We start from the raw sequence: 288358 nt of genomic DNA, 5'->3' as shown, positions 1-288358 counted from the left end.
AACGTACTCTTCGGTTCAATTTCCATGGCAGGTTATGATCAGTTTTCATCTTCTTTCGAAAACAGATATCTGTGAGCTGTCACTTTCAGAGTGCAAATAGGGAAATTTGCATTGATGGATCCCAAAAGTGACAACTCCAGATGTGAGGAAGATGCATTTGATCAGATCAAGCCATTATCAGACTATAATAAAAATGAATTAGTAAAGAAACCATGGAAGGCAGAACCCCTTTAGAACATGTTATGTTGTCTTTTATGGGATACATTTTTTGTCTACCTCAGTGTGGGAGTCTTTCCCCCGCTTTCTTTTTGGAATAACACATAGGCATAATTACAAGAGAGATGCTACATTTACTGCCTGAAGCAAGCAAACTCCACTGAATACCTGTCAGGCAAAAACATGAGTGATGGCAGGGTTTCTCAGAGCCAAACAAATTGAGAATAAAATATGGCAATGCTATTCTTGGTTTAATGAACTCCCAGATGTGTGGGGTCTCTCTCCACACGCACACTCACACTGCTGTATTATGGCTACGCTTTCCTCTATCACCTGATCTTTTGACAACACATCTCTCCATCTGAATTTACATGGAGTCAAGGAGACGGGATACTGTCATTCAGCTTGAGACTAAGCCAGGGCTGTGGGGTTTTTTTAACCTACACTAGCATATTTGCTTGTAATGTGAGTATAACATGTTTTGTGGGGATTGTACTGGTATAGCTTTGATATGCTCTACCTAAAGCTCTAAGAGCTTGTGCAGAAAACCAGATTGAAAATTAATTAAAAAGAATAAGAGGGGCACACCCGATCAACAAAGTATTGTATACCAACATGTGCAATTTCAAACTGTGACTTCCACCAGGAGAGAAATGATGTGAGGATTAGTGCACTAACAAGCAATCATAGTAATGTGTATCCAAATTTGGGTCTTGGGGGCTGAGACCTGGTTGCACATCCAAATACATTGCCTTACATCACACCTTGGTTGGCAATAGGTAGAACACAGACTGGAAACCAGAATCCTGTTCTGCCCATTTTCTATCTGTGAATTAGAATTTTTAATGAAAACCTTGAAAAAGAGGAGGTAAACGTCTAGTTGCTTTCTGATTACTTTGCCCATGTCCTGAAGGAAGGGCTGTGAAGGAGGCTAGGATTAATAATTAACTTTTGAGGGGCAGACTTAATAGTGGAATTTTCAGTATAATTAACAATTAACAATTAATGGACTTACATTGCTTTCTTAATTCATTGTATGGATTTTTTTTAAAAAAAATTGTTAAGTAGCTTGCCTATGGATTATCTGCTACAAATGAATAACTTCGCATGGATGGAAAAAATTTTAGTCCAAAAAAATAATGAGCTTCTATTAATAGATCGTATGCTTGTAGCCACATAATTGGTGCTGATCAGAAAACAATCAGTGTTCCCCTGAGCCAGCTAATAAAGTATAATAATGCAGAAGCAGAGAAAATGTCTGTTTCTTTTGTGATTTTAGTCCATTCCGCCATCCCCACTCTCTAGTCTTGCACTTTTCTACAATCAACAAAACAAGCTCTTCAGAAGATTGAAGAGAGAAGGCCTTGTTTGCCTTAAAAGCTTATTAGAGATGTCTCTGTCATTTCACTTCATTGCTCAAAATAACTGCTTTCATGTACCCTATAGCGGGGTGGACAGATTGCAGACTTTGGGAAGCTACTTTATTGTTGACTAGAACCCTAAGGTCTATCAACAACAGACTGGTGTAAAACTCCAGTTCAGTGGGACAAACCTACCTAGAACCAACTAAAGATATACAACTGGCCAAGATTTAACCAATGAAGCCTTCAAGACCAGGACCAAAATATATTAAAAATAAAAACTCTATATTTACAAAATATTTTTTCAGATAAAATACTTTATTTCAAAGAATGTGTCAAAACTTTCTCCTGGTCTTGGAGGTTTCACCAGTGGGGCAGACATACACTTAGAAATGGGGACCAGCATGCGCAGCCTAGGAATTTGTTTTCTGTATCAGAACCACCTTAAGTGGTGCAGCGGGGAAATGCTTGACTAACAAGCAGAAGCTTTCCAGTTCGAATCCCTGCTAGTATGTTTCCCAGATGATGGGAAACACTTATATTGGGCAGCAGCGATATAGGAAGATGCTAAAAGGCATCAGCTCATACTGCGCAGGAGATGGCAATGGTAAACTCTTCCTGTATTCTACCAAAGAAAACCACATGGCTCTGTGGTCACCAGTAGTCGACATCAACTCAATGGCACACTTTACCACTTTACTGAACTCACAGTTCTTTCACACATAAATCTGTTCCTGGTTCCCAGTCCCCACCAACAAGCCTTCTTTATAGAGGAGGAGGAAGAGAAACAACCTTCCTATTAAACCACTTGCCAATCCACTGCAGACTACCAAGACACTTATACTACCTGCAGAGGCGCCATTAGCCCTGGACTTCAGGGTTAAGTTGAAGTCCCTGGACTTCAAGTCCAAGGACTCCACACCCTTGGGGGCCCACAAATCCTCTTTAGTCTGTCCTGGGTGGTTGCTATGCTGTGCTGCCCACCCACGCTGCACTGGGTGGGCAAGTGTGATTGTGACCTGTGCCAGGTGCTTCAGAGGCAGAGGGGGGAGTGGGGAGAAAAATATGTGGGGTGGGAATTATTATTATTATTATTTATTATTATTTATTTATTACATTTATATCCCGCTCTTCCTCCAAGGAGCCCAGAGCGGTGTACTACATACTTGAGTTTCTCTTTCACAACAACCCTGTGAAGTAAGTTAGGCTGAGAGAGTGACTGGCCCAGAGTCACCCAGCTAGTTTCATGGCTGAATGGGGATTTGAACTCGGGTCGCCCCGGTCCTAGTCCAGCACTCTAGCCACTACCCCACGTTCAGTTGTGTGTTGAAATGTTTCTGCTCATGCATATTTGCATAAATATACCTTTTTTATATTCTCACATTCTTGTGACTTCAGTTACTGATGGTGCCCTCAAGAACTCACATGTTAAAATACTGTGAGGCAGTTCCCATGATCCGTGGGAGCCGCCTGGGGATGGTGAGCGGGGAGAGCGGGCTTAGCCGGCTCTCCCCGCACACGAGCAGTCTGCTCTGGGCGGCTGCCGTCATGGAGCCGGCGGGGCCTGAGGAGTTTGAGGGCTGAGCGGCCCCCCAGAAGCTCCAACATGCCCTGCACAAGCACGCAGGGCATGCTAGAGAGACTTTTTAGCCTCCTGGTTGGGGGTCTCCTCATGAGTAGCCGTGGCGCAGAGCTGCACCGAGGCAACTCACAAGCAGAAAAACTGGGTTTGCGGAGCGCTTGCTTCGCAAACCCGGTTTATCTGCTGGGCTATTTAAGCGGGTGACCCGCTTAAGAACCACTGGGCTCGCAGCCAAGCCCAGTGGTTCTCACGATGGCAGGAAATCGGGCTAGCCTCCGCTAGCCTGATTTCCTCCCGTCGTGTGAATAGCCTCAATGTGTCTCACGATGTGTGTGTGTGTGTGTGTGTGTGTTTAGGGGCATTATGCTTAACTTGCAGCGGCAGGGTAGGGAGGCCTCCAAAGGCCTCTAGGTCCATGCTCCAAAATTATCTAGGTGCACCTCTGCCTACCTGGCATGAGGTGGCACTGCCAGCGCTTCAGTTACTTTCTGACTGTGCAGAAAGCAACTATAGGGAAGGGATAACCTGTGAGGATGTCTTCTTCCCCCCCCCCTTACCTAGTTCTCCTATTCATACTGAGTAGTGCTCTTTTCAAGAAGTGGTGTGAGTGGGGGCAGTAACGTTCCCCAATCAGATTGTCACAATCACTGTGTCGTGTGTCTTGATGAAGAACACATTGCATTGCCAGAGCTTACCTGACAACTAAGAACAAATGCTTGAGCCTGTGAATGGAGAGTACTGCTGCTCCAGTCCACAACAAGGAAAAGGTTGGTTCTCACAATCATCAACATTGGGGTGGAAGCTGGACTACCCTGCTTAGTATGATCGTAAGGACTCATGCAAATCCAGGTTTTCCCAAGCAGGGTCCCAGCTTTTCTACCCTGCTCTTAATTGAGGGTGTAGGAGAGGAGAGCTTTCCTACCTTGCTACTGTGGTCATGAGAACTCACATGGCTATGGCTTCTGCCAAGCCATCACATGGAGTATGCCCTCCCGCACTATACAGTGAGGGAAATAAGTATTTGTTCCCCTGCTGATTTTGTCCATTTGCCCTCTGACACAGAAATGACCAGGCTATAATTGGAATGGTAGGTTTATTGTAGCTGTGAGAGACAGAATAACAACAAACAAACCCTCAAAAGCCCAGTGCCCAAAAGTCAGCGATGGATTTGCATTGTAGTGAGGGAAATAAGTATTTGATCCCTTCACAAAAGATGTCTTAGTACTTGGTGGCAAAACCCTTGTTGGCAATCACAGAGGTCAGACGTTTCTTGTAGTTGGCCACAAGGTTTGCACACAACCCAGGAGGGATGTTGTCCCACTCCTCTTTGCAGATCCTCTCCAAGTCAGAAAGGTTTCAAGGCTGACGTTTGGCAACCCGAACCTTCAGCTCCCTCCACAGATTTTCAATGGGATTAAGGTCTGGAGACTGGCTGGGCCACTCCAGGACCTTCATGTGCTTCTTCTTGAGCCACTCCTTTGTTGCCTTGGCTGTGTGTTTTGGGTCATTGTCATGCTGGAATACCCATCCACGACCCATTCTCAATGCCCTGGCTGAGGGAAGGAGGTGCTCACCCAAGGTCTGACGGTACATGGTCCCGTCCATCGTCCCTTCGATGTGGTGAAGGTGTCCTGTCCCCTTAGCAGAAAAACACCCCCAAAGCATAATGTGTCCACCTCCATGTTTGACAGTGAGGATGGTGTTCTTGGGCTCATAGGCAGCATTCCTCCTCCTCCACACACGGCGAGTTGAGTTGATGCCAAAGAGCTCGATTTTGGTCTCATCTGACCACAACACTTTCGCCCAGTTCTCCTCTGGATCATTCAGATGTGCATTGGCAAACTGCAGACGGGCCTGTACATGTGCTGCCTTGAGCAGGGGGACCTTGCGGGCACTGCAAGATTTCAGTCCTTCACGGCGTAGTGTGTTACCAATTGTTTTCTTGGTGACTATGGTTCCCGCTGCCCTGAGATCATTGACAAGTTCCCCCTGTGTAGTTCAGGGCTGCTTTGTCACCGTTCTCATGATCATTGCAACTCCACGAGGTGAGATCTTACATGGAGCCCCAGACCGAGGGAGATTGACAGTTGTTTTGTGTTTCTTCCATCTGCGAGTTATCGTGCCAACTGTAGTCACCTTCTCACCAAGCTGCTTGGCGATAGTCTTGTAGCCCAGTCCAGCCTTGTCATTTCTGTGCCAGAGGGCAAACGGACAAAATCAGCAGGGGATCAAATACTTCTTTCCCTCACTGTATGGGAACTATAGAGAACTATGACTACAGTGGCTGCCATCCATGGAAATGCCACTCTGCAAATCACATTCTATGATCCTGAAGCTGGAGCAGGTTCAGTAGGGCTACGCCTGCCTCCTGCTCTTCATGGCCAATCAGAGGGCAGCTGCTGTTGTCATGAGACTTTTCCATTCTGCTGGCAGTGGAAAGCATGCTGGGAAGGCAGAGCGGCTTTCAGAGGACTTTCCATGGAGGGGCATGGCTTGTAACTCCCAATTTTAACAATGGATGCCGTGCCTGGCTTGATTGTGTTTTGTGGATTTGTAGATTCAAATAGAGGTTTTGGTTGTGTGCTGCTGAAGGACAAGGAGTTCGCTTGTTCTCCACCTCACCCCTAAGTGGTTGTGTGAACAAGCCTAAAATGTCCTGTAATGTCTGTCCTGCCTCTGTCCCATTGTTGTGGGAATCATCATCACCCTGGGCATCCAATTTTGGCACTTGGTTGCACAACACCTCTCCAACCATCTCTGAAGAAATCACTCAAGCCCCCTAGAAATTGAGCCTTCTGCTTCATGAATAGGCCTGGACCTTTTTTCACTCATATGTATGGAAGCATCTTCTGTGCCCTGCTCTTTGACCTCCAGATCTTTGGCACCCAGATAAGTATATAAGCCCATCATTCTCAAAGCATGAGGCAACAACTATTTTTGTTTCCCTTGGGAAGTTTTAGAGTGGTACTTTGTCACCTGCTCTTCATTGTGTATGTCTGGAGAGAGCCAGGATACACTGCCCTCATCGCAAATACCTGTGCCAGGTATAAGTCAGTTGACTATATTTATTGTAGCTGTCTTGACTGTAAGTCTTTGTAGGATTGTTTTTCCTTGGCCTTTCATTTGAACCCAAATGCTTTCATGCAGACATATCTAGATCATAATCATAGCTGTTTAATTCCATCAGCAAGATTCTAACATGTAATTTCCCCTGATATGGAATATTTGTGCATTAGTCCTAAGTCCGTATTCTGTCATGAGGAGACAGTTTGACCCATGACAAAAGCTGATGTGATGCCAACTTTCAAAAGTAATTTTGCCTTTATAGGGGGAAGGTCTTCAATGCTTGAGTGTTGGTCAATTCCATGCTCATTGTCAGACTATGACAGTCTCTACCAGACTTGGCTTAGAACACATTTGCTTTTGCTTTTTAAGGGCTGTTTGCACATTATGAGTGCTCTGTGGAGATGACTAAACAGCCAGCAAGTGACGGCTGCTCCTTGTAATGGCCTGAGAGGTAGAGCAGCAAACCCTATCATGCCCATCTCATGTAGAATCTTCTGCAGCATCACCACACCATCACTCAATGTTGCTGGTGACAAGATACTCATGATGAGCTGTTCCACATCTTAGGGCTAAGATGGAATTGCTGATGGAAATAAACCCTGCATGGAGCAGCTGCCATGTTGTAGCCATAATTGTGCACTGGAACAGAGGGATGGTCTGGGCTAATATTTGTAATGTACCTAGCTATAATAATCTTTGTAATGTACCCTGCTATAATGTCACCCTAACCCAGAGTGTTTTGCATCTTTGTTAAGTGTGATTATTAGGTGGGGGGTTTCATTATTATGGTGTGATACACAAGATAACCTCACTGATGGAAATTATTCATTCATTCATTCATTCATCTTCGTCATCATCTCCCTGAGCCATTTTGGAAGGGCGGTATACAAATCCAATCCAATCTAATCAATCAATCAATAATCTCCTCTGGTGTTATTTTCTGGCCATTCCATACTTGGCATGACCAAAGCCCCACTATGGCTACATTGTATGCTTTAATATCTTGTTCAGGGATTTATATCCCACCTTATCACAAACGCCTCAAGGTGGTAAACCAAATCAAAGTTAAAACAATAAATAGTAAACAATAGAAATATTGTGAGGGCCATTGGTAAAAACGTGGGCCATTGGTAAAAATGAAGTTAGAAGTAAAAACTGTGAGCAAATAGGAAACTTTAAAACAATCTTCTAGTGTAAAGGGAGCAAAGAGCCTTGTGGCACCTTAAAGGATAACTCTTTGTTGTTTTCACTCCAACAAGCTAACAAGGAACAGGTAGGTGGCTGGAGCCAATTATTAATGGTAAGATTAATTACCATTAATAATTAATTAATTACCATTAATTAAGAGAGCCAGCGTGGTGTAGTGGTTAGAGTGCTGGACTAGGACTGGGGAGACCTGAGTTCAAATCCCCATTCAGCCATGATACTAGCTGGGTGACTCTGGGCCAGTCACTTCTCTCTCAGCCTAACCTACTTCACAGGGTTGTTGTGATGAGAAACTTAAGTATGTAGTACACCGCTCTGGGCCCCTTGGAGGAAGAGCGGGATATAAATTTAAAATAATAATAATAATAATAATTAATATGCCATCAAGCCTCAAGCAGGTAGTGGTAAGATCACTATTTAAAAAGCCCTTCTTTGATTCCATCAACTTTGATAACTATCAGCCTGTTTCTAATCCTCTCCTTTGTGTGATGTCTGTGCAGCTGCAAAGGGTTTTGGATTATATGGATTATTTAGACCCTTTTCAAACTGGCTTTTGCCCTGGATTTGGGACTGAAGCTGCCTTGGTTGCCCCGGTGGATGACCTATGCCGGGAACTAGACAGGGGAAGTGCATCTCTGTTGGTTCTTCTGGACCTCTCGGTGGCATTCGATACTATCAAACATGGTATCCTTCTGGACCACCTCTTAGGTATAGAGATCGGGGATGGTGCATTGGAGTGGTCCCTATCCTTTCTTTTGGGAACGTTCCAGAAGGTGGTGCTGGGGGACTTCTGCCCAACTCCTTGGCCTCCGGCCTATGGGGTCCTGCAAGCAGGGGCGCACCTCGGTAATTTTGGTGCCCAAAACACCCCACCGTCATACCCCCACCCATGAAAGGCCCCCCAAAACCTACTCTTGGGGGCCTCCTGCCATGCCAAACCTCGATTTTTTTTTTTTAACTTCAGCCGTCACATGGCCAAAGGGCAGCTGCCAGTGGCGGGGGGGGGGGGAGCTGAGCAGTCTTCCTCCTCCCCTTTTGGCAGTGGTGGTGGCAGCTGGTGTGATGCTGGGCCTGTCCGTTTGGCCCAGCGTCTCTTGCTAATCACAAGGCACGCCTGCGCAGTTGAGAGAGATCGGCACAAGTCATGACGTCAGTAACCCTTTGAGGTAGGTTAGGCTGAGAGATAAGTGACTAGCCCAGAGTCATACAATGGTTGAATGAGGAATTGAACTTGGATCTCCCCAGTCATAGTCCAACAATCTAACCACTACACCAGCCTACCCTCAGAAGGCAGGAACATCAAGGATGGACAAGTTCATGTGGGAGAAGGTGGTCCTACAGATACCCCAGTCACAGGCCACCTATGGCTGTAAAGACCAAAACCAATGTCTTAGATGGAGCCAACAAGTGAATTGTAATAAAAAATAAAAAATAATTAAATAAATTACTACTCAGTGAAGCTCTTCTAATGTTGGCATAATATGCTCACAGTGATGTATGGCCAATATATAGTGGAATATAGAGGCTAACTGCTTGACATGAGCTTGCCATTTTGTATGCTAACTGCTTGACATAAGCGTTGCCATTTTGTATTGAGAAATTACTTATGCTGAAATAATTTTCACCCCTGTTAGTTAGGTTTCCTACAGTTAGCAGAATCCATATATAGCATGAGAACCGCAAGCACTGCAGGGGCATGATAGAGACCAGACCGGCTTACTGCTTGCACAAGCTCATTTATGACCTACTGTAATGCCAGACCCCTTTCCAGACGAAAGGGGAACTTACTTGAGTTATGACCTATGACATATAACTGTTTCTCTTTTTTCTGTAACTTTCTGTAACAGTTTTCCTAAGGATGCTTTGGTGTATAAAATGTGCTGCTTCTGTATTAGTCTTTGTCCTGCTTTGAGCGCGAGCCAAGCAGCACCTTTGCTACTTAAGGGCAAATAAAACTTTGATCTTAAGTCCTCTCATCTGGGCTGATTATTGGGCTCCATCCGCCCAGGAACAAACCTCCCCTATTGGGGTCAAGGGTACCCCGTTACATCAACAGCATTCAGCCCCAGTTAGGAATCTGATCCACCACATTTTGAACCAACTGTAGTTTGGCTGATATAAGAGCATAGATTCCTGTGGTAAGGTAATCTCTTTCCAAGAAGGGACACAGTTGGCACACTGACTGAAGCCAGTAAAAGACACTGCAAGCTACTAATACCACTTGAACATCCAGCTGAGAAGTTGGTTCAAGCAACACCCTCTGCTAAAAACCTAGTCCTTAAAGGGGAGTGTGGTCCCATCCAGAACAGGCTGAGATCCACTTCCCTGTGTCACTCATGGTTGACCAACCATTCACTTCTGTTTTATCTGGATTGTGCCTTAGTTTATTCACTCTTATCTAGCCTGATACTGACCTGTTACTGACACTTGCCCTGGGAAATATACCATAGCTGAATTAGATGGTTACTAGAGCTAGGTAACACTGGCTATTTATGTATTATATTTATATCCCACTTTTCCTCTAAAAAGCTCAGGGCCAAATACAGTCTTCTTTCTATCAAAATTTTATCTTCACAATGACTCTTGTAGTGGCAAAATATGGCATCACAGACATAGAAACAAAAGCCAGTACCTAAAATTCAAGCTGGTTTGCAAAAATATGGGAACAGCTCAGCAGGGAAATGCTTGACGATCAAGCAAGAGGTTGCCGGTTCGAATCCACACTGGTACACCTATATTGGGCAGCAGTGATATAAGAAGATGCTGAAAGGCATCATCTCATACTGTGTGGGAGATAGGGACATAAGAAGCTGCCATATACTGAGTCAGACCATTGGTCCATCTTGCTCAGTATTGTCTTCACAGACTGGCAGTGGCTTCTCCAAGGTTGCAGGCAGGAATCTCTCTGAGCCCTCTCTTGGAGAAGCCAGGGAGGGAATTTGAAACCTTCTGCTCTTCCCAGAGCAGCTCTATCCCCTGAGGGGAATATCTTACAGTGCTCACACGTCTAGTCTCCCATTCATATGCAACCAGGCTGGACCCTGCTTAGCTAAAGGGACAAGTCATGCTTCCTACCACAAGACCAGCTCTCCCTGACAATGGTAAACCCCTCCTCTATACTACCAAAGACAACCATGGGGCTCTCTGGTCACCATGAGTTGACACCGACTCGATGGCACACTTTTCTTTACTTTATGAGTGAAGGACAAACTCTCTTTCCAATGTAAAGCTTCACCTCATCCCAACTACAATTGCTAAAAGTATTGGTTAGCAATCTTGAACTTTATCAGTAGGTCTCAGTCCTTACATAAGGTCAAAAAGGTTGTAAGTAGTTTTTAATTTTTTTAAAAAATAAATAAATGGTAGCTTACACAGTCTATGATGGTAGCTGCATGTCTATACTATAAAGCTTCTTGAGCCTCACTGGCTGACTGATATGAAACTCCCAGACCAAACCATAAAAGACAGAAACATGCTGTTTTTGCAGTTAGGTTCCACACCTTGCCCAGACTGCCAAACTAAATAAATAAAAATCCCAAACACCAGAAAAAAACTTCCCTAGAAAATCTGGAAAAACTCTCTCTTTGGAAAACATGGGTAATGAGACCTCATAGAGGTAGCAAAAGGCTAGAGCCACAGAGAACTAAGATGTTAATATGCTTGGAAACTGCAAGTCCTCACTGAGACACTCACTGACTGACATGAAGCTTTCAGACCAAACCATGAAAGAAACATGTCATTTTTCCAAGTGGGTTCCAGACCTTGCCCAGACTATTTAAAAAATCCTACCCCAGAAAAAAAATCACGAATGTCCTGGTAAAAAAGGGAAAAATCATTGGCAAACATGGGGAATGAGACCTCATAGAGCTAGAAAAAAACTAGAGTCACAGCAAGATAAAACGTTAATATGCTTGTAAACGACAAGCCATCACTGACTCACTGCCTGCCTGCTATGAAACTCCCAGACCAAACCACAAAAGACAGAAATGTGCCATTTTTTTCAGGTAGGTTCCAGACCTTGGCCACACTATGACAAAAATTCAAAACCCATGGGTAATTCATTACTCACCTAGAAAATGCAGAAAAGCTCTCCCATTGGAAAGCATGGGTAATGATAAATCATAGACAGAGATTTATCATAGACAGAGATCATATGCTTGCAAACTGCAAACACTTTATCAGTAACCTAATATAACAAGAAAGATATTTCAAAGAGGAATTACTGAACTGTTGCTTAATGCGTCATTATGGCTGGTGCTGAATCTTTTATTTGATCTTTTTTCTTCAATTTTTTAATTGATGTAAGAAAAGAATACAGAAATACAGGGGGGGAAAGAGTACACGAGTACAGTAGATACCATCTCATATATGTTTTGTACATCAAACCGGGAAACACTCTGTCATATCAACATTGCCTCCTAACCACATGTATTCTAATTAGAACTTTCAACCACCAATCTTAAATGTTCAAAACATCCAACTGAATAATTAAATATCAAAATTAAACAGTATCAAAATTAAAAGAAATATGCTCAAGGATTCATTAGCAGAGAAAATCCAAATCTGAGATGAGGTATCTGACCCTGTGACAGATTATAATGTATAAAAGGTTCCCAAGTAAAGCCAAATTTATCTTCTGAATCTCTCTCTCTCTCTCTCTCTCTCTCTCTCTCTCTCTCTGAAGTAATCCTAGCCATTGAAGTGTTTAAGATGCCACTGCTCTAACATCGGTAACAAATGAGTTTTCCAATAAGAAGCATAAAGAATTCTAGCCGCATTTATCATATTCATTTATTTATTTATTTATTTAATCAAATTTGTACACCGCCCTAAACTTTCATCTCTGGGCAGTTAATATATAAGGACAACTCTGTATGTTTGATCTTTTCATGTAACAAGCTGAACACAAAAATTAAAAGGTTTACAAAAAATAGCCACCCTTTGAAGTAGGTTGCTGAGAGAATGGCCGACATTGACCGGATCACTGCAGTGAGCTTCATAGGTGAAGAGGAATTTGAACCTGGGCCTCCCCAACCTTAAACTAGCATTCTAACCACTATACCCTACTGGATCTCTCCTCCACACTGTAGCTTCCATCCCCTTACACTGAACAGTTAGCCAGTGAACAGAAAGTCTGTTTTTATTTCTATACTGCAGCATCACCAGTACCTTCCAGGCATAAACAGACCCCTGCTCCCAAGGAGTTGGCAGTCTAAGACAGTGGAGAAATGATGGAGGGGAGGGCAGGGCATAGGGAGACACAAGCATACTCGGGCAAAACCTCTCTTCTCTGTAGGTGTGTGTCTGACATAATCAGATTTCTGTGAGGAAAGGAATAATCGGATTTTGGAGCTGGAAGGGACCAAACCCCTGCTCAGTACAAGTCCGGAATCTGCTACAGGACTGTCCAGTCTTCTCCCTTTAAAAACCTGCCTGGAAGGAGGGCCCACCACTGCAGCAAGGCAGAACAGAAACTGTGCTGGTGAATTCGGTTTCCCCAGGGAGAATACACATACAGGGCAGCTGTTTAGAGAAAGGCACAGGTAAAGTGCTCCCTCTCTTGGGGTTTGTTCCTTTCCCCCAGAGCCTAACAGGCGCCTTAATCAGCGGGTATTATACAGTGAAAGACTGGTTGGCTATATAGCACCTCCTGAGTTGTTGTTGTTACATTTATATCCCGCTCTTGCTGTGAGCATCTGTTGGCTCCTCAGATAAAACCAGCAGTGGGGTGAGGAAAGGTAACACAACTTGATGGCTCGAAATGGGACTCCTTTGACAGAAACGGCTCTGCAGAGAGGCAGCGAGCGTGTCTGTATGTCTGTGTGCGCGCGGGCGGGTGCGTGCCCGTGAGAGAAGCTGGAAGAGCGCGAATGCCATTATATGTACCCAGGAGACCTGGAGTTTCCTACGCATTCGAGCCCTCATCTGAGAATGGAGGCGGCTTTCCATGCCAGTCCCAAGCCGCGTTCCTCAGTATTTAGACGCCCACCGTTGCGGGCATAGAGGGCTGCTGCTCTTGTGAGGAGCGAGTGAGATGGGCTTCTGTGTGGCTCTGGAACTTGCATGGAACTGCTGCTGGCGGTGGCTGGGCATGGGGAGGGGAGGGAGCAGCCACACTGGGAGGCAGGGCGAGGCAAAGGGAAACCTCCGCTAGGGCATTCCAGGTGCTGGCAGGAAGGCGTGCGGGCTGGGGGGGGGGGCGGGGGGGGCACAGCGGTTCAGGGCCGGGAGATGGTGGACTTTGAAAGCTAATGGGGAGAAAGGCGAGAGAGCGGGGCTCTGGGCGCTGGCGGGGTGTGGGGAACGTGGTCTCTCCTCTCCGGCTGCTCCTGGAGGAGAGTCTCTCTGGCTGTCCCCGGGACTCTCCGCCCCGCTCTCTTGGGGTCCACCTCTGACGCAAGCTCCTGCCTCCCCCCCGCCCGGCTCTAGCGTCTCTCCCCCCGCCACCCCCTCTCCGCCGACATCTCCCTTAAATAGCGGGGAGCTGCGGCCAGGAGGGAGCTGGGAGCCAAGCAGCCGCTTCGTCCTGCCGGCCATGGTGCCTTCCGTGGCGCTGCTCTGCCTTCTCGGAGCCGCTGCTCTGGCAGGTGAGTGAGGGTTAGGGGCGGTTCAGCACTCTGGACAGCGGCGCGGGCGTGGGAGAGCGCCGCCGGCAATCGGGGAAGAGGATGCCCGGGTGGTGGTAGACTGCAGCTGTCGCCTGCCCAACAGGAGCAAGAGGTTCCAGCCCTCGTGTGTCTGGATATGCAGGCAGCATGCAGCCAATGCCAGGCACCTCGCCATGACAGCGAATAGCCCACATCAGTCGGTCTCTGGATCCCTCTCATGAGGAGACTGCTCCATCCATCCCATCCATCCATCCATCCATCCATCCATCCACATTCTCACACTGTTTACAGATATCCAGAGAAGTAGTGTGTCTGAATGCATATATGATAGACTGAATGCAGATATCCAGAGAAGTAGTGTGTCTGAATGCATATATGATATGATAAATAAAATATTGCCTATGGCTCCCGTCCAGAGTAGCCCAGTGCCTAGAGAAAGCTTCAGCATGGACCCGCTGTTTTCTCTTTAATGGGCAAAGGCAACAACTCAGAGGGTACTGGGGATCAGCCCAATCCGTACTCTCCTTGCACCTGTAAGAAGTGCACTGGATTTCCAAGCGTGCTGCTGTGTGCAGCTATCATATGCCAGGGTCTCTTTGTGGTAGTGAGGAGAGAGCACCTCATAAAAATGGGGAAAGGTATAATATATTCTCTCTCTCTCTCTCTCTGATAGTATATAACAAAATGATTTGTCTTGATACAATTCCATCAGCCTCCTATGCAATACTGGGGAGTGTACTATGTCTGTGGTCTTCTCAGGGGCTTCAAAAATATGCAATTCTTATTGTGTGGAAGGGCTGTCAGTTGTCATTATTTCTATAGAGAACACTCTTGTGGCTGAAAACCCATGAAAACATACCTCTGCTTTTCTGGGAGGAAGCAGCATGAACTGACACAGGGCTAAGAAAGATATTTAGCATTTATATGATGTTTCTGGATGTTCAAAGGGCTAAACATATATTATAATAATCCATAATGTAATCAGGTCTTGCCTATATTAATATCCAGATGTGAGGCTGAGTTAAGGGGAAGGACCACAATGCTGTTATTTCCAAGCGCCCTCACTCAGACTTTTGACAGTAACTGAGTGAGGGCACTTGGAAATAACAGCATTGTGGTCCTTCCCCTTAACTCAGCCTCACATCTGGATATTAATATAGGCAAGACCTGATTACATTATGGATTACTATAATGTATGTTTAGCCCTTTGAACATCCAGAAACATCATATAAATGCTAAGTATCCTTCTTTCTTGATATCTTCTCTATGCATAGTTGCTGCTGTTATTCCAGGGGCTTGTCAGGTTGATGAGTAGACTTGGAGGGTGGGTGCTGGTGGGAGCACTCCTTCCCCTCCCACCCATGTCCAACAGCTTGTCATCCCCAGCTCCTTTCTCCCCCTCTCCTGGGAACCATTTGCTGTGGCGATGAAAGAGGCATTGCCTAGAGCCTCCCTGTCACAGTGTGCCTGCCATCTGGGACCCTCTAACCCAGTGCCTTTTTGTATTGCCAGAGAAGTCCATGAACACAACTTCACTGCTAACATAAGTGAGGGATGCTGGAAGAGGCTTCCCACCCACTTAGTCAGTGGTAACAGCTGCAGTAGCAGCATTGCTTTTAGGGGCTCTGTAAGCAATGTAAGAGGCAGTGCCTTTCAGAAAGCCAGGTAAGGAGTGATGGGGAGATGTGGTGGCTCCGTGCATTCATCAAAGCAACATCATCTTTCAGAGTCACAGCCTGCCATAAGCCAATTATGCTAGGCTTGGCGCACAGGATAACTGATGGAGAATAGTGACAGTTCTCCACTTTTGTTTAAGTATGACATAATGAATGCTAGAGCTTGATGAAAGCTGTGAATGGGCTATTTGTCTGTCGATCACTCACATTTTCCCATGTATTTTATAGTTCTTATCCCATCTGTACACACAGTGAATTAGATTCGGCTTAACTTGGCCAATGCCACCCAGTGAAATTTATGAATGAAGACTGACACCTGCGTCTCCCATGTTCATGTTCACTGTGCACTTTTACATGAAGACAACCCACAACGTTAGACCATCTGAAGGAAGTTATGCATCTTTGTCCTGCTCTATTGCTTGCCAGTTGCATTCTAATAAGGACAGATTAGCAAAATGTATCCGGTCCATGGGCTTGCACACAATTAACAGACCCTGTGTTGGCTGGAGATCTGTTCCAGAGATCCACCAGATTTGAGATGTAGCAATTCATGGTTTTGTAATGAACTAAATTTGGAATGTAAAATATATATAGCAACTTTTGAAATACCACATGGAGCTCACCCGGTGTCTCTGGATGACAGAATCTTAATGCGAGAATTGTGTATGTTTTCATAACTTCAGCCAGTAAGTTTTTAAAGCTCTTTGTCTGAAGACAACCCTTTATAATCTACAAAGGTTACAGTAGGGTTATTCACATGACCCATGAGCTGGGCTTGAGGAGGAATGGGGGTGGGGGAGGCAGCTGCCTGCCTGCCTGCCTGCCTGCCTGCCTTCCCCCCACATGATTGAAGCCTTTCCCAGGCTCCGAAGTGCCATGCGCCCACACAACCAGCACACGAGCACTCCAGGAGCTGCAAAGATGTGGGAGGGGGGAAAGCAGGCCGGGTCCTTCTGCATTCTACAATGTACACACGAGGAGCGTAGTGCATTGGGGGATTTCCTTCTGCTCAGCTCTATGGAAGTTTGGGCAGCTGGCAGCCTGAGCTTCCAAATTCCTGGGTGGTAAAGGGGAGTGGTGAGGTTCTCTTCTAACACTTTTAGCCCAGGTTTAAAACCCGGGCTACCCAGCTGAGGACTGCCATGATCAGGGCTGATCCCGGCGCTTCTCAAGACTTGCTCTACCTGGGTAAGGTTGCGCTAGCTTGGTTAGAGCTGGTCATGAGAATGACCTCAGTGTCTTTACCAATATCACTGACAAATGTCTGCATCACTAGGAATTGTTTTGGCCAATAGGGATCTGCTGTATGCAACCACAAATTGTAACCTGTATTATAATGGGTAAGTACTGCCTTTGCATACCATGCCTATTATGTTGTATGCAATACTATAGCCCCCTTATTCCAAAGGATGCCCCTACATTTAAATGAAATATACCTTTAATATCATATGGTCACAGTGCCAAATATATTCAACATTGTTTATTTAATTGAATCAATGCATGTTCCCTTCATTCAAATGGCACTAAAAGATAGGAATGTGTCACCAGTGTTTTGAAATCATGGCTTTATTATCTCAAGAGTGCCATCTTCGCTATTATTGGTAGTTAGTTCAGAGCTTCTGAGAATAGCTGGAATGTGCATGACTAATCTTTGAAGGTAGAGCTAAGGTAGGGTTTTGTTTCCTGAAACACAGAAAGCTGCCTTATACTGGGTCAGACCACCATCTATCTAACCCAGTATTGTCTATTCTGTTATCTCTTTTGTTGTCTCCCATGCAGAGGTCTTTTCATAATCTTAGATCCCTTTTTACAGGATAGGCCACTGCCAATGATTGAACCTGGGACCTTCTGCATGACAGGGATGTGCTCTGATACTAAGCACAGGCCCCTCCCTCTGTTTTCTCTTCCTCCTCTTCCTCCTCCTCCTCCTGGCTCCTACTTGGGACCACAGTCCCAAACTGGGTCAGCCCAATGGCTCATCTTACCCTTGTATCTTTTCTTTAGCAATAGCTAAGTGCAGCTGTTGCAGAGGATAAGAACTGACACATGTATGGAGTTTATCCACTCACCTGGCTTCTAGCCATAGAGTAACAGCTGGAGAATGAGATTATATCCCCGGCATACAGGCCTAGGGCTCTTGGTGGGACTGTTTTTTCCTATGTTTGTCTAAACTTTGAACTAGCAGTAATATCATAGTGGACTCTAGATAAAATACCATCTGATAAGGTGACATAAATATGCAAAATTTTGACACTGAAATTGTGCTGCTTTATTATTTATTTATTTTACATATTGGTATACCACACAAAACCTATGTCTCTGGGTGGTTTACAACAAGATAAAAACAACATTAAAACATTAGTTAAAAACAAAAACAAGAAATTTAAAACACAACAATTTAAATATTTTAAAACAATATTCTAAAACAACATTAAAAACAATCAAAACAGTATCAGTTAAAAGCCTGGGTGAACAGATGCATCTTTAAAGACTTTTTAAAAATTGTCAGAGATGGGGAGGCTCTTATTTCACTAGGGAGCTCATTCCAAAGCCTCGGGGCAGCCGTGGAGAAGGCCTGTCCCTGAATAGCCACCAGACGAGCTGGTGGCAAATGCAGATGGACCTCTCCTGATGATCTCAATGGGCGGTGGGGTTCATAATGAAGAAGACGTTCTCTTAAATACCCAGGGCCCAAGGTGTTTAGGGTGTTATAGGTTATAACTAACACCTTGTATTTTGCCCGGAAACATATCGGCAGCCAGTGTAACTCCTTCAATACAGGAGTAATATGGTCTCTCCTAGATGACCCAGAGACCAGCTTGGCTGCTGCATTCTGAACCAACTGTAGTTTCCGGACTATATACAAGGGCAGCCCCACATAGAGCGCATTACAGTAATCCAGTCTGGAGGTTACCAGCAGATGTACCACTGTTTTGAGGTTCTCTATCTCAAGAAACGGACGCAGCTGGCGTATCAGCCGGAGTTGATAGAAGGCACTTCTGGCCACTGCCTCAACCTGGGACACCAGGGAGAGACTTGGATCCAGAAGCACCCCCAGACTGTGTACCTGTTCCTTCTGGGGAAGTGTGACCCCATCCAGAACAGGCAGATCAAAATCATCTCCCGAGTTTCGACCCTGCACAATGAGTACCTCCGTCTTATCTGGATTCAGTCTCAGTTTGTTATCCCTCATCCAGCCCATTACCAACTCCAGGCAGGCATTTAAGGAGGTTATGCCCTCTCCCGATGTTGCTGAAATTGAGAAATAGATTTGGGTGTCGTCAGCATACTGATAACACTCTGCACCAAATTTTTATTTATATATTTATTTTTGCATTTTTATACTGCCTTTCGTTAAAAGATAGCCCCAAGGCAGTTTACAAAAGTTAAAAACATACAATAAAAACACAATAAAAACATCATGCTAAAAGTATAAAAACATATAAAAACAGGCATAAAACAATACAACAGATAAAAACACCCAGAAGCAGCAAATCTCCTGACAATCCCTCCCAGCAGTTTCATGTAGATGTTAAACAACATCAGAGACAATACGGAGCCCTGAGGGACACCATACAAAAGTTCAGATTTTGAAGAACAACAGTCTCCAAGGGACACCATCTGGGACCTGCCTGAGAGGTAGGAGCAGAACCACTGCAGAGCAGTGCCTCTCCCAACCCCCTCAGATACTCCAGAAGGATACTATGGTCGATAGTATCGAAAGCCGCCAAGAGGTCCAAAAGGACCAACAGAGTCACACTTCCTCTGTCAATTCCCAGTTGGAGATCATCCATCAGGCCGACCAAGGCAGTCTCCACCCCATAGCCAGCCCGGAAGCCAGTTTGAAATCGGTCTAGATAATCAGTTTCCTCCAAGACTGTCTGGAGCTAGGAGGCCACCACCCTCTCAGTTACCTTGCCCAACCATGGAAGGTTGGAGACAGGCCTGTAGTTACTTAGCTCTGAGGGATCCAAGGTAGGCTTCTTCAGAAGTGGTCTAATAATTGCCTCCTTAAGACTAGGAGGCATCCTACCTTCCCTCAGAGATGCATTTATAATCTCCACCACGCCTTCTAAAACAATCGCCCTGTCACATAGTATAAGCCATGTTGGGCAAGGTTCAAGAGAACAGGTGGTAGCCACACCATTCCAATCAGCTGGTCCACATCTTCAGGAGTCACAAACTGGAACTGATCCAACCTAACCACACAAGAGGAGTCACTGGACACCTCCACATCAGACATTGAAGTAATTGTGGAGACGGAGTCTAAGTCAGCCCAAATACAATAGATTTCCCCCTCAAAGAATTCTTTAAACACATCACAGCGGGTAATCGATGGTTCCAGATTCTGATTCAAGGGAGGAGGGGCACATACTAGCCCTCTCACAACCCTGGACAACTCTGCTGGACGTGAACTTGCGGATGCAACATGGGCAGAAAAGAATCGCTTCTTTGCCGCACGTATCACCTGAGCATAGGTCTTCAAATGAGCTCTATGTCGCAATCTGTCGGATTCAAGCCGAGTCTTTCTCCACTTGTGCTCCAATCATCTACCTCGCTGCTTCAGCCCCCGTAGTTCTTCTGTATATCAAGGGGCCAGTTTTGAAGCAGGTCAGAGAGGACACTTAGGAGCAATCATGTGTACTGCCCCGGTGAGTTTGCTGTTCTAATTCTCCACCAGGGCATCAACAGGATCACCATCACAGCCAACACTAAATCCCTCCAAGGCTTCTTGAAATCCTATTGGATCCAATAAACTTCTCGGGCAGACCATCCTAATAGGTCCCTCGCCCCTGTGAAGGTGGGAAGTGATTGTGAGTCCAACCATAACCAGATGGTGGTCTGTCCATGACAATGGGAAATCACAGGATTCCCCACCCGCGGAACACCACCCTGATCAGAGTGAAAGACCGAATCAAGCGTGTGACCAGCAATGTGTCGTCGGCCCTGAGACCACTTGGGATAGGCCCATAGTCATCATGGTTGCTATGAACTCCTGAGCCGCCCCAGACAAATCGGTCCCACAGTGAACATTGAAGTCCCTCAGCACCACAAGCCTGGGGGACTCCAACACCAAGTCCGAGACCAAATCCGTCAGCTCAGTTAGGGACTCCATTGAGCAGCAGGGCGATCAGTACACCAACAAAAGTCCCAGTCTATCCCTGGTCCCCAGACTTAAGTACACACATTCGATATGGTCCGACACTCTAACAGGGATCCTGGTAAGGGAAAGGTTATTCTTATAGACCACAGCCACTCCACTTCCCCGCCCATGGTCCCTCACCTGCTCCTCAACAGAGTACCCTGGAGGGAGAAGCTGGGACCACACTGGGCCCCTAGCCTCCCCCAGCCAGGTTTCTGTAATACATACCAGGTTGGCACCTTCATCTAGAATCAAATCATGGATCGTTTCTGATTTGTTCTGGACCGACTTGGCATTACAGAGGAGCAAGGTGAGGTTCCAAGGATGGTTGGCACTGCTCCCCAAGGTCAAAGAGCTGGCAGGACAGCTGGAAGGGGAAACAGCTATTAGATTTCCAAGTCCCCTTCCCCTGTAATGGCCCGCTGACCTGCCAATGTTACTTCTTCTGTTCCCCACCACCACTGGAATGGCCGCCCAATAGTAAGTGGAGTCTCTTCATCGCCAGTCTCTTCATCTCCAGGTAAGCCCAGACACATCCTAGGACTATCTCACCCAGAACAAATTAAAAGCCCCACTATTAAATGGGTAATTCTCACTATTAAATGGGCTTTACTAGTTCTCTCCACCCAAGATAACAGTATTTTGACTTTTCTCATATTGTGTGCTTTCTTGTGCTGTTTAATTCAGGTGTTCAGCAATTCATCAGAAAGTCATTACCTATACACTAAACTGGTGGATGAGTATTCACAAACAAGTTGGTTAATAAAGGTAGTCTATGTTGTTTTATTTAAGCTTCTTATTTTTTTATATTTATATCTCACCTTTCCTCCTAGGAGTTCAAGGTAGTGTACATGGGTTCCCAAGCGGCTTCCTATACAGACACTGACCAGACACAGACCAGACACAGACCTGCTTAGCTACAGTAAAGTTCTTGTATCAGTCCTTCATAACAGAAGAACCAAAGTTCTAAGAATCCAGAATGTTGAGGTCACTGTAGGAGAGTTAGAACCCTGAAAAAGCAACCATTATTCTGGATTCTTTTATGGTGACTGACCTCTCCCTAAGCTAAACCAAGACTTACTCCTATTCTGCTGCACATAACCTAGATACTGTATCGATAATGAGAAAATTCAACATTTTGTTCTCCAAATATTTATGCAAAGCAATATAGAGTACAAACATAGGGTTGTTTTGCATTAACTCACTTGATTTGCTTATTTCCCCACCCAGTAATTTGTGTGGGTGGGTGGGTGGGAAGGTCTTTAGAAGTTTGGGTTTCAAGTCAAGAATTTATTTATTTATTTATTTATTCTGATTTTACATTTTCTATCCCACTCTTCCTCCAAGGAACCCAGAGCAGTGTACTACATACTTAAGTTTCTCCTCACAACAACCCTGTGAAGTAGGTTAGGATGAGAGAAAAGTGACTGGCCCAGAGTCACCCAGCAAGTATCATGGCTGAATGGGGATTTGAACTCAGGTCTCCCCTGTCCTAGTCCAACACTCTAACCACTACACCATGCTGGCTCATAATGGAGGAGGAGGAAGTGAATAAAGGGCAGAGAGTATATGGATTGTGGGAACATGACTGAAAGCTATATGGAATGGACAAGAAGCTACTGTAGAAGGTACAGAAGCTTGTTTCTTTCCTTTTGCCTCCAGAAGACATTTGCAAAATGTCATCTCAGTCCATATCTGTATATACATCCATGCAGGAAACCTCTGTATTCAACTTTCCAATGCAATAGATCTCTCCAAGTAATTTTGCATAGCTAAACAAAATAACTTATATTTAACGATCTGTTAATATCACTAATTATCTGTAAGTCAAAGTTCTCATGGTCTAAAATTGCAATCTGAATGCCATAACCTGGGGTACCTTGCAGGGGTGCAGCCCTCTTCACACACATGGGGTTGAGACAATATGTGATTCTCAGCAGCACCTCTTTCTATGGCTAGCTCCTTAGTTCTACACACTGAGCAATTTTTGTTAGAAACCATTAAATGGGTTATGCACCAAGTATGCATGTCAAGGGTACAAATCCCCCCCCCCTTTTAAAGTGCTTTTTTGCTGTGAGCATATAAAGCTGTCATTAGGCCTTTGGTCCATCTAGCCCAGCACTGTGTTATCTAGCTGGGAAGTGACTAGCCTAGGGAGCAAGAGGTTGCTGGTTTGAATCCCCACTGGTATGTTTCCCAGACGATGGGAAATCCAAATAAAACCACATGGCTAGTCAGTTTTGACTCCTGGTACCCACAGAGCCCTGTGGTTTTCTTTTGGTAGAATATAGGAGGGGATTACCATTGCCTCCTCCCACAGAGTATGAGATGATGCCTTTCAGCATTTTCCTATATCGCTGCTGCCCAATATAGTACCAGTGGGGATTTGAACCGACAGCCTTCTGCTTGTTAGTCAAGCATTTCCCCGCTGTGCTACGTAAGGTTAATATCTTAGGCAAGGGTATTTTCTAGCGCTACTGCCTGTCATCCTTTTCACTGAAGATGCCAGGGACTGAACTTCAGCCTGCAAAGCAGATTATCATTAAGGTCTAGGCATGCAAAGCACATATAAAATTCATAACCTCTCCTGTGTTGATAACCTTGCTGGTAGGACAAGCATTCTGTCCAGCTTCAGCACCTGTGTGTGCTCCTGATTTTTGATCATGTGTGAGTAAAACTTAGATAGGAGGAGGGGGTCACCTTAATTGGCGCAGTGGGGAAATGCTTGACTAACAAGCAGAAAGTTGCTGGTTTGAATCCCTGCTGGTACTATATCGGGCAGCAGCGATATAGGAAGATGCTGAAAGGCATCATCTCATGCTGCGTGGGAGGAGGCAATGGTAAACCCATCCTGTATTCTACCAAAGAAAACCACAGGGCTCTGTGGGCGCCAGGAGTCGAAATCGACTTGACGGCACACTTCACTTTATTTTAGGAGAAGGAGGAAGTGATCATGTGGGAGCCTGTAAGAAGATGTTCTCAAACAGAGGGCTTCAAAGGGCAGCTGATTGGTTGTCACAGAAACAATGTACGGAATGTTCGGAACCATCTTTTTAAAAAATGAATGACTGGTGGTGACAGTTGGGATGGGAAGAAGGGAATGTTGGCTAGAGAGGGATAGGCAGGGAAAGAAGGAGGAGCTCAATGTGAGAGCTCCTGTATGACACTGGGCAAGGGAGCAAGGGAGTTAGTTGTTCAGGGTTTTGTAGGAAATCTTGGCGATTTATTGATCAGACACTGTAGGAGACCAGTGGTGGACTGGGGCAGTACTCTGGGTTTGGAAAGTCTGGGTTTCAGCACCATGTTTCACAAATAATATTATATACAACTGTCCTAGACCATTTAGCAAACCTAAGGATTATATGTGACAAGAAGGTAAGCACGCTCAGCATTATGCTTCACAACCAAACAAAGCAGCAACATTGCAATGAAGTTTATATGCCCTGCTTAGCAGAGATCATTTTAAACCAATAATAAACTTGTTCTTAGGTGTTTTACAATTCATACTTGGTTTCTTCATATGTACTGGACATTTATCCCTATCCTGCACTCACAAGGCTACATCACTAAGAGGATATATTCACTAAGAAGGGTAACAAACCGTATCATATGGTGGCAGCATAAGATAAAGTCCCCCCCCCCAAAGGTGTGTGTGTGTGTGTGTGTGTGTGTGTGTGTGTGTGTGTGCGCGCGCACGTGCGTGCACCCTACTACCTACTGTGAACGTGGTGGAAAATAAAATAGAAACAAAACGCATCCTTGATTTTGGGCTGGACTTGGGAGGAGACCTGACAGAGCCTCACACTGGGTAGGATGGCTTTTCCTCCTACCTCATTAAGCAGTTGGGTACAGGTGCTGGGTAGGATGGCACTGTCCAATTGAACTTCCCGTTTCAGAGGCAATGTGCCTTCTAAATATAAGCTGCTAGTAGGGAAATGAAGGGGAAGGAGTCTTTCTTTCAGGGCATGTGGACTTCCTTGAAGGATTCAGTTGGCCAGTGCTGGGCATAGGATGCTGGACTAAGTGGATCTTTGCTTTAATCCTGCAGGACTCTTTACTATGTTTTTATACCTTATATTCCTTTTCATTTCATTTCAGTCTTATTGTTGGATTTGCCATGTTCTTTGCTCTGGCACAAATACTAACTGTAGCAGTATGCAGTGATTCCAAATCTGCAAACGCACAGTTAAAGAGTGGTATATGTAGACTGTCAGTGAGTGGGTGGAGGAACATTTTAAGTCATGGACACATTGGCCTGGTTCATTGAGAAATACCATAAGACTCTCAGCTAATTCATTTCCCCCCAGCAATTGAATCATCTGCTTTTTAACAGATTAATTCATTGCATTCAATCACATCTGCATATTGCATAACCCCGTTGTTGAGACACTGAAGGAAGAAACTGACATCTTAATAAAAGCTGCTATTCATTGCTGGAAGGAAAGGCCATCTTTAATATACTCTTTTCATTCCCTATGATTTCACAAACATAGCCTCACAATTGAATAGCCCTACTTAGAAAAAAACAAGTTGTATAGTAAGAATTTTTCTGCCCCTCACATTATTGCACAAATGTGATGGACAGGCTCCACCTAGCCTACAGTATGAATCTGTACCCTCGTTCTTACCTTCTGAGAAAGGAACTAACAGTTTCCCATGACTTTGCTCACAACTGTATATGTTTATGTTCATTAGAAACCCTACTCCTGGCGATCTCTTTTGACAGATGGGACCGGGCCAGTCTAAAAGCAATGGATACCCAAATTTATAAGCCCTGTATATACCTCTGAAGATCTGCTTGCTCCCTCCAACAACTGCCTTGAAGTGCCTTGTGCCTGGAGCTGCCTCCCAGAATGTCTCTATGATACCTCCTTTCTTCTCTTTTTCTTATCCCCCCCCCACTTTGTGAAGCATTTAGCACAACCGGGGAAGGAATCTGTCCTCTCATTGTCTGTAAGGTGCCAGGTATATAGATGATATATATAGTAAATAAAAACAACAACATCTCCCTTTGGCAATCTCGGGTCACCTGCTCAGTTTTGGGCTTTATAGGAAGGCTCCTTGTGACTTCAGGGTGCTAGAAGCCCAGCAGAGAGGGAAAGGGAGAGTCCATCTACTTCCCACCCAGTGCTGCCTGGAGTGAGAGACCAGGTGGGTGCTGGTGTTCCTTCTGCTGTTGCCTGCCTGCTTCTGCTTCCCCTGTAGGGCTGCAGTCTCAGGTTAACATCTGTGGGAAGTGTGGGTAGGATTGGGACCAGCCCCTGAGTGACTCAGCTGTTCCTTGGGTCACCTGCTCAGTTTTGGGCTTTATAGGAAGGCTCCTTGTGGTGGCGGGGTCACCACCGAAGGGGTGACACCAAAAGGGGTTGTCCCTTGGGGGAGCCGCTTTGGGGAAGAACGAGGGTGAGGGCTAGAGGGCTTCTGTTTAATCAGTTTTAAACTGTTTTGGACTTGGGTTGACGTTGTTGTAATGTGTTTGGGTTTGTCTGGAGATTAGGGGACAGTGGTCACCTTAGTTGATTATGGGGCAGCTATCCTGGTGGTGGTGGGGAATAGAAGAAGTAATGTTGGCAGGTCGGCAAGCCATTCCAGGGGGAGGGTAGTCAGAAATTTAATAGCTGTCTCCCCTTCTAGCTGTCCTGCCAGCCCTTTGACCTTGGGGAGCACTGCCAACAACCCACATAGCCTTACCCTGCTCCTCTGTAATGCCAGGTTGGTCCAAAATAAATCTGAACTTATCCATGATTTGATCATTGATGAAGGGGCTGACCTGGTATGTATTACTGAGACTTGGTTGGGAGAGGCTAGTGGTCCAGTTTGGTCCCAGCTTCTCCCTCCAGGATATTATGTAGAGGAGCAGGTGAGGGGATGTGGGTGGGGATGTGGAGTACCTATGATCTATAAGGATAACATCTCCCTTACCAGGGTCCCTGTTAGGGTATCAGACCATATTGAATGTGTGTACTTGAGTTTGGGGACCAGGGATCGATTGGGACTTCTGTTAATGTACTGATCGCCCCGCTTCCCAGCAGAATCCCTTACTGAGCTCACGGACTTGCTTGCGGAACTCACATTGGAGTCTCCCAGACTCTTGGTGCTGGGGGACTTCAATGTTCATTTTGGGACCAATCTGGCCAGGGTAGCTCAGGGGTTCATAGCAGCCATGACAACTATGAGCCTATCCCAAGGGGTCTCTGGACCAACACATATTGCAGGTCACATGCTTGATTTGGTCTTTAACTCTGATCAGGGTGGTGTTCTGTGGGTGGACACTCCTGTGATTTCCCCATTGTCATAGACGGACCACCATTTGGTTAAGGTTGGACTTACAACCACTTCCCACCTCTGCAGGGGTGAGGGGCCTATTAGAATGGTCTGCCCGAAGAGGTTATTGGATCTGGTAAGATTCCATGAAGCCTTGGAGGGATTTGATGCTGGCTTTGCCGGTGATCCTGTTGATGCCCTGGTTGAGAATTGGAACAACTTGCTCACCAGGGCAGTAGACACGATTGCTCCCAAGTGTCCCCTCCAACCCACTTCAAATTTGGCCCCTTGATATACAGAAGACCTACGGGGGCTGAAGCAGCAAGGTAGGCGACTGGAGCGCAAGTGGAGGAAGACCCAACTTGAATTTGACAGATTGCAACATAGAGCACATCTAAAGATCTATGCTCAGGCAATACATGTGGCAAAGAGGCAGTTCTTTTCTGTCAGTATTATCTCTGTGAGTTCACATCCAGCGGAGTTGTTCAGGGTTGTGGGGGGACTTGTATTTGCTCCCCCTCCCTTGAACCAGAATTTGGAGTCATAGGTACCCGCTGTGATGTGTTTAAAGAGTTTTTCACAAATAAAATATCTCCGATTCGGGCCGACCTAGATGGAGACTCCACAATTAATTTGATGTCTGAACTGGAGGTACCTAACAACTCCTCTTATGTGATTCAACTGGATCGGTTTCAGTTTGTGACTCCTGAGGATGTGAACAAGCTGCTTGGAGTGGTGAGACCTACCACTTGTTCTCTTGACCCTTGTCCAACATGGCTTGTTCTATCTAGCAGGGAGGCTGTTGTAGACAGCCTGGTGGAAATCATAAATGCTTCTCTGAGGGAGGGCAGGATGCCTCCTTGTCTTAAGGAGGCAATCACTAGACCTCTTCTAAAGACGCCTGCATTAGATTCCTCAGAGTTGAGCAATTATAGGCCTGTTTCCAACCTCCCATGGCTGGGCAAGGTAATTGAGAAGGTGGTGGCCTCAACTTCTTCAGGAGCTGGCATATCCTCCCTAAATGCCTGCCTGGAAGCAGTAATGGGCTGGATGAGGGAGAATAAACTGAAGCTGAATCCAGATAAGATGGAGGTACTTATTGTGCGGGGTCAGAACTCTAGAGACTATTTTGATCTACCTGTTCTAGATGTGATCACACTTACCCAAAAGGAACAGGTTTGCAGTCTGGGAGTACTTCTGGATTCACACCTCTCCCTGGTTTCTCAGGTTGAGGCGGTGGCCAGGGGTGCTTTCTATCAGCTCCGGCTGATATGCCAGCTGTGCCCGTTTCTCGAGATCAATGACCTCAAAACAGTGGTACATCTGTTGGTAACCTCCAGACTTGACTTCTGTAACATGCTCTACGTGGGGCTGCCTTTGAATGTAGTCCGGAAACTTCAGCTGGTTCAGAATGAGGCAGCCAGGTTGGTCTCTGGGTCATCTCGGAGAGACCACGTTACTCCTTTACTGATGGAGCTACACTGGCTGCCAATAGGTCACCGGACAAAATACAAAGTGCTAGTTATAGCCCTAAATGGCTTAGCCCTAAACGGCAAGTTATAGCCCTAGTTAAAGCCCTAAACGGCTTAGGCCCTGGGTATATAAGAGAGTGTCTTCTTCACTACGAGCCCCAATGCCAATTGAGGTAATCTGAGGAGGTCCGTCTCCAGTTACCGCCAACTCATTTGGTGGCTACACAGAGACGGCCCTTCTCGGTTGCTGCCCCGAGATTGTGGAATGTGCTCCCCGCTGAGATACGATCCTCCCCATCTCTGGCAATTTTAAAAAAACACCTGAAAACCCATCTTTTTGCCCAAGCTTTCTCAGGTTCCTAAATTTTTAGGTTTTAATTTTTGCTTTAAAAAAATTTTTTTAAATTGTTTTTAGTTTTTGTATATGTTTTTAACTTGTTTTTTGCTATTGTTAGCCGCCTAGAGCTGAAAGTGTAGGGCGGTGTACAAATTTGATACATAAATAAAAAAATAAAATCAATCAATCAATCTGCTTTCAAAGCTGAAGAAGCCTAACCATTTTTGCTGGTCGCTGGTCGCTAATTTTGATAATATTTTGTTATCCCTTAGATTCTTTATTCCTGCACAGCATTTTATACAATACTTTATACTGCAACCTACATGGGGAATATAACATAAGAATTGCCTTGCTCCATCAGAATGAGGGTCTGGCCTAGCATTCTCTTTTCAACAGTAGCCATCCAGATATCCAGGAAGTTCACATGTAGATGTGATAGTGATGACAGTCTTCCCTTGTTTGCCCCTCTGCTCTGAAAACTAGGCAAAGAGGCACCTTTTAAACATGGTGATTTTCTTCATTTTGCAGGGGGAGAGCAACTGGCCCTATCTATGCTCAGCACAGTACTCCTCCAGTGTCTGTTGCTGGTGTCTATCTTATGTTTCTTTATAGATTGTGAGCCCTTTGGGGACAGGGATTCATCTTATTTATTTATTATTTCTCTATGTAAAAGGCTTTGGGCACTTTTGTTAAAAAGTGGTATATAATTATTATTATTTGTTGTTTGCTGTAATAATCAGAGGTATACTGTCTCTGAACATTTCCTTCTAGTTAACATGGCTAGTAGTCTTTTACAGACAGAGCCTCCATGAATGTTTCTAATAGACTTGTAAAAGAATATTCTCCTGCATTATTCAGCATAGGAGAGAATATTTTGGAGAATTTTTCTACCCGCTCTATTAAATGAATCGGAGAGTATTCTTTGACAAGTCTAGTTTCTAATCCTTCTGTAAAGCCATTGAAGTTGATGTTTGTCACCACATTGTGTGGTCTGTCCTCAAGTAAATTAACTGGGTGTTGTGTGAAGAAATACTTGGTCTGTCCTGAACCTATTGCCAATCAAGTTCATTATGTGAGTATATAGAATACAAAGAGCAATGCAGTTGGATCAGGCCAAGGTCCATCTACTCCATCCTGTTTCCCACAACAGTGAAGCAGATGTCTGTGGGAAGCCCATAAGCAAGACATGAATGGGTATAAACCTCTGCCATGCCCTGCTTAGTCAACTTCCCCTCCCCCAAAGTCTCAACACTTTAGACGTTTCATGTAGGAAAGGGCTCCAAGTTGTTGATTATTTTGGTCCCCCTTTTCCCATCTCTATGATATCTGTACTGAGATGGGGTGCCCAGAACTGTGCACAGTGGCTGGCAATGCATGATGGGCAACTCTCCATCAAGGTTAGGGACCCCTGGGGAGCCCCTAACATTGATGGAGGGCTGCCTGTCATGCTGGCCAGTGTTCTTTTGAAGCATAGATTTAAACAATGGGATTATTATATCTGCAATAGATTTGATGCAGAACGAGATTCAGTGCTCTGCTCCAGTATCGCTTAAGTTCTCAAGAGATTCCAGGGGTGCAGGAGGTATCATCCAGGAAGGAAAATGGACCGACAGTGACTGTTATGCAACTATATACAGATTGTTATGCAACTACATACTACTTGGTGCAGAGTTCATGTGAGGGGAGAGGTGTGGCCAAGATGAGCGGCACTCCAGGAATACTGTGAAGGCAGATGGCCCTCTGTCATCCTTTGCCAGCTGGCTGATGGCAGCTTTGGTTGCTTAAATTGATGCTAGAGGAGCTAAGCAAAACTGACAGTGCTGCGATGGACATCCTGGTGTCCTTGTCTCTTTAGCTCCATTGCACAGTTCTTAATTACAGTCAATAGCAGATTGTACTTTCTTCAGTTTCCCTTCTGCTGCAGCTAGTAGTCACAGTGAGATAGTCAAGGCACAAGAACATAAGGGGAGCCCTGCCGGATCAGACCATTGAGTCCAGTTCCCCACAGAGGCTGGCCAGATGCTTCTGGGAAGACTACAAGCCCTGCAGTCAACAACTTCCTTGCACTTGCAGCTCCCTGGCTATTCAAAGGCACACTGCCTCTAAACTGGAAGGCTCCATCCATCTGTCATGGTTCATTGTTGTCAACAGACTTCTCCTCAAAACTCAAAACAACTCAAAACTCAAAAATGGGTTTTGTCTATGTGGCGTAGCATACTGGAAATGCTTGACTAACAAGCAGAAGGTTGCCGGTTCAAATCCCCGCTGCTGCTATATCAGGCAGCAGAGATATAGGAAGATGCTGAAAGGCATCATCTCATACTGTGTGGGAGGAGGCAATGGTAAACCCCTCCTGTATTCCACCAAAGAAAACCACAGGGCTCTGTGGGTGCCAGGAGTCGAAACTGACTTGATGGCACACTTTACCTTTACCTTTAATCCTGCTTTGAAGCCATGCTGCTACTCTGATCAAAATCTGCCTCTCCACGCAAATGCCTCAAATCTGCCTCAACCTGCTCTGGGTGGGGGACGTTTCTTACCCAGCAGCTCTCTTAACGGCTGCAGTGAGTGGATGGTTTCAGTTGGGGAAATAGTGTGGGATAAAAGGATTGTGATCCTTCCTCAAGAGCCATGGTCCCGGTCCAATCGGAAAAGGGGCTACTGTTTTAAATTCTGAAAAATCCATTGGGAGTTCCCAGCTGAATCAGCTGCATCACATCTAGTTGGCTCCTGCTAAACTAGTTACCATTAGTACATCTGGAACCATGTTCTACCTGCCTCATCCTTTTTTACATTCTCTTTAAGATAGATACACCCTTCTTCTGGCCCAGTCCTGTTGTTGAAGAAGCTGGGGGTTTCTAAGTAACATGTACAGATTAGACTGAAGAGGTTGCAAGGCATAGGCCAAAGATAGTGGTTGCTGGACCAACAATTCATTGCAGCTGGGGACGATGGAAGTTGTAGTCTAACAACAGCTGGAGAGTCTCAGGTGGGCTACCCTTGGCATACACAGTACCAAACAGGGCTGAGGGTTGGGTGCCCTCTAAACAAGTAGTGTGCCCTTCTTCTGCCCCTCATTGCTGGACCCTAGGGCAACATGAAGGCAAGGCATATTTTACATAGTCAGAGTGGTTTCTTTTAATATATTACATTAATGTATACAAAAAGTCAATATATATCAAGAACAGTTTCCCATGGTCTCAACACTTCATTTATGTTGAGGCTGGGAACTTAAAGTGAAATAGCCTGTTGTGCTTTTCTACAGAAACATAAAATTTGAACCAAAGATTGCCCCCAATATAAACTTTGCTTCTTAGGAGCATAGGAATCTGCCTTATACAGAGTCAGACCATTGGTCTATCTAGCTCAGTATTGTCTTCACAGACTGGCAGCAGCTTCTCCAAGGTTGCAGGCAGGAATCTCTCTCAGCCCTATCTTGGAGAAGCCAGGGAGGGAACTTGAAACCTTCTGCATGCAAGCACACAGGTGCTCTTCCCAGAGCAGCCCCATCCCCTAAGGGGAATATCTTACAGTGCTCACATGTATTCTCCCATTTAAATACAATCAGGGCAGACCCTGCTTGGCAAGGGGGACAATGCATGCTTGCTACCACAAGACCAGCTCTCCTCTTCTTGTTTGCTCCTCCAGAATTTTTTGCTGGTATGCCAACACTGGAAAGAAGTTATGTAGAGTATAAGTATCCTGCTAAATGAAAGGGTGCATGCTTTTGTGAACATGTGTGTGCTTGAGTGCAGACCATGTTTGTGGAGACCTCTGACACACATAGGGCAAAAACAGTCTCCACATCCCTGCTCCAAGGCACTGTTGTTAAATACAATCCTTTAAGCAGAGGTGCACCTAGGTAATTTTGGAGCCTGGACCTTAAGGCCTTTGGAGACCCCCACATGACATCATATTTTAACACATAGGTTCTTGAGGGTACAAACCACACCTCCCAGACTAAAGAGGATTTGGGGGCTCCCAGGGCTGTGGAGACCCTGGACTTTGGCCCCAAGGTCCAGGGGTAAGAGCGCCTCTGCCTTTAAGGGAAGCAAGAATCTATCAGATGGTGGCTGCCGCCTGCTGCTAGCATAATACGGTGATGCATGAGAAGAGATCTCAGGGTAAAATTAATTTACCCAGGGACACATGCTGCAAAAAAATGAATGTGTGCCCAAGCCTGAAGAGGGCTGTTCCAATGTTTTATTCAGTGCACTTCCACTCTGCACTGATATTGTTGTTACCTCCGTCATTAAGTATTGAATATCATACATCCTCATCATCACGCAAGCACAGTTTAATAACACGCTCAGCTGCCATTGTCTCATTTAGAGGCGAGAGCTTTGGAATTATGCAAGAAGGCACTCAATTAATCAGTCTTCATTTTGGGTCTGAAAACACATTTGAGCCCCAGTGGCATCAAACCTTGCTCTTGGAGGGACCGCTTGCAATTATGGCATAGAATAATCTGAGCCAAACCTGATGAGTTGTTCACGGCAAATTAGAAGGGTGTCAGAAGGACTGCTGTGTAGCGGAGCTATTTATTCATTCATTATTGAAAACTGCTTCAGCAAAACAGCTTGCTTGTAATGGTGCAGCAAACCACGTATGCTCTTAGGGCTTCTGACTGGCTGTGCTGCTGAATGAACATAGGAAGCTGCCTTGTACCGCGTCAGACCATTGGTCCATCTAGCTCAGTATTGTCTACACAGACTGGCAGGCAGGCGTTTCTGTCAGCCCTATCTGGAGATGCTGCCAGGGATGGAACTTGGAAGCTTCTGCAGGCAAGCATGAAGAGGCTCTTCCCCAAGTGGCCCTATCCCCTGAGGGAATATCTTACAGTGATCACGTTTAAGTGCTCCCATTCAGTCGCAAACCAGGGTAGACCTTGCTTAGCAAAGAGGACAATTCATGCTTGCTACCACCACAAGACCAGCTCTCCTCCTCAGCCACAGTCATGGAACTGAGGGGAAATAGGCAGTCAGGTGATTGCTGTGTTTACACAGAGGCAACTAGCCAGCTCTCCCTTGATGCAAGGAGGTGGGGGAGAGGGCCATTCCCACTGCCACCACATGACGCATTCCTGGATTTATTTATTTTTTATTACTGCTACCATTCATGCACAATGGGAGCATTAAAAACTTGAGATTGCTACTTGGTGATCATGCTTCCCCATCTTTTTATTATCATTTGAATCCAGGGAACCTTAAAAAGGGGGGCCAACAACTGAATCCAACAGCAGAACAAATACATTTTTGTCATCTATGATGGATGATCACGGTAATCAAGTCTATTTCATACTAAGCATCAATATGTCCAGGAGGAAAAAGGTTCAAATCTTTTTTTTTTTCCTTGTATGGGAATAGACATTTACAAGAAAAATCAGAATAACTAAAGGCACAACTAAAAAAAAAGTAAGAGTGTGTGTGTGTGTGTGTGTGTGTGTGTGTGTGTGTGTGTGTGAGAGAGAGAGAGAGAGAGAGAGAGAGAGAGAGAGAGAGAGAGATGGTATACTCCGTGGCTCCAAACAGAATGACTCACAAGTCCATTAAAGCAGTATGTGGGAGGATTTTGTTCATTAGAGCTTTGCCCACTTTTCATTTCCTGTGCCCCCTTCAAGAGTTCAGAAACAGCAGGCAAGGCAGAGGCTTGCTCCTTTAAGTCTGTGAGCTGCTAGCAAACTGTAAATATTATTATTCATTGTTACATTTTCTCTCTCTGCGCCTAACAAGTTCAGGCTGGAATACATGGTTCTCTGCTCCTGCCCCTTATTCCATCTTAACAAAAATCCTGTGAGGTAGGTTAGGCTGGAAGAGAGAGGAACTAGATGGGGGTTACCTGGTGAGCTTCACACCTGAGCAGGACTTTGAACATGGGTTCAAGTCCGACACTCCAGCCACTGCACTTCATTGGTCTGCTCGCTGTTGTTGAACTTCTGCCCCACCCTTCCTCCAAGGAACTCAGGGCAGCATGCATGGTCCCCCTGACCATGACCATTTTAACCTCACAAAAATCCTGTGAGATATGTTAGGCTAAGAGCGCGTGATCTCAGGGTTCATCCACTAAACTCTCAAGCTGAGTGGGGATTTGAATCTGTGTGTCCCTACCTCAGTCTGACATCTTAACCACTACATCAAAACAGTACTGCATGTAGCAATTTCCCAGCATACAATCGGCACATCACACATGTGAGGGAATGGAGTGTGGGGATGTTCCTACTTTGTATCCTTGAACCATCTTGATGCTCACATTATAGAGGGAAAGGACAGAGAACCCTTAATGAAATTCTTAAGTCCCTCTTATTCGTAAGCCACACATTTTAGTCAAGCCGTAGGTTCCCCATAGCCTCTTAAAAACAATAACTAAGAGGGCCATCACAAAAGGTGAGAGGTCTGCGATTCCTCTACCTCCCCTATAATTCAAGCACGACTGAACAGCTCTAGGATTAGTGTGGGAGTGAGATTTGCAGGATCTTCCGAGTGACACAAATGTGGGCTGAACAATCACTTCCGTGGCACTTTTGAACTACGGTTTGTCCTCACTCTTCATACTCTGTCATTGACTCACCTGTTCTCTTTCAAGGTGTTGGCTTGGCATCATCAGTGGGAGAAGATGTTCATGTCGAAGAAATGGTGAGTAGAATGTCTTACTACGTAGGAATTTGTATTGGGGCATTGAATTCATCCTTCACAGAATTTTATCCCATTCTAATGCTCCCCAGGGTGCACCAATGCACAGCACATATGGAGCTCCCCCATGCAAGCACCCCCATTTATTTCAATGGAGGACAACTGCTCGGACACAAAGGAATGAACCTGCCCCTCCCTCATTCTAGACAATGGGGAAGTTCTTGTGTGCAGGAAGGCTCTATGTATTTAGTGGAGCTCTGTGACCCCACAAAACATTTTGTGATTGAGCCCTCTTGCCTGTGGGCTCCCCAGCGGCACCTGGTAGGCCACTGTGTGAAACAGGATGCTAGACTAGATGGGCCTTCTTGGGCCTGATCCAGCAGGGCTGTTCCTATGTTCTTATATATGTATTTTGTGTTGGGTGTTTTCGTGAGTGATGCTGAAAGCTCTTCTTGAAATTTGGTTTCCTCTGCACTTTATTTTTTTTTTTGGCTGATGCAGTATTGCTGGTGTTTTATTTGTGTAATTTGTTTTATATTGTTTTACTGATAGATGTTCTTATTATGACTGTTAGTAGCCTTTAGGGTCCTATTTGGGCAGAAGAGGCAAGATCAATCAATTGCTGAAACCCTCTGATCTCCCCTTATTCCTGTTGCTCTAGGTAACACGATGCATTGTAGAAGCCCTTTTGAATGGTCTATCTAAACCCAATGCTCCACCTATTAATCCCATGTGCAAGGAGCTTCTGCAGAAAAGTAAGTGCAGCTTTTCAGAGAATCTGATATGCATCCATTTACTTTCACCTAGCAAAATAATTTGGTAGATGTGGCTGTTCCATAAGCAAAGTCACAACGGTTCACTTGTATTAGTGTACTCTGCAAAGCAAACAGAGAATCAAAAGCTTGCTCACACAATCCACCTTGACTGTCCCTGCCAAGGCAATGCATGGAGAATGCAACATGAGACTTAGGTCACCTGGGAATATGGATACAACTACCTGGAGGTTAACCCTGTGACAGTGACATCCAGAACATGTACAACCATGTGCAAAGGGATAAGGCTTTTTTGCTGCACCTATGGGGCAGACTGATGCAATGGCAGGTGGTTGGGGGTGAAGCTAAACTGCAACCCACAACTAAAGGTTTGCAGCTTTAATTTTGGGTTGTAGTCTTTATTGCCATTTGCCTTTTTATTATGTTTGTTGGGGTTTTTAAAAAACACTTCTTAATTATTATTATTTTTTAATTTTTTTGGTTGTGAGCTGACTTGGGTTGTCTTTGCAATAAATTTCTTTTAACAAATAACTAAAACTAGCTTAACCCATACAGAGCATCTGTGCGCTAGTACTTGATTGCTCCCCTCACCCTCTGCCACAGCCCCCTCTCACCTCAGAGATCTCTCCACCTTCACCTGAGCCACACTCCTGCTCCTCCTCTTCCATTCAGTTGCTTCCATCCCCCTCACCCCTCTTGGTCACTCCTCCATCCCTTTACTCCACCCCCCTCACCCCTCTTGGTCGCAGCTGCAGCATTGCTGGCACCAATTGGTCCAGCTGCAGCCCCCTATCCCCAGAGACCTCCCCACTCTCACCTGAGCCCCACTCCTGCTCCTCCCCACAGGAACAGCAGCAGCGGTTGAGCACCCTTCCTCGCTGCTCCCACCGCCATGGCCATTCATTCCCCTCAGGCCGCTGACAGGCCCGGGCCTGTCCTTTGCCTGCCTGCCTCCCTCTGCCAAACTGCAGCAGTGGTTGACTGGGCCTTTCCTTACTGCCAATAGGTGCCACCATGGCCCCTCATTCCCCTCAGGCCACTGACAGACTTGGGCCCGTCCCTCGCCCTTCCTTCTTTCTCTCTCCCCTTCCCTTCTTTTTCTCTCTTTCTCTCTCCTCCACTCACTCTTCCCCTTTGTCTTTCTTTCCCTCCCTTCTTTTCTCTCTCTCTCTCTCTCTCTCTTTCTCCCTTCCTGAGTTAACAGATCTTGTTCATCTTGTTTCCTCATCGAATTCTCACAGTGGCAGCCTCCTCCTGAAAGGGCCCTTTCCTCCCTCACAACCCCTCTCTTTGCAGATCCTTGCCCACTATCCTTTTATTTATATATAGATATAGATAGATACATCTCCTCTACAATCAAGAACATCTTCCGACCAGTACCAGTTGCATTCCAACTGACCTTAACCATCACAGGCTCCTCCTCCCTATCTGCATATGGAATCCCCACTGCCAAATCACCATGGTGCTTCTATTCTCACAGGCTCCTCCCCCCTATCTGCATATGGAATCTCCACTGCCCAATCACCATGGGGCTTCTGCTTGCGAACTCTCGCAAGAACTGCCACACATGGGATTAGCCACGAGTATGTCTTAGAGAATGATATAGATATAGATAGATAGCAAGTGAGGTGTCAGTCTTAAAAAATTTATTGAGATTTTACCACCTCTTTATATGGATTAGTGGTAATTCTTCATACAGAATTCTAATACAGAATTAAGATGGCATTCAAATATCAGTTAGGGTAAATGTCTTGTGATGATGAACAACGAAATCAAATATTCTTTGCTTAGTTCATACACTCACATGAATATCTCCATGTTATGACATGGAAATCTTTTGGGGAAAATAAGCAAACAAGGACTCTTGATTCCCTTTCTAATTTACATTTTTAAAAAGAACAAAACCAGAAGGGAATGATGCTAATAATGGGTGTGGTTTCCATATAATTGCCAGTGCACTGGAACTTGTCAAAAAGGTGATGAACCAGTACATCAAAAGCCGAATATTATTTTAGGAAAGGAATATATTTTTTAATTAGGAGAAAGGAAACCAAGCTCTGTACATTCTGCTTCAGAGACGTTTATTCTCCACTTTGCTGCCCACCACCTCCAGGCTAGCAAAGCCATACAATATAAAAGGTACACTCTTCTTAATTGCTACTGCTTCTCTATAGAGCACGGGAGCCCATTTGGGGAAAACCATATGGCCTTTAATTCCAGCTTTTGTGCTTGGTAACATACTTCCAGATAAAATGATAGTGCTTTTTTATCTGAAAGCTCCATTTTTTCCTTACACTGTAATTGTGGAACTTGCTGCAGGAAAGCTGAGCTTGTATCTATACAGGTAGATAGCCAGGATTACTTCTTAAATTCTTTGCATCACTGGATCTTTGGGGAACCCAAGGACCATTGCATTTTTGGACTCCTTAGTCAAGTGTGGACAAAGCAGAACTGTGAATGGCAAATTCAAGGAGCAATTTGGGAGACATATAGCTCAACCACACACAGTGGGAATAAGTTCAAAATCATTTTTTCTTCTTTTCTAAAGGAGCGTATTAAAGATTTTATAATGGGCAGCTCTGTAAGCTGTTAACATCTCGTATATATGCTGGGATTCAAGAGTGCACACTCTTGGTGGAAGTGATGTCTGAAACTGCCCAAGCTTGGTGACCAAGTTTCTCTGCCCCAACATTTTCTGAGATTCTCCACCCAGCTTCCAGATCTTGGGGATGGGAGTTGGTAAAATGTCGGATGGAGAACCTCTGTAGCCAGACTCAGTGTTAACCAGGTAAACTTACCGCTGATCCAGGATCACTCATCCAGCATGCTCCTGATTTTCGTACGTCTGCAAGTGGAAATCCCAGTTAAATCCCCTGAACCAGACTACAGGTGTCATGCCAGTGTGGTGTAGTGGTTAGAGTGCTGGACTAGGACCGGGGAGACCCAAGTTCAAATCCCCATTCAGCCATGATACTTGCTGGGTGACTCTGGGCCATCACTTCTCTCTCAGCCTAACCTAATTCACAGGGTTGTTGTGAGGAGAAACCTAAGTATGTAGTACACCGCTCTGGGCTCCTTGGAGGAAGAGCAGGATATAAAATGTAATGAAATAATAGTAACAATAATCAGGGATTCTCAACTATGGGTCCCCAGATGTTTTTGGACTTCAACTCCCATAATCCCCAACCAAAGGCCACTGGAGCTGGGAATTATGGGAGCTGAAGTCCAATAACATCTGGGGACCCAACGTTGAGAATCCCTGATAATAAATAAATGAATAAATAAATAAATAAATAATAATAATGCCCACCAAGAGTGTGCACTCTCACATCCTAACATATCCCTAAGATGTTACCAGTTTACATAGCTGCTAGCGGTTGTGTGAACCCATCCTATAGATCCCCCTCAATACCTCTTAATCATTCTATCACACTCATTGTGTTGAGGTGATAGTAAAGAAATTGGACCCCCCCCCTCTTTATGTATGCAACTGAAGAGAGGATTGTAAATCACAGTGGTGATGTGTCAAACACGCTTTTTCTGATGTGCCACGGTATCTACCGTAGCTGGGCTAAATGCTTGAATTAGTTCAGCAATTAATTGTTTGAAAGTGCTGTCATTATGAATTCCCTGTGCATGTGGAAAGTATACATGCCAAAGAGTAGCTTTGATATGGTCATGCTCTCAAACAAGCAATCTTTCACATATGAAGAATGTGAGAAGATGGCTATGTGCATTGAGTTAAATGTTTAAATTGGTTCATAGTTGTGAACACAGAATGGGGAATGATAGTTATTCTGGATTAATTAATTCAAAATACTGGAGTAATGCTGATGTATGCCAGATAGGTCCTGAAAAATTTCTTTTTTATCCACTAGGCTCTAAACACGTATATGGTGGAGAGGAGCAAAACTGATGAGGCTATTGTAATTGCCCAGTTCATTGTGTGCATCTAAGGTTAACTGGGTGAGGCCCAAAGCATACCAAAGGGGTCAGGACCAGCAAACTGGGAAGTGACAAACTAGAGTGGAACAGGACTCAGAAGTGCCTACTTTAGGGGCCTAATATTACAGCCTTTCCCCCATGCATTTATGGTCATAGTATTTCACTGATGGTTTTACATAGCTTTGTAGATGATGAATATGCTTTAAGGCAAGTTTACATAGTTAGTTTAAGTGTCAGCAATCAGATGACAGTCTCCCCTTCTCCCATTGTTAGGTAATAATTGACATCATAAGAGAAAATGGCCCATGATCACTGATCCTCTTTTTCTGTTCCTTATGCTTCCACATGAACAGCAGAGGAGGGAGGAATGAGGCAGAAGGTGGTAGTAGGCAGCCCAGAAAGAAGGTGTGAACAAAATCACATGTTTATCCTCATGAAGAATCCACAACTTGTTTTGTTTTAGGCGACCGACAAAAGCAAGAAGAGAAAAATGTAGGCAAGGACATCGAACTCAACACAAAGCACTTGTCAGAATCAGAGGAGAAACCACCAGTAAGGACTGTGGGAAAAGAACAATATCTGAATGAAGAAGAATTTAAAAGACAAGCAGAAGAAGGTGAGAAGCGGCATTCAGAGGAAGGAAAACATGGAGAAATTGGCAACCAGCAAGTCCTCTCCCAAGGAAATCCTTATTCTTATGATGAAGCCCATAAAGAGGAAAAAAAGAATGAGGAAGAGAAAAGAAATGAGCAGGATAATAACTATGAAAAAAATTATCACAATGAAGAAGGAAGCAAAGCAGAGAAACATGCTGAAGAGGCAGAGCATGAGCTTCTAGACAAAAAGTCCCCTTTTCCAACAGGAAGGGAAGATGAGGGTGACAGCAAACACTCTGGGGGTCAAAGACACTCTGAGGAAAGTGTACATAATGAAGAAAAGAGGAACCGAGAAAGCAAAGAGGAAGAAGGTGAGGAAGAGCAGGAAGAAGAGGAGAGCAGTGAAAAATATCACCATACTGTACTACAAGAATATGAAGACCCTTCTGGGAGGGGAAAAGCTGGTGCAGAAAAACGAGGGAGCAACCCAAAACATTACCACAGGAAACCCCAGCTGGCCAACTCCTTTGAATACAAGCAGCATTATAATGGTGAGAAGAGGGACTCACCTGAAGAGTCTAATGAGGAAGAAAGTGACTTCTGGGATAAAAGGAGCTACTATCCCAAACATCATTATGAGACGAGACATCATTATGAGGAGAAGAGAAACTCTGATGAGATGCACAGCTCTGAGGAAATGGAGGAAAAGAGCAATAGTAAAGAGTACAGATGGTATCACAGCAAAGAAGACGATGAAGAGGAAGATGTGAGGCTCCACAGCAAGGAAAATGAAGATAAACAGCACCGCTACGAGAGAAAAAGATTCCACAATGAGCCACACAAGGAAATGAGACACCATTATGAGGAGAGGAGGACTCATGGCAAGACAAGTGATGAAGAGATGGGAAAGCAACATGGCAGGAGGGATGAAAAAAGGAATTGGAATGACAAAGAACGACAACACTTACAGCTAGAGGGGGAGACCACAAAGCCACAGATCAGAGGGAGGGAGGAAGAGGAGGAGGAGGAGCAGAGACTCTACAGTGCAGAAGAGGGGCCCGGGGGAGAAAAAAGGCACTATCCTGGTGCCAGTGAGGAGGAGCTTGAAAAGAGATATCAAAGTGAGGGGGGGAAACATGGTGGCAGTAAAAGGACACTTCTGATAGAAGAGGGCTATCCAAGAAATCACTATCTTGTAGAAAATGTGAAAAGAGCTGCCACTTCATTCATCCCTTACTACCAACAGCTCAGGTGGAGGAACAGACACACTGAAAAGAAGGATGACATCACAGATCAGTTCTGGGGGAGTGAAGAAGAACCCAGGTCCCGCCTGAATGAGAGAGATTTATTTTCAGAGTATAACAACTATGACTCACGGGAGAAGAAGCCGTTTAGGGATGGCCTGAATCACAAGCATAAGAGGGACAATAATCTTGAAAGCACCTACAAATTTGACGTGAAAAGGCAGTATAACAGGATGGATGAACTTGCTCACCTTCTGAACTACCGGAAGAAATCTGCTGAATTTCCAGAATTATACACCCCCAAGGAAGATGTGAAAAGGGGGCACATCATAAGGAGCGGCGAGGGCAAACTGAGTCAGAGACCTCTGACACCAGAGGAGGTATTTCTTTATGATTTTGTATGAAAGGCTAATAGAAATAATTTTGACTTAAAATCAAACTTTAATTTTAACAATATGAATATTGTTATGCTCAGTGGCTCATGGCAAGGAAATTTATTAGCAACATTTCCAAAGCCCTGTTGATGACCAGGCAGAACTTGGTACATGTTGACTATACTATTACTACTACTGCAAATATTTATATACACTCTTATACTATCTGTTCATATCCAAATAGTATACAAGGCCATCAGTGTGTTGCAGATATTTTCTGGCTGCGCTGGCTTTCACTTTCTCCTTAACAACCCCAGATTCCATTATACTTGTGCCTAATGGAAAGGCATGATCTGCTGAAGATACTCTGTGTTTACCCAAAATTGGACTTTTGGAAACATGCTGGACACTGTAACTCAAAACCTGAAAGTTAAACACACTTAGCATGTTTCCATGCACAGTGCTTAAAACTGGCTGGTCATGCAAATGCAAAAATATATATTGGATGACATCCTGACTAAAGTTGTGCACATAGCCAATTGTGGTTGGCTTTAACTAAGGTTTATTTAAACCAGGCCTGCTCAACTTCCACCACCCCTCCAGCTATTTTTGGACTGCAATTCCCATAATACCCAGCCACAGTGGCTAATAGCCAGGGATTATGGGAACTGTAGTAAGCCAACATCTGCAGGAGGGCAGGCCTGGTTTAGACAAACCAAGATTGAACTTGGCTCTACAGGTGAAACTCAGAAAATTAGAATATCGTGCAAAAGTCCATTAATTTCAGTAATGCAAATTAAAAGGTGAAACTGATATATGAGACAGACGCATTACATGCAAAGCGAGATAAGTCAAGCCTTAATTTGTTATAATTGTGATGATCATGGCGTACAGCTCATGAAAACCCCAAATCCACAATCCCAGAAAATTAGAATATTACATGGAACCAAGAAGACAAGGATTGTAGAATAGAACAATATCGGACCTCCGAAAAGTATAAGTATATGTATTCAGTACTTGGTTTGGGCCCCTTTTGCAGCAATTACTGCCTCAATGCAGCGTGGCATGGATGCTATCAGCCTGTGGCACTGATGAGGTATTGTGGAAGACCAGGATGCTTCATTAGCGGCCTTCAGCAATTCTGCATTGTTTGGTCTCATGTCTCTCATCCTTCTCTTGGCAATGCCCCATAGATTCTCTATGGGGTCAGGTCAGGCGAGTTTGCTGGCCAATCAAGCACAGTACACTGAATACTTTTCAGAGGTCCGATATTGTTCTATTCTTCAATCCTTGTCTTCTTGGTTCCATGTAATATTCTAATTTTCTGAGATTGTGGATTTGGGGTTTTCTTGAGCTGTACGCCATGATCATCACAATTATAACAAATTAAGGCTTGACTTATCTCGCTTTGCATGTAATGCGTCTGTCTCATATATCAGTTTCACCTTTTAATTTGCATTACTGAAATTAATGGACTTTTGCACGATATTCTAATTTTCCGAGTTTCACCTGTAGATCCTGGGTTGTGAACAAACCATAATAGTAAGTTGCAACAACTTGCTATTCACCGAGTTCAGACAATACACAGATCTGTGGTCAGTTTAAAATCGAAAGCAAAAGCTTCTAATCTTAACCTTCAGTGCATGAAGGAGCAGGAGAGGGGAGGGTGCTACAGAAGCCCCAGGGATATTTAGGTTTTCTGTCACCATATATTTCTGTTATATCTGAGGTGGGTGACTTAGTCCTGCTGTGTTCTAATTGGGCTGTACTGTAATTTGGAGTAACTCCAATTTATTGGGGGTGTTTTGGATATGGAGTATATTGTGGACCACGGCCAATTATGTAATCCTAGGATGCACTCAGCAGTACTTTTCCTCATTAACCTCCTTTTAGTCCATGATACTTAATACTGCCTGCCTTTTGATGTTTACGGTTGCAGAACTGAAGAGACTCCTTATAAGACTGCATGCATTTCTCAGGAGTAATAGGTTTCTGCTATAATATCACATGATACAGCACAGTATCTCTCTCTCAAGTCACAGAACAAGTAACTGTCAGGTCAGTTACATAGCAGCCATACTGTACATTGCTATCCTGATAAAGCCCACCAGCTAAATAACTTGACCTGACAAAACAGTGCTAGGTAGCCTGAATGCTAAATATATGTTGATTCAGAGAAAAACCTGGAGAAGCAACTATGAACATTGAAGAAAGTGGCAAAAATTAATCAACACAGCAACTTAGTACTTAGGAGACAGATTTTTAGACTTGCTACAGCTGCACATAAGTCAGGGTGTGAGCTCTATTGAGAATTACATCAGAACACGCTCACAAAATATAACCTTAAGGAGACCCCATTATATCCCATGGTGTTGTGGAAAGACATTGATACCAGTGACTAACATACTGTACAGTGAGCTGCCAGACTAAACGACAAGCACACTCGCTGCTTCTGAGCCCTTTTAAACCTTGCCAGTACTGCTTCTGACACCTTGTAGGCTCCATGGTTACTAAGGAGTACGTCAGCGCACACTTCTGATGGCCATCCCATCATTTCTAAAGGGAGTACCATCAAAAGTGTGATGACTCGCTCCTTAGTAGCCCCAGAGCCTCCCCGCCTTTGGAAGCAGTGCCTGTGGAGTTTAAAGGGGCTTGGAAGCAGCGAGCACACCTGTTGCTTAGATTGGTGGCTCAGTGTACAGTTCATAAGCCAATATCCTGGAATAACCAGTGTGGATCAGTAGAGAGAAAGCCTGACTTAGTTTGTGGGTAAAAGGGAAATGCTCTCTGCAGGAGATGATCCCACAAAACACTTTTTGTCCATAGTACGGCACAGAGGCAGCACTTGGTGGTTCCTCCCCCGTTTTCTTGGACTGCAGTCTAGGACATAGTATCCACCAGTGTCTGGTGGATAGAAAGTTGGATTTAGGAATAGGGAGATGTGGTTTCCAAAGTCTTTTAGTGGAATGGACTCACCATATAGTCTTTGGCAAGTCTTAGCCTCGGTTCTCTACCCATAAAATGGGAATGATCCCCTACAATGGGAAAGATCACTTACAAGAGGTTGTTGTAAAGTCAAACATAATAAACACATTTTTAATTTCTTACGTAAATATTAACACAGTAAAGCATGTTGCAAACAAGTGCTATATAAATGATCATTAGTTTTACATATACGTGCCTGATAGTGTACTTGGACCAGTTCAAACGTTACTTATTTTTATACTTACATCCTGCAGATGGTATTTAGCTCTTACAGCAGACTGACATTAGAATATCACAAGACAATTTAAAACAATAACTAAAAGCATAAAATCAGCACCATGTGTATACCCTGTACAAGTTTTTCAATTTAGCAAAAGTTAAAATAGCAAAATAGTTAAACTGGTGAACTGTACACCCATGCAAAAAACCAAAGAAACAAAAAGGTTGAAAAGGTCTCAGTCTCTTGAAACTTTCAAGAGAATCAGCCAGGCATTCTCTGGCAAGGGAGTTCCAAAGAGAGAAGATTACGGAGGAAGCCCAACATCCAATTGCTGGTGGTTGCACCGCCACGGATGAGGGAATTCCAAGTAGGGTGTCTTTTGTTGACCTTAATGCACACAAGGGAACATAGTGGGAACATAGGCATCTCTCTTCATGTCTTCAGCTAACCCTGGCCTAGTAGTCCATGAAGGGCTTTAAAGGGCACTTCAGATTGGGCTCAGAAACAAACTGGTAACCAGTTGAGATCTTTTGAAAGGGAAATAATGTGATCCCTGCAGCTAGTGCCCATGAAGCGCTTAGCTATTGCATTTAGAATCCACTGTAGTTTCTAATAATGTTTTAAAGGCAACACTGTGTAGAGCTCATTATAACAATCCAACTGAGATTATGATGGCCTGTTTCACAGTAGCCAGATCTGTGCTTTCCAGGGGGAAATGGAACCTGCACTTTGGGCTTTACTAGGAAATGGGCACTCCTGACCTCAGCTGCCACAAAAGCAAAACTAGATCCAGGAGGGACCCCCCCCCCGCCATTGTAGACCTACACTTTTAGAGTGAGTGTAATGTTGTTCAGGACAAACACTTAGATCAACTGGACTGCCCACCATCATCTTCATCTTATCTGGATTGAGTTTCCATTTGTAAGTTCTCATCCAGCTCATTCCTGACTCAAGGCCCATTCTGCCTCACGTAGTAGTGGCCAAATCATTTTGGTGCCTGAAGTGAGCACCCAATGCTGCCACTGCCCTCAGCCCACCTATTCCTACCTCGCACATTTGCATACTCATCCCATGTCCCCATACCTGGCTGCTCAGCTGCGACTGGTAGGCATGAAGGGTGACAGTGACCTCTGCTCTTCCTTGTCAGGCCAGCAGGAAGCACAGGGGAGGCGGAGGCGGCTGCTGCTGCACCCAGCCATGGACAATGTGGACAGCTCTTCCAGCTGTCTGACACCCCCCAGTATTTTCAACACGTGGGTTCTTGAGGGCACATTCAGCAATTGAACTCACAAGAATGTAAGAATATAAAGCAGGTTTGTTTGTGCAAATATGCATTAGCAGAAACATTTCAACATGCAACAACATATCCCCATCCTACATCTTTCCTTCCCCACTCCCCACTCTGTCTCTAAAGCACCCAGCACAGGTCATAATCACACTTGGCCGCCGGGTACAGTGCAGGCCAGTGGCAACCACACCACCTGGGAGAGACTAAAGAGGATTTGGGGGGGGGGGGCTCAGGGGGTGTGGAGGCCCTGGACTTTGGCCCCAAGGTCCAGGGGTAAGAGGACCACTGGTTGCATGGTAGGGCTAGCCCTGGGCCGGGCCTGGCCTAGATCGGAAGGAGATTCACAGTTGGGTGTCATTGGTATGCTGATGGCAACCAATGCCAAACTGCACAATCCCTCCCAGCAAGCAGTTTCATGTAGTAGTTAAATACAGCACAAACAATAAGATGAATCCCTGTGGTATTTATCCAACTCTCCAGATAACTCTGATGAGGAGAGAATGGGTATCCACATGTACTAGGTTTTGCAACTACCTCCTGGACAGGTAGGAACTGAATCACTGCACTGTGGTGCTACCAACCCCCCAATCCTGTCAAATGGTGCAGGTTTCCATGATTGATGGTAGAGAAGCCTGCTGAGAAGTCTGAGAGAATTAATAGGTTCATACTGTGAGCAAATTAAGGTGTGTGATGAACTACAGCCAGATGTAATTTCCCCCTCACGTTGGGGGTTAGAGCAATATGCCTTTGATATAAGTAGAGTGCTCAATAAAATTGTTAAATTCACCCTTTTCATTTGTATTACAATGAAATGTTGATAACAATAATGTTCATAATCTCAGTTTGAGATTCTATAGTCTTCAAGGATCTGATTTTGCATACTTCACAGGAGAAAGAACTGGAAAATCTTGCTGCCATGGATTTGGAACTGCAGAAGATTGCTGAGAAATTCAACAATAACTGGAGGGGATGAATGTTGCCCGACATCATGGGGGTATGGTAAATGTAGCTTTATTTACAGTAATCTGTATTTATTGTTAACATCACTGACCACAAGTGTTGCTTTCCTTCCTTTCTTCATCAGAAATACAGTTTACTGTCCACTAAATATATGAGTTACACAGCTGCAAGCATCTTTCTGTTTCAAATATGCTAGGAAGATCAGATCAGCATGAATTCTAGCATATAAACATATGTGCAAGGCAGAGATTTTAGAGTACATGTGAAAATAATTGTGTTTGTGTTCTTCAGAAATATGTCTTAGTTTGGAATAATAAAACATGATTACATTATCCACCCAATGTTACATGCCTGCCTTCTCAGTTAGTTTTACAGTGATTTGCAGAGTGTTGTGCTGATGATGCAGAATGAGAGGTTAAAGTGATAGGCACACAGTCAAGTCTGGACTACATACACTAGTCACTCAAACACATTACAACAGCTGTGACTTGGTAGTGGTGATAGAGCCAGAGCATGTGGAGCATTTGTCCATCACCAGCCTGCAATGGGGCATGTCAACATACTCATGTCTTGGATATAACTCACAGTTAAACCAGTTTTTAAGTATTAAAGTATCTAAAAAAATTATTGTGTTGATTTATTAAATGGAACAAAGTTGTGTATCTATGAAATATACTCATAATATGATTTCATATCTATGAAAGTATTTCTGAAGGGAATCTTTTCAAGTCTAATGGTTTGATGATCTTATTAACTACATGCTTTCTGGTAATGAACACTGAGGATGCTATGCTCCTTCTATGGAGTAGCTCTGGCAGTGGTGAGAAGGTGCATTTCTTTTCTGTAAAGATTCTAGCAATACCTGGATGTTGTGATCTTTTCCATTATGAAGACTATTTGTGGTGCCTAAGGACTAAGGTTCTTAACCCAAAGGTTCCACTATTCTGCAATAAAGAATATTTCTCCAAAGGGTGGAAACATCTGGAACTAATATTTATTGCACTGAACAATTTCATGAAACAAAAGGAGACCTCCTCAGTGAAGATTATTTCATTTCTAGTACTGAAACCAGGGGAGACTCTAAAAACAAGGTCAATGTACTATTCAGTATAATAAGACCACATGACATAAACCAAAGCGAACAACCGGAATATTTAAATATAAAATGACTCAATCTCTATGCTGGGACAAATAAACTGCAGTGTAACATCTATGAAACAGAATCCTGTTACTTAAAAAACCCAACAATGACACAGGCACCAATCTGATAACTTGTCAAAATTGCTGAATTGTTTTTAAAAACAACCACCCTATCCTCTCATCTTATGTCATTTTGTAAACTGACACACAGCCATCCCTCACCAACTGCAAAGGTTCTGTTCCAGGAAACCCTCACAGTTGGGAAGCAATAGGGAAGTCTTTGAGAGCAGAGGTTTAGGGGAATTGGTCGCAAAATGACAAAGAATGTTTACAGTAAAAACACACCACCACATTAATTTCCTACACTACATCTCAAATGTTTTTCATGCAGTTAAGTAGCTGAACTGAAATATTTGATTGTAGGAATAAAGACATTTTATTTGCTTTTTATACCGAAACAATTCAAAGCTTTATGTGGAAATTTTTTTTAGTGGAATACTTAATAAATCAGTAATATATTTAGTACCCTCTCACATGCTTTCTAGGCATAATCACCTAAAAAACATTACAACTTTGAAACTGTAGAACTTACCAAATATGGTATTGGCATTCATTCATTGTTATTCATTTTATGAAGCAATGCTAGACATCCAGACTAGCATTGTGCATGTGCAGCAATGTGGGTCCCAATGTGAGTTACTATTATGCTGTCACTTGTGGGAGAAGACACGGTTTTTCATGTGACCTTCTGGGACATATTTTTGATGACTACTGTAGGCTTGAGAGAGAAGGGAAGATTGGCAAAAGTTGCCCCTTTCCCCACTTAAGTGACAGTGCAGCAGTAGTCTGGAATCCACATTGTACACACTAGTCCAGATGTCAACCAATGAAATCTTAGAAATGGAAAACTTTCCACCCCGCATCTCTGCTCAGTTCTTTTAAAGAACCAGAATGGTTTCCTGCAACATCTCAAAGTATCCTTTGGGCCAGGATGCAAAGGAAACTTATATAGCCCTATATGTTTGAATTTGACATTAACACACTATACATAACAGAAATGGGGAGGAGGGTACGGATTCAAAGAAGAAATGGGCAGGTAGTATCTGAAGATTTGTCCATAGTTTACGAGAGGCCCAGATGTTTTCATAAGGCTCTAATTTTTTTCAACCACTGCTAGTGTTCTCACCTCACGATCTCCACCTACTGGGCATTGGAAACACTGCTCCTCATGAGCCCACAGATGCTCAGTCTGCTATCTAGGGCTAAACAAAATCAGTGGAGTAATGGAAGAGAGCAAGTGCTTAACTCTCCTGCCTGGGCCATTTGTCTGTTAAACATTACATTATCTGTTGATGCACAGGTAATTTTGTTATAAATAAAATAAAATTGCTTCCCCTTCAAGTGGCTTTCCTTTTGGCAGGGGAAAGTGTGTGGCACAAGTATCTTGGCCCTTCCAAGGCACCTGAGTGGGTGAGAGTACTTTTCATCAGGAAAACCCATAGGAAAAAGATTAAGCACCTCTCCCGCAGCTGCTTTGATCAAATCCAGAGCCCTCTTCAACATCATCACAATAAGAAAACCCCTGGAAGACTCTCCATGTGTTGACGGTATCAGGAGACTTGCTCTAGACCTAGGAATCATTGCAAAAGTTCCTTCATCAGAATATGTATCCCACACTTGCTCACAGGGCTGAGTATTGCATACATAGAGCTCTGTCTCATTCAGTGCCACCCTGTGAGTTTCAGTACTGAGCAGGAAACAAACTATTCCCCTCCTCTAAATCCCACCGCTCTCAGACTCACTACATTGGCTCTTAAATTGCTCAGTGTTGCCTCATGCCCAGAGAACCCTTGCAATAAGCAATTGTTATCTTAGCTTACAGTTGACCCACAAGGGCTCCTAGTATGACAGAAACGCATTTCAGCAACCATGTAAGATTTATACAGAGATATTTGCACACATATTGAACAATGTGATGAAAGAAAACAGTCAAACACGATTTTATTGCAAGTGAGTAATATGAAACAGTTTTTCATGCTACATTTTTTGTGTGTGCATGCTTGTGTGCACAAAACAAGAACTGTCCACAATTAAAATAAATCTGGAAGCAATACATTTCCGTGGTATTGCTATCTTGCTGTGGAAAAGAATGACACGTTGGGCTAGACAAAGGAGTAACATAAAATACTAAATCACCATTGCTTTAAGGAAGCAGCCTCCAGATACCCAATATGGTTGGATTACTCTGAATATGCAGATGACCAGAACACTTATAAGGGTTTTCCCAGTATCCATGAAGTCAGGGTGTTCAATTCCCATAGTCAGTTTGATAGATTAAAAAGTTTGTTTTAAGGAACATGTACACTGTAATGCAAATAAACCTTTACCCAGCCAGAAATGTTGTTATTAAAAAAAGGTGGACTATACAGTTTGTTGAAAAAACATGTGCTTCATTCAAAAGCCCTAGTTTAAATTCAGCATTTTAAAAATATGCAAACATGCTTTTGACCTGTATTTTCCATCTATTGTTATCTACTGTCCTGACTCTTCATATGGATACCGTAAATACTGTTGACACGGTTTTGTATTTGGACCAAGCACAATATATTAGAGTTTCCCCTCTAACAACTCTTTTCATGCTTAGAAGAAAACTAATTTCATGTTAGAAAAAAAGAAGAATTTATTGAAATGCAGATTTACAGTTCATCATAAACTCTAATACAAAGTTGTCACATCTTTAAAAAATAAAGATGCAAACCAGCTTTCCTAAAATAAAAAAGCTACTAAGTGCAAATGAACTATTGGTATTTTAAAATATACGAACGTCCATCTAATGTTCCTTAATATTTGTATTCAGAAGCAAAGAGTAAAAGTTATATTTGACTGTCAACAGTCTTGTTTTCCACCAGTAATGAAACAGTATTATTTTGCAACATCCATTACATTTAGTAAAAATAAATCACTTGATTTCAGGAACATGGATCTGAAAAACAGAGGCAGATGACGAGTTTTTACCAAAAGAACCTGCCAGTGGGCTGTATCTAAAGACAGTTAGTCATGCTCAAGCATTGCTGAAATCAATGAGACAAGTTAGCCTTGGCATCATCAATTTCAATAGGACATTGTCATGACTAACTTCCTTTAATATCACTTGATGAGTAGCACCCAGAATTCAACTGGTGGAGTGGGGGGAGGGAGAGAGTGCATGTGTATGAGAGAGTGTTTGTGTGTATGTGTAACCATTTCCATATTTAGAACAAAACTGGAGTATGAGTCAACTTTTGCATGATCTCCGGGAAATTTCTCAGAGTTACATTCCAAAGTCTATTTTGCTACATGAACATTAGAATACACATTTGAAGCTATGGCACTACTGAAGTCTGGATGGGATACAACAGCAGAGGATATCAAGACTAGGCTGCTGCTTTTCAGTCACATTTAAACTGAATGCCTTCTCTCCCAACACACACACTTCTGTTCCTGGTGGCAACTGCTAGGGATGTGCATGAACCTGTTCGGAGGCCCTTTTAAGGGCCTCCGAACTGGTTCGAAGGCAAGGGTGGGTGGGTGAGTCTGACTTTAAGGGCGGGGAGGGTGCACTGACCCTCCGCTTTCCCCTGCCGGCACTCCATTAGCAAAGGCTCCATCAGGGTGACAGCATACCTCCCTGCTGCCCCATTTCCTCTTTGGCCAGAAGTATCCTGCACGTGTGAACATGCCAGGTGCGCTCGCTCACCTGGCGTGTGCATGCGCACCGGGTACTTCTGGCCAATGAGGAAATGGGGTGGCAGGGAGGTATGCTAACGGAGCCTTTGCTAATGGAGTGCCAGTGGGGGGAAAGTGGAGGGAGGAGTCAGTGCACCCTCCCTTGCCCTTCAAGTCAGCCCCCCACCTTCAAAATTCCCCTGCCCGATTCCATGCACATCCCTAGCAACTGCAAAACACAAGTTTTGCACCCTTTTGTGCTCTCAATACAGTTGGCAATAGAATGCAAGGTAACTTATGTCCTAAGAAAAGCACTTCTTCAAGTGTTAGTGGCGATCTTGAAATTTACGTTTCTTAGAAGTTGGCTCTTCAGCTTTCTGTTCCGAGTAGTCATCAGTTTTTAAATTTTCATTTACAACATTGATACCTGTCAACAGGTACCCACCACCACCACTCATCATCAATTTGGGATGACTTCGATCTGGCAAGACCTTTGCAGAGAACAAGAAAGGGCACATGTCATCATGACCATTTGAAACTGTTTAAAAAGCAAGAAATGCTGATGAACCCTAAAATAATTCAGAAGTGCATTTATACTATACGAAGATGAAACATGTGATTAAATAATCAGGCAGTGCTACAGAAACTGTAGACAGATTTGCCAGGCTGACATCACCACATTACACAAGGTCCATAAAATGGACAAAACCATTTTAGAAACTGGATGTCATTTCCACTCAGTAATTTCTCTTATCAGTATATGAAGTTACCTAATTATACTGGTCTGCATATTGGATCACTCAGTCCAGTACTATCTACCTTGAACAGCAACGGCTCTCAAGCAAGCAAGCAAGGCTTCCCCCCCCCCCCGTGCCCCAGCCTTCGCTCCCACGATCCTTTTTAACTGGAGATGCTGAGACTATCTGCTTGCAGAGCACCTGCTCCAATGCTGAGCCAAGGAACTTCCTAGTTCCTCTCTAGACCGTCTACAAAAACACCAGAAGTTGTTTTTGATCTTCACAAGGCCTACAATTACAATGAACATCGGCTTTAAAACCGTCCAACTTGGAAGCTCCGAGAGCTTTACCTAGAAAAACTACCAGTGTTCTCAGGAAGCACCAACTGGTCTGCAACACATTAGGAATGTGGACGGAACCAAGCAGCTGAGGCTCGAAGGTGGTGGTGGTGGGGAAACTGCTTTAAGGGCGCGGGAGGGTGCACTTACCCCTCCCTCCACTTTTTCCCTGCCGGCGCTGTGTTTTTCCAAAGTCCATCGGGGCAGCAGCGTACCTTCCTGCCACCGCCTTTACTGGAAGTAACCACATGTATCTGCTGCGCCAGCACACGCCACGAATGTCACATGCCTGGCGTGTGCAGGCATGTTGGATACTTTCGATAAAGGTGGCAGGGAGGTCCGCTGCCGCCCTGTTGGACTTTGGAAAAAACGGAGTGCTGGCTGGAGGAAAGCAGAGAAAGGGGTAAGTGAACCCCCTGCCCTTAAAGCAGTACCCCTCCCTCGAAACGGCAAAACCACCCACCATTTGAACTGGTTCTGTGCACATCCCTACCACACATTCTTCCCTTATGTGATTTTAGCACTAGCTATACAGCAAGACCCTTGCACCTCTATACCTGGCTGAAATGCTGTTTCTACTGTCTCAAGTTCGTCTACCAAATACAGTTGGTGCTGAAGCTTTTAAAAGTCTGTTTGGGAAAAGAACCTCATTGTCACCCTGCTATGATACTCCTGAACAGCTCCATGAAGCTCTGACTCCAAATACTGTTATCAGATCATGAGCTTTTCCCTACTCAGACTAAGTGCCAAACTACACTTTAGGTTTGTTCTCGCCATTGTTTGACTCTAGGTTTAATGTGGGCTACCCATGCGATTGTGGTTATTGTGAACATGTGAACCCATGCCAAGGTGGTTTATGGCTCAAGATTCCCACCTTGGCATGGTTTCACACAATCACATTAATGCTGGTAATCCACATTAAACCTAGATTCAAACAATGGTGTGAACAAGCCTATTACGTTAGATTCTTATATTTATTTAAAAAGATATATATCCCGTCTAAGCCCAGGAAACTTAGAGTGAGTTACACAATACAATAAAAGTAATGCAGCTAATGACAGGATCTCTTGACAGTTAAGAGAGGTCCTGTAATTAAAGCCACTGGTTGCTGTCCTTCTGGCAAGCCTGGGCAACAGGCCCTCTTCAGGCAGTACCAACTCTCATTCTGGGCTGTGGCTTCTCCACACACAGACCAAGATGAAATGTGGGTTCTGGCTTGCCATTAAATGTAGAACTTGGTCCTGTGTGTGCTTTCACATTAGCAGCCAAGCTGGGGGAGGGTATTATCAGGATTATAGATGCATGTTCCTATCATACCACAATCCCTTTAAAAAAAAAAGGGACTCCCAGAAAATATTAGACTTGAGAGGTAAAGCTTCTCTTGTGGAGAGAAGCTTTCATATACCCATTTTTACTGGAATCCTGGCATGAGGCAAAAGGGTTTTTTGATTCCTGTCCCAGCAGCTGCTATTCAAGTGAAATAAAAATAAAGAGAGACTACATGCAGTGCCAAACAACATGTATAAGGTTATTTGTAGCTTGAGCCTAAAAGTGGCACCCAGTTTCTGAGAGCGGTATAAGTTAACATATCAGAATGCCTGATTTTATTGTGTGTGAGAAAGCCAAGAGATGGCACAGTGGAAGGTAGCGGGTATTATACCTATCTTCTCATTCATACTTTACCAACTAGCTTGCATTTGGCAGGATACATATGCACTTGCAGCTCTTACCTGATAGTTTCTTAGCCATGTTTCGGAAAGCTTCAGATTAACGACACCACCTTTCTCTTTCAGTTTTGTGTAGCATTCTAATAAGGGCTTTTTTTAAAAAAAAAAGGAAATTTAGTTATATGACCTTACTAAAAAAACTTTTTAGAAGTTAATGAAAAGATGTATTGGATTCACCTCTTTATATTGGCAGTAGACAACAAAAGGCCTTGAGGGAGCAACGAATTCTAGTAACGAAAGTAATAAAGGCGTGGGATGGAATCGACTGGCTACAATTAAACTGCAGTGAAAAATGGTACATAAGTTAGCAGCAATTCTTAAAACCAAAGTTCTGTTAAGAGAATAAATGGCCTACATTATGGAGTGCTTCTGCACACACACACACACACACATGAAAGGGGAAATTTTCAACAGTCGCCACTTTCCTCTGCCATCTGAAAATATGTCCCTGAGGTTTGTGGGATCCCTACAGACATATTTTTGTAGGGCATATGGGGCTGTGGAGGAGAGTTTGCCAAAAGTCACTCTTTCCCTCCATGCATGCAAAGAAGTGTTATCTGTGTGCAACTCTTAGTTTGGATGTAGGCAAATTATGTGGCTGTGCAAACAAACTGTAACAAAGGTAGTTTCTGACAAAGCATATTTCCCCTTGATTAATGTTTTTACACACAGGTCAACTCATTGCAGATGACCACTCCTTTATACCAATATGAACATGGAGTAATGATGTTAGCACTGTTGGATAAGTCAAGCTATTCAATACTGTTTATATGCTGGTAACAACATACACTCACCCCAACCCCACCCGATAATGATAGCTTTGTCAGATACTGGCATGAATGTAAACCATTTTTAGTTTTGAGAATGATTTGTCTCTCCTGGCTAAATGTTTAATATTTTGTAATCAAACTTACCCATCAGCATTTTTGTCTTTCAACAAAGCAGCAGTTTCTATCAACTTTTTCCTCCTCTCCTCTTGCTTCTTTTGTTTGTCAAGCATCTAAGAAGATAACAACAATGACTTACTATAGGGAATTGCTTTACATGACTGTGGGCATGAATTCAGATACATCATCGGTAGGCTTCTTTGACTTTCAGTCCAGTTATATTTACAGAGCTTTATGTTAAGGGGTTAAATTAGACTGCTTCCCGAAGGCTTTGATAGCCATAAAGTACAATTGTTTAGTGGCATTAGAGACACTGTAGCAACTAGCAATCGTCCTTTGCACTCTGATCCTAGCGTTAGGTTGGCAGACAACTGGATGTGGGCAAAGAAGTTGAAACTTAATTGAGACAAGACGGGAGTACTGTTGATCGGAGTTCCACTGATGTGGATGTGTGTTTGGCCTGTTTTTACCTTTCAACCTTTATTTAGAAAAGTAACAGTATACAAAATATTTATAATCAATAAAAATAGAACACTTCCAGTAGAAAATTTAAATATGATTTAAATCTGGCAGTTCAATAATACTCAGTAATACTTGAGTACATTACTTCCTCAATCTAACCATATTTGACACTGCTCCTATATTTTACTCCAGTATTGAAAACAAATGAATTAAGCAGTACTGAATTCTTAACATCCCTTAGTCTGCTTTATGTTAACGTCAGAGAACTAGCCACATTTATTTTCCCACTAGTAGATGAGGCCCGTAGTTGACTGGGCTGGGTTTTTAAAAAAAGTTATTTATAGCTTCTTCCCAACCCTCCACCTTATTCCAGTGTTAAAAGTATTCCAGTGTTAAAATTCAGCTACTTAAGTAGCAGGACTGTTTATGCAAAGTTTGGTATCTGTAGGTAATTGGGAAGTATGACGTTATTTTGCACACACTCTTCAAAATCTGTAATAGATACAATTTTTATATATGCAAGACAATTTTTTACTAAAGTACTTGCAAAAGGGATGTAAAAGAACAGTTTGAAATTTGTAGGTCAACTTCAAGCATTATTTGTTTTATTGAATAATGACCATATATGGTAACTATGATTCATAGAACATTTGAATCTGAGAAAGATCTTCTGCTTCTCTTGTCATCTTAAAAATTATTGATCTGACTGAATGTTAAAAATCTGATTATATTCAGTATTTCTTCTAAATGGCAAAAGCGCTACATATGGGATGCAGGTCTTAACCTGCAAATCTGAGTCCAGGACATCCTCCTGTGTGAGCCTGGTTGGGATGCCCTGTGGACTGTCCCTCTACCATCGGAAATGCAGCACGCCAGGGGGGATCCAAGACACATTTTTAAAAAGAAAGAATTTGGCCTGTATTAATTGTATTTTCTGCTGCTATTAATTTTATTTTGGCTGTTTTAAATTTTTGGTGGTTGTTTATATTAACACCACCACCATCATCATCTTAAATGGAAGTACAAGCTACCTTAAGAGTCTGTGAAAGAAAGGCAGGGATTTGGGATACAAATGTCAAATAAATAAAACAAATGCTCTGTTTCATCAGCACATGAAGATTTAAGGTAAACCTTTATAGCAGGACTTGCCAAAAATATCACATTTCTCTAGTGCAAATGTTTGGATGAAAATGCCAGTGGGAACAAACCCTTGAACTCATTATTGAGAAAGTTCTAACAAAAGGTCCTAGCAATTACAATGTAACCATTCAACTAGTAAATGAAGCTTTAGAGATAGTTTTAACTAATAAGCACTTGGATTGATCCTTAAATGAAGACATGTCTTTGACTACAGCATCTAAACACTTAGTTGGTAGAATATTACCATTCCCTTGGCCTTGTCATCTTCAGGTGCTTCACTCTCCGCTGGAATGTCCACTTCTCTTTGATCTGCAGGCTGATTGCCCGCCAGAGGTCTCTCAGTACTGTACTCCATCTCTGCCTCTTGAACAGAAAGCTGCTTGTCATCCAGTGACCCATTGCTTTCTTCTGCCAGGAGCGTATTCTCTTCAGACTCTGGAGGCAATGTCTTTAAAGAAAACGTTCCAGCAAGAACATTTTTCACTTTGCTGAGAGGGAACCCATAAAGTGTATTGAAAAAGGATTCTGGAAATCCAAAACAGCTTGTGGCTGTTCTAACAGGGGCTTCTCCCGGATACATTTGAATAATGGAACCATAACCTGTGAACATGGGCCAAAGTCAACATCACAAGCATCTAAACTCATACATTATAGTGTACTGCAAAAGTCTAAATAAAGCCTCATTCATACATTCATGTTTGTAAATGATGACTGCAATATCATCATGTTGACTGGCATGAGTGAAAGAGTTAACACAGACGGAGCTGTTTAGACTGAGGTTTCATATTATCTCAAACAGCAACACTTCTCAACAGAGGCAGTTTACACATTCAGCTGCAATTCACCAAGTATTAACCATGTGACTGGAGATCAAGAGATATGGGGCCTGTTTGCACAAACAGGTATTGGTGGTTTCAGTTAAAGTGAAGATGGGCAATAGGAAAGTTATTGGAATTGAATATAAAATATTCACAATACCATGGTATGGATCCAACAGATGGTAATTTCTTGCTTTTAATTTTTTTTTAATTAATGTTTTACTTTTAATCTTGTTGTAAGCTGCCCAGAGACGTAAGTTTTGGGCAGTGTAAAATTATGATAAATAAATAAATAAATAAATCTAATTCTACACATTTGGATTTACACATTGCAAACTGTTGTTCTTCCATATCCTGAGCACCAGGGGAATTTCAAAAGCAATTTCAACATGGGATGTGGCCATTAAAGAAGTTTTTCACAGATAACTTTTGACTTTCCCTCACTAACATTTAATTTTCAATTTTTAAAACTTGTTTTTTTAATTGTGATTTTATCTATCTAAATTTTCTTATACACCACCTCCTCCAAAGACTCTAGGCAGTGAACAAGAACAATACCAATAACAATTAATAACAGTAATAATTAAAGGGCAAACACCTGGTGAAACAGGTCTTAAGAAGGGCCTTAAAAGCAGCCAGGGAGGGGGCTGAACAAATCTAGCGGCGGGGGAGGGGGGAGAAGAGGGGTGGCCACACAGAAGGCCCTCCTACGGACCCAGGCACCACACACTGCACCAGGGCCTGGGACACTAAGGAGAGCCAGCTGAGAAGACCTCACAGGTCGGGATACAATTGGCCAAGAGAGGCGATCCTGGAGATATACTGGTCTTGACTTTTTAACTCCCCTCACCCCAATATTGTATTTTATACTGTATGTATTTTATTAATGTTGTAAGCTGCCCTGAGCAGTAATGCACTTTTGGGGCAGGGTATAAATATTTTTTAATAATATCAAACAATCCACGGGGCATGCCCAAGTTCTTAGCCCTAACTAAGTAACTCTTAATTTAAGAACTGTGGCATTATATTGCTAAATAAATATTCTCTAGTGATCAGCTATTAGCAGTCACTGACTATACCAGTGGGTTTTTTTTTTTTTTTAATTAACAAACCCTGTTTCCTTCCAGCTGGTTAATCAAACCTAAGATACCTGAACATACATTAAAGTTACCAGACAGAGTAGAATTAGGGAGGAATCCGAGAGATAAAGTGAACCAAAAACTGGAAACTTTTTTATTTTCTTAACTAGAGCAGAAACTGAAGCATTATTTGAAAGTCTTTGTTCAATCTGAACTGGAACAGAACCTCAAACACAAAAACACATCAGGTTACTGGTTCAGAAAAAAGGTTCAACCAAACAAAACACCTCATGCGGTACACCCACTGGCTCCACTGAAATCAGAACACCAATATCTGGGAAGATTCATATATTTGGGGCTTGTACAGACTACTACACTATGCCCTCTTTAAGGGCTGGGCCTTGGAAGGATTAGATGGAAGGCCTGCTTGCTGCTTCCTCTCTGTGACAAGGGTTTGCTCAACATACCATTATAACATGGAAGGGATGAACATAATACAACACATGGGAGGTGATACAAAATACAAGGCAAGCAGCATAGGGCATATTTGGTGTCCATGGAATGGTATTTACATGGACAATACAATGAGAACGTATGTGAATGTAAAAATGAAGGAGGAATATGTTTGGAGACATGGGAATTAATCTGTGAACCCAAAATTGGGGCAGGAAACGGGGAGCAAAATTACAGAAAAGTAGGTAAGGATCAAAGCTGGGCCCATTCAAATGAACAAATCTTAATCGAGGAGACAAATCTAAGCGTTCGCAGCTTTTGGAAGAAGGGAGGGGAAAGAGTGCATCTGTGTTGTGCACAGCAAGATACCTTCCCCAGTGGCTAGACCTTCAGGACCCCAGGCAAAGCAGAGTGCACAGTGCAGCAGCCTAACAACCTCGTCCAAGTCTTGAGAATCGGAGAGGTGTGTGAGCAGGCTCTCCGAGGCCCAGGAAGCCTGCAGTCCATGCAGTGGGAAGCATGGTATGTCAGAGAAGGCTGACTGAAGGGAGTGTTCCACTTCAAGCTGGCTCTGGGAGGCTCCTGCTCCCCATTGTAAAGTTTAAAGTGCATATTAGTCCCCACAAGGGTCCAACATGAAGGTCACAATCCCTCAAACTGGAGGATGTTTTGTCTGTTACCGAAAGCTGCAATACTGACTGCAGAACAAAACAAGTCAAACAGATTGGAAATACGTTAAGATCCATCTGTTTAAGGCGAATGACTCTTTGTTTCTCTAGTTTTCTTAAATTGGTTGAAAAATATATAATCTTGAGAAGTTAACTAATCACAGTGACAGTCTTATTATTTACTAAGTCATTCCCTTCTCTCCTTCTTTAAAGTTGATTTAGTTGCTTTTTCACCTTTTACACAGGTTTCTGATTGTTCACTTAAACAGTACAAATAAAAGCAGCATTTATTTGATAAATACTTAAGAATTTTAATTTCATGCATGCTTCACAGTACTTATTGCCAACCGTTGCAGCAATTTTAGACCTATTAGCTTGCTCCACTCCACTGTGCAAATGAGCATTAAAAACAATGTGCCTTACTTCAATTTTCTTATGTGAATAAGCACTGAACTGGCTGGCTGGATGTATGTGCTGAATTGGTTACTGAACCTTTATTGGCTTGAACCAGATCCAACATCAGTTGCAGCTGAACTTGAACTCCAGCACTGAACCAAACAAAAACAAAACACTAATGGTTTGACTCCCTAAGGGGTAAGTGAGAACAAGGCTTCTGCAGCGGCTTCACATTTTATACCCCTTTGGGGGCTTTACACTGTGGTACTAGTGTCTTTGCTGAGAAAGTGCTTTCCAGCCAAAACTCTTTAAACGTAAGAAAATGAAAGATCATATTTTTAAAAGGTCAAATATATGTTCTGCCATAGAACTGCTAAACACTTACACTCTCATTTCAAAAGAAAACAAGTTCCATACATCGTGAGACTCCCATACCTCCCATTCGCTCCATGACAGCACCCAGCACCAATCCTGCACAGGTTTCCATTACGATCATCTTGTTGCCAGCACGGACATTTCCCCAAGTCAACATTTGGGCTAGAGTATCATATCGCAAGTGACTAGAAAAACAAAGATTTCATTCTGTGACGACAGAAGTAAGATATAGGGACTTGTTAAGTTACAGCTGGGCAATAAGTGGATCAAATGCTGTATGCATAAAAATTATATTCTTCATGGTGTCATATACAGATCTGCATTTAATATCAGCCTGTCAGTACTGTGTGGGAGCGTGGAATTCTCCTCCTCCTCCTCCTCCTACTACTACTACTACTAAGAATCTTAGTTTCTAGTACAAATTCTTGTAGGAGGAAGCAGGGCAACAGTATTTCCTACTAATAACTTCAGAAATTAGAAGGCAAAGAACAGAGTTCTGCAATGGTTGGCTGACCTTGGTTGTCAAACTGTATTAGTGGTTGCCTGGCTTGGCACCTCCACTGAATGCAGCCAAGAATTCCCCCCACCCCTCTCCAAGCAAGGGACAGGGCTTGTGTGCTTGGCTGCTGCTTGGTGGAAGTGCTTGGGGCACTGCAGCCAGGAAATCTCTTCCTTCCCTCCTCAAAAGAAGAAAAGGGGGGCACAGCCAGGATGCAAACAACTCCCAGCCCTCCCTGTAATCGCGGAGCTGATGAGGGGGCAGAAATGGCTGTGTAACTGCTAAGACAATCCAGGAATCCCAGGTTCTAAGGCTGGGAAGAAGACAGCAGCCCACCTGCCATGGTAAGAATGGTGACCGAGAAAATGGAAGGCCCCCCCTCCAATGAAATATTTAAAGCGAAGCTTTATGATTTTTAAGCCAAACACATGCATAAAAATTATATTCTTCATGGTGTCATATGCAGATCTGCATTTAATATCAGCCTGTCAATTTACAATATAAAGTTGGTTTGTTGCCGACATTTGACCTAACTTGTAGCTGACTTCAGGTCACGAAGATCTAGCTTGCTTTGATAAGAATTCTGGAACTTGGAGTCACTGGAATTTGAAGCTGGGCAGACTGTTGCAAGACTGCCTCCGATGGCGTTAGATATTTTACTACCTATGAAGCAAAAAGCTGTGCACTTCAAAAGTTGGCATGTGATTGTACGCTGTCATGGGATCTATGTTTGTAAGAAGTGGAAATATCTACATCATCTTTATTCTCAAAGATGAGGTCCTCAATAGTACTTATTGCTTTCTGCACAACATTTGAAGTCCCTGTGCACATCTTGCCAAAAGGAGGGAAACCTGTGGCTATATCAGCAGTTTGTAGGATCCTAGACTATAAGAACATGCCTTCCCTTCCAACTAAGTACATGCACATTTCTTTCTCTGCAGCATGTGGCTGAGGTATCCAAAGTGATGGAGTGATTTATCATGAGTTATTTGTTCTGCAAGCAACATTTTGAAGTACACCCTCATTTAACATTGTGTTATGAACTACAATTGTTGCTCTATTGTGGAGCAGTTAGAACTTGATTTTTAAAAAAATTTAAAGTTCTAGCTACAATCTCTTTTTATCAAGCCCACAAAAACGAGGTTTGAGCAGTGGCTGAAGATATGAGCTATATGCATAGTGCCAATAATTTGCAATATAAAATTCAACAGAAGAACTCCCATTCTCAAAATACTGTACATAGCACATAGCACAGGCTTTCCACAACTTCCAGCAGAAAGCAAAAAGTTTGTCTAGATCTAGGTAAAGAGAGTCCTGAAATTGATTTTAACATAACACACTGAATATATTCTTTCAAGGGTAGATTTTCACGTTTAGACGCCCAGGTTTCCTGAAGGACTAAATGATATGAAGCCTTACTTGATTTTTCCTGGTTCTCTTGCATAGTACATTGTTGACAGAATACGGGTAGACGGTTTTATTATTGTAATAATTGCCTCGTATCTATAAGCAAAGAACAGCATGTGTGTTTAAATGGCAGATGATTTGTGAACCACTGAATATTCCCTCTGCTCCCCAATACCAAACTTACTTTTTCTTCTTTTTCTTTATGTATTTATCTTGGGCAAATTCTGTCTTGTCTCTAAATGTTGTGCTGTTTTCTATTAGCTGTTGAACTATTTCCTTTAAAAGAGATATTTTAAATCATTTTTCATTGGTTATGAAAAACCTGATAATGTTTTACTTCAAAAGCATAACACCTGTGAGCAGTTTCTACTGAGAGAGGAGATTTTTGTTAAGTATCTGAAGCTCATTTTTGGTAGCATATATTCACAGGAAATACTTGGCAAAGAAAACAAAACAAAAAAAGGATCTAGGGACTTCCCTCTTTCTCAGGCCCCCAGCAGGAAGCCTACTTGTGCCCCAATTAAGAGCAGCCTGCGTGGAGCAGAGCGACTGCTTTTAAGGGAACCAGAAGGGCCTCATGTTCCAGGTTATGGTCATGCATGCTGCCCACACACCCCGGCCAAGAATCAGCAGGGGAAAGACTGCTTAATGGATTTGCAGTCCATTAGAACGATCCTGCTGATTTTTTTTCCATTAGCAAGGATTCCACATAAAGTTATAGTGTCCAGTACCAGGGTTTTCAAAGCATGAAGTGCATCTTAAATACCATATGCACACACAAGCATGCCCACACCCTGCTTACCTAGCATTTAAGCAGAGGTTATTTGAGAATTCAGCCTGCCTCCTATATGTTTCATGACACACGGCAACAGCCTGTCAGTAAATTCAGACTTGCAGCTCAGATTCCATCAAATACTGTAAACTGCCCTGTCTTGCAAAGGGCACTATTCCAACTAATACTTCTGTGAAGGGAAGAAGGTTTGTCTGTGCAAGGATGGAGGGGTGATTTTTGCCAATATCCCTCTGCACCTCCCAAAAATCTGCTCTGAGGGTCCACCAACTCTCAGGAGACATATTTCAAGGGGACAAAGGGGGCTGTGGGGGGTGGGTGAGTGAAAATCATACCTTTCTCCCTGTGCAAACGCAACTTCTTTTGTTTGCATAACTACCAGCTGGGATGTGACCCAATGAGAAAAATATGTTAGATAACCATACTAGTTACCTGTCCTTTAATGCCTTTATCCTTTAAAGCCTTTATATCATCATGAGTCAGTTTTTGAGACTTTCCATCATCAACTATATTACGATTATCAGTACCTGCTTCTTTTGTTTCTAAAAAAAAGCATATACAGATTTGTGAAACGTAACTGGGTAAGTGAGAATAAATTTCATAAAAACCATTCCTAGAAAGTTTAATACATTGAAAAATTACTCTGGTCTAAAGATCAAACATAGGAACATAGGAAACTGCCATATATTGAGTCAGACCATTGGTCCATCTAGCTCAGTATTGTCTTCACAGACTGGCAGCAGCTTCTCCAAGGTTGCAGGCAGGAATCTCTCTCAGCCCTATCTTGGAGAAGCCAGGGAGGGAACTTGGAACCTTCTGCTCTTCCCAGAGCGGCTTCATCCCCTGAGGGGAATATCTTGCAGTGCTGACACATCAAGTCTCCCATTCATATGCAACCAGGGCAGACCCTGCTTTGCTATGGGGACAAGTCATGCTTGCTACCACAAGACCAGCTCTCCTCTCCTCTTGCTATTTCTATTATTTCATTTTAAAATTTAACAAAACAGCTAAGCAACAAGCAGGGGTACATTGAGCACTCAGTAATAATATCACAGACTCAAAAAAAGAGGGAGGAAGGTAAATTCAAAGTTTTATATTGCAGTATTGCACTGGCCATGTGCCATCTGTGCATAGCAGTTTGGACACTGTGCAAAGCAGTGTCACCAGGAAAGATGGGGAGCCGATCTCACCTCCCCTTCTTTTGGCACCCCCAATCTCTGGGTCCTGAGATAAAGTAATACAATATTGTCTACAGCATTGATTTAGGGCCATTTGTAGCGTAGGAAGGTTAAAGATAATCTAATTAAATTCTCTGCCCTAAGGAAGGTCCACCCTTGCTCTCCCCTATCACACTATGCTACTCTGATTCCAGTGTGTCACAAGCAGAGAAAAAGTTGCATAACTTAATTCAACAGTTTAGTCATGAATGGCTCAATACCACTTAAAAGTAATTTTTTTATTAACTTCCCAGTTAAAGAGATACTATTTTACTGTTAAGAGGCAATATTATCCGTATAAAGCACTATTAGAGTGGCTGGAGCTTTAGCCAGCAAAAATATAGCTACTTCAATGTGATACATTTGGTTGTAATATAAGGAATATGGGAGCACTGTTTCCATATTCCTAAGGGACCCTGGCAAAAACCAGGAACTGCTGTACAGCCCCACTGGGAAAGTGGAATTGTGCAAGGATTTTGCAATGCCCAGTGGACCTCGGGGCTACTGTCAGACAAGAGAGTCTCACAAAGATTCACAAAACTCAAAGATGCACAAAACCAGCCTCTCTCACTCAGTTACATGTTGTCCGGTTAGATAATCTCAGATGGCCCTTTTGTCGGTCCCTGATTTCCGAAAGGTCCGGGGCTCTAGGACCCACAAAAGGGCCTCTTCAGTTGCTGCCCCACTTCTCTGGAACTCTCTTCCCCTTCAGATTCACCTAGCCTCTTCCTTACTTATCTTCAAATCTCCATTGAAGACTTTTCTTTTTCACCAGGCTTTTGCCCTGTAGTTTACTTCATTTGTTTTTGTTAGTTATTTTAGTTTTTAATTTAGAATGTAATTTTTAAAGTTGCCTTGTTTGCATGTTTTTGTGCACCACCTGGAGTCTTTGGAGTGGGCAGTATATTAAATGTTTCTAATGAATAAACAAACAAATAAAACTCAGTGCTGCTTATTATGGCCCAACATTTTGAGTCAAAGATGCTTGACTGGGGCAACTGAATAGGTTTCTTAAAAGGAGTTGCAGGGAAAAACCTACTCTGCATGCTAAAAAATGCCTCTCAAAACACAGAAGCTAATTCTTTTATAACTTATTTTAGTACATGGAATGTATGCCTGTTTAGTGTTCTTCTAAGGAATATATTCTTTTCTTATATATGCCCCTAAAGAGGAGTCTTTGACTCAATACATGTTGGGCCATAAGAAACAGCAATGCTGCTATGACATCCCCAGCAGACACTCTCTATTCTAAGTTTCAATCATCCCTTACTGGACAACTCATAACATTTTTCTGTTTGAAGTACAGTGGATTGGTATCCCCCTCCCTCACTTTTTGGGGGTCTGTGTGTATCTCAAACAAGCAGCACTGAACAGATTAAGACTGTAAGCAACACACAAATGAAAAAGAAAAGAAGAGTGGCTAGGCTGAAAGTTCCATCTTTGGTTCTAACAGGGCCAAGAACACAAGACAGGTTGCACTCTAGTCAAGAGAAATGTCCAGAATCAATATGCAGAACTGCACAGGATTATTTCTGCAACAAAACTATTTGCTGACTCCCTCCTACCTGCAGTTGTCTCTTCCACTTTCTTCTTTGGCTGAAGGCTCCCACTGCTAGTCACTTCAAACGTCGTTCCATAGATCTGCCCAATGGCATTATCCAGATAAAACCACTGTTTTTCAAAAATCATTTTTCTGAAAGAAAATTAGAAAGAAGCTAAGTACCATAAATTATATAGATTATATTATACTTTAAAAAGACAAAAAATATAAAATAAAACCAAAAACCAAACAAGCATAACATCCAATGCTTTCAAATCCAGATTAAAATGCCTAAACCACACTGTCCCGAGTCACAGTTTGTTTAGAAGTAAAGGAGAATCTACAGAGTAATTCTTTATTACTGTGGTGTGGGTTAAAACTGTCAGCACATTACTGCTAGGTATTAGCATCACAAAGTATTACCATACTTAGTCTTCTTAGTATTAATATACTTAATTACCCTACTGAGGAGTAGACTTGTAAGGAGGACAAAACATCAGTGGTCACACATGCACAATTTAGCACTGTCTAAGCAAGGCAAGTAACTGTGGGATAGCCTCAAGCTACTGAGCAGGAAGTTCAAGTGAGCTGGGCAAACACCACTTTTTTTTTTTTAAGACTACAAGAGTATTAGCATGCATCCACTATAAGGCATTGGGAAGAACTTTGTAACTCTATGATCCTCAGTTTTTGAACTTGAGCTTCTTTCTAATCTTATTTTACCTTTTTCGTTCTTCCCAACCCAGCACTACCCATCTGATCCACAGCAGAGAATGGAGAGATTTTTACATGCAGTTGTGCTCATGCAGCCTGCTGTTGTGTGTAAAGAGCTATGGATCAGGGCACTAATCCAATCCTGGCACTAGAAAGGGGAATACAACAAGATGACATTGCTGACTCTTTCCCGAAACACATACCAGGGGGAACATCATTCGCACAAAAACAGTAATTCTTCCCAAAGCAGGCTGGGATGCTGAAGCAAACGGAATACTTCTACAATCCAACATATAAGATCAGTAAAGACCCTCTGTTAAAAGAGGGCATTCAGCGCACCTATAGATCTGAACCTGCCCCAAGATCCTAGCCCTCCTTGGAATTGCACATGTATGAAATGCACTCCCACATTCAGGTATGTAGGGCTGGCTCCAGAGGGTGATGCAGAAGCTGAGCATTTGCGGGGGCTTCAAGACCAGCAAAAGGTCCGTTGCCTTAACAGTGCTGCAATTCTCACTGAATGCAGCATGAGAGGAGTCCAAGTTTGAACATACCACCTCTTCTAGGTTAAGCAACCCCACTGAAGGTGCCTTGCTGGAGATAAGAGATCCATAAAATTTTGAGGTCTGCACTAATGGTGTCCAACATACCCAAAGGGCCCACAATCCAACAATCAGAAAAACAGTGCAATAAACTGCAAGGAGGACACAGACATTTCTACTTTGTGAAAGCCATTCAGCAAACAGAAAAAACTGTGTTAGGTGGTTCTAACATCTCTTTCTAGGGAAAGTAATTTCTTTTTTAAACTAAGGAAAGCCTTGGCTTGGGATCTCTCCCTCATCCACCCATTTCAACCATCTAAAGCTCTCTGTTCTATATTGCTACTTACACCTGAAATATCACCCCCAAACATCTATCATCTTTCTCTTCCTACAGATTTCTATTTAAGATGGATCTCTTCCAAGAAAGTTTTGGTACAACCCTTTAGCATTCATTCCCCACAGAAACTAAACCCAAATCCACATAATTGAACACATTCTCCTCCCGTTTTTAGCCTTGCCTCCCTCTTTCTTTCCTCTATTTACTGCCTCCCCGTGTTGAATTGAATAAAGCATCACACACATCAATGGGTCTATACTATTAGTTATAGAGTAGTAGTGTGCAGCTTTTTAACTTTACTTAATGATCCCCTATGGCAGGGCTGCTCTACTTCAGCCCTCCTGCAGAGGTTGGCCTACAACTCCCATAATCCATTCCCTGGCTATTGGCCACTATGGTTTGGGATTATGGGAGTTGTAGTCCAAAAACAGCGGGAGGGCGGCGGCTAAATTGAGCAGGCCTGCCCTATGGAAACTGAGTCTAGGCACATATGGTTAAACTGCGCGCATCATCATCTGCTGTTTGGGCCTCATATCCATCTTCCTCTCACTCATATCGATTTTTAGACTGCAAGCGCCTCGGGGCAGAGGGGTGTCTTTGAGCCGCCACCCGCGTCGGAACACTGCGGAGGAACAAATACCCGCGTTAATTCCGAACAACAAAGGTTGCAGCGGGACATTCGGGGTGGGGGAGAGGACCCCCCACTGAGTGGGCTTGATCAGATGCGGGATGACGCAACAGTGAAGGGCTTAGGAGGCGCCCTGGTTGGCTCAAGGGAGGCTCCCTCGCAGGCGCAGCAAGCGACCCTCTTCCTCGGCCGGGGGAGATGAAGAGGGAAGCGGGGAGGGAGACGGGTGCGCAATGCACATGCCTGCCGCGGGACCCTCACCTTCGCTTGAGCACCACCACCGCCTTGAAGACCTCGTCCCGCTTGAGGACAGCGCAGTCCCCCTCGCGGATGACGTGGTGGGCAGAAGCCACCGGCGGCCTCGTGCTCTCCTCCATGGCGTGCGCGCAAAGCCTCCAGCCTCCGCCGCCTGTCCCCCCAAGAAACCGGCTCACGCGGTTCACCAGGCGGAACTCCTACTCCACCGCATGCACCAACCAGCCGGAACTCTCTTTTCCACTCCCCGGAACAGCAGCTGGCTTTTCTTTCCCCTCGAATGCATCGCTATGAGCGGGGAAATAGGACATTTCTACGTCGCGACTTAAAGTCTATAACAGAATCATAGACTCTGGCGCTAGTTTTCTATGGTTGCAGAGGCTGCCGCTCTGCCCCTTGATATCTCTATGGTGAAAACCCTTTGCACTTCGCATTGGACAATAGACTGGAAATGCCAATTCGGACTGTGCTGGCGGCGTATGGCTTAAGTTCCCCCCCTCGCCTTATCTATGCCACCTAAAGAGAATCATCATGACCTCATGGCGGTTTTCTGTTTTTATCGGTAGTTAGTTCAGTTTGTCACTCAGCAGACAGAGAAAAACACCTTTCTGTCCCTTTAAGTCCTCGCCTACTGCTATTCTCGCTGTTGCGGGGGGGGTACGAAACAAAGCTGCGCATGCTTCGTAAGCCTACTCTTCCTACCCCCGCCACGACCCGTTTGGCGAAGAGAGAGCTATTGCGCAGGCGCGCCGGATACTTCCCTCGCCTCCTTTTATACATTTCCGAAGGCCTCACAACAACACCATGGCAACAGGCCGGTGCGCGTTTCTTATTGGTTCTGGTGTATGACGCCGAGGAGGCCTGACAGGAGGGCGCCAAAATGCAGATGGCAGAGAATGAGCAGAACTGAGAGGCAGAAGCGGGCTGGGCTGCTATTGCGGAGAGGGGGGTCTCCAGAGCACCAGGTTCGTTCCTCTGCGCGCTTCGTCAGCTGTGCTGGCTCTCCTCTCAGCCTGTCTCTGGGCTTTCCCATCACAGATCCTCGTGGAAGAGGCGCGCATTCAGCCCGGAAGGCTTCTCCCCGACAGGCTAGTTCTTGTGGTTCAGGGAAGTACCGGGAGCCTAGATTCCCCCTTGATGGTTTTCTCCCTCCTTTTTTCTTTTAGTGTTGTTTTTGGTCAGGACTCGGGGGGAGCATTCAGTCTTGTGAACTGGGTGCACTTGCAGACTGGAATAGCACAGCCTGCAAACAGGCTGACCACCTCCTGTGAGAGAACTGGGCCAAAGTGCCTTTTTCTAACGAAATAGGGCTCCAGAGTGTACTTGTTAGAGCTTTAGGGGATGAGCAGCATCAACAAGTCTTCTGTTCATTGGTCTTATTTGCGTCCTCTCCCCTACTTTTCTTTTTACATAGCAAATAATGCCCTTAACCTATCCAGTCAGAAGAGCGAAGTCCTATGTGTGTCAACTGTGAAGTAAGTCTCCTCGGTATTTAGTGGGTTTCATTTCCAAATAATCATGTTTAGGGTCCTATGCATACAAGCCCCATTAACCATTGTAGGGTTTCTTCTAGGTAAATGCTTGTAGGATTGCACCATACATGACTTCTGGTTGGTCTTTATTGTGCTCTGTATGTATGTCTTGGATATCCACCTAATACGGCATTGCCGTAGTGGCTCACTCAGTTTCTGTAGATCAGTTTTTACAATTGGCTGTAAGGTGCTATATTGCTTGTAGAGATCTCACAGGTATGTGGATGGCACAGATGTTTTTGTCACAGTCTGTTAAAGATGTAAGAATGTCTTGAGTTTTTTTTCATCTTAAAGGTGGAGGTGCCATGGATTGAATGTTGGATCTTATACATGCAAAAACATGAATTGTGCTACTGAATGATGGCCTCCCCACCCCTTCTTGTGTTCCACAGATTTGAAATACTGTGTTCCACAGTGTTTCAAATCTGCTGCATATATATCTCTAGTTTAAATTACAGCAAAAGCATTTGAATAATTTTCTAGGGAAATGTACCTAAAAGAGTCCTCTCATCTTAAATTATCCCTGTTCTTCAACACTCATCTCACTCTGTGTGTGTGTGTGTGTGTGTGTGTGTGTTTTGGTATTCATTTATATCCTTTAATTTTTTTAAAGCTGTTTTTTTTTTTTACTTTTTTGCATGCAGCTTCTGAAAAGTAGTTTAGAAATCTTGTAAAGAAAATACAGTAAAGCATTATTGGATCCAGTCATATTTTACACATGCATTTTATAACTCATCAATCTTTTTTTCCATTTTAATAAATTATTTATAAAATGTATATGCTGCTTTTTGTCTGAAGCCCTCAAAGCAGTGTGGAATTTTCATTAAAACAAAATATTTTACACAATGATAAAAGCAGCAGATGAAAAATCTTATTGTAGCAGCAGCAAAAAAAGTTTTATTTATTTATTTATTTATTTAACTCATTTATATGCCACCACATTTTAAATCTCAGGATGGTTTACAATTTAAACAAACAGCAACTAAAACCTAAAAGTTATATAAAACAGATTAAAATTACCATAAATAAAACTTTAAAACATCATAAACTAAAAGCCAGATAAAACAGGTGTGTTTTCAAAAGTCATTTTAAAAACAACCGGAGATGGGGAGATTCTGATTTCATTTTGGAGTGTGTTCCAGAGCACTGGGGCAACTCTAGAGAAGGCCCAGATTTGGGTCACTACCAAGCGAGCCAGTGGCAACCGTAAGCTGACCTCCCCCATTGATAGGCGGCAAAGTTCATGAAGAAGAAGGCACTCTCTTAAATACCCTGGGCCCAAGTTATTCAAGGCTTTGTAGGTAATAACCAGCATTTTGTATTTTGCCCAGAAACTAATTGGCAGCCAGTGTAGTTCTCTTAAAGCAGGAGTAATGTGGTCTCTATAGGTGACCTCAGAGACCAACCTGGCTGCTGCATTCTGCACCAGTTGCAGTTTCTGAACTATGAACAAAGGCAACTTAATGTAGAGCACATTGCAGTAGAGAAGCCTGGATGTTACCAGCATATGCACCACTGTTTTAAGGCTGTTTGTCTCAAGAAATGGACGTAGCTGGCATATCAGCCAAATAAAAAGCACTCCTCCTGACCACTGCCTCAGTCTGAGATATCGGGGAGGTTTGGGTCCAGAAGTACTCACAAGTTGCAAGAGGTAAAATCATTTGCAGTACATACAAAATGATAGCATTGGCCTTTAGTTTAATTCCTAGTCTGTAGATCGACTAGAGCGCTGAGATGACCAGCAAGGAGTCCGGAGGAAAAGGTTATGGACGAGGAGGAAATGGCTTTCAGAAATGGAGAGGAAGAGGAGGATTGCGGGGAAGAGGAAGATATGGATCCAGAGGAGAAGGAAAAAGTACTGCTGGGAAGTCGGTGTCTGGTATGTTTATTTCACAGCATGGCTGGTTTTACTGTGCTTTACTCTTGGGACTTCTTTATTTTTAGGATTATGTTGGTTGTTGAAAGGATAGCAAGATGAAAATGTGACCTGTTTTAGCATTATGCAGTTGCTTGAGACTGCTGTTCTGTGGGTTAGCATAACCTAATCAGAGCCTTAGTGTGGACTGAAATCTTAAAATTGGAATTTATCAAATTTGCTTTTGGGGGTTGGAGCTGTTAGCTTTTCGATCACTGTGGGTCTATATTGTAACTTTTTATTTGTTTTATATTTCTAACCTGTTTTTCTTAAGTAAGAATGCTAAATCTGCTTTCATTAACTTTTACCTTTGAATATCTTTCAGCTCAGCCTCAGCTCATTCAAACAACACTGGACCCAGTTTCTCCTTACAGAGGCTGGAAACTTTATTTTTCTGAAGGTGAGCTTTTTTATGATTTACATAAATGTAACAATAAAGAACAGACTTCAGTGTTGAAGGATGAAGTTCTATTTTGGCTTGCTCTTAATTCTTCTGTTTACCTCAAGGCATGAGGAAGCCAGTCCTTGGATCTTGGTTGTGTAAAAAAGTATAATTCAAAGTAAATAGGCCTGCTTGTATGTGGTGTGCGTACACGCGCGCACACACACACCTGGCTAATATTTTAAGAGGAGGAAAAGCTTCTTCAGTTGAGGGTCTGTCTTCTTATTTGTAAAGTATTGTGCACATTTATGGTACTTTATACATGTATAATAATATACATTCTGTGCTCACTGGAGCAAGAATCATACATGCATGGCTGAAATGGAGGAAATAATATTGTCAGGGGGAGCACAAATTAGTCTCCTATCTAAGAGTCTAAAACAAGTTCTTCCTTTCAGATGGAAATATAGTTTAACATTTGTTTCACAGTATAACCAGATATTGCAGCATTTCTCAAAAGCACTGGTGGTTGTGTCACCTTCCTTGTCTCGCAGTAGTTGTCCCGCAACATGATCCTGTGCATGTGTGTTCTCTGAAGAAAGTCCAATAGAGCTCCATTGAACTTGCTTCCTAGTAACAGCTCCCTTCTTTGCCGTCAGTGGGGCTTAGGCACACCTAATTTTGCAAAAGACCAGGCTGTAAGCATGTTTAGGATTAAAACAGCAGTGCGGTTTAAAATTCTGTAGTAGCCAGTGATAATCATAGGCATTGGAATGAATGGCCTTTTTATATGTAAATATTTCTAGAATTGGATGTACTTCATGATTGGCCCAGTACTGATTTTATTAAAGGCAACTGCTAATAGAGAAAGTTCAAGAAGTGTCTTTAAGTCCAAAAACCTTTCAAAAGTTGAAGCGAAAATAGGAGGTGACATACACAGCTGTCTTTTCTCTGGAGCAATAACTCCTTATTCCATAACAAGATGTCTCATTCCAGAGTAAGGCTCCTTGTACCAGATTGAGGGAAACAATGTATGTAATTTTTTTAAAAATTCCTTAGACACTTCAACTGATAAGGGCTTCTAATCTAAACTATCTCTATCAATTCAGCATATATGCTTTTAGAATATAGAATGAGGACACTTAGAAACTGAGAGCCAGTATGGTATAGTGGCTGGACTGGGATCAGAGAAGTTACCATTCAGCCAGGAATCTCACTGGGCAGTCGTGGGCCAGTCACACTCTCTCTCAGCCTGACCCACCTTACAGGGTTGTTGTGAGACCAAAGTGGTGTATCCCATATACACCACCCTGGACTCCTTGGAGAAAAGGTGTATACGTGTAAATAATAAATAAAAACATTTCTGTTAAATAATTAATGGAAATTGTCCTATTCAGCATATGATGACGGCTCCCCTTTTGTTCAGAAGATTGAAGCATTTGAAAAGTTTTTTACATCTCGAATAGAACTTTATGATAAGGTAAGAATTTGATATGAATTATTTTCCTCACTCTTGCTCCCTAGCTTTGGATACCTTTGCCTTCTGCGGCTATGAACGCACCAGAAGTAGCAGGGGCTTTTTCCATGGTGGTGCTGTTCTGTGCAGTTCTCTTCCTAGATAGAGGCGCCTCTATAGAAGTTTATAAAATCTTGTTCTAGCCAGGTATTTGGGAAGGGGTATCTGATGTGGATTTATTTTGGATTTTTGTTGTTCTCTTGTTCTTGTTATTTTGGATTCTTATTTTTATTGTTCTCTGCTGATTGTGTTCCTATTAGGTTTTATCGAGTTCATATCTGGGATTTTTATGATATTGTATCTTGATTTAATACTGTCTGGTGGGCAACAAGCCAGGCTAGATAGGGACTAGAAGAGACCATGACACTTTCTGGTCTGTCCCTTGCTCTGACGAAACCTTCATTTTCTAAGCCACATCCACATTGTGTTAGCCTTCATACTTCATACAATTAACCACATCATCCCAAATGTAGTATGCTCCAAGTCAGGAGCATACGAAGCTCTCCAGCACCTTGGAGAAGCTGCTGCCAATCTGTGAAAACAATACTGAGCTAGATAGACCAATGGTCTGCCTCAGTATATGGCAACTTCTTATGTTCCTATGTCCCAACGGTGACCCTGACCCCATTGAAATGAGTGTGTGCTAGTGCGTGCAGACCCTAACCACACACCCCTGCATCAAAGTCAGATGCAGGAGGCATGTCCAACATTGGGAGAGGGTACACTTGGACCCTGTCCTGATCCTCCCCGCTTAGTACTTTATCAGGCACTTGCTGTGGGCTCATGAGGCTGGAGCGAGTCAGGGATAGACGGCCCCAGCCAACCAGTGCTTGAATGAAGCACCAGTTGCGTAGGAGAGGGGCATTCTTTGCACTCCCAGCTAGCAAATGGAGTGCTCGTTGGCTGGGTACGAGAGGAGGGGGGTGCTGTGGCGGCTTCCCTGGCCCCGGCGGCCCAGGGTCTGTCATCCCCCCTTGCCCAGTGGTGGTTGTACCCCTGCTTCAAGTGTAGAAAAGGTGTACATAAGCCACTGGGTCCTGCCTGCTGTGGAATGCACTTCCTATTGATATCCGAGGCTTAAGATCATTAACAGCCTTTAAAAACACATTTTCTTTAGCCTGTCCTTCCGTAATTTTTAAATGGTTTTAAATTGTGTTAATTATTTTAATGGGTCATTTGTTTTTTGTTGTGTTAATTCATGTGACCCACCTGCTCAAATACATGAACCAGTCTATGTAAAGTTTGGGGTGAAAAGATGGTTTAGTAAAGGATGGTATTCTATGAGTGTAGTGGCAGTAAAACACTTGAAATGTAGCCTCCTTAAGTGCTGTGACAAATTAACTTCCACGTACTTCCATGTATAGGATGAAATAGAAAGAAAAGGGAGTATTCTTGTGGATTATAAAGAGCTGGTGGATGATAAAGAGGTGGTGGAATCAATACCTGATATCGTCACTGAATTAAAGGATATGCCACAGAAAATACTGGATTGCATGGGACTGGCAATACATCAGGTAACTACTTCAAGCTGTTAAGCAATATCCTTTTGAGTGTAAAACATTCAGAGTACAGGAAAGATCTGGGTGTGGGGAACACAGTGTTATTTACAGTTGTTAAAAGAAGTGTAAGTGGGAGGCATAAATGAACTGTGCAATTGAGTGTCTTTACGAAGGAACATCCTTCCAGCAGGCCAAGAGGCCTCCCGGTTTCTAACATACATATTGGTTTTGGTGTTCTAGGCTTTAATGAAAATAAAGGAAAAGCTTCTCTTTGTTTTAGTGATTTGCAGTGTATTTTTGTGTTGTAATGTACATGCTAAATGAATGTTAACAAACGGATCTCTTTTGATGAACAAAACTCCTCTGAGAGCCGGTAAGTATTCATTTGGACACTATGCAAAACACAAGCATTTAAAAAATAACTTTTTTTAAAAGGATGTATGTTTGACTCCTGAAACCTGATTACAACTTCTATTCTACCTGAAAAATATTTATTAATAATAATAATAAAAATAATAATAATTCGATTTCTATACTGCCCTTCCAAAAATGGCTCAGGGCGGTCTACAAAGAGAAATAACAAATAAATAAGATGGCTCCCTTGAATAGCTATGTATATTCTAGAACTATGATTGCAACATTCTGATTGTTTTCCTTTGAATAGCCAAGCATGTTTAGATCCACAAGCATGAGGTATGATTACCCCCCACCCCTCCCGCACTTTGGAAACTGCAACATGTAAAAATTTGAATGCATATAAAGCAACAGTTGGACTTCAGATCTTGGGCTCCCAGTATTATGTGTTAGACTATGGCTTGGAATCTAAATATGATGAATGGAGTTTGGTTCGTGGAATGGGGAGTTCCTACCTCCTCCTTCCTGCTGCAGCACTCTGTGACCTCCAAAAAGCTGCTTCTGAGCTTTGAGGGCTTTCCGCAGTGTGCAAGATGTGGCATGTTTGCATAGAAATCTTCTATGCAAACATGCCACAAACTTCTGCTCACACTTGTACAGCAGCATCTTTGCATCTAAGCCTGATGTGTAAAGGTGGCAGTTAATCCTGTATATGTTATAAAGTACGAACAGTTTCATGGACATGTGTTTGCCTTCTTTTAATCCTATAGGTATTAAGCAAAGATCTTGAAAGACATGCAGCAGAACTGCAGGAGCAAGAAGGCCTGTCCATTGATGAAGAACCCATAATAGATGTACCATATATTCATGCAAGGTCACAACCATTTTTTAAAGAACGATTCATTTGAAGGCTCAGGATTTATATACATGCTTATTATTTCACATAAAACAAACTGCCCATGCACATATTAACAAATTTTGGGCATGGGGTTGGGGACCCTAGGAGACATACTTTTGGGAGGATAGAGGATTACTGAAAGTCTTCTGCCCTCCTTTTATGATGTGTGAACGAACTCTTTCCCCTCCTCCCACTGCCATTTCATTAGTCGGAATGTGGGTCACTGAGTTCAGATAAGTATGCTTATGTGGGTGTAAGCCACAGTGAATCCAGTGAGGCTGACTTTTGAGAATTAAAAATGCCTTAATTTGAACTTCATAGCATTCTTTTTGTGTATACCAAGTTCTGTGCTTTTATCACAAAATGCACATTTCTAACTCTTATTGTGCCTTGATTATGTGCTACAAAGGCATACTATTAATAATAGTTGTTTTGGTTTCCTATGCCACTGTGTTACCTGCAAGAAAGAAGGCAGGCTATCTTTCTAGACGGTATAATTCTGGCATTGTCAAAAATTTTCTTGAAAAATACTTTATTATAGTGTAGAAGAATAACTTTAAGAAAAAGGAAGATTTCTAGGATTCATGTTGGTTGAATATAGACATGTTTGTGTCTGTGGAGAATTGTTAAAATGTAATTGTTTGTGTTGGTTGCTTTGGCTAGAGGTTTGGGCTTAGCAACAGTTGCTAGGGGGTGTGGCTTCAGCTGGGCTGCTGAGGTTACTGTTGAGAGAGGTGGGAAATGACAGTTGGGAGTTTACAGTTGCCGGAGGATGAACATGGAGAGCTGCTGAAATGAAGGAAGGGAAATCTTAAAAGTAGAAATGAATTTATAGGATCATAGGAGGCTGCCATATACTGAGTCAGACCATTGGTCCATCTCGCTCAGTATTGTCTTCACAGACTGGCAGCAGCTTCTCCAAGGTTGCAGGCAGGAATCTCTCTCAGCCCTATCTTGGAGATGCTGCCAGGGAGGGAACTTGGAACCTAGATGCTCTTCCCAGAGTGGCTCCATCCCCTGAGGGGAAAATTTTACAGAGCTCACACTTCTAGTCTCCCATTCATGTGCAACCAGGGCAGACCCTGTTTAGCTAAGGGGACAAGTCATGCGTGTTACCACAAGACCAGCTCTCCTCACAAGAGAAATGCTGAAGGGGGAGTGATTATTTCCAAGGCAAAGTTGCTGAGGGGAGAACTTGGATGCCTACTAATTAATGGGTCAGTGTAGGAAGTTACAGCTTCCTGTTTTCAGGAAAATATATTGGCCTGATTCACACATAATGCAGAGTTTAATGTGGCAGAGGATGCAATTTGTGTACATCAAATGCGTGAAACTGTGGATTCGCAGCAAAAGCAACCTGCAGTTTCCTTCACCAAACTCCAGTTTGAACCTTCGGTTTGTAGTGAGTTTCATTGCTCCAACCTGGGGTTTGAAGCAGGGGTGTAGCAAGGTTGGAGTGGGCCCAGAGACATTTTTCAGCTCATGAAGTAAAGAAATCTTAAATGAGGCTGAATAGTGGTAACAAAAAGCATTGTGTGTGTGTACACACACACACACACACACACACACACACACACACACACACACACTGTGCCACAATAGAACATCATCCTAAATTATTTTTTAAAAGGTTTTGTAAATTGTGGACGATGCAAGTCATTTAATGGTACTAGAGAAAGACATGCTGTTCTGGTAGCTCCAGGTCTTAACACTCACATCAGTTTTGGAGGATGAATACAACTGAAGGAAGCCTGGGCGGGTGCGCGGCTGGGGGAGTCAGTCATGTGACCAAGGCAGTGGGCCCCCAGACAACTGTCTCTCCTTGCCCTATTTTAGTTACGCCCCTGGTTTGAAGGCAGCAGCGTTGCATCCAAACACAGATGTTGCCACGTGTTTTCATGTTGTTTCTGCAACTGAAATCCTGGACTAGACTGCCCTCTCTATGAACACACCCACTTCATGTCTTCTACGTTTCTTGCTGCCAACCTCTCTGAGCATTTGTGCCCCCATCCCGTCTCCATGATCCTCAAGCCATTGCCTGGCAACAGGTATGCAGCCTTGTCCCATCCCAAACCTATCAAAAAGAAAAGTCACATGGGGGGATGCCCGTTTTCTACTGTGTCTTTTGTCTCCCCCCACCCCCACCCCGGCAACCAGAACAGAAAGGGGATGGGATAGCCAGGTGGGCACCATGTGTTTTATTAAAAACAAATAAAAAAGTATTCCCTACCCAGGAATTCTTGAATAGCTCAGCTCTATTTTTTGTACGATGAAGTTGGGGAAGAGTGGTATGAGAAGAACCATCCAGCAGGAACAGTATTGCCTGCAGTTAATGAAGTGATTCTTCCTGTGTGATCATGACAGAGGCTGCTCTGGAGCAGACTGCTCTCTCATGATAGCCCACTGAGACATGCATGGAGGCCAGATAGCAGCTCCTGTCCAGTGTTCCCTCTAACACTGGGCTCCTTGGAGGAAGAGCGGGATATAAAATGTAAAAAATTAATAAATATAAATAACAGGGATTCCCAGATGTTGTTGACTACAACTCCCAGAATCCCCAAGCAAAAGCCATTTCAGCTAGGGATATGATGATGATGATGATGATTAATTTGATTTCTATACCGCCCTTCCAAAAATGGCTCAGGGCGGTTTACAAAGAGAGATAACAAACAAATAAGATGGCTCCCTGTCCCCAAAGGGCTCACATTCTAAAAAGAAACATAAGACACACACCAGCAACAGTCACTGGAAGTACTGTGCTGGGGGTGGATAGGGCCAGTTACTCTCCCCCTGCTAAATAAAGAGAATCACCATGGTAAAAGGTGCCTCTTTGCCCAGTTAGCAGAGGTTGAGAGTTGTAGTCAACAACGTCTGGGAATCCCTGTTAGAGGGAACACTGCTGCTGCCCTGCCTGGTTGCTCATCACAAGCAAGGCACAGGTACCCCAGAAACACCTTTCCTTGTCTTCATGACTGCTGCGAAAAAGCAGTCCCTCTGACAGTCTGGTTGTCCATTCGCACATATCCTTGTTTGTTTTTTACCCGGTTCGGTCACCCTACTTTCCTTGGATTGCTGATAATCAGGGCTTCCCTTTCCTGCAATTCCCTGCGGTGCCCAATCTGCATATGCTGCAACACCAGTCCAAACTTGGGAAATTTGAATGACAGTAAAGATCTATCCCCACTCCCGGTGTTTTCCTAGTCTGCCCGGCAGGTACTGCCCAGACACATGAAGCGGCCACTATCTCTCTCTCTCTCTCTCTCTCTCTCTATCTATCTATCTATCATATTTATACCCTTCTCCTCCAGTGAGCAAAACTGCTCAGGGAGGCTCACAACATTTATAAAGTAGTTACAATATAAAATCGAACTAACAAAATTAACCAATTTAAACAAGTTAAAAAATCCAAGCTAAAACCACAATCAGAATCAGCTTTTAAAATTCCAAATTAAATTATTAAAAAAACTAAGAACTAAGAATTATAAAAACTAAAGAACCTACCAGATATAAGCAACAGGTGAAACATTTAAAAGCCTCTTTTAAAAGATGTATTTTTCATTGTTAACAATGAGAGAGGGAGCATGGCGACGCTCATCAGGGAGGGCATTCCAAAGCTGAGGGGCCACAACTGAAAAGGCCCTGTCTCTAGTCTCTGCCAACCGGATCTCTTTTAGTGGCAGGGCCATGAGCATTGCGGAGGGCCCTTGCAGCTTCATATGGGTGAATGCGGTCCAACAGGTACCCCAGCCACAAGCCATGTAGAGCTTTAAAGGTCAAGACCAGCACCTTGAATCTAGCCCAGACATGGACTGGTAACCAATGAAGCTGCCGTATGATGGGTGTGATACTCGTGTAGCAACTTGCACCCACAAGCATCCTTGTGGCAGCATTCTGAACCAGCTGAAGCTTCCAAACTATCTTCAAGAGCAGCCCCACGTAGAGTGCATTGCAGCACTACTTCTTGGGAGTATGAAAGGGTTGCCTGGAGAGGAGGTGGTCATGATATACATAGTATTCTATTATTTACTAGAGAGAATGAGGCCCCCACAAAAGCAGGGCCCCCTTTATTTGGATGGCCTACCTCATGAGAGCTCAGTCCGACAGAGGACTGAAGCTTACTGAGCCTGAGGTCCTCCCCAGTGGACTGGCCCTCTCATGAGAGGCCTAATCCTCAGTCAGCAAACCAAAGCAGGGGCAGGAGTATGCCTTGTACTGTGTACTGGTTTGCTGGGGTCTCCCATTGCAAGAGCATCCTTGGTCACAGTGGACCAGACCCCAGGATCCTGTGCCCTCCCTCATATACACTTCCCTTCCTAGGCAGTCATCACACTCCCTTCCCAGGGTAACAGAAAAATAGTGCCCCCCTGCATCCCCCCATTGCCAGCAATTGTGCTTGTGTGAGACTGTTTTGGTGTAGGGCTCTTACGAGGACACCGGAGCAATAGCTGTCAGGAGAAGGACTTGAATGCCATTTAAAGGAATTTAAATGTCTTCAATTCCAAAAAGGCACAGTCGCGCTCATCACGCCCCCTTGAAGATCATGGCTAATGGCTGCCGTCCTGCAGATGTTACGATGCCTTGCCACAGTCTGGTGACGCAAGCACAACAGAGCTTGCTGGGATACAACCAGGAAGGAGTGGCTCTCTTACCCTGAAACCGGAGGTTGTCAGGCTACGGTTGGAACAGGTATGCAGTCTGGGGGTGCTGCTGGATTGGAGCTTCTCCCTTGTGTCCCAGGTTGAGGTGGTGGCCAGAGGTGCCTTCTATCAGCTTTGATGATACGCCAGCTGTGTCCATTTCTTGAGATAAATGACCTCAGGGCAGTGGTACTTATGCTGGTAACCTCTAGACTAGATTACTGCAATGCTCTCTTATGTGGGGCTGCCTTTGTATGTAGTCTGGAAACTGCAGCTGGTTCAGAATGCGGCAGCTAGGTTGGTCTCTGGGTCATCTCAGAGAGACCACGTTAATCCTGTATTGAAAGAGCTACACTGGCAGCTGATAAGTTTGTAGGCAAAATACAAGGTGCTGTTTATAACCTATAAAGCCAAAAATGGCTTGGGCCCTGGGTATTTAAGAGAATGTCTTCTTTGTCACAAATCCCACCGCCCATTGAGATAATCAGGAGAGATCCGTCTGCAGTTGCCAGTGGCTCATCTGGTGGTTACTCGGGGACAGGCCTTCTCTGCAGCTGCCCCGAAGCTTTGGAATGTGCTCCCTGCTGAAATAAGAGCCTCCTCATCTCTGACAATTTAAAAAAAATCTTTAAAGATGCACCTATTCACCCAGGCTTTTAATTAAATACTGTTTTAATAGTTTTAACATTGTTTTAAAATATTGTTTTAAGGTTTTAAATTGTTGTAATGTTTTAACTTTTTGCTGTCATTTATTTTAACCAATGTTTTAATTTCTGTTGTCATTATTTGTTTTAACTAACATTTTTACTTTTATGTTTTTGTTATAAACCACCCAGAGATGTTAAGTTTTGGACGTTATAAAAATATGTCAAATAAATAAATCGGTGTGCATAGGACTTATCCTTTTAGCATAATTGTTTATCTGAATTGAAGCCATTGCATTTAATATATGGTTGTCTAATTTTTGTTCTTTATTATTATTTAGAGTATACAACTATGATCCGCTTACTCAGCTTAAGTATATTCGTGCTAATTGCTATGGGAAATATGTTGCTTTGCGTGGGACTGTTGTGCGTGTCAGTAACATTAAGCCTTTCTGCACCAAGATGGCATTTATATGCAGTGCTTGTGGAAATGTTCAAAGTTTTCCTTTGCCTGATGGAAAATACACACTCCCTACAAAGGTAACAAACAACTTAAAAACTTATGTTGTAAGCCACTTTTTATCACCATGTAGATGCTAAAGTAATAAGATTTACAGAGAAAAGAGGATGACTTCAGTGAAATTAAGTCAAATTGCTGAAACAAACTTGCCATGCCTTCTAGTTTTACTTCAAGTTTGTTTGAACAAACATAGTTAAGGATAATGTATTACATCTTGATACATGCACAGCTGCAGCAGCTGTCACATGCGCCAGGCAGGGTGACTTTTGCCCGTCTCCCCTTCCCCGAGGGCAGCCCTCAAGGACATGTTTGCAGGTTGCACAGAGTGCTTCCGAGGGGAAGGGCAGCTCTGCAAAATTGCCCCATTAGGTGCATAAGCACCTGTACCGCTGCAGCTGGGGACGCGGCTGCTGTGGCTGTGCATGTTTTGGCTCCACATGTGCAGTGTTAATTAAGATGTCAACTAATAAATCTCTAGCTTTACTTATAGGAATGACAAATTCTCCCCCCCCCCCGCCCACCCGAATCAAATAAAACTTCATGTGTTTGCAATATAAACCTGCCTTGGCACTAAATTTGAACATTATATGTCTTTTAGTGTCCTCTGCCTGTTTGTCATGGGCGATCATTCACTGCAGATAGAAGTTCTCCATACACAGTTACAGTGGACTGGCAGTCTATTAAGTAAGCACATTTGTTGGCTGTTTGTTTTGAATGGGTTATGTTTTTGATATAAAAGGCTAATGGAAATATGTATCTTGACTGTAACACTTCTCTAAACTGTCACTTTGACTCTCCCCCCGCCCCTGAATTGAGTTGCAATGTAAGGAAAACTTCCATCTTCTGAAGCAATTAACACATTATTCAAATGTGCAATAAAGGATAACATATTGACTTCAATTCATAACGTAGCTATCTTTTAAAGTTGTGTTTGAATAGAAATAAATCCCTTTCATAGTTGAAATGTTACTTTCCTCATACTTTACTTAGGTTCTACACAACATGCTATTAGTTAACCTGATGAAAAGGATCACTGGCTAATAGGCTGATTAAATTACTAGTGAATAGTCCCATTAAAATTGGGGCAAATTAGTCATTACTACTTTGTCCCATTGATTTCAGTGGGACCACTCATGATGAGTAATTGTCTGGATGTCAGCCAGAGACATCCTTTTCATCCCTATGAATCACCCATTGCACCAGTTAACACACACACACACACACACCCCACACACAAAAGCAGATTTGGCATTGTAATAAATTTGGTTGAACTATGGCTTCCAGGTTATTTCTTCAATGCGGTACTGCTTTTGAGAAGGGAAATGTCATGGTCAGATACTTGGTTTGAAATTCATTTGAGTCAGCTTTCAGATATGGCTACAGCTTGTGTAGGATGTTATGAACAATCAGTGAAGAGAATCTATCTATCTTCTATCTATATATTTCTCTTAGGCGTGCCTGTCACTAATCCCATGTGTGGAAGCTCTCACGAGAGTTTGTGAGCAGCTGCCCAGATAGCGACAGGGACGTGGGAGAAAATGGTGGTGGTGGTGGCCAGCTGGCTGGCGGGCAAAAATAACAGTGGCGAATGGTGGCAGGTGGCCGGCCGAAGAAGAAGAAGAAGGCGGGTGGGAAAAAGGCGAGCTGGGGAAGATGGCGGGCGAGGAGCTGCGGAAGAAGACTGGCGGCGGGTGGGGGAAGGAGGTGTGGGCAGGCTGGCGGTGGGGGAGTGGGGGTGGGGGTGGGAGAAAGTGGCGATGGTGAACTAGAGGCGCAGATGCTCTGTGCCCGGCCCAGCTAGTTCATCTATATTTTGTGAGATGAAATGAGGATGGATTGCTAGGCGACACTGGATTCCTGTAGCTGGTTTTGGTGTACAAAACCCCAAACAGTTGGCCTAAACAGTTTTTAACATAGTAATGTATTTCCTATTATTAGGGCTCGGAATATAAAAATAGTCAGTTTATGTAGCATTTTCAATACAAAATCATTTGACTATATATTCTAGGATTCAAGAGCTCATGTTGGACGATCAGCGAGAAGCTGGTAGAATCCCTCGCACAATAGAATGTGAACTGGTTCAGGATCTTGTAGATAGCTGTGTTCCAGGAGATGTGATTACTATCACAGGAATCGTCAAAGTGTCAAACACTGAGGAAGGTATGTTATATATTTGGCCATCGTTTGTTGTTGATGCAGCATTCTTTCATTTTTTAGGAACCACCAAAGTAGTTATTTATTTATTTATTTTTAAATGGTGAACTGGTAAAGGTCACTTGTCTAAAAAGAGTCACTGCGATACCTCTCTGTGTGCATGACGGTATGTACATGAGTGAGTAAATGATCTGGGTGAGAGCTGGTGTCATATAGTGACTAGGAATCCCCAGTTCAAATTTTGCCATGAATTTATTAGATGAGGCAATTATAACAAAATAATATTTGCTAATTAAACCATCCATTGTTACATATCCACATAATTTTTGCTAATTACATATAAATGCCATATAAATATTATGAAAATACGTCACTTTTCAGCTACATGAAATACAGCTCTATGTGGCTTGGGGCTGGGGTACCTGTTGAAATTCATTCACCCATATGAACCTGCCAGGGCCCTCAGCTCAGCATCTCAGGCCCTGCTTATGGCCTTGCCACTAACGGGAGATCTGCTTGGCGGGGACTAGAGACAGGGCCTTTTTGGTTGTGGCCCCTCGGCTTTGGAACACTCTCCCCAAAGAACATCACCATACTCCCTCCCTCAGTTTAAAAAAAAAATTAAAACACATAGTTTTAAAGGGGAATTTAAGTGTTTTATCTGCTTATATCTGGTAGATTCTTTAGTTTTTATAGTTCTTGAATTTTAGCTTTTATTAATAACTTTTAAATTTGAATTTTTTTAAAAAATGTAATTTTAAATGTTTTAGCCTTGTCTTTTAACTTCAACTTTATTAATCTTTTATTTTACATTGTATCTATGTTTAATTTTATTTTATGTATTGGAGGGGTGGGGTATATTAAAGAAAGTAAATAAATAAATAAATAAATAAGCTATATTGACTGCAAGCACCCACTTTATGTTTGCCCTTGGACCTGAAAAACCTTTGATAAGGTTAATCATTCAAAAACTGTCATCTTCAGAAATATTTAAAATTAGAGTAAGTGTTACTGGGAGCCTGTGTAAAATGTCTACAGACAGACAGATACATAGATACATACTTTAAATGACCTCTGGTTTGACAATTTAACAGGGACATCTAGAAATAAAAATGATAAATGTGTCTTCCTGTTATACATCGAAGCGAACTCTGTTAGCAATACTAAAGGACAGAAAATCAAGAATTACGAACATGGAATAAACCACCAAGTGTGCATGGAATTTTCCCTTAAAGACCTTTATGCTGTTCAGGAGATCCAAGCTGAAGAGAACCTGCTCAAACTCATTGTCAAGTACGTAATGAGATCAATTTTATTGCATGTACATATATATGCTTTCCATTAGGGATGTGCATGAAGCTTTTCGGCGCCTCTAATTCGAGGTGCCAAAACAATTTGAGGTCTCCCACCCGAAAAATTTTGGCAGGGAGGGAGGCAGGTCTTACCTGCCTCTCCGTCACTCCTCTGCCGCCCCAGTGTGGCACTGTCCATAATAAACAGCCCTGCTGTCAGTTCTTACGATGCCGTGTGGGGGCTTCCTGTTTTGGGAACAGGAAGTTCCTGTTTTGGGAACAGGAGCACTCAAGATGGTATCCGTGTACAAGCAGATGCCATTTACAGGACAATGATGCCCGAGGGATGCTGGGAACAGGGAATTTCCTGTTCCCAAACAGGAAGCCCCCACACAGTGTTGCTGTTTGTTATGGACAGCGCCACACTGTCCATAACAGGTAACAGGGCAGGTAAGAGCTGCCTTCCTCTGTTTAAAGCGCCTGCTTGCCACCATCATACTATTAATTAAGTCTACATATATAAGCAGGGGTCACATTTTTTGTGGACATATGTTGCTTATTACTTAATTACAGAGCAGGAACAATTGTTTAAGTGCAAACTTGTAGTTAGTAATGAGCCCCTAATCACCTTCCCCAGTGCTACAAGGGTGGAAGAGGGGCAGCATGCTCCCAGATGTGCATTGAAGGATCTGGATAGTGGTCCTGGACATTCATCACTGTGGGTTCTGCGCCTGTGCAGACCAGCTTCGGCAAGAATTCTATAGCTCCTCGAGACGCCTGCAACCGTCTACTGCACGTGACTGCAGCACCATCTGGTGGCGGTTGGGCATCTTCATACTCAGTTTCTTGCTGACCGCCATTAGGATCAGTCTTTGGAAACAGTTGCTCCTCAGATCTTACTATTTTACCTTTTAATTGATACTAATATTTTGGCTGATGACTACGGAAAGGATTGACTACTCTTTTGGATTTCGTTTTGGACTTTTGAACTAAGAAAAGGAAAGAAAAAACGCAGACTGTTTGGACCATTCTACTTTCTTTTTCCCTCACGGCTTGTTTGATAATATCGGACCCCTCTCTCTGACTCCGGAATAGGGATGTGCACGGAACCGCGGAGCTGTGGTCTGGCACTGGGGTGGGGGGTTCCAAAAGAGTTCGGGGGGGGGGGCTTTACTTACCCCCTCAAGAATGCCGCCGTATTTCTTAGAGCAAGCGGGCGGCAGACCTCCCTGCCGCCCGCTTCATTCCCCCTCTCGGCGCGGCTCTCCTTTTGAATACTGAATCAGGCGGCAGGGTATCTCCCAGTCCCTGCCGCCCTCTTAAATGCCCCCGTTCGGCTGGCAGCCGCCCCCTTTAAGCCCCCAAGCCCCCTGCCGCCCCTTCCCTTCCCACCGCAACGAGGGGTCGGCAGGAGAACTCCCCTGCCGTCCCTGTCCGCTTCTCCTGCTTTTGCTTTTTGACCTCCGCGAAGCGGGTCAATGAGCTCCGAGCCCTTCGTATTGATGAGCCCTACACCACATTCTTTCCAGACCGTGTAGTTATGCATCTGGATCCGGAATTCAGGCCAAAGATTGTTACAAACTTTCACTTGAACACTAATATTGTGCTACCAACCTTCTTTAGGGAACCGTCCACACCTCTAGAACATTCGATGGATTTTCTGGATGTGCGCAGGACCCTTCTATACTATCTAAAGGCTACATGTCATGTGAGATGAACAACTCATTTATTCATTTGCGAGAAAGGAAAACATAGAGGCTTGTCACCAAATAGACAGAAGCTCTCTTTCTGGTTGGTGGAGATGATTAAGTTTGCATACGATGTTCAGGGTGTCACCCCGCCCGCCATGCTCCATGCACATTCAACCAGGGCCTATGCTTCTTCAGCTGCACACCTGGCTGGCATAAGTTTTGACGATATTTGCACTGCGGCTACCTGGGCTTCTCACCAGACCTTTATAAAACACTGTGCTGTGGACTTCCATAACGCAGCACAAGCAGAATTTGGACGGGCAGTCCTTAAGAGTGTTGCAGTAGCTTGTGGCACCTGCCTCCAACGAGGTTGCTTGTAATTCACCCACAGTTATGAATGTCCAGGACCACTATCCAGATAAACAGGTTGCTTACCTGTAACAGGCGATCTGGAAGTGGTCCTGGACAGTCATAAAACCTGCCCGTCCATCCCCGCTGTGGCACAAGCTGAAGTTGAAATGAAGCTTTAAGATACTTTAAGTCGGCCATCAAGAAACTGAGTATGAGGACGCCCAACCGCCACCAGATGGTGCTGCAGTCATGTGCAGTAGGCGGTTGCAGGCGTCTCAAGGAGCTATAGAATTCTTGCCGAAGCTCGTCTGCGCAGGCACAGAACCCACAGTTATGACTGTCCAGGACCACTTCCAGATCACCTGTTACAGGTAAGCAACCTGTTTTTTCTTCTGCAGCCCAGTGCAGGGACAGGTTGGGGGGGAGTGAGTTTTTGCTTCTCCCCCATCTCCCAAAGAAGCCCTTTTTGCTCCCAGGAATATGATGCTGAGGGTCGTGCAGCCTCTGTATCTCTGTATGTAAAGAGAGAGCTGAATAAAACAACAAAAACAAAAATATGAATGCTAAAATGTGGCAATGAGGAACTTGTCTACCCATTATAGTGATAGAAATAGAACAACAAGATGCTTTAAAACTTGTGAGTGCTCATTGGGGGAGACCCTCATTGTATTTCCTCCATGACTAGTGGTCTCTGAGGGAGGACAGTATGTCATCTATGCCATTTTACTTATTTTATTTATTGTTAAATTTGTATACAGCCTTTCATGAAAACAATCCCAAGGCGTTTCATAAAAATAAAAAAAACAAGACTATAAAAATGATAATTAAAATATTAAGCTAAAATATAAAACAAATCTCACTGAAAAGATTTGAATTACAAGCATAAGAACTGTACAAAATACAAAGAAGCAGCTGTAGAGACAATCTTATAAAAGTCTGGGTAAAAATCCAAGATTTAACACGCTTTCTAAAAACTGTGATGGAGACTGAGGAGCGGATAGTCACTGGGAGAGCATTCCAGAGTCTGGGGGCAGTGACAAAGAAGGCCCTGTCCTACATGCATGACAGCCGAGCCTCCCTCATATGACCTCGTCAAGCAGGCAGCCAGCCTTGGGAACAGGCCTCAGGTAACCCGGGCCCAAACCGTTAAGGGTTTTAAAGGTCAAAACCAGCACCTTGAATTGGACCCAGAAACAAACTGGTAGCCTGTGCAGCTCTTTCAAAATGGGTGTGATGTGATCCCAATGGGCAGCTCCAGATAAAATCCTAGCTGTTGCATTTTGCGCTAGCTGCAGTTTCCGGATATTCTTCAAGGGCAGCCCCATGTAGAGCATGTTGCAGTAATCCAGCCATTACTTGACTAAGGCATGAATAACTGTGGCCAGATCTGCCTTCACGAGAAAGTGACACAACTGGCGCACTAGTTGAAGCCGTTCAATGGCACCCCTGGCCACCACCTCCATCTGAGCTTCCAAAAGCAAATCCGGATCCAGTAATACCCTCAAGCTCCATACTTGCTCCTTCAAGGGGAGTGCAACCCCATCCAGAACCAATAAAATCTCCTCATCCCGATTGGCTCTCCTACTAACCAACATTACCTCTGTCTGGTCCAGATTCAGTCTCAGTTTATTAGCCCACATCCAACCCATCGGCCTCCAGCCCCCAATTCAGGACATTCACTGCCTCCCTAGCATCAGGTGACAAGGAGAGATAGAGCTGAGTGTCATTCGCATATTGCTGACAACTCAGTCCAAGACCCCAGATGACCTCTCCCAGCAGTTTCATGTAGCTGTTAAACAGCATAGGGGACAAAATCGATCCCTGCGGAACCCCACGGGCCAATGGCCATGGAGCCGAGCAACAGTCCTCTAGCAGAAGGATACCATGGTCGATGGTATCAAACGCCGCTGAGAGGTCCAGAAGAACCAACAGGGACGTACACCCCGTCTAGTTCCCAGTGTAGGCCATCCACTAAAGCAACCAAGGCAGTTTCAGTCCCATATCCAGGGAGGAAGCCAGATTGAAAAGGGTCCAGATAATCCATATCATCCAAGACCCTCTGCAGCTGGGACTCCACCACATGCTCTATCACCTTGCCCCAAAAGGGAAGATTAGAGACAGATCTATAGTTGTTCGAGTTGGAGGGATCAAGGGAGGGTTTTTTAAATAATGGTCTTACCATCGCCTCCTTGAGGCACGATGGGATCTTGCCCTTTCTTAATGAAGCATTAATAATCACCTCCAACCATCTGCCTGCACCCTCCCTGGCAGCTTTTATTAGCCATGAAGGGCAAGAGTCAAGAGCACACGATGTCGCCCACACGCTGCCCAGGATCTTGTCCACATCCTCAGGCTGCACCAATTGAAAAGAATCCAACACAATAGGACCAGATGGTATCAGAGGCACGTCTGCCAGAACTGCCAAAACTCTGGAGTCCAAATTAGCATGGATGTGAGCGACTTTATCTGCAAATTGACACACAAACTGATCACAACGGGCTGTAGATGATTCCTCCTCCACCTGGGGGGATGTGTGGAACAATGTCTTTGCCACACGAAATAGCTCTGCTGGTCTGCACTGAGCAGATGCAATGGAGACGGAGAAAAAGCATTTCTTCACTGCCCCCACCGCCACGGAGTAGTCCCTAAAATGGGCTCTGGCCCGTGTTTGGTTAGATGTGTCATGACTCTTCCTCCAGCATTGTTCCAGCTGTCACCCGAGTTGTTTCATCACCCTAAGCTCCGAGGAAAACCAAGGAGCAGATCGGGCTCCACCAAGTCGGAGAGGGCGTTTAGGAGCAACTGTGTCAACAGCCTGGACTGTCTCTCCATTCCAGAGATTCCCATTCTGAATCTCTCCATTCCAGAGATTGATTTGTGACCTCACAATCACTATGCCTACTGTAGCCACAGAATGACTCCTTTGTAAAGAACACACAGACCTGCTTTTCTACTGGAGAGTCATCTTACTGATTTCAGTAGGAGAGACATGATGTTTGCTTAAGTCTCCCATGAAAGTGCTTAACTTTGGCTGGATAGTCCCCATTGTCTTAAAGAACCTGGAATCAAGAACTTAAAATTCCGATGTTTGCATAAAGAATTTTAAGTTCTGAAGCTTGTAAGAAAACCCTAAGATTGATTTTGCTAATTCTATTACAGCTAGCAAGATATATTGGCAGGGCTGTGTGTATTCAATAATTCTCTCCAACAGAATATGATATTGGGCTTGGAGTTCAGTATCTAACAATCCCGACTTTCATTTTTTAAAATGTTTTGTACTACCTGTTATGGCAGCAAAGATGGGTTTGAAAGTGTGCAGCAATGCTTGATGAGATCTCTGAAGCCAAAACAGGGCATTCAGTAGGGAATACTTCAATGCTCTGTGCAGCACCTTGCCTTTGCTGCTCCTCATGAATGCATGTATGGAAAGTTTGTTTGCACAGAAAGTGCATGGAAGTTTGCTTATTGCCATAACTGATATAGGCTGAAAAATTCAGCTTTTTAATGGTGCAGAATTTGCAATGCCTTAGCAGAAAGTTTTCATGTGGATAGCACAGTTCATACATTGTCTTAGATATTCACATACTAGTTTTAAATAATCACACACATATGTTTTCCTTCTAGCTCTGTTTGTCCTGCTATCTATGGTCATGAGGTAAGTGGATTCCAGTTCAGAAAGTCTAAGTGCTTACCAGAAAATCCCCTAAAGTCTCAGCTTGTTTGTACTTAAAGGGCTTTTAAAAACAACAACCACCCCAGTTTTTGAATTGATTATATTTTTTCAATTTGCTGATTGGCAAACCAAACTGAGAAACTTGAGTAGCACTTTGTAAGGTTGAGGCTTCAATTGCCCTGTGTTCCCCTGCTCCTCACAGGATTCAATTAATAGATTAAAACAAAATGTCTTGATGTTTCATACTATCTGACCTAAGAGGTTCCGATAGCCACAGTGAAAATTGGGCTATCATTTTTTTGATGATAAAAAAACTTTTAAGTTTTTTATAATTTAGTTTTATAGGAATTTGTCTGAGATTTTATTTATAGATGAATTTATATACTATCTCTCATACCTTATCCCAAGGTGCTTTTTACAAGGTTAAAATATAGCAATAAAATCAAAATAATACCACCAACATTGCAAATTATAACATAGGATTGCTGTTCCTATTTCCTATTAATTGATTTAATGAGAGTTTAAAATACAAACATCATGGGTTTTTTTTTTAAATAATTGCTTTGTTATTGCTTCAGTAGTAGTTTGCATTTTCCTCTCTGCATTTTGAAGGGTAGGGTTCTCAAGTTCCTGTCAGACAGTGACAGGCCTCATGTGGATCATGCTGCCACCCTGAGCTAATCCTTCGTGTGCACGTGTCTCTCTCTTTCATTTCACAGATTGTGAAAGCCGGTTTAGTGCTGGCATTATTTGGAGGGTGTCAAAAATATGTGGATGACAAAAACAGGATTCCTATTCGAGGAGACCCACATATACTGGTAGTTGGAGATCCTGGATTGGGGAAGAGTCAGATGTTGCAAGTATGGATTCATTTACTAATACATATAGTTTATTTCACATTTTGATCTCTAACATGTTTTTACAAACTGGCTGACACGATGAGGACAATTACTTAAAGTCATCCCATTGAAATTAAAAAACTCACTTGTCCTTTTCATTTCAAGGGGACTACTTTCAGTAATTTTCCTCATTGTGTCAGCCGATATATTGTAACATTGGATGCCATTGTACTTTGAATATAGGAAAATGCCATCTATTTTTCTTCTGAGGCTGTCTTAATCTTTTCGTTTAGTTTTAACTCTGATTGTTTGATTCTTTTAGTTTAACTTCATATGAATCAAACATGGGTCTAAAATAATGCCTCACATACTGCACCAAGAATGCAATGGGTATGTGAGCATTTGAGTTAAACAGAGTTCTTCATTGGACTGGATTTTCTTTTCTCTTTTAAAAAGAAGTTGTTTCTGAGTGAGGGCAGGAAGCCAATCACTAAATCAGTGGCGTGCTTCAATTCTTTGGGGTTTATTTCTTTCCCACAGAGGAAAAATTCAGATTGAGAGCTGGAGACATTCAGTTGGCTGGGAATGGGGCCATAGCAGTAGAACATCTGCCTTGCATGCAGACGGTCCCAGGTCCAATCCCTGGCAGCATCTCCAGGTAGGGCTGGGAAAGACTCCTGCCTGAAACTTTGGAGAGCTGCTGCTAGTCAGAGTGGACATTACTGAGATAGATGGACCAATGGTCAGGCTCAGTATCAGGCAGCTTCTTATGTTCCTGTGTAACTATGGTCACCAAACTGTAGCATGCATAAGTAGCTTTTTCCATTTGTTTCCTTAGGCTGTATGCAATATTGCACCTCGTGGTGTATATGTTTGTGGCAATGCTACCACCACCTCTGGCCTGACTGTAACTCTCTCTAGAGACAGTGCCTCTGGAGACTTTGCTTTGGAAGCTGGTGCTCTTGTGCTTGGAGATCAAGGTACACAAAACTCTTCCTTTTTGTGGGTAGATTTTCTTAGCAATTTTTGATAAAATCAGTTTTAGCTGGTTTATTCCTGAACTCTTATCAAAGTGATGGCTGAGGGCTTCGAAGCACTTCACATGAATTTTGGTGTCGCAATATACAGTTAAAATTACCATGACATATTTCTAAATCAATTTTTGATATGTCTCCTCTGTGATGATTGACTTGTGGTAGCTTGTGTGAGGAGCAGGAGGAAGCTGGGTTTATTTTATTTATTTATCATTTTTCTATACTGCCCCATATACAATCTCTGGGCAGTTTACAATTAAAATGCAACAATTAAAACCTAAAATCATATAAAACAAATTAAAATAATAATCAGCAAAACTTTAAAACATTATTAACTAAAAGCCTCATAAAATAGTTGTTTTCAAAAGTTGCTTAAACCAGCCAGAGATGAAGAGGTTTTGATTTCATTTGGGGGGGTGTTTCAGGGCTGTGGGGTAACCCTAGACAAGACTCAGTTTTGGGTTGCCACCAAATGAGCTGGTGGTAACCACAACTGGACCTCTCCCGATCTTAATAGGTGGTGGGATTCGTGTCGAAGAAAGTGCTCTCTTAAATTCTAGGAGGTTTTGGTCTCTCCTCCCGCCCCCATCCCCACTTTCTAGTATGTTCTACTGGGAAATAATTCCATTTACAAGGCAGTTCATAACCCTATTGTATTGAATTTGCACAATTTATTGCAAATGAAGCCATGTCCTAGAGTTGAGCTTCCCTGCCTGGAATTACTTTTTCACACTCTTGCCTTTTGGTATTTGTGGGCTTGAAAGGAACTGAAGCTGGCAATGCTAATGTTCAAACCACCGTTGTAATAGCTTAATTTTCAGGCATGGTATAAGATCCATTGAGCACTCTTCACACTTCTGTGTTTACTATTATTTTTCAATGTACATCTTTGACTAGTCAAGTCCTGCCTTGAACTGCTCCTATTCATATTTTGAAAGCCAGTTTTGCAATATGTAGTTGTCTTGAATCGTCAGTGTGTTAAAGCAAGCTTCAACAGAATCAAGCCTTTCCAAAGTGCCTGCAAAAGGATGTTCTGCACTTTGTTCCTGGGCTGCGTGTGCAGCACTCTATTTCAGCTCAGGGCTGGGTATGCAGTTTTGGATACTACATTTAGAACCAGATAGGTAATTCCTGAACAGATTGTCAGCATTGTCATCTTTGGCTACATAAATTGCCTGTTGAAGGCACACAGGCCCCGTTTGGACATAATGCCAAACCAGAGAGAAACTTGCCAGAGGCTGGAGTTTGTGGTCGAATGTGTGAAGCCGCAGTTTTGTCACCCAACTGCGCAGGGGCGTAGGGACTATGGAGCAAGGGAGGACAATTGTTCCCCGGCTGCCAGGATCTGGGGGAGCTGCCAAGGCTCGCCCTTGGACAGTGTGCACCCTTGCCCCTGCCCACACCCAGCCAACGAACAAAGTGCTCACCAGCTGGGACATGACACACGCCCCTCTACTCTCCAGCCAGCGTTTCACTGAAACTCTGGCTGTGCTGTGGTGGGGAGGAATGGGAGAGGATCGGACCCTCTCCCAGGTATTGGCCCCACCCCTGCATCTGATGCCAGTTTGCAAGGGGATGGGGCCAATGCTGAGACTGGTACAAAGCAAGGTGAATGGCGGGGTGGGTGGGTGGAGAGCCATGGGTGGGATATTTGGTCGAAGATGGCATGGGGCTGGGGTGGGGCATGTCTTCCAACTAGCAGCAGCATGCCACCCGCTGCCCACTTCCTCGCCAAGCAAGGGGATTGCCTTTATCTCTGCCTTATGAGGTGGCAGCAACTACTACTGCTGCTGCTGCTGCTGCTGCTGCTGCTGCTGCCTCAGCTGCAGTTTCTGGTGCTTGTAGGGTTGCCTGGAAGGAGAGTGTTTGCCTTTTTGGTGCTGTTTGGCTAGGACTGTCGGACTCCTTTCCCCCGCAATTGCATCCATAGGGGCTGAGTGGACAAAAGAACTTGTGTGGAGGGTGAAAATGCTTCTTGGAGTGGGTGTGGGTATGTGTGAGAGGAGAAGGGTCTGACAGTCTCCCTCGTGCAGTGAGCTTTTTTAGTCTTGGCAGTGCCTGTTCTGTGTAGTGTGAAGCGCTGACAGGGGAAATGAAGCTCTGCTGCCTGGGGCTGAAGGCCCTGTTCAGATGCAGGGGGGCACACATGCAAAGTGCGTGTGATTAAGAACTCAGGGGTTCTGGGTTGGGCTTTGTCCTCCAGCCGTGGCCATGCTCCCTACACCCCTGCAATCACTTGCACTTCCCTTGGTTTGTAGTGAGTTTTGCTGTTGAAACCTGAGCTTCCAAGGCACCATTGTGTCGTCTGAATTTTGCTGCGACTATAACCTGGGTTTTGTGTGCAAGCTTCTCCCGCAACCAGAAAGAGGTTGGCTTAGAGCAGCCCAGAAATGCATCCATTCTAGGGTGGCCATGTTTCTTGCTGGCCACCTCTCAGTTGATGCTTTGCCCTCTGCTGTCTCCTTACTTCTCCTGCTGCTGGTTGGCAACAGGGATGTCACATCCTTAGAGTTCATGCTTTTAAAGGGGCAACCACATTGGAGCAAGCCCACTTTCCCCTGCGTGTTCTGGACCTTGCATGTTCCCGGTTTTTTTAAAAAAAAAAGGATGGGAGGACAAGACGGAGACAGCAGGAGAGGTCTCAAAAAATTCTTCACTCCAGTGCTTTGTGCACACACACACATAAGGCCCTAGTAACACAAATAAAATATCTTTGCCCTGACGATATGATTGTACCGACCACGCCCCATCCAACATAGCCAATAGTTGCCGCTTTACTGATGTGCTGATGCCTTGCCCCTAGTGTGGCAACATGAGTGGAACAGAGCTTGCTGAGATGCAACTTGGGCGTACTAGGAAGAGGCAGGGGTTCCTCTGCCCAAAAGCTGGAGGTTGCCAAACGCAGGTGATCAGTCATCTGTGACATGATTCTTGGGTTTACAGATTAATAACCACAGTTTCTTCTACCCGATGTTTGATGCTACATCCAAACAGGGCCATAGTCTAAGCCCTCCCCTCTTTTTTCAAGTAGGTGATAAGTGCTGTCTGAACGGATAGCACTAAATATCGGTTGAGCATGTAGGCCTGCATAGCCATACCTGGAAAGCCCACTCGTGCACACGTGGCTCACTTTGGTTGAGGCAAAGTAAGGGTTTCAATTTTCAAGCAGAGGCTAGATTGTATGGTTAAAATTGCAAGAGAGAAAAAAAATACTGGTTGAAAGAGCTGCTTCTGGCATATCACTTTTAATCCTTGAATAAGAATTCAGGAAAGATGTGTCTGCCAATTTCTCTTTTCCTCTCTGTAAATGGTTTTTAGGTATTTGTGGAATAGATGAGTTTGATAAGATGGGGAATCAGCACCAAGCTTTGCTGGAAGCTATGGAACAGCAAAGTATCAGTCTTGCTAAGGCCGGAATTGTTTGCAGCTTACCAGCGAGGACATCCATCATTGCTGCAGCAAATCCAGTTGGGGGACACTATAACAAGGCCAAAACGGTTTCTGAGAATCTAAAGTAAGTGTTTCTAAAATGTTTACAAGTGGGGGAATTTCAGTTCTGTATGAAAAATTCAAGTCTGTATCACAGGAATGGTCAGAAAATGAATTGCCTTATGCTGCTGCTGGCTTTCAGGGAGAAAACGTGCTTATTTTTTCTTCTCTTGAACATACAACATATTTATTATGTCTTGTGGGTTTTGTGTAATTTTTTTAAATAGAAGTTTGCAGAAGTGTTAAAATGGTTCTAAAAATATAATCCCTTCTTTTGAAGGAGAACTTTTCATTTGGAGTTTTCCCCACATTAACTAAGGTAGGAGTTGGCAACCTTTTGGAAGAGGTGTGCCAAGTCTTCGGGGCAGATTAAGGAGGGGTGCTGCTTGAGGTGAAGTTGGTATACCCACCTCACTAGCTTCAGCCAGGCTGTGATGCTGCCTCACGCCCATATCACTGGGCATGCCTCCAGCCACTGGACTTGCCACTGGGGTGGAAGCCTCGTGCTAACCTCCATTTCTTTTATTCCTGGTGGCATTCAGCACTGTTGTCCAGCTGGCATCGCCAATCTCTCTCTATCTTGCCTTTTGTCAGTGTGTGCACATTCAAGAGAAAGCCAGCCAGTTGGCACAGCCAGAGAGATCTCTGCCACTGATCCTGGGTGTCTGCTGCTGCTATAGCAAGCAGTGATGCAGCAAGCAGTGGGCATAGTAGCAGCCGGCCTTCCTAGCAATGTGAGTGCCACTCAAAAGCATTTTGTGTATCAATTCTAGCATCTATGCCATAGGTTGCTGATCCCTGAACTAAGTTTTCAACTATGTTTTACTTCTATATATAGAGAGAAAATGTATGCAACTCTACATACCTATCAATATTGTACTTGCTGATGTTTTTCCATGTAGAATGGGCAGTGCTCTATTGTCCCGGTTTGACTTGGTATTCATCCTGCTGGACATACCTAATGAAGACCATGACCACTTGCTTTCCGAGCATGTGATGGCAATGCGAGCTGGAAAACAGACTGGATGCAGCAGTGCTGTAGTGACTCGTGGAAACTCTCAGAATTCCAACATTTCGATTCTCGAATCCATTTCAGACAAACCATTATTGGAAAGATTAAAGGTGACATGCAAGTTTTTTCATACCAAATGGACTTGGGCATTATCTTTAAAAGATCCTGCAATGCATCTCCTGCTGATCTGTAGCAGATATAGTGGTGCAGACTGTCTTAAATCTACACCTGTCTGTCCTTACTAATCCTTTTAGACCTTTTCCTATAATGTGTACATTTCCCCCCGTTAGAAATTGGATGGGTTAGAATATGGGGTAGTGGTTGCTTGGTGGTGGTTTTTTAATTTTATTTTAAGGAAACTAGAACAGTGGGGAGGTTGGGATGATACTGATAATGTTTTGGTGAGCAACAAGAGCATAGGGGCAAGGTCTGATATCCATAGTATATAATTCCTCACCCAGATAACCCTTGGCTTCTGAGTTAGACAACTGCCTCTAACATTTGTGAACATGTTTCCTCTACTTCCATGTGGGGTAGAAATAAACTTTTTTAACTTCAAAAAATCACACACACAGGTGAGGATTTTTAGATTTGAAAACCAGATCCTGCTATTTACATAAGAGGAGGAGCCTGGTTGGATCTATACTCAAGGCCTATCTAGTCCAGCAGCCTGTTTCCCACAGTGCTTTCCCCATCAGATGTCTCTAGGAAATCCACAACCAGGAGATGAAGGCATGCCCCCTCTCATGTGTTGCATGCCTGCCACTAGCATTCAGAGGTATCTTTCCTCTGAACCTGGAGGTAGCCTATAGACATCAAAACTAGTAGCCTTTGCTAGTCTTGTCTTTGCAGCCATGCAGAATTTTGGCCTTCCTGGCAGTCTCCCTTTTGTTCTGCTTCTGGTCCAGTCAAATTGCATGCGTGTGGAGCATGTCCAAAATTCTCACTAAAGCTTAAGGGGCTTTGTGGGACTGTAAAAGCCTTCTTGCCTGGCTTTGTGAAATGTTAACAGTTTAGCGTTTCAAAGTTTATACCTTGAGCTTGCTCTTCTAGGCCCGTCAAACATTCCTATGTTTCTAAGGTGGTAGTTTGTTGAAACTCTGGAGTAGACTGGTTATGGTATTGCCATATGACTTGCTATTTAGCTTTTCTTCACTGCTTTTTCTGAAGAATCTAAGCACTCTAAATGGATACTACATCCAAATAGGTTTTGCCAGCTCTTAGTAATAAAATGTCTTGAATCCCCTTTGTTGAAGCACAGTAGTTCAAATCCAAAGCATGGTAGGCAGCATTCCTCTCATGTACAGGGGCTTTTTGCTCTGCCCCATTCTTCCAGCAGCAGGCCCCACCCCAGAAGGCTCCCAATCAGGCTCCTTTTAGGACAGTACCCCATATGCACTAGGAACTGCTGCTGAAATGAAATTGAATCTTCCCTCCATTGCATGTGTAGGATTTCTTTTCGCTCCTATACAGGGGCTCTGCTAGCATTTACTTGTTTTTCCAGCTAAAGTAAAACCTTCTAACATCTGAACCATGTGTGAAATTGTCAGGTCAATCCAGGAGAAACTTTTGACCCAATTCCACACCAACTCTTAAGGAAATATGTTGGCTATGCTCGGCAGTATGTACACCCCAGACTGTCTCCAGAAGCCGCTCGGGTCCTTCAGGAATTCTATCTTGAGCTCCGACAACAAAGCCAAAGAGCAGATAGTACACCTATCACCACTAGGCAGCTAGAGTCGCTGATACGTCTAACAGAGGTATGCTTTTATTTCAAACTAGTATCTTTAAGCCCGTTAAATTAACGGGCGCTAGTAGACCTTTGGGGCCAGCCTCCACCCGGCCGTGCCCACCGCTTCCTCTGGCCGAGGCGGCGGCTCCGCCACTGCCTCAGCCGCACCGCATCCACTGGCCGAGGCGGTGGCTCTGCTGCTGCCTCGCCCGGCTTCCCCCGCTGCCTCCTCGCCTGCACCTCGCTCTTTGGGGCTGGCTGTTCCCTTCTCTCTCCTGCCCCATTCTCCCTCCCTCCCTTCTGCCCCACACTCTTGCCTCTTCCCCTCCCACCCCTCTCTCTCACCCTTCCCTCCCTCTCAGCCTCCTGCCCCAGTCCCTCTTGCCCTCCCCCACTCCCTCCTGCCCTCCCCTCCCCCTTGCCCTCTCCTCCCTCTTGCCCCTCCCCCTGCCCCACTCCCTCTTGCCCCTCCCCACTCCCCCACTCCCTCTTGCCCCTGCCCCACTCCCCCTTGCCCCACTCCCTCTTGCCCTTCCCCCTGCTCCTCCATTTTGAAAGTTCTACTTACCTGGCCGTGGCTGCTCCTCCTCCGTGTTGCTGGGCCGCCGCTGCCGCACCACCACGGAGACCACCCGCCGGCTCGCCTTCCCCGGTGTGGCCGCGGCCGCCGGCTCGCCTTCCCCGGTGTGGCCACGGCCGCCGGCTCGCCTTCCCCGCTGCAGCCGCCGGCTCGCCTCCGCCGCCGCGGCCCGGCCCGCCGCCTTGTCTCCGCGGCCTGGCCGGTCCCGCGGCCGGGCCGGCCATCCAGCCAACATGGCCGCCTGGTCCCTGCGGCCATATCTTCCTCGGACGTTCTGGGCATGCGCTCTGCGCATGCCCAGAATGGCCGAGGAAGACACGGGCGCAGAGACACGGGTGCACACACAGGCTCTTTATTATAGAGGATGTATTCATACTAGAGTTTTACAATAAGTAGATTTTGACAGGTGTCAGTCTGCTGACATGTTAGTGGATTTTTAGCAGAGGGGGGAAAAGTCTGTACCGGAATTCCATCAGAAAGAAGAAATATTTGAGTGGGCAAAAGATAATCAACTTTTATTTAAATACCGTTTTAATAGTTTTAACATAGTTTTAAAATATTAAGTTGTTGTAATGCTTTAACTTTTTGCTGTCATTTATTTTAACCAATGTTTTAATTTCTCTGATGTTTGTTTATTTTAACTAATGTTTTAACTTTTCGGTTGTCATTTTCTGTTGTACACCACCCAGAGATGTAAGTTTTGGGTGGTATAAAAATGTTAAACAAGCAAACGAACAAACTAAGTTCACAACATGAGACTTGGTAAAAGCAGCATGGGATTCTAGTAATGCTGAAATATAAGCAGCTGTCTTCATTAATACTCTTTTGACATCTGTTAGCCAACAAAAAAACTCATGAAGATCTGACCAATTTTCTTCGGCCAACAGCAGTTGGGAAAGAAGTATATTCCTACTGATATGTAAACAGGGAATTTTGAAAAGTAGCACACAAGATCTTCAATTTCTACTGTACCACAAAAAAGGGCCACATATTGGACATGAACAAATCTTTCAATGTAACTGTTGGCACCATGTTAAACCTCAGTATAGTAAGAGCACATAGCTGATTTGAAGAAGATAGGCTTCTAAGCAGTGTTGGTATTTGAAAATGGCAAACAGAGGTGAAATATTATTGCTCTCTGTTAAGGCCATATTCCTTTGGATGAAAATATAAGAAACACTAGATCTAAAGTGTCTTGACTTATGGCCTCTGAAATCCTATTCATATCATCAAAAGTATTCTGTGTCCAGTTCATTCTCAAAGTACTGTATCTGAAGTTGCCTTATATGAAGTCAGACCATTGGTTTGGCTTGACATAGCCTAGTATTGTCTACCTTGACTGGCGCTGGCTGTTATCCAGACATATTTCACTAGTGTGGGAGAAGTTGCTCACACTTAAGAAGTTTGTGGAGCCATGCAAAGTTGTGGTGCTCCTCAATATTGCACAACTGTTAGTGGAAGATCTTCTCTAGGACATATATAAAGCTGTAACCCCCACGAATAATGAGATGATAACTCTGTAGTTCTTATACTCTTCAGGTCCAGGTGCAAACTCTTCTCCACAATCCCTGTTCCCTTCATGTAATATCCTTTAGGGATGACTAAATAGTAGATAGATTGGAATATTATATGAGTTTGTTTATTATGCTTTTTATTTAAGGCACGGTCAAGATTAGAACTGAGAGAAAAGGCTACCAAAGAGGATGCTGAGGATGTCGTAGAAATAATGAAATACAGGTAAGATACAATAGATAAAGCACAATTTGCTGCAGATCAAACTCTGGTGCTCTAATGCACTTGTCCAGCTCTTCATAAGCAGATGCTGCCTTCATTTACTTCAGTGAATGAATAGAACTGCTTTTAAAGATCTGGTGCAAAGTGGAGTCACTAGATTGGGAGGAATAGTTTAAACTTTGTTTTTTCCATGCATGCAAACTATCAGGTCTTAGCTAGTGGAAAAGCGATGATGCACATTGGGTCAATAATCTGCTGAACAGTATTGCCTCCTGGATGGACAAAAACCAAAGGGCAATTTATAATATCCCTCCCCATCCTGGAAGGAAAACCTAAACATTGGTTTTTATCACATGGGGAGCTATAATTGCATGTTTTATATGTGAATCTAACAGTGCTACAATGCATTTCTTCTTTTTTAAGAGCATAGCCAATTCAGGATAAGGAAATTGTTGTGTGGAGTGGTGCTTAACCCTCCCCCATCCATTTTAGATCGCTCAAGATCTCTACTCTCTCTGGGGTGTGTGTGTGTGGGTGTGTGTGCACATGTATGTACACACACACAAATAATGCATATAGCATCCAGTGGAAAATGTCCCCAGCTTGAGGGAAATTTTGAGCAGAAAACCAATTGGCAGGGAATAGGTTAAGAAGCTGCCTCCTCCGCCTTCCTCCTCACCTCCACTACAGCTTCTCAGTTCTAAAACCTCCTCCCATTCCCCCAAATGTAACATAATGTAAAACCTGGAATAGCTCAACAGGTAAAGCACATTAGCAGTAAATGCAGCATGCAATGTGGAATTAGCCACTTGGAATAAGAATTTTGGTAGCTTGTATATGTTTGCTCCAACTCAGTTAACAGTATATGGGATCTGTTAATTCCCACTGCCAATGAAAATCAGTAAATAGCATAGACATTAACTGGTTCTGTTTGTCCTTGAAGAAATTATAATCACTGAGTTGAACTTTGTGCAAGGTTTTGTTGAGCTAGTGACTGGAAAAGCAAACTACGGAAACTACTTATTTTTAAATGAAGGCATATAGCAATCAGTGGCCCCTCTAATTTTTTTCATCTCTGTGCAGAATGAATTTTGTTTTGGGCGGCAGTATCAAGTGTGTGCACATGCATTCAGAGTGGGGCCTTCCTAATTCAACCTGAGCAGGATCTAAAATTAACTGAGCAGACATTAGAAAACTTGTGAGTGTGCGCACATGCACACGCCTTAGAGGGAACAGTGAAAGCAATTGTTGTGATGAAGGGCAGGGAATATTAACTGTTACAAACTAGCTAGAGAACTGCATTTGAATTTTTGCCTTAATTGATTGCTGATGGTGTGTGTGTGTGTGTGTTTCCTTCCTCAAGTATGCTAGGAACGTATTCTGATGAGTTTGGGAAGTTAGATTTTGAACGTTCTCAGCATGGTTCTGGAATGAGCAACAGGTCGCAAGCGAAGAGATTTGTTTCTGCCCTCCACAGTATTGCAGAAAGAACCTACAACAACCTCTTTGAGTTTCAACAGCTTCGACAGATTGCAAAGGAGGCAAACATAAAAGTAAGTCAATATAAATAATATGAGTTTTGGGAAGTATGAATTAGCTGGAATGCACTTATGCAGCGGGGCAGGAGATCCGAGCATTTCTGCTTGCATTGTTCGAGGGACCCAGATATATTGCGCCAGCTTTTATTATTTACCCATTGGCCTATACATTTTTAGAATTGTGTCTGAAGTTCATTGTTATGCTAATATATCACTTTGGTGCAGCGGGGAAGCCACCAGCCTAGAGAGCAGTTGGCTGCTGGTTCGAATCCCTTCTGGTGTGTTTCCCAGAAAATGGGAAATTCCTATATTGGGCAGCAGCGATATAGGAAGGTTCTGAAAGGCATAATCTCATATTGCATGGGAGATGGCAATGATAAACCCCTTCTGTATTCTACCAAGAAAACCACATGGCTCTGTGTTTGCCAGGCGTCGACACCGATTCGACGGCACAACCTTTATCTTTACCTTGATGTGATAGAGAACAAGGTGAAAGTCTTGTAAAAAAAAATTGTTCCTTGAGTAATCTGACATCTTGATTTTTGCGCATTTTATGTTTTGTGCAATATTTTACCATCTGAATACTGATAAGTGGCCAACCTGTTACACCGTGCTAGGAGGCTGCACCCTTGCAGAGACTGCTGTAGAACTCAGCCCAATACTTGTCCTGCAGCCGAGCATACGCAGAGGGGGAGCAGTGAATAATTTCCCCAGATTAGCTTTCAGAAATATGCCCAGAAGGGCTGTGTTGCACTTAGGGACATATTTCTGCAACCAATACTTTTGGCGGGAGAAGAGAGCAACAACAATCACTCTCCTGAAATTACCACCTGTCTCAATCGCAGCCCTTCAAGGACATCTTAAAATCTACCACTCTCATCCTGTCTGACAGATTAACGGTTATCTCCTCCAACTGTACTGGAACATCTGTTATGCTTACTTAGTTTAGCTCTTGCTTCATATTTTCTGGTTTGATTGCAAATATTTCTGTACACTTTGCCTTGAAGCCTTCTTGACTAAACTAATGCCAAATGAGATAAGACAGGTTGCTTACCTGTAACTTATGATCTGGAGATGGTCCATTGTCAGTCATGAGAAATGGGTTACTGCGCTTGCGCAGGGACCTCACGGATAGATTAACTAGCTCCTCTTTGGAACCCATCCCTGCTGTGCACTTGCTCTGTGCCTTGCTTTTCCTGGCAGTCGAGCACCATTTTGTCTCAGTTTCTTGGAGATCCGTCTGATGATAGATGACCCACACAGTGTGGGATTCATTGATCCAATAGGTAAGTCAGACTTGTTTAGAAAATGCTGCAGTGGGGAAGTACGGGCAGCTCTCATGACTGACAACTGATCACCTCCAGATCATAAGTTACAGGTAAGCAACCTGTCTATCTGGAAGTGATCTATTGTCATCATGAGAAATGGGTAATTAACTAGCTTTTTCCCTTGGCGGAGGGTGCACCCACTACCAGAGGATCCTTTTGAGTACCTCTTGCCCAAAGTTGGCCTCCGCAGCCAAACGTAAGTCCACAGCATAATGTTTGATGAAAGGCAGGTGTGACGACCAGGTGGCCACAGCACAGATGTCTTTGAAACAGAGGCCAGATAAGTGTGCTGCAGAAGCAGCATACGCTCTCATGGAGTGTGCGCTGATTAATTTGGGAGACTGTTGTTTCTGCAGCTTGTATGCTAAGAAAATGAGCCCCACCAACCAGTGAGGAAGGCTCTGTTTAGAGTCATAGAGACCCTTATTCTTGCCTTTGAACAAGACAAAGAGCATCTTGGTGCGTCTAATAGGCACTGTACATTTCAAATAGTAGAGCAGACATCGAGAGAGTGTAGCGCTTTGTCCAACCGAGACTCAGGATTTTGAAAGGAGGGAAGAACAATGTTCTGATTCAAGTGGAAGTCCGTTACCACTTTAGGTAGGAAAGACGGGTCAGTATGCATTATCACCTTGTTAGGATAGAATTGTGTATATGGTGCATCTGCACGTAAGGCAGTTAATTCACTTACATGTCTGGCAGTAGTAATCGCTATTAGAAAGGCAGTCTTAAGTGTTAGGTAGCATAGGCTGGTTTCATGAAGAGGCTCAAAGGGAGCTTCTGTCAAGGAAGCTAGAACCAGGGAAAGGCTCCACTGTTCAGTCGGAGCACGGACTGGGGGATAAAGATTATTAATGCCCCTCAAAAACTTCTTGTACATTGGGTCCGAGAATACAGAATGACCTTGCCAGCTGGCATGTTTAGAGGAAATAGCGGCAAGGTGGACCCGTAGGGACACATTAGCTAAGCCGGCGTCCTTGAGGCTGGTGAGATATAAGAGAACCTGAGTAGGAGTAGCTCTCAGTGGACGAAAGCCATGGTCTTTTGCATATATTGTAAAACGCTTCAAATTATTCATGTAACTTTTCCAAGTGGAAACTCTTTGAGAGTTGAGAAGGATATTCTTCAATAGCCAACCTTCCAGGCCATGAGTCACAAGGTTTGCAGCAACAGGTACAAGATTTTCCCCGCAGCTCTGGACAGTAGGTCCGGGTCTAGGGGCAGGTGACAATAGGTGCCATCCATCAGACTGAGTAGCGAGGCAAACCAAGATTGGCGAGGCCACCATGGTTTTAGTAAAATGGCTTGCGCATCGTCACGTATCAGCTTGCTGATTATCCTGTTGATCAAGGGTTGCAGGGGTAACATGTAAAGTAGATTCCTTCCCCAGTGATGTTGAAAGGCATCCCCTCAGGGAACCACGTCCAACGCCCGCTCTGGAACAGTATTGCGGAAATTTCTTGATCTGGGTCATGATCTGTTGATACCATTAGAGTGGGTTCTGCGCCTGCGCGGAAGCCTCTCGGTATCGAGTTCTACAGCTCCTCTACAGCGCCTGCACCCCACCCCAAGTGACCACGTGGCTATTTAAGGCGGGAAGAAGTGCAGGGAACTCAGTTCCTTTTCGACCGCCGTAGGGATCACTCGCGATTTCTGCGGCTCCTTCGTTTTGGTTCCTTGCGAATTCATTTTGGAAAAAGTGCTACCATTTCTGACCACGGACTGCTTACTGACTATTCTTTGGATTGTGATTTGGATTGCTGGAATATTGAATTGACCTCGGACTGTTTTCTGGACTTCCGTTGTGTACCGTTTTCAACCGTTGAAATATCGGACTGATTCTGGCATTTTGACCACGGCTTGTCCCATGGAGTGAGTACAATGGACACCCCTAAAGGAAAAAAGACTTTTAAGCGCTGCACAGCGTGTGGAGCAAAATTGCCCTCTCAAGATGGCCATAGTTTGTGCCTATTATGTTTGGGGGAGGCCCATCTAACTTCCACCTGTAAAGTCTGCCAGTCATTTTCTAAGCAGACGAGGAGGAAAAGGGAACTTTGTCTACGCGCAGCTTTATACAAGGACGCATTAACTGCGCCCTCCACTTCAGCGAAATCTCCTCAAGGCGTGAGGGCCCTGGGTTCGGCCCAGTCTAAAACCTCTATGCCCACCGAGAAAGCCCCTAAGCCCTTGAAAAGGCAGGGTAATAAAATGGCGTCCGCCAAAAAACCTGTGAAAAAAGAAAAGAAACTATTTTCAGTGCCGTCACCAATATCGATTCAGGAAGTGGATGTCGTTTCGGTGTCGACGTCTTAATCGACATCGAGGAAATCAGTTCCGTTGAGACTGGAAACTCCACACCCCTCGACATCGAAGTCGATACCAAGGGAGACCTCTCCATCAAAGACGCCAGAATGCTCGGCATCAACATCGAGGCGGAGAGAGCCGTCGACACCGAGAGCACCGAGTCATACGACATCGGCATCGATGCCAAATGACACATCGACATCGACTTTGATGCCGAAGGAGACGTTACAAGAAAGTGCACCGAGTCATACGACATAGCCTTCGGCATCGATGCCACAGGAGACGTCACAGAAGGGTACCACATCAACGTCGATAGAAAAAGCTAAAACTATTGCCTCGACATCGATGTCCACGATCCTGTCAGCCCGTGATCTGAGGCCTGCACTGACTCCAATTAGATCCCCCTCGACATTGAGAGATGGAGATCAATTGTCGATACTAATCACGCCGGCTAACATCACTACTGTGAGTCCTCAGTTCCGTGCTACAATAACATTCTCTTTAGAGGAGGGAGATCTCTCGGATGCAGAGCCCGCTTCTCTGGACCCCCTTCTGAAGATGCTTGATTCGACTGCTACCACACCTTCAAATTTTCAGGGTTTTCCACACTCTGATGATGGTCTGGCACTTATCTCAACCCCGGCTCCTACACTACTGACTTCCACGCAGCTTGCCACGCCTACTCCATGGCACACTTACGGGTTCAGCCATGCCGTGTCACCATCGAGGGAAACAGCCCTTCCAGGTACCTCCTCACTGGGGGTATCATATGACTTCCAGGAGGACCGTGCGTGGAGGCCTACGAGCTCTGCCGTTCAGCATCAAGATGTATCAGTTCTTCGACAACCTGATGTGGGTGCTACACCACTCCATATACGTCTGTTATCCGCAGGAGATGCTCCAGCTATGCCTTTTAGAGTGCAAAAAGCAGCTTCCACTCAAACTCCTTGACCTCTTATTTCCAACAGGGGCTCCCAAATAACGGTTTGCATGTTTACCATCTTGGCGGTACAAACCGAACCCTTGGCAACTCTGCCTCATCCGCCACCTGCTTCTCCAGGGGCACCTCCTTCGAGTCAAACTCCTTCTGAAGACAGCTCGGGAGATAGTCACCATGGCTCCTCCGACTTTGAGTAGAGGCAGGCCCTTCTCCAGATGTGGCTACTCCAGCCCATGTCTCGCCAACAGAAGAACTTAAAGCCTACCACTCTCATGTAAAGCAGGTGGTGTCGGTGCTGGGTCTGGATCTGTCTTCTCAACTAAAGACCATAGATGATCCAGTCTATAATTTCATGCAGCAATCTCAGTCGGCCCAACCCATCGCTTTACCACTACTACCCATAATATCTAATGCGGCTCAATGCGCTTGGCAAGTGCCACACGCTTCTACTCTTACGTCTAAGCTCTTAGAGGGCCTCTACCGGGTGCAGGAGCAAGATAACATGTACCTGTTTAAACATCCAATTCCGAACTCCTTAGTCATCGATTGCGCAACCCCTTCCAGATCAGGAAGGAGGCACACCACCCTGGCAGATAAAGAAGGAAGGAAATTGGATGTTATGGGGAGAAAGCTATATTCTACATCAGGCATCCCCAAACTGCGGCCCTCCAGATGTTGCTGAACTACAACTCCCAGCATCCCTAGACACAATTATTTGTGGCTGGGTATGCTGGAAGTTGTAGTTCAGCAACATCTGGAGGGCCTCAGTTTGGGGATGCCTGTTCTACATCATGTCTTTTGGTGCAAGTGGCAAATTACTCGGCTTGCATGGCAAAATATAGTTATTGCATTTGGGAAGATCTGGAAAAGGATTTGGATGCACTATCTACAGAAGAATTCAAGCTTAGATTCCACAAGACTTTGCAAAAAGCAGCGGACCTCACCTGCCAACAACTGAGTATGGCCAAACATCTGGCAGAATCAGAATCCAGATCCATCACGACAGCGATAACTCTGAGACGCCATGCATGGCTTCGCTCTGCCTACCTCCAACAGGATATGAAAGACAAATTAGAGGGATTGCCTTTTGATGGCAAGGGCCTTTTTTCCGAGGAAATGGATACCACTATGGAGAAAATTAAAAAATCAAAATTTACAGCCAAGACTTTTACGACCTCGGCATCCACCTCAACATCATATGGGGGAAGGCAGAGATCCTTCTATCGCCCACGTTCTTCATATAGACAACAGGACCGCCGGGACTACCGCAAGTCATACCAGCCTTACAACAAGCATACTAACCAACAAAAGGGCAAATTTCGGTCCAACCAATTAAAACAGACAGAAGAAAACAAGCAGCGACTTTGAAAATCAGGACAGCCCATCGCATTACCTTCTACCGCAGCTTTGCTCACCTCCCCAGAACATCGGGGACAACAAGGGACCGGCATACAACACCCAGCTGTACCTGATAGCCACCAACACCATCAGGTTGGCAAGTCATGCGCAAGCATGGCACCACATAACATCAGATCGCTGGGTACTGAAGATCATCAAACATGGTTACGCAATAGAGTTCAAAGCTCACCCACGTTTTTGGGGCATTCACTTCACAAAGATGACACCGGCCTTATACCAAGAGGTGCAGGAGCTCTTGCGCAAAAAAGCTGTTGTGCCAGTGCGATGGGCACAAAGACGGGAAGGGTTCTACTCCCATTATTTTCAAATTCCGAAGAAGGATGGGGGGATAAGGCCTATCATGGACCTGAGACATCTAAACAAGTATGTCCGAATAAAGAAATACCGTATGACAATTTTACAGAATATCCTGCAGCTCCTACACCAAGAGCGGTGGCTGGTGACATTAGACTTGAGGGACGCTTAATTTCATATAGGAATCCGTCCATCCTACCGGAAATACCTACGGTTCACTGTAGGAAATGCAATTTACCAGTACCAAGTATTACCATTCGGACTTTGCACTGCCCCTCGTGTCTTTACAAAGTGCATGGCAGTGGTGGTGGCTCACCTGAGAACAAAAGGACTAAAACTGTATCTGTAACTCGATGAATGGCTCCTGTCGTCACGTGACAAAAGCAAGTTACTTTCGCAGATAGATTATATGTTGAGCCTTCTCCAGGACCTCGGGATACATATCAACTGGAAGAAGTCCACGCTCACACCAGTACCTGTCACAACGTACATTGGAGCTGTGCTGAATGCCACCCTGGGGAGAGAGTTTCTTCTGGAGGATCGTTGCCAAGCCATCGCCACTCAGGTACACCAATTTCAGGGCAACCCTTCACAACCAGCTCGTCAAATACAGTGTCCACTGGGCCTAATGGCCTCTTGCAAGTCAACAGTACGTTACACCCGGCTGAAGATGAGGAAGTTACAGATGTGGTTCCTCTCTTCCTTCAACCTGCTGAGGGACAGCCCACAAAAGCGCCTTCTGGTTCCCATACCAGTCTTACGCACGTTGTCCTGGTGGACTCAGAAGACCAACCTGCTCAGAGGAGTACCCTACCAGTCACAGCCTCCATCAGTTTGGGTCACGACGGAGGCTTCCCTACAAGGCTGGGGAGGTCACTGCAATGCCACCATGACTCAAGGCCTCTGGACACGCGCACAGAGCCAACTACATATAAACTTTCTAGAGCTTCTATCAGTCTTCATTTCAATGAAGGCCTTCCTACCAATGCTACGGGGCCGGGTTGTACAATTACAGCTGGACAACACAACGGCTATAGCCTATCTGAACAGACAAAGAGGAACATTCATAAGATCTCTGTGTGCCCTGAGCCTACAGATTTGGCATTGGTGCATCAGGAACAGTATTACGCCACTGGCCATCCACATCAAGGGCACAGACAACATAATAGCAGATAGCCTCAGTTGTTTGTTCTTGACAGAAACTCAACACGAGTGGGAACTGAATGACATTTACCTAAGTCAGATATTCCACCTTTGGGGTCGCCCAGAGATTGACTTATTTGCTATGCGGTAGAACAATGCAAGCTATTCTGCTCGAGAGCAGGTCACGACCCTCGATCCTTGGGAGACGCCTTCTAACTGGACTGGTCAGAAAATTGGAGCTATATTTTCCCCCCCTACCACTTGTAGGCAGAGTTGTAGCACGCCTACTGATGGGCCATGTGAAGTGCATCCTGATCACATCGCCAAGCATGGTTTACTCAGACTGACTTCAAACAACTTTCAGAGACTTCCCAACCAGCCAGACCTCCTGATTCAGGAAAATGGGTGCCTGTTACATCCGGGAGTTCTAACCCTGCAACTGACAGTGTGGAGGGTCAACTCCTGAAGCGGATCATGCTGAATCAGCGCAAACCGTCGACGAGACAGAATTATGCTAGCAAGTGGAGGTGGTTCGCTGTCTACGCTTCTCGTCACACATTTCGCCTTAAGGAAGCCTCAGTCCATGAGCTTCTACTTTATATGATCTCTCTTAAAAAGGCAAAACTCTCAAATGTATCTGTTAAAGTCCGCCTAGTGGCTTTATCGTCTAGACATCCAGGGTAGGATGGCAGGACGGTGTTCTCCCATCTCCTGCAAAAGTTTCTTGAAAGGCCTTGCTAACCTGTACCCTCCTGTCCGCAAACCGCTTGAACAGTGGAGTATCTCACTGGTCCTCTCCGCTCTCACTGAGCCCCCATTCGAACCCATGTATTCTATGTCACTGAAGCTAACGTCGTTAAAAACTGCCTTCCAGGTAGCGATCACCACTGTGTGCAGGGTGAGTGAACTTATAGCTCTCCAGATGGATGTCTCCTACGCACATTTCTACCCAAAGTTCTCCTTCGACCTGATATCTCCTTCTTACCTAAAATTGTGTCGGACTTCCACATCAACCAGGATATAGTGTTGCCCACTTTCTTTAAATCTCCAACCACACTTCTGGAAAAGGCTATGCATTCTTTGGATGTTCGCAGGGCTCTTCTTTACTACTTTTCTAAGACTAAACCTTTCTGGTCATTGAAGAGACTGTTCATCTCCTGTAAAGGGAAGAACAGGGGACAGACATTAACAAGACAGAGACTGTCACACTGGCTGGTGGAGACTGTCTGTCTGGCATACTCTCTACAAAAGATACAGCCCCCAAAGACCATCAGGGCACATTCCCCGAGGGCATACTGCGCTTCAGCTGCTCACCTGGCTGGCATATCCTTTCAGGATATTTGCAAGGCTGCTACTTGGTCATCTGAGCAGTCATTTGTAAAGCACTACGCCATAGACTTGAGGTCTGCTGCGGAGGCGAATTTTGGGAGAGCTGTCCTAAAAAGGGTGTTGCAATGACTCTACTGCTCCCTCCTCCTTACGGAGCTAACTAGTCACCCACTCTAATGGTATCAGCGGATCACGACCCAGATAAACAGGTTGCTCACCTGTAACTGATGATCTGGTAGTGATCCGTTGATGTCCATTAGACCTCCCCGAACCTCCCCTCCACAGTAGTACTTAACTCACTATAAGTAGAACTTACCTGCTTATTCGACTGCTTCATCAGTCTACAAGGAACTGAGGTGCCTGCACTTCCTCCCGCCTTAAACAGCCACATGGTTACATGGGGCGGGGTGCAGGCGCCGTAGAGGAGCTGTAGAACTTGATACCAAGAGGTTTCCGTGCAGGCGCAGGACCCACTCTAATGGATATCAATGGATCACTACCAGATCATCAGTTACAGGTGAGCAAACTGTTTTTCATTGCTGAAGTGAAGACGTCTATTTGAGGAAGGCCCCATTTCTCAGGCAGTCCAGGTAAGATCGTCCGCCAAGACATTTTGTAGCCCCTTGATGTGAAGAGCTGTCACGAAGATGTTCCGATATTCCTGGATATGCATCAAGTCCATAACTGGGAACTCGGGGCGCACTGAGAGCGTGACACCGTGCCTCCCTGCTGGTTCACATAAGCTATTGATGTAGTATTGTCCATCAATAACTGCACAATTGAGTTTTGAAGCAAGGGGGAAAAAGACTTGAGAGCCAGATAAGCAACCATCCATTCTAAAAAGCTGATGTGCATGCAACGTTGGTGTACTGTCCACAGCCCTTGCACGTGGTGTTTGCCGCAATGGGCTCCCCAACCCAAGAGGGAAGCATCGGTGGTAACACAAAGTGACAGAGCAGGAGCAACAAAGAGAACGCCGCTTAGGTTCTCTCCATTTTTCCATCATGTTAAGGATTTCAATATCTGTGGAGGAATGTCCAGGAGCATCATCTGGCTGTTGACGTTCGGTCGGAAGGTCTTTAGGTACCACTGTTGAAGAGGCTGCATCTGCAAGCGGGTGTGGAGAACTGTGGATTTGCATGAAGTCATCAGGGTCAGCAATCTCTGGACCTGATCAGCACGTTGGCAAGGGTTGTTTGAAGGGGGCGCCTATAAAATCTATTGTTTGGACTTGGCCCAGTTGACTTGGATTCCCAAATCTTGTAGGATACAGAGCGTGAATTAGATTTGAGATTCCATTTTGCATTTGTCGTTGGGCACCAAAAGCCAGTCATCGAGGTACGGGAAAACAGGGATCCCTCGAGTCCTCAAATATGCAACGATCACAGACATACATTTTGTGAAGATTCTGGGTGCTGTGGATAATCCGAAGGGCAGCATCCTGTATTGGAATGTTAAACCTCCTATGGCAAATCTTAGGAATTTGCAATGATTGTCCTGGATCTCTATATGAAAATGCGCGTCTCTGAGATTTAACATGGCAAGCCACTCCTCCTTGGCCAGGAGCGGAAGAATTCCCTGCAACATTGTCATACGGAATTTTTGCATATCCACATACTGGTTTAGGTTGTGGAGATCCATAATGGCTCTGATTCCTCCATCCTTCTTGGGGATGAGGAAATAGTGGGAATAAAAACCTCTTCATTGATCTGCCCACTGCACCGGAACTACTGCACCTTTTCCCAACAGGGCATGCACTTCTTGACACAGGGCCGGAGTCGGGGGGTGGAAACCTGGCAAAGTTATGAACTTGATTGCGTAGCCAGAGTTGATAATTCGTAAGACCCAGCAGTACGATGTTATCTGGTGCCATGCCGAGGCATGACTGGCTAATCTAATGATGTTGGATGGCAAATGAGTTGGTATCGAGGGCATGCCACAGGCGGCCAGTGGAGTGGTATTGAAGGCTTCGGCTGGCAATGATGGGGCAAGCAGTGGACAGTCTCCCAGCTCAAAGACTGCTTAGAGCTGTCCTTGGTGTTACGAGGACCTTGGTTCTTGTTGCGTTGACTGTAACCCTTCTTGTGGTAGGGTTTGAAAGGCTTTCTATAGTCTTTTCGGTCCTGATATTTGAAACCGGTACATTGATGGTTGTAGGACCTGTAATGAGAAGAGCCTTGGAAGGATGTGGCTGTAGCAGAGAAGCTTTTAGCTGTGAATTTGGACTTAAGAGTCTCCATGGTTGAATCCGTAGACTTGCTGAAAAGTCCTTTCCCATCAAATGGAAAGTGTTCAATTCGGTCCTTCATATTGGGATTAAGAGTGGTAGACCTCAGCCAAGCGTGGTGTCCAGGAGAGACCGCAGTCGTCATTGTTCTTGACTCGGTTTCAGCCAGGTGCTTATACGTGCTTAACTGTTGCCGGGTGAGATCACCGCATTTAGTAAGCATGTTGTCAATTTTTTTGACAAGATCCTCTGAATTCAATGTGGTAAGTTCCTTGTGGAATGAGACCCAAAGACAGTAATTATAGCAGGCCATGCAGGCCGTATAGTTCACAATGCAAATTGAAAGGTTCACGGTAGAGTAAATACACCACCCCAAAACATTGAGTTTTCTATCCTCGTCGGAGGAGGTAGTATGGTGGTGGCCAGGTTTAGAAGTCAGTTACTAAGGAATTGGGGATGGGTGCTTGAGCAAATAGAGATTGTCTTCTTCTTGCACCCGATAGAGGGTTTCTAAACGTTTTGACATAGGACTCTATTTGCAAGACATCCCAGGAAGTTTCAGCTACCTTGGTTATGATGGGCAACATAGGTAACGCAATCGGTTGCGTGGATTGAACGGTCACCATCATCTTATAGATGGGGTCCTCAGGGTCAGCGGCAGGGCACTTGACCTCTAGCTCTAGCATCTCCGCCATCTCCTGAATCATTTTAGTGTAGAATTTTAATTCCTCATTTGGAGACGTGGAGGGCCTTGGAGGCACATCCAAGGGCGGATCAGAAAGATGTCTTGGTGTGTCACCATCGCAGTCCGTGTCTGTTTCGGATGACTCAGAGGAATCATAGGAAACCTCCTCAGAAGACTCCAACAGAGACGGGTGGAGCTGGTGGACAGGGGGGCAGGTCCGGAACTGGCCCAACAGGTAATTGAGGAGGCTGCCCCATCAATAATATGGAGGTGTCAACTGGCACCAGTGCCATTTGAATACACTGGCTCATAATTACCAGTGGTATAGGTGGTTTAGGAGGTAGCGGCACCAGGGGTTGAACAGGTGGTATCCACTGCGGGACAGGAGTTGTAGGTTGACAGGATAGCAGGTCTTGCAGCATGCATTGTGTTTTCCACAACTGGAAACCTGCCCAATCCATTTGTGTGGATGGCGAAATATTGTGCCAAAAACCGCAGGCATTATGAGATCCTTCGGAGGCACAAAGGAAGGTGTTGGTTTCAAGGGTGAAGCAGTAATCGGCAGCACTATTATCGGCACCGTATAGGACGAAGCCCTGGCTCCTATTAGAAGAGGAGATGTTGAAGTTGTCTTCGGAGGGACATCGTTGTCGTCAATCTTGGTATCCAGACCATCAGTCAGGAACCCCTGGAATGTAGAACCTGAAGGGGTACTCGTGGAGGAATCCAGAGGACTAAAGAGGGACTTGGCAGTTCCTTGATCCAATAAGGCATCATTTGTGGTATCGAAAAGCATAAGCGGAGATTTCAACGGCATCCTTGCTAGCGAGAGAGACAGAAGCTTATATTGCTGTGGAACAACAGTAGCTTTTAGAGAGGGCAGATGAGCCCGGTGCAGGATGCCCACGTTGGTATCAAATGTCGACATCAAGGAAGTCGAGGGAATGACCGATGTAGACGGAACTGCAAAACTCTGCGTCGACATCGATGTCGATATGAAAGTCGTTGTTGACACCGATGGAATGGTCGGAGGCACCGAACACGATTGCGTCGAAAGAGGAACAAATAGACCAGCAGTCGTATCAGTAGGACCACCTACTGGTTTTGACAGACCCGACGGCATTGGTGGTCAATATTGAGGTCAATACCCCTCCTGTATTGAAGGAGTTACACTGGCTGCCGATATGTTTCTGGGCAAAATACAAGGTGTTAGTAATAACCTATAAAGCCCTAAACAGCTTGGGCCCTGGGTATTTAAGAGAACGTCTTCTTCGTTATGAACCCCACCACCCATTGAGATCATCAGGAGAGGTCCGTCTGCATTTGCCACCAGCTCGTCTGGTGGCTACTCAGGGACGAGCCTTCTCCGTTGCTGCCCCGAGGCCTTGGAATGCGCTCCCTAGTGAAATAAGAGCCTCCCCATCTCTGACAGCTTTTAAAAGGTCTTTAAAGATGCATCTATTTACCCAGGCTTTTAACTGATACTGTTTTGATTGTTTTTAATGTTGTTTTAGAGCAGGGCAGCGCAACTCAAATGCCCTGGTGGGCAGGAACCATCCACAGCTTGGTGTGCAGGGGCCGAGGTCAATTTGTAGCACGCTATTGCATTAAAATTTAAAAAATGTTATTAGTTACTTGTGGATCTATCCCCCCTATCGATGGACTCATTGTTTTAACCAAGGATAGTGGCCAGAGAATAGGTCCTGTCCCTGCCCAATCAGTGGGGCCCCTAGAGTGCAAACCAGCCCCAAATAAATGCCAACTCATTTCTGTGGAAACATGCATAGGACAGCAGTATAAGGCAGTTTCCAGCTCCTGTGTTGCTGAAGGATACTGGTGGGGAGGGCAGTAAAATAGTCCCTGCGGGCCAAATCTGGCCCCCGGACCTTATGTTGTGCAGGCCTGTTTTAGAGCATTGTTTTAAACAATTTTAAATTGTTGTGTTTTAAATTTCTTGTTTTTGTTTTTAACTAATGTTTTAATTTTTTTTAATCTGTTGTAAACTGCCCAGAGACATAAGTTTTGGGTGGTATAAAAATACGTAAATAAAAATAAATAAATAAATAAAATATTGGACTGTCGATGGCGAGGGAGTCCTCGATCTTGACGAATGAGTCTATTTCGACCTATGCTTCTTCGAAGGAGGTGAATTGCTATCAGAGGCCACTCAGTGTCATTTATGCTTCTTATGCCTGTGGTTGGACTTGGGCTTTTTGAAGACAATATCCTCGAGATTATCCCGCAGGATTTGAGACTGTGCACACACAGACCTCGGGGCCAGGAAATGCAAGGCATGGAGCACGTGTACGGCAGGGAGGGGCGCCAAAGAGGAGCTAGTTAATCTATCCATGAGGTCCCTGTGCAGGTGCAGTAACCCATTTCTCATGATGACAACAGATCACTTCCAGATCTAGTCAATATCCTTAAATTATAGAGGTCTAGTCAATATGCTATAGAGCAGCCTGCTGCAGCTGTACCTTTCCTTTGATATTCTTTTTATATTGTGTTTGTCTAGATAACATACCTAATGTTTTTCTTTTCCAGGTAGCCGATTTTGAAAACTTCATTGGATCTTTAAATGATCAGGGTTATTTTTTGAAAAAAGGTCCAAGATTATATCAGCTTCAGACTATGTGAAGGAACTCAGCAACTGAAGGAAATGTTAAAATGACTTATGGGTTGGAAAAGGTCTAACAGAGCATAACATTGTACTATGTTAAAGCAAATTTACATCTCTCAGGCAACCAAGATTGCCAATTTTGCAGAGATTCAAGATCCTTGGTTCAGTGACAAACCTCACAGCTTGGTCTGGAGGATGAGAAAAGAGTGCAGGTTTGTGGGCTCTCATGTGTGGCTTCCATCCATTTCCTGTTTAGTGCAAACTTCAGCTTGCTGATTCAGACATTGGAACAAGTTTTGTTATATATTAAAACATGAAAAAGACAGGGAAGCCTTATGAGAGATGGGAGGAGGGAGCATGGGAGTCTGTAGCTCTTCAGGAGTCTTGTTTGAATTGAGCCACTGCCTGCTAGTTTTAAAAATCAGGCACTAATAGTCAACTTCTTAAAGTAAACTACTGACAGCCTCCCTAATGGTACAGAGGCAGTTTAGCAATCCAAGGTTGAGCTGGGGGTGGGGCGAGGTTAGTTTGTCTTCCTCCTCTTCCCCAGAAGTGCACACTGTGACCCAGAAGTAGCTGCCTGAGATTCATATGTTCACCGCAGCTCTGGATCATTACATGCTGCACCTCCATATTCATGAGGATGCCACTGTTAATTGTAATTTCTGAAATGTTGATGTTGTAAATATATCATTTGAACAATGTTGTACTTAAATGTATGTTGACGTTGATGTAGTTTTAAAACTGAAATGTTCAATGTATTGTGAATATGCACTTCTAGATGTCTAAAACTGCTATAACAATGCCACAAATGGTGTATAATATTGAATTATTAGTTAAAACAAGCAATCAATATACTATTTCCAAAAGAGCTAGAAATATTATGATCCTTAAGGATAACAGCAGCTATGAGAGCTTCACTGTGTGCGTCTTACTACAGGAAAGGGTGAGCACTCTAAGCATAACCTGCTTGGGACACAGGAGCCCTTGTGGATCCTAGGCAAGTGGAATATAATTCCCCTGTGCAAACATCTTTGGGGAAACATTTTCTTTATAGCTACCAATTGTCTTTTGGGGCAGAGTCATAAGGAAATGGCAGCAAGAATTGCAGTAGGCTTAGGTCTCTACATTTTTAAGCTAATGCATCTTTCTGGCTGTTTCTTTACACAGCAGAAGACTGAGCTGTAATATCTTCAAACTGAATTGTCCTGATGGCTATCATCAATAAGACAATATGTTAAGATTTAAGGAAATGTTTTATCTATAGCAACAAGCTTACTTTATTTTTTGTTCAAACTTCAAAGCTCTTGAGAAGCTTTGAAGCTTGGCATCCAATGTGGCAGAGATGACCATCTATATCACTGCAAAGAGGCAATTATATGTGTTTGGGGGTTATGGTGCTTATCATGGAAATTCCCTTTATGTCTTGTAAAGCAAACTAGTTGGATTTATAGTGACTATACTTGAGGCAAATTTAGTTTTAATGTAAAGAACATGTACTAAGAACATACTAAAACTAGTGAAATGCCCATTATTGAGATTTCACTTTGGAGTAATTTGCCTGCATTACAGGTTGTGACTGAATTTGAGGTGGAGAGGTTACCATGTGGAAGCTTGTTTTTTAAAAAGGCAAATTGTTAATGGTAAGCTCTGTATACAACCATGCTTGTTTCCCTTCTCTGTCAATATGGTATACTTCATTTCTTTATCAATTGCCAGTAGTACAAAATCGACTTGATGGCATACTTTACTGGCAATATGCTCCCTAAACACAGAATTATTTTAAAAGTATTGACCATGGAATACCGTTACTTTTGTTTTGTCTGTAAAAGTGTGAGGTTTAGACACTAAATTCTTCAGCTATTAACAAACTGACACGCAAACAAAATAATTAAATATAGTGAAATTGTTTATACAACTATCTTTTGCCAAATGGCTTCACACCCAACCACAACATGGAAAAAAGAAAGAACAGTTAAGCATTTTAACACGACATAAATTACAGCAGAGCAAAACTGACAAGATCATCCAAATCCTCTTCAAAAACCTGGCTAAATAATGTCTTTGGGGGACTGCAGAAGATTGGAACAAAGGAGTTCATGTGGGTGTTATGCTATGCTTGAAGCAAAAAAATACGGAAATACAAAAAATAAATACAATAGCAATATTACATTTTACAGAATTAATCTTTGGCTAAGTGCCAATTTAAGATGCAGGATTTGGATGTTAGAACCTCTTAACTTCCAAAGCAGAAAATCATTACTGCACTGTCGTCACTTTCTTGTATTTGCAGTGCATTTTTAAGTAAGATGAAAAAAACCATCAGATCCGGATAGTGGTTCCAGCATTCATAAGTAGTGGGTTCTGCGCCTGCGCAGACCAGCCTCGGGCAGAGATCGTTAGCTCCTCATGACACCTGCAACCGCCGCCTGCACGTGCGTGCAGTACCCTCTAGTGGCGGTTAGGCGCCCCTTCACTCCGTTTCTTTCTGACCGCCATAGCGATCAGACCTCGGTAACTTTGCTCCTCAGATTATCAGTGTTTTTCTTGGAAAATTTTGACCTCTCGCAAATCAGACTTCGACAATTCTTTGCCTTACCCTTTGGATTTGGTGATTTCTCGGATTTAACAAACCTACGGATTTTGGACTTCATTTGACAACCCCCTTGGATCTTCAGACTGGTTAACTATCTCCCTGATCGGACCTTGGAACGAACGACCACTTCTTAAAAAAAAAAAAAAGGAAAAAAAGAATGGCTACTGAAGGGAAAATAGGAAAGGAAAAGACCACCTTTAAAAGGTGTTCCAACTGCTGCAGTAAGATCCCCTCAACAGACGGTCACGCCCAATGTTTGTTTTGCTTGGGTGAGGGACATGATATCATTGAATGTCCCGTCTGCAAAACTTTCAACAAGCAGACGTTGAAAAACCGCGCGGCGCGGCTAAAGGTCTTTCTAATGGAAGACACTCTGTTGCAGCCTCTAGGGGCTATAGGCCAAGAGGCGGCGAGTCTTCACTCTGTGCTACTCTATCTGGCCTCACTGAAACAGGAAGGTTTAGCTAATGTCTCTATTAAAGTCCACTTGGCAGCTATATCTGCATACCATGATGGATGGGATAGCAAAACCATCTTCACACACCCAAGCTGTAAGGAATTCATGAAAGGGATAAACAATTTGTACCTGCCAGTGCGCTCACCCGTGGAAAAGTGGAGCCTCTCCTTGGTTCTCTCGGCCTTGACGGAGCCTCCCTTCGAACCAATGGGGGAGGCACCTCTAAGACTTGTGACTCTGAAGACTCTCTTTTTAGTAGCAATAACAATGGCTAAACGCGTGAGTGAGTTGGGCGCACTCTCCATTGATGAGCCTTACACTAAAATCTACCCAGACTGGGTTGTAATGCGCCTGGATCCTGATTTTAGACCAAAGATTATAACGGATTTCCATCTGAATACCAATATTGTTCTGCCGACCTTTTTCCATAATCCAACTACTCCGTTGGAGCGGGCGATACACTCACTGGATGTGCATACGGCGTTGCTCTACTACCTAAAGGCCATTCCTAATGCGAAGAACTAGATGTCTCTTTGTTATCCTGCAGGGCCAGAAGAAGGGAGACTCACCCTCACACCAAAGGCTATCTTCTTGGTTGGTGGAACTAATCAAGACCGTGTATGACCTGCAGGGCGTCACCCCTCTGGCCTCCGTAAAGGCCCACTCAACGAGAGCATATGCTAAGGCTGGCAGCCGCAGCGGAGTTTGGACGGGCGGTCCTCAAGCGGGTGCTGCAGTAGCTTGGCTAAGGCCCACCACCATCAGGGCAGCTCGTAATTCACCCACTACTTATGAATGCTGGAACCACTATCCAGATAAACAGGTTGCTTACCTGTAACAGGTGATCTAGTAGTGGTTCCAACATTCATAAAATCCGCCCATCCATCCCCGCTTCTACTTGGCACAAGCTACTATGCAGCCTAAGGTATTATACATCTCAGTATAGTTGGAGACTGTCATCAAGAAACTGAGTGAAGGGACGCCTAACAGCCGCTAGAGGGTACTGCATGCATGTGCAGGCGGCGGTTGCAGGCGTCGCGAGGAGCTAACGATTTCTGCCCGAGGCTGGTCTGCACAGGCGCAGAACCCACTACTTATGAATGTTGGAACCACTACCAGATCACCTGTTACTGGTAAGCAACCTGTTTATTTGTTATCTACTGCTTAAAAGCACAGTCTGCCTAGGCAAGCTCAACATATTCATGTCCAAAGAATGCTTCCCTAATAATGCGTGGTGGTGGCTTCCTATACCCACTCTGTAGTGGTTAAGGCTTTTTCTGCTTCCCCCTGCAGCCATGTCCTGCAATGTTAACTGATCAGGGAAACTTTCAGTTGGTCAGGTGCTGGCAGTGTCAGGCTAAACAGCTAAAAGTCCATTATGTCCAGAAGAAGTAGGCTCTGTCTGTTTGTCAACCTTAAATACACATTGCTGATATGCTTTAAAAGGTTATGCTCCCCATTGTTCATTCACACATGTATTTATTTAAATAACGGCAGCTGGTGGGGCAGAGTACAGGGCAGCTAGTGGTAGGTGGATCCATGGATAAAATCAGACGGAGCCAACTAATTCCAGTTTTCTCCTCATCTTTCTTTACAAAAAATGCCAAGGACAATTAAGTAATACAGTACAATTACTTAACTAACTAAACTCAAGAACAGTGTCTTGATTTGCTTCAAAATGGTTGAATGCCTTCACAATTGTTTCTGCGTTGGGACAAAAGATGTAGCCCCTCCTGCCCCAACCTTCTGGTTAGTTGTTTGGAGCACTACTTATTTTTTGAAAAGAAAGTTGAGGCGATGCTCTTTCTGTCTTGCAAACAATTCAATTGTTCTATGGCTAAAGTCTGGAATTTCTGTAATCATCCACTTTTCAATGGACAGCATTGCCAAGGCATCGCGTCTTTCCTCTGGTAAGGTGTTCTGCAAGAAAGTCTTTATTCTCTTCAGAGCGGAGCATGTCCTCTCTGTTTCTGCTGTTCTCATTGGAGTGGTGTTCAGGATTCTCAGTAACCTCCCTGTTTGCGCCAAAGTGTTCTCCAGATCAGTGTTCTCCAAAAGCACATGCAGGAGTGTGGAAGCATCCTTGCAACAGTAGAATTCTTGTCTCTTATACAAAATGGAAAGCTCAGTCTTAAGTTTATCCTTCTTAAGTACTGGATAGGCATCTATAGTTTCATCAAATGCCTGTTGTGGGAATCTTTGGTTATGTGCTGGAAACAAATTTCCCTGTACCAGCGTTGCACTTGCGAGATGACTGGTGAATGCAAAACGTTCCTTTGCATCTGCAATGATGATATCACAGACTTCTGATGCAACTCGCTCCAACGTCGCCTTCGTTTTGCCTCTGGGCAGCTGTGATTGCTGAGGTAACTCAACAAACAAGCTTCCAATAGAATTTCTGACAGAACTGATGGCACTCACAAAGTCCAAGATAGCTTTCCTTACTGCTACAAAACCAGCGGCTGTTGCCTGGAGTTGACTATGGAGGATATCCACATGAAGCATTACTCTGTGGAACAGGGACAAGAAGTACAGGAACTCACCATCTTCCAGCATTTGCAGAAAGCCTCTGGCTTCACGGACTGCACTGCGATCAAACTCCCAAGTTCTTATTTCCTTGAAACATTCAATTAGTTCCAGTCTTTTCTCAAACACCACACTCACTGTTTGGATGTTGAAATGCCAGCATGTCTGAGATGATTTAAGGAGTCTTCTCTTCACAACTGCCTCCAAAGCTGCTTTCCTTTTTGCACTGCAGACAAAGAATGCTGAGAATGCTGAAAGGTCTGAGAAGAAAATCCTTACTTCCTTAATTTGGGATGCTGCTTTTTGCATCACCAAATTCAATTGATGGGCATAGCAGTGAACATATTTGGCATTGGGGAACATATCATGGATTCTCATTTGCACTCCTCTGTCATCTCCTTGCATCACACTTGCCATATCATAGCTCTGACTAATGAGTTTCTGCCTGTCGGTCTCCTCTGGGAATATCTCATTCAGCTGCTGAAGCAAGGCTGCAGCAATGGTTTCAGCCCGACATTCTTCCAGCTCTGTGAATCCATAGAAACGTTCCACCAGAGAACCGTCCTCACTGATGTAGCGGAAAATAAGTACATTTTGGCAGGACGTAGACACATCTGTTGTGTCATCAACTTGAACTGCTGCAAAACAAGTACTTTTCAGCTGCTGTTTAATGTGGTCCTTTGCCACCATCAACATGCAGTCAAGCAGTTCATTCAGAATTGTCTTTGACAGACCTCTGAATACTGTGGCACACTGCAGGTGACGTTCTGTGGCTATCTTAATGGATGCCATGAGACTGACCAGTCCTCTGAAAACTGCTGGATTTGTTGACTCCTCAGTCTTATCATAACCACGAAGTGCCAAATCAAAAGCATCACAGGACAGTATACAAGCAATGATTTTTGAAAGGATGTATCTGTTGTTCTCAACTTCTTCATTATGCTTTCTTACCAACAGACTATAGCGTTCATTCAATTGCATTACTATCTTTGGTCTGCCTAACATTTTTAGTTGCACACAGTTCTTCAAGTGAGTCTTGGATGCCTCATGCTTCTTGATCTTGCTGGCAAAATGCTTTAAGCTCCTGACTCCAGTCTGGGTCCAAACCTGGTCACCCCCAAACAGCAGACAGGGAAAGCAGAACAATGCAGTTTTTGTAACACTTCCACATAGCCAGTTCTTTCTATCATACCACCCTGCACAGCACTTTCTTCTGTATTTCCTCCCCCTGTCACTTGTAGACTGCTGGAATGTCAGAACAGGCCTATCTGGTCCCATCTCTTTGACTTGTAGCTTGTCTTCCAAAGTAAGCCTACAGAAAGGAGTTCGCAGAAGTTCTTCTACAGTGTTCATCTTCAACACCCTGAGCTCCTTAAAGAAAGACTGAAACATAAATAAATATTTAAGGGAATTGTAGGTATAAAAAATGCTTTTTGGCAGCTGAAATTTTCTATTCTAAACAAAAACAGCACATAGGTGTGTGTGTAGGGGGGACAACACAGATTCACAATTCATTTAAATCACTGTGATATGCCTGATAATCTGTAATCCAATCAGTTTACACATGGAGACAGAGTTGACAGTTTTTCAACCAATTTCTGCAGGAATTGGCAAGTAATTTTACTCCAAGTAAAAATTATCATCTGTAAATTGCTGTATTTCAAGCTGCTACTCAAGAAATAGCTAAACAAATCATCTGAAAAGTTGGCAACCCTAACAACAATGGCCTAACTGACATGGACCATATGTTTACTGAGAGTGGGGTGGTTATGAAAGCAATATGTCAAAAATGGGATGTAAATCAAACCTTATAGGAATACATTAAAGACACTAGTTCTCCCTTCTTGGCCATTATTTTATTAAGCACACTTGTATACTGCCCAAAACCTATGTCTCTGGGCAGTTCACAATCAACTACAAATTAAAACAGAATTAAAGTGTTAAAACATTAAAAAAATTACCACAATGTTAAAACTGAATCTAATTAAAAGTGTGGGTAAACAAATGTGTCTTAACTGCCTTTTTAAAAGTTGTCAGAGATGGAGAGGTTCTTATTCTGGCAGGGAGTGCATTCCAAAACCTTGGGGCAGCAATGGAGAAGGCCTGTCCCCAAGTAGCCACCAAACAAGTTGATGGCAATTGCAGACCAAACCTCTCCAGATGATCTCAATTGGCAGTGGGGTTCATGGCGAAGATGTTCTCTTATTCTAACATGGAACCAATGTTCCCTTTAATTTTTTAAATCTGTGTGTGGAATGAGTTTTGTTCTGGGCAGCAGTATCAAGGCATTGTGTGCAAGCATGTGCGTTTAAAGGCAGTATAAGGCAGTGTGTGCATGTGCATTCAAAGCGGGGCCTTCCCGATTCAATCTGAGCTGGAAAACCTGTGACCTTGTACATGCCTTAGAGGGAATATTGCATGGGATTGTTTTAAAGCGGCATATGGATCTCATTTATTCCTACTGTAAATTTTCCTTCCTGACTTTCCAGTCCCTCCAGAATGCAGGTGATAGGAAGGGGAAAGACAGCTAAAAAGGAAGTTATATTTAAAAAAACTGAATGGGAATTGGGACTTTAAGTATGCCTAGAAGAATGACCTTCCAGCCTGAGCCTAGCATTCATAGCAAATCTGGAGGAGTCCAGGAGAGCCCACCCCACCCCACCCTCCAAAACAACACTTCCTGAAGGATAGAACAGTGGAAAAGGAATTAGGAAAAAAACAAGCACTGGGCCAGGTTAGAGACGATAATGGCCGAAGGGGATAGGGGATAGAGCTGTAGGAGCTGGAAAGTGTTGCAGTAGTCTCAGGCAGAGGAAGGCATCCTCTGTTATGTGGCACAAGAGAATGGCATTGATTAGTGCCAGGCGAAGCTGATGAAGGCAGCAGCCAAGGTGAAAATCAAGTATAGGGTTACGAGCACGACACCAGGAAGGCAGATTCTTCTCAAGGATAAGGTGGGAAACGGGCTGTGAGCACCACCCTTCCTAATCCCACCGTGCAGCTCAATCCTAGGCATGCCTACTCAGAAGCAGTGCTTGCAAACCCCTGCTAACTTGGCAAAGAGGCACCTTTTAACATGGTGATTCTCTTTATTTAGCAGGTGGAGAATAACTGGCCCTATCCACCCCCAGCACAGGACCTCCAGTGACTGTTGCTGGTGTCTAAATTATGTTTCTTTTTAGATTGTGAGCCCTTTGGGGGCAGAGATCCATCTTACTTACTTACTTACTTACTTATTTATTTATTTATTATTATTTCTCTGTGTAAACCGCTCTGAGCCATTTTTGGAAGGGCGGTATAGAAATCGAATAAGTAATAATAAAATAATAATAATGAGTCCTATTTCCAAGGATCCTAGCCCTAATAGGCTGGCTATACTCTGGGATTCTCCCACCCCAGCAAGGTGGAGAGCAGAAAATTTGTCGATTTTACAATGTCTTACTCCTTTACAGCACAGTGCTAGGGCAGATCTGCCATTAACCCATCGCCCGTCGCCTCCTTTACCTACCTATCTCTCCTCACCTGGATTCCGGAGACGGGGAAAAGCAACAAAATCTGCGCCTCTTGGCCCGCCGACAACCCGCAGCAGCTTCCAGGCCCAGGTAGAGAGTGTCCTGCAGGCTTCGTTCAGCTTCAGGAGAGAAACGGATCGTTTCTGAATGCTCCCTTCATATAATAATCAACGCGGGAAGACCAACTTTGTCCCTTAGCGTCTCTCCGATACACAAAAAAACCACGTGCAGTTCCTGGGGCTCGCCCCCTGCAAGTCGCTGTGCCCGCCTCCAAGCGAGTGCCTCTCTGATTGGTTGGCTTTCTCTGCCTGCCTCTGATTGGATGAGAATGTTGCAGGCTTTATAAAAACTAAACAAAAATTATATTAAAGTCCACTCCATCGCAATTTTAAATGTACATATATTTAAACCTTTGTTTACATACGTTCATTATGTGGTGCTGGTAATATAAAAAGGAATGGCACATTTGAATCGATTAATTATAAGAAACGAAAATTGGCCAAGAGTGTGAAAAATAGGCAAAACAGCTATAAGCTCCCACTGCACGCAGAAGCTTTGTATGCGCTTGCAGTACGACGGTGGCTGGGCCTCTGATGTCCTGCTGCTCAGCCGCGCGTGCCTCAGAAGCGGAGTCACCCTGGAGCTGAGTTGGGCTTGAGCTTGTTTAGAAGAATGAGCGGTTTGCCCCTTTAAGAGGACGGGAGCCTTAACTTTCGCCGTAAAGCTTGGTGGAAATGTCGTAAAAGCCACGTAAGTTCTTATATGAAGTAGAGCTTCAGCTCAGGGTAAGTTGAATGGAGAAAGGTGAGGCAGCGACCGCCGATACTGAAAGGGAGTGGAGGGGAGGGGCTTTTCACCACCACCGCCCTCCCTCCTCCCGCTCGCAAACGGGTGAAGAGGTTTCCCGACGCCGAGCCACTCTGCACTAAGTCATGTTGACGGCAGCTTGGTTGGTCAAGGGGGCTGCCTGTGGGTGGGGGCTCCTGAGGAGCGCGAGCCCGGGGCGACCCGCTAGAGCCACCGTAGCAGCGGCGGCGAGAAGACTAAGAGATGGCGCGCGCCACAGCGACCCTCGAGCAGCGTTCGCGGCCTCCTTGGATGGCCGCGCGGCAGCGCCCCCCTCCACCATGACGCTATGCACGGAGCCCCGCCAGCTCCTGCGCGTGCGCCCACCTAGCTCGGAGCTGCTGCCCGTCGCCTCCGCCTCGACCTGGGCTCCCCCTTGCTGCTGCTGCTGCTGCTCTCGTGGGGCTGGACAGCTGCGGCGGTCAAGCAGCAGCGATGAGGGCGCGCCTCGGCGACCGGCAGGGCCCTCGGAGCACGGCGCTGGAAGAGCGAATCGCCGTGGAGACTCTGAACTGGTAGGGGCGGGCAGCGGCAGGCGCTCCTCTTCTTTTTGTTCTGGGTGATGTCTTGGGGGGGTCCCTCCGCCGCCTGTGTCTGGGCTGCACCACTTACCATCGGGAGGAGGGCTCCCGCGAGTATTCCATCATCCAAGAAAATTCTTTCCGTGTAGGAAGAAAGGAACCGAGCCGAACCTTCTACCTGGGCTTCTGACATAGAAAGCATCCTCTGTGGACGAGTCACGCGAGCCCTGCTCCCAAGAGCAAGTGGTACGCAGGCTGACATCTCTTCTCTCCCGGAGAAGTAGGCTTTCCTCGCTTCAGTCCGACGTGCTGAGCTGCAAGCACGCTTTTTCTTTCAGCCTTGGCAACTCTCCCCTTTCCTTCGCCACGTGCATGCGAGTTTAAGTTACGCTCCAGTATTCCCTGCAAAGGTGAATGTCAATAGCCCCACCTGCAGTATTGGTAACCGGAAACCAGTTCTCCTTGTGCTTGAAATAATTTCCTACGTGGGTTTGCCAGATAGCCTGGCAAGCGACGGATATCGATTCCGCCACCTCCAGGGAAAGTCAGGTGCTTGCTATGCAATCCAGCGAAAATCCACAGCAGTATTCCCTCTAACAGGGATTCCCAGATCTTGTTGACTACAACTCCCAGAATCCCCAGCTGTAATAGCTTTTGCTAGGGGCTTCTGGGAGTTGTAGTTAACAACATCTGGGAATCCCTGTTAGAGGGAGCACTAATCCACAGAGACCTGGATTCAGACTACCCTACAGCCTTGCAAAACCCCAGCCACATAGAAATAAGAGCTCACTGCATGTTTTTAAAGGCTTCTTGGCCGAAATCCAGGTTAAATTACTTATGAGTAGTCCTATTAAAATTAATGGGACAAGTTTTGCTTAACTTGTCCCATTAACTTCATTGGGATTATTCATGAGGAGCTTAGGCTGCATGTCAGTCCTTGTTTTGCTTATCTTTGTATAAATTGATGTCTGGTATGAGGACACATGGAAGATTGCAGCAACTACTTCAGTTATTACAAAATTGTATCTTGTAACTTTTTAGTCCCAGAGGTAAGGTAAAGTGTGCTGTTAAGTTGGTGTCGACTGCTGGTGACCACAGAAGGGTTTACCATTGCCACCTCCCATGCAGCTTGAGATGATGCCTTTCAGCACCTTGGTATATCGCTACTTCCCAATATAGGTGTTCCCATAGTCTGGGAAATATAACAGTGGGGATTTGAACTGGCAACCTCTGGCTTTCTAGTCAAGTCATTTCCCTGCTGCGCCATTAGGTGGCTTAGTTAATAGTTCCAGAGGTAGCTGCTGTAAATGTCTACCTATCTTTACTTGTGTAAATAGTTAATTACAAGGGTCAGCCAGATGCAGTACTGCACCCACCACAATGTAAAGTTTTGAACTGGGCCAACTGGATGAAATGGTAGATGAATTGTGTTTACATGATTTGAAATATGCCCCAACTTGCAGCTTACACCCTCAAAGCCTTTCTGCCCAGCAGTTTCCATAAACACACACACGGGTGGCTGCATGTAATACCTTTTTCATATATAAATTCTGATTGCTTAATGAAGTCATTAACTTGATTCACTCAAAAAGACAATTATGCTGGGAATTATCAGCGGGAGAAGGAGATGGGGATGGCTTTGTTCTCGGTGGCTGGATATTATAACATGGTGGAATTAAAGGAAGCTGTATGAGATAGGACGGCATGGAGTGCATTGATCCATAGAGTGACCGAGAGTCAGACACTACTGAACGGATAGAGAGAGAACGAAGTCATTAACACATTTGGGTCTGAATCACAAAGAGATGAAAGAAAGATGCTGATCTTTCATCAACATCTTTCCCAGTATGCCTTTCTTATATTTATTTTTACATGTATGTCCTGTTCTTTTTCCATGGAGCTCAGATTGGTATACATGGTTATGTTTATCTTCACAACAGCCCTGTGAGGGTAGGTTAGGCTAAGAGAAGAGTGACTGGCCCAGAGTCATCCAGTAAGTTTCATAGCTGAACAGGGATTTGAACTTAGGTCTCCCTGATCCTAGTCCAACACTCTTAACCACTGCACCACGGTGGCGCTCAATGTATTTCTGTTAATAAATAAATAATGATATATTCTATTTTCTCTCTTGTATATCAGCATATTTCACTCTTTCTCCCCCCCCTCCCCCTATGCAATGGTAAAGGGCTCACAAAAAGTAAATTGCTTGGATCATGGACTATTTTGGTTTCAATCTGAAAACCATTTACTTGGGAGTAGTGTAGACTTCAATTGGATTACTTCCTGGCAGGGAGCTTGTAGATTGGATGTCCTATTACATAATAAATTTAAGGAGTTGACATGAGATTTGACTTTCCATTAGGCACCATGATTGCTGGGCTATTTCCTGTTAACTAAATGAAAGCCTATGCTATCCATTGTAGTGAGACTGCCATCTGAGAAAACAAATCTAAAACTCCTTTGAACGCATGGAACTAGTTTCATAGTTTGTTATATCCTGCCCTAAATGTTGTCAGTTCTTGTGATCTGGGGCAACCTAAAAGCTAAGCTGGAAAGCTTCTTCTTGAATATGAGTTAAGAACAACTTTGAATAACATTTGGAAGAAATTTCAAATTCAGAGGATTGTAATCCAGTCCTTTGAATGCTTACTCAGATATAAATTACCCAATTAGGTCTATGAGGCTTATTTCTAAGTATATATGTATGCTTAGAGTCACCGACTTAGAAATTTCTTAACTTCTGGTATTTTTGTATCCTATGATGAAGTAACTCATGAATAGAAGAAGCCCTCCCTTCTTCAGATGCTTACAAGATTGGATTTTAAAACAAATTGGGCTTTGAAAATAGTTTGAGGGTCATATGTCTAGTAATTGGCCACTTATTTTGGCAATGAATTATAAACTTCAAATATTAAAACATGGAGCCCTCTTTGGAGTTTTTATTTCAATCTTGATTTAAGATTCAGAAGTCATTATGTTTATTTTTTCCATAAGGATCCAGGTGGATTTCGATCTCTCCTTGACCCTCAGCTGAAAGAACTAAGGTTTATTTTTCATAATATCAAGGCAGATTGAATTCTGATAATGTATACTTTAAAATGAATAAGCTTGTGCCTGCTATTTTTGTTTTCTTAGTATGAAAATCCTTGGACAATCCCAAACTTACTTTCAATGGCAAGGATTGGTCTGGCACCAGTTTTGGGCTACTTGATTGTTGAAGAAGATTTTAATATCGCATTAGGCGTGTTTGCTCTGGCTGGCATAACAGATTTGGTAAGTCTTGTTATATAATTCTGAAATGCTTTACAGTTTTAAAATAAATTTTATTAGAATAGTTTTAGGTAGAATATTTTCTCAGTCTTTTGGTATACAATTTAATAAAGGAAACTGGCTATTATAATGCTCAATTTAAAAATTCCTTTTTAGTTGGGATAACATATGCTCTGCCCCCTTTTAAAGCAAATTGAGGAAGATGCTTGGGTGTCTTTTTTTTAAAGTTTGACTCCGATGAGATTTCCTTGTGAGCATATATGTGTCTCTATAATGCATCTATTATCTTAGTAGAGCTGGTTGTTTAAAATAACTATTGCCCATTTATACGTCGGGAACCATTTAAGTATGTTGAGTCTGGTTCATTTTCTAATTTAGCATGCTTTGTCAATTTAGCTGTGAGATGAAAAGTGTGTGAGGTAAAACACTTTGTAATAAATTTGCCTTAGGGACCAGGTTCCTAAGAGTGGTGCAACCAGTTCTGTGTGCCCATAGGGACTTTGAGCTTTGTTTTTTGAATGGCAGACCCACATCCCACTGCTAGAGAGCAAACCCCTTTGAAACAGAAGGGAGTCTCAAAAACAGTTTATGTAGCAGTAGTGGTATGTGTGTGAAAATTCCTATGGGGTTTGCTGAAAGAAACTTTTGGCATCCTGGTATTTATTTTTATTTATCAAAATAAATAGAAGCGCTAAAATAAATAGAGGTAGAGGCGCTCTTACCTCTGGGCTGAAGTCCAGGTCCTCCACAGACCCTGGAGGCCCTCAAATCCTTTTTAGTCTGTCCTGAGTGGTGTGGTTGCCTGACCGAGCATTTTGATGCTTAATTTTTTGTTGTGGGGGCGGCGGCTCCAAAGGCCTTTAGGTCCAGGCTCTAAAATTACCTAGGTGCACCTCTGTATCCTGGCCATGGTGTTTAGCTTAGTAGCATACACAGGTTTTCTTTCCCCCACTAGCTGTCTGCTTAATTTCTGTTTTCAGTTGGATGGCTTCATTGCACGAAACTGGGTCAACCAAAAATCTGCTTTGGGGAGTGCCCTGGACCCTCTGGCTGATAAAATTCTTATCAGTGTCCTGTACATTAGCCTAACTTGTGCAAATCTTATTCCAGGTAAGCAAAGTAGCGACCTTTCACATTACTGTTGTTGCTGAATGGTTGGGAGAGCTGCTAATTGTTAAATGTTTGAAATACATTTTCTAATAATATAGGCAGACATCCTGACTAAGGCTTTATGTGCGCTCTGAGAAGGAACACCTTTGCTGCAGAAGGCTTCCTGACTACTGTAGCACTGACGTTCACATGGGATGTGGGGGAGAACTTCGCCAATTGCCACTTCCCTTGTGTATAGCCTGTGCTACCCGAAAACGTCTCAGTGTGAAAATACGTCTAAGAACATTATTTGTTCAAATGATGTTACATTAAAATGCAAAATCAGCATGAACAACTTGAAATATTAAATTATATCATTTGGCTTTCAGTAAAATTACAGTTGATAACTGTGACTGATACCCTCATTAATGCTTGTGCATTAAGCTCTGCAGCATTTAGTAATCCGGAGTTCTGCTGCGCACACAACCCTCAGTCACCTACTTTTGGGTCTCCGGGAGAGCTTCTGAGGGAAGGGAGGATTGACTAAAATCTGTGCCCACTCCCAAGTGTTAAACATGGCCTCCACATTGTTAGGGATGTTGTCAGCTATTAAGTTTAAGAAGTTGACTACTAGTGCCTGATGTTAAAAAACTAACACTTTAGCAGGCAGTGGCTCAGTTCAAATAATACTCATGAAGAGCTACAAACTCCCATGCTTGCTCCCTCCCCTCTCTAAGGCTTCCCTGTCCTTGTTCCTGTTTTAACATAGAGTAAAACTTGCTGCAATGTCTGAATCGGCAAGCTTTGGTTACCCTAAAAAGGAAACGGAGGGAGGCCATGCATGAGAAAGCCACAAACTTGTACTCTTTTTCTGAGTCTCCAAACTATGGTGTGGAGGTTTGTCACTGAGCCAATGTGTTTCCTGCAGTGTGTACCATGTACATCTACCAGGCACCTTAAAGTACTGCAGTCAATATCAACATCTTGAATTTACTACATCGTGCTGATATCCTACTGGAGCAATCTCTGCACTCATTATGTGCAATTGTGCCACTTGGAATAAACACAGTTGGCATAACTGGAAGTACCGATTTTAAAAAGGATCTTGTATCTCTGCAAAATTGGCAGTCTTGGTTACCTGAAACTTGACCATTTAAAGATCCAACAAAACTTTCAAAATTGGCTGCGTGGAAAAATAATACATAATATAGTAGGTTTGTTATCTAGACCAGGGCTGCACAACTTTGGCCCTCCGTCTGTCTTTGAACTACAGTTCCCATAAACCTTAGCCATTGTGGTCAATAGTCAGGTATGATGGGAATTGTAGTCCAGTTGAGGGCTGAAGTTCTGCAGCCCTGATCTAGGCAGACAAAATACTGAAAGCATAACTTAGAATGGAGACTGTTGGTGTATTTAGTCAATACACTATTCTGTGGTGTATTCTGTAGTGTATTGACTAAATCTCACTTGGCATTAGTTTGGTAAAAAAAGCTTCAAGGTAAGATGTGTAGAAATAGTTGCAATCAAACCAGAAGTCCAGGGGGAAAAGTAACAATAGCTAAACTAAGTGGTTGTAACAGATGTCCTAACTGAGAAAAAGAGACACTTTATTCTGTCAGACAGGATGAGGGTAGTAGAATTTAAGGTATCCTTGAAGGGTGGTGGTGAAGACAGATAGTGAGAGTGCAGGGTTCTTCTGGGGGAAGGGGAGAATGTAAACATTCACGCACACCCACACCCACCCACAATCGCCATAGCTGAGTTAGTAGAAGCCGTCTATGTCATAGGTGCATCTCACATAGCATGAGTACAACCTTAAGATGTCGGTCATAGTTTTTCTACTTGGTTTCTTTATATGGACAAGTTGAAATAGTGGATTACACTAATAACCATCAGTTTAGCAATCTAGTAAGTGTCACATTGACAAGGAAACGTAGTTTATTCATATTTTTCATGAAATTTATTTTATTGAATTCACTTTCTTATTTAAGGTGAAACAGCTAGACCTATGGATAATGATCTTAAAATATTAATGGTGTTTGACACCCAGACTAAGATCTTGCATTAGGAGGGGGTTTCACCTGTTCCCGCCCCTTTCGTCCGCAACCCTCTGTGCCTCCCCAAAATATGTCTTTGGGGGTCTTGTAACCCTCAGAAATGTATTTTCATAAGCCACCGAAAGCTGCAGAAGAAAGGAGGGAATCGGTGGAAATCGCCTTTCAGCTGCACGAAATGTTAGTCTGAATGTTGGCCAGTGAACTTTTAAGTGATGATTGATCAGAAGGGATCACAAGGTTCACTTCTCCATTCATGGTGTTCGTATATTTGAATTCCTTCCTAAAGACTCTGAATATGAAAATTGGTCTGGAGACCTCCATGCTGCTTAATGGGAAAGAGATTACCATATTTACCTGAATAGAAGACTACTCTGAATTTAAGACGGCCCCCTTTAAAAATACAGGTTATACTGTACTGTATTTAATTGAATGAAAGAGGACTCTGAATTTAAGATGACCCCCTGATATCTAACATCAAGGAACTTGAAGAAGTCTTGGATTCAGGTAAATACAGTATGTATGATGCCTCATGGACACCTGCAGGAAGCCAAACATAGAGATTTATTCATACGGCTGCATATATGCAGCCAGTGAAATGGCCCAAATTCGCTAATGGATTGTTGATCCTTCGTATTTGCAAATTTAGTATGCTTTATTTGTAGAATGTGGCCTTAGGAAGGTCTTTACAACTGTGCTTTTATTGCAGCCACTTTGTATGAAGCAATGGATTCTTGTCCTCTGCACATCCCCCCCAATATACTGTGTGTTGAGCTTGTGATAGTATGTGATAAACTGAATACCACTAATTTAGATGAAAAAAACTAAATGCTTTTTGCATTTGTTTGTATTTTCTTTGTGACGGTGAGTCTGGATGCTGTAATGTGGATATATAATAGGTTTTAATTGCTTTTTTACATGTATGTAAATAAATATACTAAAATCTAATTTCAATTCTTTTCCAGTTCCTCTTACTTCTATTATCATTTTAAGAGACATTGCATTGATTGCTGCTGTTTTCCATGTACGATACAAAACTCTTCCTCCACCAGTAAGTATGTGGTGTTCATATTAATTTTTTTTATAAGAACTTTTTTAATGTGCAGTGGTGACAGTAAAAGCCAGAAAATAGGTGGGGAAATATAAGAGGAAAACCTTTGCTTGGAAATTATCCCGAGCCTAGGTGGCCAGATTTGGCTTTAAAAAAGCCAAATTCTGGCTTACGGCCCGTTTGACCCATGAGTACACCCCTTAGGTTCTGGCAATTCCTGAGCTTAAGATATTAGACACAGAGTTCAAGAGATATCTCTATACAGATGCACATACAGGCAGACCTCATTATACATGGATGTGATATCCGTGGGTTCGCGTATGCATGGTCGAGGAAAAGACACTCAACCTCGGCATACATGAAAAAGCCCACGTCAACTTCGCATATCTGCAGGTCGGAGGTCACTGAAAATTATTATGGAGGTCATTTCCAGCCGCCTTTTTTTTTTTAAAAAAACAACACCTTCCAAAATGGTGATTTGGGGCCAATATTCGGGCATTCTGGGGGGCACAGCGTGACGTGCAGGGAGCAGCAAATCATAGTAAGGAGTTCCCGAATTTCTTTTGCTGAAAATCAGCATTTATTCGTTATTTTCCCAGTGATTGGGAGTTTTCATATTCGCAGTACAACCATGGAACGGAACCCCACAAATATCGAGGTCCTACTGTATTAGAGTTCTGACAGTGGACAGTGTGCCACAAGAGCTTGTAACTGAACCAAAGGGTTAAGGGAAGACAGGAAACAGGGAGGGAGGTTCAGTATTTGAAAAGATTTATAGAGGTGGACCTCATCTGCAGTTTCAACAAAATGACTTTATTTTATTTTATTTATTAAACTTCTATACCGCCCAAACTTTAGTCTCTGGGTGGTTGTCTCTGGACTTCCGATGTCATTTCCAGCTGCCATTTTGTGGCCCTTAAAAAATTCCTGATATTTTTCTCAAAAAAATCAGAGGGGTTGGGCGGGGGGCGGCATTGCTGGAGACCTTGAGAGCAAGGTACAGTACTTTATTTTTCTTATTTCTGCCTCCCCACCCTCCCGCTGCTTTTTAGCACTTTTTTGTGTGCTAATCCCCAATGCCTGTATTCCCATAGGGGCAAGGTTTTTTTTATTTGCAGTTTCCGTATTCATGCCTATAGGCGAGAACAAAACCCCCACAAATAATGAGGGCCACCTGTAATAGTTATATAGTAAAAAAAAAAATTGAAAATAGATTTTTAGTACAGCAGGTTATATGCTAGACTCAGGTTTAATGCAGTTGCTATCTTATTTTTGAACTTGCCCTTAACTTACATATTGCACTGATAATATATAGATGAAGATTAAAAATTTCTTTCTAAATGGCTTTTTAGTGTACTAAACAAGCCAAACTGTTTGTCTTTCACAGAGAACACTAAGTCGATATTTCAATCCATGTTATGCCACTGCTCAGTTAAAGCCAACATTCATCAGCAAGGTGAGAGTAATTATCCATAATTTGGTACTCAGGATGCATCAGCCTGCAGCTTTGGGAAGAGTTTCTGGTATGAAGGTTAAGCAGATGACAAGTGGGAGATGTGTGAACTATATCTTGGCTCACGTGCTACTGTACTTGGTGTGCATGGAGCAAATAAAAATTTGAATGGTGTCTTTAGCCAGCAGAGCCAGAGTCCAACATCAGTGCTGTTGTCCTGCTGGGGACGCTTGACACCAACAGTCCATAGGCCAATTTTATGGCTGCCATCCTGCTTCCCCTGTGTCTGTCCTGTTTCCTACTGGGTTAGATGAGAAAGGGAATGATGTCTGGGCTTTTATCTGGTAGTATGGGTTGTCTTCCTCTCCAGCTCCGAATTTCTCATATAAGGAAAAGAGCAGGTGGGGAATTGAGGTTGCTTCAGGATTTTTTGCCATGTCTCAACTTCTCAGTGCTGAAAAACTTTTCATTCCTGTGTGAAACTTGCTGAGAACATTATTTAAGCCAGGTTTTAAAATCCTGTCTTTGTGACATGAAACAAAAAGCACAATAATTAGTTCTTAAATGTTCAGATTGTGGAGGCTTTAATTTACACATTTGCATTACTGCTGGTCCTCTGGATATTGCAGTGTTCCCTCTAAGACATGCGCATGTGTGCACACATGAGTTTTTTTTATGTCTGCTCAGTTAATTTTAGATCCTGCCCAGATTGAATTAGGAAGGCCTCACTCTGAATGCACGTGCACACACTCTGCCTTGATATTGCTGCCCAGAACAAAACTCATTCCACACAGAGATGAAAACAATTAGAGGGACCACTGATGCTGGTGTTCAGGATATTGTGTTTTACTGTGTATATGTTCTTAACATAGTTGTACTATTTGTAATATTGAAATTTAATATTTGTATTGTTCTAAGTGTGTAATTATACAGTTGAAACTGGAAAAATTAGAATATCGTGCAAAAGTTCATTAACTTCAGTAATGCAAATTAAAAGGTGAAACTGATATATGAGATAGACGCATTACATGCAAAGCAAGATAAGTCAAGCCTTAATTTGTTATAACTGTGATGATCATGGCATATAGCTCATGAGAACCCCAAATCCACAATCCCAGAAAATTAGAATATTGTGAAAAGGTTCAACAGTCTAGGCTCCAGGTGTCTCACTCCAATCAGCTAATCAATCCATAACACCTCCAAAGGGTTCCTGAGCCTTTAAATGGTCTCTCAGTCTGGTTCATTAGGAATCACAATCATGGGAAAGACTGCTGACTTGACAGTTGTGCAGAAAACCATCATTGACACCCTCCATAAGGAGGGAAAGCCTCAAAAGGTAATTGCAAAAGAAGTTGGATGTTCCCAAAGTGCTATATCAAAGCACATTAATAGAAAGTTATGTGGAAGGGGAAAGTGTGGAAGAAAAAGGTGCACAAGCAGCAGGGATGACCGCAGCCTGGAGAGGATTGTCAGGAAAAGGCCATTCAAAAGTGTTGGGGACTTTCACAAGGAGTAGACTGAGGCTGGAGTTAGTGCATCAAGAGCCACCACACACAGACGGATCCTGGACATGGGCTTCAAATGTCATATTCCTCTTGTCAAGCCGCTCCTGAACAACAAACAACGTCGGGAGCGTCTTACCTGGGCTCAAGAAAAGAAGAACTGGTCTGTTGCTCAGTGGTCCAAAGTCCTCTTTTCTGATGAGAGCAACTTTTGCATCTCATTTGGAAACCAAGGACCCAGAGTCTGGAGGAAGAATGGAGAGGCACACAATGCAAGATGCTTGAAGTCCAGTGTGAAGTTTCCACAGTCTGTGTTGATTTGGGGAGCCATGTCATCTGCTGGTGTTGGTCCACTGTGCTTCATTAAGTCCAGGGTCAACCCAGCTGTCTGTCAGGAGATTTTGGAGCACTTCATGCTTCCTTCCGCAGACGAGCTGTATGGGGATGCTGACTTCATTTTCCAGCAGGACTTGGCACCTGCCCACACTGCCAAAAGTACCAAAACCTGGTTCAATGACCATGGGATTACTGTGCTTGATTGGCCAGCAAACTCGCCTGACCTGAACCCCATAGAGAATCTATGGGGCATTGCCAAGAGAAGGATGAGAGACATGAGACCAAACAATGCAGAAGAGCTGAAGGCCGCTATTGAAGCATCCTGGTCTTCCATAACACCTCAGCAGTGCCACAGGCTGATAGCATCCATGCCACGCCGCATTGAGGCAGTAATTGCTGCAAAAGGGGCCCAAACCAAGTATTGAATACATATGCATGCTTATACTTTTCAGAGGTCCGATATTGTTCTATTTACAATCCTTGTTTTATTGGTTTCATGTAATATTCTAATTTTCTGGGATAGTGGATTTGGGGTTCTCATGAGCTGTACGCCATGATCATCACAATTATAACAAATTAAGACTTGACTTATCTCGCTTTGCATGTAATGCATCTATCTCATATATCAGTTTCACCTTTTAATTTGCATTACTGAAATTAATGAACTTTTGCACGATATTCTAATTGTTCAAGTTTCACCTGTATGTATTGTGTTTAAAGATAACACAACTGCCTTGTGTTAAACTGCCTTGGGATTTTTTAGATGAAAGGCAGTATACAAATCTGAAAATAAATAAATACTACTTAGACTATTGGAGCACTACTCAGCCAAAGCTAAGCACTTCTGGTTTCTATTGATTTTAACTGGGAATAGTAGTGTCAATGTTGTGTGACCTAAAATGTAATCTTTTTCCAGGTGAACACAGTAGTGCAGCTAATCTTAGTGGCAGCTTCTTTAGCAGCTCCAGTTTTCAATTATGTGGACAGCGTATATCTTCAGACCTTATGGTATGTAAACTTTCCAGTTTTTGTGATGTTAATTTGTAAGAAAACAGTTGATTAGGAAAGGGTATGATTGCATACAATAGCAGCCCGAGCAATTTTGAGATTAAATAGGTATGTGGCTACAAAATAGCTCAACAGGACTGGCCACTAGCTTATTATTTGTTCTATAACCCAGTTCAGCCAAAATAATTGGATTTAGTTTGCAGCCCAGCTTTGTGCATCTTTACTTGAAAGTGAGTCTCATTACGGTCAATGGTTCTATTCCTGGGTAAGTGTGCACAGGATTTCAGCCTTAATAGCATTAACATTAATAGGATTATTCCATGTGTGTTGAGTTGGTGTAGTGTTGTGGCGAAGAAGCAGATTTAGTAAGTCCCTAATTTGAATTGTTTTTGCCATGTGCTTACTGAATGGTCTTAGGTAAACACTTTCTTTCAGCTTCCTGTCTCCTCTGTATGGCTAATACTGACCTACCTTACATGGTGGTTGTAAGGATTGCAAGAAGTCGGTGCATATGAACCTCTCAAGGGCTAAAAATGCCAAGTATTATCAGGAGAAGGGTCATAAAACCTATGCTTCAAATGCAAAAGGTGTCGGGTTCCATCTCCAAGGACTCCAATTAAAAAGAATCTTGGGTAACAGGCTGGGAAAGACCTCTGCCAGAGTTAGAATCAGTTGGAATAGATCAGGCCTGCTCAACTTAGGCCCCCCAGATGTTTTTGGACTACACCTCCCATAATCCCCAGCCACAGTTGCCAATAGCCAAGGGTTATGGGAGTTGTAGGCCAACATCTGTAGGAGGGCCGAAGTTGAGCAGGCCTGGAATAGATAGTACTGGGCTAAAGGGACCTGTGGTCTGTTTGTGTACAAGGTAGTCTCATGTATTTATATTGTGGTGTTAGTTTGAATTGCCAGGCAGACCAGCCTTGTGTATCAACTGTAGTTGCAATAGCAGAAATGTATTTTAATCCTGACAAATGGGACTCTTTCCTTTCTGCTAAGGAAAGTTAGCCCTTTCCCACACTGCTTGCTTAGAAACTGAAAGAATCATTTTCTCCCTGAAGGTGCATCACAGCTTTCACAACAGCAGCATCTGCATACAGTTACTATCGCTATGGCCGAAAAGCAATTCAGGTGATCAACAGCAAATGAAGTCTTGTGGAGCAACCGCTCACATCCTACTCGGTTCATGTTGGAATGGCGTTGCCTGCATTCCATTTGAATGATGGATAAAGAACTCTCCTTTTGATAGCTTTGCCTCAATGAAACCATGTCTTCATAGTGGAGCTAATCTGAAGTTAAAATGAAGTATGGATCATGTAAATATGCAGAATTTTCAATGTAATTTTTCAATTTCTTACAAATAAAATATAATATTTTTTATCTTACTGTACTTAAACACATGCGGAGGTTTGTCACCTTATATCATGTGTTTTTGTTCATTGCTTTTCAGAAGCTTGCATTTTTGCTGGATTTGGGGTTGTTGCACTATACCAATACATCTGAATTGAAATGGATATTAAGGCTATCTATGGAATACTTGGTACAAGCAAAGCCCAGGTGAATGCCAGTAGCTGACATCCATACTAAGTTACTCATGAGTAGTCCCATTGAAAATGATGGACAAAATATTAATAACAGCTCATTAACTTCAGTGGGGCTTCTCATAAGTATCTTGGTCTGGATGTCAGCCAGTGTATTTAGGACCAGATCTGGTCAATTGGGATAGCATAGTGATGTAACAGAGCAGGCAGGAAAGCTTGACATTATAGCACTTTGAATGTTATGGTTCTTTGTAAACTTAACATAGAATTGTGATACGTTTTCCTGATGATGTGATTGATATGCTGTACTATTAGAACACTCTTCAGCAGCCCAGTCCTCAAACATGCTGTGCCAGCATGTAAGTACATAGGAAAAGGCATCCTTAGCTTTGCCGGCATATCATAAAACATGACATTGCTACCATGCTGCACTAATATGTTGGTGCAAATGTTGTGGATCAAACTGGTGATGGAAGCAAGGAACCCTGAGCCTTTGTGATAGGACAAGCTGAGAATTCTCTATAAATAAGATGTGATTATTAAACATACTGAAATAAGGAAAACATGGTTGTAACACTGTGCATAAGAGACTGAGCTGTGAATCAGGATGTCCTTGTCTTGAATCTCACTGAATTCTGACCGAATTCCAACCGAACCATGGGTCCCCGAACCAGTTCAATCAAATCCACCTGCTGGGTTGGTGGGGTCAGCTAAGCGGTTTGCGATTGAACTGCTTGAACCAGCCCAGTTTGCGGTGGACCAGTTTGCAGTCAGTCTCAAGCTCTATGATTTGATGGATATGCAATACAAACTCATGCTAAGGGTTGTGTTAAACCTAGGATTTTTCTGGAAGTGAATGACAAAGAATATGAGCTGACTGCTGGCCTATGCAAATATGCTGATGCTTTGAATAAGAGTTGTGATGCATTTCTTGCATTTCCTGTCTGAAATGCCATAAAATATTTCCAAGGACAGTGTGTTCAGGCATGTGACATTTTTTGCATGTGGTAAGTAAAGTATTGAGCTGTAAAGGGGTTAAACAAACTGAAAATGAGTTTATGCACATTGGATTATGCTGCTATCCTCCCAAAACTGAATTTATTGTAGCAACAAAGGCCAGTGGAGTGGAGGTGGTTGTCTCTGTATATAATTTTTTAAAATTATGTTTTATATATTTAAGCTTCTACAAATCGAGTACACAAAAAAGATCTTTGATACTTCATGCAATCTCAGGATGCTGCAGAACTGTGTCTTGCAGTATAAAAAACAGAGAAGGAAAGCTTTTAGTGTAGAGTTATGAAGAGAGGATTTCCCCCCGTTTATCAAGACAAAGTGGAGCATGGCATACTGTAGAAGGTAATCAGGTACATTCAACTGGATAAAAATAAATGTGTGTTTCTGAAAGTTTAGGAGAATTGAACAGTGAATGACATCTTGGATTTGCAGGATTGTCAGCAGTCAGTGCCTCTGTACTTTCAAAATAAATCTTTTCCAATGCCTTGAATGTTTGTGTCTTAATTAGTATGTTTCCCAGACTATGGGAAATACCTATATCGGGCAGCAGTGATATAGGAAGATGCTGAAAGGCATCATCTCATAATGTGCGGGAGACAGCAATGGTAAACTCCTCCTGTATGCTTCTACCCAAGAAAACCACAGGGTTCTGTGGTCACCAGGAGTCGACACCGACTCAACGGCACAAATTTGCTTTAATTGTCCATTGGTGTGATCTGAATTACTTTTATTCAGCCCTTGTAACAGCCAACAGCTGGATGTGAACCTTATTTTAGATGGGGTGGCGCTGCCCTCAAAAGAGCTTGTTCGTGATTTAGGGGTCCTTTGGACTCGCGCCTCCTGCTTGAGCAGCAGGTGGAGGCTGCGGCCAGAAGTGCTTTTGCCCAGCTTCATCTGGTTCACCAATTACACCCTTACCTTAATCGGCAGGCATTAATGACAGTGACCCATGCCCTTGTTACCTCCCGTTTAGACTACTGTAACGCTCTCTATCTAGGGTTACCTTTGAGGACGATCGGGAAGCTGCAGCGGGTCCAGAATGCAGCAGCTTGTCTACTCATGGGTGCCAGAAAATATGACAGGGTAACACCTCTCCTACAGTCATTGCACTGGTTGCCTATTTGCTTCCAAGCTCAATTTAAGGTCCTGGTTCTGACCTTCAAAGCTTTGTGGGACCTGGCGCCTGTCTACCTACAGACTCACCTTTCCCATCCAGTTACATCCCGTCCGGTTAGATCAGCACAGACGGCCCTTCTGTCGGTCCCTAATTTCCGAGATGTTTGGAGCTCTAGGACCTGTGAAAGGGCCTTTTCAGTTGCTGCCCCACTCCTTTGGAATTCTCTTCCCCTACAGATCCGGCTAGCACCTTCCTTACCGATCTTCAAATCGCTATTGAAGACTTCTTTTTCGCCAGGCCTTTGCCTAGTAGTTCATTTTTCTGTTTTCTGGTAGTTACTTTAGTTCTTTAATAATTTTTAATTATTAATGTGATTTAATTTTTAATGTTGCCTGTTTGCCTGTTGTACACCACCCAGAGTCTTCGGAGTGGGCAGTATATTAAATATCTCAAATAAATAAATAAATCATATGCCTGCAGGTAGCAGTGTACAGGATGGGTTAGTGTATGTCATTGTTGATGTATTTGCCAGTGTAATGAGGTAGCCAACAATTGCAATGTGCAGCCTCAGGCAGAATACTTTGCCTGATAGCCAGTTCTCGTAAAAAGTAATTTTGGCTTAATCCAGGCACGTGTATCCAAAGTACTACACAGCTCTACACATTGTAAACTAGGCAAAACAGCACACTGCTCCCAATTAGCGGTAGAAGAGCTGTCTGATGCATGTATAACTCTTCACAATATCCCTTCCCCTACCAAACTGCTTTCCAGCCTATGAATTCTCATTTATTCAAGTAGCTAGACCATTTAAAAATAATTATTAATTGTTTTAGGTTTTTAAAAATACAGTTTAAAAAAATTCCATTACTTACCATGTGTTTGTCATTATAAAACAAAAAGGAAAATATGGAGGAAAGTATTAAAGTAAATACTCCTTAACATTTTAGTTCTGTTTTTTTTAAAAAGCAAAAGAAATTCCACCAAGAAGATTAAACATTTGGTAACAATGTTTCCTAGCTTTCTTGTCTCCTATTTTAAGGCATAGTCAAAAGCAGGGTTTTTATAAGATACAAGGTGTGTGTTAAATTGCTCAGGGTGGGATGTTCTACGTTTCTTGCATAGGCACCCTGACAATAAGATGGTAGCAATGAGAAAGAGTCCACTTGTTGCACTCAAGGCAGCAAAGATGGATTTGGAGTTGGACTTGGTTGCGAAGTTAGTGCATGGAGCATTGTGCTCATTCCAGCCTATGGTTTGGCTTGATCCTGCCTTGTTTGAAGCAATTATGCATACCTGGTAGGTTGAGCCAGGCAGGAGGTTGTACAGGGTGTATTGCCTGGCTGTGGCATAAATCTTTCCAGGAACTGTGTAATTCTTGCCGCCTTTAAGGAGATAGGCAAGCTGGTAGAATCTCACAGCTGAATTTGGGGCACACCAGTGGATCTCTGCTGATGTATCCCTAATTTCAGATACTTCACGGAGCCTTGGGGGCTCTGGGATGGTTAATTCATCAGATATCCCTGGACACAGGCAAGGAGATAACTCTTGGAGCTCAGAGCAAGGCTGTTGGAGGTGTCTGCATGGATCATAGTCACAAGGTCCAAGTGGCTGAGCCACAACTTCCTCCTGCTCTCCTCCATAGTCATAGTCATCTACATAATATATTGGAGTGTTGCTAGATACAGGATCCTGAGGAGAGAGGGCCTTGGTGGGATTCTGCTGTGGTGGGATGGTTTCAGCTAGTTGTGATATATTATGTAGGTCAAAGAAACCACTGGGAACCTGGGAAGAATCTGTTCTGACTGCTTGAGTTGTAGGGCTGGGTAGAGCAGAGTTATGCAGTGTTCCTTCTGGATGGACAACAGAATTTTGCTGTTTGACTACGACAGCTGTTGTAGTCTCATGCTTCCCTTGATCCATTTCAACTGTGTTGATTAAAGTTTGCTCAGCTGAGAGTTTCCCCAGAATCATTGAGGTGGTTGTGGTGACAGCTCCTATGGCAGATGAATTGTCTGTGCTAGGTCTGTAAACTGTTTCCTCTTTGTAGGGAAGAATGTCTGGCTTGGTTGTATCCTGCTTTGTCACATCACTCCAGGTCAAATGTGTGCTCTGTGGGGCAAAAGAACTGTTATGCAGTTCCTGGGGAAATGGATGTGGGTGTGGCAGCGTGACCCTGGAAGATGTATTGTACAGTTGGCCTTGAGTAAACAGATGAGTTGGGGAGGTTGTTCTCTGAGCTTGGCACTCCTCAGAGAGCTTTAACAGCAGCATAGATCTGGAAGAAGAGGCTGTTTTGTCTTCTGGGGATGTGTAGCAAACTGTTTCTGATGCCCTAAGATATGTGGCAGGGACCAAGTTAAAAAATGTGTTGTTAGGAAGTGAATAGAAATGGATGAAAAACATCACAATGACCTTATAATTATTTAATACATTTTTAGCCTAATCCTTACCTGACAAGGTTCCAAGCGGCTAACGTAAAAAATCAATAAAAAGAGCACATCATTAAAACAAGGAAAAGTATGTTTTGTTTTTGTTGTCCCTTGATGGCTGCTCCTCCTCACATGGCAGATGGTGGTTCTGTTGGCCTTTGTGGGGAGGAGGGATCCAGTCCCAGTTGGAGAAGCAGCAGGTAGAGATGGTGATGGTGACACCTTGTTTTGTTGGCTTCTTCAGTGGTACACATAACTATATAATTCAATGGTGCAGCCATTGATATTTGAAATGCATGCCTTATTTCCTCCCCAGAAATATATTAGAGACATTGTGTGATATTAACATTGATAATACTTATTTCATTCAAAGAAGAAGAAGAAACCTCAACCCTAGCTGTAGACCCTTGTCATCAATATTCCAGTTAATCTGCATATCAGTCACATAAGCTGAACCTGCACATCATCTTCATGGCGGAAGCCAAACCACAAGTTAGTGGGCATGTTGCATATCTCATGAAGATGTTTCCAAACATGGAACATTTTCAAATGAGCCCCTCAGAAATTATTACATGGGGTTAGAAATCACAAAATTAAAGGATTAATTTTATGTATCTCTTCTATTAATCTTTCAATATCCTTAGCACATATTGCTGTTATATTTAATACCAAAGATCAAACAACCCTGGCTCCTTACACCTGCTCCTCTGCATTGAGTAAAGAACCAGGAAGTGCCAGCAAGAAACTGTAGAGACCAGCATTAGTCTTGTAGCAATCCTTACCGTTGTAGAGTTATTCTTTCTGGCTTGGAAAGAAGCCAGGAAGTTTCACAGTGGCAGACCAAAGGGTTCCCATATAGGTTGATAACAAGATTGCTTGATGAGCTAAGACTCCATGGACTGAAGGAACTCAAGTTACAGCTACAACAAAAGAAATCAAGAGCCAACTAAGGATGATGATTTTAGCAGATTATTTTCTCCACTTTATAACATGCAGCCATGGAAGAAAGTGTTATATCACTGGGGTACTGCATAGGAATGCTCTATTAGTTGGGAGCTACTATTGCAAGTTGGAGCAGGGAAGGGATCACAGATGGAGAAAAACTAGATTGGCAATGTGTATAAGTATTAAATCTGTTTGGCAAAAGAGTTTGCAAAGTTATTCTAATTAAAGAAAATTCTGAGCACAGGGCAGACTATGACTGTGTCAGAAATGAAATTAAAACACACTTTCCTTAATTTCTTGTGCCTCAGTAATCTCTTTTGCCCCTCTCAAGAGTCCTGTGAATCCTAATGGGATTTTATCCACCATTTGAGTCCACTGAGTCTTGATCTTTATATGATAAAATAACAGTCCTACAATTGGACTAAAATCCTTATAACCTTTATTTAGGCTTACAGGGGAATTGAGAAGGGGCTGATGCAGGGGTGGGGTCTTTGATATAGGTATAGCAAGCAGACAGGAAACTTACTTCTGGAATATGAGAGAAACAAGATGAGGAGTGTGGTTGAATGACTCAGTTTTCACCAGGCTTAGTTCACGGGAGTCCTGGCAGTCCAGTTCTCTCAGCATGGGCATGCACATGAAGACAGCAGCATCAAGGCTTTTAAGCCTACTCATTTTTGTAAGATAGAGGGATCTGAGGTTGGGCAAGTCGTCAATCCAGTCCTGATGAACTGTGGAAGAGAAGGGAAGCTGGAGGAAAAAATGCTATTGGTCTCTCCCTGAGGTGGGATTGACTCTACAAAGTTAAAAGTTCCATCTTATTTGTTTGTTATTTCTTTGTGTAAACCGCCCTGAGCCATTTTTGGAAGGGCGGTATAGAAATCAAATGAATGAATGAAAAAGCAATCCTTTGTCACTCACAGTATATTAAGGCAAGCTCTTCTACAGAAACCTGATACATGCTGAAGGGGTTGCAAAATCTTTAGTGTCTGAGTTGGAGAGATTTGCATGAGGACCAAATTGGTTCCGGGTTCCTGATTCACATTTCCTGGTTCCTTATTTAGTACTGGGGTGCAGGTGTAAAGAGGACTTTCTAAGTAATTATGACTCATATACAAACCTGTACAGTCATCCCTTGCCAACCACGGTTTTGAATATATGCAAATAGGAAATTGTGACAGGTCTTGCCTGATGTGACCTGAGTATCTGTGGTTGGCAATGTTTTTGTAGTGATGGGTGTATGTGTGTGTTTCAGTGATGGGGGGTGGGGTCAGAAGTGGGAGCTGCTCACTCCTCTTGGTGACCCTTGCTGTCCCTTGCTAATTTAAAATGCCTTTGAGTGATTTTGGGGGGGGGGTTCAAAAAATTTCCAGAGGTTTGATCTGCTCATTCTTCTTGGTGACTCTTGGTGATATTGCAGGATTTTTTGTGGATTTTTTTTTTAGCATTTTGTTTGGATTTCCCCCTTTATTTTTAGGCCTTTTTGTGTCATGGTTCCCCTAGCCCCCTGTTTCCCATAGACTTTAATGCTTCGCCAGCCACGTATTTGCCAACGGTGAGGTTTTGCCAGAACGGAACCCTAGTGCCTGGCAAGGGATGACTGTATCACATTCACTTTGTACATAACAAATACGGATTCAAGTACAACTAAATAAAGACCTTGGCACTGACCAGCTCTTTGTCCCAAAACAACCTGTACACAAAAGTTCTAAAAAAGTTTATATTTTGTCTATATTCTGTCCCAGCAAGCTTCTCTAGACTGACTAATAGCCAAACCAAATGGTTGCATGGCTATAATGTGCTCCAGAATATGGCGCCAGTTGTTGGAAAATAAGGAGCTAGAATTGTACCACCTCTGAACCCCAGCCCTCAGGGACATATCTTCAGGAGTCACAGCTGGCTAGAGTGGGGAGGCAAGATGGATGGAAATTGTCCCTCTCCTGATGTGCATGCTACACATTTGCTGCACATGCACATCATCAATCTACCTCAGCCAATAAATGGATGTTTTTTTCAGATAAATGTGTAGCATGAACATAAAAATTACAGTTTTCACACACATGCCATTAATCAAAAATGGAAAAATAGCCTCCAAATACAAATTTTCCCCAAAGTATAGCCTCCATTCTTGTAAAGTTTCAAATTTGAATCAAAATTTAAATTCAAATTTTGTTGCAAATTTAAATTTTGCTCCAGTGTTAATCATTTTTTTCTGAAGTCTAATTTTGTTGGTAAAACAGCAGAAGTCCCTGCAGTAGCCTCTGCCACCCCCACCCCCTGATGGTGTTTGATATGCTTTCCACAAATGTATTAGCACTTACTCCTTTCCAAAAAAGTTGCGCTTAGGTCAAGCACATGGATAGCATTTCCAGCTCTCTCTCTGGTGTCTCCAGGCAGTAAGTGTATTGCAAAGGCAGATTCCCGAATTCCCCTTTTGCCAGCCTTTCCTAGCCACGTGGAAGACAGATTCAGGAACTGCAGCTGAGGACAGCAGGAGAACGCCCAGGACTGGAGTTCTAGAATGGGATTTCCAGCTAGAGACAGCCATTTGAGGTTTTCCAAAGAGGAAGCATTGCATGCAGGCACAGACGACAGTAGATTGAAACTCAGATCCAGGAACTGGAGGCTGCTGAGGCTCACAGTCTCCCATGCTAGTAGTTGGATCTTATTCTGCCTCAGGGAGAGGACTTGCAACTTGGGCAGGGAAGCCACATCCTGGCTATTCAATGCTGGTAAGAGGTTGTTGCCCAGATCCAGGTGCTCCAGAAGTTGAGGCAGACATGTAGGGAAAGAAGTCAGGCTTCTGTTGCGCAGGCTCAGGGTGGTCCATGCCTGGGCCCTCCGCTCTGCACAGGACAGGCTGGTCAGGTTGACGTTTTCCTCCCATACGTTCTGCTTACCCAACTGGAAAAGAGCTCTCACGTCTCCCTGTGCTGCAGGATCTGCCTTCTCTGTCGGCCTGGCTGGCACTTCCCTTACAAGTAGAAATATGCCAGTCAGGAGACGGGACATGGCTATTCTGTGGAAGAGCTGCTGCTTTAGCATGAAGCCTGTTTTCAGACAAGGAAAGGGAAAGCAGGACTGAGTGCTGCCAAATAGTCAGTGTTCGCTCGTTCTCACTTGAGCACTCTCACTCCAGGTACTCAGATGTCGCTGGAAACCCAACTCGCAGGATGTCAGTGGGAAGTGCAGATCCTCCTCTCAGCAGGGGTGTCCCATTCAGGAGGCAGGCACCTCAGGCAGCAGATGGCATCTTGCCACCTCACTGGTGCCTCTGCCCTTTTGCCCCCTGCTTTACAAAAAAAAAAAGAGAGAGGAAGAAGGGCAGGAGGGTGCACAAGTGGGGTGGCATTTGGCACCCTGCCTCAGGCACACAGAGGCCTTGAACCATGTGAGGAAGTGAGGTTTTAAGAAGGTTTAAAAAAATGTATAGTGCTCAGTGGTTTGGGTTTGGAATGAGAGCCAGCGTAGCGTAGTGGTTAGAGTGTTGGACTAAGTCCGGAAAGACCCGCGTTTGAATCCTCATTCAATCATGACACTCACTGGGTGTCTCTGGGCCAGTCATGTATCTCTCAGCCTAACCTACCTCACAGGGTTGTTGTGTGGATAAAAATAACCATGTACCTCTGAGCTCCTTGGAGGAAGAGTGGGATATGAATGTTAAAAAAAAAAAAAAGTTACCTGGACAAGAAGGGGTTAATGTCCATACTAAGACAGTCCAGCAGGGAAAAGCCAAGACTGGGAAACCCCTGGTATAGTGGAGAGAAAGGAGGACAATTTAAAAGTGATCGGTTAGGAAAGCAGTTGGGCAGTTAAGAGTTCTGTGGTTGAAGTGTTCCACAGTTGGAACGGAAGGTTTGCTGTATAAACGTGTCTGATGTACAAACAGGCTGGCGGGGGGGGGGGGGGGGGGGGGGCTGGGAACTCAGTTTTGTCCTGGGTAATGTATGTTTAAAGGAGAGCAGCTGTAAGAGGCGAGCTGTGGAGAGAAACAACTTTAAAAACAAGCTTCTTATAAAAAGTTGTATATGCCTGAAGTGTATGAGAAGATACTAAGCTAGTAAACTACGCTACTTTCTAAATAGAGACCCAAGCTAATATCAGAACTTATAATTAATAAACCTCTATTGCATTCACCTTTAAAGAATCTGTGAGGAACTTGGTTTGTAGCCCCACCCCTACAATACCGTGTTGCTTCAGCAGAAGACCTCTGCAGGCTTAGGTCCTGAGATCCTATATATTTGTACAGAGACTTTAAATGGTGGCAGTGAAGTAAAGGAATGCTAAGAGGAATAAAAATAATAAAATACATTCAAATGAGTGCATTCTAGAAGCCCTCCTCATGACAAGCCACCACTGCCTCTAAGCATTTAAGGAACCCTGCAACCCCCCCTCCCCCCATTTTACTGAACTGCCACTGTCAGACCTAATAATCCATATCTTCAGTCTCCAAAACATATTTTTCTCCCCCACAAAAGTATCTTTCATCTCTCAGGAAGTGAGGACTTGCTCCTCAAGCTTTCCCTCTGCCTGCAATCCTGGAATGAGTCTGCTAATAGCCCTGGATTCAAAACCTACACAGAGATTCACTTATGACTGGCAATGGACAAATCACTTTTTCAGCCTCATGTCTCTAGTCTGAAATAATGCATTCTTACATCAAAGCACTGCAGTGAAGATAAGAAAACAATACCTTTGGTAAGTACCATTTACTTGTTGAAGGCAGGTAACTTTTAAATAATGTTGGGAATGATATCCATACAATCCTCAGGATGTTGTGACAGTCTCCTTATTGAAGCTAAAATTGTGTTGGTATGATACTGGCAATTTTCCTCAATACCTATTGTCAAGGACTGGCTATTAATGGCATTTGAAGTTTCAAGAATAGATAAGATCCTAAGCAAAATAGACATCTAGGCTGCATTGTTTCCCCTTTCTTTCCTTTCAGTGCATCTGTTGTTCTTTGGTACTGCATTTTGGATGGAACATAAATTTTATGCACACTGATCAAACCCTTCTGTCTTTAGCAGGTAGGTACTACAACTACTACTGAGCTACCTTAAATGGTGCAGCAGGGAAATGCTTGACTAACAAGCAGAAGGTTGCTGGTTCAAACCCCTGCTGCTGCTATATCGGGCAGCAGTGATATAGGAAGATGCTCAAAGGCATAATCTCATACTGTGCAGGAGGAGGCAATGGTAAACCCCTCCTGTATTCTACCAAAGACAACCACAGGGTTCTGTGGGTGCCAGGAGTCAAAATCGACTCAAAGGTGCACTTTACCTTTACTTTACAACTACTACTATTTCTGCTATGAAGAGGGTGCCTTGAGTCTTGGGTAGACTATATAATTTAGAAGTTGTAAACTTCCATATTGACTTCAAAGGGGCAGTACCTGTGCCCTGATTGCTTGGCAGCACCAAGCCAATGCTTTTGTATAGTGTTGCTGCAAGTTCAGGGTGTCAGATCCCTGGGCAGCTGCTGAGGGCCGACTGCTCAGCCCACAGACCATCTCTGTGCCCATAGATTTTGTGCGGTGGCAGCAGAATGACTTTCGTAGAGCCCACTCTGGTAGCAAGAGACTCCAAGAGGACAGTCTTATCAAAGACCTCCTGAAACCTGGAGCCAGCCCAGATCATTCAAGATCTCAAGATCAAGGTTCTGAAGCAGGCATGAACTGGTGTCCTTGCACTTGATTCCAAGGCTCACTGTGCAGCTACATGGCAATGGTACTCTTCTCTACGCAGATGTCTTGTTTTGGCAAATCTTAGGGCTGGAAGGCCAACCCAGATTGTCAGTGCCATACTGAAATGGAGGAGGCTGGCTCCGGACTCTTTTAACAACTGAGGCACAGGGAAATGGATCCCAGAGGTAGCATTTCCCATTCCAGTGCTGCAGTGAGAGAACACTTGCAGAACTTCCCCTCAACATGAAAGGAAGAGCTCTTCTAGGTGAGGAGTTGGCAATGCCAAGCCCAGTCACCTTGCATGGGGCCATGCAGCCTGCCTTCACAATCCCCCATTGCTCTATGCTGATCCCTCTCCTTTGATTCAGAAATCAGACATAGAACATCACCATCACCACCACATACACAGCAAAACCATCTCTCTGTTGCCCATTAGTATCAGCTTGTACTCACCCACAAAGTGTGTGTTGGGTAAATGGTCAGTGTCGGAGACCCCTGAATTCCCCAGCACTTGCTTGATACGTTCCAGTGATTCAGAGCGAAAGCACGAAGCCCTGTCTGCAGTTCTGTTCTTGGCCTCTCCCACCCAGTCCACTGTTGCTAGGTGGGAGTGAGAGATCTGTTCTTGTCCCACTCTTCCCCCTATGCCAGTTTACCCATTCTTGAAGGAGAAGGGGAGGATCTGTTCTCTTCTCGACCCCACACCCACCCCTCTCCCTTTATGGCAGACAGGAAGATTTATTTTCCAATCTACAAATGGACTCACAGTTCCTCCCTGCATAGCTAGCTAAGTAGGTGGGTGCAGGGAGAACAACTCTCTCCTCCTTTAACTGTTGGGAAATGAAAAAGGGGATTGCTCTCCGTAAAGATGAAAGGTTCACGGGAAGTGTTTGCTGATAAGGCAGGCCAAGGGTCCCCCCCTCCGCCCCAGTTAAGTGGGTTAAATTTCTTCCATGCCTCCCGTCAATTGCTCAAAATCACCCCCTCTCAAAGTGGCTTGTCACCTAAACAAAACTTTTCATAGGGCAGTTTGGCCCTGTGTAGTTCTGAGTAGTTTGATTGTGACAGGCTGAAAATAAAACTTCTCCTGGAAGTTGTTTTTCTTCAAATAAAACCAGTTGCAGGGCTTTGCTACAGGCACTTGTGTGCAATATGTAGTTTGCTCCTCAGTTTAAGGCAAGAGTGTCCTAAAACATAAGTAGGAAAGGAAAATGAACCTAGCTATAGTAATGTGGAAAACAGCAGTGTTCAGGTAGCTTGGTCAACAGTGAGCCAAGTAAATGAGGCTGAGAATCTATGTACCTCACAAGGAATGTAACAATTAAGGCTCTGCTTTCGCAAGGACCTTGAGAATGTATGCTGAGCTTATCTTTGCACAAGTCAGTTAGGATCAAGGGAGCCTTGAGACACACCAGGTTTCCCAGCAACACAAAAGAGCTTTCCTAATGGGGCTGTCTAGAGACACTGTGGTTCTGTCCCCTTGTTGTAAACAGATAAACTTGTACTTTAAATTGGTAATGTGGAATATCCTTTTAAAGCAAGGAAGCATAATTATGTATTGCCCAATGCGGTGCAACACTTGTTGCAAAGGCTACTTTATCCTCCAGCAATCATCCTGGAAAAACAAGGCCCCAGACTGCAGACTGTAATAGGACCACACACATCACAAGGTATTGTGGGCCGTACCACTGCATTTGGTCAAAGCATCAGCTGCATGTTGGTTGTCAATACCACAACCTCCTTTGACTGCTCATCTGGATGAATATTGTGTAAATGTATACATTTTACATTTGGCTCCTAATCAAGTGGAGAGTCAGTGACCATGTAGACTCAGCAATGGGGTAGGTGTGTTGCAGGAGTGGGGTTACTCACTTTCTGATCCTCCTGTCACATACAGCACATAGATGACATGAAAAACAGTTGCTAGACCACTTCTACTAAATACTTTGGCAATTCCCATTTGCAGATTGATAACAATAGCATTTATATCACATTTTTCTATAAACACTCAAACCACGCCTCATACACTAGCTCTACAATCCTTGTGACAATTCTGTAAGGTAGGTCAGCTTTAATGTCCCACTATTACAGATGAGAGCTGTAGCTTGCCTAAGGCCACCCAAAATTACTGGCTGAGCCGGTATCTAAACCAATGACTTACAGCTCCTAATCATTACCACTATATCGTACCAGTTCCCTAGATAATGTACATGCTTGGTTTCACACATAGCGAAAACCCACAATGGAATAATGAATAAGGGTCTTCTGCTCATTCCCCCAAGCCCCAGGCATAATCTCTCAAGGTCTATAATTAAAACTAACTGTTAAATAAGAAAGATGAAACAAGACAGTACTTGATGCAGCTCACTTTCATTTGAGAAAATAAAGAGATTATTGCCTTTTGCATTCCTGCCTACAGACTTCAAAGTATTAACCAAAAAGCTGAGGAATGTATACCTCTCAGAAGGGTGGAAATGACAGAAGTTCAAACAAGAGTGAGCCGATGTAATCATATATAAATCTTAAATCAAATGATATATGGCTAAAGATGCAGCTATAGTAAAGCCAAGATATGCACATAATTAAAAAGATAAATTTCCTTTGGCATATACCCAATCTCATTACAAATAAAATAAATAAATAAATTCAAAGAATTCCATGTCTCCAAAAATGAAGCTTATTTGTTATGTTGTAGAAACTCCTCTGTTTCTCTGGGAGTTAATGACCTCCATTTTCAATTTATTTTGTTTCCTTCACTGCTTGTTCTATAGAGATGTTTGAAACACCCTTATTCCACTACTTGACAGGTTGCCAGGATGCTCAGGCCAATACTAGGTCACCCTATTACCCTCAGATTGGAATCCATCTGTAACATACAATGTTGCCAAGTTCTGCACGGCAGTTTGCAGAATTCACTGGGCTCTGACTGCAAGCAAGAAACTCTTCAATCATTCAGCCCTACTGCTTTAAAGTATCAGCTTATCTTCTAGTATTTCATGGACTTAGAGATATTAGCATTGCAGCAATTTTATAGCTTAGAGCATGTAATTTGAACAGAATCTCATAGATTTTAGCCCTACTGTGACTCCATAGTCAGAGCTTGAGGCCATGCCCCTGTGTGTGTGACGTCACATGCAAAGGGGGCGTAGCACCCCGGGCTCCAGAGAGCCTGTGCAAGCTCTCCTCATTGGCTGCCTGAACAGCATTTATTGCTGGAGGAAGAGAAAGCAAAATAAATGCTCAGGCAGCAAACGCAGCCTGAAACGAGGGGGAGAGGAGAGCTCGCTCAGCTTCAGAGCCAAGCAGTGAGCCTGCCCCCTTTGTGAGGTATAATGCTACTGGAGGGGAGGGGCCGCTGGGCCTCCGGTGGTGGCCACTGCCATGGAGGAGTTATCTATATGGCACTTTCAAAGGTAAATAAAAGGGGGGTACTCGTTCCTCTTCGCCCCCCTCCACCCAGCCACCAACATTGTGCCCCGTTCCGCTGTGGCAGTGGCAATTTTTATAGGCGAAAGGGGGGAATTTCCCCTAGCACCCCCACTCCCAGCAGCTACTGCCCCCCACCCAGAGAGGCACAGCAAAATTTGAAGAGCAGCAACTTTGCCACTCCTCAAATTTTGCCGCTGTAGGGAGATGCCTCCACTGCCTGTGCCTTAATCCGCCTATGCCAGTCCTTCCTCAGGCTCAACCATTTCCTTGTCTAAAAAACATCCTGTTCACTCACTGGGGTGGTTCCAGTTCTGTGGAGCATTTATTTATTCCCCCATATACCTCGCCCCCCCTGCAATGTAGCTGTATTCATTGCATCTGATGAATTAAGTTCTTGTCTGTGAACATTCATGTCATAATACATTTGTTAGTCTTTAAAGTCTGATAGCCAGACACAGTGTGTGGACCAGTGGTTAGTGAAATCAACAGGCTTAAGCAGCATACTTCACTATTGTCAGATCTCATTAAAATAGGTCTCAATGTTTCCTTGTATGTCTCAAAAAGGCACCCTTGAAAGGTATAACAGGCACAAATCCACCTTTCCTTCTGCTATGGGTTGAATCAGTGCTGACAAGAAGTCATTCCTCCTGGAATGTTACGAATGAAGATTGAATTCCTTAATGACATAGGAAGATAAACAGAACAGAGCCATCCCAGGAGGAGATGGTACCAAGTTTCAGGGATGAGCTCATCTTCCCTCCCCTTTCTCTCTAGCAAATGCTGAGAGGTTTCCCCACCACCCCACCAAATGATTGTGAGCACTGAAATGTCCAACAAAGGCTAAAAAAAGTAATCCCTTAAGATAATAAAATGGTGGTCTGTTTAGTCCAGGCTAAACCAAGTTGCTGCATTTATTTTATTTATTGCTAAATTTTTATACTGCCTTTCATTAAAACAATCGCAAGACAGTTTACGAAACATTTAAAACAATATAAAACTATAGAATAGTTACCCAATAAAATATTAGATATTAGATCGTAATATAAAAATACAAATCTAATTACAAGTTTTTTAAAATGCTCAATAGGGCCACAAAATACAGCACAGCAGCAACGAACACAACACGCATAAAAAGCCTGGGTAAAAAGCCAAGACAAAACGGATGGAGACTGAGGAGCGGATGCCCAACAGGAAGGCATTCCAAAGTCTGTGGGCAATAACTAAGAAGGCCCTGTTCCGCGTGCATGATAGCTGAATCTCCGTTATTGTTGGTCCGTTCCCTCCAATTACCTTGTCAAGTGGGCAGCAACCCTTGGGTATCCAGGGCCCAAACCGAAGGGCTTTAAAGGTCAAAACCAGTACCTTGAATTGGACCCAGAAACAAATTGGCAGCCAATGTAGCTCTTTCAAATTGGGTATAATATGATCCCAGAGAGCAGCTCTGGATTAAATCCTGGCTGCCACATTTTGCACTAGCTGCTGTTTCCAGATATTCTTCAAGGGCAGCCCCACGTAGAGCACGTTACAGTAGTCCAGCTGTGATGTGACTAAGGTGTGGGTAACTGTGGCCAGATCTGTCTTCTCGAGAAAGGGGTGCAGCCGGCACACTAGCCAAAGTTGTGCAAAGGCACCCCTGGCCATCACCTCCACCTCAGCTTCCAAAAGCAGAGCTAAGTCCAGCAATACCCCCAAGCTGCACACCTGCACTTTCAAGGGGAGTGAAACCCCATCCAGAACCAGTCAAAGCCCGTCATCCCGATTGGCTGTCCTACTGACCATCTCCTCCGTCTTGCCAGGATTCAATCTCAGTTTATTAGCCCACATCCAACCCATCACTGCCCCCAGCCCCCGACTCAGGACATTCACTGCCTCCCCAGGATCAGGGGACAAGGAGAGAGAGAGAGAGAGAGAGAGAGAGAGAGAGAGAGAGAGAGAGAGCGTGCTGCGTGTCATCTGCATACTACTGACAACTCGATCCAAGTCCCTGTATGATCTCTCTCAGCAGTTTCATATAGAAGTTAAACAGCATGGGGGACAATATTGAACCCTGTGGGACCCCATAGGCCAATTGCCAGGGAGCCAAGCAGTAGTCCCCCAGCACCACCTTCTGAAACTTCCCCCTGAGAAAGGACTGAAGCCACTCCAATGGCCTCAGTGTCATTCATAAGACTGACTGGCAAGTGAGTGAGTAAAATAAATACAATAAACCGAGGAAGAAAGAAATATGCATTATTTCCATTTTATCTCGTCTTGAAAACCAGAAGTTGAAGTGCATTCAGAGGAGGACAAAGGGATTTATGATGTTTTAAATAGTACTGCATTATGAGGTCCCAAATGCATTTCTAGAATTCAGTAAAACATCATTAAAAGCATCATTATAATGCACCCTGTGAAATGTAAGTCTTATGTGAAAGCCTGCTATGTTGTTAGTGAATTAGATCCAAAGGACCATGAGTAGAAAGAAATAGCAATTAATTATGTCTCAAAACTAGTTGTGCAAGAGTTCAGGCAGTGCTCCAACAGGTAGACTCTATAACAGTTCTCATGCTTCCACTTATGCAAGAGGCTGGCCAAGCTCTTGTACCAAGAGATAATCATTTCTGGATTTAGTTCCACCTTTCTAGTGCAATGCTGTAGAACAAGATGTAAAACAATGCTTTCCTGAGCAGAACACACCTTCCTTATGTAGAAAGGAGCTTTTGAATCCAACCTTTTCATTTCCCCCACCCTCTCAAATGTACAATTTCTTTGTATGTTTCCGGTTTCCCCCACTTTCTTTTGGAAACCAGTGTATCCGTAGAAAGGTGTTACATGGTATAGAGAAGGGTGAGTGATGGTAGCCCCATTCAGACATTGCATTGTATGTTCGTACAGGTGTCTGTACATGTTTGTGGGTGAATGACTTTATATGCATTATTTTAAATGTTAACTTGGGTAAAGGCCTCCTCAAATGCAAGGTGCAGACAGGAAGCCTACTACTGTAAGTGCACTGCACATATGTGAACATGCAAATTGTAAACACGTACACTGTATACAGGTAGTACATGCATTGACTGTAATGTATGAATAAGGTTTTTGAAATATTAAAAACAAAGAGGGTTTTTCTACAGAAATGGTGGAAATATCAACATGACTGGCATAGTGTACAAGTGAGAAATCAGATTGTATATATGTATAATTTTTTTTTACATTTAACAGTCATTTCCAAGGAGTCAGATTCCCACAAAATTACAATTTCAGCAGGTTTATTACTACATGATTTTGAAATAAAATATTGACAACTGAAAAACTCAAATACATTATTTTAGAAGTTCTTTATTTTAAAAGATAGCTTGTTCAAGTTCTTTATTGCTTAAAATTCAAGTTTTCACAATATAAAATGAAAAACATGTTTACAAAATTTAAAACAAAAAGCTCCCAGTATAAAATGAAGGTTGGACATGTACTTGGCTTGAAACAAGAAGTCACAATATAAAATGAATTAAGTTGAAAATTGTAATATTAAAAAGCTAAAAAAAACTAGTAAAATTTTCTAATTAAAAGATCTGATTCTGGAATATCCATATATGTAAGAGTAGGGAACATGCTTATATCTATAATTAACCTTAGAAAAAAAACCACATGTATATAACGTGACCATACAACACAGAGGGGTGGCCCCGTTTGGCAATCCTGGTGAGCATTTTGGCAGTCGATTAGAAATACTATTAACTTTCTAGAGCTGGCGATTTAATTCCCTGTATTTCTCTTCCCCTGCCTCATTTTTTTCTTGTCTATAGTGATTTGTTAAATATACGTATGTGATTTTGTTTGGTTTTGCTATTTTTCATTGTGTGATATTGGGTAATTTTGTTGTTGATGGAAAGTGGTGAAAATAATAATATAAATAGTTTACTATGGTACTATTAAACTATAGTTGCAAGAAATACTACAAAAACAAGATGTGAAGATCTCACTGGATGATTTTAGGGTCCTATCAAAAGGAGGAATTTACTATTTTTAAAAAGGAATTAGATTAAAGGCTGTAAAAACAACAAAATATTAAAGGGAAAATTGATTAACTAAACAAGTTGAACAGTGTGGGAGTGAATAGGAAGTAATAAAGTAATCATCAAGAGTCATGATCATGTACTTGATAAATTAAATGAAAGGGCTGAAGAATTTTTTAAAAAAAGAATGATCTACAAGAGAAAGTAGGGACATTGGAGCAAACAATTTTGGACTAAAATGAAGGAACTGATAATGTTTAAAGAAGAACAATCTTAAGAATATAAGAACAACCCTCCTGGATCAGGCCCAAGACCCATTCAGTCCAGCATCCTGTTTCACACAGTGGCCCACCAGATGACCCTGAGAAGCCCACAGGCAAGAAGTGAGGGAATGCCCTCTCTCTTGCTGTTGCTCCCCTGCAACTAGTATTTAGAGGCGTCTTGCCTCTGAGGCTGGGAGGTGGCCTATAGCCACCAGTCTAGTAGCCATTGATAGGCCTGTCCTCCATGAATTTGTTGAAGCCCCCTTTAAATAATCCAAGCCAGTGGCCATCACCACTTTCCGTGGCAGAGAATTTTATAGATTAATTATGCGCTGTGTGAAAAACTACTTCCTTTTGTACGTCCTAAAAACCCTAGCCTTCGTTTCATGACCCCTGGTTCTAGTGTTGTGTAGGGATAAACAAACTGGTTCAAACTCGAAACGGTTTGAATTTGAACCAGGGTGGTTCGATGGTTCGAATTCGAAACGAACCAGCCATCAGGTTTGAGCTGCAGGTTTGAATTCGAACCAAACTGGGGGTGGTTTGATTTGAACCAGTTTGAACCTCCAAAAGTGGGTGGGATGGTAGCTGGCACCCATGGGTACCTACCACCCAAACCCCAAAGCAATCGGACATTCGTACGATTTTTAATAATTTTTTGTAATTTATTTTTATTTTTTTATCAAACCAGGAGCGGGTGATTCGGTTTTGGTTTTGCTCGAACCCCCCTCTGGTTCAGTTTGAATTTGAACTGGTTTGAACCTCCAAAAGTGGGTGGGATGGTATCTGGCACCTATGGGTACCTGCCACCCAAACCCCAAAGCAATTGGACACTTGTGAGGTTTTTTATGAATTTTTGAAATTTTTTTAATCATAAGGTATAATGGGACTCGAACCAGCCCATTATTCCCTATTGTGGAGCACCCATGGGTGCGAACAACCACCCAAACCCCAAAGCAATTGGACAACCCTATGATTTTTTATGAATATTTGAAATATTTCTAATTATTTTTCTCATAGAGTATAATGGGATCTGAACCAGACCATACCCCCTATTGTGGAGCACCTAGGGGCACAAAGGTGGTGTGGGTGGGCTCAGAACACTTCAGAAACAACAAAACCCACTACCCCATGGGTTGCTAACCCAAGGGTGGTTGGCACCCTTGCTCTGGGCCACCCCAGCACCTCCCAAGTGCAGTTATGGTGCTGCTGAAACCTCCATTCTTCCCTATGGAGAAAAACCTTAAAGCCACTTGTGGGTGCTGGGGTGGCCCAGAGTGAGTGGTGGTGTAGTGCACAGAGGGTGCTAACCACCTCCATGGGTTGCTAACACATGGGGTACTGGGTTTTGTTGTTTCTGAAGTGTTCTGAGCACTACCACCCACCACACTCTGCTCTAGGCCACCCCTTTGCCCCGACGTGAAACTATACATTTGCTGACACCTCCATGCTTCTTTATGGAGAAAAACCTTAAAGACACATAAACTTCAAAAATCACTTAAAAATCAGCCCTTCGCCCAATTCCTTTCAAATAATTCTGATAGCTTCCTTGCCCCCCTTGGGAACTACCACCCACCACACTCCACTCTAGGACACCCCTTTCCCCCCGACGTGAAGCTATACATTTGCTGCAATCCTCATTATTCCCTATGAGGAATTCAAAAATACTTCTAAAATTCACCAATGATCAGAAGAGTGTCCGATTGCCTTGGGGTTTTGTGGGTGGTAGGCACCCATGGGTGCCTACCACCCACACCACCTTTGTGCCCCTAGGTGCTCCACAATAGGGGGTATGGTCTGGTTCAGATCCCATTATACTCTATGAGCAAAATAATTAGAGATATTTCAAATATTCATAAAAAATCATAGGGTTGTCCAATTGCTTTGGGGTTTGGGCAGTTGTTGGCACCCATGGGTGCTCCACAATAGGGAATAATGGGCTGGTTCGAGTCCCATTATACCTTATGATAAAAAATAAAATTCAAAAATTCATAAAAAACTGCACAAGTGTCCAATTGCTTTGGGGTTTGGGTGGCAGGTACCCATGGGTGCCAGATACCATCCCACCCACTTTTGGAAGTTCAAACCAGTTCAAATTCAAACCGAACCAGAGGGGGGTTTGAGCAAAACCAAATCACCCGCTCCTGGTTTGAACCTGGTTCGAATTTGAACTGAACTGGGCAAACTGGTTTTATGCACATCCCTAGTGTTGTGAGGGAGGGAGAAATATTTCTCTCTGTCCACTCTCTCTACTACATGCATAATTTTATACCTCTATCATGTCTCACCATAGTCACCTCTTTTACCTCATAAGGAAGGTGCTCCAGACCCCTGTTCATCTTGGTTGCCCTCTTCTGCACCTTTTCCAGTTCTACAATGTCCTTCTTAAGATATGGTGACCAGAACTGCATGCAGTACTCCAAATATGGCTGTACCATAGATTATATAAGGGTTAGGGTTCTCAGGAGGGGCGGCAGCGTACCTCCCTGCTGCTCTGTCCGCTCTTCGGACCAGAAGTAGGTGGAAATAGCAAGTGCGCATGCACATGTCGGCGCGAGTGCGCACATGTCACACATGGGCCCAATGTGCACACGTGCAATGTGAACGCACCCAAAGTGCGCACGTACACTCACTACTTCCAGTCCAAAGAGTGGACAGGGTGGCAGGGAGGTACATTGCTGTCCCGCCAGACCAGTTTTTCAGCCAGCATTGGCAGGAGAAAAGCGGAGGGAGGGGTAAGTGCACCCTCCCCCACCATTAAAGTTACTCCACCCCCACCATCGAACTGGCCCCTGCCGGTTTGGTGAACATCCCCACTGCTGGTGGGAGAAAGGCAGGGTCTGGATGCCATCTCCCCATTCAGCTGGCTTTCTTCTTCCAGCCAGCAGGGCTGAAGAGAGGAGATAAAGGGTGGAGGGGGGGAGAAGGAGGAAAGGAGACAAAGTCAGAAGATGGCACTTCCTCTCTGGGTGAGGAAGGAGGAAAAGATGAGTGAGAGAAAGAGGGAGGAGGAGGAAATAATTGTGAGTAAGGGAGAGGGGAAGAAGGGTTCTGCCTTTTGTGGGGTATGATGTTGTAGTGAAATGATTGATCCTAGTATTGTGTGTTAAAAATCTATTGAGAGCAATAAGTGTTAAAATATGATGGTTATGTTCAGAATTTCTTCAACAAAAATACAAAAATAAAATAAAACCCTGAGCATATTCTGGTGTAAAAAGTAATGCATTCAGCTAAATTTCAGTGACAGGATTGTTTGCAATACTTGGTTTCTCTAGGTTATCGGGAAGTATGAGATTCAGAATTCCTTTTTAAAAATTATCAAAAACTATTTAAATTTTCCCTGATCAGATTCTGGTGTAAAAGTAGTGCACTAACCCAACAGGAGCCACGTTATATATAAACAAATAGATGAATAGCACAATGTGACTGAATGAACTGAAATCGGAATGCTCAAAAAGTCAATCAATCAACTCCAATTTTATATGGTACACATATCTGAACAGAAATAATACACTAACTTAATAAAATACATACAAATGTTGCAAAGGATCTTCCACAACATATATAGTCCATTTTAACACTTAGGTGATCAGAATAGTTCTTATCTTGTAATCCAGATAGCCTACAAGCAGGGTTCAACGTCAATTGAGTAGGATGAAGAGAACTCTTCTCATCGTTGTACAGCAACGCATTCCCATTCACAGTTACAGTAACTTTTTGAGCATTCCGATTTCAGTTCATTCAGTCATGTTGTGCTATTCATCTATTTGTAAAAGTAGTGCATTCAGCTAATCTAAGTGGCAGGGCAAGGGACGGAGGAAGAGAGCGAGAAAAAGGAGGAGGAGGAAGACAGAAGGTGGTGTGAAGCGGGTGCGAGGTGACAGAAGGCGGCCCCCCAGAGGTACATCAGAATCAATTCCCCCCCACCGGCACTGGCTGGAAAACCCTCTGGCTGGCTGGAAAAATGGGCTCACTGCCCAACTGACACCCCTGCATTAGGTTCTTGGTTACTAGGTAATATTTATGCTCCAAATCATAATCATTTTTGCGAAGTTTTTTAATGTAATAAAAGCATACAAAAATACAATGGTGGTGACCATTCTAGGTGGTGACTTTAATGGTGTGATGGAACCTAGGATGGACAGAACTATTAGATTAAAGAGCCACCAAAGTCTACCCAATATTTTAAAAAGAAATCAAATTAAAACTTTTGAAAGATGTGTAGATATATAAAAAAAATCTGAAAAAATAGATTAGTTTTCCCTCTCTGCACAAAACATACTCAAGAATTGATTTTCAAAGTTTTTTTTTCTTCCCTTCATGAACATAGATACATCAAGTTAAAAATGTTGATTTCTTACCTAATATTTAGGCAGATCATAACCTTGTATCTCTGATAATTCAAATGCGGGGGTGAGGAGGGACATACCAATGGAGAATGAATGATATAATATTACAGGATGAACATTTTAAAAAGAAATGTGAAGTAGACCTTCAAAACTTCTTTAGGATTAATCAAGAGGGAGGGAGTAATTCATTTATTTGGGAGGCTAGTAAAGTATTTATTAGGAGTCAATTTATATCATACTCTTCATATTTAAATAAAAGAAGGAGTAAGGAGAAACAGGAACTGGTAACTGTTACATGCAAAAGAACTGAAACATAAAAGGTGTAAGGATGATACAGCTAGTGAAATACACACAAAATTAATAGATTTTAAAAATAAAATTTATCTTAAATATACTTTTGAAACATATAAAAATAAAATTTGTGAGACAAAGATACTGTCTGTGGAAAACAGACAGGATGTTATCTTATAAACTTAGAAAAGAGTAAAAAAGAATTGTAATTCTACCTATATGAAACAATGATGGGAGATACGTAACTAATCATGTAGATATTGTAAGGGAATTTGAAAGATATAAGCTGTTATACATTAGACTAATCCATCAATTAAAGTGATATTTGGAAGAATTAAAAGGTCTCAGATCTGAACTTATCAGAAAAGCAAGTGCTTGACAAAGAAATACAGGAAAAAGAGGTAGTAGATGCTATTAAAAGGGCATAAAAAGGTAACACCCCTGGATTGGATGGGTTATCTTTATTATGAGAACTTTAATTACATTTTGGCTAAGCAGTTAAGTTATGAATGAAGTGTTACAAACTGGTATTTTGTGCAGGTCAAAGCCTAAGATAGTACTAATAATAAAACATAATAAAAACCCACTCTTAGTTTCATCTTATAGACCCATCTCCTTGTTAGGAAATAGATTACAAACTATTTGCATCAGTCTTGGCAACAAGATTGAAATCATTCCAAAATATATACATGTAGTTCAACTTAGGGTTTTTTTGTCAAATAGATTAATGAAAGATAATTTTTGGAAACTGATAAATTGAATTAGCCACATTAAGAAAAAGGAAGGATGGTGCCTTTTTGAAAACTGATTTTGAAAATCATTCCAGAATATATACATGTAGATCAAGCTAGGTTTTTTTAAATCAAATAGATTAATGAAAGATAATATTTGGAAACTGATACATTGAATTAGTCACATTAAGAAAAAGGAAGGATGGTGCCATCGCATTTATATTTTTAGATGCGAAGAAAGCTTTTGATAATGTGGAGTGAGAGTTTCTTTTTGGAGGCATATCAGTTTGGTGATAAGTTCATAACTTGGATAAAAGATATTTATAATTATGTTAAAGCAAGAGTAGGTAAATAATAAATTCAGATAATTTTTTTAATCAAAAGCAACAAGATTGTCCACTTTCAGCATTATTATTTGTAATGTGTCTTGAGCCCCTCGCAATAGCAATAAGGAGTAATGATAAAATTCAAAGTATAAAGGTCCATGAAGAGCAGTAAAAAATATGTATGCTGATGATATGGTACTGACCTTAAGTAATCCATGCAGATCAATTGCACAAGTGGAATTGGAATTAGAATTAGAATTAGAGAAGTATGGAAATGTGGCAGGACTGAAAATTAATAAAAGAAAAGTGATTTAAAAAAACACACAAGTTAAGAACTTGATAAATGAAAAGTTTGGATATAATCATATTAATGATCTCCTAGTTTGGGAGGCCATATTACCACAGATATCTGGACAGCCCATTTTAGGGTAGTATACGAGGCTGATTTGCCTGGGCCCTCTCCTAGTGTATATCTTCTAGACTGAATCCGGTCTCAGTTCAATAAATCATTAGTTTGATATCCCAATTACCATCAGGCAAGGGGAGCTTTTGAAGGCGGAAATAGATTGGTGGCCCCCTGTTTTAGCCAAGCTCTTCACTTATATTGATAGGGTGGGACATATTCCTGAGGATTGGAGCATGGCCATTATTGTACCGATTTTTATGGGCGGACAGCATTCTAATCCCTCCAGTTACTGCCCAATAAGTCTATTGTGCATAATTAGTAAATTGTATGCAAGGCACTTGTGCCATAGACTTATTGACTGGGCTGAATAGGACTCCATTCTTAGAGAGGAACAGGCTGGTTTCTGCTCTGGCCACTCCACATTGGCTCAGGCCTTGGTTTAATCCCATCTTGTGGAAAAATACTCCACTAAAAACTCTTCATTATATGTGGCCTTTACTGACCTAAAGGCCGCCTTTGATTCAATATCTAGGACACAGCTTTGGAATAAACTTGCAAGGACCTCCATAGATCCCCGTTTACTCTTCCTTATCTTTATACTGTATAAAAATACCTTATTGAGGGTTAAGCCATTTTATCAGACCCAGTACAGAAAGGGGTTAAAGAGGGGTGCATTTTGGCACCCTTCTTATTTAATTTTTATATCAACTTTTTAATCCCTCTTTTGGATGATCCCGCCTTTCATCAGCCCAAATTAGCAGGAAGAGCTATTTCTATTTTATTGTACGCCAACGGCGTAGCTATAATATCTACCACACTGGTCGGCTTGAGGAGGGCCCTGAGAACTCTTGCGCAATTTCGCGCTGAGGAGTCTCTGGCTATTAATACCCAGAAATCAAAGGTGATGGTATTTAGCAAGAGACCAAAAAAACATAAATGGGTTATTAATGGCAATAGCGTCCAACAGGACAAAACGTAAAAATATCTAGGTCTTGTGTTTCATGAACGTAATTCATGGAGATCCCATAGTGAGTATGTGGCCGCAAGTGCGCAGAACATGGTTACAGCGGTGTTAAAAAATTTTCATACCAAGGGTGCTTATTATATTCCTGCCGCACTTAAGGTTTTTCAAGCCACAATTTTAACCCAGATGTTGTATGGAATTCAGATCTTTTTGACAGATAATTTACAACTGCTTGAGGTGGTACAGTAGAGATTTCTACAAGCCATTTTCCTGCTCCTGCGCTGTGTCTCGAATGTGGCCCTACGTTTGGAAGCAGGATTAATTAGGATTGTGGCCCTGACTTGACTACGTACGATTAATTATTGGCTAAAAATCCATATTCATGGCTTAGGCCTTGTCCCATGGGTTTTAAAAGATGAATTTCAGTCATCTTGGACCAAGAATGTCCAGGCCATCTTGGGCAATTGTGGCTTTTCAGATCAGTTTTTATGTTCCCTGGGTCCTGATGTAGCTAAAAAGATATTGAAACAGAGGATTTTGGACCTAGAGAAACAAAGGGACCTAAGTGTGGCCTCCCTTGGAATTAACTGTGATCATTTCTTAAATTACCCTATGCTGGCAGCTTATTCCACGCACTTGTCGGTCTCAAGTCAGAGGAGAGCTTTTTTGCAAGCTCGGTTTAATGTTCTGCCCTCTGCGGTTTTGTAGGGAAGATATAAGAGAATTCCCTGGAGGAATTGCTCATGCCCTTGTGGTGCAGGAATGGTTGAGACAATCGCTCATGTTTTCCTCTATTGGCCTTTCTTCAAATCTATTCACTCCAACTGGATCGAGCCTCATCTTAGAAAATATCTGGGTCATTCCAATGAGTATTATGTTGCTTATTTTTTGTCAGATTGGTATAAGGGAATTACTGGGTCCATGGCAAGATTTTGTGTAGCAGCTATAAAGATAAGGAATGAACCAGTTAGTTTTTAAACATTCCTTTTATATGTTTATATATATGTGCCTATTCCTCCCCTCCCACCTTTTTATATCATAATGTTTTATAATGTTACTCTGTATTTAACATTTTTATTAGAATTTTAACTTTTTTTGTGTTCTAATTTGGTCATGGACCGTAAATAAACTTACTACTACTAAACCAGTTAAGTATTTTGGTTTCTAATAATGAGGAAGATTACTATAAAGGCTACTCAGAAAATTAAACAAGATATTGTAAAATAGGGAAAATATTATTTAATACTATATTGTGATAGTATTAAGAAATTTGATTTTTTTTCTGTGGGTATTTTTTTTTTGTTAAAACTATTTATAAGCTTGTATGTGGATATGAATTTTTTTTTTTAACAAAACTTTGTAAGTAGGTTTGCTACGAACAGTGCATTAGATTCATAGATTCACAGCAAGGGTCATTTTCTTATCCAAGTTGAAAGTGAATTATCTGAGGATGAGTGAGTCATTTCCAAAAAAAAAAGGGTCTAAATCCAGAAGAAAAACAGCTGCTAGCGCAGTCTCACAAATACTCATACAACAATTTATGCAAGAGTTCACACAGTGCTGTAACAGTTTGGTTTTATAGCACAAACTCTAGCAGAAGTAAAAGAGCATCTCTGGATTCCATTTCACTTTTTTTCATACATTGCTCTTGTGCAAGCTGTAGAACAACCTTTTCTATGAGCAGAAGACACTTTCTGTGTGCAGAAGCATACTGTTAGATCCCACCTATTTTCTTCTTTCTTAGAAGAATATTTGTCTTCGGCCTAATCCAACTTCAGTGGAGCTATATCCTGTCCCCATGTAATGGGATTAGCATTGCGGCTATAGGAACAACCTGTTTGCCTTTTCTTTCTTTTTTTAAAAAGAGGAGATAGGTGCTTCAATGCTGGAGACAGTGCAGTCTCAACAAGCTTTAAAGAAGGAAGTACCACAGTCCATGAAACTGGGGGTGGTGGCACTGTGGCAACAGCACAAGGGTTTAGTCCTGCCACTGTTTGGCACTTGCTTTTTATTCAAGGACTAAACAAGCATTTCCCTTTTAAAGAATTAAAACCAGAATTAAACCCAACGCACAGCATGACGTGGGCAGCTATGCACACACATGGGATTGTGCCACTTGTCACTTGTGATGCAGTGGGCACTATTCAATGGATGTCCTGACGTGCAAGCACCCCCATTAGGGTTTCTAGGTTTCAGAGACTGATCTGAAATTTCAGGTTTTAGCCTCCTTCAAAGTCTCCAGAGAAAGAAGTAAAAATCTTAAGTGGTAAAATCTTAAGTGCCACAGTCAAGGGAGAGGCAGGTTGCTTTCTGTTTGGCTGGAGAGGTTATGCAATTGGTTTTGCCTGGCAGGCTTACCCTGAAGCCCCAGGCATGGCTCAGTTCTTCCCCTCGCTGGCCAGATGCCATCCTCTACCTCCAGCAGGGACTAATATTCTTCTTCCTATATCTCACCAGGCTCCATCTCCTGATCTGCCAGGTATCTTTCCTACTTCCTAGGTGTCATCTGACAATATTAGCTGCATTCCACAGAGCAATGTCAGCAGAATGACAATATTAACTGCATTCCACATCTGACAATATTAGCTGCATTCCACAGAGCAATGTCAGCAGAATGCTTGCTGGGGTGGCATAGGAAATTATGGCAGTGATTCTGTGATGCAATATTGAGGTTGAGTGCTGAGAAATTATAATATCCCCATAAACAGGGCACCACTTGAAGGAAACAGCACATGGGTCCCTGCAACAAATGAACACTACAGTCCCTAAATATTTATAATCTGGAAAGGCTTTTGGGGTGGTAGTTACTGAGACAAGTATTTAGAATAGATTCTTCGTCACTATGCAATGACCCATATTAACAAGAGTAGGCATTTACATTGTATCACATTAAAAATACTAAGGGCCCAATCTAGTGGGTCACCCTACATGTATCATAAGGCACACACAGATGGCCTGGAAATATAGCTCTCCACGCATGGGAGGGTCACTGATCAGGAAAGGGGATAAGTGGCACACAAGGGTGGGGTGGGTGGGGAAAATGTGATGGGCAAATGTATTATGCCTTAAGTATTTGCTGGCTACTATACTGACTTAATTAGTTTTCGCAGGTTGATTGTGTCAGACATCAATAAAGATTACAGAGGGAAAGCGTGCATACTATACTTATGCTGTAGCTTGTTTGTTGAAGAACAACAGGTATTATGTACTTAAATTTAACTTGGATAACCCATGAGGTAAGACATACAACTAAAAACAAAACAAAACAGGTTTCATCAGAGTGATTAGAACAGTGTAACATTCCTCTGTTCAAAACAGATGTGTATACAACAGGAGGTTTTGTTTGGTTTTGTCCCATTTAGCCTATACAATCCAGATGTTTCTCCTCATTTCCATCCTCCAGTTAATTTATGGAATAGGTCTTCATCCAGTGTTTCATTCTGATCTTTGGAACGGGTTGACAAGAAAATATAGCCTCCAATGTATTCATGAACTATCTTGCAGTCTGCACTCAGGCAAGTGAAAGCAATAGACACATTTTGATCAAACTCGATTGCAACCTGAAGGGGAAATGCAATAATAGATATTCATAAAATAACAAGCATTAACCAAAATTGCAATTATAGAGATTTCCCCAAGCCTCCTACACTTTACTTTGTAAAAGCAAGCACAAACTGGGCTCAAAGATTTGAGGAGCAAATTGGTGTTATATAGGAAAAGTGTAATTGTCTCCCAGTGGCTCACCTTTTTTCCAGAAAAGCAGCCTCAAGGTCTGCACTCAAGAGCAGTGGGTGAAAGGAGGAGCTTAACTGTTTCGTTTTGTATTGTGCCTGACATCCTAACACACACTGCGGATGTGCAATCAAAGAATGCATGTCCGCAGAGGCTCTGATCCCACTTCCGAAGCACAGGTGCTCACTAGCTATGTGCATGAACCAGTTCGGCGCTTCTTTCCGGAGCGCCGAACCTGTTTGAACGCCTATGTTCGAGCCAGCTCGACAGGCAGTGGTGGTGGTGGTGATGCCTTTAATAAACAGGCAAGGAGCTCCTTACCTGCTTGCCCCCTCTCCACTGCCCCCCCACCGCTGGTACTTATTTTAGAAACAGCTGTGCAGGGCTGCAGCAGTTCTTCCTGCAGCCCTGGTTGCCGTCAGCATGCCCCCTGGTCATTTGCTGATGCCTGATTGGGGCTACAGGAAGGGATGCTACAGCCCTGGGCAGCTGTTTCTAAAACAAGTGCCGGTGGGGGGAAAGTGGTGGAGAGGGGGCATGCAGGTAAGGAGCTTACTACCTGTTTGTTAAAGGCACCCCTCTCTGCCCTGCAAGGGAGTGCATGAACAGCTTGTGCACATCCCTAGTGCTCACACATGGTGTAGGGGCACAATTTTGCCAATCTTCTCTTCCCCGGGAAGCACTCTGTGCAACATGCAATTATGTTCCTGAGGGTAGCACAGCTCTCAGGGACATATCTGTGCATTTCACAGAGTGCTTCATAGGGGAAGGGGAAATGGGGAAAAATCACATACCCTCATGAGCAAGCACCCGTGCTTCAGAAGCAGGAGCAGAGCTACTGTGATCATCCAGCCAATAGATGCACACTTGCAGAGTTAATTAGTATGTCGGCCTGTGTGTGTCTATTCAATGCTGCTTTCACAGCGATAGAGGAAAATATTAAAGGAAAAGCCGCTTGCTGGAGGGTAATTTTGATGGATAAATGGAGGAAAGGGGGAAAGGTACACAATCCTTTTCTGCTGCCATTCGTCTACTCAAACTGCCAGCTTCCCATAACAGCTGTTTCTCATATAGCAAAACTACTTAGGCGGTTCACAAGTTAGCCCTCTTGTGCCTCAAACGTTCACGTGTCCGCCATCTTGAACTGGGGTGGATGACATCAACACAAGCTATGCCATTGAGGTGTCCCTTTGTGTCACTCACTACAAGTGCACCAAATTTGGTCCAAATCAGGTGGTCCATAAGTTAGCCCACTTGTGCCTCAAACGTTTATGCATCTACCATTGTAAATGGCCCAGACAAGCAAGTTTTGGGCAGTACAGAAATCTAATAAATAAATAAATAAATAAATAAATAATCTTGAATCTGGGTGGATAACATCATTTCAAGCTATGCCATGGAGGTGTTGCTATGTGTCACTCACTACAACTGTACCAAATTTGGTTTAAATAGGTTAGATGGTCCACAAGTTAGTCTACTTGCACCTCAAACAGTCATGCGCCCACCATCTTGACTTGGGATGGATGACATCATTACGAACTATGCTTCTGAAGTGTCCCTATGTGTCCCTACAACTGTACCCAGTCTGGTTCATACTGGTCCAGGCATTGCAAAGTTGATGGACACGGACACACACCGGTGATCTCATAAGCTTACTTTCCTTAAGGAAAGTAGACTAAAAAACAAGGTAACTATTTTGGGGCTTGAGTTACTGTGGCTCCAGGGAAGAAAGGGAATCTGACTTGTAGTCTCAAGAGGGAATAGAACTAAGACCTACCATTTAACCAATCCCTTCACTATATTATTTATTTCCCCCCTTTTCCTCCTTTTTTTTAATAACATCTGACTGAAAAACTGTGAATTTACTGTATAATAGTTATTTTGTTGTAATATATAACTCAAGTATTTCATCAGTGACTGAAACCACATCCATGTTTTATTACCACCCACAGCAGCAGGGGTGAGACTCAAGGGTGAGTTAATAATAAGGTTAACTAGAGATTGGTGGCCCTGGAATTTTATTAGGTGGACAGAGGAGGGTTTTCAGACTAAGAAACCCTTCACTGTGCCTTATACAGTAAATATTTTAATAAATAAAATAAAATCTGTTAGTTTTCAGTTCCTAGAAAGTGGAAGAGAAGTAGAATAGGTTTCAAAAAACATTTGACTTTACCTGTCGTATCTCCCAGTTCACATTCCATTGTTTCATATTTGAGAATCTCCATGTTGTAATTGGGTCCCCAGTGGCTGTGTCTATTCGTATCAGCCGGTTGTAAGAAATACCTAGAAGATCATCTTTCTTGCTTCCTCTGAATCTGGGGGTGTGGGGAGGAAAGAGAAGGGGAAAAACCAAACCAATTCATTTTGTAGCATATTTCCCTAAAAGCAGCTATCACAGGTAGGCATGGCAATATTAAAACTTGTTTTCACTCCCATTACTCGACTCACAGTCTGAGGAAAGTTATAGTCCTTGTCAAACTGTAAGCAAATGAATGGATGGGGTGGAGGAGAACAGGGCCTGTTTCCCTTTCTCCTCTCCCAACATTCAAATGTTCATCCGATTTCTGAACATTGCCTACACACATAGGCTCTAGACATACAGCATATGCTCTTTCCTTTTTGCAGGGTTCCTGATCACCACAAGTACAACTTGTAGGCACATGGGCTCTATTCAGACCTTTAGTGACTGTGTGGAGGTTGGCAGTGGGGACAGTAGACGAGAGCCAGATGCTCTCCACACATTCACCAAATGAATGAATAAGACTGATGATGACATATTTACTAGGGATGTGTGAATTGATTCAGGTACATACTGATTTGTACATGTAGATTTGGGTGATTTGGAGGCAGAACAAATAACTCCTGTGGTTCATTGGCAAGATTTGGATCCAAATCGAATTGATTCGAGATTCAGATTCCTCCTATTAATTTCCCCAGATTCCCAGCTTTCATTTTTCTTTTAAAAAGGTAAGCTCTAGCCCTTGTAGAAGTGGACTTATGGAGCAAAATGTGTGGTCACTATTTTTCCAAGTGTTTGGATTCTTTGGTGTATAATAACTTTTCTCAATGAATCCCTATGAAGATTCATTACACAGTTTCATTTCTTCTATTCATTTTGACTGTCTTTGGACAGTGTCAACTGCCATGTGCCAACTACACTCCCCTCCCACCCACAAGGCAATAGGGTACTACTCAGTTTATATTCTAGGAATTAGACTCTTTGGTGTCTAACCTTTCCTCATAATGAATCCCTATTAGGATTCATTACACACCAAAGAGTCTAAACACCTCAACAATTTCTAAAAGATGAACTGAGTACCCAGTGGCTTGCGGGTTGGGGGGTAGTTGGCACATGGGATGCCACTAATTCCCCACCCCCACCTGCAAAGCAGTGGGGTCAAAATGAACCGAAGAAATAAAAGTGTGTAATGAAGACACCAAAGAACCTAAACACTTCAAAAATTCCTAAAAGGTTGTGTGTGGGGTGTGTGTGTGTAGTTGACACATGGCAGTTGACACTGTCCAATGACAGTCAAAATGAACGGAAGAAATGAAGGTGTGCAATGATTCCTCATAGGGATTCATTATGAAGAAAAGTTATTATATACCAAAGAATCCGAATTCCTAAAAAACAGTGACCACACATTTTGCTCCATAACTCTACTTCTACCAGGGATAGAGCTTAGTTTTTTCTTTTAAATTAAAGCTGGGGATCCATATTAGGGTTAGGACAGGGCAACTTCAAATCCCCGTTATTTCCTATGGTGGAAATATACAAAATCAGTTTTTAAAAAATCATTAAAAATCAACCAAGTGACTCAATGTCTTGAAATTTGGGTGGCGGGTGGCACCCATGGGGACCTACCCACCAGCCAAATTTGGTGCACCTGGGCCTTTATAAGTGGCCCAAATTGATCCAAATCAAATTCAAATTGACACTGGGGTGATGGGGGGGGGAGATTTGGGCACAAAACAAACCAGGGGTGATTTGATTTGGGCACAAAACAAATTTAAAAAAAATTTGTGCACATCCTTAATATTGACAAAGGGAACACTTTCTGATCCTACTCTTTCAGAGAACAAACAGCATCCCAAGGTAGGTATCATTTCATGCATCAGTCAGTGGGCAAACAATTGTGCATACGTGTGTACATATATCCCCCCGCCCCCCACACACAACAGAAGGAATAATTGCTTCTTTATCCAACAGATATGAATGATGCAAATATGCTGCAAATGGCAAGACTGTTGGGAAGGGGGAAACCTGCCCCACTCTTCCCCATTCTGGCTGTCTCCCATGCACCAGAAGGACATCCCAGAAACCTCAGCACACTGTTGAATATTCCAGGTGTGAGTTCTAGGTTTTCTGCTATGCACTCTAGGTTCATGCAGAACTCCAGGCAGAGCAGAAACAGCCTGGCTACAAGCTGAAAGAATGCACCAGAATGTGCATGTAGGGGCATCTTCCCCTGCAGTCGCAAAAGCCCAGCTAGGAAGCTAAAGTCATTACTAGGGCAAGTAGGTTTCCTTTTGTTACAAGCAAGCTCTAGCTTCCATTTCAGGATGGAGGGCAGGGGTAGGAAAAGCACCATCCAGGCTGCAGCAGCTGCATAAAGAGGGGAAAATATGGTAGGGCAGTTACATCCCTTCTTTTCCGCATGGCAGGAAGCTGGATACTGGACCACAGGATGTGACCTCACAAGTAATGGGGGAAGGCATTTTCTTCTCTCCCAAGGCAGTTGCAAGTAACTAAAGACTAAAAGGGGGCCAATGTTTGAAAAAGAAATAGAAATATTTATGACAGTCTGTGTTTGATGGAATTGCACTGCCCCCAACTGGTCAAGTCTTTTGACCAATAGCTGTTTGGAAGCAAACACCAGCATTTCAACCACAAATGTTGTGGTAGCCTTGAGAATACACTAAAAGGAAAGAACTGCATAATATGTTTACATTAGCTTTTTAAAAAGAAAAAAGAAAAAAAGATGTAAAAGCCAAACACAAATGCCAAGTGTTTGTCAGTTATTCCAGGATCTTTGCACTAGCTGGCCAAAACACTGGAAGATGCGTGTAGGTTTACTCCCTGCTAATCAGCTGAGTAAACTACTGCCAGCACATTCCCCCTGTTATCTAAGTAAAAGGACTATGATTTTAGTTGGGTTTTTTTTTTTAAATGAAAGCTTAATATTAAGGGAAAGGGCTTAGAAATCCCCGAGAGGGCCATGCCTTCTCTCTATATAATGATGGCCTTGTGGCATTCCAGTCTGGAGTCAGGGACACAATAAAGCCATAGTGGCATATGTAAACAATAGGACAATAGATTTTCTTGGAAGAATATAGCACAGCCATCAATACTTGGGAAAATAAGGAGGATGTGAACAATTCAGAAGCAAAAATCTTATTTTGCTGGGCTGTTGATAGGGATGTGAGAGCTGGCTTGATTTACCACTCAAAAAATGTCAAGACTATACAAAACCATAACTTGGAGCAACACAACTGCATTCCAGCCCTCTCTTAATACACTACTAGGGGTTACGTACACATTTGTTTACTGCTTCTTCTTTGATCTATTGTTACTTTAACTCAAGTTTTTAATTAACCTCCTTAGTTTCCTTCACTAATATTTATATTTGAGAAGCAGGAGCAAATTTAGGTCCTACAATATCCTGTGAAACATCTAGTTCACGTAAGCACTTTGCTGAAGGAGCAACGGCTGTGGATAAAAAAAGAAGTTGCATCTCTAGACCTAGTTGAATCAAAATGAAAATTATGGTGATTTTAGTCCTAATACTCATGACAGAAGGTCTCCATGTAATGACTTGCTTCAAACATGAGATTTTAGAAAGAAACCATGCTGTGTGTCAGGGATAGGCAGATTTCAGAATTCTGGGTTTTTTTGTTTATTTGTTTGTTTGGCCAGAGTCTTGGGAGCTACCAGGATGAAATAGCAGCTTGGGGAGGCAGAGCCAGTTGCAAAATGGCAGCTTGTACAAAAATTTACATCAAAAGAATAAGTGATGTTAACATCAAACTTCCTGAATCTGGGGAGAATTTTGTTGCAGGACAGGAGGGGAGCAAGAGGTGCTGTTTTGAGGGGGAAGAAACTAGAGAGAAATTAATGTGAGCAGGAGTAACAGCAACTCTCTCCAGTTTCTTCCCCCTCAAAACAGTACCTCTTCTTGCTCCTTTCCTATCCTGCAACAACATTCTCCCCAAATTCAGGAGGTTTGATGTTAGCACTGAAAGAAAGAGAGATTTAAAATGGTGTAGCCATGCTCACACTCAGCCAGCAAATCAGATTAATAGTACTGCCTGGAAGGGGAGGAAGGGAGGGAGAAGCAAGTCCTAAAGCCTGAACAGCTACTCCAAATAAGCCTGGGAGCTACTCGTAGTTTCTGAGGTACCGAATGCCCACTCCATTTGTATGTAATTCTAGGAAGGAACAGGAGAAGCACAACAAAAATCTGCACTTTGAGAACATTTCAGAATCAGAGCTTTAAGCAATTATGTTGTAACTGCTGCACATTTGACTAAAAGGTATCTCAGGTGATCATTGTAGTAGCTCACTGCACAATGTTACATTTACCTTACAATGTAGTATGATAAGCCAAACTCAGGAAGGGACTGCCATGCCTGGATAAACCGCAATTTAGCTTCCATAAGAGACATGCGGGCAATGTTTTGATGGGCTTCCAGAATGTGAGCAGTCAGCTAAGAGCACAGGAAGAAAACACAGCTTTTAACTGACAGATATACAAAGTTAAAGAACAATATGAGACCGAGAGATCTGTGTATAGTCCAGCAGGAGAGATTAACTGTGTCTCTATCTTAAGGAAGCAAACTGGCAGGTGTTGACATCTCTGTGAAACCCAGGAAAAGCAGGGCAAAATGACAGCAGCTCTCTCATTATGGCTGCCCTATCTTTCAGGAGCATCCTAGATCAAGCACCTTGTTCAAACATGCCAAAAAGGGATGCTGTACTTGTGTACAGCAAGTACTGATGCTGTACTTGTGTACAGCATCCCAGAGTATGCTTGAAGTCTCAGCATTCCAGAGTATGCTTGAAGTCTCACCCCAGTGCTCAGGTGGGAAAGTGAACTTCCTGGCTACACTCTTAAGCTTACAGCATTCATCTGAAGAGGCAAACCCTGTAAGTGTGATAGTAGGTGCTTCCGTGATCGGAAGGGTGGGGCACAGGTTCAGGCACCGGTATCTACGCTATATCCTCCGTAATGAAGACTGATGCAAATAATTCTGCAAATATGCTTAAGAAGTGTGGCCTTTTTAAAAATAAAAAGTAAAAAAGTATTACCACACAATGAAGATTCATAGAAAAACAAAACACTGAAATTTCTGTCTTGTCTGTTCAGTTCCCCTTTGTTGTACTGCTGTTTCTCTCTGGACTAGGAAAATGTCTTCTGCATCTACAGATTTGAAATTACTAAGTCAATGCTACTGAATTTTGGGCATTTTCCATAATAGTAATTGACCTACCCTCTCTATTTATTCCATTACTGTTTTACCATAGGCAGCATCATGGCAAACAACAATCTAGACAAATAAGCTTGCAGACTCATTGTTGCAGCTGGAAGGAAGAGGGACTATTGTTCTCAATCCATGCCAGAAGGACCTAACAGTACATTGTGATATCACCAGGCTCTTGCTCCACTGCCTAATGTCATTTATGATTGTGAATCAGAAAAGGGATTTGAGAGCAGCATTTGAGAGGTGCTTTACAATATTTTACACATTGCATCTGGCGTGCTCTGTGTGTGTTGTGTGTATTGGATTGGTCTGTTGCCACTGTCTCTAAACTGAGCAGAATTGAAAGATGATTTCAGTGGAGTGACTGAGGTATAGAGCTTGTAGCCTGTCCTACAAGGTCATATGTCTCTGTGGAAGGAGAGGAAAAGGAGTGATGCAGAAGGAATAGGGTGTGTGAAGGGAAGGGGGAATGAGAAGTAAGTATATTCTGAACAACACTGTGTTGAAGACATGAAGGAACAAGTTGAATAGCCTCTCCTTTCTGTAACACCCTCTCCTCTTTCTGAGGGTGGCCTCCCTGCACAGAGAAGCTGCAAGAAGGGGTGCAGGGGATTAGAAGAATTATAACCAAACCAATATAAATAAACTTTAATATGTGCCTAGATCAAAGATCTAATTAAGTCTGCAAACCTAAATGCACTTCGTTAGAAACAAGTAATCCTATTGAAGTTACTAGAACTTACCTCAGAGCAAGCATGGTTAACAATCCAATTCTAAAGTGAACTACAGAATGCTACTGTTTCGGAATACTCCAAAATCAAACATATAGCTTGCCCCGCACCCCTGGCAATACCTTTTCTGGTGCTGAAGCTGTATTTCAGTTATTTGTTTAGTAATTAGAACTACTGTGGGGAGTTTTATTAACCTACCTATCTTTTTCTTTTTAAAGACAACCCCCACCCCAATGCAAACACAAGTAAGTGTGTGTGAAATGTAGATCCTTTATTACTATGTGATAGGAGCAGTGTTTGCTCTTTGTGAAAGGAAATATTATACCGGAAGCTAAAGAAAACAACTCTTATGTTATTAAACAATAAGAGTGGAACAGCACTGAACAGAGGGTTGGACTGGACAATCTCCAAAGTCCCTTCCGACTCTAAATGTTTATGATTCCACAAACCAGTTCTACACAATAACCATTGCTATTGGAGTTCTATGGAAAACGGGAACTCACACAGCAGAAATATTTATGTCAAAGATCTCCTTAGAAAATTAACACCAAATCTGTTTAGTGTAATTAACATTTTATCCCTGTACCCCACACTATTATACACATTTTATAGAAAGGAAACTAGAAGCTGAGAATGATTTACACAGGCTCAATACAGTAAGAACATGCAAGGAGTAGAACCTGAATTCATGTCTCCCAAAGCCAACATTCTATTTACTGAATTATGCTGGCCTTTCTTTTTACTTTTGCACTGCAAAAAACTGCTTTAAAGAGGCACAATTTTCAGCAGGAAAACGGCATGAGGGAAAATGTTAACACTACCTTTCCATGCCATGGCCCCAATCCATATGGTGCTATGCCTCTCCTTCAGCTGCTTTTTCTGGAAAGAGGGACACTTTCAGTGTTAAGCTCATCTCTTAATGATGGGCTTAATGTAACACTTGTATGTGCTGTATGATATTACTTGCAGTGCTCCTAGAACATGTGAAGTTGCCTTATACTGAACCAGACCATAGTCCATCTAGCTCACTATTGTCTACACTGACTGACAGCAGCTCTCCAGAATATAGACAGGGGTCTTTCCCAGGCTGATGATGGCACCTGATGATGGCAGGAATTGAATCTGGAACCTACTGCACGAGAAGCAGGTGCTCCACCAGCTTCCTGGATCAAGATCTTAATGAAGACAAATAACTGGAGACTTTGGAATTCAATTTAAAGATTAACACAAAAACCCAGGGGCCCTTGCTGAGGTTAAGCAAGAATGACATGAGTCAGCCTGATGTGTTTCTATCTTGCATAATCCAGATATTTCCCCCCTTCCCCACGCCTGCTCATTACCTGCTTGGACTTGTATTTCTTTGCACACCGCGGTGAGATAAAGCACTCCGGCTTCATGTCCATGCTTTCCAGATTAGAAACTTCTTGAGGAGAAGAAGCAGTCCTGCTCTTCATTTTCAAGAATGACAGAATGTTATGGACCTCAGGCTGGTAAGAACTGTCTGCCATGGTTTTTCCTTTGGAAGCCAAAATGCAAGCCGCCATCCATTTGGCATACTGGCTTTCCTGCGATGAACAATGAGTTGAGCTCCATGAAGAAAGAGCTTCTGCAAATAACTCCTGCCTCACAGTTTATTCAGTTGCAGTCATGTAAACTGTGATATCAAGTTCACAAGTTCGCAAACCCCATCCAGGCTCTTCTCACTGATCATGAGAAGAGCCTCAGTGTGTGGCAGTTACAACTTCTAGAGGTACATATGCGTAGTGCTTTCAAAGAGTTGTCATAGCTTACAGAGATGTTAACAGTCTTTCTCCACCCTGGGGTTCAAGTGCCTTGCTTGGTTCCAGAGTTTCTACTCAGCCTCCCTCTTCCTGAGGACTGTTCAGTCCCCCAAACAGGCCTTGGCTTTCCAGGGGAGAACATATATACACCCCTGCCTCTACTAAGCCCTACTTCTCTCCTCTCCAGATAAGTCTCCTCTATTCAGAACCCCTTTTCTCCAAGCATCCAGCTCACCTTCTCCTTTCTTCACCATCTGTCATCCAGCTCTGATTTCTAATGGTCACTTCTTCTCTCCCACTCAGACTGCCTGCCCCCTCCTGCATTCCAAGCAGGATTTCCTTGTCCCTCCTGCAGGGGTCTCACTACTGCAGCTACTGTCACTCAACCTCCTACACAGGCTTACACATTACTACAAGCATAAATTCCAGAACACATATATCAACACAATAAATAAATTTAACAATCAATACTAAAAAATTCAAAACATCACATGCGTAAACTCCAAGAGTTGATGCTTCTTTCCCCTTCATTTTCATAAACTGCCCTTGGGTGTCAGAGGTGAATTCTGTGTGCACACTCTTAAACACATACACAGTCAGAACATGAAAGAGGCAAGGGCTTTATTCTATTTTGTTTGGGATGGATGCATTCACAGCCACTGGAATGGTTGGCCAATTGATCATCCACAGGAATGGTTGACCAATTGTACTATGAGCCAATGAGATATCCCCTATTTCTAAATGGACTCTTTTGTTTTCTAACGGTGTCCCTCCTTATTGAATTGCTATCTCATTCATTGCAGCATCCCTAAGGCAGGTATCAATATAAACCCTTCAATGGAATCAATTGGCTATTTTGCTACTCACGTTATCACATCTTAAGTGTAGTTCATTCATTCCATCAGCCACAGGGATGAGTAACTTAATTCCGTATTTTTTCCCTGACACGCTTACATCTGGGACAATTTCACATCCTGAATGACAGACAAACGAGAAGACAGAAGGGATGTTCTACTTTAATCTATACTGTACATATTCTTGATCAACATTAAGAACAAAAAAGCTTGTTCATGGATGTACTGCAACAACAATAGGAGGACTTGAAAAAGGGACCCATAACTGTCAAAACATTTTTTTAAAAAGCCGGAAGAGGACAAAAAAAAGAGATCAGCATATCAATTAGGGGAAAGACCATTGTTAAAGGTGCAGATGCTAAGAAGGCAGGGAAGTATGTCCATCTCATATCCATAATTGCAGGATAGGAGTGGAATTCTGAAAAAACCCAAAATGTAATTTAAGTTGCTCTACAGAGTGTAGGAATAAATGCAAAAACTGGAGAAGTGAATTAGATTTTAGGACTGATGGAATCTTCAGACTTGCACAGCTGTGGACTTTCGGATTATCTAGTCCAGCCTGTTGTCCTGAGGTGAGGACTTCCACAGCCCTATAAGGGCTGCATTGTATCAAGGGGACTATATTACCATTCTAAGCAATATCATCCTTTAAAAAAAATGTGATTAGTCAATATTAAAACAAAAGCAGACCGTAATAGTTTAAATCAAAACACGGCATAAATGCAGATTACATTGTTTGTGCCTGCACACTGCCAGCAAAGAACAGAACTGTGCACCATTCATTGTACCAGGGATCCTCAGACAGCCTACAAGGAACTGCACTTTATAAATGAAGTATGAAAAGCCATCCTCTACCTCTTAGGTTGAGCTTCTCAATGGGTTCTCCATATTCAGCTTCCTTGTTTTTAAAATAAGATAATGAAGTGTCTTTGAAGACAAACCAATATGGCTTGAAGGCTTTCAGTGTTAGCTTTTTGGATCTGCAAATCAAGAGCAACAATATCAATTGTCTGTTCTAATTAGGCTGCCTACAAACACCTGGGGCCAGTTTATTCCCCAGCATACCAGGGAAGCTCTCTTAGATGTCACTCACTGTTAAATTGAGCAGATTTTCTCAGTAGTTTCAGCTGCTTTGACTGAGAGAAGTAAAGATGCTAACAGTTTGGAACCAAATCCAAATAAACAAAGCAGAAAAACAGATTGCTCCCCTGTAACTCTTGATGGCCCGGTAGAATTCACAACATGGACTCTGTGCCTGTACAGTTGCACCAGTGGAAGGATTCATCAGCTCCTTGAAGTGCTCTGTAGCCATGACCTTTGCATGTGGAGCATGCTTGGTATCTCTGGCGCCAAAGCGCTGGCTCCCTCAGTACCTGGATGGATGTTGTTGAGTTGAAGCTTTAGCAGAAGAGACAGGTAAGGAAAGAAGGTAAGAGTATTAGATGAGCAGGGAGGCTGAGTGGGTGTTGTGACTATACTGGGCCATCAAAAATTACAGGTGAGCAACCTGTTTATTTTTGTGGTGGCCCGGTATCATTCCCAACATGGGCGGTTAGCAAGCTCCCGAAATAACAGAGGATTTAAACAACTTCCTTAAGGACTGCACACCTGAAACCAGCCTCAGCTGCAGAGCAGATGTCAAGGGTGTAATGTTTAATAAAGGGCTGTTCAGAAGACCAGGTAGCAGCCTTGTGGATTTCAGTGAAGCTAGCCCCAGAGAGGTGAGCTGCTGAAGTGGCCTTCGCCCTTGTGGAATAAGCCTTGATAGCAGAAGGTGGAGTGAGACCTTGTTTCTCATAACAGAGCAGAATAGCTTGAACCAACCATTTGGACAATATCTTTCCGAAGACGGGCAGGCTGTTAGTGGGACCTGAAAAGTCACGAACAGTCTGTTAGAACGTCTAAAAGTCTTTAGTGCAGGCCATGTAAAATAAAAGGACTCTCCAAACATCCAAGGAATGCTAGGAACATTCAGGGGATGAAACTGGGTTAGAGAAAAAGGTGGGCAAGATAATGTCTTAATATGGAAGTCTGACACTATCTTAGGTAAGAAGGCAGGGTCGGTGTGCACCACCACCTTAATGGGCTAGAATGTGGTAGAGGGGATGTCCAATAACTCTATAATGGCATCAACCCTCAAGGCAGTGACTTCTTGCTGTTGTGATGGTGATGAGGAATGCTGTCTTGAGCAGCTCGAGGGAGGCTGAAGATAAGGGGTCAAAGTTGTCTTCTGTGAGTGAAGAGAGGACCAAAGAGAGACTCCAGGGTTCAACAAGTTGCCTAGGGGTGGGTGGGGAGGTTATTCAGGCCCTTGAGGAAACGCATGCAATCTGGATGAGAGAAAAGAGACATGAAACCCCAGCCAGGGTGCACAGCAGACGGGGCGGACATATGAATTTTAATGGAGGAATTAGACAGACCAGATTGTTTGATAGAGGCGAGGTAGAGCAGTGCTTGGGAGATAGAGGCTGTGGAGGGGTCGAAGCCTTTTGATCATGCATACATAAAAATCTCTTCCATTTACAGCTGTAATTGGGTCTGGTGGAGGCCTTTCTCACATGATGGAGGATATTATCTAAAAGTTCAGCCTCCATGCAGTCATATTGAGGGTCCTGAGGCTGTGGTGAAGAACCTGACCATCAGAAGAGGTCTGGACACTGCCGAAGACGATGGTAGGAGCCCCAAGACTGATTCCCCAAGAGGAATCTAAAGCTGCCTCAGCCACCATGGGGTGAGAAGAATGTAATTCGTCTTCTGGAGTGATATTTTGCTTACGACCTTGGATGGGAAGAGGTAGGAAAGTCTGCCTGTCCAAGGAATCTGGAAAGCATCTCCCAGAGACCCCACCGCAACTCTCGAACAATAAAATGGGCATTTTTTGTTCTCTCAGGTGGCAGAGAGGTCGACTTAGGGAGTCCCCCACTGCCGGAAGAGAAAAGCTAGGACGCTGTCATGAAGTTCCCACTCGTGTTGATAAGCTGGTTTCCCTGCTGAGGCTGTCAAGATGTTGTCAGTACCCTTTATATGCAGAGCCAGGGGGTATATTTGGTGGTGAATGCCCCAATCCCAAATCTGAATGGCAAGACTGTACAGGGACTTGGAGACTGTGCCCCCTTGATAGTTTAAGTATGCTGTGACTGTAGTATTGTCCAGCATCACCTGGATGGTTTTGCCGGACAAAAGAGGATGTAATGACTTCAGAGCCAGAAAGATTGCCATAAGCTCAAAGAAGCTGATATGCACAGATGCCTGCTGATTATTCCAAAAGCCTCGAACATGAAGGCCTGCACAGTCGGCGCGCCTGCCTGTAAAAGACACATCTGTTGTGATGGAATCTAAAGGTGTAGGCTGTTGAAAGGGTAGACCCTTTCTCTGGCAGAGTTCACCACTGAAGAGAGTCCAAGGCAGGGAATCAGACCATGGTTGTCTATATTCAGTTTGGACACAGATAGCAGCCAAAGTTGTAGGTAGGGGTGTGCACAAAACCGGTTTGCCCAGTTTGGTTTGAGTCTGAAATGGACTCAAACTGAACCAGGCATGTTTCATTTAGTGCCCCCCGGCTCAGCTCGAATTTGAGCTGATTCGGGGGTTCTAACGTTTTTTTAAAAAAAACATAGTTTACAATGCTGACTGCCAGGTTTGGCGGCCTCAGGGTATGTGCTGCTGCAGCCAAGGTGGGGAGGGGGGTGTTTCTCCGCCATTTCCTTCTCCCCCACCATCCTCCCCTGGTCTTCTAAAGGCTGTTTTGGCCCATTTTGGGGCCCTTTCAGCCCTTTCTCCAGTGGCGGTGGCCATTTTGGAGGCCACCGTGGTGGTGGTGGGGTTACAGTAGAATCATCATCAGACTCAGAGGTCGAGACATAATCCTCATCTGAAAAGTGTCTGTCAGGGACTGGAGGAGGGGGGTTGTATCAGGAGGTGAGGATGGAACAGCAGGGTGCTCAGGTGGAAGAGGAGTATGGGTTGGAGGTGCCGGGGGAGGAAGCAGAGCCACAAGCTGAGATGATGGAGGTTGAGGAACAGGAGAAGGATCCATGGGGCACTTGAATGGAGAGGAGCCAGAGGGCTGTCCTTGAGATGCAGTGGAGAACCTTCAACTCCTAATCATAGGGAAGAGAAGGTAAGGGAGCATACATTGGGTCCCAAGATCTTCCCAGTTGGTGGATATAACCTGGGTCGAGAGCACCAGGAGAGCTCCAATAATCCAATTTCCTAAGGTAATGAGAATAAGCTGGTAACAAAAAACTGTGGGACTCCTTCCACTGAAATGGAAGATGAGAAGGAGAACCAGCAGGGGTAGTCTTGGCAGGAGAGGCAGATGGTGTCTTGGGTACTCATGGTATTCCAGCGTCGGACTCATCCTCAATATCAAGTCCATGTAGCAAAAATCCTTTGAAGGTGGAACCAGATACAGTCAAAGGAGAATTCAAGATGGAGTCAAAGCCCAGCATTGGAGGGAAGTTTTTCAACACTGTCCATGTTGACAGACAGTGCCCAAGACTGGCAAAGTCAAGGATGAGGAAGGTCGAAGGGTTCAATCAACAATGGATGATGGTGGCAGTGGAGTCGTATGCAGAGAAGGATGGACGGTGGAAATCAACACTGAAGTTGGGGCAGTGAATGATGTCAATGTCAATGTTGTAGTTGGCAAGTAACCTGATGTCAATAGTGGCATGGATGAAGACCTTTTGACGACCTCTGGAGAAGATGACAACGAGTGTGAGCAGATGACTTGGACAGCAGAAGGCGTCAGCGGTACCAACGAGGGCAACGGACACAGCCATGTGGAAGACTTCACCAACAAGGAGTGATGCTTGACAGTCGTCGAAGTTGAAGGTGATATTGAAGCTGGACCCAAAAACAGAAAAGTTGGAGGAGGAGCTGGTTTGGTTGATGTTGAAGCGGTCAAAGGCTGTGTCAACAAGGATGCCAAAGAGGTTTTTTGGTGTTTCAGGAGTGTTGAAGTGTCAGTGTCCTTTTGTTTCCTCTTCTTATGGTGCTTATGATGGGGCTCTTAAGGGAGGTCCCTCTGCTTCTTGAAAGCACCTGAGAAAGACTTGGACAGAGTCCTAGGAGCTGAACACTACTTAGAACATGTCAACATTGAAGATGTTGATGGCATTGGGGTTGGTGGGCACAAGGAGGTTTTGTACAGCGTGGCCCTCAAATGCAACTCCCACTTCTCCGGGTCTGTTTTGAGAAGAAAAGGAAAATTTTACAGGACTGGACAATATAGTCCTCCCTGAGGCAAAGAAGGCACAAATCATACCGATCGGAAGAGGGGAGAGTGCCACGGCATGAGGAATTCCTCTTAAAGCTTTTTCTCAAGTCCCATCAGACTGGAAGCAAACAAATCCAAAATGTAAGACAAAATCGAGGTCAAAAGTCCAAAGAGCCAAATAATCAAGAAAACAATGGTTTTTGTTTTTCCAGGAACCGTGGACGAAAGTGAGAATCCCCAAGGAAGTGCACACTATGGCAGATGAAAGGGAACTGAGGGAAACAGAGCTCTGGTGCCAAAGATACTGAACACGCTCCATGTGCCAAGGGCATGGTTATAGAGTGCTTCAAGGAGTTGATGAATCCTTCTGCAGAAGCAACTGCGCAGGCGCAGAGCCCATGTTGGGAATGATACTGGGCCACCACATAGATCTAATGTTATACCTTGTTTGTATAACTTCCATGGAATAATTACAGGCCTGCTTACCTCCTCTTTGACAGACCACACAGGGAGCCTCCATTGTTGAATTCTACCAAGAGCATATCCAGCCTACAGTTTCCCATGCTCCTAGTTTGGTACTAGTGTGCTAAATTCAAAAAGTGGGGTACCAACAAAGTAGGTTTCTGAACAATGCAGATACAGTTTTGGTGTTGCCAGTGTACTGCATGGTCCATGTGCATTCCAAACTTGCTGTATCTTGGCATGTTGTTACATCTTATGGGTTGCTGTCTATCACATAAGGCACCATCAGGAAATAGTGCCTTCTCAATATGGCAGCTACATAGGCTAGACTCTTAAAATGCCTTGCAGTTGTGCACTAGATGCTCATGATGGCAATATTTGAGAACTTCTGTCAAGTATTAAGGAATGCTGAAAATACATTCACTAAGCAATTATCTTAAATATGTTATCTAGAGTGTGTTGTTGCTGTATAAAAGTCCAGTCAGTTGATTTGAGACTTTAAATGGTCACACAGTATCTTTATATAGGAAAAGAGGGGTAGGTTTGGGGCCCAATTCAAGGTGCTTTTTGTTACATTTAGAGTCCTAAATGGCTTGGGTCCCAAGTACCTGAAAGAGCACCTTCTCCCACATACTTCTCTGAGCTTGGAAGCTGGCACAGAAGGCTTTGCTACAGGTTCCCTCCTGAACAGAGAATGGTAGGGACTTGAGCAAGGCCTTCTCGATAGCTGCACCAACTCTTCAGTAAATAGAAAGCTCCAGTAAAGCTTTCCTTACTCTCTTTATAAGACTCTTTTTCTCCATGTAATGAAAACTTGGCTTTTTGTGAGAGCTTTCTCTGGGGTTGAATATTTGGTTTGTATTCATAAGACTGCTGCCATTTAATTATGACTTGTTACTCTGGATTCTTGGTTTCAATTTTTGCATACAATGTATTTGAATAGAAAAGAGTTTCATAAATAATTTCTAACAATGGTGCCTGACCCTATAAATTACCACACTAGAATACAAAGGACTGAGCATAAGCTGAACTGATCTAATGTAGTAGACAGACCCCTACATAACATCACAGAGTGTACAAACCCTCACCAGCTTCTTTCAGGATATCGTCTAGGCCTTTCAGAGCTGTAAAGATTTGCACAACCCTGTATCATCCTCAGTTTACAGCAGGGCTGTTCAACTTAGGTCCTCCTGCAGATGTTGGCCTACAACTCCCATAATCCCTGGCTACTGGCCACTGTGGCTGGGGATTATGGGAGTTGTAGACCAAAAACAGCTGGAGTGGGGGCAAGGTTGAGCAGGCCTGGTTTATAGTGTTAGGAGATATTCCTATTTCAGGAGATATTTTTCCTGCCATGAAGCTGAGCAGAGCTGCTTTCCTTGTTACAGGTGAGACAGGATGCTACATTTAGCAGGTGGCTTGGTGTGCATGTTATGTATCTTGTACACAAAACCAAGTCCCTGTCAGGCTTGCAAAAAGCTGCACTGAACAGGAGCAGGAGGGCTGTGGCTCAGTGCTATAGCACATATTTACATGTAAAATGTCCAAGGTTCAATTCCTGACATCTCTAGACAGGGTAGGGCTGGGAAAGAATTCTGCTTGAGACCCAGTAGAATGAGTGCACTGGACAATACAGAGCTAGATGGACCAGTGGTCTGACTCAGTAGAAGATTGCTTCTTATGTTCCTATGTAACCGTTAACAAAATGACCTTTGTCCATAATCCAAAAGAGTCCCATTTAGGTGCTTCCCAAGGTATAGTGGATGCACACTGGAATTTTGCTTGCTTTTTTCTGGCAGCAGTTTCTTGCATTCCACTTTTCAAAATCCTCTAATTTTGAGAGTGGGCTGTCTGGCAGGATAGGGCATAGCTTCCAGGAAAAGGTTCCAGAAGCCCTGTTGTGTTTGTGGGAGGTCAGACAAATAATTTAGGCTGTGGCCCTGGTATGCAAAGAACTTCATTTAAATTTTCATTTAATCTTTAAAATACAGTTGCTGTTCTTAGTCATTTGTATCTGAATAGAAAATATCTTTAGTGATTTAAAAATTACCATCAAATTCTCTTTGCAGCAAACAGCTTAGTTTCTGGGAAAATATGACTGATTAGTAAACTAAACACTTCGCAGAGTACAAAGCTTTAAGTTCTTTTATCTTAGTGTTCCATAGAATTTCTAAAGGAGGGTTGAATCGGTCACTTCCATGGAAGAAAGAACCAGTTCCTTGCCAGTACAAATAAGGTGGCTTTATATAGTGCCGATTTATCAAGCAATTGGAAAGTTTAATTTGACTATCAGCACACTCAACTGATAAGGATATAGACAGGTGCTTTGTTTGCATCTAACTATACTTTCATATTCATGTAACAATATATCTATCTACTACTGTGTAGTCAAGTATCACAGATGGCTGCATTAGTCCATTAGATCAGCGTTTCTTAACCTTGGGCCCCCAGATATTGTTGGACTACAACTCCCATCATCACCCGCCACAAAGGCCATGTCTAGGGATGATGGGAGTTGTAGTCCAACAACATCTGGGGGCCCAAGGTTAAGAAACCTTGCATTAGATTAAATCTAAACAGCAACAACTTCATTAAAACTAACTAAAATGTTAGCACCCCCCAAATGGAGGCTCAAATCCCAGATGGGGGTGCTCTGTGAACACTTACTCTCATGTAAGTATGCATGGGATTGTACTGTAAGACTGAAGGGCACCACTTCCATTTCACTTTCAGTCTCAGATCATTGCAAACTGCTGGCTTGGTCTCCCCATCATGACAGGCAACATCTTTTTCTCTCCCCACCCGCTCATTGCTGGTATTTCAGCTTAAAATCTAGCCTGAAGAACAGTCCTGGGTAAATTTGAGATCCTGCTTGCTATTTTGTGAGCTTATGCTTTGAACCTGGCAAAGGTGGAAACCGTGCCCGAGGCTCTTGCACTCCCATTGAACAAAAACTGCCAGCCAGGCAAGCAAAGGTCCTAGGACAAAGGGGAGTCTGAATGGATCAACTCGACCCCACCCTTATGTAATCAAAACAACTCCCTGCCACCTATTGAATTGGCACAACTAGAACCTGTCTGCTTTGTGTCCCTACTAGGTAGCACGGCCTCATGCACACAGCTCCCAGGACCCTCAATACAGAATATCAGCAAGCATATACTCTCCACTTTTTAGAACTCTGGAGATTCCCCTCCTTCCCTTTCTCTTTTGTTTCAACCCCTATAGTTGACTCAAGCCACCCAGAGTTCCCTGTGCTTTCAGGATCAGTCTTGCAGACGGGGACGCTGCCCCAAAGTGTATTTTGAAATCCCAAGCCGAGTGCTTGCTCTTGTGCCCTTTCTTTGCTCTCTGAATCCATTTTGTGACATGCCTGCCAAATACTACTGCCTTCCCTTGGATCAAGATGCCAGCTTAGTAGCTCTGAAAGCCTTCCAGCCCAAGTGAAAATATTACTGCAGTATGAAAGCTGGATCTGCAGTCTGAAATCCAACCCTTCTTTTCAAGGTTTCACCACCCTCAAAAGAACAGGAGAAAGAAAAAATGTGTGCGCATTCTCTCTCCCCCCTCCCTCAATTTCACATTCATTTTCCTTGCAAGAAGCTTATCTTGGGTCATTTCCACATTGCCCCTCCTCTAACGGAACAGCCTTCGCACCTGCTCTAGCAGCTGATAGTCAATCCTGGATTATGGTGGTGTTCTCTTAATAAACCTTACTTGTCCCAGGGTAGTTTATGGTGAGGCTTTACTATCTCATCTTTGGACCTGATCCAAAATTAGGGACACTTCCTGATTTGGTGCTAGTTAACCTGGGTCTGCTTGACAGAATGGATCACTGCATGTTTCCCTGGCTGGTCAGAGCTGGCTGCAGAAGTGAACGGTTCCCCTAGCACCCAGGTAACCCCTAATTTGAAGAGAAATCCCTCCAGAAATGATTTGGTGTTCCTGCTATTTGTATAACAAATGATATACACATGGGTATAGGAGACACTGATTTGAGCAAACATGGTAATATAAGCCCCTTTGAACTCAGTGAGATTTACTTCTAAGTAAGCTTCTTTAGGATTGCACACAGTAGGGGCTGTTTGCTTCTTCAGTCCCACATCATGCGTTCATGGACTATGTGGGGGAAGGAGTAGGACTGTGCCTGCAGGTCATGCCATGGCATTAATGTAAAAGGGTTCTACTCACATAGAGCTTTGTCACACTAATGCCAAATGTGTGGACATTAGAGGGTGCGTGGTGGTCCTGTTCCCCCCAACATTCAGTAAACATGTCGGGAGGAGGCTCTTGTGTCAAAAGACTGCGGGATGACTGGAGCAAGATCTTGCCTGCAAATCTCAAACTCTCACAACATAATTGGCTTCCAGATTTGCAACCATAGACAGCTACCCTTTCCTGAATTCCTGGTCATCAACGAGCCTATGTGCTCCGTGTGAATTCTGCAAATCTCTCCCATCCACCCTGTTTTGGTTGGCTATTCCTATTCATACATAAATGTGTGCATATGTGGAAACGGCTAAGTTAGAAGATTTAAAATAAGAACAGGGACAAATTTCCATTTCATGTAAATCTATATACTTCTATTGGAATCATATGCAATATGACAAAACAATTGTACTATACCAAGTTTGGACATAAAACAGAAAAACATGTGATTTCTGTATCTTTTTACATGGGCACTTTTTATGCTGGTCGCTTCCTGTATTCAGTATAATTAGTATCATTCATAATTAATTGCAGACTTATGAAATAAAGATAAATATATCTTTAACAGGCAGCTTTGTTATTTACTTACCTAAATAGTTTGAGATTATCTGCAAGCTTTGGTATGTCTGTGATGTCCTCCTGTGACTAACAAGGAATTATTTTAGTGTAGTACACTTCCTAAGTATTTAGTAATACATATATTTAATGGGACATATTATGGTTTCCAGATTGCTGGTTTTTACCCCCTGCCCAGTAGTATTTCATGAAGCCTAACTTATCAATAACTTCTGGGAAATTCTAACTTTTAATTCATTTAAAACAAATTGATTTATCTGTATGCAGAGACATATGGAGTAGACCTCAAGACGTCAAACAGAATATCTGTGTGGGTACATACTGGCAGCCCTTATTAACAAATGCCATTGAATGATGGCCTTTCTAAATTTGGGAGAGGTGGGATAGTCAAAGGATATAAAAAGCTTATAAGAGAAAATTCTTTATAAAAAGTTGAGTGAGAAATTGGGAGGAAATCCACTCAAAGTTAAAAACATTTATTTCTGTAAAAGAAAAGAGGTAGAATTTATTTATTATTTGGGTTTATAAATTACCTGATATATAAAACATCTCCAGATAGTTTACATAACATTTATAGAAATAAAAATAAACAATATATCACACAAATATTATTTCTTAGAAAGATGGTTGCCCTATCTGAATTATGTAGATCAGGGGGGGAAACATTCTGACAAGCCAGAAATATGGAAATGCATGTTTATTTTGTAATGAATACTCTGTAAAGTGTAGGGATGTGCAAACTGATTCAGGTACAAATTGTTTTGTACCCAAATCTAGCTGATTTGGGTGATTTGGAGACAGAACAAATCACCCCTGTGATCCATTGGCTAGATTAGGGTACAAATCGAATCATGCCAGATTTGATTTGAATTGATTAGAGATTCAGATTTCTCCTATTAATTCCCCCAGATTCCCAGATTTTTTGTTTTAAGGTAAGTTCTAGCCCTTGTAGAAGTGGAGTTACAGAGCAAAATATGTGGTCACTATTTTTTTTCCAAATGTTTGGATTCTTTGGCGTATAATAACTTTTCCTCAATGAATTCCTATGAGAATTCATTACACACCTTCATTTCTTCTATTCATTTTGACTGTCTTTGGACAGTGCCAACTGTCAAATGCCATGTGCCAACTCCACCCCACTCCTACCCGCAAGGCAGTGGGGTACTACTCAGTTTATGTTCTAGGAATTTTTTCAAGTGTTTAGACTCTTTGGTGTCTAATAACCTTTCCTCATAATGAATCCCTATGAGGATTCATTACACACCAAAGAATCTAAACACCTCAAAAATTTCAAAATTATAAACAGTACCCAGTAGCTTGCGGGTTGGGGGGTAGTTGGCACATGGGATACCATTAATTCCCCACTCCCACCTGCAAAGCAGTGGGGTCAAAATGAACAGAAGAAATGAAGGTCTGTAATGAAGACACCAAAGTATCTAAATACTTCAATATTCCTAAAAATAAACTGAATACCTCACTGCCTTGCGGGGGCGGGGGGGCGGTATAGTTGGCACATGGCAGCTGGCAGCTGACAGTTGGCACTGTCCAATGACAGTCAAAATGAACAGAAGAAATTAAGGTGTGCAATGAATCCTCATAGGGATTCACTGTGAGGAAAAGTTGTTATGTACCAAAGAACCCAAACACTTGAAAAATAGTGACCGCACATTTTGCTCAATAACTCCACTTCTACAAGGGTTAGAGCCTTTTTTAAAAACAAAATTAAGGCTGGGGATCCATATTAGGGTTAGGATAGGGTGACTTCGAATCCCCGTTATTTCCTATGGCGGAAATATACAAAATAAGTAAAAACAAAACAAAAAATCATTAAAATCAACCAAGTGCCCCACTGCCTTGAAATTTGGGTGGTAGGTGGCACCCATGGGGACCTACCCACCACCAAAAATGGGTGCCCCTAGGACCTTCATCAGTGGTCAGCAGTGACCAAATCAGAATTGAATTGAATCAAATCCAAATAGAATTTGGGGTTATTCGGGGGTTGGTGGGGGGAAAGATTTGGACACAAAATAAATCAGTGGTGATTTGATTCAGGCATAAAATGAATTTTAAAAAATCTATTTGCACATCCCTAGTAAAGTTTATATACATAAATATGAAAACAGTTGGGACAGGAGTGAGGGAGAATGTGGGATTTATTGGTTTTATTCTTTTAAAGTTATCAGATATGTGCATCTATTGTTTATATAAGAAGTAAGGAAGAATAAGCCCCCCAAACTATCTGTCTATATTTATTTTTTTATCTAAAAGTCTGAAAAGGCAAGTGTTTTTTGAGAGCTTTTTTGAAGGCAGCCAGAGAAGGGGAAGCTCTTATTCTGACAGGAAGTGCATTCCAAATTCCCGGGAGGGCTATAGAGAAGGCCTGGTTCTGAGTCACCATCAAATGAGCCAGTGGCAACTGCAACTGGACCTCTCCTGATAATCTTAGTAGGTGGTGAGGTTCATGACAGAGGCATTTTCTTAAATATTATAGGGTTTCCAAAGTGTCATAGGTGGAGTCCCATACTGGATATTATGCAAGACATGATTAGTGACAAGAAAGAATTCCCTCTCCTATGCCTGCCCCAATGTCTCAATTCATATGCATGACTTACCAAAATACTCTCTGTTTTTCCACCCTCCAGAGTCACTTCCAGATTAGAAAGAGCTGCCTCTACTTCATCAGTTTCAGCTTCAGTTGTGAAATCTTGCAACCCTGATGATAATGCCAGCTTGCTGATGTGATACTACAATAAAGACAACAAAGCAAAGATGTGGGGGAGGGGGCTTGATGAGTTCCACGTGCAGGTTAACGTTTCAGAAGGTTTTACTGATGATTTACTGTATGAGCTGTCATCTGAGCATGCTTGCTAACCCTTCTCAAGTTCCTCCCCATTTCTTTCTGTTCTCTGTTTCCTTTCCACAGTACTTTCCTTTCCACAGCACAGCATAGCATGAATACAAATCCATGGCTATGGATTTGTGGAGTGGGATTGCACCCATTAGTCTTGTCCCCAGCTTTCCTCTGAAGCTCTAGAGAGCCTATGTGTATATAATCTGAATACAAGTAAGCTCTCTCCATGTGACCAGAGAATAAGCATAAGCAAAAAGGTGTGGGGCAGAAGATAAGAAGAGAAGGTTGTGCTGGAAAAGGGCAAGTAAAAGGCATGCAATATCTCCCCCTGCTTTTTAGCCTACATTTCTTAAGGAAATTAAGCTTATGAGATCTATCTCTGTGTGTGCACGCGTGCGTGCGTGTGCGTGCGTGTGTGCGTCCCTATCAACTTCACAATGCCTGGACCTATTTGGACCAAATTTGGTATAGTTGTTGTGACACATAGAATAGGAACATCTCAACAGCATAGTTTTTGATTATGTCATCCACCCCAATTCAAGATGGCGGATGTGTGAGGTGGAAGTAGGCTAACTTGTGAAGATGGTAATTATCAGTTAAGATTATAGTGAAAGGAAAGTAGGCAGATTAGTTCTTAGAACTTCTTGTTGTTTTTAAATCATGTAAAAATAGTTGCTTTTGGGGGGGTTCAACATCTAGCCTGAGGAAGACTGCCATAAAATTCAAAAGCTAGCTTATCAGGTTGTAACTTTTAACTGGTCCTAATAAGGGCAATATTCTACTTTTACTCTTTGGATTGTTCTAATGGACCATCCAGGGGTGTAACTATAATAGGGCAAAGGGAGACCGTTGTCTCGGGGGCCCCTGCCAATGCACACCCAAGCTTCCTTGAAATAATTTTTAAAAATTTTTTAGAGGAAGACAGGGTGGCGCATTTTAAAATTTTGTCTCTGGGCCCACGCCAACTGTGTTACGCCCCTGGGACCATCTGCTTTTTAATTTTGTACAACACATTTTTGAAGATCTGCTAGTAAACAAGTCAGCATATGCTGCTCTAATTTTTCAGCCTTAAGCTCAGATGCATTTTAGGTTACCAATACATAATTTCACTATAGATGTTTCCCCCAACAAAGTGGGGAAGCCTGTGCGCAGTAAGGCAATCAGATGTCTTCAAAGTTGTTCTCCGAGGAAACAACTTGGGGGAAGGTATAGCTAATCAGAGGTTAAAAGGAGAGAGAATTGGTTCCTTAATACCTTCTCTAATGTAAAATTTCCAAAGTAACAGTTCTGATGGAAGGGCAACTCACATTGTTGTATGATCACCCAAATATTACAATACACCATATTAGGTAGTTAATCCTAAAAGAGTACTATTGCGAGTATGATCTTCTGGTTATTGTGATGGATCTATGGCTTTGCCTAAAATGTGTTGCTTGATTGGAGTCAGGGATCTAACAACAACAAAAATACACGCTTCCTTTTAATAGCTGTAGATGTTCCCATTCCTGCAAGCATGGAAGTGTGAGTGTCAAAATACACATGATGTTAAACACGTGTGTGTGTGTGTGTGTGTGTGTGTGTTTAATAGCGATTACAGAGGTCCCTCAATCCAGATTAGAAGAGCAGTATGGGGGCATTAACCCTTTCTCTCTGAGCCATGGTCCCATGCATAATTGCTACTCCTCAAAGTGACTATTTACCCCAAGAAGGGAACTGCTATAGTATAATAATAGCAGCTTTCCTCCTTGGACAAAATAGCAGATTCAAGGGAGCAGTTTTCATTGAAATCATAGAGGCGAGGGCGGGGAAGGGGGGGATGGTTGAAATCCCCATGCTGTGGTCTCAGTCTGGATTGGGCCCTCATATAGGACCACTCTCGTGAGAGCCAGCGTGGTGTAGTGGTTAGAGTGCTGGACTAGGACCAGTGAGACCCGAGTTCAAATCCCCATTCAGCCACAATGCTACCTGTTGGCTACTGGCACTCTCCTTGTGTACTTGTACATAAATCACATATTATAGAAACACTGTTCAGTCTACGGTGCTCTCGCCTCCAACAGGGAACTAAGCTCCCCTGCAGCCCCAGCCTTGGGACTTCCAACCACCTGGGAAAGTGGGGAGTGCATAACAATAGTTTTTGCGATTTATTGGCCACATTGATTGTGATCAAACTTGCTTTACAAAAGTTTCATGACCAGCTGCCATAAAGTACTCAAGTGTCTGTCAATTATTTACAAGGGTTTTGCAATGGAAAACTAGTTAATCAACCCTGAAAAAAGCAGGCAGGGGGAGGCTTTACATGGAAATCCAGCAATCCATGCTCCTTTCATTATGTTCGTGTCCTGGCTGGTGCCTGCCTCCATGGGGAAACTAGTTTTGCAACTTAAGATCAAGTACATACCTGCAGTGCAGCAAAGATGAAGGTTTCTTCCTCTGTGCAGTCTATTTCTTCCAGCAGAATAGCCCACCGGGCTTGTTCGTACAGCTGGTTGATCCGTATGGCATCGTACTGCCAAGAGAAGCAGCAATAACATGTTACATTAAGAGGGCAAAGGTCCTAAGCCAGTGATGGTCAAAATTTTAAGCAGGTATGGCACAAGTCAAGCCTACTGGATTAGATAGTTCAACTGGTATGGTACATGTAGAGTCTGGCCCACCTTGGAGTTGCTTTGGCTCTTGGGCAATCCCCTGCATATTTACTAGGGAATAAGCCTCACTGGAACTTATTCCTAAGTAAATATCCATACTTAGAAATATCAAAGTAGCCTGCCGGTCTCATTAGAGGGCAAGCAGGCAGCAGCACTGGGCAGATGAAGCAAGCATAATTCAGTTCAATATTCAGGACCACAAATCCTCATGTTTCTGCTCAGGAGTACTAAAAACCCCACTGCCTTTGCCTCATGCTGCAGGCTGGCCATCCAAACATGTTCTAAGTCTGGGTGATGAAATGGATAATGTGCGGTTAATAAGTTAATGCAGACTTACGTTAAAGTTGTTCATATCTATCTTTATCTTTGATAATATGGGAAGAAGAAAAGTACACAAAAAGAGGGGCTTGAGATGGAAAATACATAACTGAGATAGAAAATACATAATTGTTACTGTCTAACGATCACCAATCAGTAAAGCTGTTATTGGCTTATAAGGAGTTTCTTAGACAGGATTGTAGAGAGGCAATGAAGGTACTGAGGGGAGAAGTGACAGTGGATGGACAGTTGGCAGGAGAGAAATGTTGATGATAAGGACTGAGAATATATATCACTGGAGAAAAGAAGGGTAATTTCTCGAAAATGGTATAGTAATATATTAAGAAAGGTTAGAAATGATCAAAACAGGGAAAACAGTATCAGTCAGAGAGTTAGGACTGGATGAGTTTTTATCCCATTCTACTTTATAGAAATATTGGCTTCAGTTGCTTGATAATTCTCAGCACAATATATAGTATTAGAATATACTAGCTGGGCTGGCGCAGAGCATCTGTGCCTCTGGCGATCTGCCTGGCCCACTCCCTCCGCCCTGGCCGTGGTTTCTGGCCAGCTTTCAAGCCAGTCCATCCCCTCCTCCTGCCCACTGCCTGCTCCCAGGCCGGCCCGCTGCCGCCTCCTCATCCCTGCTGCCAGGCCGGGGTGGTCCACTGCCGCCTCCTCATCCTGGCAGCTGAGCCGAAAAGCCACCCGTCCCCGTCGCTAGTCCAGCAGCTGCTTGCGAACTCTCGCGAGAGCTGCCACACATGGGATTAGCGACGGGTACACCTAGGAGAAATAAATATATAGATATTTGTATATGCAGTTAACACAGTATATACAAATTAGGTTATAGTAAACATGTACAGTATTTCTTTTAAACTTATGTGGAGTTCCACTTTGTAAAACTCCTGTGCTTAAAGCCACATCATACTACCATATATTGCAATGTTACATTGCAGCAAGGAGACAGAAAGCTAAAAGACATAGCTATAACTTCAAAATAAAATAAAATAAAAATTAAATTAAAAAGGTAATTAAGATCACAGAAAACCTAGTAGTCAAAGTGGATTGCTTTGGTTGGAAACAACCAATTGGATTGTTTGGGTTTTTTCCTCTGACAAAGACTCAGAATGGTGGTAATGAAGTGATCTCAACAGTTCTTAAGGTAAAAAATGAATTTAAAATTAATTAAAAAAAAATTAATAAGAAAATAGGACTGGCTCAGTATCATAGCCACTCTTGCTCCCCTAATGCAGAAAGGTGTTATAACTTGTACATTTCTGTTTACTTTCTCAACACCTTGAAAATCACATGTGGTTCCCGAGCCACAGTTTGGCCACTTATGTGAATAGACGCTATGATTACGGCTTGGAAATATTCCACATGGTGTCTCTAACTACACAGAGAGTTAGTACTCTGTATCTCCAACTGTCTGGTGAGCTAAATAGTCTCACATTCCCAGAAGTGTATCATTAATGTCTAGGTCACCACATAGCTGGGCATGGCTGAACATGCAACCTGCTCTCCATGGGCTTAGAACAGCCACAGTAAATGCGCTCAAGTGTCCACCAGAGCATCAGTGGTCACCTCTGTTCTCCCTTAGAACACTTTCACTGGGATTCTGGGAAATAGGATTTGAAACAGCTCAGCAGTGTGGAGAGAAGCTCACTTCAAAGTAACTGTGGAATTTAACAAAATACTATTTTCTCCTTTAGCTAAACTGATATCTTTATAAATATATTGGCAGCAGAAACTGTGAATACTTCACTGCAGAATTCTAACAGGCTGGTTTGGAAACCTGGTCAAGGTAGGGCACCAGTTATAGGAGAACAGTTTTGCTACATGGTTGCATAAATATCATTGCTCCGATTGTGGTTTCAAGATAACAGTTCCCTATCTTCCTGGCAGCAAAACACACAACATTTTTCAAGTTCCACTACTTTTTTTTAATTTGTAGACAGCTATATTCAGTACTAATCCTAATACAATTGTGGGAAACACAACCCTGACACCTTGGGCTACCACAAAATTGCCCAGTCAATTTTAATCTGGATTAATATTTTGCCAGTGTGAAGAAATGAGGTCTTTACTTCTTTTCTGTCTTTTTCAGTGTTTTGTATGTAATGGCTTACTCCCTATGTTCCATGTGTGAAGTTCATAGCTCCTGTTCTATAGTTTGGGTTTGGGAGGAGAAAGAGTTTTGCTGGTTAATTTTTGGAGGGAAGAGAGGATTTGATTTGATCTGGTACGTTTTTTAAAATGTAGGGATCTTGAGTTTATTTTGATGGGTTTTTTGAGAAAAACTGGAGCGAAAAGAGAATAAAAGAAGGCTTGCCTGCAGCAGAAAGTTAGTTAAAGCTGGATTAAGAATTGAGTAGAAGAAAGATCCATTCCAGAGAGACATCTCAGAGATAAGAGCACAGTTGGAAAAGTGAAGAGACAAGCAGGCTGGAGAAGAAAGTTGAGCTTGAAAGCACTGAGCTGGAATCACTGTAGCACAGGAAAGGCAGAAACTACTAGGGTGTAGTAGTGAAGGAGCAGGGCCTACTGCGGGGGAAAGAGGAAAGCTTTGGCAGAAGCTCTCCTTTGCAATCCTTTGAGACTGCTGTTGGGCCTAGTTTGCATAGATTTTGGACTTGGTTATTCAATGCTTTTCTTGTACTTTTGCTCAACTAAACTTTTTTCTATTTTTACTTTCTATTACTGCAGTTTTGGAACTAAGAAAATTTTGAACCAAGTAAACTTTTTCTTGTTTCCCCCCAATTGTTTTCGTGCCTCTGCCTATTATATTTCCCACCTCACGTCTACTTGCCTAAATTGCCTTGCCACCCTAACTTTTTATAAAGTGGAAGGACAGAGGCTCCAGTGACTGGGGTAGTAGAACCAGTCGACACAATTCTACCCGGGGGCAGTGAGTTGTTTATGTGCAGGGCCTGCTGAGGTGGTGCCCTCCACAGCCAGAAAGGGAAAGTAAGAGTCTGTCAAGCTTCTGATACACTCTTCAAACCAGTTCAGACGTAATGTGGAACGGCAGGTCCTGTGGACCCAACGGACCAACGGTTCCATGCCCCTCCTCCCCCATCTGTGTTCAGATGACCGGGAGAGCTACCTTTCTGCAGCCAGCGAGACTGCAGAGGGGCAGGGTTGCTGGCTGTGTGGGCTTCCTTCTTGACAGGAGGACAGCCCACACAGCCAATTGGGCCAGAGTGATGGAGGAGCTCCGGACCCAAACTGCAGTGCCAGCGTTTGGATTGAATGATGGCACTGCAAAACCGGAGTTAAGGGCAGTGAAACTCCACTCTGACTGAAGGTTCAGAGTGGAGTTTGGCGAGGGAAACCACACGTCCCTTTTTGCCCTTCACTCCAGTTTGCCAAATTCAGACGTGCAGCTTTGGAAACCAGAGGTGAAGGGACTTCTGGTTTGCTATTTCGTCCGAATTCGCCCTTCAACTTCTGCCTCCCCCAAACTGGGGAGCAAACAGAGATCCAGCTACCCCAGACAGGATTTTTCAATATCTTATCTGAGTCACAGATTAAGCTGAAACTCCTTTTCCCACTGAGCTGTTTGTTTGTTATTTATTACATACATTCATATTCTGCCTTTCCTTTAGTAAAATAACCAAGACAGCAAAAACACAGAAAACCATGACAAGTATTTTTAAATAGATTATAAACAGTATAGAATAAACACTCATGAAGTTCATAGACAGCAGCATGTAAAAACACAGTCTAAACAGCACCAAAGGAAGACCACAAGCCTATTCAGACAGTACATCCTATGCACATTTAGATGTCTACTACACACGTGAATGTTTTTGTGTGAATGACTGTACATGTGTTCATTTTTAAAAAGTGAACCTGAGTACAAGCCCCCTCAAATGCAGGGTACAGACAGGAAGTGCATTGCTGTACATACTTTGAATATACCATGTGTATAACTCTATGTGCATACAGATCTGAACATGCGTGCACTATACACAGATTGAATGCACACTGAACATAACGTATGAATAGGGTGATAGTGGTAGTTAAACCGTTTTTATATTAAAAGCCTAGTGGGACAAGAAGGTCTTTATATGATGGCAAAAAGCCACCAGAGAGAGGGTGTGGCTTGCCTTTCCAGGAGGGAATTCCACAGCCTGGGTGTGGTCAAAGAGAAGGCCCTCCCTGACATTCCAAACAAATGCATATCAGATGCTGGCAGAATGGGGAGGAGAGTCTCTCCAGCAGATCTTATGCTCAGGCAGGCTCATATGGAAGGCCCTGCTTGCAATTAGTGGCATACATGTTTATAACAAGCAAGATAAGATTTGTCTTCAAACTACAAAGGAGTTTGGAGAGGAGAGTTAGTCTTGTGATAGCAAGCATGACTTGTCCCCTTAGTTAAGCAGGGTGTGCCTGGGTGCATATGAATGGGAGACTAGAAGTGTGCGCACTGTAAGACATTCCCCTCAGGGGATGAAGTTGCTCTGGGAAGAGCAGAAGGTTCCAAGTTCCTTCCCTGGCTTCTCCAAGATAGGGCTGAGAGAGATTCTTGCCTGCAAGAAGAAGCTTGGAGAAGCTGCTGCCAGTCTGTGAAGACAATACTGAGCTAGATAGACCAATGGTCTGACTCAGTATATGGCAGCTTCCTATGTTCCTACATAAAGGTATTCATCTCTCAGTTCACAATAGAAAATGGGTACATGTGAAAATGGGGGGAGGTGGAAATTGATGACACAGCTTTGTCTGCTTAACAAAAAATCTGACAGAAATATGATGAAAGGGAGGGTGTAAACTAAATTACTGCTTACCTTTTAATAACACACACACACACACACACACACACACACACACACACACACACACACAGACTTCTTTCAGTACTTCCTAACCATTGACCCCCGGCTGTAACTTGTCTAAATGCAATGCTTCCCTTATGTAGCAGATTATGCTGAATCATCCCTGGTGAGATGCCTGGCTGGGCTTCTCATAAAACTAATCTATATTTCTGGTAGAATTAAATGTTGCTGCCACAATCCCTCTTATCAACAGAGCTTGAACCTCCCTGGGCTTGGGGTGGAATCTCAGGAAAAACCCTCTTAATTTTGCTATTGGATAAGTACAAAAACCTTCCATGTGTAGGCCTACACGCAATGATAAAACTGATAGCTGCTGAGCGCTTGAGGATGCTTTTGCACCAGAGAAATCCCCTTTCCACCCTCCCTTTTTCTTGAGTTAAAAACCAACTCTGAGATGCTTGTAAAAATAAAAGAACAAAAACCAGTTTTATTCAGTTATTACAGACTGCTTCTGTCTGAGGCTTTTAGGTTTTGAATACACTCAAAAATACTTAGTAGGTTACAAAAATAGGTTGTCTTAGGCTTCAGTTTCAGTTTGCATTTAGTCACGCTTAAAAGTTTTAGAGTCTGAACAGTTTACACTCAAAAGAAAGATAAGGGAAGCATTGTATTTAGACAAGTTACAGCCAGGGGTCAATGGTAAGGAAGAACTGAAAGAAATCTTAAAGTATATAGGCTATTAAAGGGTAAGCAGTAATTTAGTCCATCTTAAGTGGCACGGCAGGGAAATGCTTGACTAACAAGCAGAAGGCTGCCAGTTTGAATCCCCGCTGCTACTATATTGAGCAGCAGCAATATAGGAAGATGCTGAAAGGCATCATCTCATACTGCGAGGGAGGAGGCAATGGTAAACCCCTCCTGTATTCTACCAAAGAAAACCACAGGCCTCTGTAGGCGCCAGGAGTCGAAATCGACTTGACAGCACACTTTACCTTTACCTTTAGTAATTTAGTTTACACCCTCCCTTTCATCATTTTTCTGTCAGAGTTAGTGTTAAGCAAGCAAAGCTGTGTCATCAATTTCCACCTTCCTCTTCTCTCCCCCACTCCCTTTCCACAAACTAATCAGGTGCCTGACTGGACTTAGACAGAGTAACTGGTATATAAGAGTGTGGATTTTAAACAGTGAGACATAGAACACTGAAGTTGACGTCTGTAGTCGAAACGTCTGTTCTTTATTTGTAGTTTTTAATTCTCTTTTAACCTACACAATAAAAAGGTCTGGAGAGAAGTATTATTGGGATAGCTAAATCCAATATTAATTTGGCTAATGAAACAGCACATGAGTGCGATTATTGTTAGATTACTAAAAATAAAACAATTGGAAGAGCAATAAAGCCCCATCTACAGAGTAATGGTAAAAGAAGGTATGGCTGGACTGTGACCACCCAAAATAAAAAGTTATTAACAACTAAGAGAAGGGAGACCAAAAAGAAAAAAAAAAGATTATTGTTAGAGGAAAATCATTTTTTTTAAAATGTTCAGAATACAAAATGTTTCTTTAAACAGAGGTGTTTGTATTCTGTCTTCAACTATGTGACATCTTTTCTTTTGTAAGTGGATTATTTTGTTTTACTTAACATATGTTAAAAAACACATCCACTACCACTACATGTAGTAGTAAACAAAGGTCACAAAAAGCACTCAGGTAACTATGAGACAGCCCAAGATTTAGGAATTGATTCCAAGACCTCAACTTTGCTTTTTATCTGCATGAAAGATCATGACAAAAAATTGAGGGAAATCATTAGAGGGCTTCTTACTTTTGCATTCAAATCAAAGAAAGTATAGTATTTAAAGCGCAACAGAAGTTGATCATCCTCCTGGATACCTTGTTCCATAAGTGAGCGAGAAGAATCTAGCCACCTGAAAGAAGGAGAAAACATATTGTGTTCATCTTAATTTGCAAAGTATCAGGAAGTAAAAATGAACAAGTCCAACTTATAAACCATGCAAGCAACATTTGTATAAAGCAAGTACTTTTTAATGCCCATTTTTAAAAAAAGTAATTTTCTTAGATAAGAAGTACTCCCATAATGCTTGGCATGGAGAGTACGGGGGGGGGGGGGGGACAAACAACAAGAACAGCTGTCATTTTCCTAGAGAGCAGAGCCTTGTAGTGCTTAATATATTGTTAGTAATGGCAATTCTGAACTTAGAGGTGGTGTTTTTTTTGCACATGCAAATATTTAAGCAAAAGTGCCTGTGTTTAAATCCCACAAATAATTTTAATATGCACAGGATATTTGGAGTGTTTTTAAGCCTTGAAGTAGGGATGTGCCCGAACCAATAACACCCCCTGTGTGGTGCCAGCACGCACATGGTGTCCAGGGGGGGTTAGTGGAAAGTGTGATGCCCCAGCAGGAAGTTGAATGGGGTGGCAGAGAGCAGGTAAGGACCTGCTCTCCTTTCCCTTAAAGTTCATCTCCAAATTTCCCAAAATGTGCTCGAACCGTGCTTCGGGCACATTCCTACATTGCAGTGGTGATGGGGAAAGAGGCACATGATGGAAGAGAGCAAAAATGTGGATAGCACATACAAAGTCCTGAAAGAAGAACAATCTTTGCTGCATGTAAGGGACTTTATTTAACAACTTCAGGTACTTTATCATGCCAAAGATACAAAAGCAGCTTACAGAGACACTATAGTCACTACTGATGAAAATAGTCACCACTGATGAAATGTGGGATATATGGAGGAGCATGAACACTGATGCTGTGGGAAAGGATAGCTGTGGTAAGAGCACACAATCACATGCACCAGCTGCACTTTGCTGGTGTTCCTGTCCTTTCCAGAATACCTGCATTATGCCACTTTTCCTTCTCCTTTCAAGTCCCTCTTTAAAACCCACTTTTCTGTGAAACCCTTCACATCTTAGCCCTCCTCTCGAACCAAAACAAAGGCCAAGTAGATGCCAATACATTTGTTCTCATTCTCTCTCCCTGCCTCCACCACTGAAATATAGACTGTATGTTCCTATCTTTCTTTGTTTACGTTCCACAGTAAAGGGCAGTATAAACACTGTTTTAAAAAACACACACACACACACACACCACAAATACAGCAGTTTATCCAAAGTACAAAAATAATCCCAGTATACCAGTATCTGGAACAGAAAACATTTATGTTTAAAGTACCAATCTTTGAAGTCTTAAAATATTGACTAATTGCTGGTGCTCAGACACTCCAACAGAAGTTTTTCTGAAACCTGATGCAGAAAAAAAGCTTGTGCAGGCATATGCGTGCACACACACAGAAACACACACACACACACACACACACACACTTCTAGCTTTTCAAGACTCAGATGTTCAGTGGAAGCATCCTTACCCTGAGCTCAGTTTTGCTTTGTCGACTAAAGTTCGAGATTGGTACATTTCAGTAAGTGATTCTGGTGTGCAGTTGAGGTGGCTGAAGGCGAGGTTGTTCCAGTTCTGTTTGGCCAGAGGGCTGTCACCAAACCAGGCAATTGTGGAAGAAACAGGTGTACCACTGACAGGATCATAAATGGGAGTCATGGTTTTACTATATAAACCGGGACTTGCTGAAACATTAGGAAGTAAACAAATCAGTCTAAATCAGCACCCAACATCAAAACAATCAGAAGTTATTTTAGCACTATATCTATTCATACAGGTTTGATAAAGCTATAATACAATCAAGTTCAATTTATTCCCAGGACTTAGTTTCCAAACATATGCTGGAATACAAGCTTGAACAGGATATCATTACATAGGAACATAGGAAGCTGACTTACACCGAGTCAGACCATTGATCCATCTAGCTCAGTATTGTCTACACAGACTGGCAGCGGCTTCTCCCAGGCTGCAGGCAGGCGTCTCTCTCAGGCCCATCTTGGAGTTGCCAGGGAGGGAATTTGGAACCTTCTGCATGCAAGCATGCAGATGCTCTTCCCAGAGCAGCCTCACCCCTAAGGGATGATCTTACAGTGCTCACACATGTAGCCTCCCATTCAAATGCAAACCAGGGCAGACCCTACTTAGTGAAGGGGACAATTCATGCCTGCTACCACAAGACCAGCTCTCCTATCATTCTTGCCCCTGAAATCCTTTTCTTTGATACTAGATGCACAAGGACAGGCTGTGCTTATGCAAGTGGCAAAAGAAGAAAGAAACAAAGAAAGAACTTTCCTTTATTATTGCTTCACATATTCCAAAATCTGGCCTTGGTATTGAAAACAGATTTGAAACAGAGCCCTCACATAAATGAAGCCCAGGCCAGTTTAGTTGCACTAAGCTCCACAGTGATGTTCGGTACTTCAATAGCCCAAATCAACAAGCCAGCTTTGGAAATTGCAAAGGCAGTTCCACATTCCTTAGAAGTACAGTGACATAACAACTGAAGTACATGTGTATGTATCCAGGACACCATAGCCTTTCCATAAAGCTTATGCTCACTTCCACTAAATCACCGAGCAGAACAGAACAGTGAATACAACAGAGCAATGATCTTTTAGTACCAATTTCAACGCTTTGTGAGGAAATGGTCCATACAGTACTTCGTTACCGGCCACACACTCCAACCTTTTCATGGATACACTAAGCACTAGCACTAGATTAATTATTTAATAATGTATAGCCCACCTTTCACACATAAGCACTCTCAGGGCAGCTGGCAAGTTTGTAAATAAACACAACACAATGAAAGCATGATTAGTAATGACAGTAAAATACAGCAGATGGAAACCGCACCTAAACATAGTTACACCCAGCAAAAAACACACAGCATGCCTGGGAAAACAAAACAAGTCTTCATCTGGCACCAAAATGAGCCCTGCTAACCTGGCAAAGAGGCACCTTTTAAAAGTGGTGATTCTCTTTATTTAGCAGGGGGAGAGTAACTGGCCCTATCCACCCCCAGCACAGTACCTCCAGTGACTGTTGCTGGTGTCTGTCTTATGTTTCTTTTAGATTGTGGGCCCTTTGGGGACAGGGATCCATCTTATTTATTTATTATTTCTCTGTATAAATTGCCCTGAGCCATTTTTGGAAGGGTGGCATAGAAATCAAATAAATAAATAAATAACCTCAGGCGAACCTCCTGGGGACAGCATTCCAGGCATAGAGTTAGCACCACAGCCAAGAGAATGTTCTCCCGAGTCACGATCTGCCTCACCTCAGAAAGTGGGGGTACCTGGAGGAGAGCCTCCAGTGATGATTGTAGTGATTGGGCAGGCTGATGTGGAGGAAGGTGGTTCATCAGGTACTTGAGCCCTACACCATGCTGGCTTTAAAAGGTAACCACCAGCACTTTGAATTGTGCTTAGGAACAGACCAGGAGCCAACAGAGCTGTTCAATGCTAGTCAGATATGAGGGGATATGAATACTGATGAGATATAAGCATAATTGGTTCAAGTAGAAAATCACTTATCTTACCTAAGATGTAGAGAATGTCTTCTATTCATGAAGTATAAGTTAGGATCCAGCCTTCTGGATCCTACTAGATCACCAGCCAATATTGCTGATTGGCTGCTGAGACTGAGTGGGGTGGCTTTAAAAGAGGTAGTGGCCTCTTTGTAGTCCTGTCCATATAGTAAGATTGGAGCTGATTGTTTCTCAAGAATGCCCTTGTACAGATAGGTGCAAGGACATTCTTGAGAAACAATCAGAAGAGGCAACACAATGCTAAGCATTTTTATAGCTCTAAACTATAACAGGAATGGTTCTACCAAAATTGAACATATTGATTGATATCAACATATAATTTATCATTTATATGATTATATCTATTGTGGCATCTATTGTTGGTATATACTATTGTATTATGTATATTTAATTGATTCATATTGTATATATTTCACAATATAGCAATTTCTATCTTATTGTGGTATTTCTCAATCTATTTGTATTTTATGAGGGATCCTTTTTTGGCTTTTGTGACTTGTTTAGATCCCAGTATGCTATACATATTTTGCTTGTCCTCTTTGCAGTTACTGGAAAACACTGAGATGAAGAAGAAGAAAAATGTTCAGTGAACAAGGGATTCCTTAGGAGTTCCCTAATTATATAGATATATATGCTCTGCTTTTAAAAAGGTTCTCTTAAAATGCTACAAAATGGTAAAGAACTGTTTCATCCCCTTTGACCACAGAGAAGTTAACAGAAGCCATTGAGACAACCTGACCCAAAATGAAATTAAGTGCAAGCACACATACAGTAACTGAACAATATCCCCGCCCCCCGTGTAGCTTTGCTTTCATTTTTCTCTCCTCCCTCTGTTGCTTCTAATGTGCCAAATGTTAGACTGTAAATTCCTTAGGGCAGGGATCTGTTGTTTTATTACACTGCAAAGCACTGTGTGTACATCGATATCATAAATAAATACAAAGTATAATATCTTATGGACTGTTTACCTGGCAGTCCCAAACTCACTGGAGAGCTGTGCAAATTTAAAATATCTTCTATGACTGGCTCTTTGTTCTTTTCTTTTCTCTTTTTCTTTTTTGTGTCCTCAGGTTGTTTCAACAGAGAAAGTTCTTCTGGTCTCCTAATTCCTGCAACAGCATTTTAGAAGATGAAACTACAACATCTTGAAAGAGAACAGATTGCGGGGCGGGGGGCAGTTGGGTTGTCTCATCTGACACTCCTTCACTGTGGAAAAACTGGACTCCTTCTATAGCTAAGCAGTATATCTGGAAAGCCAAACACAGCCCAATCACTCATCTTGGAGGAAGAGGGTCTGGTGCTTACAAGCTTTTAGCATCCAGTGTCATATGATACACTTTCACTTATATAATATTGATGAATGTCAATAAACTCCACAAAATTACCCTATTCAGCTCTTGACAGTTTGCATGTCAGCCCCAGGGCCATTTTAGAAGACCAGCAGGAAAGAATATGAGAAGGGGCCATTATGCTGGCCAAGTCAATTGCTTGCCTTGCCAAGTACCTAGCTTCAAAAGGGACTGAATACATCCAAGGAGATGTTAAGGAAGCAGATAAACCAAAATGGACAACAAATGGTATCTACAGCATTCACACAGAGGCTCCCCATGGCCACTGTCTCCTTCTGTGAATGGAAGGACCTCTTCTGCTCATGCAAATGTTTAGGATATAGCCCCTGATGCTCATTAAATGAAAGGGCTTGTTTATGAGTTTGAGTGATAAATACTGCAAATTGCAAATAACTGATCTTAGACTTACTTAAATGGATGGTCTTGGTGACATACACTGCAAGAATGGCACCTTCGTCCGGTTAGTTATATTTACCAAAAACCTTGTATTAAACAGCAGCTAATGAGGTGCACCAATGGGCTGGGCCCTCAGTTATCTTGCCAACACTTGTATGCCACTATGACTCCCAAATGAACCCCGCTGTACCCTGAGGGGTGGCCTTTGTTTAGGGTGAAGACAGGCACAATGTGAACATGGAGTCCAGAGGGAATTCTTCAGCATGGTGCAAGCCTGTCTTCTTCCCAGCTTCACTACTGAAATGAACTACAGAAACTAGGCAACATATTAGGGGTGTGCATGAATGGCTTAACCACGAACTGCTCCGCCGTGAACTGGGCCAGCCTTTAGAAAAGTCAGTCCAGTCCAAGACTGAACTGAATCCAGCCCAGTTTGCAGCGAACTGGTTCGGCGGTTTGAGGGGCTAAGCTTGTAAAGGGGAATATGGGCTTGCACGCATATGTGGAGGCCAGGTCAGTTCTGATACCGCAATGCTACCATGAAAGCTGCTGGGGGTGGGTGGGTGGAGCGCCGCACACTGGATTTGGACCAGGGGAGCTTCGAGGGATGGTAGCGGCAGACGCTGGACTGGTAAGCACATTACACTTACTTTTAAAGGTGCCTTCTTGCCACCCGCCGGGGCCTCCCTTTAGAAGCCTTTTCAAATCACAATTCCCTTTTGCTTGTAAAGGGGAATCCTCACCGGATTCCCCTTTAAAAGCATAGCCCTTTGAACCGCCGAACCAGTTCAGGTGGACGGACTGGCCTGGCCAGTTTGACTGAACTAGTTCCTGGACCGACTAGTTCCTGTCCAGTCCGAATTAGTGTTGGAGATAGAATTCCAGTGACATCGACCTTTTGCACTGACTATCCCAGTGACCACTAGGGGATGTTGGGAGTAGAGGTAGTTAGTGAGGGTCTCCTTACCTGTCCCTGCTTGCCTCTACTCTATGACCCCTGCTTTGACTCCTCAGGTACTTCTGAGTTGAGTCAGTCCTCTTCCTTTCCTCCTAGAGAGAAGATGGAAACATCTCTCTCTCCCCTACTTATTCATTATGTAGCTATTAGATAGGATTAGGTCTTTCCTATCCTAATGTATTTCACCAATAAACTAGTTAAGTAATTTAGACTGTACAGTGATCTCCATGCATGTTTCTTAAACTGCTGCAACAACTAGACTCTACATTCTGTAACTGGAGTGGAAACTTTCCCTAGCACTCTGTTAGAATACTTTGTACTTTCCCTAAAGGGAAGGGTAAACAAACATAAATCCCAACAATTCAGACCAAACGGCAAAAACCAGTCCATGCACATCCCTACAACATATTTACTTCAGTCAAAGCTTGGCTTCCCAAGGGAATTCAATGCATCAGAAAGTGAACTACACAACAACAACACACAGTACTAATTATGCATTCAAATACTGGTAAGTTGTAAACTAGATATGTTTGCAGACCCATGTATTTAAACATGGATCTGCCATAATCATATAGAAGGTTGGTAGCGATGGTTCTGTACACCTGACCTATTTCAATGGGTGTGTGGGTGAGGAGTGCAGAAACATCCTCTGCCCCTAGCTCATATCTCCAGAATCTTTTCTCTCAGTCAGGGTTCCAGTAGCATAAGCTTACTACTACTACTACTACTACTACTACTACTACTACTACTACTACGGTACTCGGAGAGAGACGCTGAAGGGAGGTAAGCCACAAGAGGCAAGGTTGAACTAATTTATTCACTCCATAAATATTATTTGTGGTAAAGAATACATAAGAGCCCAATTCCAGTTGAGCAATAGCAGGGTTTTTTAGCAGTTGTGACACTCAGACTATGTTTACAGCCAAGTGCTAGGAATTTAGATCAAGAATTGCACAGCTGTTAATATGGCTTTGGGTGACAAATTCCACTCCTAGGGTGTGGATGCATTAATTTACATGCCACTGACACTATGAATGATCTATACTGCCAAAATGGAATCATTCTGAAATCCATCGCCTTAGAGCAGTCTGGCTGCATTGAGACTGCAAACCTCAAGCTGCTATACCAGCATTCTTCTGCAGTCATGTCTAGATTGGCTCTGATGTTATGGTTCAAAAATTACCAGTAGTGGAGATGTGGACCAATGCAAGAGTATGAGGACAATGCCTTTGGGAACACTTTTCTTATTCTTTTGCTATATAAAGTGCTTTGAAACCTTTAAAAAAACTGTATGCAAATGTTAACAACTAAATCCCCATTTATTGTCCCCTTGTCATCTGAAGTACGGTGGGTAGAGATGCAAGCCAGCTTATACAACTATGGCACTTATGATTGATTGATTGATTTCTATACCACCCTTCCAAAAATGGCTCAGGGCAGTTCACACAGAGGAATAATGAAGAGAAAGAAAGAAAGAAAGAAAGAAAGAAAGAAAGAAAGAAAGAAAGAAAGAAAGAAAGAAAGAAAGATCCCTGTCCCCAAAGGGCTCACAATCTAAAAAGAAACGTAAGATAGACACCAGCAACAGTCACTGGAGGTACTTGTGCTGGGGGTGGATAGGGCCAGTTACTCTCCCCCTGCTAAATAAAGAGAATCACCACATTAAAAGGTGTCTCTTTGCCAAGCTAGCAGGGTTATGACCAAAGAAGCCAGCATGTCTACACTGCTTCTGGGTTCAGCAGCCAACACCTCACTTTAAAGCCTTTGGCTTGAATGAATTGACTGCTATTTTGTTGCTATTTATTTTACATTGTTCAATTTTCTTTTTTATTATGGATCTACTTTATTGTAAGCCACCTTGAGCACTTGAGCACTGTTGATGGAAAGGCAGGGAATACAAACAGGGTGCTTCCATTGGGGCTCACACACAAGCTCTTTTGAAATTAGTGGAATCACAGAAGGGACGTTTGGACACGGGTTACAACAATGTTAGCACCATAGTTTCAGGCTACCAAGTATAAATTTCAAAATCTTTTAGAAGTTAATAACAATAAACTGGGCTCTACACACTTACCGAGAGTTTTGCAGATGTCGCCGACTACCTTGAATACCACTGAAGAGAAGCTGACATTCAGTCTCACAGTTTTCATGCTTGGCAAGCGAAGGCGCAGGATTCTGTGCTGAAGGGTAAACAGCAACTTGGCATCTGCCTGTACCCCATATTTATCCAGCGTCCAATGGGTTTTGAGAAGCCAGCACTGCTTTTGCTCCCACCAAAGGGCATAGTCTGACCAGTCTTGTGATACCTCTATGGAACAACACAAAGCAAGGGTATTAAGAACTTGTTAAAAGCACAGCTACCACCAAGCCTTCGTTTGAACACACCAGTCAACTGAAAGCCTGGCCACACTTGACATTCATCAAATAAAGTAGCCACATGCAATTAGGCTCTGAGGCCTGGTCTACACATGCAGGAGAATGAGGAAGTAAACGGAAGTAGAACAGGTCAGATTGCAGGTGGACTACTTTAGATTGCAGGTGGAGATGCCATTTTTGAATGCTGACCTACTTAAACTCCATGCAAGAAGGAAACTCGTTCCTCGGAGTGTGCTGCACTCAGAATCTTTTTCTGATGGAATTATTCTTTTGATGATGATGAATATTTATATATCGCCTTTCAACAAAAAAGTTCTCAAAGCGGTTTATGTAGAATTAATCTATTACATAAATCTATTCATTAAGAAACAGTTTTTTACTTGTAGGAAATGTTTTAATGAAGGGAATCATTTAACACAGGTATCCACCCGCGCCGCTGCCCATGCAGTCCAAAGTGATAAGGCCAATCCCACCACCTCTCAACGTGATCATCTCATTCTGCTGTCTGTGTGGATCAGACCTGGCTGCCGAGAGTTCCAAAGTAGAGGAAAGGGGTCACAGGCAAAGACACTGGCCACTTCTCATCACACAATTTAATCTCTTCTTACGATATCTTTCCTTTAGTGGTAAATTATTCTTGCTCCTGCCTGCCTCAATCCCAAGGAACAATTAGCTGCTAAAGGAGAGATAAGGAGATAAACACACGGGGCCACGAATGAGTCGTGAACCCACACATCCGGCTCTCCTTCCATCATGCCACTGCCTAATTGTGTGTATGGTTCATCCAAACCACTCCTCCACACACAGTTCAGATCCTGCCTTAAAGTAGCACTTCAATTGCCTTTGGAGGGGCAGTTCAGACACTTCATCCCCCCCCATGTAATTAAGTGACAGCTTCCTGGCTCACCAGGAAGGAAAGCATGACATGTGGTGCAGTTGTGTCCCTAAGTTTGTAGGAGTGCAGCTGGTGGAACAGCATCATCCAAACAAGACCAGGGAGATTTCTAAGCATTGTAGGAGAGATTTTCTGGAATAATCTCTTCAGAACAGAAGCAGGCTGAGATAGATTTGAAGGCTGTAACTATCCAGGCTGCCAAGGACCAACAAGCCCTTTACTAATATCTACTATCATGTGTACTACATCACCTGACCAGTGATCTGAAGTCCAGTCTTTACAGAAGAAGGGGAGAGCCTTGGCAAGCTATGCTAAGCTTTGTCCCGTAGGCCTTGCATTGTTTACTCCAGAACACTCAAGAGAGCAAAGAAAAATTGATTTAGGAAGGTCAATAGGATACATTTGTAACCTTAGTTACAAATTTGATTCAGGGAAATCAAAGGAAGTTCAATACTTCCTATAAATGGGACATCTCCACACTTCTTCTGTGGCAACAGTACAGCTATAGAGACCCAGATTCAAATCTCCCCACCCAGACATGAAACTCACTTGGTGATCAGTCATTATCTCCAAACCTAACCTACCTCATAGGGCTGTTATGAGGATAAAGTGGGGAGAAAGAATGTACACCATTCAGAACTCCAGAAAAGTTGGAGGGAAATTTTTAATAAATATTTATCCCAAGTCCTGGTGACCCTAATGAGTTTTCTCTTTCTATTGTGAACTGAGAGATGAATACTTTTACATAGGAACATAGGAAGCTTCCATATACTGTGTCAGACCATTGGTCTATTTAGCTCAGTATTGTCTTCACAGACTGGCAGCAGCTTCTCCAAGGTTGCAGGCAGGAATCTCTCTCAGCCCTATCTTGGAGAAGCCAGGGAGGGAACTTGAAACTTTCTTGAAACCTTTCCTCAACCAACTCCATATCTTACCAGCATCTGATCAGATGGAAGACATTACTGTTGGTACCCTCCCAACTAGCATTGCCAACAGTCCCATATTATATGGGAAGTCCTATTTTAGAAGGAAAAATCATCCCTTTCAGGACGCTGCCCTGCTCTGTATTATTGGCAGAGCCTAGAACTCTCCCTCATCCCTCAATGCAATTGCATTGAGCCCTTTAAAGTCTGGGTGAAGTCCCTATTATTATAATGTGAAAAACCCAACACATTTCACAAAATAAGCCCCAATTGCTCTGCAAACTTGGAGATGCAATTGACTGGGTGTATTTACATCTTGTCAAATACAACTGACTCACCACTTCTGGCAAATAAAGCAGCCTTTCAGTGACAGCCACAACAAGATGGAGGGGATGTGTATAGTGTGTGTAAACCTGGGGGATTCTCTTATTTTCCACCTGACACTTGCTCCATGTCTAAGAGGGATGGTCTGTTTGAACAAGAAGCTTTGTGAAATCATGGGCTTGTGCTGTTTTGTTATTGTTTTTTACAAATGCATTGCTACTCAGGCTTCTGATTACCCTTGGGATGACCCCATGCCCAAGACCCCACCCCCAACTTGTATCCCTTATTCAGGCAATGGAATGTTGGCAACCCTACTCCAACCCTAATGTTTACCATTTCCTTCCTACCTACTTTACAGTAACGAACTGCAGGCTTTGCTGTCCACATCTGTCTTCCTAAGCAGCCATCTTTAATTGGGAGTTTGGTTCCTGATCTAAGCTTCAGAGGACATTAGGCCCTGTCCAGCTGCCCACATACTACTGTGTTCACCCAATTTGGTCTGCATATAGAAAATATACACTGCCCTTTCAAATGTAGATTAGATTATCGGAACTGAATTAATTTGGTTTTTTAAAATTAGATTAACTGCTTTGCCTTGGTATATACGACTTAAAATTACTGTACTTACTGATTTGTTCTACAAGCTTGAGCATCACTCCACCAATATGGAGATCTCCCGATACTTGAAGTATGATCTCATTTTGTTTTCCTTCATATTGACTATCAATAGTGACAGTGAGTTCCCAGGAATTGGAACCATATTCATTTGAAATCATAGCACTACTGACGATTCCACAGTCTCACAAGGGGAAAAAGATTCAGCACCTGGTCAAAAGCAACACAATGCATGTTTCATAGATCAAACACACTGTTCACCCTGGCTGGTTTAAACTGTAGATGACAGAAACCAGATCCCCACATTTACCTTTGATGAGGTGAATTGAAGTCACTGCAATTTGATTTTGCCTCTCGGATTTCACATGGGACACATTCATAAGAAATATTTCCCAGCCTGGTGACAGCTGCTATCTACCATTTCAGGATTTGTAAGCCTTCTCCTTTAAGAGGTGGAAGTCCAGTTTGTTACCATACTAAGGAGTTTTCATAAGAAATACTGTATTCTCCAATGAGAAGTTATCAGTTCTTCAGCAATGCATTTTAAGAGGACAAATTATGTGATGTCCAAGATAACTTCTTTCTACTGGTTAGGCTTCAGCTGTAATTCTAGTTCCTACTCTGGATCCCACATCTGTTTTAGGGAGCAGAGAAGAAACATCTCTATTCGGGACCTCATTTTTTGAAACACAAATGAACTAGTAACCCTATAATAAGGTGCAGTTCAGAAAAATGGAACACACCTTACATGATTTTAAGACAGCAACATATGCCTTGGAGCAAAGGGGACTGAATAGTTTTCAATGGAGGTGTCTTTATTTATTGGGGTAGTGAGAGGAAGTTCTGTGGATAGACACTCAAAATCCGTGGAGTTTTCTCTTTCCCTGTCTCCCTCCCAGTAAGTAGACACTGCTAATTCAGTTTCCTGCAGTTCCTTAAAAATTATTGAACTCTGTCGATACAAAAAACTGGAAAGCCTCTACCCAGTAAAAGGAAATCCTAGCCCAGTAAAACAAAACAACAAAACACTTCGTTTATTCCCAAAGTCCCTTGTTTCTGGAGCTCTTACTGAGTAGTTCTCACTTCCTTTAAAACAGTGATTGGATCTGCAAGACTCAAACCCCAGTCTTTTATTTGTTTACAGTGTTCTAAAGGTATGCTAATAGCATAAATTATTTACGTCAGACACGACGTTTGCTCTGGCTGGAGGTCAGAAACGGTGCCTGCCCATTCCTGCCGAGGAAGGATTTGTACTTTCAAGGCTTACGTGTCCTGACAAAAACACAACGCCGAGAAATACATGCATCCATAAATAAAAGAGCAGAGTCTTGCGACACATTAGAGGCGAAGATTTAACGTGGATCTTTGCTCTCCCCAGGAGCTAAAAGATTCCCGCTGGAATAAACGAATCCCATTAAGTCTCTCTCTTCCCACCCACATCTTGCAAATGGAGCTTCCTTTGCAAAAGAAATAATAGCTAAGCACCTCCCTATCCGCCGATTGAGAGCATCTGTACCTGATCAATCTTTTCTCATCGTGCCAAAAATAAATACAAAAAAGTCCACCATCCGCCCACCACTCTCACCTGCTCCTCTTGAGGGCTGCCTCTCCCGGCCAAGAGTCGTCGCTTTCTTCAGGTCCCAGCAACACTTTGTGAGGAGGCGCCTTTCCCTCACCCAGTCCGCCCTTCCGCTCCACCCTCTCCAATGTGGCTCGGCCCCTGGAGCTGTCTGCCTCTCTTGCTGTCATACAGGCCCCCGCAGGCAGGCATTCTGCAGAACACAGCCCTGACTGCGGCCAGAGATTCCTCAGTCCCTCCCTGTCTGGCACCAGGAGGCAGGCAGGTAAGAACAAGCAAGCAAAGGCCGGCATTTTCCACAGACGCCTAAGCAGCTCACTTCTCGCTCAGCCACGGAAGAGACAATCTGCTTGCACCTTGAATGTAAACGGGGTTTCAGCCCGATCCTATCCTGTGTTTACTGAAAAGCAGTGCCAGTGACTTGAATGGGACTTGCTCCCTAAAACGTGTGTATAAGATTGCACCAACAGATTGAATACTTGAAACTGCTAATGAAGAGAGTTGGTCTTGTGGTAGCAAGCATGAGTTGTCCCCTTAAGCTAAACAGGGTCTGTCCTGGTTGCATACGAAAGGGAGACTAGAAATGTTTGCTCTGTAAGATATTCCCCTGAGGGGATGGAGCCACTCTGGGAAGAGCACCTAGGTTCCAAGTTCCCTCCCTGGCATCTCCAAGATAGGACAAGATTTTATTTTTTTTATAGGACAAGATTTTTTTAATTGAACCAACAAACTACCAAAGCATACAGTACATTGCCAAAGCACAATTATATACAAAGTGGTTGTTTGTACATCATATATCTACAAAGATTTACACACAAGGATTTGGAAACCCACAAGGTTATGAAGTATATGCAGGTAGTACTGAAACTTGGGGATGGGGGATTACAAGGCACATCAGGTAATGGGGGGGGGGGTTTACGTCCAACGTCCATTTCCATAATTTGTCCCATTGCTGTTTAGAAGAGATACTCTTGACTTTTTGCACATAACCATACAAACTTTTGCAGAAGAGATTTATTGTCTCATCTCCGTGAACCTCTTGGTCACGTCTTCCCTCCCTATTCTATGCAGGAGGATTGCATAAATGACATACAGGTATAGGGCTGAGAGAGATTCCTGCCTGCAACCTTGGAGAAGCTGCTGCCAGTCTGTGTAAATACCGAGCGAGATGGACCAATGGTCTGACTCAGTATATGGCAGCTTCCTATGTCCCATTATACAGAGTCAGACCCTTGATGTATCTAGTTCAGTATTGCCTCTACTGACTTGCGGCAGCTGTTTACAGACAGAAGTCTTCTTTCCTAGCCCTAACTGAAGATGCCAAGTATTGAACCTGGGACCTTCTGCATGGAAAACCTACCCACTAGGACCGAGCTACTGCCCCTTCTCCAAGAAGTTTTGTCTTCTGGGAGCCAAATTCTTAATTCATCAAATGCATAAAGTACATGTACATGGGTACAGAAGGGGTGTGAAGTAAAATTATTAACTGTACACCCTACTTTTCTGCCAGATAGCACTCAAGGGCCACGACAGGCAAAAGGTAGATCTGTGACATTTCTATAAGAATAAAGAGGTATATTAACAGCAGTTATAGCTGATCACACAATTTCTCTAGCATGCTATGGTAACTTCATAGCAATGTAATGAAAGAGCAATCCTGTCACACACAATGAAAAAGCAATCCATTGCCTATAATGCAGAGATGGGCAGTATCTAAAATACAAGTATTTAAAATATGTATTTTCAATACTTTTGTATTTTGTATCTAAAATACATTTGCTCAGGTATTTTGTATTTTCAAAATACATTGCGGAACCAAAATACATATAAGCTAATCATTGTTTTGCTTTCTTGATTGAGGAGCTGCCTTTTTTTGTAAGCACTTCACATGACCAGCCTACAATACAGATCAATACAGGAAATCAGTACAGGACAGTACAGGAAATTAAGCATCCATGCTTGTTCAGACTGGATTAAGAGACATCGTTTTGTTCACAACAGTCTGTAAAGTCACATTGGGGGAGGGAGCTGCTTCACAGAAGCAGATGACTCCATGTACAGTATCCCAAGTCCCCCCCCCCATTTTATCCTCACAACAATCCTTTGAGGTAGGTTAGGCTGATAGTCAGTGGCCAAGTTCACCCAGTGATCTGATTGAGTAAGGGCTTCATGACTGAGTGAGGGTTTCAACCTGGGTCTCCCAGTCCTCCTATAAGTAGGATTAATATTGAATACATCCTGTTTTGTTTTGATTTCTATTGACATACTTTACTGCCTACTTTCCTTTCACTATCCCTACAACTGGACTAAATTTTGTCCAGATCGGTTAGGCAGTTCATGAGTTAGCCCACTTGTGCCTCAAATGTTCATGCATCCACCATCTTGAATTGGGGTGGATGACATCACAAACTATGTGTTTGAGGTGTCTCTATGTGTCCTCACAACTACACCAAATCTGGTCCAAATTGGTACCCACTTGTACCTCAAGCGTCCATGTGTCTGCCGTCTTGAATCAGGATGGATGACATCATTATAACCTGCCCTTGAGCTGTCCCTATGTGTCCCTACACCTGTAGCAAATTTGGTTCAAATTGGTCAAATGTTCATGCGTCCACCATCTTGAGTTGGGTTGGATGACATCATCACAAACCACACAGTTGAGGTGTCCCTGTGTGTACTGCACCTCAAAAATTCCCTCTTGTGCTTCAAACATTCATGCTTCCACCATCTTGAATCAGGATGGATGACATAATCACAAACTATGCCATTTAGGTGTCCCTATGTGTCCCTACAGCTTTAGCAAATTTGGCTGACAGTTCACAAGTTAGTCCACTTGTGCCTCAAATGTTTACATGTCTGCCATCTTGAATCGGGGTGGATGACATCATTACAAACTATGCCACTGAGGTGTCCCTATGTATCCCTACAACTGTACCCAATTTGGTTCATATTGGTCCATGCATTGTGCAGTTGATAGTGGGGGGAGACACGTGGATGCGCGCACGCGCGCGCGCACACACACACACGGAATGCTGGGTGATCTCAAATCCATGCACATTAATATGTTGGATGAGTATCCCATTGTCCTATGACTATTTCTAAAGATATAATACAAGTCTAACATCAAGTGGTCACGTAGCACAGTTATTTTCCTTTGTTGTGATGATTCACAGCACCAGAAGGCACAACTTGATTGATTTAATCTTTGAAAAACTTGTATTGCTTAAAGGAAATGAAAACAAGTTTGGATAAGTAACGAACATCTCAAAATTGTTTCCTTTTTATAGGCATTGGGGCTATTCTCATGACCAGCCAAAATCAGGCTAGGAGAGCTTAGCCCGATTTTGGCGGGTCACGTAAACCACCAGGCTCGCAGGCGAGCCCGGTGGCTTACAAGTGGCTAGCCCGCTATTTTAGCCCTCCCCTTAGCCCGGGTTTGTGGAGCGAGTGCTCTGCAAACCCGGGCTATCCGATCGTGAGTAGCCGTGCCACAGCTCCGTGCCGCAGCTACTCATGAGTAGACCCCCAGAGGGGAGGTGAAAAGCCGCCTCCCGGCTCCGGGGGTCTCCCCAGTATGCCCTGTGCGCTTGAGCAGGGCATACTGGGGCTTCCGGGGGCTGCACGGCCCCCGAGTTCCCCAGCTCCCACCAGCTCTGTCACGGAGCTGGCAATCGTGTGGGCGGCCCATCCAGCCGCCCAGGGCTCCCTCCCTGCACACTCTCAGGAACCTTGTCTCACTGATTGTGAGACCCAGCTCATTGTATTTTGTATTTTAAGATGTATTTTAAATACTGTTCTGTATTTGGCATTTTTATTGGTTGTTTACCAAGTATTTTGTATCTAAAATACATTTGCTCAGGTATTTTATATTTTGTATCTAAAATACATTTTAGAAGTATTTTGCCTATCTCTGCTCTATTAGAACCCAAATGAATGAAATCAAACTTGCTGAAGAATTTTGTAATAAATACATAGCTGTATCATTCTACTCTGAGTACAGGGGAGGGAGAGAGGAGAGGAACAATAAGTGGAGGGGAACAGAGTGGGAGAGGAGAGGTTAAGCAGCCCTCCCCCTACTTCTTCATTCCAAACCACACCCTGCCAGCAGGGCCAGATGATGACATACTGAGCCCCAAGCTGTGTCAAGCTTAAAAGGCCCCATAGCATTACAAAATGGGTTGGAAGTCCTACCAGGGGCGTAGCTATAATTGAACGAAAGGTTCAAAGAACACGGGCCCCCAGCTCCATCCCTCCCTATTTTCTTCATTATCTCCCTCACTCTGTGGGGCCGCCAGAGCGAGGGATGAACACGGGCCCCCTCTCCCCTAGCTACGCCCCTGAGTCCTACCCAGGTGCAACACCCACCCACTGCCATGCTGCTCAGTGTGTTGGTCTGAAGAGGCAAACACTTCCTGTAGCCATAATGGTGAGTGTTGATCTACACCGGGCCCTGATCTAATAAAATTTCTGTATAACTTACAGTGATTTCTGTGCAGATTTATAAACTCAATATGGTAAATAACAGTGTAGCCATATAAGTATATTTTTGTCTTACGTGTTTTAGAGTCTCGCCTCACTTTATTTTTCAACCAATTTAAATGTCATCATTTTGGGGTATTCAGAGGCCCCTCATCATGTGAGACCCTAGCTGTAGCTTACTTTACTTGTGCCTATTTCCCGGCAGTGCTGCCAGCCATTTCTCATCCATGAGGTTCCAAGGATGTATTGCCAAGAAAGTTGCGTTTGCATCCTCTTCAGGGCTATGGATTGTTATATGATCCCTCTCAACTTTATTTATTAGATTTTTTTCCTCCATTTTTCAAATACAGCAATAAGAACCAATACAGCAAAAGCGCATGGCTTGTAAATAGTATTCAGACATATATAGTCACATGAATATAGGAAAGGGATGCGGGGGCGGTGGGGTGGGGGTGGGGAGAACATGTCAATAGTCCCCTTTGTGTAAGTTTCCTTTTGCCAAAGTTCCCACAATATTTAGATATGTGGGCTGTGTTCTCCCCTGTGCTGTGCTGTGATTGGGCACTGAATTAGTCAGAACCCTGTGGTTGGGGGAGATGGAGGAGATAGCAGAAGCAGGGCTGTGGTATGGATTCCTTTGTTATCTGATTCCAATGGGTGTGTTTTCATTTACTCCTCCTATTTTGCGGTTATGATATTATACTGGCATGGGGGTAGCAGCAAGCCCGGAGAGAGCACAGGACACTAATTAAGCTTTGCTTCTGCCCCACCACAGCCCAGCTCCCCAGTTTTCCTCCCTTGCTCTGGTTTTGAACTATTGGCACGAGCATTCCGTAAGTACGGCAACAGTATTGCTATACCAGCTTAAGTTCACGATGCCAGCCACCCTTTATGTGTCATCAACAGAGGGGCATTTGGGTTGTGATCCTGTCCCCCTAAACAGGGGTAACTCAAGGATAGGACTTCCTTCTTGGTTTAAGATTCTGACCCTCAAGGCACACATTTGTAGAGAGGATTTCAAAACACAACACACCCTTTATGACTGTCTGTCATGCCCGAACTTGACAAATAATGATAACATGGCCAATGAAAACCCAGAAATGTTTGCAAACTCATGCAAATCTCATTCCCTCACTGGTGAGTAACCATGAGCCGTATGTGGCCAGATGGCATGATTGCACTGATTCAAAGAGATCTGTAATGCGATGAAAACATAACAATCATGTGGAGTTTCCCCTTCAAAGTCTGTGTTACTGATTCAGACCTTTATCATGCTTTCAAACATGAGTATCAAAATCTGGGTGCCATTCATTGGCAGCAGAATAATTTGTCATGCTTGGAAAGTCTTGGATCCATTAAGTTTCTTGCTAAGCAGGTGTCATGACCTGGTAGAAGCAGAGAGAGAGAAATTCAGGAAAGATAGGGGATGAATATATGCACAGACAACCTATCTCAGTTGCACGCACATGAATGTAAAACTATTCTTTTACCCCCCCCTCTATTTGCAATTAGTTTTAAGCCCTTGAGGTTGCTGACAATGGCTGCAGCAGGACATAACCACAAGCAAGCAGCATAGTCCCCCAAAACTTCAGTTATCAAGGCTACACGCTGGAACACACTGAGCACAAAGTCATGAGGCTAGCCTGAGCAAGAACGCAGAGAAGAAGCCATCGTGCCTGGGTGGGTGTGTGAGAGAGAGAGGCAGGTGAAAGGTTGCAAGGAAGACTGAGAAGCCAAGGAACTTTGGTCCGAGCCTCATGAACACGGCTGTAGGATGCAGCTGAGTCTGGAAAGCCTTGTTTCACAGGCATGGGCAAAATGGCCTTGAGTTTCATGTTTAAAGGTCTTTCCCCATACTACTTCTCATTCTCTTGCTGAGGAGGACAGCAGGAAGTTGTTGGTCCATTGGTGTGATCCTTTTCAGATCCCATTGCCCAACTCTGGGAAATATTCTTAGGCCAAAGGAAAGCCATGTTTCCATGTGCCTTTGGGAATAGGTAGGGTATTATATGGGGATGTTCCTGTGGAAAAGCTGTTTTAAGAAATGTCATAAAGAGCAGCAGCTGTTAAAAGCCCAGTTGGGGGATTCTCATTCCAAAAAAACCCTGGCATGAACAGACTACTCATTGTGACACAATTGCTTACATCACTTTTAAAAAATTGTTTTCATTTACACCTTTAAGTTCTCCACAGGCACAGAACTTTGCAGTTTTGTATGAAGAGTGCCATTTGGCACACCACTGCTAACCCACATTTAGGTAGGCTTGTGGTGATGTTTAGTCAGTTCAGTTGGGCGTATGGTATTTGCTGCACATGAGCAGTCACTATAATGGGTGACCTCCTGGGCAAATAAATTTAAAAGGGCTCTGGAGAGTATCAGTTCTCTATCGATGCCCTAATGAAGAAGCAGGTATAATTTCCTTTATGCACAAAAGGGATTCTAATGGCTCTCGGGCTGCTGATGCAGGTGGGTCAAGTGTTTGTGCAGTAGTTTTGATGCTAAGCAAGCTTTAAATGATTCTTCTGGCCAACTGTCTGTGAGGCCTATTACATTAAGCAGATGGCTTCTGAGGACGATGAGCTGCCATGCTTTCACTTTAGTGACAGAAGTGCAAGCAACAGATTTGTGCCGCTGCAGCAAATGTCAGTCCTGCCAGGCTATTCTCTCCTGCTAGACTGGCACTCCTCCATCTTCAAACGTCACTCTTAAATATGGCCAGTGAAGGCTTACATCAGGGCTGCATGATTTTAGCCCTCCAGTTGTACATCCCCCTCATCCTCGGCCACAGTGGACAATAGTCAGGGTTGACAAGAGCTGTAGTCCAACATCTGCAGAAGGGCCAAAGTGGTGCAGCCCTGGGTTGCATCAGTTTCATCTCCTATCCATTTGACATGAGCTTGCCAGAAGTCTCTGCTTGTGATAAATCAAGCAGGCTTTATCAGAAGCAGCATTAGCACCAGCACAACCTCCCGAGCTTGTTCACACACCAGCCAAGCTTACCCCAAAGTCCATTCAAGATCCTTGGAAGCACTCCACAAACAAATCAGGCTTTGTCTTCTGAACTCTAGCTTGTCTCGATCTTTTTCCAGGTTTTTAGAATGCTGGTTTTAAGCAAGTTTTAAATGCCGGAGCAAACAGGGAGAGACACTGATGTAGAATCATTAAGACTTGCATTTTGGGTGGTATACAAATGTGTTAAATAAATACATAAAATAAATAAGAGGGAGGCAATATTGTGTTCCTACCCCAAGGAGTGCTATCTCTCTCTCTCTCTCTCCCCCACCCCCCAGCATTGGCTAGAAGGAAAACACAGAGGCATGCAATGCGAACCTGCACCAAAAGAAAACCCGAGAGCAGAGGGGAGGGGCTGCTTCCCTCAGATGCTGCAAGTGTAATTCAAAGTGGCTTCGCTCAACATTTACCCCGCAGCATGAAGCCATGTGTGAATAACTCCCTAGTAGCTTTTATACCCCTTCCAAGTCAGGCAGAATCACTCCAGTGCTTAGAAATACTCCAGTGGCCAGAAACTCCACCTTGTAGCCCCAGTGGCTTGTCACATGGGGCACCACCACCAGGCGGGCATGTGAATCACATTAACAGAGAGGTCCTTTTGTCAGACACATTTTTAAACGACTGGTATCATGGATATTGATGCTGTGAATAAGTTTGACAAAATGAACACACTCAGTGGAGGTGAATGAATCGGTCCTGTACTGAAAATAAACCAGACGGGAGGGGACTACAAATGGAAAAACGTATACAACTGGCAATGAAATTCCTCATTTGCAATGGAAGAGACCCCAGGATGTTCCAAATGTGGTGCTGACCATATAGAATAGAGCAAGCAGCCTTCCTTTCCTTGTTTTTATGTTCCATGAGGTTCACACACCTCTTTCCAGATTTCCAAGGACTCTGAAGTTATACATATATTCCGTTTCCATTTCAATAAACCTGAAAGAAACGTGTTAACTGCTTTAGTCACCATAAGGAAGTTTTGATGATCGCATATCGAACCCATCAACTATTTAGTCACTCATTTAAGCAAGAGGGAAATTCACTGCGTCTCATTTAGCCATTCCAGTGACTAGATTGCTGTGGGTCTGGGGGCACTCGGAAAAGTACCAGCCCTGACTTTTCCTCCCAGTGCCCCTCCAGAGCAAACCAGCATGCTGCTGTAAATGCTGTTTAATAAATACTCATTCTGTTGTCTTTTTACTTTCCTGACACTGCTTTATGCATCTTCTTCAAACACAAATGGTTCTACTCAGTTTTTAATCATTAAGTAACTACTTTCTTGGCAACAATTAATGGGGTATGCACATTTTTGCAATGAAATAATTGCAAATTGGGGAGAAAGAGCATTCACTGAGCAAATGAAAGATAAAACTGTCTTACTGCAGTCTGACCAATAGATGTCACTGTACTCATATGTCAAGAGTTGACAACACGGAATTTGAGCTACCTTTAAACTATGCCCAGATGAGAATCTGGCAGCAGATTTCAGACAAAGGGTTGGTTCTCCCATACATATTATATCACTTGATTATTGAACACACACAGCTGAATACATGAACTGACTCCACTGAAACGTATTGTGTTAGAAACAATAGTTATTTATTTATTTTAAATACTTGTGCCCTGCCCTGTAGGGCAAGTCCTCTCAGGACAGCCAACAATACCCAGATAAACTAGATAAAATCACAGTGTTAAAAATAAAAATATCAAACAGACATTTCTGCCACCCAGATCAAAATTCATTCCACACACAGATGAAAAAAAATTAGAGAGAACACTGGTAACCAGTCAAAAGACCTGGAGCTTGTCCAGTCTCCAGAGTTGAGATCTCTATAGTGCTTCAGCCTTCAGTAGTCACTGATGGTCCATTCAGTTGTCAGGGACCAGCACAAGCCCATTGTGGATAATTGTTATCCCCTTACAGGGATGTGCGGACTGGTCTGGAGGTTCAGGGGTTTGGGATCGAACGAACACCACCACCCCACCCCCGTTCTGTATGGACTGGAACTGAACCTCCGGAAAAGTCCGTGAATTTAACTGTGTTTTTAAAAAAAAGATAAGATAAAAATAACTCTAGCCCCTTGGGGGGCTTCCTGTAGGCCTTGGGGCGGGGTGTCGGTGAAGGTTCCCCCTCCCCCCACAGGCCTCTGAAATCACTGCCGTGGCCAGGTAAAAAGGCCTCTTTTTGGCCTGTTTGGGCCCCATAACTGTGCGTGGTGGCCATTTTGGCTGCCGCCACGCATGCATAAATGGCCTCTGCGAAGCCTGGCATTGGCCCATGGCCTCGCAGAAGTCGTTTGCACATGCACAGTGGCCATTTTGGAAAAACAAAATGGCCACCGCACATGTGCAAATGACCTCTGTGAGGCTGTGGGCCATGCCTCGCAGAGGCCATTTACACATGTACGGCAGTGGCGAAAATGGCCCCTGTGCGCTGTTACGAGGCCCGAACAGGCCAAAAGAGGCCTTTTTACCCCGCCGTGGTGGTGATTTCAGAGGCCGGTGGGGGGAGGGGGAACCTTCATGGGACACCCCCCCCACACGACCTACAGGAAGCCCCCCAAAGGAGCTATAGGTATTTTTATTTTATTTTATTTTAAAAAATAATTCATGAACACACACCCCCGTACAGACCTGGGGGGGGGAGTTCGATGGGGAGTTCGACCAAACTTGGCCAGTTCTGTGGACACCCCTGTCCCCTAGGTCCTTATTTGTTGAAGCTATTCACATATGTGTGCAAAACTGGGCTAAGGGAGCCCAGCATGTGCATGTGAACCACAGGGATTAGGCCTGATCCTGGTGGCACCAAGGCAGAAAACCCACCTACAGAGCCACCCTTCAAAATGGGGTTAGAAGAGCAAGCACTCTTCTGACCCCGTTTATTTAATGTGTATCAGCTGCAGCTCGCAGACTCAAGGAGGGAGGGGGATCCTCATAATGCACTGTGCACTCACGCAGTGCATTATTGGCGCTCCGGGGGGGGCAGGACAAAGTGTGGCAACGCATCCTGGCACCCTGACCCTCAGAGCCTCAGCAGCAGCTGGTGCTTGTGTGGGCGGGTGATCTGCCCCGCCCACCCAGGGATGGCGGAACGATCATCTGTGGAAGGTAAGTGTTTTCGGGCTTCCTCCCCACAAACTGGGTAGCTCGTTATCATTTATTAGTCTAGTTGTTTAGCTTTTGGTTTACAGCTTATTTCCCACTAGGTTTAAAAAAAAAAGTCGGAGTGTCACTCATTTGGAAGTTAATAGACATTCCTTCATAAAATGTACTTTTGTTAAAGGAGTTGCTCATAGGAAATTGCATTGGAGAGAGGTACATATGTGGGTCAACATTTTGTTGAAGAGCTGATGTCATTTTTATTAGTTTCCAAGAGATCAGAGTTCAGAGACTCAGGAAATGTACGCAGAACTTAGAAGTGGTTTCTGAGTGACTTCTATCTGATCATAGATTTATTTGGCACACTTTGAAGAAAGTGACCCATTAGAAATTTTCTTTCTGGACAAGCAGTTTTTTTAGTCACACTTGGTCAGTCTTCTTTGTGTATGTATGTGATGGAAAGTTTGGGGAAGATGAGGCAATCAGAAAACATTTAGGAGCTCTTCACACGAGCAGTGAGAATGTGGCTGGGCAGATCGCCCGCCCAGACGCGTGGCGGCTCTCCTGTGCATTATTGGGACCCCGCCCCCCGCCGAGTGTGCCCACCACGGCTGCAAGCAGCCGCAGCAGACACACAATCAAAAAAACGAGGTCAAGGGAGCACTTGCTCCCTTAACCTCATTTAACTAGGAGGCTACATAGGTGGGTTTGCCGTCATGTAGCCACCGGGACTGGGCGTGATCCCAGTGGTTCACATGAGCATGCAAAACTGGGCTGGGCTCCCTTAGCCCAGTTTTGCACATTCATGTGAATAGCCTCTTAGAGTGTTGTGCCATTTCGGAGGTCTGTGTTTTGATGTCTATCAAAAGGACAGCTATCAAAAGAACATTTCTTTATTCAGGGCGGTCCTTTCATGAGGCAATGTGAGCCGCTTTCCTCAGGCAACAGATTACGGCACCATCAGAAGGTGGCAAGATGCTTCTGCCATCAGGGCAGCTCTTTGGGGCCAATCTGGCCCTTGCAAGCTTTGCGAGGAGAGCATCTCCCCACACTCCTTTCAAAGCCTGCAAGAAGCATAAGGAGAGAAGAGGAAGCTTCCTCAATCTTCCCTCCTCTCAGCTCCACTTTCAAAGCTTACAGGTTTGAAAGGGACCTGGCCCCATCAGGGGTGTGGGGCATGTGGGGATGAGATTTTCTTCTTCTTTCCTTTCCCACAAAAGCTCTGTTCACTTGTAGAGATATGTCCCTGTTACGGGTTACGTGTGGTTTCCTCATTTTCAACCTCAAATGCTTAGCTTTTTTTTTTTAAAGTGTGAGTGTGTGAGTGAGAGAGTTGTGCTGATTCACAGTCATCTTATCTTGAATTTGGTTTCTGCTTCCTTAATGAGCAATGTAGTCATTCTGCAGGTGGCCAGGGATTTTCCCTGCTTCATCTTCAAGGAGTCCAGCTGAAGACAAATCTTTGCTAATCTGCTGCAGTGTACAAATATTTGCTGAGTGTACTTCAGGATTCTTGGTTGAGAGCATTCAAATGAGATCATGAAACTAATCAGAATGGAGCCAGATTTTGTACTCACTGTTATAAAATGTCGTGATGAGTTTTATTTTACCAGTTATATGTGCAGTCAAGCCTTACAGGGAGTCCAGTTCATGCTGATGGGATCCTGCTGTCTCTGCTAACACTGAGGGAAATGGCAAGTGTTTTTATGCAAATAATTATTCTATACAAATCCATGGCCAAGCTTTGTGTTTCTCATACAGCAAACCACTTCTGAAACTGAGGGGACTCTAAAAAGCAGTTTGTGATACTACATGGGAGTCTGTCATTCAAAGAAAAAAAAAGTTTTAAAAACCCATTGGAAAGGCCTAAACCAGGGATCTCAAAATGTAGCCCTCCTGCAGATGTTGGCCTACAACTCCCATCATCCCTGGCTACTAGCTGTTGTGACTAGGAATGATGGGAGTTGTCATCCAACAACTGGAGAGCTGCAGTTTGAGACGCCTGGACTGAACTTTAGCATGCCTAAAGTAGATATTTGGATCCCAGCCTATAGCTCAGTGCTGCACATACCTTGCTACTTTCCTTTTATGTACGCAGAACTGTGAATTATGATGAGTTATACAGAATCATAGAAACAAAAAGTAACGAGTAGGGGCATGCATGAAACCGGCATGCCTGGTTTAATTTGAGTCTGAACTGGACTCAAACAGAAACAGACATGTTTGGGTATGCCCCTGCCCCCCAGTCCAAGGGTTCTAATGAATTTTTTTTTAAGAAACTCAGCACATCTGGGAGGTGCTGCCTCTGGCAGTTCCTCCTCCCCCAACAGCCTCCCCCCACCCCCGGACTCCAATCGGCTCGGTTTGGGCCATTTTAGTTCGTTTTCAGCCCATTCTGGGCCTCTTCGTACTGGTGGTGGCCATTTTGGAAGTTGCCATTCATGTGCACTGGCCATCTGCATGAACCTGGTCTGACCATCTGCGTGACCCCAGTCTTGCCATCTGTGTGACCCTGGTCTAATCTGGAAGTCACCATGGCACGAATGACTGCCTATGTCTCTGTGTTCCAATAGTGGGTGCAGCTGGTGTATCAGTTGAAGCTTGTAAAAGGCACCCTGGACCACAGTCACTATTTGAGTCTCCAGAAGCAAAGTTGGTCTGGGAGAACCCCCAAGTATGAGCCTAGTCCTTAAGGCACAATGCAGTCTCATCTAAAACAGGCATTTCATCAGCCAACTGGACTACTGAATCTTGTTTGTGTCTTGTCCAAAGTTTACTCACCTCCATTCAGTCCATGACTGATTCCATGCACTCTTTCAGGGAAGTCACCACTTCACCTGATGAAAAGGATAAATAAAACAGGATATCTGTATAGTGATGACACTCTGCTCCACATCACCTCTCTGGAAGTTCTCTGGAAGTGTGGTATAGAGGGCAGAGAATATTGTTTCTCTGGAAGCTATTCAAACCCCTCCAGAACCATGAAGTATATTGTGTGTGCAAGTTGCTTTCTGTTGTTGAGGGGTGTGAGGAGAAACATTAAAGACTTCACACAGCAGAGGATGCTCTGGCGGTAAAGACGCTCTTTAACATCTACATGAAACTACTTGGAGAGATCATCAGCAGGTTTGGTGCAGGGTGTTATCAATATGCTGATGACGCTCAGAGATCTCTTTCTCCATATCAACTTCATCAGGAAATGGCATAACCCCTCTAAATGCCTGCCTGGAGGTGATAATGGGCTGGATGAGGGATAACAAACTGAAGTTGAATCCAGTAAGACAGAGGTACTGACTGGGGTGGGTGCGTGGGTCAGGACCTGAAAGATGGTTTAGATTTTTCTGTTCTGGATGAGGTTACACCCCTCCTGAATTATCAGGTACATAGCTTGGGAGTGCTCCTGGATCCAAAACTCTCTCTGGTTTCTCAGGTTGAGGAAGTTGCCAGGAGCGGTTTTTATCAGCTTTGGCTGAAACGTCAGCTACATCCATTTCTGGAGGTAAATGACATTAAAATAGTGTGCATATTATTATTATTTTATTATTATTATTTTACATTTATATCCCGCTATTCCTCCAAGGAGCCCAGAGCGGTGTACTGCATACTTGAGTTTCTCTTTCACAACAACCCTGTGAAGTAGGTTAGGCTGAGAGAGAAGTGACTGGCCCAGAGTCACCCAGCTAGTTTTATGGCTGAATGGGGATTTGAACTCGGGTCTCCCCGGTCCTAGTCCAGCACTCTAACCACTACACATGCTGGTAACCCGTAGACTTGACTACTGTAACACACTCTACCCTGCCTTTGTATGTAGTCTGCAAACTACAATTGGTACAGAATGTGGTAGCCAGATGGGTCTCTGGGACAAACCAAAGGGATCTCATAACACCGATTTTAAAAGAATTGCACTGGCTGTTGATATGTTTCTGAGCAAAAAACAAAGTGCTGATAATTACCTATCAAACCCTCAATGGCTTGGATCCGGGGTACTTAAGAGAGCACCTTCTTTGTCATGAGCCCTGTCACCTACTCAGATCATCTGGAGAAGTCTGGTTACAGTTCCTACTGGCTCGTTTGGTGGCAACTCAGGACTGAGCCTTCTCTGTGGCTGCCTGCTGTAGAACTTTGGAATATGCTCCCTGTTGAAATAAGAGCATCTCCGGAAGATGCTGAAAGGCATCATCATCTCATACTGCATGGCAGATGGCAATGGTAAACCCCTTCTGTATTCTACCAAAGAAAAACCACAGGGCTCTGTGGTTGCCAGGACAGGAGTCGACAATGACACAACAGCACACTTTACCTTTACCTGCTCTTTAGGAAAATTGCTTTAGGAAGACCCTCAAGACATAACTGTTTTCTCAGGCTTTTAACTAAAACTAATTTTAAACTAATTAATTTGTTTTCATCTTACTTTATTTATTTATTTATCAGATTTTTACACTGCCCAAACTTTCATTTCTGGGCAGTTTACAGTGACATAAAGCAGGTTAACACACACAAAATAAAAACTTTAAAACAATTTAAAACAAAGTCAGATTAAAATGCTTGGGAAAAGAAGTGAGTCTTCAAGTGCTTTTTAAAAGTTGTCAGAGATGGGGAGGCTCATATTTCAGTAGGGAGCACATCCCACAGTCTCAGGGCAGCTACAGAGAAAGCCCATCCCCATGTGGCCACCAGATGGGCCAGTGGCAACTGGAGACGAACTTCTCTGGATGATCTCAATGGGCAATAGGGCTCATAATGAAGAAGGCCTTCTTTTAAATACCCAGAGCCTAAGCTATTTAGGGCTTTATAGGTTATAACCAGCACTTTGTATTTTGTCCGGAAACTTATCGGCAGTCAGTGTAGACTTTTCAATATGGGAGTTATGTGGTCTCTCTAAGATGACCCAGAGACCAACCTGGCTGCTGCATTCTGTACCAACTGCACTTCCACACTATGTACAAAGGTAGCCCTATGAAAAGCACATTGCAGAAGTCAAGTCTGGAAGTTACCAGCATATGTACCACCATTCTGAGGTCGTTCATCTCAAGAAACGGAAGCATCTGGCATATCAGCCAAAGCTGAAAGAAAGCACCTCTGGCCACCTCCTCAATCTGAGATACCAGGGAGGAGTGTGGATACAGAAGCACTTCCAGACTGCATACCTGTTCCTTTTGGGGAAGTGTGACCCCAAAAGAATAGACAGATCAAAATAGGGGTCTGGAGTTCTGACCCTGCACAATAAGTACCTCTTTCTTGTCTGGATTCAGTCTCAGTTTATTCTCCCTCATCCAGCCCATTACTTCCTCCAGTCAGGCATTTAGGGAGGTTATGCTTTCTCCTGATGGTGTTGACATGGAGAAATAGATCTGGGTGTCATCAGCATATTAGGAACATAGGAAGCTGCCTTATACCGAGTCAGACCCTTGGTCCATCTAGCTCAGTGTTGCCTACACAGACTGGCAGCGGCTTCTCCAAGGTTACAGGCAGGAGTCTCTCTCAGCTCTATATTGCAGATGCCAGGGAGGGAACTTGGAACCTTCCGCATGCAAGCATGCAGATGCCTTTCCCAGAGCGGCCCCATCCCCTAAGGAGAAACTTAAGTATGTAGTACACTGCTCTGGGCTCCTTGGAGGAAGAGTGGGATATAAAAATTAAAATAAAATAAAATAAAATATCTTACAGTGCTCACATGTAGTCTACCATTCAAATACAACCAGAGTGTATTTGCTTGCATTTCAAACAATTCATGCTTGCTACCACAAGAGCAGCTCACCTCCCTTGTTTGCTAACACCCTGATTGATATTGATAACACCCTGCACCAAATCTCCTGAAGATCTCTCCCAGAGGTTTCATGTAGATGTTAAACAACATGGGAGACAATATGGAGCCCCGAGGGACACCATACATAAGCTCACATTTTGAAAAGCAACAGTCTTCAAGCAACACCATCTGGAATCTGTCTGACAGGTAGGTGAGGAACAACTGTAAGGCAGTGCCTCCCACCCCCAATGCTCTCAGACATTAAATTCTTGCTAAATTTAAATGTAGTAGTATATTTGATCCATTGGTTTTTTTATTCACTTATTTTAAGTTTGTTTAATTTCTGAGGATGATATTGTCCTATGCTGTTTTGAACCGTTGTCACAACTATGTAAATAGGTATTGGTGTATTTTCTTTTTGCTGGTTGATGACCGAAATAAAGTTTGATCTGATCTGATCTAGTACTACTTTAGCCAATTGACTCTGCTCTGCTCCGCATAACCGGGCTATTGGATCGTGAGTAGCCGCGGTACGGCTCCGTGCTGCGGCTACTCACGAGGAGACCTCTGAAAGGGAGGCGAAAAGCCTCCTCCTGGCTCTGGGGGTCTTGCCAGCATGCCCTGCGCACTCGGGCAGGGCATGCTGGAGCTTGCGGGGGCCAATCGGCCCCCGCTCCCCTAAGCCCCCACCGGCTCCATCACAGAGCCGGAAATCGTGTGGGTGGCTGATCCGGCCGCCCAGGGCTCCCTGCCGAATTGTTTGTGGGGAGAGCGGGCTTAGCCTGCTCTCCCTGCAGTTTTGGAAAAAGCGGGTCTCACAGATTGTGAGACCTGCCTCACTGTTTATTATATTGGAGCTAGAAGAATCCCCTTAAAGTGTGGTAACAATGTTCTGTCTACGTTTCTACCATGTGGAATTTGAAAGTGATGGGTTTGGTTTTTTTAATGTCGGTGTTTTTCTTTTATTGTGAATCTTTTCCTTTTCATGTAGGCACAGTTCTTTTACTATTGTGTACTGTTACATTTTTTTCCAATGAAGGAAAATGATCTTTTCTCAGTGAGTACCCGTTTTCCATATAGGTTTCTAAAATTGGAAGGAGGTGATAATATGTTATATTTATCAAGGTTCAAGCCATCTGTTATAAGATAACCTGTAATGGTAAAAGTAGTAGCATAATGGCAACTAGTAGTGGAGAAGGTCTGCAGCAAATAGGAAACATCTTCTGCAATAAAGTGAATATTTTATTCCAGCCAATGTTCTCAAAGGCTTTTTTTAGGCCTATAAATGCTATAAATATATCCTTTCCAGTCTCTTTATTCTCTCTATTAATACTGGATCATAAGGATGGCTTCTCTCATTCCTCTCTTTCCTAAAACTAAATTGTTTAATTTAATTCCAATTATTCTTTGCATTATCTTTGTTAATATTTTTGAAGAGAGTTTTTAAAAGCATGTAGCTCTATGATATTTGCATATGTATCTATCTTTCTTTTGGGGTGCTAAATAATAAATTATACTCCATCTAGTGGTATCTACATTGCCATGGCTTGTATACATTCTCTTGATTAGTTAAAAAAAACCCCCGATGTGTTCTGAAATAATTTCCTGCTAGTTTCAAAAGGTCAGCTGCCAGATTAACTTTTCCTGCTGATTTATTTCTTTTCCGTTCCTATAACGTTCTTTCACATTCACAAAGCACTCTCCCAGGTACAGTCCGAACCACTTGGATTGTCACTTTCACCCAGAGATTTGGGAGAAATACTTTCGTGAGATATACAAAGACCCTGCGGTGATTGTGGAAGCCCTGCCTGTCCCATTGAGGGTACTCCAGCATGGGATCCTGTTACAACTTCAGAGATCCACAGTCTAGTTGCCCAGTTAAGACCAGGGAAGGCTCCAGGGGAAGACCTTATTCCGCCGGAGGCTGTCAAAACCAATCTGGATTGGTGGGCTCCTATTTTGGCATTGCCTATATTGATACAAGAGGTTGAATTCCCAAGGACTGGGGGTTAGTGATCATCGCCCCCATATTTTAAAAGGGCAGGAAGGATGTCTCCGCCAATTACGGACCCATTAGTTTGCTCAATACTATTAGAAAACTTTACGTGTGACACTTATATGGGAAACTGAGGTACTGGCTGGAACAGGAAAATCTTCTTGCTGAGGAACAAGCAGGCTTCAGGGAAGGTTGCTCCACCATCGATCAGTGTTTAGTTCTTCAGCACCTCATCGGGAAATACTCCTCCTGCAGTGTGACCTCTCTTTATGCCACCTAAATGCTCAGAGAAGCTCCTTTGCCATTCCTAAATTCCTGCGGATGAGAGGAGGCCATTATGTACCTGCGGCTCTTGAACTGCTCGTAGCCAAGCCGCTAGCTCAGCTCCTCTATGGTGCCCAACTGGGCCACTCCCTAACTTTGCAACTCTGGAACTTGTGCAATCTAAATTCCTGTGGGCAATGCTCCAAGTACCAAGATGTGCCTCCAATGCCACCTTGCACCTGGAGATAGGCCTGATCAAGATGGAGGCTAGGGTGTATATGGCCATCCTCTGCTACCGGCTCAGACTCCCTTTTGCCCTGGTGGTCTTTCCCCCCTAACGCTATGTGATGATTACCAATCTAGTTGGATTTGGTCAGTTGAGACAAAAATAGCTACCCTCGGTCTTACCTCCTTGACCTTGTTTATTATGGGTTTTGACCAGGTGAAATCAAGTAGTACATTATAGGTATTAAGCACCAAACCAATCTCAGCAGGGTTCCGAACTTTTATATCAGTAATGGACTTAGATATTCTGCTTCTCCAGCAGCATACCTCACTCAGTTGGAGATTCCAAAGCACAGGAGGGAATTTACTCTGGCTCACTGTCATGCCCTCCCTTCAGCAGTGCTAGAAGGCTGTTATAGAAGGACACCATTTGCAGGGCGACTATGCCCTTTTGACTCAGGGCAGATCGAAACTACTTAGCATGTCCTCCTCCACTGTTTGTTCTATAGAGACATTCCATTCATCTTTCCATTGCTCTGCAAGTATCCAGGACGTTTGAGCCAATTCTACAGCTCCTTGCTGCTTTCTGACTTTAAGCCTGCCATCGCATATAGATGGTAGGCTGTGAGTCTTATCAGCCTTAGTCTGACCCTCGGTGACTCAGGGTGGAAAGAATTACACTCCTTTTATGCACTTTTGTCTTTTCATGTCTTTTAATCTTTTTACATCCCTTTTTATGCCCCCCTCCTTTTTATGCACTTTTATGGCTTTGTGAGCACTATAAGATATTCCCCTTAGGGGACTGAGCCACTCTGGGAAGAGCAGAAGGTTTCAAGTTCCCACCCTGGCTTCCCCAAGATAGGATTGAGAGAGGTCTAGTTCCTGTCTGCAACCTTGGAGAAGCCGCTACAGTCTGCATGGATAATACTGAGCTATAGTTATTATTTATTTTATATTTTATATAGGCCAATGGTGTGACTCAGTATATGGCAGCTTCCTATGTTCTATGTCCTCAGGCTTCTTGTGTACTTTTGATTATTTCTATTATCATTATGTACTTTACATAATATTATTAAGTACCATACCTACTTTTTATCTACTCTTACTTTTAATATGTAATCACCCCTTATATTTTATGTTGATCTATGACCGTAATCAAGATTGATTGATTGATTGACTTTCACATTCTGATCAAAAATGCAAATAGAACACACATCCTGATCTAAGAACACACATATCTTCTGTCATTCCTGTATCATCTTCTCTTTTCATTATGGTTTGTCCATATTTGGTGGAATGTCCATGGGCTCAAAGAAACCGAGAAATGGTATCTGAGGCAATCCATGCAATATTAGAAGTGTGATTAAATCTTGAATATCTCTTGAATTACAGGATATCAGGGGTTCTCAACATTTTTAAAAAACAAGTGTATTCCTGCTGTTGCAAACGTTCAGCTCAGGTATCCCATAAAGATTGAGGGGGAGGGGAGTGGACATGATCACTTCTAAGCGTCCTCTCTGATCGCTTCGAAACTGGTCCCTTGATATACAGAAGAACTACGGGGGCTGAAGCAGCAAGGTAGGTGACTAGAGTGCAAATGGAGAAAGACTCTACTCAAATCTGACAGATTATTACATAGAGCGCATTTGAAGATCTATGCTCAGTGATTCTTTTCCTCTCATATTGCATCCACGTCTGGCGGAGTTATTCAGGGTTGTGAAGGGCCTAATGTGTGCCCCTTCCCCCTTGAATCAGTACTTTGAACCAACAATTACTCACTGTGATGTTTATAATGAGTTTTTTTGTGGACAAAATCTCTTGTATTTGGGCTGACTTGGATTCAAATTCCACAATTGTTACAGAATCTGATGCCAAGGTGTCCAGCAATTCCTGGATCAATTTCAGTTTGTGGCTCCTGAGGATATGAACAAGTTGCTCAGAATGATGCGGCCTACCACCTGCCCTCTTGATCTTTGCCCGACATGGTTTATACTATCTGGCAGGAAGGCTGTTGTAGCGGCTCTGGTAGAGATGATAAATGCTTCTCTGAGGGAAGGCAGGATGCCTCCTTGACTTAAGGAGGCAATCATTAGTCCACTTCTGAAGACGCCTGCCTTGGAGTTAAACAACTTACAGGCCTGTTTCCAACCTTCCATGGCTTTGCAAGGTGATTGAGAAGGTGGTGGCCTCCCAGCTCCAGATGCTCTTGGAGGAAACTGATTATTTAGACGCATTTCAAACTGGCTTTCAGGTGGGCTGTGGGGTGGAGACTGCCTTGGTGGGCCTGATGGATGATCTCCAACAGGGAACTGACAGAGGAAGTGTAACTCTGTTGGTCCTTTTGGATATCTCGGCAGTGTTTGATACTATCACCCATAGTATCCTTCTGGAATGTCTGAGGGGATTGGGGGTGGGAGGCTTTGCAGTGGTTCCACTCCTACCTCATGGGCAGATTCTAGATGCTGTCTCTTGGAGACTGTTCTTCAAAATCTGAACTTCGTATGGTGTCCCTCAGGACTCCATATTGTCTCCGATGTTGTTTAACATCTACAAACCACTGGGAGAGATCATCAGGAGATTTTGTACAGGGTGTTATCAATATGCTGATAACACCCAAATCTATTTCTCCATGTTAACATCATTGGGAGAAGGCATAATCTCCCTAAATGCCTGCCTGGAGGCAGTGATGGGCTGGATGAGGGCTAACAAACTGAGGCTGAATCCAGATAAGACAAAGATACTTATTGTGCGGGGTCAGAACTCGGGAGATGATTTTGTCCTGCTAGTTCTGGATAGGGTCACACTCCCCTGGAAGGAACAGGTACACAGTCTGGGGGTGCTTCTGGATCTGAACCTCTCCCTGGTGGCCGAGGCGGTGGCCAGAGGTGCTTTTTATCAGCTTTGGCTTATACGCTAGCTGTGTCCGTTTCTTGAGATGAACAACCTCTAAACGATGGTGCATATACTGGTAACCTCTAGGCTGGATTACTGCAATGCGCTCTATGCAGGGCTGCCTTTGTACGTAGTCTGGAAACTGCAGTTGGTCCAGAATGCGGCAGCCAGGTTGGTCTCTGGGTCATTTAGGAGAGACCATATTACTCCTGTGTTGAAAGAACTACACTGGCTGCCATTGTATTCCCAGGCAAAATATAAGGTGCTGGTTATTATCTATAAAGCCCTAAACAGCATAGGCCCTGGGTATTTAAGATAACGTCTTCTTCACCATGAGCCCCACCGCCTGTCAAGATCATCTGGAGAAGTTCGTCTGCGGTTTCCACCAACTCGACTGGTGGCTACTTGGGAACGGGCCTTCTCTGATGCTGCCCCTGTACTTTGGAATGTGCTCCCTATTGAAATAAGGGTATCCCCGACAACTTTTTAAAAGGCACCGAAGAAACATTTATTCACCCAGGCTTTTAATTAGATTTATTGTTTTAATATTTGTAATGTTGGATTTTAAATGATTTTAATGTTAATTGATTAAATGATTTTAATTGTAAACTGCCCTGAGACACAAGTTTTGGGTGGCATATAAATAAATAAATAAATAAATAAATAAATAAATAAATAAATAAATAAATAAATTTTAACTCTTTTATTAATTCAAATTGTTTGATTTGACCAGAAAAATATCTAAATGGTTGAGTCTTACAGACCCGATAGAGTTCATTTTTCCTGTGTCTCACTGTGGTCTATAAAACCATTTGAGAACACCCTTGTAAGCACACCATCCGTGGGTCAAATTCAAACAGGAGCACGTAGAGAAGCATTCTTAGTGAATGCTTCCAAGATCTGGAGCAACCTTTCCACTTGAAAGTAACCCAAGTATGCACATTTTCCAGGATTACAGGCAGGTCTAATTATTTAGAATGGTATTTAGTGGCTAGGGATATGTGAGAGTTTATTTTAGCAAACAATGCTCCCTATATACATGTCAATCATTTATATTTTAAACAAATTAAATCCATGTTTTATATATACATTTATTATGGCAGTTATGCTGAATCCTCCCAAGGAGGGCAGATTATACATTTAGCCTGAGATTATTAATTATTGAAGGGAGAATTCAGATTTTTCATATGATCAGATGAATGTATTTGTGCTCATTTTTCAAAATATAGACAACAAAATCACTTTAGGGCTTGGAATGTACGTAACATAAATATTCACAGGCATATATGGAGAGATGTCAGTTTTCAGAGGAATATTGAAAGTTGTGATCTGAAATGCAAAGGCATAACTATGAAAGTCAAGCAATTAACACAAGCATGGAAGACGAGTAAGATTGTAGCTACACAGTTGTTGTTTTTAAAGGCCAGATTTTCTCCCTTATTCCCAAAAGTATGTTATTAATTCTCTTGGCATGTAACACAGTAGAACGATTGCATTTATGAGCTTGGCTACTTCTTTTAACATGATCCAATATCTGCTTCCTAAACCTCTTGTTTTTATATCCATTACACGGAATAAGCATTGAAATCAACCGAAGAGTAACTCGGAAGGGTTGCTTGTGTCAGATGAAGATTGCCAACTGCCAAGTGTAAAATGTGGATATAATTTTATAACATCATTTTATAATTAAAGTAATAAGTGATGTTTCCTGCTGTTGTTTAAAAATGTGTCATGATACATTTAAATCATAGATAAAGACATAGAAAGGGCTGCTAAGGAACATGTTGGCAGGAAAGATGGTATAGGAGGAACAGAAGAGGGACATGTGCAAACAATTTCATTGGAAGACTTATGTTTATGGCATATAGATTCTGTTTTAGGAACCCTAACCACTTAGAAAATGTTTTCATTCATGCCAGAATGAGGTTAGCTTGTTTAGTATTCTACATCTATGGATAGAGTGTTACGGCCAGGGAAATTTAATATGTTGGTTTTATGAAAGAACAATATTTTAGCCCAACCAAACTATAAAGAATTCTCCAAAAGAATGCAAAAGATGAATCAGTTTGGGTGCAATCCTGCACCCTGTTGCTTGTATATAAAGTCACTGAAGACAATGGGCAGGATCCAGAGAAGAATATAATTAGTTCCATGCACACAAAGGAGTTTTGGTCTTGTGGGTCTCAAGCAGCAGTCCCTCCATGCTACACGACAAGCCACTTTTGAAATGCAGGGGACTTGCAAAGGCAGTTTATGGCATGGCATGGCAGGGTTTTCTGTTCATTAAAGGAAAGCAGTGTGTGTGTGAGGGGGGAGTAAAAAGTCTCACTAGACATGATGAAACCCATGGATGCCCCTAAAATAGCTCTTTGGATTCTACCCAATGGTTATTACTTAGGTATAACCAATGGGAAGATTGTCTCCTTTATTATATGTGCATCCAGATTACAAGGCGTGAACATCATTGTAGAAAGGGAAACTTTGACTGGAATCCAAAAGGATCCGTGTCTGCAGTCCAGTATACCCACAATGAAGCTGTAGTTTCCCCCTACTGCTTGCTATGGAGTGACTTGGACCACTCCATTGAATTTTTGCCAACATTGAATTTTTGCCAGCAATGGAACCTGGTATGGCTGAATTATAGACAGTCATTTTCATGGTTTGTTTTCAGGAGGGCATTTAAAATGCACCTGTTGTGTTTGGGATTTCCTTGAACAATTGCTTGAGGGTCAAACTAGACCTAATGTGGCAGTAATGGTTTGTTTGCATGGTTTGTTTACTCACTTACAAAAGTGAATAGATGGAGCAGGCGGGGAGGCGGGGCTAAAAATAAACTTGTTATAATTAAAAGAGGTATATGGGAGTGGGGGAGATGAACCCTTCCTCCCATCATGGTCCATCGGCATAGCTACTTTTCTCTGAGCTCAAATCCCTTCCAGTTTTGGAGCCAGGCTGGGTGAAAAGTCAGTTCAAGTAATGGACAGCAGGGAGAGGAAACAGGGAACTTCAAGAGGGTTCAGCTTCCCTACCGTTCTTCCCCTTTGATGTAAAAATGGCACATCTTACTTTATATGTGAGTGGGACAGACATGGCTGCCAGTGCCACATCTAGTTTGATCCTTAGAAGGAAGTTAAATTTACTAGTGGTGAGAAGAATACATGGAATGTGGTCCTTGGCTCCTCCCTTCCCATATATGGCTATTCATGAACTCCAGCAACCACAGGCTCCCTGACTGTTGATGATCACTGTCCATGACTCACTACTGATGCTGAACCCACTAAATTCCTTAAGAGACATCTAGTACAGCCTTCACAAGTCTGATGTTGAGCCCACTAAATTCCTTGCTAGACTTCTAGTATAGATCTCAGAAGAGCATTTGCACAGTTGAACTGTGACCACAGATGAAATCAAAGATGTTTGTTTCAGAGGGACCGGGGATTAGGCTCTTATTTCAGGCAGTTCAGATCTGATTGTATGATCATATCATTATACCAACAACATTAAATAAAACTTGAAAAAGAGTTAAGTATACCAAGGGCAATGGCTTTTTATTAAAAGCCATTATTGTTATTCCTGAAAGCTTTTTAAAATTGCTGGAATCTTTTCAGTTTTGGTCTTTCTTCCTCCAAGTACGAGAACACAAACCTCTGCCTACTCTACACCTAATCCAATGAAATAAAACATTGGTTAATCTCGTTCACTTCCAGTATTTACTGTTCTAGGCAGAACAGGAAGGAAACTGATGCTTTGGATAGGCAATACAATATCGAACTCACAAACTGAGTTGGCCCACCATAACATTTGAGAACTGATACTGAATGACCTCATGGTTGCAGGCAATGTACTAACTCATTCTTGAATTAAAGCACAATATTAGATGACAGACCACAAAGTAAAAGATACCAGGAATGTTCAGAAATGAAGAATTTACGTAATGAATAACTTGATTCAGAGAGAAAACCTGCACTAGAGCTTAGCAGCAGTTGCTTGTCTTTGTTTGAAACACTACCTGCCACACTTCCATGTCTCTATGGATGGATTCTCATTTAGCACTGAACCTGAGAGAGCCCCAGGAATGTGCATGCCTCCTACTTTCAGTCTCTGGAGGGATATGCCAAGACCGGGCATGTCGTGCAAGCCCACGGAACCTGACCTCTGTAACTAAGATCTGAAAGGGGGGGACACATGTTGTGTTCTGTACCGCAAGCAGGGCAGAATAAGTTGAGATTGGTGGGTTCACACAACACGTCTAATCTTGACATATCCATCCTGAGACTGAAAGTAGGGCACATGCACATTCTTGGGGCTTCGGCCACTCTGCCAAATCTCAGGTTCGGTGCTAAGTGTGAACTCTCTCTAAGATCAATTTATTTATTTAGCACATTTTTAAATACTGCCCATATATAAATCTCTGGGCGGTTCACAATCTAAAAACCATCCAGAGCCGTTTGGATGGTGTGGTATATAAATGTAATGTAATGTAATGTAATAAATAAATAATGAAAATACAATGATTTAAACATTAACAAAATTAAAACAACTTAAAATACAAATAAAAACTCTAAAAACTTAAAACTTTAAAACTATAAACTAAAAGCCTGACTAAACAGGTATGTTTTCAGATCCTTATTAAAAACATCCAGAGGAAAGGGTGGGGGTGGGGGGCTATAATTTAGTTAGGAAGTGTGTTCCAAAGTCCTGGGGCAACCCTAGAAAAGGTCCAGTTTTGAGCTGCCGCTAAATCTTCTGGTGGCAACCACAACTGGAGCACCCCTGATTATCTCAATAGGCAGCAGGGTTCATGAAGAAGAAGGTGTTCTATTAAATACCTTGGACTCAAACCATTCAGGGCTTTATAGGTAATAACCAGGAATTTGTATTTCACCTGGAAACTTATTGGCAGTCAATGTAGTTCTTTTAAAATGGACGTCATACGATCTCTGGCTGCTACATTCTTGGCTGCTACATTCTGTACCAGCTGCAATTTCCAGACTATGAACAGTAGGAATGTGCACTAATTGATTTTTAAATTTGATTTGATCCCAAATCTAATCACCCCTGATTTGTTTTCTGTCCAGATCTGCCCCCCCCGTTATCAACCCAGATTTGATTTGGATTTAGGTCAATCCAGACCACTTATAAAGGTCCTAGGGGCACCAGATTTGGGTGGTGGGTAGGTTCCCATGGCTGCCACCCCCCCCCCCCCAATTTCAAGGCAGTGGGGCACTTGGTTGATTTTTAATGGGTTTAAAAAAAAATGTTTTTACTGATTTTGTATATTTCCACCATAGGAAATAATGGAGATTCGAAGTTGCCCTATCCTAACCCTAAAATGGATCCTCAGCTTTTATTTTATTTTTATTTTTCAAAGCTAAGCTCTAGCTCTTGTAGAAGTGGAGTTATTGAGCAAAATGAACTTGAACTATTTTTCAAGTGTTTGGATTATTTGGTGTATAATAACTTTTCCTCATAATGAATCCCTATGAAGATTCATTGCACACCTTTATTTCTTCTCTTCATTTTGACTGTCATTGGACAGTGCCAACTGTCAAATGCCATTTGTCAACTATACCTCCTCCCCCACACACACCTGCAAGGCAGTGGTGTACTCAGTTTATTCTTTTGGAATTTTTGAAGTGTTTAGATTCTTTGGTATCTTCATTACACACTTATTTCTTCTGTTCATTTTGACCCTGTTTCATTTCTTCTGTTCCTTTTGCTTTGCAGGTGGGGAATTAGTGGCATCCCAACTACCATGTGACAACTACCCCCCAACCCGCAAGCCACTGGATACACAGTTTATATTTTCAGAATTTTTGAGGTGTTTAGACTCTTTGGTGTGTAATGAATCCTCATAGGGATTCATTATGAGGAAAGGTTATTAGACACCAAAGAGTCTACACACTTGAAAAAATCCTAGAATATAAACTGAGTAGTACCCCATTACCTTGTGGGTGGGAGGGGGTATAGTTGGCACATGGCATTTGACAGTTGGCACTGTCCAAAGACAGTCAAAATGAATAGAAGAAATGAAGGTGCATAATGAATCCTCACAGGGATTCATTGAGGGAAAGTTATTATACATCAAATAATCCAAACACTTGAAAAATAGTGACCACACATTTTGCTAAATATCTCTACTTCTACAAGGGCTAGAGTTAGCTTTTTTTTTTTTTTTTTTTTAAATGAAAGTTGGTAATCTGTGGAAATTAATAAGGGGAATCCAAATCTTGAATCGATTTGAATCAAATCTGGCATGATTCGATTTGTATCCAAATCTAGCCAATGGACCACAGGGGCAATTTGTTCTTTCTCCAAATCACCCAAATCAGATTGATTCAGTTACAAATTGATTTGTACCCAAATCAGTTCGCATAGCCCTAATGTACAAAGGTAGTCTGTGGAGGAACGAAGTCTAAACCTCTTCTTTTTGTAAATAAGACTTTATATTGTAAATTTATTTGCTGTTGTATTAAGAAAGCTGTACAGGATCAAAAGGTCATGGCTTCTGTTCAACAGTTTCATTTTTGAGGGTAGCAATAGCAATAGCAATAGCACTTACATTTATATACCGCTCTATAGCCAGAGCTCTCTAAGCGGTTTACAATGATTTTAGCATATTGCCCCCAACATTCTGGGTGCTCGTTTTACCGACCTCGGAAGGATGGAAGGCTGAGTCAACCTTGAGCCCCTGGTCAGGATCGAACTTGTAACCTTCTGGTTACAGGGCAGCAGTTTTACCACTGTGCCACCAGGGGCTCATTATGAAAGGTACTGGTTTGATTTTGTGGGGGGAGATGTGAAAGAACAAGGCCTAAACCTCTTCTGTGTATAAATAGGATTCTATGTTATTCACTGTATTAAGAAAGGCTAAGCTGGGGTCAAAAGTTCACAGCTCCTGCTTGGTAGTTTCAGTTTTGAGAGACAACAGTTTGACAGTTGAAAAACTGGAGGGGAAGGGTTTTTTGATTGTATTGATCATGTTTTGAAAAATGGAGGAAATGTAAGTTATGTTGGTTGGTTGGTTTAAAAAATTAAGGGAAGAAGAGTAGAGAAGGACTCTGCAGTCAGCAGAGAGGAGTCCAGTTTGGAGAAGTGAAGGGCAGTGTTCAAGTGCTGGAAAAGAAGTTCAAAGAGAGCAGTCCAAGTGAAGGAGTAGGGGTGTGCACAAAACCAGTTTGCCCAGTTTGGTTTGAGTCTGAACTAGACTCGAACAGATCCATCCAGGTTTGGTTTTGGCCCTCACACTCCGAACAGACCACTCGACTTGAATTCAAGCCAGTTTGGGGGTTCTAACATTTAATTTTTTTTAAACCCCAACACTCACTGCCTCTGGGGGGGCACTGCCATGGCTGTGCAGGGGGGTAGTTCCCAGCCCCTGCCGGCCTCCCTCCAGTCTCAAAATGGCCCAGTTTGGGGTCATGCAGATGGCCAGTGCACATGCATGGTGGCCTCCAAAATGGCCGTCGACAGCACAGAGAGGCCCAGAATGGGCTGGAAACTGCCCAAACTAGGGGGAGGCTGGCGGTGGGGGGACCACCAGAGACCCCACCACAGCTGCAGCACCACCCCTGGAGGAAGTAAGTGTTTAAATTTTTTTTAAACATTAGAATCCCTGAACCAGCCCTGAGCTGGCTGAGGTGGGGGGTGAAGCGGGTTTGGCTTGACCAGGCAAGCCCTTGAGCTAGACCAGTTCAATGGCCAACTGACTTGAGGTTTGCACATCTCTATGAATGATCTGAGAGTCCAGAAGAAAGCTCGAGAAGTAGTTCCAGAAAAAATACAGAACTGAAGAATTGCTGGCACAGTGTGAGAGGATCAGAGCTGGTGCTGGAAAGAACTGTGGAAACTCTCTGGAGAGCTAGGAAACAGAATGGGGTTGAACTCCCAGAACTGTGAAGGAGAGCAAGACCCGGGGCTGAACAAGGACGAGCCAGGTTGCTGAAAGGCTGAGTGATTGAAAAGGAGGACTCTGCAATCTGTTAGGGCACAGTGAGAGTCAGGTCAGTTGGATGCATTTTGTTCCTTAAGCTCTTTTGGTTGTTGGTTTTTTGTATTAAACTTTTAAAGCAACTATTGATTTAATGCAAACTAATTGCAAAGTAAATTATTTATCTTTTAAAAAGTAGTTGCTTCTGTTTTCTCCACCCCACGGTGAAAGCCGTTTACCACTCTACCAAAATATTTAATTTTTTGATGCAACAGAGGTTTGGAAGGCTGTTGTAGTAGACTCAGCCAGAATAAGTTGGTGGCAGTGGTTAAAGTCAAAAGTCATGGAACTGGTGACACGTGGCCATGAGAAATGGTAGCAGCATGGGGCGATCTGTGACACAGCCCAACACAGAGCACATTGCAGTAGTCAAATCTGGATGTTACCAGCATATGCGCCACTGTTTTAAAGTTATTTATCTGTAATGCAAGTAGGGCAGAATTTGCTGAGATTGGTGGGTTTGCACATCATGTCCAATTCCAGTATATCCTTCCCAAGACTGGAAGCAGGGCACATGCATGTTCCTGAGGCTCTGGCTACTCCGTCGAATATGAATATCATATCTAATCTAATCTAATCTAATCTAATCTAATCTAATCTAATCTATCCTATCTCCTTTTACCGGAATGAGGGAGTTTGCCTTATTTGTTTATCATATTTTGGTTTCAAAAGATCTGAAATGCACAGTTTTCCCTGTGTATCCCAGGCCCCACACAAACAAAATAGCTTCTGATAAGGCAGCAGTTTCAAAAGGCTTGTCAAGAGGCACAGGGGAGCTGCTATTCAGGAAGCACAAGCTCAAGGATTCGATGAGCATGTGAAACAAATTGTGTGGGGGTTTCCACCCATCCCTGCCCTGATGTTCAACATCAGTATTTTATGATAGCATTTTCTCTGTCTTTAGTTAAATGGAAACTACCGTTCACACTCTAAAATAGTCATATTGTAGGTATTTGCACTTCTCACAGCTCCCTGGGGACTTTGCAGTCCAACCGGTACAGCCGGTTGTCAGCAAACTGTACTTGGTACATACTTTTTGGGGAGAACTGGCAGGTGGAGAGAGAGAATAAGGCTGCAGTAATGACCCAACTATGGCAGAGGGACAGTACACCTGAGCAAAGGTACTATTGCACAGAGTACAGTTGTGCAATGGTATGCACATGGAACATTGCGCAGAATGTAAGCCCCCTGTCCCTTTACTTAGAGGTCTGGACAGACCAGACAGAGCACAAAATCCTTTTTTAGTCTGGACAGACCTGGAATCTTCCATATGTATGAGAGGTCAATGGGGGTGTAGTAAATAGCCTTATTATAATGGGTTGAACTAAACCCCTGGATTTTAAACTATTTCCATTTCCACACTCCGTTTTTTCAATATAAGCCCATCTATAATATTTGGAAGGAATTTCATTCTGATATTTTTGACACAGACCTCAACTTATTGGAAACCAGATGGAACGGAAGAAAATGGAATGTTAATAGAACCCAGATAGACTTTTTGTCTGGCTAACAATTCATAGCTAAACTTTCCAGGAATGAACACTGTTGAGACTTCTGTTACTATACAGTGTATGAACGCATTTGATACACAGTGACCAAAAAAGAAAGATCTGTGGCACTCTTAATCATTGTGGCGTGATTTTGTGCTCTTAACAATTAGCTACTTGCAATAGTGGTTAGTGAGACTGCACACTCATTTATTCCCCACTTTTGGTCACACTGCAATCTTGCCAAAAGAGGCGGGGGGGATCTAATCTCATAGTTTTTAATATTACAAAGCAAAACAACAGAATCTTACTCAAATACAGGAGTGGCAGAAAATAACAGGAACCACTAGTTTGGAAAGTAAATTAAAACTGGTGTGTGTGTGTGTGTGTGTGTGTGTCTCACCTTCCAGGTTAGCATCCATACATGTGTTCAAATAATACTGGTGTAATTTGGTTCCATGATGTTATCTGGTGGTGGAAATGTCCTAGTTGTAGTTATAACCATACTATATTACCAGGCAGCATCAATTAATTTGCTAATGGCAACAGTATCGTTAATTCTTATTTGGCCACTGGCATGTATTTTGGGACTGTGTTCTTTATATTCTAGGACAAGGGTGGGAACAAGGTTGCAGGTGTGCTGATTTCCAACTCCCGGAAGTTTAACAATAGCAATATCAAGAAGGCTCCCCCACTCTCACTAAATTAGGTTGCTTAAACAAAGTATGTTTTTGTGTGAATGGAGTAGTACTGGTTCTGAAAACAAACTGCTGATCTGAGCATGTTCTCAAAGTCACTTTAGTCCTTCATTCTAAGTATACGTCACCCCACTGAGCTACTATTGTCTACCTGACTTCAGCTGGTGGACCTTGGGATTCTAGTAAAAGGCAAAGTAGATCCTGCAAAATTTTAGTGAAAGACAAAGCAGATCCCACAAACTTGAAGTTTGCTCACCCTGGTCCTAGGAGACAAGTAGTTCCTTCCTCCATCATTCATTCTGCATGTGACTGGTATAGTATTCTTCTTTTTTGTCCTGCTTTTGATTCAAATGCTATTGCTTTATTTATTGATTAATCACATTTATATCATACGTCTTTTGTACTAAATACTCTTAGAATGGCAATTACAGTTATGTTAAAAACAATTATATAAAGTGGTAAACATAATCCAAAAAAACAGACAACAGTAACAGCAGCATCAGCCCCAGTGTAAAAACAGTCACATCAGGGAGCCAACTTAACAGCAACAATCCTCAAGCAAAGTTTTAAGAGACAGAAAAAACAAAAAGGCCTTTAACTGGCATCAAAAAGACTTGAGAGTAGGCATCAGGCGATAGGGTATGTATTTGATTGGGGGACAAATGAGAATTGACCCCTAGATTGACACTGTGTCCAGGGCAGTGGGAAACAATGAAATGGCAGCCACCGTGATGTGTCTGCACAGAGGAACTCTGCTGCTTGCTGCAGCTGCAATCACTATAAATGCAAAACAAACAAGTAAGAACTAATCTGCATACTTTCCTTTCACTATCCCTACAACTGGACTAAATTTGTTCCAAATCGGTTAGGCAGTTCACAAGTTAGCCCACTTGTGCCTCAAACATTCATGTGTCCGCCATCTTGCATTGGAGTGGATGACATAATCACAACTTATGCCTTTGAGGTGTCCCTATGTGTCCTACAACTGTACTAAATTTGGTCCAAATCTGTTCCCACTTGTGCCTCAAACGTTCACGTGTCGACCATCTTGAATCAGGGTGGATGACATCATCACATACTACATAGTTGAGGTGTCCCTGTGTGTCCCTACAGCTGTAGCAAATTTGGTTCAAATAGGTTAGATGGTCCACAAGCTAGCCTACTTGTGCTTCAAATGTTCACGTGTCTGCCATCTTGAATCAGGATGACATCATTACAAACTACACCCTTAATCCATCCCTTTTAGTCCCTACAGCTGTAGTAAATTTGGTTCAAATAGGTTAGGTGGTTCATAAGTTAGCCCACTTGCACCTCAAATATTCATGCATCGTCCATCTTGAATTGGGGTGGATAACATCATTACAAACTACACCACTGAGGTGTCCCTATGTGTCACTGACTACAACTGTACCAAATCTGGTTCAAATCAGTTAGATGGACCACAAGTTAGCCCACGTGTGCCTCAAACGTTCACACATTGGCCATCTTGAATCAGGATGGATGACATCATTAAAACTACACCACTGAGGCATCCCTACGTATCCCTACAACTATACCCAGTTTAGGAACATAGGCAGCTGCCATACACTGAGTCAGAACATTGGTTCATCTAGCTCAGTATTGTCTACACCAGGGCTGCTCAACTTTGGCCCTCCTGCAGATGTTGGCCTACAACTCCCGTAATCCCTGGCTATTGGCCACTGTGGCTGGGGTTTATGGGAGTTGTAGTCCAAAAACCGTTGGAGGGCCTAAGTTGAATGGGCCAGGTCTACACAGACTGACAGCGGCCTCTCCAAGGTTGCAGGCAGGAATCTCTCTCAGCCCTCGCTTGGAGATGCCAGGGAGGGAACTTGGAACCTTCTGCATGCAAGCATGCAGGTGCTCTTCCCAGAGTGGCCCCAGCCCCTAAGGGGAATATCTTACAGTGCTCACATGTGGTCTCTCATTCAAATGCAATCAGGGTGGACCCTGCTTAGCAAAGGGGACAATTCATGCTTGCTACTACAAGACCAACTCTTGGTCTTCATATTGGTCCAGGCATTGCAAAGTTGATAGGCAAACACACACAATGCCGGGTGATCTCATAAGCTTTCTTTCCTTAAGGAAAGTAGTCTAAAAAAGAAACACAAATAAGCTCCAAAAATGAAAGTGAACAAAACAAAACAACAACAATGACAACAACAAACCCTGTAAGAATTAAATAATTAGTAATGAAATTAGAGGGCGGGAAACTAATCTGTACTGAAATGAATCAATTTATAGCCTAATTCCCTTACGAAACATAAGTTTATCAGATCACCCAGCTTTCAGTGTGTGTGTCTGTGTGTGTCTGTCCCTGTCTATCAACTTTGCGTTGCCTGGACTGATTTGAACCAAACTTTGTACAGTTGTAGGGATACCTCAGAGGTGTGGTTTGTGATTGTGACATTCAAAATGATGGATTCAAGATAGCGGACATGTGAAAGTTTGAGGCACAAGAGGGCTAACTTGTGAACTACCTAACTGATTTGAACCAAATTTACTACAGCTGTAGAGGGACACATAGAGAAACCTCAAGATCGTAGTTTCTGATGCCACTCCAATTCAAGATGGCAGATGCATGAACATTTGTGGCACTTACTGATTTGAGCCAAATCCTGGAAGTACATCTCAACAACATAGTTTGTGATGATGTCATCCACCCCAATTCAAGATGGCAGACATGTGAACATTTGAAGCGGAAGTGGGAATCAAATTGGACCAACTTTAGTACAGTTTGTTGGGACACATAGAGACATGTCAACAGCATAGTTTGTAATGGTGTAATCCACCTCAATTCAAGATGGTGGATGCATGAATATTTGAGGCGCAAATGGGCTAACTTGTGAAGATGGTAATTATCAATTAAGATTACAGTGAAGGAAAGTAGGCAGATTAGTTCTTACCAGAATTTTCTGTTCATAATGAAAATGACTGGAGTAGCAAAGCATTTTTTTCCTTGCACACTCCAAGTAAGCCTGCGTGGGAAGATTGTCCCACAGTTGGAGCACCACAGACAAAACAGCCCTCTTCATGGCTGCCACCAACCTAAGTTCAAAATGTGAGGGCAACCATGGAAGGTCCTTCAGCTAAGATCTTCCTGCACAGGCAGGCATATGTGGAAGGAGATGGCCCTTCAGGTATCCAGATCCCAAGCTATTAAGGGCTTTAACAGTAAGCACCAACAGTTTTAGTGCTTAGAACTTGATGGGTGTGAAGTTATTTCAAAACTGACATGTAATGTTCCCTAGTCCTGATCCCAGTTAGCCGTCTCAGCTGATGGCTGTGTTTTGAATTTAACGGAACTTTCTGAGAAGTCTTTAAAGTCAACCCCATGTATAGTGGATTGTGGTAGTAACAATTTTACATAAGGTAGGTAGATTGTGTTACATTTATCTCCTGTCTACCATGCTTCTTTCTTGTGTTCCTGTATGGAGGATACTTGTAAAAGAAGGACATCACAAAAATAGTAGTGAAGTAATACTGGGGCTACTAGAGTCCATTCCTGTGGTTGCCTCTGTACCTGGACATTACTGTGGAAGGTATTATGTAAATGTGTTCTGTAACTGAGGTCTGCACAACTTTGGACCAACCAAGTCAGACACTGTCCAACAGTCAAGTACGGAGGTTTACCAAGAGCTCAGTACTCCTAATCTTTTAACCATCTGCCTAGGATCCTAAAAAGCAGGGGATCAAGGAGCAGAATTTTGAGCTCTTGGTAGGTCTGCATTCAACTTGGTCATGAGTTGTGCTGGCTTGATTTGATTGCCAAACATTTGCACGGAAGGCCTTACAACAGAAGGTTACCTGCCCAGCATTAGCTACAATGGTTTCAGCTTTCAAGCAAGCATGATTAGGATTTCAGTCATAATGAGCGACAACCCCAACTGAAGCAACAGGTGGCACTGCAGACTCACATTTGTCAAGCAGCTTCCTCAGCAGAGGTGCACTTTGCCAAAGAAACACACATCTGCCTTTCCAAAAACAACAGGTTTGTTTCCAAGTGTTCCAGAAATCTATGCAAGTCACTTTGGTAATTCATAATCACATATTTGCAAACATTAAAGATACTCTACCCAAGAAGAGGCTGTCAGAAAGGAGAGGATTTGTTGAACTCCTAGCGTCATAGGAGGGAATTGTGGAAATAAAACTGTAGTAAGGTGCCACTCACAGCTTATTTGCTCCAGAATAGTTCCATTAAAGTCAGTTGACTGGCTGACTGACTGATTATGTTTATACCCTGCTTCTGAAAAAAGCACCCAAAGCAGAATACAATGAAGCAGAATCAAATGTATGCAAAATAATTCAGTAGAATAATAAAACCAGAAACAAGCAAAAACAGCAGCATGGAACACAAGAAGCCTCAGTTCCAGTGAAACAGTCAGATCTCAATCCCTTCCTAATATGAAAGGTTAATCAGCATCCAAAATATGAGGTAGCCAACCAAGCTTCTCTTGGCAAACCGCAGGTGCTATAATGGAGGGGGATTTTTTGTTGATTGCCACCTGAAATCCCTGAGACCATGGGGGGCATTAGCCAAATCCAGACATTATGCTGTACAAATGTTCAGATGTCTCTACACTCATACACGTGTTTGTGTGAATGACTGTATCTGTGCTCATTTTAAAAGTAAACCTGGATACAGGCCCTTCAAATGCCTGGTACAGATAGGAACATAGAAAGCTGCCTTATACCAAGTCACACCATTGATCCATCTAGCTCAGTACTGTCTACACAGACTGGCAGCGGCTTCTCCAAGATTGCAGGCAGGAATCTCTCTCAGGCCTATCTTGGAGATGCCATGGAGAGAACTTGGGACCTTCTACATGCAAGCATGCAGATGCTCTACCCAGAGCAGCTCCATCCCTTGAGGAGAATATCTTACAGTACTCACACATGTAGTCTCCCATTCAAATGCAAATCAGGGCAGACCCTGCTTAGCAAAGGGGACAATTCATGCTTGCTACCACAAGACCATTTCTCTTCTTCTGTACCTGTTTTCAACATAACATGTGAATGATTGTACCTGTGCACAGATCTGTACCTGTGTATGCCAACTGCTAGAATGAAGATTGTAGGATTACTGTGGCTCTCATACATACTGTATGCACCACTGCAGTAGCATAGAGATTATTCACATTCACACATGAAAACTATTCACACATGAAAACTATTCACATGACCCGGAGGTGAGGAGGGCAGGTAGGGGGGAAGGCTGTTCAAAACATACCCCCCCCGATGATTCTGAGATGGTGGCACTGGTGGGAAGTGCGGACCATGCTCGCACACTAGCATGGAACTCCAGGGGCTGGGACAATGGGTCCTGGCCTCCACATATCCCATAATGCACTGTATATAGAGCACAGTGTATTGGGGAATACCCTCATGCAATGGGCGCTGCAAGTACCCGTGTCTGTGTACAACCTTCTTTGTCTGACATACACAACCCTGGCACTGGGGTAAAAAGCTGGGTCAGGACAGCGGGCTGTGCCGGTATTCATGTGGATCCCAGCGCTTCACACATGCAGCCTAACCCAGGTTGGACTGCCCTAGCCTGGGTTAGGCTGTGCGTGTGAATACCTTTATTATGTTCAACACTCATACAAATGTACAGTGTACACAGGTACAGATTGGTACAAAGGTGCAGTTATTCACTTTATACTGAACACAGGTACAGGTGTACGCTTCCTATCTGTACCATACATTTGAGGGGCCTGGCCTGTTCACTTTTTAAATGAACATTCACACAAAAACATGCATGAGTGTCTGAGTGTACAGACATCTCTAAATTCATACAACATAATGTCTGAATAGGGTTAATGTCTTGAGCCTGTGTAACTCCTGGATCACCCAATAACTGGCAAGTGTGGTGCATGCTGTAGTGCGCTCTCTCTCTGAATTCAGTTTTAACCCCTTACCAAAATATAGCACAGAGTCACACTGGTGTAAATGCTCCGTGCTGGCTAGTAGGCCTTTAGGATGATGCTGACTTCTGGAGAGCTGGTCGTGTTAATCTATAGCAGCAAAACCAACAAAGAGTCTTGTGGCACCTTAAAGACAAACACATTATTGTAGCATAAGCTGTTGTGGGCGACATGCATCTGATGAAGTGGACGGTAGTCCAAAAAAGGGTGTGTTATAATAGTCTTAAAGGTGTGTAAGACTCCCTGTTGTTTCAGATGGGACATTTATTTTATGCTTTGAGCAGGGTTTGAACTAGAAGACCTCCGGGGTACCTTCCAACTCTAAAAATCTATAGTTGACATCCGTACTAATGTCACATGCACTGACATGTATGCAACAAGGGAAGGATGATTTTTTTGCCAATCCCCTCTTCCCTCTGCAACCAGCGATGCCTTCTAAAAATAGGTCTCTGAGGTCCTCACAACCCTCAGAGACATATATTGGGAGGCACAGAGGGCTGCAGTGGGAAGGGGAGATAGACAAAAATTCATCTCCCCCACTCTGCAAAGGAAACCACCTTCTGCACATGTTAGTCTGGATGTCGGTCTATGATTCTAAGTCGAACAGTCTTCATCTGTTTATTGGCATTATATTGCCATTAAACAACATCTGGCAACAGTGGCCGCTAATGGCACAGTTTTGCCCCGTGCTGGCATTCCAGAAGATAATTAGTCTGCAACAACATTTCAAAAACACCCAGGATGTAGAGGCTCCATATGTGACCATTTTTGTATCACTGAGAGTTCAGTTATCTTACAGTACAACAAAAATCCATTTTTAAAAAGCTGTTTGGAGCAAAACCTGCTGCTACATCTGATTCTCTTTATCATACAGTGCAATTGTCCTCCACCGTCAAAAAAAAGTAAAAAATGGTTAAGGAAAATGTTGATAAGTGGCATCATGAATGTTGAGTTAGATATCAGGATTAGATACTACAGTAAAGACAGCATACCTAGAAGAGGGATAGTGTGTTTTACTTGTTGAAGCAACAACATTCAGATACTTTGAAACCCCCCCCCAATTAATGGGGTTACTGTGTAGAATCATATTATGAGGCTCCACACTTAATGACAGATGCACAGATCCCTGGTGTCAAGATCAACCTTACTTTAACTGGTTTTACTAACTTTTTTCCATTTCTTACCTGCCCCATCCAAAATGTTGTTAATCTTTCCTTTTTCTCAAGACATTTCATCTTGCCAGACAAGTATCTACTGGGCACTTCTCATCTGAATTGTTCAAACACATTTGAAATATAACTGAAATACTTGGGACTGGCTCTAAACTACATGTCTTTGTGATGTCATAAGATCTAGAGTCACAGAGGGGAGGGCAACAAGCAACCAGCCATTTCTCCTTCTGTTGCATATATTCATTTGGGATTGAGGTATACATGTGTTGAAGACATGATGAAACTGGGTTACAAACATAATTCTAAATGTGAATTGACTAAGATGGGCCTGAATGTTGTATGGTAGCAGGTGTACACAAACCATTTGGTGTGTGCTGGGAATGACTGTGGGTGGACAACACACCTGCCAAAATAAGAATGTGAATGGGACCTCAGTGAGTTGTTACCACCTAGTTTTGGAGTTGTGCCTGTAACTCAAACTGTAAGATTTTCTGGTTTGAAGTTTGGGAAATAATAAACATATTTCCTGGTGTTTCCTATTTACTTTTGAAAACCCGTTGAGCCTGGCAAAATTGGCAATATGAAAGGGGGAGGTGAGACAGCAAGGCTTCCTCCATCAACTTGGCTGGGGCACACTGCCATTTTGGATCCTCCCCTCCCAGGACAGGCTTCTACAGTGTTGCTACATTCCATCCAGGGGTGTAGCAAGGTTGTAGTGGGTCCTGGGACAACAGGTTATTATGACACCCCCCAGGGCCCCCTGCATGCTTCACCTCCCCCCCCATATCTTTGCTTCAAATGAATGAGCTATCAGACAGCTGGAGGCCCCCTCTCCCTCAGGGGCCCAGGGACATTTGTTTCCCCCTTGCTCAATTATAGCTACTTCTCTGATTCCATCTGGTTATTATATTACTTCATTATCTAACAGAGTGAAGGAGCTGGTATCTGAATTGGTTTATTTCTCTCTTCCCTCTCCCTTCTCTTTTCATTTTGTATTATGACTCTCAGATCAGAGGTCCCCAACCTTGGGTCCCCAGATGCGTGGGACTACTACTTCTGCCAGTCCCAGCCATAATGGCCAAAGGAGTTGTGTAATCTGACCACATCTGTAGTAGACCCAAGTTTGAGGACCCCTGCCTTAGATTGTCAGCCATTACTATAAAATCTAAACTGTTCTGAGTGCTTTGGCAGAAAGGTGGCATATAAATATAGTTTTTAAAAAGTAAATAATGAGAACTTCAAAATCTGTCATAAGCCACCTTATTTGGGAATACCCTATAGCTTGATCCCACTTTTCGCCTAATGCAAATGCAGGCAGCTGTTGTCACAAGTCTGACTGTGTCTGTCAGATCATTTTTACTGTAAAATTAGAATTTCACAACATTGGGGTATTAGAGCGTGGGTGGCCCTAAGCCTGTAGACATATCACTCTAAGAACTTTGAATCACGAGCGCTAGCTGTCCTTGGTAACATTGTTAATGTACCGCTATGTCTTCTCAAAGGATTTTTACCCTCCAGACCTTAGAGGTTCGTGTTAAGAAGCATTAAACACTTTTTAAAAATTGTTGCTCTTCCAAATGCTTGCCCAGGAAGTGGGGGAGGGCATCAGGAAATCATAGGTGTTGTAAATTGTATATGCAGTACAATTTTAAAACTCAAGCTTTACATCTGCTCCCTCATACTTTGTAATGAAGACATACTCCCAGGGAAGGGATCTAGGTCACAATGTGCAATGAAAATATCCAAGTGATGGCTAGGGGAGTCCTCTATTTATTTTATCCACTTTCTCCTATTTATTACCTACTTAGGATTGGCCCAGCAGAAGAAGGTCTTCAAAGCTGCTGCCCAGTAATAATTGTTTGTTTCTAGAGCATAAGAAGGGTGGGATATAGCAGGGATTCTCAATGTTGGGTCCCCAAATGTTATTGGACTTCAGCTCCCATAATCCCCAACCAAAGGCCACTGGGGCTGGGGATTATGGGAGTTGAAGTCCTGGGGGTGGCAGCCATGGCAGCTAGCAGCCTTACCTTGTGTCCATCCAATCAAATGGATAGGCGCAGTTTCAGCCCCATCTCTAGCCCATAACCCACCCCACTCTTCATCATTTGGCCTGTACCCAAGCCATTTACTTGGGTGAAGGCCAAATTCTCTCTTATTCATTTGCATCCCATACTATGGTATTAGCCTTGATACCTAATTGGAATCCAGGTTGGGAGACATTATTGTTCTGAATACTCCCCCCCCCCCCCCGGCTCTCACTGGAAGAGGAGGAATCAAACAGTCAGAGAGAGCAGTTGCATTCATGCCCTGCTTCAGGCTTTCCAGAACTGTCTGGCTGACCACTGCTGAAAACAGGGCAATGGACCAGATGGACCTTTGATCTGATCCAGCAGGGCTCTTCTGATGTTCGTATGGGCCTTTCTTACACACAGAAGCCAGAGAGGCCAACACCAATTATGCACAGCTGTTCCTTGTAGAAAGGCATATGGTGGCAATAGCACTTGGTAAGGTTTGTTTTCCATATCTAGGAACCCTCTTAGTGGGAAACAATGAGGCTGTTCTCTCGTGCAGCAAAGACTGGGCTTAGGCAGCCAAGGCTGGTCTTTGCTGAGCATGAGAACCTCTGGGAGCTGTGCAGCTCCCGGTGGCAGAGTAGCATCGAGAAACCCTGTAGGGAGGCCCAGCAGCCAGAGTTCAGGGCATGAGCATGCTCTTACCACTGGCTAACTGATCGTGTGTCAGTGCCGTACGACTGCATGCAGCACCTACACACGAGTAGCTTCCTGGCCTGCGTCGGGAGGCTCCCTCACATGGTGCATTATGGGAGTTGCTTCTGGGAGCAGCTGACAGTCATCTGGGTGGGTGATCTGCTGCCCAGCAACAGCAGGGGATCATTGGCAGGGAAGGTAACCATGTCAAGCCTTCCTCCCCTCGCCCCTTTTGAGCCCTTTCTCCCGATCGTGATAAAGGGCTCAGCGTTTCCTTCTCTTGCTCATGCTGACAACAATTGTGCGAAGCAGGTAACTAGCCATCCTTTTTTTAAGATGGGAAACTGAGGCCAAGAGACAGAGGGCAGATACCGCGCCAGACCATGGCTAAAGTAAGATTTCAACTCTCTCCCATGTCCCCGTTCATCCACTTATGCCAGGCTCTGCAAAATTTGAGAACCAGCCAAGTATGCATTTGTTCTATTTCTCCCCCACCTTTCCTCCAACAAGCTCAGGGCAGCTTACATGGTCAGCCTTCCTCTGCCCCCTGGTATGTAAGGCTGAGCGATGGTGTGACTAGCCCAAGATCCCCCTGTGAGCTTCATGTGTTTTCAGGGATTTGAATCCTGCCAGGTGCTTGACAATTACCCTGTTTTGCACCCTAAGGCAGGTGGCATAAAATGGAGTCTGGGCTGGGCTTCCACACATGGCATGCAGGCAGGCAGGCAGAGTTGGACTTGGTGCATCATAAAGTCGCTCACGGTTGTTCTACCCACTGGATTCAATTGTATCATAGTCTGTATACATTGCAAACGCCTCCAGTCTCGGTACGTGTTTGCCTTCCACAGAAATAGGTTTCTTCAGGTTGTTGTTGTACATTTTATATCCCGCTCTTCCCCCAAGGAGCCCGGAGTGGCAAGTTAAATAAATAAATACATGAATATAAGCAGGTCCCTAAGAGACATGAACCATTGACAGGGTTGACAGGGATAGCCTGCTCAGTATTTGAGTTATAGGGGTGAGTAGAGATGAGGGAAGCCTGCTTCCCTGCCTGCTGTGCCAGCCTCTTTAGCAGTGCCCATTATCCTCAGACCCAGCCAGAATGGCCAGTAGCCAGGCACCATGGCAGTTGTAGGCCAATATCTGTGGGGCGCTTTCCAGGCTAGCTGCGCAACAGCAGCAAAATGCCTCCATTCAAGTCACATCCAAAACATAAACAGCAGGGGGAGCAGTCTGGCGGAAACTAACAACCCGAAAAACCCAGCAACTTCTTTACGCAAGATGTACGACGTCTTAGCTCTATATCGTAGTGATTAAATTCAAAACAAGGCACTGGAAATGTGAATGGCACCCTGCTGTCTGTGTAGGGATTGCAGTGTCACAACGCAGGAAGTGTGGAAGCACACTTCCGAGATACGTCGTTGCAGGGTTTAATCTGGAAAGCACCTAGGAGATCTGCAGTTGGAGACCCTGCTCTTTAGCTTCTGTTTTTAGAAGGCTGTGGGGAGCATGATTTGCTTTAAGGGATGGAACTTGTGGATTTCATTAAGAGCCCCCTATCCTTCCCCCTTTACTCTGAGTAATGTGTCAGATACTACCTGAGTCTTGCTACTCTTATTAGACCACAGAACTCAGTTGGCTGAGAGGATGTGTTAGAATTCAGGTTTTGGTAATTTATATTTGACAATGGTGCAGATTATTAAGAGAGTAAAGCTTGCCAGCCTCTCTTTCCTGGCATGCTGGAAGTCAGTTCACATGGCTGACGGCAAAGCTGCCAATTCTGACAGCTTTTTTGTGTTGGCCTCATTATTTTACTGATCTTCAAAAGCCTACATTTGTGAGAATCTCTGTTTTCACATAAAAATCACAGTCAAAGCCATTGTGGCTGAAGAGAAAAGGTTGAATATGTCAATTGTATATGCCCCCAAAGTTAAAACGCCTTAAAGAATGTGCAACATTGAAAATAAAACATGCTTATTTTTAAATGTTGGGGATATGCCCGCTCAGCTGTGGCATGCAAGACAACAGAAGTGTGTCCAGACTATTAGGAGTGGGGAGAAAGATCCCTCCTCAATTTGAGGCACAATCGAGTAAGCACCCTGAAGCCCACTAATTTCTGTGGGAGATATTTAAGCCCATCCCTGAACCCTCCTGTTGAAATCAAGATGGTTTAAGCTTGCTTAACGTTGACTGAATTTGCATCCTCAGTATTTTGAAACATTCAATGAGGCTATTCCAGGCCTGCTCAATTTAGGCCCCCCAGTTGTTTTTGGACTACAACTCCCATAAGCCCCAGCCACAGGGGCCAATAGCCAGGGATTATGGGAGTTGTAGGCCAACATCTGCAGGAGGGCCGAAGTTGAGCAGGCCTGGGCTATTCTCACGACATGAGCTGCCTGGCTTACCCCTGGTGCCGTCTGGAGCACAGGGAGCCCTCTACTCCCGACTGCACCAATCTTGGGTAGCCCGACTTCTCTCTCTGGGTTTTTTTTTAAACTGACGTAGAACAAACCAATGGTCCGTTCTACCTCAGTAGGTGATCGTGTGTGCGATCGCCTGGCCCACCAGCATTTTGGGCAGTGAGCCGGAGGGAAGAAGTGGCCATGCAGAGGGAGTGGCTGCTCTACTGAGAGTAGTTGTTCTGCTGCTTGCGCAGGGAACACTGGGATGTGGAAGGACTTCTGATCCCAGCTCGGGACTCCATCCTCGTGCCGACCATGTGGGTGTGCAGCGTGATGGAGCCCAAGGCAGCTGCTGCTCATGTGGGGAGAAGGCAGGCAAGCTCCTGCCTCCCCGCCAGCCCTCCCCAACCCCACAGCAAAGGTCATTTTGTTGACACAGAGGACCAGTCTTCAGCAACATGTCCCACGGCCCACTTTCCCTCTCATTCACAATATATCTAAGCCATGTCCTCTTTACTGACAATAACAGCTTTTCACCCACGTCTTCGTAAGTCGGACTATGGGCCGTACATTTGCCATAGTTCTGATACTTTAAAACAAAAGTCACTGGCTGACATCCTGACTAAATTACTTGATGGAAGCTGCATTAGAATTAAATAGTCCTCTAAGTAACTCTTGAGTGATGCTATTGAGAAACAGTCTGGATGTCAGCCATGGACTCTAAAAATGAGGAACGGCCAGCCCGTGCTTCTGATGGCACAGGAAATAGGGCAGTGGTGCTTTGATCATGAAGTTCTTCCAAGGGCGTAACCAGGCTGGAGTGGGCCCAGAGACAAAATTTTAAAATGGGCCCCGCGCGCGCGCACACACACACACACACACACACACACACACACTTCACAATATATAGTCATGTGACTTGCCTCTGGGGGCCCCCTCGAGGCTTGGGGGCCCCCCAGGCAGCCGCCTCCCCTTGCCTAATAGTAGTTATGCCCCTGAGTTCTTCGTATAAGCCCTATACAACATCTGATGTAGCAGCCCCATTTCCTCCCCAAGTACTCTATGCAACATTTGAAAAAAGGTCTCTCCCACAATCAGAATGTTTTGGAAGCAGATCACCACCCCTTATTATAGCATCACACATTTTTGAAAAGCCCACCCCAAAACTGATTTCTAAACATGTTCATTGCTTACCTGTCCCCACGATGACACTTCTTAGGAGAAAGGAACCTCAGAGAACTGTCAGCAAAAGAAAGTGCCATTCATTTCAGGAGAACTAGCAAAGCACTTCAAAGGGAGGCCTGCCGCTTTAAGGAGGTGCCAGGCCCTTCTCTCAGGGCCTTTGCCTGTGCAGGTGGCAGCTCTGCATAACCAGAACCCGGCCTCTCTCAGCAGCCATTTCACAGGGTTTTCTTTATTCAGTGGGCACAGGGTTTTTCTTCTCATTCCTGGATCACTGAGTACTTGCTGTAGCCGCTCCAAGAATCACATAACCTTATCCTGCACTTGCATTAGCATAAATAATTTACATCAACATTTCTGTTGGGGAAAATTGTTGTTGGGGAAATTGGGCGCATCCCGTGGGCATGTTGTGTGATAACCTGACAAGAAAAATGTTTTCTCCTTGAGGAAAATGTTGCTTATCCAAACACCAGTTTTTGCTTTTCCTATGGAAGTGGACTAACTACAATTGCCAGGCAACAATAGCAACTTATACTAGTTTTAGAGAGTTCTTCTGTACTAGTTTTAGAATTCTTCTCCCACCCTAGAAATCCCCTGCAAACAAGTGACTTATCCCGTTATGAAACTAACTGTTCTTATGTTTTACTTCTAAGAGCGTGTTCCGACTATACCCTACATGCTGTGAAAAAGGGAGGGTAAATAAAGAGAAACAGGTGGGTAATTTATATATCCATTATTATTCTCTTTTCTTTAGAGTAATTGCTCCTGTCCTTTATTTTGGACTTGGTTTTCACTGAGATGGTAAATCTGAGTCTGGACTCTACCACTTCACACTGCAGGTGGGAGCCCACAGGGTTGGGGGTCTCCATACAAAACCAACCACCACCACCACCACCCTTCTCTGGGTGAAGGAATCTAGTATGTTAAGAGGTTAAGCTTTTCCTTGGCACACTAGTTTTCTTAGTGAAGGATTTGGGGTGGTGGTGATGGTATGGAACATAGGAACATAGGAAGCTGCCATATACTGAGTCAAGACCATTGGTCTATCTAGCTCAGTATTGCCTTCACAGACTGGCAGCAGCTTCTTCAAGGCGGCAGGCAGGAATCTCTCTCGGCCCTATCTTGGCAGTGCCAGGGAGAGAACTTGGAATCTTCTGCTCTTCCCAGAGTGGCTCCATCCCCTGAGGGGAATATCTTACAGTGCTCACACTTCTAGTCTCCCATTTATAGGCAACCATGGTGGACCTTGCTTAGCTAAGCGGAGAAGTCATGCTTGCTACCACAAGTTGGCACTAGGGATTTGAGGTTTCTTAAAGAATGGCATCAAAATGAACTATAAGCTGAAAGAGCACAAATGGACAGAACAGTTCTGTAGATGTCTGTTCCATGTAGAGCAGGCCAATGTCATTTGAACACACTGGAGAAAAACTTCTGGAAATGCAGGAAGAAGCTGTTGAAGAAGATAAATGTGCCCCCTGAGGTATGTATGATGACTCTGGAGGTGCATGAAGGCTGAGGAAATGCCCATGGGGGGGGGTTGTGGGAAAGCAGGTTCTTGTCTTTGAGGAAAAATCTTCTCTTGTAATTGCATGTGATAATTAAAGCTGATTCAATCTTTCTATCATGCGTTAATGCTGTTAGTTGCCAACTACACTCTGATCTCTAAGTACTGTCAGTCTCTCCCCCCCCCACATTTAAGGCAGGACAATAAGGGAAATGGACCATTTGGATCACTCTAAATGCAATTTGTTCAGTTCTTTTCAAGCATATAATCCTGGTACAAAGAAAGGATTTGGGGGGGCATTTTCCAGCTCCAAAGGAACAAAGGACTAGGCCAGTCAGAAGGCAGAGTTGTCACTTGCAGCTGCACTGATAAAAGAGCAGCCACTAAATGCCTCTACAGTTTTGGATGCTTCTTAGGGAAACTGAACTTTCTCTACAGCAGGTGCTTTCACCACAGCTCTCGGACTCTTCTGGGGGAACTGATCATCTCTCTTTCTAGGTCAGGGTGCAGAGCCAGTTCAGTTCACAGGAACAAGAGCCACTGTGGAAACACATGATGAACCTGCGATATTGCCTCATTTTGCACCAGACGACTGGTCCATCTTAACTCACTTGAATGACAGTGACTCTCCACGGGAGAGGATCCTCCTCCAGTCCTGCCTCATGGGGTCATTTTAAGTGCAGTTGCCAGGGATCCAACCTGTATGCAAAGGCAGGTGAGCTACAGTGAACAACAGTCCTTCCTGAATTGAGTAGATTAACAGAAGTACGCATTAGGGTCAAAGAACGTGACCGGCCCAAGGCCATTCAGTGAATGTTATGGCTGAGTGGGGATGCAAATACAGTTCACCTTGGGTCCAGTCCAGCTCTCTATCCACTACACCACATGGGCTCTCATGTACCTGGAAGTTTTTCACATGGGGCTTTGGAAGCCCTTTAACTCGCAACTCCTCTGTAATGGAGGGTGTGTGTTCACATATCGGCTAGATTTACCCCGAAGTCCCTGCAAGTTATCGGGGAGCAGTTCACGCACAATTGGGGTTTTTCACTGTGCATTAGAGTGTAACCCAATTTATACCTGGATATACCACGATGTGTGTCATTTTGGGGGGACAACTTCGAGTTCACAGTAAAGCCTCCCCATAAACCCACGGTAAAACCTGCTGCGTGTAAAAGCCCCTGGCATTCAGTAGGAAAAGCTCCAGGATAAAATGCAATCATTTTGAGGAGATTCTGAGCACCAGCTTGTCTCATTTTCTCTACTCTAGGGACAAAGGAACTGGCCTCAAACTGAACCAGACCCTTGCTCCATGAAGCTCAATATTGTCGGCTTCCCGAAGGTTTCAGGCAAGGGTCTTTCGCAGCCCTACCTGGAGAAGCTAGGGATTGGTTTGCGGGTTGTTAATTTTTACCCGCACTAGGTAAAACAGCAGAGCCCCAAGGAATGAGTGTACACTCCAGTTACAGAGTAGGTAGCAGAGGATGGTTTAGTTGTTGTAGCTATTTAGAGAAAACACATGGAGATCCTTGTAGAACTAAATACTAAGTATTTATTGGTTAAGTACACTTGGATAGGAAAGACCTAAACTAATCTAAAGGACTACATAATGAGCCGGGTCTCACGATCAGTGAGACCTGGTTCATAAGAGTGAGTGGGGAGAGTGGGCTAAGCCCGGTCTCCCCACTCACGATCACAGCAGGAGCCCTGGGTGGCCGGATCAGCTGCCCATGCGACTGCCGGCTCCATGACAGAGCTGGCGGGGGCTGAGGAGCTCAAGGCCCGCGCTGCCCCTGGAGCACACAGGGCATACTGGGGAGACCCCCGGAGCTGGGAGGCAGCTTTTTGCCTCCCCTCCGGGGTCTACTCATGAGTAACTGCGGCGCGGAGCTGTGCTGTGGCTACTCACGCTCTTTAAAACCAGGTTTGCGGAGCGCTCGCAGGGGTAGTTAGGGCAGGGGTAGTTAGGTGGGTTACCCACCTAGGAACCACCGGACTCGCAGTCGAGCCCGATGGTTCACACAATGGGGTGAAATCGGGCTTGCTTCCGCTAGCCCGATTTTGCCCCATCGTGTGAATAGCCTCAATTAATAGGTAAGGGGGGAGAGAGATGTTTCCATCTTCTCTCTAGGAGGCAAGGAAGGATTGTGACTCAGCACAGGAAGTGCAGAAGAGTAAGATCAGGGGTCATAGAGTAGAGACAGGTAGAACAGTTAGGGAGACCCTCACTCACTATCTCTACTCCCAATGCCCCTAGTGGTCATTAGGCTAGTTGGTGCAAAAGGTCAATGCACTGGAAGTCCATCTCCAACAAATTGAACCCCGGACCTTCTGTATGCAAAGCAGATGCTTTACCACTGAGCTACAGCCCCATCTCTTTTTGCAATGGTAGCTTTAGTTTATGCTACTGGTTGGGGTGGGTGGGGTGCATTGAACAAGATACAGCTATCTCCAGTTCCTGGCAGCTCCTTTGCTCCTCTCTCTCTTATTCTGCCCTGCCCTGGAGTTAACATGAGCTGTATTGCTTGCAGGCTGGTCATTTGTCAGGTACAGCTGTGTGGGCTGGTTAATCATTGAAGAATGGCCAGTCTGCAAGCAGTACAGTTCTCATTAATGCCGGGGCGGGGCAGAAAGAGAGAGAGAGAGAGAGGACCAATGGAGCTGCCCCGCCCTGTACCAGGTCATTATGAGGAGAGAAGAGCTGGTCTTGTGGTAGCAAGCATGACTTGTCCCTTTAGATAAGCAGGGTCCACCCTGGTTGCATATGAAAGGGAGATTTGTTGTGTGAGCACTGTAAGATATTCCCCTCAGGGGATGAAGCCGCTCTGGGAAGAGCAGAATGTTCCAAGTTCCCTCCCTGGCAGCATCTCCAAGATAGGGCTGAGAGAGATTCCTGCCTGCAACCTTGGAGAAGCTGCTGCCAGTCTATGTAGACAATACTGAGCGAGATTGACCAGTGGTCTGACTCATTATATGGCAGCTTCCTATGTTCCTAACTGCGTCTTGTTCAGTGCCCCCACCCCAGCTCGTTAGGACTAGCTACTCCTGCTTTAGACACGGCATCCTTTGGCCTGCTTTGAACATGATCAAGAATTAACTAAGATTTCAACGTACTAGCTTTAACTATTTAATTTCATTCATTTTCAAATCATTTGTACACTATTTAGAGACAGTTGTTTGAGGCAGTATAAAAAATGTAATAAGTAAAATAAAGAAAACAAAATACCCCACAGTGGTGTTATTCGACAAATGAATGTTCTACTGCAAAGAATAATTTGTATCAAAGCAGCTAGCCTGACTGAAAGCCTCATTGCCAAACCCTGAAATGCTGTCCTCTAACTCCAGAAACACAATGGTGTACTGTGTGGACACCTTGATGAGAGAAGAGCATTCTGCACATGCCTGGAGTTGGTCTTATTTCCTTCCAGTATGTAGAAGTATGTAGATGAGCAGAAGATGTGACACCTGAGGCCTGGGGAGTGGTCACTTTCCATCATTACCCTCACCCCACCCCCACCCCACGAGCTTTCATAAGCCATTCCCATTACTGGACAGAGCCAGGAGCTGCAGACTGCCCATCTGCCTGGGTGGGAATATGCCCTCCTCCTTAAAGACAACAGCACTGAGTACTGTCTTTACTAGGTAACACACTTCTAGGTGCATATGTGAATGCCTATTTCTTCCCAATGCCATCACAGAACCTTAAAAGAGCAGTAGCTCCCAAGAGAAGCAGATGTAATCCCTGAGACTTTTCATTACCATCCCCACAGGGTCCTTTATCAATCACTGGGGCCTTTCACACAGTTGCATGGCTGGGTTAAGCCTACCTTCCCTACAGACAATCCTGGACTGGCCCCAGCCATGCCGTGCTGCCATGCACACAATCGCTGCGGTGATGACCAGCGCAGCATGCTGGAGGCCAGGGGGGGATCTGACAATGCACTGCGTGACAAGCAGAGTGCTTTGGAGGATTCCCTCGGGGGACGGGTGCTCTAGGTGCCCATCTCAGTGTCAGCGTGGGTTGCAAGCAACCCGTGCTGACACACAATCCCGGAGCCTGGGTTAACGGAGCACCACTGGTCTTGTGGTAGCAAGCATGACTTGTTGCCTTAGCTAAGCAGGGTCTGCCCTGCTTGCACATGAATGGGAGACTAGAAATGTGAGCTCTGTAAGATTTTCCCCTCAGGGGATGGAGCCGCTCTGGGAAGAGCAGAAGGTTCCAAGTGCCCTCCCTGGAAGCATCTCCAAGATAGGGCTGAGAGAGATTCCTGCCTGCAACCTTGGAGAAGCCACTGCCAGTCTGTAAAGACAATACTGAGCTAGATGGACCTAGGGTCTGACTCAGTATATGGCAGCTTCCTATGTACCCTGGCTAAAAGCCGGGCTTGAAAGCCAGGTATGGTGCCACGGCAGCACCAGTAGTTCTCACAGACAGTCAAGCCCAGGCTCAGCTGCTCGTGCAAACAGCCTCACTGCTTTTTATTACCACTGCTTTTTGCTTGTATGTTTTTGTTATGTTTGTATCTTACTGTCAGCCACGCCACCTTGGGATATAGATATTGAAATATTATATTTCACATGCTGTGCAGTGTAACAGAGGCAGTTACAGAAGTGTCCACGCTGCGAGGCTGAGAAAAACATGCCCATGCTGCTGGGGAGCTGGGCTCTTCAGCTCACACTACCCTTTGTGCAATTGCATGTTGTGACACTACTTGTGTTATTCTTGATGGGAACAGCAGCAATGTGTGCAACTGCACAAAGGCTAGTAGGAGCAAAACCACAAACCTCAGCAGAAGTGCAGGCATGATTTTTAGAGCCTCACAGGAGCAGGAGTGGTGCTGTAACCATCTCCGTTATGCTGCACAGCATGCCTGGGTCCAAGCCATTGTAGTTCAATTTTTACATTTTAGGCTAATTTTAATGGGTATTTTATAGAGATGTGCACGAACCAAGGATTGTGCCCTGATTCAGTGCTGAACCGGTTCAGATGAGGTCCGAACCAGTTTGGTGCCACGGGGAGGGGAGTGATGTGGGTAAGGATCTGCTCTCCTCTGTTTTTAAAGCCCCCTCTCGCTGCTCCCCTGCCTGCGATGAAGAACCAGGGCACAAACCTTGGTTCACACACCGCAGTTTGTGCACACCCCTAGTATTTTAAAGAAGAGTTTGGTTTTAAATGGTTACCAGCACCAAGTATTTTAGGATGTGGTCTAGAGACTGGATTTCAGGGGGGAGTGAGGAGGAGGAGAAAAACTAGGACAGCATTTAAAGCAGAGAGTACCCTTTTCCTGTCCCATTCTCATTTCTGCTTCTTTCCCTGCTGACAGCCACTATCTGTATCTGGAGGCGAGCAAACACCAGACCCACTTTGTGAGTCAAGTGTCAGGACATGGCATGGACTGATACTGTCTGAAGTTGCTCCCTCTCTGTCCCCAGAGATAGCAAAGCCAGGTGCTCTGGAGAGCAAAAGTTCAATTCCCATTTGCCTTCTTTTAGAACCAGAATCTGTAAAGAGGGATAGTGGCAAGTTACTTGGTGTTGACATGTCAGATGAGAGAAGGGTCATGTACCCATCTCATTGAATTCCTCAGAAAGCAGAGCAGGAGGCAGCTGATTAAGCACACATACATGGGGATGGGGATCTAAGTATTGTTAAATTTATGTCTATGGTCGTAGTACCTAAGGACTAGAAGAAATACCCTCACCCTAATTTAGACTTGTGTTGTCCAGATTCTCTATAGGGTTGTCAAGTCTGATCCCCAGTGTGGGCAAAAATGAGCTCAGGGCTTCAGGTACTGCTAATGAGCATGCTCTCTAGCATTAGGTCGGGAAAGTCAAGCAGGGTGCTTTTCGCACAGGGCTTTTAGCTCGCATCTCCTCCAAAATGGAGGGTGTGCATTCACATATAAGCCAAATTTAATCGAAGTCCCTGCGAGCTATCGGGGAGAACTACACACAATTTGGGTTTTTCATTGTGCGTTAGAGTGTTGCCTAATTTACATCCAGGGTAAAAAACCCAACTTTTTGTGTCCGTTTTTTGGTAGGGGTGTGCACAAAACCAGTTTGCCTGGTTCGGTTCGAGTCTGGACTGCACTCAAACTGGACAGGACTCAAACTGGACCAGGCATGTTCGGTTTTGTGCCCCTGAACTAGAATCCCAACTCGGGTCGAGTTCGATACGGTTTGGGGTTCTAAATGTTTTTTAAAAACCCTTTTTCTTACTGGCGGGTCCTGCGGCCTCTGGGAAGGGGTGCTGATGCAGCCACGCAGGGTCTCTGGAGGTTCTCCCTCCCTCCGCCAGCCCCTGTGATCACAGTAGCCATTTTGGAGGCTGCTGTGCATATGCCCCAACCATTTACATGGCCTGGGTCATGACCTGGCCATGCAAAGGGCTAAGGCCCACTGCACTGTGGCCTCCCAAATGGTCACCGTGACCATGGAGAGGGACAAAATGGCCTGAAAATGGGCCAAACCAGCCCATAGAAGACTGGGGGGCGGCAGAGGGAGGGGGAACCTCTAGAGACCTGTTGCCATGGCAGCACCCCCTCCCCCCGGAGGCTGCTGGACTTGCCAGTTAGATTAAAAAAACAAAACATTTAGTACCCTGAACCGGCCCTGAGCCAGCCAGGTGGGTGAGTGTCGACTAGAGGTCGCGTTGAACTGGGCCCGGATCAAGGGCGAGCCCTCAAGCCAGCCCAGTTCGATGGTGAAGTGGCTCGACTGCAAGCAAGTCCACACATCCCTATTTGGGGGGGGCAACTTCAAACTCTCAGTACAGCCTCGTAGTAAACTCACGGTAAGAACTGCTGTGTTAAGAATGCCCTGGTGGGTTTTTGATTGCTACCTGGCTGCTCCACCAAATTGAAATGTAAGGTTTAAGTTTATTGGTGTTTACTGAGAGAGCCCATAGAATATGTTACTGACAAATGAAAATGTTAAATGGAAATTTTTTAACCTGTTTGTTATTTCTATAACATTTCTTACTATGTTGTATTTTGTTTATACTGCAATAATTCTTTGAGGAAGATCATTCCCATAATACGTCAAAAACTGGAGCTTAGAAGGAAAGATGTCCCCTCCCCTTCTCTAAGGCTACCCAAAGAATTTAAAAACGAGTCAAGTTCTTCCCAATATAACAGTTGTCCATGGTAATTATATACGCACACACAGAACATAAAACTCATGGTTTCTGTGTTTGTGCATATCACTGCTGTTCAAAGTGTGTTTTGCACATCTTCTCCAATGCCATCCCCTTAGCAGAAGCACCCAAACCACCATTCCATGGCAAGCACGAAAGATATGTACAAATATAGGAAGCATGACTGCCTCACATTTCCTGTACTGCACATGTGATTAACAGCTGAAACTACTCTGCCAAATACAGAGTATTTGTATTTGTCAATACAATATCATACAAGTATTGTACCAAATACCATACGAGTGCATTTCAGCTCCCAGATATGTCTGCAAACTAGGATTACACAAGCGAAACTTGTTTTTGAGAACTGTAGGTGGTGGCTTTCAATGTGCATCCAAAGAAGTTCTACGAGGGTATTCAACAGCTAGCTTAATGTTGCTTTTGCTGCATGGATCATACGGTAACATCATGTTAGCATTTGGGTGTCAGCACAGAATCAAAGTCAAGCTGGTAGCATCTGAACTCTTTTTGGAAAAAAAACAAAACAGGACAGAATCCCTGCTTGTGACAGGGAGGAGGCCTGAGGAGGCCTGCAGTACCATAATACCCCCCTCCCCCGCACAATGTCATATTCATGAGACTGTACTAGTATAGCAATTAAAGTAAAGTAAAGTTGTGCCATCAAGTTGGTGTTGACTCCTGGCAACCACAGAGCCATGTGGTTTTCTTTGGTAGAATGGGGTTTACCATTGCCATCAGCTGTGGTGGCGCAGGGGGGAAGCAACTTGCCTAGAGTGCAAGAGGCTGTTAGTTCAAATCCCCGCTGGTGTGCTTCCCAGACTGTGCCTAGTGAATACATCTGCAGTCACTTATATCGGGCAGCAGTGATACAGGGAGGTGCTGAAAGACATCATCTTATACGGCACAGGAGGTAGCACTGGTAAATCACTCCTGTATTCTACCAACAACATCACATGGAATGTGATCACTAGGAGTCGACACCGACTCAATGGCACAATCTTTCTTTCCTTATTACCATTGTCATCTTCTGTGCACTATGAGATGATGCCTTTCAGCATCTTCCTATATCGCTGCTGCCCAATATAGGTGTTTCCCATAGTCTGGGAAACATACCAGCGGGGATTTGAACCGGCAACCTCTTGCTTGCTAGGCAAGTTACTTCCCCACTGCACCATTAGGTGGCTCAGTGTAGCAATTAAGACAGCCTTATTTGCTGGCTTAGCATGGAAGAGGTTCACCATATGGTAGAACAGGGTTTCTTAACCTTGGGCCCCCAGATGTTGTTGGCCTATAACTCCCATAATCCCTGGCTATTGGCCACTGTGGCTGAGGATGATGGGAGTTGTAGTCCAAAAACATCTGGGGGCCCAAGGTTAAGAAACCCTGTGGTAGAAAATCTGCATGTGTATTGTCTGAAGAGAATAATAATGTTATAGTTTCCAAGGCTAGCATACATGCAATAAATTGCAAAAACACTGCTTGCTAAAAGACCATGGCATTGGGAGTGAGGATGGGGCTAAGAATGATTGCTAAATCAGTGGTTGGTGCTCAGGTAGATATTAACAACTGGGTGTCTTCCAGCTATAAGAAGTAGGATATGTGGAGCTTCTTCTCAAGAGAGGCCTTTCAATGACCCTTAGGGGTCATCCCAAGGTATTTTTTAGAAAGTGCAACCAGACACAAAACATGCAATTCCAAACAAAGAAAGGGGGGTAGGGAGGAAACAAAAGCAGTTCCAAAGGAACATTGGGGCAGTTAAAAAATTCATGTCATGCAAATGTAGTTTTGTGTTAGATGATGTAAGAAGTGACTGATAACAATGAGAAAAGTAAAGTGAGTCATCCAGGCTCAAGAACCCAGACCCTGCTCAAGCATACCCATTTCTCCTCCCACTGCCACAGATGCTTCCTACAGACCAACTTTTCGCTGTCTGCCTGAGTTTTCTGACTTCCCTAGTCCAATTGCTTGTGGCTTGACATAAGCAGAAAATACAAGTCAAAGCAGCAATGAACAAAACCCTTCACATGCTTAAGGTACTTTCTTCTCTAGTGGAATATATGGTGGGAGGATGACTGTTTCTGTAAGGTCTGACTTCCTGGTTGTCTCAGGTTCTAATGTAGTCATCTGTATACTAAGAGGGGTGCATCTGCTTCCCACCCTCCTTCCCCATTCTTAGTTTTTCCAAATGAAGTTTTGCTGGAGTTCATGATGGCCCGTATATGAAGCTTGAATATAATACTCTTCTGCAATAGTGCTGTCAGATTCTCAGTTGTGAGAGTTTTCTCAAATGCTTTTTGGCTTCTAAATGTCATGGAATGTGGCTGTAGGAGACAAAACATGTGCATGGACAAGGGAAATGCCCAGGAGCTTTTCCAGACTGCCAGCTGTACTGTGGGAGGAAGTGACTTAAGCTAGGACGAGTTAGGTTAGGGTGAGAGTATATAAAGTGCATATAGATCTGCATATAAGCATAAATTGGAGTACACATTTCTGCACCTTCCCTGCCTCCTGCTCCACCTCCTCCTTCTGCCCACCTTGTGCTGCGGTGAGCAGGTAGATTGGTTATTTTTACTCGTGCATGACTGAGAAAAGAAGCAATGCAGCCACACTCTTGCTGACAAGACCTGACTGGGAACGGTAACGGGTGCTCAAAGAGGGGGAGCATGCTGCTGGTTGTCATTCCCAGAGAGCTATTGCCAGGAAGAGGGTGGAAAGGAAAAGAAAAGGTTGTGCTGTTGAGTCGGTGTCGACGCCTGGCAACCACACAGCCCTGTGGTTTTCTTGGTAGAATACAGGAGGGGTTCACCATTGCCTTCTCCCACATAGTATGAGCTGATGCCTTTCAGCACCTTCCTATATCACTGCTGCCCGATATACGAGTTTCCCATATTCTGGTAAACACGCCAACAGGGATTTGAACTGACAGCCTCTTGCTCCCTTGGCAAGTTGCCTCCTCACTGCAGTGGGGTGGATGGGTTGTTTTTATTTTCACCCAAGTGAGAGAGAGAAAAACTGAACCACCTGCGCTTGCCTAGTTAGCAGGGCAACTGAGCACTCTTGTATCATGCTGCAGCTCTAAGTTTTCCTTTTTAAAAGTTGTGGTTCATCCACAAATACATAATCTGAGCAGTGAGCCCATTTTATAATTGCCCAATTATGATCAATAATAAAATAAACTCATTATAATAATAAACTTGATTTGTTAAGCCACTGCATAACAAGTTTTCAAACAACCTTTCCGTAGGTATTGAGCAGAGGAGAAACATAAGCCCTCTTGAGATGTTATGAGTGCCAGCTGTGCTCACTCTTACAACTGCAAAAGTGGGGAGGAAGTGTGACCTGCACTATCATTTACTCCCTCCAGCCAACATGTTCACACTTATGGCCCCTGGATTACCTGAGGTTGCAGTTCATGGAAGCACTGGCCATCACACTTACAGTGTCTCCACCGGCAGACAAATGGAGCTCTAAGCATGTATGGGCTGGCTGGAGGGGGTGAAAGACAGCACGGGGTAGCACCTCCTCCCTGTTTTTGCAGTTGTGTGAGTGTGGCTGGTTCTTCCAGGTGATAGTCATCCTGTTTGCAGGCTAAAGGGCTGTGCAGAAGGCTGGTTGGTTGACTGTTGTGACAATCACAAAGCCACTACCACCCTCTTCCCCCCTTCCCTAGAGTAGTTTTCAAGTTTTAAAATAATGAAGTTTAAAGGAGAGGAGAGCTGGTCTTGTGGTAGCAAGCATGACTTGGCCCCTTAGCTAAGCAGGGTCTGCCCTGGTTGCATCTGAATGGGAGACTTGATGTGTGAGCATTGCAAGATATTCCCCTCAGAGGATGGAGCCGCTCTGGGAAGAGCAGAAGGTTTCAAGTTCCCTCCCTGGCTTCTCCAAGATAGGACAAGATTTTTTTTTTTATAGGACAAGATTTTTGTTATTGAACCAACAAACTACCAAAGCATACAGTACGTTGCCAAAGCACAATTATATACAAAGTGGTTGTTTCTACATGATATATCTACAAAGATTTACACACAAGGATTTGGAAACCCACAAGGTTATGAAGTATATGCAGGTACTGAGAGAGATTCCTGCCTGCAACCTTGGAGAAACCGCTGCCAGTCTGTGAAGACAATACTGAGCTAGATAGACCAATGGTCTGACTCAGTATATGGCAGTTTCCTATGTTCCTAAAAACATATAGCAATATTAAGCAGGCTAGTTAAAGTATGTGTTAATACTTTACAACAAATTAACCAGTAAAGGGCAACTCCCACTTCCTGCTGAGTTGAAGAAGGGAGAAGCCACAGAGAGCTTTTTTTTTTTAAAGACGCTTATATCCCGCTCTTCCTCCAAGGAGCCCAGAGCTGTGTACTACATACTTAAGTTTCTCCTCACAACCACCCTGTGAAGTAGGTTAGGCTGAGAGAGAAGTGACTGGCCCAGAGTCAGCCAGCAAGTCTCATGGCTGAATGGGGATTTGAACTCGCGTGTCCCCGGTCCTAGTCCAGCCTTCTTACTTTAAATAAAATATAAAGTTTGTTTGAAAGAGAGAGGCTATTCTCACAATTGAGAAGATGGTTTTTCCCCATTGTGAGAACCACTGGGCTCACAGGAGAGCCTGGTGGTTCTCTGGCGGTTAGCCCGCCAAAGTAGCCCTCCCCTTAAATGAGGTTAGCAATCATGAGTTGCCAGCCACGGCGTGACTCCACACACTACTTCCAACCAGCCCTCCCTTGGTCCCACAACCCCCAAACCCAGCCAGGCTTTGTCTATGCCCACCAAGGAGCACCACCACACAATCCACATCCCCTGTCTCCCCCAACCTGCTACACACAAACCCCATCTCCCATTCCTCACTTACAGTTTAAGAATCACACAGCTCACACTTAAGTGACATGGGTTTGTGGGGTCCCCCCCCCCAATTAAAAGTGATTGCAATGTATATGGCACAAGTGATTTCTGGTTCTGTGCTTTTAAATGAAGAAAATCTAGGAACGCAGCATGCCTGTTGCCAGGCAGTGAAATTATGGGTTAGGTGACAAGTTGCTAGGCAGTAGATAGAAGGCCGAAAGTTCATTCTGGATAACAGCCAGCAAGAGATGCAGCTGATGCTGTTCTGACCTGCTCTGAGCCTCCCTCTCTTTTGTTGTGGGAGGAGCTTCAACATGAACCCTAAGTTACAGCAGGTGTCAAATTCAAATGACTGGGGCCCAGTGCTGAACGAATGAGTGAATGAAGGGGCCAGTGGACCTGCAGTGTCAACAACTTAACCAGCTTCAAACTCAGAGTGGAACCATGGTTGGGAAGAGATCCTGTATTCAGATTTCACTGACCCAGGTACGTTTAACTGCAGTTTGGCATTATGTCCAAATTGGCCCTGTGTGTAATACTTGTGGACTTCTTGTTTTCTTTTTAAAGAGAAGGGATGGAGCAAAATTAAATGAACCACAGGAGGCGGGCCAGTTAAAGTATGCATTCTGGAAGGAAGTAGAAACAAATTAAGGGCAACTCCCACTTCCTGCCTAGCTGAAGAAGGGAGAGGCCACAGACTTACTTAAAAAAAAAAATACAAACTGTGCTTGAAAGACAGGCGCTCCGCATGATTGCTGTGAAGCGCCTCAGTGAGGCTTGTGGGGAGAGCAGGCTTAGTCCATTCTCTCTGCAGATGATCAGCGGTGGAGCCCTGGGCTGCCAGATCAGCCACCCACACGACTGCCGGCTCCGTCATGGAGCCGATGGGGGCTGCAGGGATCGGGGGCTGTGCAGCCCCCACAAGTCCCAGGATGCCCTGTGTAAGTGCGCAGGGCATCCTGGAGAGACCCCAGAGCCTGGGAGGCTGCTTGCAGCCTCCTGGCTGGGGGTCTACTCATGTGTCACCACGCACCGCGGCAACACATGAGTAACGAAATGAGGTTAACGGAGCACTCGCTCCATTAACCTCATTTGAGGGGAGGGTGTTTTAGGCGGGCTGGCCGCCTTGGGAGCACCGGGCTGTTGGTGTAGTCAACAACATCTGGGAATTCCTGTTAGAGGGAACACTGATCCCAACCTCTAGGACTCCCACAATGCACTGCGCGACATGCGTGATGCATTGGGGGATTCCCCCAGGAGATGGGTGCTCTAGTCACCCATCTCTGTGTCAGCTGGGGTTAAACATAGCCCCAGCAGACACACGGTCTCCGAGCCTGGGTTAAGGGCGCTTGAGCCCTTAACCCTGGCTAAGACCTGGATTTAAAAATGGGGCTAGGCAGCACTGCCCTGCTGGGATCAGGCCCGCTCTCATCTGTTCTCATGCACAGTCTAACCCAGGCTGGGCTTCCCTAACCTGGGTTAGGCTGTGCATGAGAAGAGAGCCTCTAGGGGGTTTGCAGGGAGAGTGTGCATAGCCCCCTCTCCCTGCACATGAGCAGCAGTCTGCTCTGGGCGGCTGCAGCAGCTGCCCACACAACTGTTGGCTCCGTTACGGAGCCGGCCGGGGCTGAGGAGTTCGGGGGCTACGTTGCCCCTGGTAGCCCCAGTATGCCCTGCACGAATGTGCAGAGCATACTGGAGAGACCGCCGAGCCGGGAGGCTGCTTTTAAGCTGCCCGGTTGGGGGTCTACTCGTGAGTTGCTGCAGCACAGAGCTGCACCGCGACAATTCACGATCCAAAAAAACGGGTTTGCGCTCACTCTGCAAACCAGGTTTAAGGTGAAGGTTACTTGAGCGGGTTACCCGCTCAGGAACCACCGGGCTTGCAGTTGAACCCGGTGGTTCACACGGTCTGCAAAAATCGGGCTAGGCTCCCTTAGCCCGATTTTTGCAGACCGTGTGAATAGCCTCCATGTGTCATTTGAGGAATGAAAGTAGGGGAAAGCTGAGCTCTTACCTAGCAAAAGAGAAAACAACACTACACAATGAGCCGGGTCTCACGATCAGTGAGACCTGGTTTAGCAGGGTGAGCGGGAAGGGAGCCCTGGGCGGCCGGATCGCCTGTCCACACGATTGCTGGCTCCATGACGGAGCCAGTGGGGGCTGGGGGGAGCAGGGGCCGATCAGCCCCTGTAAGGTCCAGCATGCTGGCGAGACCCCCGGAGCTGGGAGGCGGCTTTTCGCTTCCCCTCCGGGGGTCTCCTTGTGAGTAACTGCGGTGCGAAGCTGCACCGCGGCTATTCACGATTACTAAAACCAGGTTTGCGGAGCACTCACTCCGCAAACCTGGTTTTAGGGCAGGGGTACTTAGGCGGATTACCCACCTAGGAACCACCGCGCTCGCAGCCGAGCCCGGTGGTTCACAAGATGGGGCAAAATCGGGCTAGCCTTCGCTAGCCTGATTTTGCCCCATCGTGTGAATAGCCTCAGTGTGTGTGGGTACATGTATTCATGTCTCTAATAAAGAAAGTGAGAACGTTTTTGTTTAGATGGGTACATCTGAAATGATTGTGGGCCATAATTATTACCTTTTGGCAACATTTATGGTATTAAGTTTTATTTGTGTGTGTGTGTGTGGTTTTGAAGGTGGTGCTATTAATATATTTCTGAGCTGTCTTTTTGTTGTTTCCTTGAAGAAAATGTGCACAAACTTTAGAGAAAGAGAGAGAGACAAACAAACAAACAAACAAACAGAAATAAAAATTACTACTGTAATCAACCTGGATGAATTCCACCAGCTCAGGATCTGACTTGTGAGTTAGTATCCAGAAACCTAGCTTCCCCACCCCCACCAATATTTGTATCTTCTTCAATTAGACAGCCAGCCAACACATCAGCTATCAGAATTCTTCTCTGTATCATTATCTAGTCACTTCCAAACACCAGATAGCTTTTTAAAAGAGCCAAACGTGAGATTGCTGGTTGGTTTTTCTCAGTACTCCTCTATAGTAGGCTGCATGCTGAGTGCACAAACTGCAGGCTTGTCTCACTGTTGACAAGAGATGCTGAAAGATTTCTGGAAGAGCTATCCTCCTCAGGCTGAGAGACTAAGGGAGGAGATGAAAGAAATGGAAAACAAACTGACTTCAGATCTGAAATTCTGTGCTGACTGTCTTTTATAATAGTTGAAACAGACTTCAGAGAACATTTTTCCTGCCCCTTTTCTGCTTCTGTGTAGTAGTCACTGAAAAAAACCCAAGATTTCCATCATCTCTTTGCTCTAGGCTGGTTGCCGTGTTTCACTGCCATTTTTCTCTGTAGAGGCAAGTGATTCTGAAATATCTTTTTTGGGTAGTGATGGAAGAATGTCCAAGATGAACTGGGCTCTGAAAGCATTAAACAGCAGTTGCAAAGGCCATAGCTGAGTGCTGCTTCTGTTTAGAGTCACCTGATCCATCTGAGTCGCTACCACCTCAAGTGAAATTTAAGGGAATTTGGAGATTTCCCCTTGTGTGAAAAATCTGAGGAATTTTGAAGGAAGCAAAATGTCTTCAATTGCTCAGGGCTGGTTTCTTCCTACAAGTAAGAGACACACAGAAAACATGATGAAGCCAAGGCTTTGTTAGACAGTTTGCATAGGCATGAGTGTTATCATCCTCTAAGAACAGCCCTGCTGGATCAGGCCCAAGGCCCATCTAGTCCACTGTCCTGTTTCACACAGTGGCCCACCAGATGCCTCTGGGAAGCACAAAGACAAGAGCTGAGGGCATGCCCTCTCTCCTACTGTTAGTCCCCTGCAACGGGTATCAACTCTACTTGTTACTGTGACAACAAAATGGAGGTTTGTTTTGTTTTAGAATTACAATTAGGAAAAAAAATCTTCTTTGTACATATGTTTGTGGTAAGGTATAAAATTATACTGGAGGTTTTGTATTGAATGTAATAGAGGCAGCAAAAGAACTGTGGTGATTGGGTGGTGGGAATTCCGTATGCAGATCCATCTCACCCTGAAAGTCTGTGACAGTTAAGATCAGTTGGAAGGTAACTGTTACTGGTTGGAAGATGTGCTTGATTGTATCTGTATAAATCTTGATTGATCTGTATAACGGAGAAAAGTGCCATATTTATTGCAAACAAGAAATTTATTAATTTATTTCTTGGTTGCTGGGCTGCTTGAGGGCTCAGGGTGAGGGCTGAAAGTTTCCTCAAGTGATGACTGAGTATCCAGCGATAAATGTCTCAAAACCTCAAGATGAGCCATCACAGTTACTAGTCCAGCACCACTATTCTGTGGGGAGCCTGAGGGCTGTAAAGGAAGTGTCCATACACTAGGCAAAGTTGAGAAGAGCTGAGGCTGCAGATGCTGGTACTCAGTTTCACCGAAAAAGAAAGTCCAAGGAGAAATTGGCAGTTGCTGTTTGGGAGAAACATCTAGGGCATTTCAAAGGAAGCAGGAAGGAGTTGGCTATGACTTTTCACAGGGCGCAACCGTTCACAGGGAGTTACTGAACTTCCAAGTATCAGCCAAAGTGAGAGGTGTCTTGTGATGACTTGAAAATCTCTGCACATTGTCGCAGGTGCCATGTCTGATTGTCATAGCCACTCTAGAAGGGATTCATTTGCAATTAATATCTGTGTTGGTAGAAACAGAAATTGACGGGATTTTGGTTAACATATATTTAGAAAAACATAATGAGGCTGTTCTCACGCCCTACTAGCCTAACCTAGCCCTGCTTTGTAGCCCAGCTGTTAGCTGAGGATAAGGGAGTGAGCGCTCCCTTAACCTGGGCTACGGGATCGTGTGTTCCTCAGCGGACACAGATATGGGTGCCTAGAGCTCCCGGCTCCTGGGGGGATCCCCCAATGCATCATGTCACATGGTGCATTGTGGGCTGGGGTGCATTTTCATGGCCTCTGGAGTTCTGCACTGCACACACACACTGCAGATTGTCTGGGATCATGGTCTGCACTCCAGGCAACATGGAATGGGTCTTCTGTGGGGAAGGTGAGTTTAACCAGCTTTCCCCCCACCTACCCGCCACCCTGCTTGCCCGGTTGTATGAATGACCTAAGTGTGTAAGGTCTATATTATCTTGCCTCACCAGCTTTGGAAAGGTCTCCTCCCTCTCCTCTATAGCAGTAATTTGTGGCCTCTGATGGGAAGCATTTTTTACCCTTTCTAACTGAGAAGGGCATTGCTTTTGTTGGCAAAAACTTCATATAGCATGCTGAATTTATTAAAATTGGTGAACAAGAGAGGTGGTCTTCAGAGTTACAAGAAAAATACACACACATTTAACATAGGAATATTAACTGTATAAGACTGTTTAAAATAGCACTTAATTGACTCCTTCCAGTAGAGAGCTATAGCATATGCTACAGCATTGCATAAAGAGAGGATCCTGTCTGGACTGGCAAAAGAGTGGGTGGGAGCAGGGGGGGGGGGAGCTATAAAAAGTATGCTTAGATTTATTATATGAACAAAGTCCTCTTTAAACCTTTCATTTAAGCCTCTAGCACCTAAGTTGTTGGCTTGCTAAACAAAGATATTTGCAGGTCAACTCCAACATACTTAGCATTGTTAAATACTAGAAAGACCAAATATCATTACATTTGAGCTGTGCATATTTTCTCCCCACATGAAATGTTAAACATCTCAATTCAAGGGGACCTGGGAACACTTAAAAGGCATGTATGCTTTCGGTTCTATTTTTAAGCATCTAATCCCTGGGGGTGGGGGGAGATTTCTCTTAAATAGTTTAAGCTGTCCATCTTGAATTAATTTATTAAAATGTATTTGAGTATTAAATGTATTCTGGATCCACACCGTGCACTACTTCTTGACACGTTGACAGGGATTCTAAGAGTCCTGTCACATGACCAATGAGGTGTGTGGCAGCCACAGGAAAGCAAGGGGGGTGGGTGGGAATGTATGTACAGGCTCCTGGCCAATGGTGAAACCTATATTTGTAATGACATGCCAAAAAGCCATATCCTGTGCATAGCACATGACCATCTTGAAGAATTAGATGCTGGCACACCAGGAACTGGGGAGATATTTAGCACTATATGGACCACACACTGGTAGGCCTCTATTCCTATGCCAAGGCTAACCTGCTCCTTTGCAAGCAATGTCTTATGGATCCTGGGCAGCCATATACAAGCAGAGCTTAGTTTTTACCAGGTCTCATCTCCTTTGGGAATTAATATAAACTGTCATAAATCTGAGGTGCTAGATAGCTTCACTCTACAAGCTGGAGACACCTTTAAGGGTAGAAAATATGTCAGCCTTGATTCAGGAAGCCATACAGCAGAAGCCTGCACGACTAACTGCTATGCTCAGAAGAGTGTCCCTCCTGCAAAGATGTCATCATACTGCCAGATCTGACAGCACCAATAACATGTTAGGTGGTTTGTACACAATGAAGGAGTGCCACACAGAAACCCTTAGGGTTGGATCAGAAGCTAGATGTGTTCTTTACTCCCCACCCAACAATAACTATTTGTGATATCAGAATGGTCAGATAATGGAAACCTATTTCTTAATGAAGATTGGTTTTTCTGGATTGAGAGGATTACTTAAATGCTGAAAGCAAAGTGTCTGTTCATCAAGTCTAACTCATTTGAAGATCCAAGACTGGAATCTAAACATTCCTCAATCTTTGGTATTTTCCCCCTAGCCTTCCCTAGCTTCCACTGATAAAACTGAACAAAATGTCCAAATGACCCAATCAAGTGACTGGATAATACAGCAAAACAAATGGTAGATATTAAAATAAGGTTCTTCCTTGTTGATATTATTGTGTGACTAAATCATATGATTCTGCATCGATTTTCACACAAAACTAAATTAAGACAAATGAGACAAGTTCAGGAAATGTTCTCAATATATATACACATACACACAAAGCCAAAGGTTTTTCATAGAACCTGAATGTGTAAATATTATACAATTGCCTCTACTGATTGTCATTCAGATAACATTTCTACCTTAGTCTCCCTTTTGTCTCTTTAGGCCAGTATGGTGGCATATTTACATTGAGTTTGGAAACCCAGATCCAAATCTTCACAAGTCATATAATTTCCTGGGTAACCTGGGTGACCTTCAGAGAGTTGCAATCTTTTACCTTACCTTTACAGGTTGATTTAGGGAATAATTTAGTGAAGCACTTTGGACACGGTAACGTGCTACAAAAATTATTAATCATGCAATTCTGTTTATTAGACATGATGAAATGTAGATTCAGAAGTCCTAAAAACCTGCATGTGGTAAATGTATAAAATAAAATAAATTAACCAGCTGCAATGCCTGCCTTATTCTTCATTTTTCTCAATCTATTTTAAAGAAGAGAACTTTAATTAACAACAAATGGTAATTAATTTCCTGTCATGTAAGGGTTGTACTGTAATAGGCCATCACCCATTAGAAACAATGTTGACAGTACATGGCTCTTTTCAAAGATGAGAACTCATTTTGCTATATACAGTTGTCATTGCAATTAACTGGGGCCTTTAATTATAGCCAGATGGATGAATTGTTTTAATCACAGCTATATATCTCAACATCTTAACAGTAGTTTGTACATTTGACACAAAGTCAAGAACATCAAACAGACATTAAATGCTTGCACAGGAATCTTGCCAACCTCTAAGGGAAGCTGTTGATCACAACCTGTCATTTTAAAAGATTCAAAAATGCCAAGCAAACACTCAGGATTCGTGTCTTGAATATGGTTTATCAACCCAGCTTTCGCCCTCTTGATAATTCATCTGTATCATTTGTTTTAATACTCTGTAGTACATAGTTCTGCTCTATAATTATAAAGCTTCAGGTATTCCCTTCTTCCTGCCTTTGAAATATTTGCTTTGAGGCTCTTCAGAAAAGAAGATATGATTATTATTAGCGTGCTATTTGATGAGTGGTACAAAAAGAGGCAAGCCATAAAGCTATCTATCGTAAGTACTCTGCCAAGAGTACAAGCAGTTCAGAATGGCCTCCAAGAAGTGTGCTGGTTTCCCCCAGCCAATTTTGGACTTTTAAATATGGTTCAGGTATCAGGAAGTGTGGTGGATTCAGTGCCTGAACTGAGATCTGCAAATCTTCCCCTGTGCTGCTGACCTCTGCTAGACTAAATGAGGCCCAAGGGGTTGGAAAGGAGTCAGCATGAGTGGCTCATCCAAATTATTCTTTCTTGTTTACACAGTCAGACAGGTGTTATTGACTGATTTGTTTTATCCAGACATCAATTTCTTCCCAAGGACCTGGGATGCCAGAATTTTATTGTCAATTGTTATAGATATCGTCGCAGAATACAGGCTGTTCCCAGTAAAGCTGCTTTTTGTAATTGGCTGATGGTGATTTCTGTGGCCCCGATGGTGTTGAGGTGCTCTTCAAGGTCTTTATTATTATTATTATTTACATTTTTATCCCGCTCTTCCTCCAAGGAGCTCAGAGCTGTGTACTACATACTTAGGTTTCTCCTCACAACAACCCTGTGAAGTAGTTTAGGCTGAGAGAGAAGTGACTGGCCCAGAGTCACCCAGCTAGTTTCATGGCTGAATGGGGATTTGAACTCGGGTCTCCTTGGTCCCAGTCCAGCACTCTAACCACTACACCACACTGGCCACATCATAGCAAGATGGTTGCATAAAATCCTGTGCTGCATCTTCTTTTCTATACTGCTTCCTGGACATAATTTCAGGAAGGGCCATTGTTCACAGGGATAGTTCACATGAATAACATGTAGAAGATCTCAAGTTGAGAGTATCTTGGGCAGCAATGATCAAAAAGATCTTTGCCTGAGAACCTGGAGAATGCTTATCCATCCAGGGAGACTGGTCTAGATGGACCAATGGTATGCCTCGGCATATGGCAGTTTCCTTTCTTTCAGATTATCCGGTTTAAAAAAAATTAAAATATCAAAATGAACAATTTAGTGCAGCCAAGTACACTACTAATAACTGAACATTTTAAAAAAGGTTACAATATAGAGTTTAACCTGAATGCATGGAAATGTGTCATCCGGCTTCCCGCATGATTAATCTGACATGATAAAATGCAGCATTAGAATCAAAGGCTGGTGTGCTGGGCAAGGAATGTTCATATTCTTTTTAGAAGCTCTTTCTCTACCCTGTCAGTATCCCATGCCATTGGAGGATTGCTGCCACCAAATTATCAACAGTGACATGCTCTGTCTGGTTTCTCTTTCTCTTTGATTACATCTCAACAGTGTGCCTTCAGCTAGCCCTCCTCCCTCATTCAATTAATTTGGTTCTCTGTAATTCTCTCAGGCATTCTTGTTCTACGGTTACAGTTAGGTTTTGGTTCATAGTTGCTCGCTCTCTCTCTCTCTCTCTCTCTCTCACACACACACACACACACACACACACACGGAAGCACTCCATATTGGCAGCACCCCATATATGACAGGGTAGCAGCTTGCATTCACAGCTAGGCACTGTTTCAGAGACAAACTAGCAGGTTACAGGTAGGCAGAAGAATAGCAGGCACTGGCATAGCACCCCCAGATACAGCGGGACTTCAAATTTCAGTTCGTGCCTCATAGAAGACTAGGAAAAGGAAAGACCAGATAACAACAGTTGTAGTTCTAAAACTTTATGCTCAATTCCAGTAATGTTTACAGGAAGCAGATCACATTACCTCCGCTGGCAGAGTTCAGTAAGGTACAGATGCTTCCTGTTCAATCTCTGCCATGGCTACAGACACCCCCACCCCCCCGCAGAAGTGAATTAACCATTTTCTGTCTGAGTCTCCAAACTTCGAGGACTGTCTGTGTATATCTTAACTTATGTTGACTAAAACTTGAAAGCACTTTAAATCCTTGCCTCTGTGGTCCCTAGTGGTGGCTTCTTAGGTTCTTTGTTGGCTGCTGCTGCTAGCCATGTGATCTGCTTCCTTTAATTCATATGATTCATTGCTGAAGATGCCAAGAGCAGGCAAGAATGTTAATGCTATTTAAATTTTTTAGGGGGTGAATTTGGGTTTTCTAAACTCCTTTATTCCCCTTTCCTTTATTTTCCATTGTTATTACTGAAGCATCCATCTATGCTTTACTCTAATGCAGCTGATTGCCAGAATCATGATGATTTTTGTATGAATGAGACTGGTTTGTTGCAACAGGACAATTTATTTGCTCATGCATTGGGTCAACAAATTAAATAAATAAATCCAAAATAAGATTCTATTCATGGGACTAAGGATGATGAAAGACA

General features: G+C 43.5%; 7 protein-coding genes and 3 long non-coding RNA genes across 28 annotated transcripts in view; 5 read left to right on the top strand and 5 right to left on the bottom strand.

Moving 5' to 3' along the window:
* Positions 1 to 48286, top strand: part of CHGB (chromogranin B) — a 50445-nt gene extending 2159 nt beyond the window's left edge. The window contains exons 1-5 of one of the 2 annotated variants that reach the window (XM_053284812.1): positions 13628 to 14018; positions 35514 to 35563; positions 36222 to 36315; positions 40742 to 42498; positions 47875 to 48286. In XM_053284812.1, coding sequence (XP_053140787.1) covers positions 13967 to 14018; positions 35514 to 35563; positions 36222 to 36315; positions 40742 to 42498; positions 47875 to 47958 — 2037 coding nt within the window. In that variant the 5' untranslated portion in view covers positions 13628 to 13966 and the 3' untranslated portion in view covers positions 47959 to 48286. Of the gene's footprint in view, positions 1 to 13627; positions 14019 to 35513; positions 35564 to 36221; positions 36316 to 40741; positions 42499 to 47874 lie in introns of those variants that run through there. The other variant, XM_053284811.1, reaches the window with a different exon arrangement.
* Positions 48287 to 52855: 4569 nt separating this feature from the next.
* Positions 52856 to 70594, bottom strand: TRMT6 (tRNA methyltransferase 6 non-catalytic subunit). 5 transcript variants are annotated; one of them, XM_053284803.1, is made up of 11 exons: positions 70404 to 70594; positions 67349 to 67476; positions 64999 to 65108; positions 63961 to 64052; positions 63789 to 63872; positions 61931 to 62055; positions 58326 to 58681; positions 56507 to 56592; positions 55770 to 55872; positions 55596 to 55682; positions 52856 to 53281 (listed from the first exon to the last, which is right to left on the bottom strand). In XM_053284803.1, the coding sequence occupies exons 1-11, from the start codon at positions 70577 to 70579 to the stop codon at positions 53117 to 53119; spliced, it is 1512 nt and encodes a 503-aa protein (XP_053140778.1). In that variant the 5' UTR covers positions 70580 to 70594; the 3' UTR covers positions 52856 to 53116. The 5 variants fall into 5 exon arrangements, with proteins under 5 accessions (XP_053140778.1, XP_053140779.1, XP_053140781.1 ...); XM_053284804.1 differs by having other exon boundaries at positions 69806 to 70505; XM_053284806.1 differs by lacking the exon at positions 70404 to 70594 and adding an exon at positions 69557 to 69685.
* Positions 70595 to 70616: 22 nt separating this feature from the next.
* MCM8 (minichromosome maintenance 8 homologous recombination repair factor) lies at positions 70617 to 119975 on the top strand. Of its 5 annotated transcripts, none has more exons than XM_053284791.1 (20): positions 70637 to 70764; positions 71214 to 71274; positions 73041 to 73210; positions 73572 to 73646; positions 75026 to 75108; positions 76509 to 76658; positions 77768 to 77871; positions 83518 to 83716; positions 84295 to 84380; positions 85705 to 85856; positions 86945 to 87143; positions 92809 to 92839; positions 93577 to 93717; positions 94535 to 94676; positions 98049 to 98244; positions 99122 to 99341; positions 100782 to 100991; positions 103204 to 103280; positions 104641 to 104830; positions 119029 to 119975. In XM_053284791.1, the coding sequence occupies exons 3-20, from the start codon at positions 73066 to 73068 to the stop codon at positions 119119 to 119121; spliced, it is 2493 nt and encodes an 830-aa protein (XP_053140766.1). In that variant the 5' UTR covers positions 70637 to 70764; positions 71214 to 71274; positions 73041 to 73065; the 3' UTR covers positions 119122 to 119975. The 5 variants fall into 5 exon arrangements, with proteins under 5 accessions (XP_053140764.1, XP_053140765.1, XP_053140766.1 ...); XM_053284788.1 differs by having other exon boundaries at positions 70638 to 70764; positions 73029 to 73210; XM_053284789.1 differs by lacking the exon at positions 71214 to 71274 and having other exon boundaries at positions 70617 to 70764; positions 73029 to 73210.
* A 1020-nt stretch (positions 119976 to 120995) lies between these two features.
* On the bottom strand, positions 120996 to 129086 carry LOC128340078 (zinc finger MYM-type protein 1-like). 2 transcript variants are annotated; one of them, XM_053284801.1, is made up of 2 exons: positions 128192 to 129086; positions 120996 to 126066 (listed from the first exon to the last, which is right to left on the bottom strand). In XM_053284801.1, the coding sequence occupies exon 2, from the start codon at positions 126034 to 126036 to the stop codon at positions 123928 to 123930; it is 2109 nt and encodes a 702-aa protein (XP_053140776.1). In that variant the 5' UTR covers positions 126037 to 126066; positions 128192 to 129086; the 3' UTR covers positions 120996 to 123927. The 2 variants fall into 2 exon arrangements, with proteins under 2 accessions (XP_053140776.1, XP_053140774.1); XM_053284799.1 differs by having other exon boundaries at positions 128206 to 129085.
* Positions 129087 to 129093: 7 nt separating this feature from the next.
* Positions 129094 to 144370, top strand: CRLS1 (cardiolipin synthase 1). Of its 3 annotated transcripts, none has more exons than XR_008313449.1 (8): positions 129094 to 129556; positions 132698 to 132835; positions 133813 to 133942; positions 136941 to 137026; positions 138414 to 138482; positions 141234 to 141325; positions 142387 to 142630; positions 144047 to 144370. XR_008313449.1 is itself a non-coding variant. In XM_053284808.1 (7 exons), exons 1-7 carry the CDS (start codon positions 129128 to 129130, stop codon positions 142472 to 142474), a joined length of 1032 nt encoding a protein of 343 aa, XP_053140783.1. In that variant the 5' UTR covers positions 129094 to 129127; the 3' UTR covers positions 142475 to 144370. The 3 variants fall into 3 exon arrangements, 1 of the variants encoding a protein (XP_053140783.1); XR_008313448.1 differs by having other exon boundaries at positions 142387 to 142663; XM_053284808.1 differs by having other exon boundaries at positions 142387 to 144370.
* Positions 144371 to 145916: 1546 nt separating this feature from the next.
* LRRN4 (leucine rich repeat neuronal 4) lies at positions 145917 to 154740 on the bottom strand. 6 transcript variants are annotated; one of them, XM_053284793.1, is made up of 5 exons: positions 154511 to 154740; positions 150693 to 151663; positions 148898 to 149102; positions 148209 to 148346; positions 145917 to 147329 (listed from the first exon to the last, which is right to left on the bottom strand). In XM_053284793.1, the coding sequence occupies exons 2-5, from the start codon at positions 151414 to 151416 to the stop codon at positions 146027 to 146029; spliced, it is 2370 nt and encodes a 789-aa protein (XP_053140768.1). In that variant the 5' UTR covers positions 151417 to 151663; positions 154511 to 154740; the 3' UTR covers positions 145917 to 146026. The 6 variants fall into 6 exon arrangements, with proteins under 6 accessions (XP_053140768.1, XP_053140770.1, XP_053140769.1 ...); XM_053284795.1 differs by having other exon boundaries at positions 150693 to 151660; XM_053284794.1 differs by having other exon boundaries at positions 150693 to 151421.
* LOC128340082 (uncharacterized) lies at positions 152871 to 180151 on the top strand. Its single transcript, XR_008313450.1, has 3 exons — positions 152871 to 153069; positions 153320 to 153401; positions 180063 to 180151. It is a non-coding gene; the product is annotated as an uncharacterized LOC128340082 (long non-coding RNA).
* Positions 166821 to 219418, bottom strand: FERMT1 (FERM domain containing kindlin 1). Its single transcript, XM_053284802.1, has 15 exons — positions 219332 to 219418; positions 217760 to 217956; positions 214688 to 214921; positions 210879 to 211019; positions 207835 to 208048; positions 206268 to 206370; positions 199100 to 199207; positions 196463 to 196594; positions 193864 to 193919; positions 184241 to 184365; positions 183399 to 183505; positions 182091 to 182315; positions 179121 to 179245; positions 174711 to 174852; positions 166821 to 172365 (listed from the first exon to the last, which is right to left on the bottom strand). The coding sequence occupies exons 2-15, from the start codon at positions 217905 to 217907 to the stop codon at positions 172192 to 172194; spliced, it is 2034 nt and encodes a 677-aa protein (XP_053140777.1). The 5' UTR covers positions 217908 to 217956; positions 219332 to 219418; the 3' UTR covers positions 166821 to 172191.
* Positions 219419 to 237253: 17835 nt separating this feature from the next.
* Positions 237254 to 258453, bottom strand: LOC128341285 (uncharacterized). 2 transcript variants are annotated; one of them, XR_008314316.1, is made up of 3 exons: positions 258344 to 258453; positions 251474 to 251555; positions 237254 to 237976 (listed from the first exon to the last, which is right to left on the bottom strand). It is a non-coding gene; the product is annotated as an uncharacterized LOC128341285 (long non-coding RNA). The 2 variants fall into 2 exon arrangements; XR_008314317.1 differs by lacking the exon at positions 258344 to 258453 and adding an exon at positions 255312 to 255377.
* Positions 258454 to 272750: 14297 nt separating this feature from the next.
* Positions 272751 to 283536, top strand: LOC128341288 (uncharacterized). The gene is made up of 3 exons (XR_008314318.1): positions 272751 to 272917; positions 275182 to 278611; positions 280822 to 283536. It is a non-coding gene; the product is annotated as an uncharacterized LOC128341288 (long non-coding RNA).
* The last annotated feature ends 4822 nt before the right edge of the window (positions 283537 to 288358 follow it).

Source organism: Hemicordylus capensis, chromosome 1 (assembly GCF_027244095.1).
Source record: "Hemicordylus capensis ecotype Gifberg chromosome 1, rHemCap1.1.pri, whole genome shotgun sequence".
Lineage (NCBI taxonomy): Eukaryota > Metazoa > Chordata > Lepidosauria > Squamata > Cordylidae > Hemicordylus > Hemicordylus capensis.
The sequence above is the reverse complement of the archived record's forward strand: the minus strand, read 5'-3'. Positions and strand labels throughout refer to the sequence as shown.

What these genes read in the sequence shown, in the direction of transcription:
- CRLS1 (XM_053284808.1), top strand. Translation starts at nt 129,128, where the DNA reads ATGTTGACGGCAGCTTGGTTGGTCAAGGGGGCTGCCTGTGGGTGGGGG. An exon ending in AGCCAACATTCATCAGCAAG is followed by an intron (nt 138,483 to 141,233) that starts GTGAGAGTAATT and finishes ATCTTTTTCCAG; the next exon opens with GTGAACACAGTAGTGCAGCT. An exon ending in GTATATCTTCAGACCTTATG is followed by an intron (nt 141,326 to 142,386) that starts GTATGTAAACTT and finishes TTCTCCCTGAAG; the next exon opens with GTGCATCACAGCTTTCACAA.
- LRRN4 (XM_053284793.1), bottom strand. Translation starts at nt 151,416, where the DNA reads ATGCTAAAGCAGCAGCTCTTCCACAGAATAGCCATGTCCCGTCTCCTG. An exon ending in GTTTCTCTCATATTCCAGAA is followed by an intron (nt 148,347 to 148,897) that starts GTAAGTTTCCTG and finishes CTTTTGTTGTAG; the next exon opens with CTGTAACTTGAGTTCCTTCA. An exon ending in GAAAGAATAACTCTACAACG is followed by an intron (nt 147,330 to 148,208) that starts GTAAGGATTGCT and finishes CACATATCTTAG; the next exon opens with GGCATCAGAAACAGTTTGCT.
- FERMT1 (XM_053284802.1), bottom strand. Translation starts at nt 217,907, where the DNA reads ATGATTTCAAATGAATATGGTTCCAATTCCTGGGAACTCACTGTCACT. An exon ending in CGACATCTGCAAAACTCTCG is followed by an intron (nt 211,020 to 214,687) that starts GTAAGTGTGTAG and finishes ATGCTGTTGCAG; the next exon opens with GAATTAGGAGACCAGAAGAA. An exon ending in GATAATCTCAAACTATTTAG is followed by an intron (nt 184,366 to 193,863) that starts GTAAGTAAATAA and finishes CTTGATTTGCAG; the next exon opens with ATCCAAAAAGCTAACACTGA.
- LOC128340078 (XM_053284801.1), bottom strand. Translation starts at nt 126,036, where the DNA reads ATGAACACTGTAGAAGAACTTCTGCGAACTCCTTTCTGTAGGCTTACT.
- TRMT6 (XM_053284803.1), bottom strand. Translation starts at nt 70,579, where the DNA reads ATGTATAAAAGGAGGCGAGGGAAGTATCCGGCGCGCCTGCGCAATAGC. An exon ending in GGACTTAAAGGGACAGAAAG is followed by an intron (nt 67,477 to 70,403) that starts GTGTTTTTCTCT and finishes ATTTTCTTTCAG; the next exon opens with AAAAATGATTTTTGAAAAAC. An exon ending in ATAAAGAAAAAGAAGAAAAA is followed by an intron (nt 63,873 to 63,960) that starts GTAAGTTTGGTA and finishes CTTTGCTTATAG; the next exon opens with ATACGAGGCAATTATTACAA.
- MCM8 (XM_053284789.1), top strand. Translation starts at nt 73,066, where the DNA reads ATGACCAGCAAGGAGTCCGGAGGAAAAGGTTATGGACGAGGAGGAAAT. An exon ending in CTGCTATCTATGGTCATGAG is followed by an intron (nt 92,840 to 93,576) that starts GTAAGTGGATTC and finishes TTCATTTCACAG; the next exon opens with ATTGTGAAAGCCGGTTTAGT. An exon ending in ACGGTTTCTGAGAATCTAAA is followed by an intron (nt 98,245 to 99,121) that starts GTAAGTGTTTCT and finishes TTTTCCATGTAG; the next exon opens with AATGGGCAGTGCTCTATTGT.